The 288,358-nt window shown below is 37.0% G+C and overlaps 1 long non-coding RNA gene across 1 annotated transcript; it reads right to left on the bottom strand.

Annotated features, from left to right (window-relative positions):
* Window positions 1–142,185: 142,185 nt before the first annotated feature.
* Window positions 142,186–277,593, bottom strand: LOC136794328 (uncharacterized). Its single transcript, XR_010840935.1, has 3 exons — window positions 277,459–277,593; window positions 268,292–268,509; window positions 142,186–144,762 (listed from the first exon to the last, which is right to left on the bottom strand). It is a non-coding gene; the product is annotated as an uncharacterized lncRNA (long non-coding RNA).
* Between the last annotated feature and the right edge of the window lie 10,765 nt (window positions 277,594–288,358).

Raw genomic sequence — 288,358 nt, 5'->3', positions numbered from 1 at the left:
GGCAAAACTATTTTTATTGTATAAACCTCCAGACTTTTATGCAAGAATTATTTTATACCACAGTATATTACTTATAGCTATGTTTGTTTTATTTTATACAATTGTCACTTTCCTATATAAAAGATATATTTTCTCCTTCTCCTGTTTTCTACTCTTCAAAATCAATTTGTGTTTCCCTATTTCTGTGTAACAGGATATACCTTAATTATCCAAATTACTTTTTATTATATAGGGACTATTTCTGTCTTTTGACTAGGAAGATCATATCCATGAGACCTCTTTATATTCCAGGAAGCATTAGGATCCACCCTATAAAGCTGGCATCATTGCTTTTATTGCCATGGAATCTGTCAGAGTCCTATTTGGAAAGCTGGGGTAAAAGCAGTTGACCACATTGGAGGAGTACTGAAGTAAAGTTTCATGAGCCCAGACCAACTATGAGGCTGAAGCTGTGCATGGGGGTGGGGGTATACTCAAACTAATTGGGAGGCAACCAAGGTCATACATATCTGGGAACAATGCAGTGTTTGTGAGTCACTCAGAAACAGGCACTAAGAAGAACCATACGGGGTTGGAGAGAACCATACATATCAGGATGAACAAGTGAGGATCTGGTCAAGCTATAGTTGGAATATAGATACACTTTCCTTTCACATCTGTGGAAGGAGGAGGGATGTGAACTCAGAAAATTGCATGTGGAGTGATTTTTGCCTCAAGAGTTGAGAGATGGTTTAGAATTCAGGAATTTCTCCTTCTCCTTTCCAGTGTTAATGGATCATTATTTTCAAAGTCACCTTAGAACACCCTGACAAGGAAATCCTGAGTGGCCAAAACTTGCACAGCATACCTATATAATATGTCTGAGAGTCTGTCTTTAAAAATATTCCGCTTAGAGGCTTTATTAAATTCCAATTGGATGACTTCTTAACTTCTGAGGTGATCCAGTCTTCAATAGTTTGATGGGGCTTCCCTGGTGGCGCAGTGGTTGAGAGTCCGCCTGCCGATGCAGGGGACACGGGTTCGTGCCCCGGTCTGGGAAGATCCCACATGCCGCGGAGCGGCTGGGCCCGTGAGCCATGGCCGCTGAGCCTGTGCGTCCGGAGCCTGTGCTCCGCAACGGGAGAGAACACAACAGTGAGAGGTCCGCGTACAACAACAAAAAAAATAGTTTGATGGACTTCATGAACATCATATGAGGAAGCTTTAACTTCTTGTTTAGGTAAACTTGAAAAATAGGTGATTTAGTATGGAACCACATCTAAATATTTCAAACTAAATTGGAAATAGGTAATCAAATCTTAATACGTCCTTATTTAATTACAATAAGATAACAACCACCCCATTGGTTATTTCTGTTTTTTGGACCTTCAGCCCTTGAGCCTACAGATATCCATAAATCTCCTTTCTCCGTGAAAACATCTTCACAATATAGGTTTGGAGTGAAAATAAAAGCAAGACACAGGAAAGGGTGATGAGTATACTAACCTATTAAGTAAAAAAGGGGTGAAAGCTAATATGTATTGCTACTTACTTATACATGTATAAAATATTTGGAAAGATATAAAAATGGAACAACAGTGTTTATTTGTTGGCGGTGGCAGGGGCACTGTGGAATGAGAACTTGGAAGATGGTGTAAGGGATTGGAAGGAAAAATAATTTTTCTAGTAAACATATACACATGCACATACACACGTGTATATACACATGCACACAAATATATGTGTATATATATAAATATATAATTTTAGCTTCATAAATATCTTACCTATTCAAAAATTTTTAAAAGTAGTGTTTAACAGTAATGTGAATTACTCCTTAATTAAAATTAAAGTGAAATAACTGTGAAAACCAAGTAGTGAAACAAGTATACGGTTGGGTGTTGAGATATTTGGATATAATAAATTTTAAGCATGGTGATTGAAAGCTCAGAAACATTGAAAAAATACAGTATTTGCCTAAAATCCCCGTCAGGTTTTAAGTACCTAATTCTAATGATTTATGGAGTTTAATAAATAAGACAAATCAGAAATGTAAATATGTTAGTGTACATCAAATTTATCATTTCATTTCTGCAAGAGTAATATGCTCTCTACTCAATGAATATTTGTTGAACAATAGAACCAACTCCATTAGTTTCTATACAAAAATTCCATTAAAATGCAAATTTACTGAGGACATTTCATCAAAACTAAATTTAAGATGGCTTTCTTTTTGGTAAACCAGTAATAGCTCCTCCTGGCAAACTTATCACTGTGTGAACACCAAATTTTAGTAAATGTAGACTGATTGTATGTGGAAAATTAGAATGTTCTGATTAACAAATCAGTTAAATGTGCATTCTGTGTGTATGGGTGATTTGCTTTAAATGTCTTACGTGAGATCTCCTGATTACAAAGTAGTTTATCAATTATCTTCTCAACTAGATTGGAACCAGTAAGGTGAGAATTTCATCTTCTCTCCCCTGGAATGCCCAATTCCACACGTTTGATTGTTGATGAAAAATGTGAGATGTAGTGAGAAGCAAGTTGACATAAAGCAACTGTATGATTGCCCATGATTTAACGGACTTAGAAAATTTTGATCAAACATAGAAACATCAAGGGACAATTTTGAAGCAAGGCTCTTTCTCTTGCCAGTTCTCTAGGGGTACTTTCCATTCCTTGCTTTGAACTTGGAGATGAGTCAGTAGAGCAAAAGAAATCAGAGTATTTGGGCAAGGCCCCAACCAAACCACCTTCTCCTCATTGATTTTTCCAAAGCCAACTCCTAGAGGCTAGCCTACTGGCACTCATGACTAGCTCCATGTTATCATCCACTTAAGGGCCTACAGTCCAGCAGTTTGGCCACATATTATTACCAACCATCATTCTGCTGTAACAATCCTGCTGTAACAATCATTCTGCTGAGTACAGTAGACTGTACTTGGTTTTCACCAGGCAAGAGTTAACCTAATTTGTTTCTAATCTAATTATGTTTAATGATATAGTCACATTACATGCAGAAGTTCAGTGGGGGAACTTTATTACTTGTTAATAATGTCGAATCATAACCAAATCAATTTCAGGTAACAACGCCTGATATGAGAAAAGTTCCCTTTTATTTCAGTCATTGCTGAATAAAAATTTGACAGTGGTTTAAATTCATACTGTTAGTGCAGAAACGGTTTTTAGAGAGTATCTGGTCCAGATTTTCAAACAAGAGATGAGCAGCTTGGGGAAGTTGAGCTCCCTCAGTGCATTTATGACTCTGTGATACAAGTAAAAATAGAAGGTAGGTCTCCCAACTCCTTCAGTTCTACAAATACTGATTTTTTTCCTATACTATACTATATTATACTGTACTTTCTAGCAACAAAATCTAAAATAAGCAACAAAATTAAATGGCACAATTATGATCATTTAAAGAAGAAAATGTGTGAACACATTATTTTAATTTGCTTATGTATACTATTTCCAGTTATACTGAAGAGTAAAATGCAAGCATATTAGGAGAAAAACGAAACAGAATGTTTTTCGCTTTCATGATAATGTTTAGTGTTTCATAATTTTGATATTACTGTTTCAAAAAGAATTTAAGTGGGGCTTATTCTTAAATTGCCAGTTATTAAAATGTGTATACAATTTCTATTACGGCATTAATAGAAAAGGCTGGTGTTTAAATGTTGGTGATAAAGATGAATAGTTCTCATAACTAATTTCTGAACCATGTGTTTCTTTCAAATTCCATGGGTGTACTAATATAGCTCTCTGCATGTTATATTTCAGAGGTGTATCTTAGAATAATTGTTTCGTGTATGTTCAAGACACACAAGCAAAATTCAGTATAATAAAGAGATTCTTATAGCACAGATACATTAGACATGCAAGTCTCTTATAGGTAAGGACAGGGTGAATTCAGTTGAAATTATGATTCAAGATTCCATTCATAAACACTATCAGTGCTAACATGCTTTCTAAGCTTCAGTAGTCTGAATAGTTTATAGCAGTCATTGCAAAAGAATCATTTCTTCTTTAAATGGAGAAATATTGCAGACTCAAGAGTTCTTTTCCTTCTGGAACTGTTACTCTTATGAGATAAATATAAATGTGTTTCTTTAATGATGTACACAAGCAATTTCAAATAAAATGGGAGTTCTGCAGAGAGATTGAACAGAAAGTAGACCCTATCATGGTTTAACTAAATGGAGCTCAGTATCTGAAAAGATGTCACTCTTATGATCAGTATGAACTTGAACAGATTTTCAACTTTTGCAAAATAATATAACCCAAGACATTACCCAGTTAACAGGGAGTTTTCTAGCAGTCAGTATATACACCATAATAATTTTTTATCTCTACTCAAAGATGGAAGATGGTCTCTGTTCCCATGCCTGATGTAAACTGCAGAAAATAAGATGATTCACTGTGAAGAGAAGTTTGGTGATATGTTAGGAGGAAAAAGCCATGTTGGGTGAAATTAACTCTGACAAATAATACAAATAACTTCTATCAGGAGACTACTCAGGGCAAAGTGCCAATGAAGAAAAAATTTTAACTAGAAAAACATTTCTTATTATAGCAACAAAAAAGAGATAATTTTCACCTGCTGTGAAAATACAAAGTTAAAGAACTCTATTAAGACATAGCATGTGTAGTGTAGTGGTTCACATCCATTAAGTGGACTCCCAATCATTGTAGTATGATTATCATACTTAGTTCCTGTACATAAAATATTTTGAGGATATTATTATCCTTTTTTTTTTTTTGGAGATTAGAAATCTGAGTCGTAGGGAGTGTAAATCATTTACGTAAGGCCGTGCAGCTATTGACTGGAAGAGGTGAGGTTCAAATCCAGAGAATCAGATGCCACTGCCAACCACTTGATCTCTAAAATATGCTGGTTTCTGCAATCTTTAAATGATTAAATAGAGACCCATATGCTAAAAATGTTAGGAACTACAGACTGGGAAGAAAAACTTTAGAGTCAGAGAAACCTGGTTTGAATTCCATTTCCGTCACTTGCTAGAACATATTGAGGAACTTAATTAATTATTGGACTCTCAGTTTTTTCCTATATGGATTTACTCCTGGTTATCAATATTTATTCTCAGTGCACTCTAGGAAATGTGAATGATCACTTTTAGATTCAAGAAAGGATGTAGACACAAATGTTGAAGCCGCAAAAATAATATGTTTCAGAGCATGAAAGATGTAGGTAGAGTTGAATTTATATTTCACAAGGATTAAAAAAACTTGGCTACGTACTAAATTTTCATTCTTCTCTCCTGCTTACATTTATATTTTATATTAAAATAATTCTGCATTAACTTTTTATATGAAAGTTTTTTTTAAATTCTAATTTTTTAACTGCCTTCTTAGGATTTTGCCCTGTTCCATTATTTTTTATCTTCAGTTTATTGGATATAGACAAAATAAAACGACAGTTGATTTTTTTTAACATCTTTATTGGAGTATAATTGCTTTACAGTGGTGTGTTAGATTCTGCTGTATAATAAAGTGAATCAGCTATATATCCCCATATCTCCTCCCTCTTGCATCTCCCTCCCACCTTCCCTATCCCACTGCTCTAGGTGGACACAAAGCACTGAGCTGATCTCCCTGTGCTATGTGGCTGCTTCCCACTAGCTATCTATTTTACATTTGGTAGTGTACATATGTCCGTGCTACTCTCTCACTTTTTCCCAGCTTACCCTTCCCCAACCCCATGCCCTCAAGTCCATTCTCTATGTCTGCGTCTGTACTCCTGTCCTGCCCCTCCGTTCTTCAGAACCTTGTTTTTTTCTTTAGATTCCATATATATGTGTTAGCATATGGTATTTGTTTTCCTCTTTCTGACTTACTTCACTCTATATGACAGTTTCTAGGTCCATCCACCTCAATAAAAATAATTCAGTTTCGTTTCTTTTTATGGCTGGGTAACATTCCATTGTATATAGGTGCCACATCTTCTTTATCCATTCATCTGTCGATGGACACTTAGGTACCTTCCATGTCCTAGTTATTGTAAATAGAGCTACAATGAACATTGCGGTACATGACTCTTTTTGAATTATGGTTTTCTCTGGGTATAAACCCAGTAGTGGGATTGCTGGGTTGTATAGTAGTTCTATTTTTAGTTTTCTGAGGAACATCCATACTGTTCTCCACACTGGCTGTATCAATTTACATTCACACCAACAGTGCAAGAGGGTTCCTTTTTCTCCACACCCTCTCCAGCATTTATTGTTTGTAGATTTTTGATGATGGCCATTCTGACCGGTGTGAGATTATAATTCATTGTACTTTTGATTTGCATTTCTCTAATAATTAGTGATGTTGAGCATCCTTTCATGTGTTGGTTGACAATCTGTATATCTTTGGAGAAATGTCTATTTAGGTCTTCTGCCCATTTTTGGATTGGGTTGTTTGTTTTATTGATATTGAGCTGCATGAGCTGCCTGTATATTTTGGAGACTAATCCTTTGTCAGTTGCTTCATTTGCAAATATTGTCTGCCATTCTGAGGGTTGTCTTTTCATCTTGTTAATGGTTTCCTTTGCTGTGCAAAAGCTTTTAAGTTTCATTAGGTCCCATTTGTTTATTTTTGTATTTATTTCCATTTCTCTAGGAGGTGGGTCAAAAAGGATCTTGCTGTGATTTATGTAAGAGTGTTCTGCCTATGTTTTCCTCTAAGAGTTTTATAGTGTCTGGCCTTATATTTAGGTCTCTAATCCATTTTAAGTTTTTTTTTTTGTATGGTATTAGGGAGTGTTCTAATTTCATTCTTTTACATGTAGCTGTCCAGTTTTCCCAGCACCACTTCTTGAAGAGACTGTCTTTCCTCCATTGTATATCCTTGCCTCCTTTGTCATAGATTAGTTGACCATAGGTGTGTGGGTTTATCTCTGGGCTTTCTATCCTGTTCCATTGACCTATATTTCTGTTTTTGTGCCAGTACTGTACTGTCTTGATTGCTGTAGCTTTGTAGTATAGTCTGAAGTCAGGGAGTCTGATTCCTCCATATCTGTTTATTTCCCTCAAGATTGCTTGGGCTATTCGGGGTCTTTTGTGTCTCCCTACAAATTTTAAGATTTTTTGTTCTAGCTCTGTAAAAAAATGCCATTGGTAATTTGATAGGGATTACATTGAATCTGTAGATTACTTTGGGTAATATAGTCATTTTCACAATATTGATTCTTTCAATCCAAGAACATGGTATATCTCTCCATCTGTTTGTGTCATCTTTAATTTCTTTCATCAGTGTCTTATAGTTTTCTTCATACAGGTCTTTTGTCTTTTTATGTAGGTTTATTTCTAGGTATTTGATTCTTTTTGTTTCAATGGTAAATGGGAGTTTCCTTACTTTCTCCTTCAGATATTTAATCATTAGTGTATAGGAATGCAAGATATTTCTGTGCATTAATTTTGTATCCTGCTACTTTACCAAATTCATCAATTAGCTCTAGTAGTTTTCTGGTAGCATCTTTAGGATTCTCTATTTATAAAATCATGTCATCAGCAAACAGTGACAGCTTTACTTCTTTTCTGATTTGGATTCATTTTATTTCTTTTTCTTTTCTGATTGCTGTGGCTAACACTTCCAAAACTATGTTGAATAATAGTGATGAGAGTGGGCAGCCTTGTCTTGTTCCTGATATTAGTGGAAATGGTTTCAGTTTTTCACCATTGAGAATGATGTTGGCTGTGGATTTGTCATATATGGCCTTTATTTTGTTGAGGTAAGTTCCCTCTATGCCTACTTTCTGAAGAGTTTTTATCATAAATGGGTGCTCAATTTTGTTGAAAGCTTTTTCTGCATCTATTGAGATGATCATATGGTTTTTCTCCTTCACTTTGTTAATATGGTTTATCACATTGATTGATTTGTATATATTGAGGAATCCTTGCATTCCTGGAATAAACCCCACTTGATCATGGTGTATGATCCTTTTAATGTGCTGTTGGATTCTGTATGCTAGTATTTAGTTGAGGATTTTTGCATCTATGTTCATCAGTGATTTTGGCCTGTAGTTTTCTCTCTTTGTGACATCTTTGTCTGGTTTTAGTATGAGGGTGATGGTGGCTTCTAGAATGAGTTTGGGAGTGTTCCTCCCTCTGCTATATTTTGGAAGAGTTTGAGAAGGATAAGTGTTAGCTCTTCTCTAAATGTTTGATAGAATTCGCCTGTGGAGCCACTTGGTCCTGGGCTTTTGTTTGTTGGAAGATTTTTAATCACAGTCTCAATTTCAGTGCTTGTGATTGGTCTGTTTATATTTTCTAATTCTTCCTGGTTCAGTCTTGGAAGATTGTGCTTTTCTAAGAATTTGTTCATTTCTTCCAAGTTGTCCATTTTATTGGCATAGAGTTGCTTGTAGTAAGGATGTCTCATGATCCTTTATATTTTTTCAGTGTCAGTTTTTACTTTTCCTTTTTCATTTCTAATTCTATTGATTTGAGTCGTCTTTTTTTTCTCAATGAGTCTGCCTAGTGGTTTATCAATTTTGTTTATCTTCTCAAAGAATCACCTTTTAGTTTTATTGATCTTTGCTATTGTTTCCTTCCTCTCTTTTTCATTTATTTCTGATCTGATCTTAATGATGTCTTTCCTTCTGCTGACTTTGGGGTGTTTTTGTTATTCTTTCTCTAATTGCTTTAGGTCTAAGGTTAGGTTGTTTATTTGAGTTGTTTCTTGTTTCTTGAGGTAGGATTATATTGCTATAAACTTCCCTCTTAGAACTGCTTTTGCTGAATCGCATAGGTTTTGTCATGTTTTCACTGTCATTTGTTTCTAGATATTTTTTGATTTGATGTATTCAGTGATCTCTTGGTTATTTATTAGTGTATTTTTTAGCCTCCATGTGTTTGTATTTTTTATAGATTTTTTTTCCTGTAATTGATATCTAGTCTCAGAGTGTGTGGTCAGAAAAGGTACTTGATATGATTTCAATTTTCTTAAATTTAACAAGGCTTGATTTGTGACCCAGGATATGATCTATCCCGGAGAATGTTCCATGAGCACTTGAGAAGAAAGTATAATCTGCTGTTTTTGGATGGAATGTCCTATAAATATCAATTAAGTCCATCATGTTTAATGTATCATTTTAAGCTTGTGTTTCCTTATTTATTTTCATTTTGGATGATCTGTCCATTAGTGAAAGTGGGGTGTTAATGTCCCGTACTATGATTGCGTTATTGTCAATTTCTCCTTTTATGGCTCTTAGCATTTGCCAAATGTATTGAGGTGCTCCTATGTTGGCTGCATAAATATTTACAATTGTTATATCTTCTTCTTGTATTGATCCCTTGATCATTATGTCATGTCCTTCTTTGCCTCTTGTAATAGTCTTTGTTTTAAATTCTATTTTGTCTTATATGAGAATTGCAACTCCAGCTTTCTTTTGATTTCCATTTGCATGGAATATCTTTTTCCATCCCCTCACCTTCAGTCTTTATGTGTCCCTAGTTCTGAAGTGGGTCTTTTGTAGACAGCATATATACAGGTCTAGTTTTTGTATCCATTCAGCTAGTCTATGTCTTTTGGTTGGAGCATTTAATCCATTTACATTTAAGGTAGTTATCAATATGTATGTTCCCATTACCATTTTCTTAATTGCTTTGGGTTTGTCATTATAAGTCTTTTCCTTCTTTTGTGTTTCCTGCCTAGAGAAGTGCCTTTAGCATTTGTTTTAAGCTGGTTTGGTGGTGCTGAATTATCTTAACTTTTACTTTCCTGTAAAGGTTTTAATTTCTCCATCAGATCTGAATGAGATCCTTTCTGGGTAGAGTAATCTTGGTTGTAGGTTTTTCCCTTTCATCATTTTGGATATGTCCTGCCACTCCCTTCTGGCTTGCAGAGTTTCTGCTGAAAGATCAGCTATTAACCTTATGGGGATTCCCTTGTGTGTGAATTGTTCTTTTCCCTTGCTGCTTTTAATATGTTTTCTTTGTATATAATTTTTGATAGTTTGATTAATATGTTTCTTGGCATGTTTCTCCTTGGATTTATCCTGTATGGGACTCTCTGTGCTTCCTGGACTTGATTGACTATTTCCTTACCCATATTAGGGCAGTTTTCAACTGTAATCTCTTCAAATATTTTCTCAGTCCCTTTTTTTTTCTCTTCTTTTCCAGGACCCCTATAATTTGGATGTTGGTGTGTTTAATGTTGTCCCAGAGGTCTCTGAAATAGTCCTCAATTCTTTTCATTCTTTTTTCTTTATTTTGCTCTGCAGTAGTTATTTTCACTATTTTATCTTCCAGGTCACTTATCAGTTCTTCTGACTCAGTTATTTTGTTATTGATTCCTTCTAGGGAATTTTTAATTTCATTTATTGTGTTTTTCATCATTGTTTGTTTGCTCTTTAGTTCTTCTATGTCCATGTTAAACGTTTCTTATATTTTCTCCGTCCTATTTCCAAGATTTTGGATCATTTTAAATATTATTACTCTGAATTCTTTTTCAGGTAGACTGCCTATTTCCTCTTCATTTGTTAAGTCTTGTGTGTTTTTACCTTGATCCTTCTTCTGCTGTTTATTTCTCTGTCTTCTCATTTTGCTTGCCTTACTGTGTTTGGGGTCTCCTTTTCACAGGCTGCAGGTCTGTAGTTCCCATTGTTTTCAATGTCTGCTCCCATGGGTAAGGTTGGTTCAGTGGGTTGTCTAGGCTTCCTGGTGGAGGGGACTGGTGCCTGTGTTCTGGTGGATGAGGCTAGAACTTGTCTTTCTGGTGGGCAGCACCACGTCCGATGGTGTGTTATAGGTGTCTGTGAACTTAGTATGACTTTAGGCAGGCTCTCTGCTAATGGGTGTGGTTTCGTTCCTGTCTTGCTAGTTGTTTGGCATAGGGTGTCCAGCACTGTAGCTTCTGGTCGTTGAGTGGAGCTCGGTCTTAGCATTGAGAGGGAGATCTCTGGGAGAGCTTTGCGCGTTTGATATTATGTGGGGCTGGGAGGTCTCATGTGGACCAATGCCCTGATGTCAACTCTCCCACGTCAGAGGCTCAGGCCTGACAGCCGGCCAGAGCACCAAGACCCTGTCACCCACATGGCTCAGAAGAAAAGGATGAAAGAAAGAAAAAATAAATAAATAAAATAAAATGAAGTTATTAAAATGGAAAGAATTATTAAAAATAAAAAAGTTTAAAAGTAATAAATAAATAGAAAGAGAGAAAGAAGAGAGCAACTAAACCAAAAAATAAATACACCAGTGATAAGAAGTGCTAAAAACTATACTAAAATAAAAAGAAAAACGACAGTCAGAACCCTGGGACAAATGGTAAAGCAAAGCTGTACAGTCAAAATCACACAACGAAGCATACACATACACACTCCCAGAAAGAGGAAAAGAAAAAAAAAGTATATATATATATATATATATATATATAAAGAAGAGAGCAACCAAATCAGTAAACAATTCTACCAATGATAATAAGCTCTAAATACTAAAGTAAGATAAACATAACACCAGAAACAAATTAGATACAGAAAGCAACCCCCAAGTCTACATTTGCTCCCAAAGTCCACTGCCTCAATTTTGGGATGATTCGCTGTCTATTCAGGTATTCCACAGTTGCAGTGTACATCAAGTTGACTGTGGAGATTCAATCTGCTGCTGCTGAGGCTACTGGGAGAGATTTCCCTTTCTCTTCTTTGTTCACACAGCTCCTGGGGTTTAGCTTTGGATTTGGCCCTGCCTCTGCATGTAGGTCACTTGACGGTGTCTGTTCTCCACCCAGATAGGATGGGATTAATGGAGCAGATGATTAGGGGGCTCTGGCTCACTCAGGCTGGGGGAGGGAGGGGTGTGGACTGTGGGGTGAGCCTCCGATGGCAGAGGCTGGCATGATGTTGCAACAGCCTGATGCATGCCATGTGTTCTCCCCAGGATGTTGTCCCTGGATCAAGGGACCCTGGTAGTGGCAGGCTGCATAGGCTCTGGGAGGGAAGGTGTGGATAGTGACATGTGCTTGCACACAGGTTTCTTGGTGGCAGCAGCAGCTGCCTTAGCGTCTCGTGCCCACCTCTGGGGTCCAGGCTGATAGCCGGGCTTGCAGCCATCTCTGGAGCTCCTTTAAGCAGTGCTCTTAATCCCCTCTCCTCGCGCACTAGGAAACAAAGAGGCAAAAAAAAGTCTCTTGCCTCTTCGGCAGCTCCAGACTTTCCCAGACTCCCTCCTGGCCAGCTGTGGTGCAGTAGCCCCCTTCAGGCTGTGTTCACACAGCAAACCCCAGTCCTCTCCCTGGGATCAGACCTCCGAAACCTGAGCCTCAGCTCCCAGCCCCCGCCCACCCCAGAGGGTGAACAGACAAGCCTCTCAGGCCGGTGAGTGCTGGTCAGCACCTATCCTCTGTATGGGAATCTCTCCGCTTTGCCCTCCGCACCCCTGTGGCTGCACTCTCCTCCATGGCTCTGAAGCACCCCCCTCATCTCTGCCAGTGACAGGGCTTCCTAGTGTGTGGAAACTTTTCCTCCCTCTCAGCTCCCTTGCTGAGGTGCAGGTCCTGTTTCTATTCTTTTGTCTCTGTTTTTCCTTTTTTCTTTTACCCTACCCTGGCACGTGGGGAGTTTATTGCCTTTTCGGCAGTCTGAGGTCTTCTGCCAGCGTTCAGTAGGTGTTCTGTAGGAGTTGTTCCACACTTAGATTTATTTCTGATGTATTCGTGGAGAGGAAGGTGAAATCCATGTCTTACTCCTCCGCCATCTTGAAGGCATCCCCTGACAGTTAATTATTATAGATGTGAAACTGCTAAGTGTCCATGAAGCAATCTCTTTTTATTATCTACATTACAGTGGAAGGAAAAATGTTCATATATAAACTGAGTATAAGCCAATGACATGCAAACTTATTACAGTAGCGTCAACAAACTAAAAATTTGCTTCCATATATTACACTTTAATTTTGTTTTGGTTCCATCTATTTTGTCTCATGATGTATAAATGACTTAATTTTATCTCAAATCTAAGAAAAACTTTTTCAGATTTTTTTTATGATCTGAAGAGAGCAGTGGTTTGAATATCTTATTTTGCTTGTTAAATTACAAAACTTGCAAATTTAAATCAAATGTCTCACATCTAAATAAATATTTGTGATTTTACTTTATAAACAATAATTTTTAAAAAATTGTGACTCTTTGTAAGATGCAACAATCTTTGAAATTATTTTGGAAGGTTAAATATAACTTTATTGAAATAAAATGACAGAAATAAAATAAAATAAATGGTTTTTCCCAGATCAGGAAATTTTCTAATATAATTTTAATTGGCTTGACATTGAATTCTGCCAATGAAAGTCTTATATTAAATTAAAGAATTTTATTTCTTTCAAATTTATTCTAAACTTTTGTATATGTGTATACCAAACATACACAAACATATGCATTTATATATTTTTTTTCCCTTGGAGAAAATATATTTATTTCCATGATATAGATATTATATATATATAAGGAATAGTTGCCCAGTTCTGATCTGAAAATAAATTGAAAATAGAATGGTGAAAACTTTCAGAAATCTGTAACTAGGCTTTGAACAGCTCTTCCATAGCTGCTCAAGGCAAATAATGCTTGTGTTAGTATCTAAGTCAGATGTAACAAAGGAGAAATGCTCAAAATACTATGATGTTGTTACAATTTGTTACAACAAAAGGGAAATTTCACATCTCCTTAGCTTTACGGAAAAAGCCAAATAAAACAAAAATGCTGAAGTTGGACTTAAAAACAAGAACACAGCCCTTCCCTACAATCATATAAGAGAGGCATTTTGAGAGCAGGTGTTCAGTGGCTTGCATTTAGCTAAATTTGGTTCAGTCAATGGCTCACTGTTGAGAAAAGTTGACCTAGTCAGTTTTTAAAGTAGTGCTTTTTGAATACTAGAGCCCAGGGTGAATTTGACCAGATAACACACATTAATGGCATAGTTTTTTATTTAAGTATTTTTTTTCTATGACTTGCTCAGTTATTGCAAAAAGCAGCAAATACATCTAAATTTTACTTATCCATCCTCCTTTATCCACAACTTCTCTAACGTTTTCTATGCTTATTCAGTTGGCTACAAGACTGTGTGTGTGTCCGTCTGGCTGCATGATAATAGCAGATTGGTTGTTGTATTCATCACCTTTGTTTTCTCAGTGATTTCAGTGTTTAAGCCACCAGTGATTTCCACTGTCTCCCCATGGTCATGTGTTGGAGTGGTAACCAGAATAGCTGATTTGTATTAACTGCAACAAAGTGTGTTTTCTAGAACATGCTTGGTGGCCTTTCAGTTGTTTTATTGGCTGGACTTCATAATGTTTTTCTCTAGCACAGAGTGCACAGTTTCTCACCATCCTGAACCACTGTACATATAAACAACAGACTGATCTACTGTCATCTGTAGAGCAGCCAGAGTACATCCATACGTTACACCAACTGTTTCACCACCCTTAATTCTAACCCACCTGCCTTTCATTACTTTTGATCTGAGTACACACCTACTTGGTTTCTTGCTTCTGCTCCCTTTCAGGATGGATTGATATTCCTCCTCTTCTAAGGTGTTTCTCATGTCTAACCCAGTGATTAGCATTTTAACACCTGTCCCCTTGATGCGTTCATTTCTTGTACAACTCTGCCTCTCAATTTATTAATCTGTTCTCTGAAACATTTCTTTTCTCTTTTTTGGGTGTGTGCTCTTCAAGTTCATTAAGTTATATCCAGAGCCATGAAAATAGACTCTCACTCTTCTTCCAGAGAACATTCTGGAAAAGGGTGTGTCCTTTTTTTTTTAATTGGAACCACAGCCCACTAGACTGTAATACCAGGGTCTATTTCTCACAGATCTCTTCAGCTTTCCTATGTTAGGCTAATAAGGGAATTCTGCCTGTAAGATCATCTAAATCTACGAATTGTGCTCCTCTTTCCTCTGTAAATATCTACAATTATTTAACAAAAACCAAACTGCCAATTCATAAAATATTCATTAGCAACTTCTACACAGTGCAACATCCTTCAATTCTCTTTTGTAGACACATATACAGTTATACTAATCATGTTCTTTTTATTATTTGTTTCCATCAATTCATTCAGGAAAAACCTATATTAAGCGTACCCTTTTAGTTGCTATTGCTTTCTGAGTAATTGCGTCATGCCAGACATTTTGATAAGTGTTTTATAAAAATCATATTTAATTTTCTCAATAGTCCTACAAGATAGGTTGTAGTAGTAGTAGCAATAGTACTTCCTTTTTCATGATATGAAGACTGAAACTAACGTGATTAAATATCTTGTCCAAATTTACACTACCAGTAAGGAGACATGCCAAGCCTCCAATTCAAGAGTGTATAATTCTGCAATGTTAACCAATAATGTATGTGACCTAAATAATGTATGTGGGGCTTCCCTGGTGGTGCAGTGTTTGAGAGTCCGCCAGCTGATGTGGGGGACAAGGGTTCGTGCCCCGGTCCAGGAGGATCCCACATGCCGTGGAGCGGCTGGGCCCATGAACCATGGCCGCTGAGCCTGCGCGTCCGGAGCCTGTGCTCTGCAATGGGATAGGCCACAGCAGTGAGAGGCCCACGTACCGAAAAAAAAAAAAAAAAAAAAAAATGTATGTGACCTAAGCCTTATTTTGAAAGTGTAAAAACCTGTCTGGGATTGCAAGAATGAATATCAGTAAGACTGAAAAAAGGAAAAAGCAGTTCTGCCATTAATCAGAATGGGTAGGAGGTTGGACACAGACAAAGCTAATCCCCAAATTAACAGAAAAATTATTTCCCCGAGGCCATGCAGTAAAATGCCATAACAAGCCTCTCTTTGTATAACTTTTGCTTGCGTACCAGTGATGCTCCCAGAGTTCTCTGTTTTCCTCATCTATTACTGAGGACATCTAATTGCTAAAATGCTGTCATCTCATGACAGCACCCAATTCCTAGTGAATCCTCGTTCTCTTAATCCCACCTAAAACCAGCAGCTAATCCGGAATTAATGCCCTCTTCCCTTAGACACTTTTCATTCAGCAGTAACCAAAAATCATTCAGCAGTAACCAAAACCTTTCAAAAGATGCTTCCTTGCTCCCTCTTGTCGTGTGGCATTTCAGAGCTCCTCTGGAGTGCCCTCCTTTGCTGCATCAAGTTAATACATCTGATTTTATCAGACTTCAAATTTGTGCCTGGTGGTCTTTGGCTGATTAAGCTTTTAACAATGCATAGTGAATTAATACACATAAGTAATTCCCAGAGGAAGAAAAACAAATAGCCATTAAATATTAGAAAGAATGCTTAGTGCCTCTTTTAATAAAAACACAAATTAAAATGGTATGACACTCTATCAATTTGGTAAAGATACTTAAAACTTTTAAGGATTCTGTATTATCAAGAGAAGACAGGTACGTAGTACAAGTACCGGGTAGTAAAGGAGAGGAGGCCTGGATACTGTCACACAGGCAGGTGGAGTTATATGTTACTTCAAATTCCTTCAAATTTTCTGGAATGAACTTTGGACTTAAAATATTCATTTGTAATCTAACTTTTAATAAGTTATTGAAAAAAAAATGATAAAGGTACACAAAAAATTTACTAGGATATTCATGGCAGCACTTGCAGAAAACAATGATATAAATGCCTCCAAAGAGACATTTAGTTAAACAAGTGATGGTACATGTGTAAAACAGAATTCTGTGCCAACAAAAAGCCTTTTGTAAATTAATATTTAGTGACATAATATGCTGCTACATTAAAAAGGTAATTTATTAAGCAATACATACAGGACATCAAAATTTCATTAAAAATTTTAGATGTGTGCATGCATATATAGGTATTTATAGAAAAGATATTAATCAAAATGCTCTTAAAGGCTTGGGTGGCAGAATAATAGGTGTCATCCTCTTTCTTGTACCTTGTGCACACATATTCCTTTATAAAGCAAAATATGAATATGGTGTGTAATGAATCTGAAATCCATAAACATTGTCATTGTTTCAGGCAAAAGAATGTTAGTAGCCAATATTTTCACTATTTCTTATTGGCTTGCGATTGGCTATAGTTAATAATACTTATATCATACGTCTGATACTTCATTCCACAAATCCGATACCCTCGATACATCAGACTACATTTTTTATGTGAAAAGAAGGAAAAAGAATGGAATAAGTTAGGGCTTCCCTGGTGGCGCAGTGGTTGAGAATCCGCCTGCCGATGCAGGAGACACGGGTTCGTGCCCTGGTCCGGGAAGATCCCACATGCCGCGGAGCAACTAAGCCCGTGAGCCATGGCCGCTAGGCCTGCGTGTCCGGAGCCTGTGCTCCGCAACGGGAGAGGCCACAACAGTGAGAGGCCCGCATACCGCAAAAAAAAAAAAAAAAAAAAAAAAAAAAAAGAATGGAATAAGTTAACAGACAAAGGTCAGTGAAGTTCAAGCCCTTTAACCCAAAGCTAATCCATAGATTAGAGCAAATACATTCCTTTCCATAGACTTGATTTAATACCTTAGATGACCAGAGAAATGGCTTTAACATGGTACAAAACATACACTGCTGGAAAACTTCCTCCTGTTTACCCTCTCCACCTACACCCCCACTTCCCTAGGGGAGACCAGACCACCTAGACACAAGTTATCAGTAGAGGCTGACATGAAAGCTAAAGCCCCTTGTGTCTGCCTGTCCTATAACAACAAAGAATAACTGAAGTACCTTTGGTTAAATACAGGTGACTCTCCTCAATTTCTCATGAAAACATCCTTCTTGAGTTACCCCTTCACAAAGAAAGATGGCAGGTGTGGAGGGCCTGAAGGTGACCCTGACAACTGAAGATATAGAATTTCTGACTGTCATTTAGCTACAACCCTTTAATGACTGCTAACTCAACCATGGCATTCAACAGTACTGAAGACATTTTAATATATTTCATCTCACTTTTGAGTATTTAATAGTATTAATATTGATTGAAGAATATAGTTATAAAATGCTAGATAATAGATAAATAATATTTTTATGTTATTCCCTACCAAACTGTGTCCATGAGCCCATATTACTCTCAGGATATGAATAAATATAACCATGTGCCTATAATTACTACTTCTCCCATGTTAGCACATGACAGCCACTCAATAAAGTTTATTTTAATGAATTTAGTTATGTTCATATCTCATGCATGATTTGTCATGGTAAATAATTTGTAATATATTTAATTTATAGGCATGTCATTCTCAGTTTACAATAAATGCTTTTATTCTCATTATAATATATACATAATTGTATTGTTTAATACATGGAAAATATAGAAAATTATGAGACCAAAATTTTCCACAATCCCATCAGCCCCTACTTTCCCCCAAATCTGCAATTAACTTTTGAAATATTTTCTCTTTGTATGCAGATTTTACCTAGTTGAGATCAATGTGAGTGTGTGTATTGGGTTGGCCAAAAAGTCATTCAGGTTTTTTGTAAGATGTTACAGAAAAACCCAAACAAATTTTTGGCCAACCCAATATGTATCCTTAACATATCTGTTGTCCCAGCTTTTCATTATAACATTATAACATAATTCTACTTAGGACACAAAAGTGTCTTAATAAGTCATTATGATTCATATGTACCCATTTAATTGATACATCTAGAGATAGTAACAAATTCTATTTAATTGTTAGAGCTACCCATTCCTCTTCCAGCAGGAGAGCCTCTAACCTCAGATATTTTATAAATTGTGTATAAAATGTGTATTCAGATCTCTCTCATGATATAGCCATGATTAAAATGTATCTACATCAATGATTCCCTTTTTCTCACTGTATGTTCACAGCTGGAGGGAGCTTATAACCATAGCCTCCTCTCTTTTTCCCCCATAAATCTGACTTTAAAGTGCTCCTTTTTCATTTGACAATAGTAGTTGTGTATTTCAAAGATGTTATAGTGGAACTACAAAGCTAAACTCAGAAATATTCTGTTTTTAACATGCAGCTTCCTTTTGTAATTCATTTTTTTATTTTGAAAATGTCACAACTTATATACATATGGGAAAATATTTGATATGATTTCTCCCTCTGTTGAAATTCAACAACTTATATTGTTACAGATTGGAATAATATGTCAGGAACTGATGACATAAATCTGAGTCTATTAGTTTTGCTAACAACTCAACCTGATTGCCAAGTCTTCAGAGCTGGTAATACTGATGATGAGGAAACCAAACACTCCACAATGCAGATCTCTCATCTGAGGGTAAACATGTAAGAAGCAAAAATACTACATTATACTTTAACTTAAAATTCATTCATCATCTATACGATAGGCTCTAGGTTACAGTTCCCTTGACCTTGGGGACCTCACTGTTGAATGGGCATGTCAGATATGTCAAGAAATGATTGTAATGCAATAGTAAGTCATATAAGAGTTTTCCAAAGAGTATAATGGAAGCAGGTGTAAACTCCTTCCCTTATGATTAGTAATCTCAGATGACACATAACAGAAGGAAGACGTTTAGTGATTTGAGGGCCTATCTGTTAATCTCTGAGATCCTTGACCAATCTTCAGGCAAAGTTGTTTTCTTTTCTTCTCTCTGTTTTGACCCACCAGCTGTCCCTTCAGCTAATCTTATAAGAACGTTAGGGGGAGAGTGGAGTTTGAAGAGGGGGAGAGTGGAGATCAGAAAAAAATGCACACATTCTCTAAACCATCCTCTCTTTCAAAAGAGACAGGTACTTGGACATTTCAACAGGATATAACAAAATCTATACACTAACAATTTCTTTGTCATCTGAGAAGGGCATTTCAGTTCAAGTCCATTTGCTGCTAAGAATTCGTTCAGAAAGCAAAAATGTAAACCAGTATTTCTTGGGTGATGTCGTATTTTCAGTGAAAATGTGATATGCGTATGTTTTTTATCCCCCCCAAAAAAGTCATTATGACTTTTCAACCTAAAATGAATGGAGACTTTACTCTTTAGAGACAAAAATAAACAACAGATTAAATGAGGGAAAAAGAAAGGAAGGAAGGAAGGAAGGATCCAGGAAGGAAGGAAGGAAGGAAGGAAGGAAGGAAAGAAAGAAAATCCTACTCCTTTGGGAGAAAAGATATTAAGAATCGTAGTGGTTTTTCTTTCCATTCTATGTCAGTTCAAGCATATCCAACCAGAGATTAAAGATCTATCCTGACAATATATTCAAAAGGAGATAATGAAGCAAAGAACTGAGAGATACAACTTTGAATTACATTATCGAGTCTATTAATGGATTTTACTTACTAACTAGCTTCTGCAGTTCCAATATTTCTACTGAGTTATTTATTTACATGGAAACTTTTTCATATAATAGAGCTTCATATAGAAGAAATACAGAAGAATAATATAGAAGAAATAAACATATAAAATCATAAATAATCTCAGTAGTTGGAAGTGTCATGGAGAAAATAAATCAGGATAATATGATAGGAAGTGATTTAGGTTTTATTGAAAGTCTCTCTATGGCACTGACATAAAATTTGAGCCTTAAATGAGAGAGAAATATTCATGTGACTAGAAAGAGTTTTTCATGTAGAGACAGCCAATGCAGAGAACCTGAGGAAAGTCCTTACAAGTCATTCATAACCTGATTTGGAATAGCATAACCTGATTTACATTTTTTAAAAAGATCACTGTCTACTCTCTAGGAAACTAATTATCAAAGGACAATAGCTGAAGATGTGAGATCAGGAAAAGAGCTGTTGCATTGGTCAACATGAAAAGTGAGGGTGGTGTAAACTAAAGTGTTGATAGTAGAGGTGGAGAGAAGCAATAGTTGTCAGGGTATATTTGGAGAATTACTAGAAAGTAGAGTTGTTCAGAAATACAAATGCATTGTTTATGGGGTCAAAGGAGTAGAGGAATCAAGCATAATCTGTATTTGGAGACTTGAACCACTAGACAGAATCTGGTGTAATTTGCTGAGATGGGAAATTCTGGGGAAGAAACAGGTGAGAAGAGATGGGGGAGAGGATTAGTTAAGGGTAATCAAGAATTCTGTTGCAAACATGTTAAATTTGAAATGCCTATACAATACTCAAGTAGAGATGCTATGTAGGGGGTTATATATACATTTTGTGACCTAAGGGAAAAGCTACACTGAGCATAACATTTTGAGTATCATAAGCATAAAAATGAATTTTAAAGCCAGAGCTTGAAGAATATCACTTTGTGTCACTTTGAGAGAGAATGTGTAGATAGAAGAGAAAAAGGCCCTGGGATCCTCCAAAAGGTAAAAGCTGAGAAGAATGAAAAGATTCAGGAAATGATCCTGAGGAATACTAGCACACAGGGTAGGAGGAAGACAGACACTCATGCCATGGAAGCCTAGTAAAGTGTTTCAAAGTGAAGGAGAGCAGTTTATACACACCGGCAATGTTGCCAAGAGAATGAGTAAGATGAAGACAGAGACATGACCAATAAAATTGGTAACATGGAGATCATTGGTTACTTGGAGAAGAGCAGTTTCAGAGGTACAGTAGAGAAGGAAGCTGGGTGAGAGGGAACAGAGGTAGGACTAGAAGGTGAAGAAGTAGTGAAAGAAATGAGAGGCGAAGATAGTAGAGGAAGAATAGGGATGACTATTTTTAAGTTTGTAATGAGTTTGTGATGATTAATGGAAAAATGATTTGCAACAGTGAGGTGAATGTGAGATAAAAGGGAGGTTTGTTTTTTATTATGTTGGACCACTTTTTGCACATCGATAGGAATGATTCACAGAAAGGAGTTACGGAGAAATAAGATGCAGATTGTGGTGGCAGGAACTGCAAGAGCCAAGCCCTTAAAAAAGTTACAGGGAATGAGATACAAGAGAAAATAGAGAGAGTAGAGTAGGTCTTCAATACAACCTATGATTTTTAATTGATAAGAGTAAAGAAATAGAATACAGATATAGATAAAAGTAACTTAGGAGATTTGTAGGCAAGATGAGGGAATTCCAGTCTAAATGGTCAATGACAGTGATGTAATAGGTGTGACTATTTGCTGTGTGTGTGTGTGTTTAGGTATAAAGAGCGGAAGTTTGATGAGAAAGAAAGAGAATAGTAAATTAGTTATCTTGAGATTAGAGCAAATATAGGATGGAAAAATCTCATCAAACCTCAGATTTAATTTACAAATTGATTTAAATATAGGACTTATGAAGATAAAACAGGATCAAGTATGTAAAGTCCTTGGATACAGTGTCTGAGATAAAATAGAAGCTCTAAAATGATAACTTTATTACCCATACATTTTGTAGCCCCGGCCTTTTGATTAATTATTAGAAAAAGATAATTAGAGAAAATTACCAAAAATGGGAAGAAAGGGTAAATGAATATTCCTCTAAGTTCTTTTTTTAAAGTTATTGAAGTATAATTAACATAGAAAAAACTTTACATTTAAAGCATACACTTTGATAAATTATATATATATGTATGTATATATACACATATATATATATAATCTGTAAAACCATTACCACAGTCAGTCAAGGTAGTGAACATAAGTATCATCATCAAAATATTCTCTGTGCCCCTTTGTAAACCATCCCACCTGCTCCTCTCTACCCCCCATCTCAAGAGAACCATGGGTTCTATCAATAAAATTACTAGAATTTAATATAATTGGAATCATATAGTAGGCATTCTCTTTTAATCTGGCTTCTTTCACTCAGTGTAATTACTTGAGATTTTTTATGTTGTATGGATTGATAGTTTCTTCTTTTATTGCTGAGTAGTATACCACGGTTTTTCCATTCACCTGAAATGATCTCACCTGAGACTGGGTTGTTTCCAGTTTGGGGCTGTTATAAAGAAAGTTTTTATGAACATCTGCCTACAAGACTTCATATGGGCATATGCTTTCATTTCTTTTGGATCAATACTTAAGACTAAAATAGCTGGGTCCTATCGTAGGTGTATGTTTAACTTTTTAAGAAACTGTTGAACTGTTTTTCCAAAGGGTTTGTACCATTTTACATTTTTGCCAGCAGTGTTTGAGAGTTCCTGTTGTTCTACATCCTCACCAGTATTTGGAATACTCAGTATTTTTCATTTTAGACATTCCAATAGGTGTGAAATGGTTTCCACCTGTGATTTTAATTTTCATGTCCCCAGTAACTACTAGTGTCGAACATTTTTTCACGTTTATTTGTCATCAATGTATCTTCTTTGGTAAAGTTCAAATATTTCCCTCATTTAAAAAAATTGGGTTGTTTGTTTTCTTATTGATTTTTGAGAGTTCTTTACATGTTCTGGATACAACTCCTTCATCATATGATGATCTGCATGTATTTATCCCCTGTCTGTGGTTTGTCTTTTCATTGTCTTCAGTGTCTTTTGAAGAGCAGAAATTCTTAAATTTGATGAAGTTCGATTTATCTTTCTTTTCTTTTATGGATCATACTTTGCCATGGAATCTAAAAAATAATTTCCCTAATTCCAGTTCATAAAACTTATATCCTGGGCCTCCCTGGTAGTGCAGTGGTTGGGAGTCTGCCTGCCAGTGCAGGGGACTCGGCTTTGAGCCTTGGTCCGGGAGGATCCCACATGCTGCGGAGCGACTAAGCCCTTGCACCACAGCTGCTGAGCCTGCGAGCCACAGCTGCTGAGGCCCGCGTGCCTGGAGCCTGTGCTCTGCGGCAGGGGAGGCCACCACAATGAGGGGCCCCTGTGGCAGGGAGTGTCCCCCACTTGCTGCAGCTGGAGGGGGCCCACGTGCAGCAGCGGGGACCCAACGCAGCCAAAAGTAAGTTTATTTTAAAAACGTATAAAAATTATTTTGAAAAAGTTCTATATTTTTTCTAGAAGTTTTATAGTTTGGGAATCCCCTCTCCTATTTATTGAATCAAGAAATGCAAGTCACATCAATACAATTTAAATATTTAGCAGTGGAAATCACAACAATAGTACATTGAATCCGCCCAATGGGCAATATTGAAAGGTTACTTCAGCTTCTGTTCCCCACTTGGAAGCTTGTCCAAACCCCATCAGTTAAATCCAACATCTCCTCCTGCTCTGGGACAGGGTAGAATGATGACTTTGGCTTGTAGCCAAGAAAGGAGCCGCTCTTTTCCCCAAAGTTCTGCAGCATAACTGGACAGTTGCATATGGTCTTCATTTCTCTCGGTGACAGGCAGATGTTGGTCCCCCCTTCATCATCATCTTCTTTAAAACGACTGTGTTGGGGACAGCAGGGGAGGGAGGAAGGACGTGGAGCAGAGGGAGCAGCTCCATAGCAGGCAGCAAGGCACATTTACTTTGGGATTCCTGTGGTGCAGCTCAACCAACTAACAGCATAATATTTTCACTCCTACCAAAGGTCTGTATGGAAGAACCAAGGTCTTATTGCAGATACCACTTACTTCAGCTTTGGGAACCTCTCGATTCTGCAGCCACAGCCAGATGGCATTCAGTATGGGGCTGAAGGTTTTGCTCCTTTGCCTGAGTCGATTTGATTTGCACTGAGACAGCATTATAAAGGAGTTCAGTTTAATACCTGACTTCTTTTACTCCATTCTCATGATAACATCTTAAGTTTTCACGTGATTTTATCATAAGACCTAAAAGAGTTTTCCAGGTGGTAGAGATAACAACAAGAATTTATCTAGATTCCTTTGAGTCAGTTTCTCTTTCTCCAGGGGGTCACTCTCATGAGCAAACCTGATCTATAATGACGACTCAAACATTATTCAATGCCTCATCCATGGCTCCCTGTGGAACTTTCTGTGTATTAGGGGTATCTCCCCAAGAGGCCCAAAGTACCCATATAGCAGCCAGAATCCACTGGGGAAAACAATTCTCAGACTTTCACTGTCATCCTTGAATGAATCTAAAGTTTGCACATAGGGCTTCCCTGGTGGCGCAGTGGTTGAGAATCCGCCTGCCGATGCAGGGGACACGGGTTCGTGCCCCGGTCTGGGAGGATCCCACATGCTGCGGAGCGGCTGGGCCCGTGAGCCATGGCCGCTGAGCCTGCGCGTCCGGAGCTTGTGCTCCTCAAAGGGAGAGGCCACAACAGTGAGAGGCCCGCGTACCGCAAAAATAAATAAATAAATAAATAAATAAATAAAGTTTGCACATAGACTGCAGAACAGGCTGAACCATAAAATGATGTATTTGTTGTCATTCTTCTTTAACAAACATTTATGAACATCACCCCCTCATCTCCCAATGGAACCAGCCAAGCTGTTAACCTTTTGCCTGTTTGAACCATACTGATCACTAATTTCCCTCCTTTTATCCTAAGTATAGCTGCCCATCTCTGTATCTCTTATCTAAAAAAGGCTAAACCTTCTGTCTACTCAGAATGAATCTGAACACCAGTAACAATGTGTACACCTGAGGTTGACTGTCAAGTTAACAAAGAAGTCACTTGGAGGAGAATTAGGGCACCATTTGGTCAGCGGTTTTTTAATCTAATTCCTGGTACTCAGTTTTCAACCACATCCTCAATCACCCCCTCATTTAGCAGACATTAACATGTTAACATTAACATTGCCTAATACCCATGTAATTTGTTCAATACATTTGTTATTGACTCTATGGTCTTTCCTTAAAATTTGATAACTGGCATATGAAGCTGTCAAATTTCCTTTTTTGGAAAACCATGTCTTTGTCAACATCCCAGCCTTATCACAAAGTTGTCAAGAACTGTGAAGGGTCTGAGATTTTATCCAACTTACAAGCTAACATGTTACCCTGCTATTTTTATAGGTATTGTTAGCTATTTTTCATAGATATTGTTAGAAAGCATGAGATTCATGGGTCAGAGACAAAGGAGAATTTATTGCTTATACCAATAGCAGCATGCAGACTATCAGCATTTTTGTGCCAGTTCCTGAGCCTCAATTGTCACAAGATGATGTGAAGAGTAAGAGGTAACAGCTTCACATGCTGTGCATTGCATTATAGCAGAGGAACCCTGAGCTTAGGGAATCCAAATCTTTGATAATGAGTATTAAACATGACTGCTCTTTGCTCTGGGGGGAGACAAAGCTGTTCACTATATGAATATTTTTGAAAAAATAGCCCATAATAAAAGGGAATTAATACCTTGCTTATGAAATGTGAGAGACCCATTAAGAATTGTTTCCAAACAGTAAAGTGTTCTTTTACCTTGATTGCTTTTTATCACTGGTTTTAAACAATTTGATCATGATATGCCTTGTAGTAATTTTCTTCATATCTCTTGTACTTGGATTTTGTTCAGTTTCTTGATCTATGAGTTTATAGTTTTCACTGAATTCAAAAACTATTTGGTTGTTATTTCTTCAACTCTTTTTTGCTGTCTCCCGTTCTCTTATCATTTGGAGACTCCAGTTCCATATATATTTGGCCATTTGAAGTCTCAACTTTCACAGATGTTTTGCTTGTGTGTTTGTTCTTTTTAGTCTTTTTTAGCTCTGTGTCTCTTTTTAGATAGCTTTTATTACATCTTCAGATTCATGAGTTGTTTTTTTCTGTAATGTGTAATTCAATGTTAATCCCAAATGGTGTATTTTTTATCTCCAACATTGAACTTTTCATCTCTAGAAGTTTTACTGAAGTTTTTGAAATATATATCTTCTATGTCTCTCTAACATTATCAATCTTTCCTCTATTTGCTTTCACACATAGTATATACCTTTAATGACTTTTTAATGTCCCTGCTAATTCTCATATCTATAGTTCTAGATTGGTTTTAATTAATTAATTTGCAATTGAATTTTTTTAAAAAAATTAAGACTATGTTTTAGAGCAGTTTAAGGTTCACAGCATAATTGAGGGGAAGGTACAGAGATTTCCCATGTATCTCCAGCTCTCACACATGCATAGTCTCCCCCATTATCAATACCCTCTACCAAAGTGCCATATTTGTTATAACTGATGAACTTACATTGACACATCATAATCACTCAAAGTCCATAGTTTTCCTTATGGTTCATTCCTAGAGTTGTACATTCTATGGGTTTGTACAAATGTATAATGGCATGTGTCCACCATTATGGTATCATACAGAGTATGTCACTATCCTAAAAATCCTTTGTGCTCTGCCTATTCATCCCACCTCTAGCCCCTGCCCCTGTAAATCACTGATCTTTTTGTTGTCTCCATAGTTTTAACTTATCCAGAGTGTCATATAGTTAGAATCATACAATATGTTGATTGGCTTATTTCATTTAGTAATAGGCATTTAAGATTTCTCCATGTGTTTCTATGGCTCATTTAAGTTTAGCACTGAATAATAGTCCATTGTCTGGATATTCCATAGCTTATATACCCATTCATCTGCTGAAGGTTATTTTGGTTGCTTTCAAGTTTTGTCAATTACAAATAAAGTTGCTGTAAATATCCATATTTAGGTTTTTGTGTTAACAAAATTTTTGAGTTCATATGGGTAAATACTAAGTAGTATGATTGCTGGATCCTATGGTAAGTGTATGTTTAGTTTTGTAAGTAACCATCAAATCACCTTCCAAAGAGATTGTACCATTTTTCATTCCCGCCAGCAATGAATAAGCATTCCTATTGCTCCACATCTTATCAACATTTAGTATCCTCAGTGTTCTGGATTTTGGCCATTCTTTATAGTGCTTTCTTGTTTAAATTTGCATTTTCCCGATGACATATGATGTGGAGAGTCTCCATTCGTATACTTATCTGCCATCTACAGATCTTCTTCTATGAGATATCTGTTAAGGTCTTTGTTCCATTTTTTAATCATGTTATTTATTTTCTTACTGTTGAGTTTTAAGAGTTCTTTGTACATTTTGGATTGACAATCCTTTATCAGATGTGCTTTTTTTTTTTTTTCTTTTTTTTTTTTTATCAGATGTGCTTTTTGCAAATACTTTTTTCTCAGTCTGTGACTGCTTCTTCTTATTCTCTTGACTCTGTCTTTCACATACCAGAAATTTTTAATTTTAATAAAGTCCAGCTTATCAATTATTTCTTTCATGGGTCATATCTCTGGTGCCTAAGAATTATAACTGCCTTCTCCTTCAGACTTCTAGCTTCATCGCCTCAAATAAGGGAGACCGTGGACTTTGCCTGGAATCTTTCTTACTCTGGTATACCCTGGAAACTGTCTCCAGAGAGTTAGCTAAGGAAATTGTGGGGTTCACCTTCCTTGTTTCTCATCTCTCAGAGATCACTGGATTTCATTTCTTTATGTCCAATATCTTCAGAATTATTGCTTCAGAGATTTGGGGGGTTGTTTTTCAGTGGAAGGGTAAATCTGGCTTCTGTTAATCCATTTTGATCATAACTGATGTCAGTAGTTTTGATCTTTAATTTGAATAAGATGCTTCTCTTCCCATTAACTCATATTTGGGTTCTATTAGCATTAAAATGCAATTTCTTGTGGCTAGGAGCCAATCATTTCTTTGAATCTACTTTCTCATATATATGTATATATGACATATAGAGAATACATATAGAATACATGTAAGAGATTGGAACTCTGGTATCTTGGAGAAAGAAGTTATTGAGAGCTTCTATTCCACTCCCCATGTTTGGAAAACTGAGACTGGAATAATTAAGGAAGTTAGCCTATGGCTACCTAATTGATGGTAGTATGAAACTAGAACCTGTATCTTGCAACTACAGGTATACTGTATTTCATTACTTAAATCCTATAAGAAATGTTTTAGAAGTGAATTTCCTGGAATTCCAGCCCTATTCATGGCCAGGCAAGTCTCCATCCTGTAGTTTCTTGATTTCATCCTTCTAGCTCTATGTGCATTTGCCATCTGTCAAGTACTTGAGACTTCAATGAATTGACTAACATGTGCTTACAGAACACAGAAGAACAAATCACTATTAATAAGTCAAAGTTTGAATGTTAATACCTGCCAGTCAGTGCTATTGTGAGATTTAGTTATGGTTTGTAAAACAGTTTGTCATCGGCAGCTGAAAATCAATTGAGAAAGTTAGTGTTACAGTGATTACAGGGGAACTTCATAAATACAGCCATATCCTTAAAACATAAATCGCAATTTTATCTATTTAAAAACATACAGTTAATGCCTCACTGGTATATTATGGCAGCATTTGAACTCTCATTTAAGTATTTTAAATAATTGAGCATTAGATAACAATAAAAACAAAATAGCAGTTTCATGGTGTTGCTGATGCCAACAAGGTCTTAACTCAGGGTTTTGCTCCTTATGAAAGCGTGCCTTTCCTCCTCTTCTCAGCATTTGCCAGTAAAATGTTCTTAATAACTAATGTAAATCCCACCGTCCATAATACTAAATTGCTATCACACAGATTCTACCATTCTTAGGGGAAGCTAACATTATCAACTTCTACTGGTGTCTGTTAAAGTGTTCTGGCTTTCCAGACCCTGTAAGATTTGCTATTCATTTGTAGATCATAACTTTTTATAATGCCAAACTTGGCTGTCTCTGCATTGACATTGGGGATATTTGTTGAGATGGTGTGGAAAATATGTTAGAGAAAGAGAGATAATGAAGCCATCTATTAAGCCAGATGATGAATTTTCAGTCATTGAACCATTCTTTTGTTTCAAGAACAACAGTTTCAGGATCACTCTAAATGTATGGCAACTCAGCAAGATGTTATATGGAATTGTCTTGAAACCTCTGGGCTTCAAGCAGATTTAAGATGAGGTCCTTTACAAATGTAAAGGCTGGGAAAATAAGAAATTATTATTGACTCTTTAAAAAAAAGAAATATTTTATGTTCATGATATGATGCTTAAAATTAACCTTGTAATGCAGAGATTTTAAAAAATTATGAAATTTCTAACCATAATTGCATAACTTTGTTAGCTGCAAAACTATTCATATAACTAAAGTTTATGATGCTGACTTTCTTTTTTCATTTCCTCTTCTCTGATCTTTGATGATATTCCTTCCTCAGAGAATGAATATTAAAAAATAAAATACAAGGTTTTTACCCAGTGTAGTAACTGGGTTCTTCACAGATTATTTTTCTCATCACTTGGGAGTATGTTCTCATTTCTTCATCTTTACTACTTCTATTTAAGTTTGCTTTTTCATTTCTTTTTCTTTTTCTTTTTTTTTTTTTTTTTTTTTTTGCTGCATTGGGTCTTTGTTGCTGTACGCAGGCTTTCTCTAGTTGCGGCGATCGGGGGCTACTCTTCGTTGTGGTGTGTGGGCTTCTCATTGTGGTGGCTTCTCTTGTTGCAGAGCCCAGGCTCTAGGTGCGTGGGCTTCAGTAGTTGTGGAGTGCAGGCTCAGTAGTTGTGGCTCACGGGCTCTAGGCTCACTGGCTTCTGTAGTTGTGGCACATGAGCTTACTTGCTCTGCGACATGTGGGGTCTTCCCAGACCAGGGATCGAACCCATGTCTCCTGCATTGGCAGGCAGATTCTTAACCACTGTGCCACGAGGGAAGTTCTCTCTTTCATTTCTATTTGCACTACTTCTCTCTCAAAAATGGTGTAGAATGAGATCTCACTGTCATAATTTTCTGGAAGGTGAAAAAGGGGAAAAAGTAATAGGAAAGTCCATATCAATTAATTAAATAGAACATTGCTTTTTGTATTTTAATTATAACAATGATATAGTAGTTTTCAAGCATCGTGTAAAATGTACCTTGTAGCTGCCAAAAAAGCTAATAAAATATGAAGCTGTCTTAACAGAATAGAAATACAAAGTCTTAAAAAATAGGAGTTCCTTTTCCTTATGCGAGTCATACCTTGGAGCACTGTATTCAGTTCTGAAAGTTACACTTAGATAAAATTGACAAGTTGGAATGAAGTCAGAAAATAGTAACCAGACTATGATGGCATTAAAACTAGACCACATAAACAGTAGTTGGAGTCAGGGGGTGGGGGTATGTGTGCACAATTTTAAGAGTCACCTTTGTACATCTGAAGCACTTTCATTAGAATTTGATCTATGTGTATGATTTTTCATGTCAGATGTAGGGGAAAATGTAAAAGTGGCAGGAAGGCAGAGTCTGCTCAACAAGAAGGGAAATTTTTTCAAAATGATCAGACTACTGAAACTGGAAATCAGTATTCCAACAGTGCACGTGTCCTGAGATGTGAGGAACATGCTATCAATAAGGTTCAAGGTTCTACTCAAGAATTTTACTAGATGATTTCTCAATCATTTCCAACTACAAGTAAGTCTATGACTTTTATTTGTCTTAAGCATTGTTGGTACTTTCCCAAATAGAGACTCATTTGACCTAGTAAAATTTCCAGATTAGCTAAAAATTAGGTTTGGTAGAGGAGAAATCTCTACAATATTGATTGCAAACTTGGGAGGTTGTGATGGATCTGTCATGCATTGTTCCCAGCTATCAACCTCTTTGAAAATTGCCTTTAATAAAAGAGATATACGTTGTCCAAGATCATGCTGCCCCCTCACCCAAAAAAACTATGACTAAATTGGGGTTGCAAATACCCAGCCCTCTTGCCTCACCTCAGGACAACCCTAAAATGTCATTCTGGCTTCAGATTTCCTTGCAAAGTGAACTAAAGTTGTATTTTGGCTGTGCTATAACCTACATTCACAAGTTGCCAGAACTTCTTTCTTGCCTTTACCCTAAAAATATTGATCCTTAGTGCACTTACTAATGAAAATTCCTGCAAGCTGTTCTCCATCTCAGAGTCTGCTTTCTGGATAGATTTGAGAAGAAAGAAGCTGTGATTAGATTTTAGAGCTAGATTATCTACTCTCCTGGTAATAAGGACCCTATCGATGGTGGTGTGTGAATTTATAGTACAAGGTAGCTATGCAACTATAAAACATACGATGAGGACATCTGGGATTGATGCACTTGAAAATCTTGGCTCCCTAAATCCAGTGAATCCTGTGAGCCTGACAAGGTGAATTACTCTTTCTGGTTAAGGTCAGTGTTTCACCCTTTCCAGAAAACATTTGGCTGTCCCCACAAGATAACTCTTGCCCTCTCAAGAACTTCCTTAATTTTCCTTCCTGACCTTTAGACCAACTAGTAGATCAAATCACCATGTAACAAGTCCAGAGATGTCCTGGGCTTCCTGAGAGAGGAAAGAGATAATACCATGAAAGAACCATAGTTCTTAGAATATATTTAATGGTAGAATTCAGGAGGAAATAGATAGAGGTAGATTTTGCAGTGTTGGATATTGGATGTTGGTTCTGCATCCAGAAGAACATCTCATTGGTCCACTATATTGATGGCATTATACTAATCAGACAAGATAAACAACAAATAGCAAGTACGTTGGAGTCCTTGGGAAGACCCATGAACTTCAGGGGGTAAGATATAAACTATAAAAAGTTAAGACAATTTTATTATGATTAATAAAATTTTTAGGGATCCAGTGGTTTGTGGCATTCCAAGAAATACCAATTCCAAGAAAGACCAATTAATGCATCTCATACCTCTTACCACAAAGGAGGAAGTTCCATGTCTGGTGGGTCATATCTGGAGAGTCTTAGGCATTATGCAGAGTGATATGAAAAGCTGCAAAATTTGAGAAACACACAGAGCAGGAAAAGGCTTTGTAGCAGATCTAGATTTCCAGATTTTGGTGTAAGAGGCCCTAATGTTTGGATCATTTAATCTGACAGACCCTATGGTCTTAAGTATATCTGTGATAAGAAAAGATGCTATGTAAGGTTTATGTAAAGCTTAGTGAGAAAATTACAATGAAGTCCCCTGGGGTTCTGGAGTAAGGCTATACCATCTGCAAAGACTTAAACATCTTTTAAATAATAGTTCCTGGGGTGATACTAGCCATGCTAGAGATGCATTATAAGATACCAAATGACATATAGCCAGAAATGCCCCACCAAATCCGGATTCTGTCAAACACACTATTTGAGGGCTTATGGCAAAGGCAAAGATAGAAACAGGGAGTCCAGTTAGGAAGCAATTATAACTCATGGAGGTGGAACTGGTGGTGGTGAGCAGTGCTCAGATTCTGGATCTATCTTGAAGGTAGAGTTGACACCATTTGTTGTTGGATTGGACATGGAATGTGATGGAAAACAGAGGGACCAGGAATGACTAGAAACTTGGAGCCTGAGAAAAAGGGGGAAAATGGTTGGCCACTGAGATGTCAAAGATTATGAAAGGAGGTTTTCAAAAGACCAGGGCCAGGGTGAGGTGAAGTTATTCAAAGCTCAGTTTTGGACATGTTAAATTTGAGATACATCTTAGACATTCAAGTAGAGATGTCAAATAGGCAGTTAACGTACAAGTCTAGATTCCAGGGGAGAGGTCCAAGCTGGAGAAATACATTTGGGAATTATTAGCATATAGATGATATTTAAAGCCATGAGTCTATATGAGATCATTAAAGGAGGATATGTAGATGGAAAAGAGGGTCAATGACTGAATGCTGGAACACTCTTACATTTGGAAGTCAGGGAGAAGAGGGAGAGCCAGCAATAGAACTAAGATAACATAGGCAGAGATGAGAGGAATACAACCAGGCAAATGTTTTCTCTTGAAATCAAAGGAAGGAACGTGTTTTGAAGAGTGATGAACACCATGCCATACATAGCTACTAACTAAGATGACCTTATCTCATTGTTCTGTTTCTTCAAATCTGCTTTACTTTGGTATTTTCTGCTTCCATTCTTTCTAATTAGGTCCCAGTATTTCCCTCTTTCCATCAGTCCCTGTGTCTTTGTCCACTCCTTTTTCCTCATAACAGTAACTCTTCAAATAACAGTAATGAGTTCTTGGCAACTCACACCCTATGAGGTAGAAAAGACATTTTTCTAGTTTATAAACACAAGCATAACTGCTGACACAACTTGGACTCTGACCTTGTATGTCCTCCAAAGAATTCACAGTTCTTTTTAGACATTACCTCATTATTCCCAAGATAAACTATAAGTACATAAACTATAAGACATTAAAATTTATTTGGAAGCACATGTGAAGAATTGCCTAAAATAGTCCATGCAGAACATTTAAACTAAATAAAATAAATTTATCTGTAGATAAGATCTTATTTTTCTCATAAGTTCTTATAAGTAAATATTCTTGGAAATCACATAGAATGGAGCATTGAAATACAAGTTCAGATAACACAAGGAGAAAAAGATCCAAAATGTTGTGCCTGATTTAAATAGGCACAATAGGGACTTCTCTGGTGGTCCAGTGGTTGGGACTTCACCTTCCAATGCAGGAGGTGCGGGTTTGATCCCTGGTCAGGGAACTGATTCCACATGCCTCGAGGCCAAAGAACCAAAACATAAAAGAGAAGTAATATTGTAACAAATTTAATAAAGACTTTAAAAATGTTCCACATCAAAAAAAAATTTAAATAGACACAATATCATATCATTAACATAATTATCAACTTCATTATCACCATTATATGAGAAATTTTTATCAGTGTCAGCACTGTGCTAAGCACTTTAAATTATTATTTTAATTGTCATAGCCACTCTATAAGGACTAGAGTTATCTATCTTAAGATGAAGAGCTGTAGGCTTAGAGACTTTAAGAAAGTTGCCCAAGGTCACACAGATAAAAGTGATGGGCATAAAATGTGTGACTATAAAATATAATAATAATAATAATGGTGATACTTAAATCTTGGTTTTAAAGCAATAACTAAGATTATTACCAATAGTAACATGGAAGCTGAATGAGAAATCTAAAGGATATCTTAAGCATAGGGAACAGGAAACAGAACCCAACAAAAATTATCAAAATTAAAAGTTGGTTCTTTGGAAAAAAACTATAAAATTGATAAATGTCTAGCAAGACTAAGCAAGGTAATAAATTAGATAAAATATCTATATTTCTATTTTATCTATCTATCTATCTATCTAAACTAATATATATTTTAAAAGGAAAATTGGCCCAGGGTAAGAAAAGAAAATTAAAGACCAATTTCAGTTGTTAAAATAGATGCAAAAATTCTACCAAAATAAAGATAAAATTAGTAAAATAAGTGATAATTAATTATTCATATTTGAATTAATGCCTTGAATTCATGATGCTTGAGTCATTTTCACCCTGTTTTCATATTACTCAAAACAGTCTTCTTGCCTGTTTCTTACTTCTAAGTAATATTTTGCTTTGGTTTTGTTTGGTTGGTTATTCCTTTGTTGAAAGCAGTTTACAGACAGTATTTTTTACGTCAATGGCAAACCACAGAATGATGTTGAGCAAGAGAGTGACTTGACCACGTTTGAGCTTTACCAGCGTTATGCTGTCCTTGCTATATACTTGGTATGTAGGATGTATTACACTAGAAGTAAACATAGAGGGAACCACCTGGAATGCTCTTACTATATACATGGATGGCTATAGTGTATGTGATTCAGCTGAAATAAGGTGAAATGTAGATTTAACTGTTTAGTTAAGATTAAAGCTCTCCTCTATAGTACAGATGTTTAAGCACCTATAAAAATAAATGTAATGCCCCAAATTAGAGAAATTGATTAAGCCAATAGTATTAATATTTTTGTGTTATAGAGCAATATTATTGTGCTTAAAATTATTAGATATAATTACTAGGTGAGCACAGATACACAAGTACAAAATAAAGACTGAAGATTTTTTCTATATGATAATAACGAGTTGTAAGATATTATGTTAAAAGATACCCTAAAAAACAAATTTTATATCTATATAAATATTAGAAAGATATAAGAAAATATTAAATTTAAAGTAATAAAAGTAGGGTTTTTAATAAAATAAAATTTAAAAGAAAGTACAAACCTTATATAAATAAAAGGACACAATTTTATTCAAGGACAAAAATATTTTAATAAGCAGAGACAAGCAAAGATTTTTTTTTTTTTAAAGAAGATGTTGGGGGTAGGATTTTATTAATTAATTTATTTATTTTTGCTGTGTTGGGTCTTCATTTCTGTGCGAGGACTTTCTCTAGTTGTGGCAAGCGGGGGCCACTCTTCATTGCGGTGCGCGGGCCTCTCACTATCGCGGCCTCTCTTGTTGCGGAGCACAGGCTCCAGACGCGCAGAGCTCAGTAGTTGTGGTTCACAGGCCTAGTTGCTCCGCGGCATGTGGGATCCTCCCAGAGCAGGGCTCGAACCCGTGTCCCCTGAATTGGCAGGCAGATTCTCAACCACTGTGCCACCAGGGAAACCCAAGCAAAGATTTTTGATACAAAATTTTCCTTAAGAATGGGATTTTGGGGCTTCCCTGGTGGCGCAGTAGGTGAGAATCTGCCTGGCGATGCATGGGACACGGGTTCGTGCCCCGGTCCGGGAAGATCCCACATGACGTGGAGCGGCTGGGCCCGTGAGCCATGGCCGCTGAGCCTGCGCGTCCGGAGCCTGTGCTCCGCAACGGGAGAAGCCACAGCAGTGAGAGGCCCGAGTACCACAAAAAAAATAAATAAAAGAATGGGATCTTTGATACTTTATGCATATTTGTTCTATCATATATCAGTATTATTTCAAATTGTTCCTGCAGGGAAATCTTTGCTCTTTATTTGAAGGAAACATTAACTATAAAATTGTGATGGAAAATCCTGAAAAAAAAAAAATAAAGAATGGGATGTTTGTGTTGGTAGCAGCAGAAACAACTGAACTTTTTATGTAAAAAAGTCATTTAATTTTTAAAAATAAATATTATATTTATAATTCAAAAGAGTTAAATTCAAGTATTCACTTTTTGAAACAGTTATCTGTGTGTTTTTCCAGTAGTATCTAAATTATGTATTTATTATTAAAAATAGATTATTTTGTTTTGATCATTGCCATGGTCATTAATAATTTAGTTAACTAATAGAACAGAAGGTGACTCAAGTCTTGTATGATGCGTGGAACAGAATGGTTAAAAACGTGGGCTTTGAAGTCAGATAAGTCTGTGTTCAAATACTTGCAGTTCCATTAACGAGCTGAATGTCCTTGGTAATGTTGTAGGTCGAAATGTGTCCCCCCCCTCCCAAAATATTATGTTGAAGTCCTAACTTCTGGTACATATGAATGTGACCTTTTTTGAAAACCAGCTCTGAAGAAGTAATTAAGATGAATTTACTAGGGTGGTCCCTAATGCAATATGACTGATGTCTTTATAAAAAGAGACACAGAGACAGACACACAGAGAGAGTAATGCCAGGTGATGATGGAGGCAGAGATTGGAGTGATGCGTCTACAAGCCAAGGAATACCAAGGATTGCCAGCAACACCAGCCACTTAAGAGAAAGGCATTAAATAGATTCTCCCCTAGAGTCTTCAGCATGGGTCTGCAGACACCTTGATTTCAGACTTGCAGCCTTCAGAACTGTGAGGGAATAAATTTTTTGTTTTAAGCCACCCAGTTTTTGGTCATTTGTCACAGCAACCCTAGGAAACTAATACAGGTAAATAACAACTTATTAAAGATTCAGATTTTCCCCTCCTTCAAATAGACATGATAATTCCCATTAAGGACTTAATTTATCTCTAGTCTGAGCTTCCTCATCTGTAAAATAGGAATGGTAACAGTATCCCCATCATAATGTTAAAAGGATTAAATGAGTGTTATATGTAAAGCACTTACTCCTAAACCCTGAAATAGAAGGAAAGGTTCATAAGTATTTTCCATTTTATTATTAGATTTGATAATTCTTGTAATGTGTTTAATATAGTGCTTAAAAATGGTACTGGTTATATATTACTATTCTGATTAAATAATAAAGATATGTAAAATACTTGCAAGGTGCCACAAACGTAGCAAGCCTTCAAAAAATTTATGCCATTATAATTAATTAGTTTTGTAAATAAAGTAATTAATTTATCCTTTAAGTTATTATTTAATTTTCTGATGAAGCTGTAATTTAATCTAAAATGCTAAAATAAATTGCTTCAAATAGAGTAGTTTATGCTTTGATGAACTCTGAGGTCTGTATGAATTCTGAATTTAAAATGAGGAACAGACAAGTACTCCTAGAAGAAGAGATATACTATTTGAAAAAAATGAATTTGGAATAAAGCAAAAGAGAGCGATTTCCTAATCTCTGTAACTATTGCAATTATGAAGAGAATTGTCCTGTTTTAAGAAAATGAACATTGAAGTATTTATGAGGAAAGGGCATACTATACCTGCAACTTACTTTGAACTAGCTCAGTAAAATATTCTATTTATCTATCATCTATCTATGTCTATCATATATAAATAGAGGTGGATAAAAATGTAGGTAAAATATTAATAATATAGGAAATCTAGGGAAGGTCACACAAGAAATATTAGTACTATTTTTACAATTATTATGTAAATCTAAAATTAAGTAAAAATAAAAGTTAGAAAAAAGAATGTCAAAAAAGAACAAATAGAAAATTAATATAAAATAGAGATGATCTGATTAGCCCCTTAGATCACAAAGTTATTTTGTTTAATGATTTTCCAGCCTTAAAGACTTTTTCATTGTATATAGCAAGTTTCAAATTGGAAAGCAGCCAAATTGACTCTAATTTAAGCTTTGATATTGCAAATGAATCTCTTCATAAGTCATAAATCATCCTGTAAACATATCAATGCATCTAAAAGCCATACCAAAACAATTTCAGGTCCAAAGGATCACTGTGCTATATTGAACAAAAAGTTTAATCAGTCAGTAGATCAAAGCAAGCTTCAGTTATCTTCATATAAACTCAACTACATTTTTTTTTTTTTTTTCCGGTACGCGGGCCTCTCACTGTTGTGGCCTCTCCCGTTGCGGAGCACAGGCTCCGGACGCGCAGGCTCAGCAGCCATGGCTCACGGGCCTAGCCGCTCCGCGGCATGTGGGATCTTCCCAGACAGGGGCACGAACCCTTGTCCCCTGCATCGGCAGACAGACTCTCAACCACTGCGCCACCAGGGAAGCCCTCAACTACATTTTTTAAAATATGTGCTTCAGACTTCATTCATCCACAGAGTAAGTTTTCCATCATTGGTATATATTTGCACCCATTTATTAAAGGTATTTTGTGACCAGTAACTCTGCCTTGTATACAGTGCCACTCATGCAAAGACCTATCATAAGCTGAAGTCAAATCTTCCCAATTTATGCAGCAAGGAACTAGCCTACCTCTGCAGTAACAGTGTATTTAATTGGTGGTGACAATATACAGCAAGTGAGGACCTTTTTCTAAGCAACAGTGAAAGATCTCCATTCAAGTAAATTAATACCCTTAACTGAGTCGTTTGGTAAGAAGTATAAGAAGAATTACAAATTAATTTTAAAATTTATGAACTGTATTAATTATTTATTTCTGAGTATTTTACCACCCCAAAACTTAGTGGCTTAAAACAACCACCGTTTATTTGCTCACGATACTGGGGTTTAGCAACATGGGCAGGGCTCAGCTGGCATAGTTCGTCTCTGCTCCTCATGGTGTCAGCTGGACTCAACCATGCCGTTGTGGTCAGTTGGCAGGTCAACTGGTTGGTCCTGGATGGCTTTACTTACATTGTTGGCAACTGGCTGGGACTGTTGGCCAGAGCATGTGGCAGCTCCAGCAGGCTGCCTCAGGCTTTCTTGTACAGTATCTGATTTCTAAGAGGACAAGAACAGAAGCTGGACATCCTCTTACGTTGCTCTACCATATGTTGGCCAAAGCAAGTCACAAGGCCAACCTGTATTAAAAGGAAGGGAAATAGTCTCCTCCTCTTCGTGGGAGGAATTGCAAAGTCACATTGAAAAATAGCACAGAATAAAGATGAGAGAAATTGTTGTGGCTATCTTTGCAAACAGTCCAGCACATTGATATATAAACACTGAAATTTCTTCTTTCTTTAAAAAATGGGTCTAAGAATAATTTTGCAAATTTTTCAACAAACTATTCCCTCTTCTTCACATTGTTATTGCTTCTAATAGATTCATTTTAAATGCTTCCAAATACTTGTCCTGAATTCAGGCCACTTGTTTTCCTTAAGATTATAGTGACTTTTCCTTAAAACATAATGACCCCTACCTAGCTCCAAGTAATCAGATATTTATCTTCCCGCAGAGAGTAAATGCTGTTGTATGTGGATCTATTCATGGACCATATCTGTACCCGAACATTACTTGTAAAAATCCCAGTGTTGGGCCTTTCTTTCACTAAGTTTTTTAATTGCTATTTCTCTCTAGTCAACTTCTTTTAAAATTGATCTGTTATTGCACATTACCTGGATATTTTAAGTGTAGCCCATTATCTATTATCACTTATTACTTTCAGTGCTCTTTTTGACAGGCATGCTGAAACCAGAGTGGTGGGCTCCTTGAGAACAATTGGGGATAGATGAGTGGCTTTTCTTATTTCATGTATTTTATGGATGGTCTCATTGGTATGTTCCAGGAGTCAGAATCTGGAACGGTCTAAACAACATGTAGCCAGAATAATTAAACTTTACATCCCCAAACTTTATCAAACAAAAACCTTCATAACCGAGATATTAGGAGAGAAACTCTGGAGGTAGAGCAGCAATCTCCGCCAACCTCAGGCACAGGGTGGATTTTCTTCATATCCTCATTTTTGACATGTTGGACTTCAGCAACCACTGTATCACTTATAGCCACAGGCATGAAGTATGTCCTGCTGGAGAACAACTATAAAGCTGATGGCACAAATATGTGGTTTCAGGAAAATAAGTAGTTTTCAAAGATGGATCATTACTTTCCCCCTTCTCATTACCATTCTGCTTCAAATTTCCAAAAATTTTAGGTTTGTCCACTGGAGTAGTTATATTATTTAGGGCACTAGTTGGGCTAATTTAACATTGATTTATACCAAGATAGAATGTTTATTTCACTTTCATATACATGTCTGAGATGTAGGGCAGTCCTGTTCCACGAGCTGGCTCTGAGACGTGGGATACTTCTCTCTTGTGGTTCCATCATTCCGAGTTCTGCTTGGTCTACAATGGCTCGCCGTAACTAAGCTGAGCCCTGGGAGGAGGAAAAGAGGGTGTGGAGGGCAAGTGGCTTCCTTTTAGGGACATGGCCCAGCAGTTGCCTATATCATTTGATATACATGTCACTTGCCAGAATTAAATCATATGATCAATCTGATTCTAAGGAAGGATGAGAATATAGTTCCTACCTGGGTAGCCAAGACCAAGCTATAACTCACTCGGGAAGGTTCTATTACTAAAGAAAACATTGAGACAAATGGATTCTATAGGACAACTAACCATCTCAGCCACATAATTCAAATTAAGTTATGAACACAGGAATTAGTCACGTCCAGGAAACAGTTTGCCATTGCATATCAAAAGCCTTAAATATGTACTCATCAGCACAACAATTATATTGCTAGGAATAGCCCAAGAAAATAACTATGGATATGTGTGAAGATTTTACTGCAATTATAATCATTGCAATATTAATAACGTGAGAGGAAAAAACCTACAGATTTAACAATAAGTGATGGGTTATAGATTATTGAAGAGCAGTATTAAACTGTAGGTTTGCCCACTGGAGTGGTTATATTATTTAGAATATTGGATCAGTTGTTTCCATGGAGATGGAAACAACAATGGATGACATAGAATTTTCCCATGCATTATTGAGTAAAAAAGTTGAGCATAACATAAATGTGGTTTCATTTTATATAATCTTATATATAAATGTATATAATCTTACTGTTAAAATTAAATCAGTATTGATTATCTCTCTAAATGGTCACATTTTCTGCTCTTAGGAATATGGGATACTTCTATAAGAAATAAAATGTTTTTTATCCCTCGTTCTTTTTTTTTTTTTTTTTTTTTTTTTTTGTGGTACACGGCCTCTCACTGCTGTGGCCTCTCCCGTTGCGGAGCACAGGCTCCGGACGCGCAGGCTCAGCGGCCGTGGCTCATGGGCCCAGCCGCCCCGCCACATGTGGGATCTTCCCAGACCCGGGCACGAACCGATGTCCCCTGCATCGGCAAGTGGACTTTCAACCACTGCACCACCAGGGAAGCCCAACCCTCATTCTTTTAATGACAGAAAGTAAATATATTGAAAGGAGATTACTGCAAAACATGGAATTCTAATAGACTATCAATCTCACATTTTATAAAGCAATCCTTTATCTTGGCTATACTTTGATTTCAGCACAGGATTAATGATTGGGGAGTATTAGACTCTTCATTTTCCTCAGAAGGGTTTTTGGTTGGGTTGTGTTGCAATGAAAGAAGGAATGTGTTTTGGCTGCTGCAATCTCCTTAACTGTAGTAGATTTTAGAATGTAATCCATCAATTAGGAAATTCAGAATCCAAACAAATTAGCTCTGGGCTGCTCACTCCGTTCTTGGGGTATCTTATCTCCTTTAACATAGGTTCCCACTAAGGATTTGCTATATTTCTGAAAAGGCAACAGAGAGTTAAAATATAATTGGCTTGCAATAGGGAAACAACATATCAGCTTGCCCCCTAGATCTAATTTAAATGAGAAAATATTTCTGAGCAAGGACTGCATAAAGCAGGAAGTTGAGAGAGTTGCCAGGAGTGGATAAAAAAAAAAAGAAATCTGCTTGCTAAAAAGATCTGGCCAGAATCAAAAAAGTGACTTTTCTGGCTGGGTTCTTTTAATGTACACAATGACAGAACCCCATGATACCCATTTATTCGACCATCAGATTTCATTAAGGCAGGAAATGTGATCTGATAGATTTCCTTCTTTACCAACTGCTGAATTATGATAACTTCATCATGTTAATAAAATGGATTACATTTGTTTTCCTTGCTCTCACCAGGGCCTAACTGGTAAATAGTCTATCAACACTTCCATTTCAACCCTAGTGTTTCAAAGGGACATGATTTGACTAAAAATAAGCTGCAGGCATCCACTTACTCAGCCCCAAATTATCGTTATGTTGTTTAAGCCAAATAGTTCTGTAGCAGTTTAACCTTTCTTAAGGAAAGGAGGAAAATGTGGCCCTTGTCTGCACTCACCAGCAGGTTTCTTTCTCTTCCTCGAATATTCTTGGAAGCTCCAATTAGTATTTTAAAGTTTCTATGAATTCGTAATGATTGAGAGTCTGTTTTTCATGGCACCCAGTGGCCAGCTAAGACCCTCGGACTAGATTTTGTCTGTTCCTGCTGAGAGTGTAATAGTAGAGCCAGGCTCATACTTGAATGGCTCTCTCCCTTGGAATAAATTATGTTCGTGCATTTTTAGGCAAAATGTAACTGAAAGACATCTTTCTCTGCTTTTGTGTGCTGTAAGATAACTGATCTCATTTCCCCTGCTAAGATAACTCAGCAACATCTTGTACATACTTGCAGATTATCAGTATGAGAAAGACCTCAAACGTCAACCAAGATGGAAGAAACACTAGCTGGAAACTATCTCAGCTTCTATACAAATACCATGGGTTTGTGGGTGGAACAGGCATATTGAGGGATAATAATGATAACAGTAAGCAAAAGGATGTTTTTATTAAGTCTGGGAATGTATCTTGACAGTAAAATATTTGTAGAATGAATCCAGGTGATTATAGAGGTTTTATTTTGAGAACTGCAAAACGTGTAAGAAATGATATTCACTCACACTCTTTTCACTGAAATTTATCAAAACGGTATGCCTACATAAGAAATTTCCAAATGACTTAGAGATGTAGTTTATGTTTTTCTTTCTTCCTATCATATGTGTTGTTAAAATTTACTCCTCTTTTTAACCTACACTTTTGTTCTAAATTTTTTTCTCTATTTGGCAACTCTGTATATTTGTATGCTGGATAAATTTCCCCATGAAAATACTGAGCTATCCTAGAAATGTATGGCCATTCCAATTTGAAAATATAATTAAAAATATGTCACTTTAACAGAATATAAAAGAATAATTGTATAACTATCTTAATAGATGAAGAAAAGTCATTTGATAATAACAAATTCCTAATTTTTAAAAAATGTAGCAAAATCAGAATAGAAAGGAATAGAGAATAGCTATTAAAAACCTATGTGTGGGGGTGGCTTCCCTCTCGGCACAGTGGTTAAGAATCCGCCTGCCAATGCAGGGGACACAGGTTCAATCCCTGGTCCGGGAAGATCCATCATGCCGTGGAGCTACTAAGCCCATGCGCCACAACTACTGAGCCCGCGTGCTGCAACTACTAAAGGTTGCACACCTAGAGCCCGTGCTCTGCAACAAGAGAAGCCACTGCAGTGAGAAGCCCGTGCACCACAACAAAGAGTAGCCCCGCTTGCAACAATGAGAGAAAGGCCGCGCACAGCAACGATGACCCAACACAGCCAAAAAATAAAATAAGTAATTTTTTAAAAAAACCTATGGGATTGCATAACTGTATGCTTAAAAATGGTTCAATTGGTAAATTTTACATTATATCTATTTTAGTGCAATAAAAAGATACATACATTTAAAAAAATAAAGTGTGGGAAGATACAAATAATTAGTCATCTCAGTAGCATATACTCAAATTATTTACAAAGCTATTTTGAATACTTCAACACAAATTCAATTATTAATACTACCATGTTTAAGCACTACAGTACTGCTATACATGTGTTTTACTGACCATCTTTGTTTTCTAGACATGGTACCGAGAACTTCCTATTATCTAATTTAATTTTTACAATAATCCTATGAGATAGAAATTATCATGTGCATTTTATAGATGAGGCATCTGATATTCAGAGAGTTGAAATTAGTTGCCTAATGCCATACAGCTAGAAGGTGTTGAAGCTGCAATTCAGACCCAGGTCCATCTGACTCTGATAGATGTTTATAGCACTTTTGCTCTAATGCCTCCTATGTTTACATTCAGTAAATCTCACTGGACTGAACACAAAAGGAAAAATTTTTAAATAACGTAAACAAAATTAGCCACCCAAAAATGTGTCTACATCTTAATTCCTGGAACCAGTGACTGTTAGCTTGCTTTTTTAAAAAAAGGTCTTTTCAGGTATATTAAATTAAGGATTTTGAAATGAAAAGATTATCCTGGATTATCCAGTGGATGCTAAATCCAAAGACAAGTGTCCTTATAAGAGATACACAGGGGATATTTGATAGAGAGAAGAGGAAGAGGCAGTGTTACCAGGGAGGCAGAGATTGGAGTGATACTGTCACAAGCTAAGGAATGCCTGGAGTCACCAGGAGCTAGAAGAAGCAAGGAAAAGAATCTTCTCTCAAGGCTTTGGAGGAAGTGTGGCCCTGCCACACCTTGATTTTGGACTTCAGACTTCCAGACTGAGAAAATAATTCCTGTCTTAAGAAAAAAACAAAACAAAACTGTGGGAAGCATCAAATTTAATAGTGAAAATTTAGAAGCATGATCATTAGGTGAGAAAAAGACAGAAATGCCTGCTGTCATTTTTTCTATTCAACTTTGTTACCGGAAGTCCTAACTAATCCAAGAAAGCAACAGAAGTCAGAAAAGAAAAGCCCAAAATGTCCTCGTTCGGAATCAACAGGGAAAAGATGTCACAGTAATCACAATCCATCATTCGTTTTAGTGATTGGGGATCTATGCTGCCTTTGCTCAAATTTGTCTGTAGGACTAGAATACCTAAGAATCCTGGGGAACACAGACCTTTTGCTTTTCCACTTCTTTCTGGCTTCTCTTTTATATTCCCATGGCATGTTTTCCCCATCATTCATGTCACTCTGACTTCAGTTCCCCTGACTAGAAAAAATTATAAAGTTCTATGACCATTGGAATTGGTATTCTTCTGTTAAATTATTGTATTTGATGGACATAGGAATCGTTGCTTTAATTTACTATGTCATTAGAGTAAATATAAGTACATTAAATCAACACTTCACATTTCTGAAAGTAATTTATTCTTAAAATGTAGTATGTTTATGACTTCAGATATTAAAGGCATATTTATATTCCCATTTTAATCAAATTATAGCACAGAAAATCTCTTCAGTAGTTGAGATAACCACAGAATAAATCTAAGTTCATAACTTGGCAATAATTAACTTAAGGAGTAGGAATTAAGTTTGAAATAATACTCAGAAACTGGATATTGAGCTATTTATTGAAGGCCATGTGTACTCACACTGTGACTACCCTTACTCTTTTCCTTAAGTATAGGGAAGGAACTAGAATATGTATATGATTCTTTGGATGCTTCAGATATATCCAAGTATGTCCAGGTATGGCCATATTGTTCTGGAGTTTGGTAATTGGTAGAAACTAGACCGACCTCTGTGATTAACTTTGTGGTCTTGGTCAACTCATTTCACTTATCTGGCCCTCAGTTTCCTCCCCCTACAAAATGATTAGATTGAATTAGGTCTTCTCTCAAATGGTTTCCATTTCTGGCATTCCTTGAGTGTTTAGACACAAAATGATGATGTCTACTAATCATCAAATAGGTTTTATGTATCTATCATGATGCTAAATATTTTACCTGCATTATTTTATTAAATCATCATATCACTTCTCTGAGGAAGAAGTAATAAGTCCAACTTTATAGATGAGGGAACAAAGGCATAGAGACAGAAAATAACTGGACAAAGTCCGTTACAAAATTACAAAGGCAGAATTTGAACCATGGTCATCTGGAGTCTAAAATCTTTGGTCTTAATCACTATGTTGTTCTATAAATATTCAGCCTTTACTGTGCTGATTTAGTAAATGTAATTATCCCATCTATCCACTTATTCTAAAGTGTCCCATCCAGGTCTGTACCATCTCCCCAAAAGGCAATCACTTTCATAGTGTTACCACACCAATGGTCAGTATTAATCTTCCCAGCCCTGACCAAAACAGAAGTGATGGTGATACACACATCCAAGCCTGAAAATGCCTATTTCCCTTTACAGTAGACCTAAATGTCACTATCATGCTATGCATATACCATCTAACATACTATGCAAAGCATTTATTTACTGTGCTGATTTTTTATTATCTGTATGTCCTATAAAATGTAAGTTTGACAGGGCAAAGTTATTTCCCTGTCTTGTTTACTGAATCCCTAATACTCAGAAAAATACCTCGTACATATTAGATGCTCAATAGATATTTAATGAATAAAAGAACAAATCATCAGGGGTAGATGTTTATATCAAAATTTACATGCATACCTGACTGAATTAGAGTTACACATATGTTTGCTGTTTTACAACAATGTAAGTAGTTTCCTTTCCAACAATTTTCAATAAATCCTGTCTTATTTGCAAGTCTTGAGTTGAACTGTAAAGACATAAAAATAAGTTCTGATGTCTAGGCTGTTGAACGTTTTTTATAATAGTCATCAAGACTCTCTGGGTAGATCATGCAAGCAGACCTCTTACATCAGAGTGTTTACTTAGGTATAAGGATTGTCTTTTCTGTCTGCTTGTTGTGTTACATCTAGACCTCACACAGTTTAAGTTATGATTAGTGGCCAAGCAGACTTAGAAATATCCCATTCAGATGATTTACGCTAATCACATAATAACCATTTAATGCGTTTTTGTTGATTGATTCTAAATTGGAGTCAACTTATTTCAAATTATTTCTCTGCCAGTGAAGCTTCATGTGCGATTCAGTACTACAGATTTTCAGTTTCCCTGTTTAGTCACAACATTGCTTATGATTCCTGTTATCTAATTAAATACACTTGAGCCAAAACAAATACAGTCTTTGTTTTGCAGGCATAACCATGCTGCTTGTTGAGGCACAAAGAAAAAAACTTCTTTAAATTGCAGCTGTTTTAGTTTGGAAACTAATGAAAACCAATGAAAAATAACCAGTATGAGTCACTGTCTTTACCATCAGCCTATACCTTCCTAGAGATTAAAATCTGTAATTTTCTTGTAAACTTTATTTTCCCACTTTAATTTGGATTATTTCTGAGCATTTGATTTTTCCTTTACCAGAGGCTTGAGATACAACCATGAAAACCCAATTAATGTTAGTTTAATTGTATGGATTGAGTTAAATTTTCTATAGCAAGTGTGTTTCACTAACATAGATGAACACAAAGAAAGGAGACAGGAAATGGCTACATGCTTAGGGACTTAAGAGGCACATGTAGAGTCGTGGTGTTGTGTAATACAGATGGTTGGAGAAGCCCTTGCCACAAGGAGCCTGACTTACTCTATGATCTCTTTATTTTTCATAAACCTTCACCAAGTGCATTTGAAAAATAGACCATACTAGATAGCCTAAAATCTGCAACCATTCTCTTCACCAGGGCATGAAAGGCATTTAGTTATGAGAAAAGGATACAACAAATTTCAACTCCATTTCTCTTGACTATTTTCAATAGGAATACCACCCCCAATTCTCTCATAAGTGATATAAAAAAGAAGGTATAAAAGTACCTGTACCTGGTCTAATAAGACTTCTGGTGCCATCTTAGAAGCTGGATTCTATGTCTTTATTTGCTCTTGGTTTAGGCTCAAAGGCTTGACTCATTGCAAGTTTACCATTTTAGGGATTTCTCATTGCCAGTAACTTCATTAGTAAGTCCCTTAAAAATTGTCTCACACACACACGTCTGTTGTGTTTATTTATTTATTTTTTTTTTTTGCGGTACGCGGGCCTCTCACTGCTGTGGCCTCTCCCGTTGCGGAGCACAGGCTCAGGCTCCGGACGTGCAGGCTCAGCGGACCTGGCTCACAGGCCCAGCCACTCCGCGGCATGTGGGATCTTCCCGCATCGGGGCTCAAACCCGTGTCCGCTGGATCGGCAGGCAGACTCTCAACCACTGCGCCACCAGAGAAGCCCTGTTGTGTTTATTCTTAAAGCACAGTTAACCCACCGAATACAGGGTATAAAAACATGCTGTAAATACATCAAACATTGGACATAAAGAATGTCCAACCATTCGTTGGAGCTTCTCAGGTGGCGCAGTGGTTAAGAATCTGCCTGCCAATGCAGAGAACATGGGTTCGAGCCCTGGTCCCGAAAGATCCCACATGCTGTGGAGCAATTAAGCCCGTGCGCCACAACTACTGAGCCTGCACTCTAGAGCCTGTGCCGCAACTACTGAAGCCCTCCTGCCTAGAGCCCGTGCTCCACAACAAGAGAAGCCATCTCAATAAGAAGCCCGCGCACCGGAAGGAAGAGTAGCCCCTGCCCACCACAACCAGAGAAAGCCTGGGCACAGCAACGAAGACCCAACACAGCCAAAAATTTTTTTAAAATAAATTTTTATAAAAAAGAATCTCCAGCCATTCATCACCATGAATTAACAGCAAGCAACAGTAACAACCAAAGCCACTTATTAAGCCCTTTATTCTGAGCTAAACCTTGCTGGCAAAGAGTTGAAACTTTATATGGAACTTTAATGAAATATGGAACAATAAAAATGTTATGCCCAAAATTGTGCTAATGTGTACTAAAAATAATGCTGCAAGTCAAAATTAATTTTTGACCACAACCAATTAATGCAGTATAGTAGCAAGAGAGTCTGAGCCAGCTGTACTAAATAAGGGCTGTGCCATCTTATGCAAAAATCTTTCTGAGTCTTGGTTTCCTCAAATGGAAAATGGAAATACTAAACCTACCTGTCAAGGTTATTGTAAAAAAAAAAAAATTTAAAGACCATAGATGAGATGCAATAAATCTACCTAATATTACTAATCAAATGAAATTTGAAGTAAAAAATGCATATATTGTGAAATTGAGTAAATATAGGTAAATCATTCATAGAACTTAACATGCTTCCCAGTGGAATTTCATATAAAGGACTCTAATAAGCTCATCCTGCTGAGAACACTTTCTCATGCTGTGTTTTCTCATGTACCTTTCCTCTCACACCACTATTTTTACATTGTGTGGGCACAAGACCACCATTATCTGTGTTTTCTTTAACTAGTCCTTCTAGTTACTATCACAAACAGTTTATGACTGGGAGACTCTCAAGGCAAAAGAGAGAACATTTAATTGCAGGCTTATCATGTGTGAGAAACCATCATAAGTGCTTATTGTTTATATAGCACCTTTCATTATGTACCTCATATTTATAGACAAAGGTAGTTAAGAATGACACTAAAAATTCCTTAGTCACCATGGGCTAGGTGAAACATATGATCTCAATGTTATAATTGAAGACATGAGTGATGAAAAATGGGGAAAGATAGGATAGTTCCTCCAGTTAAAGAGACACGATCTGGCCACTTACAGAGATGTTTTCTCTAAATCATGTGCCTAAGTACAGAGATGACTCTCAGCCATCACTAGTGCCTTGCTAGCATGTGCCATGGAGTATTCAGTGAATATTAGCAAATGAAAAAATAAGTGAAAATCGATCATTAGATTCTGAAGGAAGGGTTATAGACTTACACTTGTACCAAAACAGAAGTTATACATAGTCAGCAGGCATCAAAAATTTGTCCTGGGAATTCAGATGTTAATGACCCCAGGACCCATTCACCCTCTCTGCCTCTCTGCTTTTACATGGTCTGGAACAGGAATTTCACACAGTGGGTGTTGCATGAAAGTTCTCAGCTTCTCTGTAGTTTTAGAAGGAAACAGAGAACAACAAGGTGAAAAGACAAAATGTTTTTATTCAGGTTTTCTTAAGGGCTTATAGAAAGGTCACATTCATTTGGAAGCAGTACAAGCTTCTAGAGATAATAGCTCATGTTACCATTAGGAAAAGCCACATACGAAAAATATATTAAGGAAAAGAAAAAAGTCTTGCCCATGGCAATCCTTTCAAAATCTGATGACAGATGTCATAGTACTCTAGGACTAGTGGAATATGCCATATTTCGAAGTGCTAAAAGAAAGGACTAGAATTAGAAGTGAGTCACAGAGGTAGACTCATTATTCACATACTTAATCTGAGGATTTTCACTTGTAAAATAACATGTCAGCTTCTCCAATCACTAGGAAGCCCAGAGATTTTCTACTGAATAACTAAAACACATTTTTAGGTGCCCCAAACCACAGAAACCCTCCACAAAGAAAAGCATGAATACAAGGGTAGAATTGTAAGCCCATGTTCACAGACTGAGCCCAAGTGATTTTGATTGGTCAGAATTAAAAAGCACGATCATTTCAGTCCTGCAAACCATAATGTCTCAGTGCTTGATGATTTATCTAAATCAAGGGGGGTAATAGAGAAGAGAACTCTTTTTCAAGGAAGCATTTCCAAAATATCAGGAGCAACCCCACAGGTCAAGGGTAAATTCCCATAGTAGTTCTTGCTAAGGGATTACGCATGCTGCCTCATGAAGTTAATTACATTTTAAAATACTACATGAAGGAAACATGATGGTGGGGAATTTTTGTACCTCTTACACATAGAGTAGCATCCACAGCAGCTTGCTTCTTTGGTTTTCATCACAACTTGCCATGGAAGGGGCCCCTCAGCTGGTATAGACAGGGAACCCCTGTGCTGCAGGATCCAAGAGTCAGCAATATTCACCCACGCCCTGGTGCCAACTCCCAACTCCCTAGTACCCTAGCTGTGATTCAGCCCCCTGAGACTCAGCTTAAAATGGGCAGACTCTGGTGTGATGTTAAAATCCCTTCTGTCAAGTTTAATGAAGTTTAAAATCACCCCCTAAATTGTGAAAATCTAAGATTCTCAACAAAGACATGTAAGTCTTTTGCCTATCCCTCAACCATGATTTTAAAAATCTAGAAGTAATTGTCTCCAAGAGTCTCAGGTTTCAGGAAGGTCCTTCACAGTCCATAAGCTGATAGATGTAACACACATACACATAGGAAGCAGTAGTTGGAGTAAAAAAAATTCGATCTTTTTCTAAATACTATATGGTATTTTTTTTTAAGTTTACTCCCTCCCTCAAACAAACCAACTTTTAAAAAGTTAGCTGGTCATTTGCTTTAAAAACTGTGTATGAAAGAAACTCTATGCCATGGAAAGTAGAGTCACTTAGTTGGAAGAAGTAGGAAGAACATGTAGGTTGAATAAGTAGTTTGACTACTGTGTATTCTGTATATGCACACACACACAAGCGTGTTCATAACAAAATAAATAATATTCATAAAATCAATTCTCATTTCTATGACTGCATAGTCATAGGTTATGTTTATAACTACATTCTTCCACTATCCATTCCATATTCCGTTTGCCTTCAGCAAGCGTCTGAGTTGGTTATGGTTTTTTGCCTGTTGGGGTGACCAAAACCTTCCTTCCTGAAGGGTCTGGGTCACTAGCAGTCCTGCCTGAATTGGGTTGTTGTTGTTTCCAACTAATTTAATCACAGGTCATGGTAGTACTAAAAGACCCCCGAAGGGTTCTGCTGTATAACAGACATACTCCTCCTTACCACAATTTTGTGGTAGCAGCCCAGTTTTCCCTTGGTACTCAGGATCAATCAATTATACCAGCAAATATAGTAATTCTCTTCTTTGCCTATTGATTCAGAGGCATGGTGAGCTCAAAGTGACCAGGTGGCAGTCTTAATTTCCAGTACAATGGAATCATTGTGTCTCCTGGTAGGAGCATTCCTCTCTTTGAAATTAAGACTGCTAGACCAGCAGAGAATAAGGCCATGGGAAAAAGAAACAAAAATTTTGCTTGGGGATCAGTTACGGGAATAGCGAGTGGTGCTCCTTCCATTACACATCTTGATTCCGAATCCTGTGAATCCTGTCTATATGGGGGAAAGAGTACCATACATTAGCCATAGATTTAGAGTAAACTTGCAAGGTATACCTAATAGCCCTGAAAGTGAGTCTTCAAAAGGTCATACCATCACTTTACCATCTTCATACCATCATTAAGCCAGCTGCTTCAGGATGCTGGGGAACATGGTAAGATCAGTGAATTCCATGAACATGGGCCCATTGCCCCACTTTATTTACTATGAAGTGAGTTCCTTGATCAGAAGCAGTGCTGTGTGGGTTACCATGACGGTGGATAAGGCATTCTGTAAGTGCACAGATGGTAATTTGGCAGAAGCATTGCATTCAAGGAAAGGAAATTTGTATGTAGAATTCATGTCTCTTCCAGTAAGAGCAAGGTGTTGTCCCTTCCATGATGGAAGAGGCTCAGTGTAATTCATATGCCCCCAACTGGGTGGCTGATCACTCCAGGAAATAGTGCCATTAGGGACTCAGTTTTAATCTCTGCTGTTAGCAGACTGAGCACGCAACAGCATCCATATCCAGGTCAGTCTTGGTGAATGGAAGTCCATGTTGCTGAGCTAATGCATAGCCTCCATCCCTGCCACCATGGCCACTTTATTCATGAGCCCACTGGATGATGACAGGAGTGTCTAGGGAAAGAACCTCACTCGATGAGTCATGCTATCCACTTGATGATTCAAGTCCATTTCTGCTAAGATCACTCTTTAGTGAACATTCACATGGGACAAACTATCTTCACTTTTTTTTCCCATTCAGGGAGGTCTACTTGCATAATTCACCATAGACCTCCTTGTCACCAATTTCCCAATTATATTCCTTCTAAGTCCCTGACTATCCAGCCAAACCATTGACAACAGCTTACTAAGCAGTATAGACTTGTACTTCTGGCCATTTTTTCCTTCCAAACAAAATGAACAACAAGGCACACTGCTCAAAGCTCTGCCAACTGGGAGAATTTCACCTAACCTCTGTCCTTCAAGGATGTCCCAGAAAGGAACTGTAGTGCTCACTTTCAGGTGGTTCCTACATGTTGTATAGAACCACCTGTAAACCAGGCCCAGGTGTTCTCTTCTTCAGTTGACTTGTAGTAGGTAACTCCCCATGGGGCCACAGAACTGGGCTGGGACAGAAAGAGTAATGTAGCAGGAGTAGGTGCCATGGCATTTGGGCCACTTTCTCATGTTACTTCTTGTGCCTTCAGTGCCTGCTCAAGCCTAATCTTGTATATACTTCTTCCATTTGATAATCCAGTGATGCTATGAACACCCAACTTTATGTTTAGTGGATCAGACAATACCCAGCTTATGATGGGAAGCTCAAGTCACATGTTAATTTGGTGGTGCATGGCTAAGTGTTCAGTCTCTACTAAGGCCCAGGAGCAAACCAAAAGCTGTTTCGCAAAAGGACAGTAGTTATCCACCAAGGATAGCAAGGCTTTCCTCCAGAGTCTAAGGGTCTGAGCTGTGACGCATCTACAGAGACCTGCCAAAGGCTCCAAACAGCATCTCAGTATGCCAGTGACACTTCAAGAACTATCAGATCTATTGGATCCTTTGGCCAAGTGATAGAACGGCTTGCATGACATCCCAGACCTGTTGCTGATCCTTCTCTTCTTCAGAGCCCACTCAAAACTGGCAGCTTTTAGGGTCACTGGGTAAGTAGGACAGGGTAGTGCACCCAAATGAGGAATGCGTTGCCTCCAAAATCCAAAGAAGTCCACTTGGCATTGTGCCTTGATTATTAGTTGTACAAGGGGCTAAATGTAACAGCTTATCCTTCATGTTAAAAGAAATATTTCAACAGACTCCACCCAACTGTATCCCCTAGATATTTCACTGAGGTGGAAGACCCTAGAATTCCGTTGGATTAATCTCCTACCCTCTGACACACAGATGACTTGCCAATATGCTAGAGTAGTTGCTACTTCTGCTCACTAGGTCCAGTTAGCATAAAAATGTGGTGGATGATTATGTTGTCTTGTGAAAGGGAAAGACGATCAAGGTCTCTGGAAATTAAACTATGACATAGGATGGAGGGTTGATTTACTCTTAAGATAGGACAGTAAAGGTATATTGCTGGCCTTGCCAGCTGATAGGAAACTGCTCTGGTTGTCAGAAGGTACTGGAAAAAAGCACTTTCCAGATCAGTAGCTGCATGCCAGGTACTAGGGGATGTGTTAATTTGCTCCAGCAAAGAAGTTATGTCAGCAGCTACAATTAGCTACAATTAAGAGTCATCATCCAGTTACGTTTACAATAATCCACTGCCATTCTCCAAGATCCATTTGTTTTTCTATACAGATCAAATAGATATGGTGGGAATCGCCACCCCTGGCTATTTCAAGTCCTTGATGATGGCACTAATCTTTTTGATGCCCTCGGGAATGCAGTATTGCTTTTGGTTTAATGTTTTTTCCAAGTCCATGCAGTTCTATTGACTTCCACCTGACCTTTTCTATAATAAAAGCCCTTATTTCAAAGGTCAGGGAGCCAACGTGGAGGACTCCGTCATATGCTAAGTGTGTCTATTCCAATTATCTATTCTGGAACTTGGGAAATAAACATATAATAGGCTCAGAGACCTACTGGACCCACTGTGAAACTGATCTGAGCTGGAATACTATTGATCACTCAATCTCTATTTGTTTTGTAATTTAGCCACTCACTTGATGAGGCTCCGCACTTGGTTTTCAGCAATTTCAGTGCTGTGGCTATAGGTTTCTTGCAGGACACACATAGCAACTTTCAGATCATTTATGTGGACCCTGAAATGGGAATCTGAAACTCTGAGCTCATCCTTTTCTTTTTATGGTGCAGTTAGGAGCAACTAATCAATTTCATGATACTTCTCAATTTGACTAAAATGCTCTAAACTATCTAATAGATCACCACCCATAACTTTACCTTTTATAGGTGATATTTTCATCTCTATTGACACATCATGGCATGGACTGCCAGTTCCCACTTTACCACTGGGAAAGAGCCTTTCAATATAAATCTAATTGAATTAGAGAACCACTTCCAGAAAAGTCATCCTTAAGATTCTGTTCCTCATAAAGCACTCTCAATACCAAAATCTTCATTAGTCAGGTTTCTACAGAGAAGAAACGTCCAGTAGGAGATATATCTATATATATCTATAAAGTTATTGCTCTATCATCTATATAAAGAAAGATCATAATTCCTCCCTTTTTATTACATATAAGAGAGAACAACAAAGTAGTATACAGACAAGAGCTCCAAAAAGAGATTGAAAGTTTCCCACAGGTAAACAAGTAAATTCTTTTTTCAGAGAAAATCTGCCTAGTTATTGGGAATTGAGTGAGAATTCTACAATATCATTAATCATCAATTACCAACAGCAAACACAAATAATGTAATGAAAATTTTCGTTTGTTTTGTCTATGTCTGTTTTTCTTTTACGTACCAGGCAGGGTTAGATGAGTGGCTATAAATAGTCAAGATAATTAACATATCTCCATGAAAAAACTGGTAGAAGAAAGTGAAATATTTTTCTGCAGATAAAAAAAATCTATAGGAAAGTAAGCAGCAATGATAACACTTGATTTTACTGATAATTAACATTTTAAAGTTTTTTTGTGTGTATGGTATGCGGGCCTCTCTCTGTAGTGGCCTCTCCCGTTGCGGAGCACAGGCTCCGGACGCGCAGGCTCAGCGGCCATGGCTCACGGGCCCAGCCGCTCTGCGGCATGTGGGATCCTCCCGGACCGCGGCACAAACCCGTGTCCCCTGCATCGGCAGGCAGACTCTCAACCACTGTGCCACCAGGGAAGCCCTAAAGTTTTTATGATATTCTTGGCACCATGCTAGGGACCAAATATTAAGATAATCATACTTAATCCCAAAAGCAACTTCAATGCTAGGTCTTTGAAGGGCACTCAGACCTTGCTCAACTCAAAGGCTGAATTTATTCCTTCATAAAAGTACTACATTTTATTAGTTTAATGAGAGCATGCATTTACACTCTGTCTTGCTAGCTACATTTTTTAAATACCATAACTTATGTTGTAAAGCACACAGCATACAGTTATTTGGATAGAGTTGTATTTTTAAGTATTTCAACTGTTAAAGCTTTAACAGTCTTTTAACCAATTTATCTAATTCTACCCAACCCATCTAACCTGTACTCTTTTCTTTATAACATTTATATCCAGGCCTGGCTTCATGGGTTTGCAATCTGTGCAGTCACATAGGGCCCTAAGATTAAAATGGTCTCTCACTTGGTTTATGCTCAGCTGTCACTATCTTGAAATTCTTATTAATATTTGAACAAGAGCCCTGCATTTTAATTTTTCACTGGGTACCACAAATTATATATCTGGTCCTACTTGTCTCCATATGAAATTACCTTACTTACTCTACTACATGTTTATATTTTGTCTTCCCTTCTGGAATGTAATCTTTATAAGAATAGAGACTTTCTCTATCTTGTATACCAAAGTAAATAGTAAGTGCTCAAAAAATGTTTCTTGAATTTTGTACCTGGCTCACTTATTCTTATCTGAAGAAAACCATATCTTTGAAAATAAACCACCCAACCCCAGGAATCAATTTTCATCTAACATTGCTCATTTTTAAGGGAGTACCAAAGATGACATAAACATTCTCTCTAAGGCTGACCTTGCATTTCCAAACTTATTAAGTAATGGTAAATGTCACAGTGTGTCTTGAGAGAAGAATGCCAAATTTTCTCTTTTAACATCAGTATTTAAATTACAATTTCTTGGTAATGAAATTCCATCTGGAATTTCATGAGCGAGTGGTTGCTATTTTGAAGACCTTTTCCCATCCTCTTTTAGATCCATCTTGTCACTTTGATCCCTACTTTAACAGATAAGAACAGGAAGGAGAAAAAGAAAAATGGAGAAATTAAATAACATAAAATAAAATCATATCTGTTATTACTCTTAAAATTAAATTCTGGCTCTGATGCTTTACTGCAACCACCAGCACTATTTTATGTTATATATTAAATGTGTTTAGACCCTTCATCAGAAAAAAAATAATTATCTGGAATATAAATTATTCCTGAAAGCTGTTCTTTATGATGTGTCTACATGTGGATCTGTGAGTTTATCCTACTGTGAGCTTATAAACTTCTTAGATGTGTAGATTGTTTTTATTATTTTTAAAAATATTTTTTCTACCCTTTTGTCTCTCTCATCTTCTTCTGAGATCCCATGAGCATGATGTCACACAGGGCTCTGAGGCTCTCATTTTTCCTTCACTCTTTTTTCTTTCCATTCCTCTATATGGATAGTCTCAGTTGACTATTTTCAAATTTGCTGATTCCTTTGCTTTCTGAAACCTGCTGTTGAGTTCCTCTACTGAATTCTTTATTTTAGTCAGTATATTTTCAACTTCAGAATTTCTAGTTGGTTCTTTTCCATAATTTGTACATTTTTATTGATATTCTATATTTTAGGATAAATTATTCTCTTATTTTCATTTGGTTCTTTAGACATGGATTCCATTAGTTCTTTGAACATATTTTAAGTAGATGATTTAAAGTCTAGGTCTAGTAAGTCCAACTTCCAGGCTTCACCAGTTACAGTTTCTAGTGTTTGCTTTATTCCTTGTGAATGGACCTTACTTTCTTGTTTCTTGGTATGTCTCATAATTTTTTTGTTCATAGCTGGACATTTTAAATAATATAATGTGGTAACTGGAAATCAAGTTCTCCCCCTCCCCGTAGATTATTGTTTTTCTTTTTTTTTGCGGTATGTGGGCCTGTCACTGTTGTGGCCTCTCCAGTTGTGGAGCACAGGCTCCGGACGTGCAGGCTCAGCAGCCATGGCTCACAGGTCCAGCCGCTCTGCAGCATGTGGGATCTTCCCGGACCGGGGCATGAACCCGTGTCCCCTGCATTGGCAGGTGGACTCTCAACCACTGCACCACCAGGGAAGCTCTTTTATTCTTTATTTAGTGAATTTTCTGAACAATTCTGTAGTCTGTATTCCTTTTCATGTATAGCCACTGAAAATATTTCTCTGTCTCCATTCAGTCTTTAAAATAGCAGTCCTTTACAAACTCATGCTAACTAGTTTCATGATATTCCACAAGATGTCATACATGGACTCCTACAGTCAGGCAGTCATTTGGGAGTCATTCTGTCCAGCAAAGCTGCCATCTCCATTGTTTCTCAGTTAAGGCAGAGGCTGAGTCTTATTTCTGATGAATCCATCACATCCACAGAGAGCAGGCACAAGGGAAATGTGCCCTTGGCTCCCCAGTCAAAATTGGGACTACATTCCGTAATATAATTTAGCAGTCTTCAACATGTACAATGAATAATTTATGTGAGGGAAATAGTCTAGGATACACTCTCTGTACTCATCCACGCACAACCTTCCCCCCTCCCAGAGGTGCCAGAAATGCTACATTTATTACAATTGATAAAATTACTCCAGTATGTCACTATCAGCCCAAAACCATTGTTTACATTAGGGTTCACTCTTGGTGTTGTACATTCTATGGGTATAACATGTGTATAATGATCAGTATCCACAATTATAGTACCATACAGAATAGTTTCACTGCCTTAAAAATTCTTTATTCTGGGGGGAACTTCAAGATGTCAGAGGAGTAAGAGATGGAGATCACCTTCCTCCCCTTAAATACATCAAAAATACACCTACATGTGGAGCAACTCCTATAGAACACCCAGTGAACACTTGCAGAAAACCTCAGACTCCTCAAAAAGCAAGAAAAACCCCATGTACCTGGCCGTGTGGCTGACAGGGTCTTGGTGCCCCAGCCGGGTATCAGGCCTGAGTCTCTGAGGTAGGAGAGCTGACTCCAGGACATTGGACCACCAGAGACCTCCTGGCCCCATGTAATATCAATAGGTGAGAGCTCTCCCAGAGATCTCCATCACAGCACTAAGACCCAGCTCCACCCAAGAGCCAGCAAACTGCAGTGCTGGGTGCCTCATGCCAAACAACTAACAAGACAGGAACACAACCACACCCATTAACAGAGAGGCTGCCTAAAATCATACTAAGTTCAGAGACACCCTAAAACACACCACTGGATGTGGCCCAGACCACCAGAAACACAGGATCCAGTCCCACCCACCAGAACACAGGCACCAGTCCCGTTCACCAGGAAGCCTACACAACCCACTGAACCAACCTCACCCACTGGGGGCAGACACCAAAAACAACGGGAACTACAAACCTGCAGCCTGAGAAAAGTAGACCCCAATCACAGTAATTTAAACAAAATGATAAGACACAGAAATATGCAGCAGGTGAAAGAGCAAGGTAAAAACCCACCAGACCAAACAAATGAAGAGAAAATAGGCAGTCTACCTGAAAAAGAATTCAGAATTGAGCTTCCATGGTGGTGCAGTGGTTAAGAATCCTCCTGCCAATGCAGGGGACACGGGTTCGAGCCCTGGTCCGGGAAGATCCCACATGCTGCAGAGCAACTAAGCCCATATGCCACAACTACTGAGCCTGTGCCCTAGAGCCCGTGAGCCACAACTAATAAGCCTGTGTGCCACAACTACTGAAGCCTGTGCACCTAGACACTGTGCTCTTCAACAAGAGAAGCCACCACAATGAGAAGCTCTTGCACCAGGACAAAGAGTAAACCCCGCTCTCAGCAACTAGAGAAAACACACATGCAGCAGTGAAGACTCAATGCAGCCAAAAATTAAATAAATAAATAAATAAATAAATGTTTTTAAAATTCAGAATAATGATAGTAAAGATGATACAAAATCTTGGAAATAGAATGGAGAAAATACAAGAAACACTTCACAAGGACCTAGAAGAACTAAAGAGCAAACAAACAATGATGAACAACAAAATAAATGAAATTTAAAATTTGCTAGAAGGAATCAATAGCAGAATAACTGAGGCAGAAGAATGGATAAGTGACCTGGAAGATAAAATAGTGGAAATAACTGCTGCAGAGCAGAATAAAGAAAAAAGAATGAAAAGAATTGAGGACAGTCTCAGAGAATGCTGGGACAATATTAAATGCATGAACATTTGAATTATAGAGTCCCAGAATAAGAAGAGAAAAAGAAAGTGTCTGAGAAAATATTTGATGAGATTATAGCTGAAAACTTCCCTAACGTGGGAAAGGAAATAGTCAATCAAGTCCAGGAAGTGCAGAGAATCCCATACAGGATAAATCCAAGGAGAAACATGCCAAGACACATATTAATCAAACATTCAAAAATTAACTACAAAGAAAAAATATTAAAAGCAGCAAGGGAAAAGCAACAAATAACATACAAGGGAATCCCCATAAGGTTAACAGAGTTTCTTTCAGCAGAAACTCTGAAAACCAGAAGGGAGTGGCAGGACATATTTAAAATGATGAAAGGGAAAAACCTACAACCAAGATTACTGTACCCAACCAGGATCACATTCATATTCGACGGAAAAATTAAAACCTATACAGACAAGCAAAAGTTAAGAGAATTCAGCACCACCAAACCAGCTTTACAACAAATGCTAAAGGAACTTCTCTAGGTTGGAAACACAAGACAAGGAAAAGACCTACAAAAACAAACACAAAACAATTAAGAAAATGGTAATAGGAACATACATATCAATAATTACCTTAAATGTAAATGGATTTAATGCTCCCACCAAAAGACATAGACTGGCTGAATGGATCCAAAATCAAGACCCATACATGTGCTGTCTACAAGAGACCCAATTCAGACCTAGGGACACGTACAGACTGAAAATGAGGGGATGGAAAAAGATATTCCATGCAAGTGGAAAAGAAAGCTGGAGTAACAATTCTCATATCAGACAAAATAGACTTTAAAATAAAGACTATTAAAAGAGACAAAGAAGGACACTACATAATGATCAAGGGATCAATCCAAGAAAAGGTATAACAATTGTAAATATTTATGCACCCAACAGAGGAGCACCTCAATACATAAGACAAATACTAACAGCCAGGGTTTCCCTGGTGGCGCAGTGGTTGAGAGTCTGCCTGCCGATGCAGGGGGCACGGGTTCGTGCCCCGGTCGGGGAAGATCTCACATGCCACGGAGCGGCTAGGCCCGTGAGCCATGGCCGCTGAGCCTGCATGTCCGGAGCCTGTGCTCTGCAATGGGAGAGGCCACAACAGTGTGAGGCCCACGTACAGCAAAAAACAAAAACAAAACAAACAAAAAAAAAACATACTAACAGCCATAAAAGGAGAAATTAACAGTAACACAATAATAGTAGGGGACTTTAACACCCCATGTTCACCAATGGACAGATCATCCAAAATGAAAATAAATAAGGAAACACAAGCTTTAAATGACACATTAAACAAGATGGACTTAATTGATACTTATAAGACATTCTTTCCAAAAACAACAGAATACACTTTCTTCTCAAGTGCTCATGGAACATTCTCCAGGATAGATCATATCTTGGGTCACAAATCAAGCTGTGGTAAATTTCCAAAAACTGAAATCATATCAAGTATGTCTTTTCCAACCACAGTGCTATGAGACTAGATATCAATTACAGGAACAAAACTGTAAAAAATACAAACACAAGGAGGCTAAACAATATGCTACTAAATATCCAAGAGGTCACTGAAGAAATCAGAGGAAATCAAAAAATACCTAGAAACAAATGACACTGAAAACACAGTGACCCAAAACCTATGGGATGCAGCAAAAGCAGTTGTAAGAGGGAAGTTTATAGCAATATAATCCTACCTCAAGAAAAAAGAAAAATCTCAAATAAACAACCTAACCTTACACCTACAGCAATTAGAGAAAGAATAATAACAACAACAAAAAAAACCCACACTTAACAGAAGGAAATAAATCAGAAAGATCAGATCAGAAATAAATGAAAAAGAAATGAAGGAAACTATAGCAAAGATCAATAAAACTAAAAGCTGGTTCTTTAAGAAGATAAACAAAATTGATAAACCATTAGCCAGACTCATCAAGAAAAAAAGGTAGAAGACTCAAATCAACAGAATTAGAATTGAAAAAGGAGAAATAATAACTGACACTGCAGAAATACAAAGGATCATGAGAGATTACCACAAGCAACCATACCATTTCCAATAAGATCAGGAAAAAGACAAGGTTGTGCACTCTTACTGCTATTATTCGACATAGTTTTGGAAGTTTTAACCACAGCAATCAGACTAAAAAAATAAATAAATAAATCAAAGAAATAAAAGGAATCCAAATCAGAAAAGAAGAAGTAAAGTTGTCACTGTTTGCAGATTACATGATACTATACATAGAGAATCCTAAAGATGCTACCAGAAAACTACTAGAGCTATGCAATGAATTTGGTAAAGTAGCAGGATAAAAAATCAATGCACAGAATCTTTTGCATTCCTATACACTAATGATGAAAAATCTGAAGGAGAAATTAAGGAAAAAGCCCCATTTACCATTGCAACAAAAAGAATAAAATACCTAGGAATAAATCTGCCTAAGGAGACAAAACTGTATGCGGAAAACTAGAAGACATTGATGAAAAATTAAAGATGATACAAACAGATGGAGAGATATACCACGTTCTTGGATTGGAAGAACAACATTGTGAAAATGACTATACTACGCAAAGCAGTCTACAGACTCAATGCAATCGCTATCAAATTACCAATGGCATTTTTCACAGAACTAGAACCAAAAATTTCACAATTTGTATGGAAACACAAAAGACCCTGAATAGCCAAAGCAATCTTGAGAAAGAAAAACAGAGCTGGAGGAATCAGGTTCCCTGACTTCAGACTATACTACAAAGCTACAGTAATCAAGAGAGTATGGTACTGGCACAAACAGAGAAATATAGATCAATGGAACAGGAATGAAAGCCCAGAGATAAACCCATGCACATACGGTCACCTTATCTTTGATAAAGAAGGCAAGAATACACAATGGAGAAAAGACAACCTCTTCAATAAGTGGTGCTGGGAAAACTGGACAGCTACTTGTAAAAGAATGAAATTGAATGTACCCTAACACCATACACAAAAATAAACTCCAAATGGATTAAAGACATAAATATAAGGCCAGACACTATAAAACTCTTAGAGGAAAACATAAGTAAACACTCTATGACATACATCACAGCAAGATCCTTTTTGACCCACCTCCTAGAGAAATGGAAATAAACCCAAAAATAAACAAATGGGAGTTGATGAGGCTTAAAAGCTTTTGTACAGCAAAGGAAAACATAAACAAGATGAAAAGACAACCCTCAGAATGGGAGAAAATATTTGCAAATGAAGCAAGTGACAAAGGATTAATCTCCAAAATATACAAGCAGCTCATGCAGCTCAATATCAAAAAAACAAACAACCCAATCCAAAAATGGGCAGAAGACCTTTCTATTTCATGAGAAATAGACATTTCTCCAAAGAAGATATACAGATTGCCAAAAAACACATGAAAGGATGATCAACATCACTAATCATTAGAGAAATGCAAATCAAAACCACAATGAGGTATCACCTCGCACCAGTCAGAATGGCCATCATCAAAAAATCTACAAACAATAAATGCTGGAGAGGGTGTGGAGAAAAGGGAACCGTTTTGCAATGTTGGTGGGAATGTAAATTGATACAGCCACAGTAGAGAACAGTATGGAGGTTCCTTAAAATCTAAAAATAGAACTACCATATGTCCCAGCAATCCCACTACTGGGCATATGCCCTGAGAAAACCATAATTCAAAAAGAGACATGTACTGTAATGTTAATTGCAGCACTATTCACAATAGCCAGGTCATGGAAGCAACCTAAGTGTCCATCAACAGATGAATGGATAAAGAAGATGTGGCACATATATACAGTGGGATATTATTCAGCCATAAAAAGAAATGAAATTGAGTTATTTGTAGTGAGGTGGTTGGACCTAGAGGTTGTCATACAGAGTGAAGTAAGTCAGAAAGAGAAAAACAAATACCATATGCTAACACATATATATGGAATCTTAAAAATAAATGGTGCTGATGAACCTAATGATGGGACAGGAATAAGGGTGCAGACATAGAGAGTGAACTTGAGGACATGGGGAAGGGGAAGGGGAAGCTGGAATGAAGTAGGAGAGTAGCATTGACTTATATACACTCCCCAATGTAAAATAGGTAGCTAGTGGGAAGCAGCTGCATTAGCACAGAGAGAACAGCTCAGTGCTTTGTGACCACCTAGAGTGGTGGGATAGGGAGGATGGGAGGGATGTGCAAGAGGGAGGGCATATGGGGATATATGTGTACATGTAGTTGATTCACTTTGTTGTTCAGAAGAAACTAACACAACATTGTAAAGCAATTATACTCCAATAAAGATGTTAAAAAATGTTTTTTAAATCCTCTCTTCTCTATGAATTCATCCCTCTCTCCTGCATAATCACTGGATATTACTAACCTTTTGTCTCCATAACTTTGCCTTATCCAGAATGTTAAATAGTTGGAGTCATACAGTAACCTTTCAGTTTGGCATCTTTCACTCAGTAATATGCGTTTAAGATTCCTTCCATGTCTTTTCATGATTTGATAGCTCATTTCTTTTTAGTGCTGAATAATATCCTATTCCCTAAATGTATCACAGCTTATTTATCTGCTCATTCATTAAAGGACATCTTGCTTGCTTCTAAGTTTTGGCAATTATGAATAAAGCTGGTATAAATAGTCATATTAGGTTTTTTTCAATTTATATGGGTAAACACCAAAGAATATGATTTCTGAGTCATATGGTAAGTTTATGTTTAGTTTTGTAATAAACCTTCAAACTGCCTTCCAAAGTGATGGTAACATTTTGAATTCCTGCCAGCAGGGGATGAGAGTTCCTGTTGCTCTACACACTGACCAGCATTTAGTGTTGTCAGTGTTCTAAATTTGGCCATTTTAATAAATGCATAGTGGTATCTCATTATTTTAATTTTCAATTCCCTGATGATATCTTTTTTGCCATCTGTATATCTTCTTTGATGATGGGCCCTTTGCCCAATTTTTTTTTTCCTGTACGTGGGCCTCTCACTGCTGTGGCCTCTCCCATTGCGGAGCACAGGCTCCAGACGCGCAGGCTCAGCAGACATGGCTCACGGGCCCAGCCGCTCTGCAGCATGTGGGATCTTCCCAGACCAGGGCACAAACCCATGTCCTCTGCATCGGCAGGCAGACTCTCAACCACTGTGCCACCAGGGAAGCCCCCTTTGCCCGTTTTTTAATCAGGTTTTTAATTTTTTTGTTGTTGAGATTTAAGAGGTTTTTTTAATATATTGGATACATTCTTTTTTATGTGTTTCTTTTGCAAATATTTTCTCCCAGTTCTTGACTTGTCATTTAATTCTCGTGACACTGTCTTTCCTAGAGTAGAGATCTTTAATTTTAATGAAGTCTAGCTTATCAAATATTTCTTTCATGTATCATCCCTTTGGTATTTTATCTAAAAAGTCAAAGCCATACCCATAGTCATCTAGGTTTCCTAATATGTTACCTTGCAGAAATTTTATAGTTTTGTACTTTGCATTTAGGTTTATGAACAATTTTGAGTTACTTTTGTGAAAAGTGTCATACTATTGCTAGATTTTTTTTTCTTTCTTTTGCCTTCTGGATGTTCAGTTTTCCAGCACTGTTTATTGGAGAGGCTATCTTTGCTCCATTGTATTGTTTTTGCTCCTTCATTAAAAATCAGTTGACTTTAGTTATGTGGGTAAATGTTTGGGCTCTTTATTTTGTTTCATTGATCTATTTGTCTATTCTTTCTTTTATGGTTTCATGTCTTATATTCAAGTCTTTAATCCATTTTGAATTTATTTTTGTATATGGTGTAAGATAGACTGTATGTAGCAGTCCAGTTTCCCCAACACCATTTATTAAAGAGACTGCATTTTCTCCATTGCATATTCTTGCCTCCTTTGTTGTATATTAATTGATTGGTTTATTTCTGGGCTATTTTGTTCCATTGATCTATGTGTCTGTGTTTGTGCCAATACTACATTGTCTTGAATACTATAGCTTTGTAGTGTAGTTTGAAATCAGAGAGCATGATACCACTAGCTTTATTCTTCTTTCTCAACATTGTTTTGGCTATTCAGGGTCTTTTGTAGTTCCATTAAATTTTAGGATTCCTTTTCTAGTTCTGTGAAAAAATGCCATTGGTATTTGAATAGGGATTGCATTGAATCTGTAGATTGCTTTTTGTAGTATTTGGGAATATTTTAACAATATTAATTCTTCCAATCCATGAACATGGTGTATCTTACCATTTATTTGTGTCATATCAGTTTCTTTCATCAATGTTTTATAGATTTCAGGGTATAGATCTTTCATCTCCTTGATTAAATTTATTCCTAGGTATTGTATTCTTTTAGATGAAATTGTAAATGTGATTGTTTTCTTAATTTCTCTGATAGTTTATTAGTGTATAAAAAAGCAACAGATTTCTGTATATTAATTTTGTATCCTACAATTTTCCTGAATTCATTTATTAATTATAACTTTTTGGTGAATTCTTCAGGGTTTTCCATATATAGTATCATGTCATCAGCAAATAGTGATAGTTTTACTTCTTTCTTTCCAGTTTGAATGACTTTTATTTCTTTTTCTTCTCTGATTGCTGTGGCTAAGACTTCAGTACCATGTTGAATAAAAGTGATGAGTGGGCATTCTGTCTTGTTCTTGACCTTAGAAAATAGTTCAGCTTTTCACTGTTATGATGTTAGCTGTGGTTTTGTCATATATGGTCTTTATGATATTGAGGTATGTTTTCTCTATACCCACATTGTTGAGATTTTTATCATAAATGGATGTTGAATTCTGTGAAATGCTTTTTCTATATCTATTTAGATAATCTTATAAATGTATTCTTTATGATGTATCACTTTGACTGATTTATTGAATGTTTAATCATTCTTGCATCCCTGGAATAAACCCCACTTGAAAATGGTGCATGATTCTTTTTATGTCTTGTTGAATTCAGTTTGCTAATATTCTTTTGAGGGTTTTTGCACCTAAGTTCATTAGGGAGATTTCCTGTAACTTTGTTTTTTGTTATGTCTTTTTCTGGTTTTAGTGTCAGGGTAGTTCTGGACTCATAAATGATCATCTTTATGGGGGTTACCTTGTATGTAACTAGTTGTTTTCCTCTTGCTGCTTTTAAAATTCTCTCATTATATTTACATTTTGACATTTTAATTATAATATATATTGGTGTGGATCTTTTGAGGTTCATCTTGTTTGGGACTTTCTGTGCTTTCTGGACCTGGATGTCTGTTTTCTTCTCCAGGCTAGAAATGTTTTCAACCATTATGTCTTCAAAATGTTTTCTGTTCCTTTTCTCTTTCTTATCCTTCTGTGACCCTATAATGTGAATGTTAGTACACTTAATGTTGTCCCAAATGCCCCTTAAAACTCTTCTCATTTTAAAAAATTCTTCCTTTTTGCTGTTCTAATTGGGTGATTTCTACTACTCTGTCTTCCAGATTGCTGATCAATTATTCTCTACCTTCTAATCTGCTGTTTGTACCCTTTAGTGTATTCCTCATTTCAGTTATTGTATTCTTCAGCTCTGATTGATTCTTTCTTATATTTTCTAATTCTTTGTTGATGTTCTCACTGTGTTCTTCCATTCTTCTCCAAAATTTGGTGAGCATATTTATGACCATTACTTGGAATTCTTTATCAGGTAGATTATTTGTATCCATATCATTAAGTTCTTTTTCTGAGGTTTTGTCTTGTTCTTTCATTTGGAACATATTTCTCTTTTCCTAATTTTGCTTGTCTCTCTGTGTTTGTTTCTATCTACCAGGCAAAACTGCTACCTCTCTCAGTCTTAAATGAGTGGCTTTGTGTAGGTGATGGTTATTCTTGTCCAACCCCGTGTTCGTTTCAGCAATGCTTTGGGATAGCGCTGTGATTGGTCACCCCCTCATCCAGGCTCGCCCACCTCTGCTAGCAGGTTAGGTGGGGAGCACAGCAATGTCATCTGCCAGTGCCTCCATCTCCGGAGAGCAGTTCCACCATTTCCTCCCCTTTTCAGCTGATGCTTGTAGTTTCACAAATGGCTCTCTTTCACATATAATCTTGGCACTTTACAAACTGCTATTATTTTGCTGGGTCTTGGGGCAAATGAGACCATATGTGAGCACTTTAAGAGAGGAGTCTCAGTTTCCTACAGGCTTTGTGACACTTAGACATCAGCCTTGTTCATTTTCTAAGCCATATTTTTGAGAGCTCATCTCTCTGGTGTAGATCCCAGGGCAGGAGTGCCTGCTGTGGGAGGAAAACCTGGGAGAAAAACCTCTGGGAGGTTTCCTCTGGGAGGAAACCTGTCTGCTAAGACCCATCACAATTGTGTGCTGCCTCGCCAGGGGTAGGGTTTTGGTGAAACTATTTCTTTGCCTCTCTTACTTGTTTCACTGTTATCCTTTTTATCCTTTGTTGTGGAGCAGATGTTCACCTAGTTCTCAGATTCTTTTTTGAAGGAATAGATCCATATGTAGCTGTATCTTTGTTGTGTCTGTGGGAATAGATTAGTTCAGGCTCTTCCCAAGTTGCCATCTTGAACTGCTCCAATGACCCATGTGTTATTTAGAAATTGTTTGACTTTTATCCTTCTAAATTTGTTAAGATGTTTTTAATGCCCAGAATGTTATCATTTTCTGTCTTGGTAAATGTTCCCTGTGAGCTTGAGAAGAATGTGTATTCTGCTGTTGTTGGATAAATAGTTTATAGATGTCAATTATATCTAGTTGACTGATGGTACCACTGAGTTCAAATCTGTCCATACTGATTTTTGCCTGCAGGATCTGTCCATTTCTGATAGATTCAGTGGATATCTTGTAAATAGCATATAGTTAGTTAGATCTTGTTTTTTGATCCACTCTAAAAATCATTATTTTAATTGGTGTATTTAGACAATTGACATATAAGGTGTTCATTGATATATTTGGATGAATATCTACCATATTTGTTACTGTTTTATATTTGTTGCTCTTGTTCTGTATTCCTTTTTTGTCTTCCATACTTTTTCTTTCCTTTGTGGTTTTAATTGTTCTTTTTATATGATTTCATTTTCTCTCCTTTTTTAGCATATCAATTATACCTTTTTTAAACCTTTTTTATTGGTTGTCCTAGAGTTTGCAATATACATTTACAACTAATCCAAGTTCACTTTCAGATAACACTATACCGCTCATGGGTACTTATTCCTTACAACAATAAAATATTCCCAATTCCTCTACCATCCTTTGCATCATATGGTAATTCAACTTGCTTTTACATAAATAAATATATGTATATAACATAGTATAAAAGTATATACACACAGAAGGAAGAAGGGAATAGAATATATCATTGCTGCTATTATTTGAAGCAAATTGTTATAAATTAAAATGAGAAAAATAAAAGTTTTATTTTACCTTAATGTATTTATTCTCTAATGCTCTTACTTTATGTAGATTCAAGTTTCTAACCCAATGTTTCCTTCTCTCTGAAGAACATCTTTGAACATTTCTTGCAAGGCAGGTTTACTGGCAACAAATTCTTTCAATTTTTGTTCAAGAAAGTCTTTACTTCTCCATCACTTTGGAAGGATAATTTCACAGGGTACAGAATTCGAGGTTGGTGGGTTTTTTTCTCTTAACACTTTAAAGATTTTACTCCACTCTGCCCTTGCTTGCATGGTTATGAGGAGAAGTCAAATGTAATCCTTTGTTCCTCTATAGGTGTGGTGTTTTTTCCTTTTGCTTCTCTCAAAATTTTATCTTTATCTTTTATTTTTTGAGATTTCAATATGACATGTCTAGATATAGTTTTTATTGAAATTTATCCTGCTTCATATTCCCTCAACTTCCTGATCTGCAGTCTAGTGTCTGATGTTAATTTGGGGAAATTCTCAATCATTATTGCTTCAAATATTACTTCTGGTTTTTTTTCCCTCTCTTCTCCTCTAGTATTTTCTATATGCATATTTTATGCTTTGTAGTTGTTCCACAGTTCTTTTTTTTTTTTTAAACATCTTTATTTGAGTATAATAGCTTTACAATGGTGTGTTAGTTTCTGCTTTATAACAAAGTGAATCAGTTATACATATACATATAGCCCCATATCTCTTCCCTCTTGCGTCTCCCCCCGCCATCCCACCCCTCTAGGTGGTCACAAACCACGGAGCTGATCTCCCTGTGCTATGCGGCTGCTTCCCACTAGCTATCTATTTTACGTTTGGTAGTGTATATATGTCCACGCCATTCTCTCACTTTGTCACAGTTTACCCTTCCCCCTCCCCATATCCTCAAGTCCATTCTCTAGTAGGTCTGTGTCTTTATTCCCATCTTACCCCCAGGTTCCTCATGACCTTTTTTCTTTTCTTTCTTAGATTCCATATATATGTGTTAGCAAACAGTATTTGTTTTTCTCCTTCTGACTTACTTCACTCTGTATGACAGACTCTAGGTCCATCCACCTCACTACAAATAATTCAATTTCATTTCTTTTTATGGCTGAGTAATATTCCATTGTATGTATGTGCCATATCTTCTTTATCCATTCATCTGTTGATGGACACTTAGGTTGCTTCCATGTCCTGGCTATTGTAAATAGAGTGGCAATGAAGATTTTGGTACATGACTCTTTTTGAATTATGGCTTTCTCAGGGTATATGCCCAGTAGTGGGATTGCTGGGTCATATGGTAATTCTATTTTTAGTTTTTTAAGGAAACTCCATACTGTTCTCCATAGTGGCTGTATCAATTTACATTCCCACCAACAGTGCAAGAGGGTTCCCATTTCTCCACACCCTCTCCAGCATTTATTGTTTCTAGATTTTTTGATGATGGCCATTCTGACTGGTGTGAGATGATATCTCATTGTAGTTTTGCAATCTTGAGAATGAAAAATGGAGCTGGAGGAATCATGCTCCCTGACTTCAGACTATACTACAAGCTACAGTAATCAAGACAGTATGGTATTGGCACAAAAACAGAAATATAGATCAATGGAACAGGATAGAAAGCCCAGAGATAAACCCACACACATATAGTCACCTTATCTTTGATCAAGGAGACAAGGATATACAGTGGAGAAAAGACAGCCTCTTCAATAAGTGCTGCTGGGAAAACTGGACAGGTACATGTAAAAGTATGAAATTAGAACACTCCCTAACACTATACACAAAAATAAACTCAAAGTGGATTAAACACCTAAATATAAGACCAGACACTATCAAACTCTTAGAGGAAAACATAGGCAGAACACTCTATGACATAAATCACAGCAAGATCCTTTTTGACCTACCTCCTGGAGAAATGGAAATAAAAACAAAAATAAACAAATGGGACCTAATGAAACTTAAAAGCTTTTGCACAGCAAGGGAACCATAAACAAGACCAAAAGACAACCCTCAGAAGGGGAGAAAATATTTGCAAATGAAGCAACTGACAAAGGATTAATCTCCAAAATATTTAAGCAGCTCATGCAGCTCAATAACAAAAAACAGACAACCCAATCCAAAAATGGGCAGAAGACCTAAATAGACATTTCTTCAAAGAAGATATACAGATTGCCAACAAACACATGAAAGAATGCTCAACATCACTAATCATTAGAGAAATGCAAATCAAAACTACAATGTTCCACAGTTCTTGTATATTCTTTTTTTCTGTCTCTTTTTCTCTTTGCTTTTCAATTTTGGAAGTTTCTATTGTCATCTTCAAACTCAGAGATTCCTTCCTCAGCTGTTTCCAGTCTACTAATGAGCACATCAAAGGCATTCTTTATTTCCATTAGCGTTTTGAACTCTAGCATTTCTTTTTTAATCTTTCTTAGTATTTCTATCTTTCTGCTTACATTATCCATCTAATTCTTTCATGTTTTCTGCTTTATACATTAAAGTCCTTGGCACATTAATAATACAGTAGTTTTAAAAATCCCTGTTCTGATAATTCCAGTATTCCTTCCTTATATGACTCTGGTTACAGTGCTTATTTATCTCTTCAGATTGTATTTTTTGCCTTTTAGTATGCCTTGCAATTTTTTGTTAAAATGCAGACATGATATACTATATAAAAGAAATTGTGGTAAATGGACCGTTAGTAATGTAGTGGTAAGCTGTGGGGGAAGAGAAAGTGTTCTATGGTCCTATTCGATCTTAGTCTTTTGGTAAACATGTGCTCCTGGATTGTGAACTTTAATGGTGCTTCTCAGTTCCCTCTCCCCTTAGGTTGACATGAGGACTAGAGGGAGTTAAGAGTTGTATATTTCCCTTCCCCCAGTTAGAAGCCAGCTGGAGCTAGGTATTTCCCTTCCCCCAGGTAGGTTAGGATCTAATAAAACCCCTACTGGTTAGCCTCTGAGAAAACAGTTTCTCCTGAGGCCAGGTCTTTTAAGACAAACAGAATGCTCTGGCATATGTCAAAATGGTTTACTTTTTTCTCCCCAATAGAAGCACCAAATACTTTACTTGGTTGTTCACTGTGAGGACTTAGTAGAACTCCTGGAAGTAAAATTCGCAAAAGTACTCTCCCCTCATACCTGGTCTTCTTAGAGTTTTTAATTCTCAGAGTTGTCCATACTGAGCCTCTAGTAATTCAGTATTTACAGTTCAAGTTTTCCTATCCTAGTACTGGTTCCTGTGGGTGTTTCTGCTCTGGTAAGCTGCAATTCTCTGTCTGTCCCTCCAATATGGGAGGCAGCAGTTTGCCCTGTGGCCTCATTTCTCTGATAAATCTAAGGATAGTTGTTGATTTTTCAGTTTATTCAGATTTTTCTTGTTGTTAGGATGGAGTAGCGCCTTCCAATCTCTGTCACGCTGGACTGGAAAGCAGAAGTCCTCCTGGTTAGTTTTAATAGAACAAATTATCAGTTTCTAAATGTTCTATTCTGTATTTACTTCACATCCGTAGACAATGAAGGATTTCCTTTTCTAGCCCATGTTCCCCTTCATACTCACTCTCTTTCCACTGTATAGAAGAAAAGTATGCTTCTCCATCATTCTATATTTTACTATGACTACTTGAAGGTATAGAAGTCTCTGCATACCATATTAATAAATAGTTCGAATTATTAGTGGCAGTCCAATATCTTTTGATTAAAGCACCATAGTGCTTCATGTCTTTTGCAATCTTATACATAGTTATGTTTGGATGGTAATGAGATATTAGAAACTGTATTATGGTTCATGTTGGGGTCTTATAAATTAAGACATAGTGTAGAGTGGGCAGCATGACTAATTTTTATTTCACAACCTTGGATTATTGGTAAAGAATTAAGGGAGCAAGAATATGCAAAGCAAAGAGAATATACATAGAAAATATCAGATGTGGTGCAATAGCAATTTGCTCCCCACTTTGCATTTGCACACTCTGGGAAATGAGGAAAAGCTTGGTGAATACTCCCGTACATGCTTGTCTCAGCAGTGTCTGCAGCTCCAAAGTATACTTAAAGTGCCTGTTAAGATAGAACCATGATATTAAAAAAATTACTGTCAAAGATATATTTAAATTTACTATTGTAATTTTTCACAACTTTTGTGTATATGATATTAAATAACATATATCCAAGTGAAAAACTGTAATGTACCTAAATAGTCATTTAACAACTTTTGATAACGTTTTTAGTTTACTTTCCAGAAATCTAATGACTATGTAATAAATTATTTTGTAAAACTAGATTATATATAATTCTTTGCTGCCTAAAAATGTGCAGGAAGACTTAATGTATAGTTCTTGATGTTAATAAATCACTAAAAATTATTTTGATGCTAGATCATAATGTGAATTTTAAAATATAAAGGAGTTTTAAGAATTAAGGGACACTGTTTTTGTAAAACCACCTTCAAATTCCCATTTACTTTTTTATATGAATAAGTTTTCATATATGTATATAGAAAAATTAGAATAAATTTGACATTGCCTCAATATAGCAATAATTAGTCATTAATTCATATATAAGTGAACTAATTATTAAGAAATATATTCTAATAATATTTTACTGTATATGTTTGTTACTAATAAAAACCTGGCTTATATTATGCTATTTTGAATAATTCTGCACTAACAAATAATAATTGTAACATAGCTCAATCAAAAAGAAAAAAATAACAGAAATTTATAATTACCAGAACTTTTAAAAATTAGGATTAATTAATATACAAATTTTCCTGCAGAGTAATATTGTTAGGTGATCAAAAACAGTACTTAGAGATAATGTTCTATTTGTACATGGAATAGAAATATAAGGTCAAGAAGAGAAAGAACATTTCTGTCTGATTAAGGAAAAACAGTTTGTGTATTTTTAAACAAATCAAGGGCAATGTGAACTTGCTAAGTGTTTAGAGGACTGAAATAATTTAGAAAAGCAATATAACTGTTTTACTTTAAAAACTTTAATAAGTACAATGTGTGGAATAATACAGTATTTGGAATTATATAAATTTAAGATGAAAGTCTTTAGAAGTCAATTTATAAATATAAAAGAAGTTTCATGATTTAAAAAAGTCCTTTGACAGTACAGAAGCAAAGTTTTTGGAAGTCATCAGCATAAATTGCAAAGGATTATTCTCTAAGAATTCTTTATCTAATTTAAATATAATGAAGCCATACTAAACTTTTTCTTACCCCTATTATTTGTCAATTTTTCCCAATTTCATTCAGAGTCAGTAGTGGTTACTTAGTAATAATCATCAGCTTTCTTCATTCTTGTCATTGGCTCATTGACTATGCAAGAATATCTGATTAGCATAATTTGTAACTTAGACTGACCTCTAGAGAATTTTGAATAGCCAGGTGCCAGATGTCATGGTCTTGCCTAAGGAAAGTTGAGGCAGCTTCATCTCATTAGTTAGCCCCCCTAGGGGGCTAAAAATACTAAAGAATACTTTTTGGTTGTTTTATATATTGGGCACATGACAATTTTCAGAAGCAAAATACATTTTTATTGATAAATTTCCATAATTTTGTATTAATAATAGTACTGTTTTTATTAACAACCAGTATTAATTCTGAGCTAAATAATATATTATCTCATTTAACAATCTAGAAACTTATAAATTAGCTAATATATTTTAATATCAGTCCAATTTATAACAGGGGAAAAGTCTCAGAGATATTGAGTAATGTGTGCAATCTTATACCTCTAGGAAATGGTAGAGCTGGGATTTGAATGCTGGAATTTGCCTGATGGCTGTCCTATATTGTCTACTGGTGAAGTCATACATATTGTTAGACCTTGGACAACACATCCTAGGTCATTTCCGGTGTTGACTTGGAGCAAAATTTCTGTCTAGACAGAATTAAAATGTATATTTTCCTGCTGTACTAAAATAGTACCTTGGAAATGGCTAAACAGAAATTACATCTATCAGCACATTTATGATAGAAAATAAAAGCTAAGCAACGTTTTCTAACCCTTGCCATGATAAAAGAAAATTCTGAGTACCATGCAAAGAAATAATGCTAACAAGACATGCTCTGGATGGAAACTATCTGGTTAGAAAACTTGATTTACGGCACTTATAAAATAAGTGCTGAAGCAGACCTTGCTATCTGGCATTGGAAACTAATGCTGAAAATACCTACCTAATTTCATGGATTTCTGTATTGAAAGCTAAAGGTTCAGATTCCTAGATAAAGAACTCGCTTTGGTAATGTTATTAGTCTTTTAACAGAAAAACACATCAGGAAGCCACTGTATTGGTTTGATGTAGCATCATCTCCATATATCCTCCTTTAAGAGCTAGGAAGCTAGACCCTGTTGAGAATATGATAGCTCCTAATTAAGGATAGCAAGATTTTGCATGGAACAATAGAATGGGAGCGTTTAAAAGGACTGGAGAGTCTCATTTTCAAATTCCTTTATTTACATATTGAAAACTAAGGCCTAGAGAATTCAAATGTTTTATATATATTCATACATGTCATATAAAAGTCACTCTCACACGTATATCTAAGTTACTTTCTCTGTTAAATATTGTTTCCATTAAACTATACCTGATTGAGGGGCAACAGAGTGCTTTTATTTTTTCTGGAAATTGTAACTTTCAGTGAGTTCCTAGTTTCAAGTTGACTGCTTGTCCAACACTTCTTGGTTCCTTTTATGTACATGGGAGAGCAGTACGCCAGTACACATCTCTACTTAACCCTCTGGTTTTGAAATTTTGTGATTAGACCAATGGGTACCCTGTTATCAGCTTGACATACACATCAGTCTTAACAGCCTTTGATTTCCCCTCAGAAGCAGACAGCACTGCAAAGCAGGAGAAACTGTAAACAAATCACTATAGGGGCCTAGCAGGTAATGACTATGAGTGAAGCGGGCTGGGTAGGGAAAGTGAGGAATATGGACAATTAGAGACCACATGCCTTATCTGACGGGTAACATCTACTTGGCTCTAGCCAGTTTTTGCAAGATAGAAATAGAGCCCCGGTGTTGCCAGTTATTCCCATGTCTCATAAAAAATCCAAAATCCAAATTTTGCCATGAAGTCTCCCAATATTTAAATACTGGAAACTTAGTTTTAATTTTGCTTAAACTCTGTAGTGTTAGATGGAATGTAGACCCCAGGCCACCAATATATGAGTTGAGAGTTTTAGCCATGCTAGAATCCCAAGCCAAGAATCCTTTTTCCATCAGTGAAATCTATGGCTGGTACCCAATGTACATGGCCAACTGGAAACTTGGAACCCTGCTATGTTTGGTCAGCTTAAAACTGCCTTTGATTTCTGATAAGTTCTCTACTATACTCTCTAGGGGCTGGGTCAATGTCTTGAACTGCAGATGTTCACCTTTTGCAAGAATCTTCTACTGAGAAGAATGATCATATTTACAGGTAACCTATGGCACTCATTGAAAACATGCTCCAGATTAAACCCATCACCTAGATCAAAGGCAGTCACCTATTTTTCTCCAAATACTCCTGCTCACTGAAGATTCATGCTGCCTTTCAGCACCAGCCAGATTAGACTCCTTTGAAATTGGCATTCACTTGAATCAAGCCCCCATGTGTATAACGTATGTTAGGCAGCATACTTGGAATTACTGATTGCCTGTATTGGGAACAAATTGCCTGTATTGGCCCAAATCTCCAGCAGCCATGGTATTTTGTACCCTCAACATCACGACAGTCCCTGGCTTATAATCTAATTCATCTGACTCTGGAAATTTTAGAAATTGCTTGAACAAATTTAAGTACTGTGCCAAGACCTCTCAAGCACCAAGAAAGTGGGAGTTTTCATGTTTTGATCATATTTTATACACTTGGCACTTTATTCATATTTCACTTAATCCTTACAGTAGTCCTGTGAGGTATACTTACTTGCCCAGTTATACAGAAGAGTGAGAATACATAAAAGCTATCAAACTTCAAAACCAGGAGTCAAATCCTAAAGTCCAGGGTTTTATCATACTAATTTTCGTGATTAAGGAAAATATTTTCAACATAGAACTCTTAGAAAATTCAGAAGCAAACAAAATAAGAAAAAGATATCTACAAGTTTACTAGCCAAACATGATCATTTAATTTAATTATTGCATAGCTCAATTTTTAAATAGTTTTCATTTTATAATATTGGAATATTACTGTGTGATTTTTTTATTTAACAATTTCTTGGGAACATTTTCTTCTTATTAAAGTCTTCTAAGTGTAATTTTTAATGTCTGCATAGAAACACGTTTTACACATTTAGCATAATTTATTTACTCCCCTATTGTTAGTCATTTAAGTAACTAAGGTTTTATTCTCTCTTTTATTCATTACAATGCTGTAATGAATATAATTGATGTTAAAACTTTGAACCAGTCAACCACAATGCAGTGAGTGGGTTGAAGCAAAGGCAGTATTTTAAGATTTGTTTTCCAGAAAGTTTGGACCTATTTCTTACCAGCAATTTATGAAAGTCCCTTTTACTCAATTCTTCATATTTTAAATGGTATAAAAAGCTCCCAATTTAATCAACCAAGTCTTGCACCTTATTATGTTGATTTGTTATTAACAAGGTGAAGTATTTTCCCCAACATCCTTACAGCATCAAGGGATTGCCGAGCTTTTAAGTGTGTGAGCTGTTAGATTTGATTGTCTGGGTTTAAATCCAGGCTCCACTACTACTGTGAGATTTGGGGAAAGTTACTTAGCTTCTCTGTGACACAGTTTCCTCTTCTGTAAGATAAATAAGAGGATAATAACAGCATCTAACTCATTAGTTGATTTTGAGAATTAATGGGTTAACACTAAATTGCTTAGCACATGCTGGACACAATTGTAAACAAAATAAACATTCACTGGTTGGTATTCACTACATATATTTATCTGTCATTTGTGTTTCTTCCTCTGCAATATACACTTCATATTGTGGTGTACTTTTCTAGTGAAGGATTTGTTTCTCTCATATCGATATTAAAGAGTTTTTAAAAATTTTATGGATATTTACCACTTATTTGATATAGCTTGCAAATATTTTCCCCAAACTTGTCATTTGGCTTCCAATATAGTTGACGGTGTTTTTTGTTACTGCCATATATTTCTTCCTTTTATGCTAACTGACCTATAATCAATTGCTTTATTGATAATGTATACATCTGCTTGTAGGCTTTGATAGGTTTTCCCACTCCAAAAACAGATGGATATTTATCCTTTGTTAGTTGTTTAGCAAATTTGTTCTGTATATTTAAATATTCAGTCCATTTGGAAGTTGTTATTTGTGTATTGAATGATTATTTTTCATTCACTTATTCAGGCATAAGTCCTGGATTCTTGAGCAGTAAACCTGATGGGGCTTACAGTCTAATGGGGAACACAAACAAATGAACAAGTAATTAAATAGAGTGTGATAAGTGCTAAAACAAAGAAACTCATGGTGACATGGAAAGCCACTGGAAGGACATTGAAAACTAAAGAGTCTTTCCATAGGAATTAATGTCTAAGGTGAAAGCTAAAGGGTAAAGAGAAGACCCTTAGGAGGAAAAAGAGTACATAGAAAGGCTCATAGTAAAGAAGAACATGTTGCATTAAAGGAAGTTCAATATGACCAGAGCTTAGAGGAACGGGGATGGGGGTGAGGAATAGAGAGAAGTGAAGTTGGCAATTTTGGCAGGCACCAGCTAGTAAAGGACCTCATAAACCGAAGGATTTTGAGCCCTATTCTGAAAGAAGAAGGATTGACTCTGATGTTTTAAGCAGCATTAACATTATGTGATTTATAGTTTTAAAAATCTCATTTCAGCTTCAGTGTGGAGAAAGGTTTGTAAAAGGGAAAGTGGAGGTGCGAGAATCAATTGGGCACGATTGCTATTATCTGGGCAAAATGGAGGTCAGTGGTAACTTTACCAAGGGGATAAATTTCACAGCATGTTACCAGGCTAGCGCAAGTTTATAGGAGGTCGAGGAAATGGAGATAATGAGTATGGAAATAACAAATTCAGTGTGTGTGTGTGTGAGAGAGAGAGACAGAGACAGAGAGAGACGGAGACAAAGACAGAGAGACAGAGACAGAAAGAGACAGAGACAGGGACAGGCAAAAAGAGAGAGATGCAATATGGTAGAAGATGAGGTAACTACGGTTTAAATTTTGTTAGTATTTTACCAAGAAGCCAATATGACAGAGCTTAAATACTAATAGGACAGAGCCAATGAGTAAGACATTGGACATACAAGACAGATAGCGCATGGTTAAGAGTGCAAGGATCACGATGAAGTAAAAAAATGATGAGACCAGAGCACCAGTGGAGGGATTGGACTCAGAATGGGGAGGACATGTTGTCTATTGTAACAAAGAGGAGGGCGGTAGGATGGATTGATGTAAATGAATATATATTTATAAATTTGAAGGCAGGAAATTTACACTTGATGGTATCTAATTCCTCTGTGAAGTAAAACTTGAAATTATCTCAGTTTATTTGGGTTACTAGCTGCTTAGGAGGATGGAAAGAGAAAGAAAGCTAAATGTCAAAAGAGAAAAGCGTTGTGAAAAAAAGAGTTAAGGGTTTGTTTCATTTTGAAGACAATAAATTTATAGTGTAATATAGGAATTATGTTTGCTTTTCCCCAAAACAACCAATTGCCTACTACTCTTTAATTGCATAATTCATCCTTCATTCTAATTTGAAATGCATGCTTTAGAGCATCCAAAAGTGTTTAAGCCATTCTTCTTACTACACAGCATGGGGAGTGTTAAGAAGCAGGCATTTTGGTCTGATACAGGTGCTCAGTCAGCATTTGTTGAATAATTGAATAAATAAAAACATAAGTGAATGAGTGATGGATCAATTTGCAAACCAGGAAGAAGTATCATGTCATATATTTTCAGATATGTGTCAAAGTATTATAAGAAAATATGGGATACATGTGAAATTATATTTTCCTAAGCTATCAGTCATACTTGACTACTGTTGTAGACCAGCTGCCCACAGACCTTCCCTGGGTCTGGGCTTGGTGTATACCTACCTGTCATTCACCTAAGTGGTAATGTGTAATGCACATGTGTGATGTTTCCTCATTTTTATATAACCTGTGGATTATATAGCAAGGTGACTCTGGTGGCACAGTGAAATATTGTGCCTGAAACCTCAGTGTTGGATTCAAATGACATAGCTTGGTAAACGTGGTTTCTGCAACTGTACAAATATTATATGATTTTAGGGAATATGGTGAGGTATGTAATGTCTTAGGAAGTTCTCTATTGGGCTGGTCCAAGGATCAGCAGGACCTTACCTTGGACACATAGAAAACCACTGCCTCCAACCCAAGCTCTTCTCCTTGCAACACTGGGGTTTTTCAACGAGCCAAGCTCATCAATCATCCCCAGCCCAATATCTATTAGGCTCTATATCTCCATGGAGGGACTGTGACATGTTTTAAAGTCACTGTTGTAGTGCCATATTAAAATACCACAAACAAAAATTTATTTCTCACAGATATGGAGGCTGGAAGTCCAAGATTAGGGTGCCAGCATGGCCTAGTGAGGGCATTTTGGGGGGTTGCAGACTTCGAACTTCTTGCTGTGGCCTCACATGGTAGAAGGGGTAGGCGAGCTGTCAGAGGCCCCTTTTGCAGAGCAATAATCTTATATCACCTACAAAGGCTCCATCTCCTAATACCATCACATTGGGCATTAGGACTTCAACATGAGAATTTGGGGGGGGACACAAACATTCAGACCATTAGCAGTCACCACAGCAATAAACTGTAATAACTATCAATTTGAAAATCATTCTTAATAGGATAGAGCAGAATTACAGAATCATGTTTAATAAATAACTTTGGAATTTTTAGTGATGTGAAGCCACTTTTGAAGAAAATTAACTAGAAATATAGAATACAGGATAGTTGCAGATACTTTGGCCATGCAGAGAAATTGAGATTTCTTTATAGGATTCTACACTATCCTTCGTGTCACTGTAAAATGATGTGTAACTTTCTTAGACATTTTGCCAAATCAATCCCTAATATTGAAAAGATTTGTCTGAGTTCTATTAATGAGATCATTCCTACTTCCGCAGTCTCACTAGTTCAATATTCCAACTAGGAGTAATAGTAATTACCAACCCTATAGCATTTATAAAAATTATATTTGACAAATATCTGACTACCAAGCTTAAAATTCCAAATTAAAGATGTGATAAAACATTGAAAGGGAATGTAATTTTGTGATTATATACGTGAACTCTGAAGGCATGCGTTTGGGGGTTCAAATCTTAACTCCTTTAATGTACGAGCTGTTTGACTTTAGTTACTTACCTTGTGTAAGGCTTCAGGTTCATCACTGGAAAAGGAGAATGATAATAAGTCCTCATAGCTCTGTTGTAAAAATCAAATAAGATAATACATGTAAAACAACTAGCATTTTATATAAATATTAGCTAAAACTATCTTTAGGAATTACATCTATATCATTAGAATTGCTAGGTTTACTCTTAGAGTGTATTATTTACCTTGTCAAAAAATTGATAAAAAGCAGTTGAGTTGTTTAATTGATTAACTGATCTAAGACCCAATTCACTAAAAGATTTCTTATGTCTAAATAAGGATAGATTTTTTAAAATTGTATTTTATTTATTTATTTTTGGCTGTGTTGGGTCTTCGTTTCTATGCGAGGGCTTTCTCTAGTTGCGGTGAGCGGGGTCCACTCTTCATCGCGGTGCGCGGGCCTCTCTTATTGCGGAGCACAAGTTCCAGACGCGCAGGCTCAGTAACTGTGGTTCATGGGCCTAGTTGCTCCGCGGCACGTGGGATCCTCCCAGAGCAGGGCTTGAACCCGTGTCCCCTGCATTGGCAGGCAGATTCTCAACCACTGTGCCACCAGGGAAGGGAAGGGAAGCCCCTAAGTGTAGATTCTAACTATGCATATCTGTTTTTAAAATTCTCCATTAGCCTAACAACTAAACGTACCGTATAAGTACCAAATCTCTTCATATTAATTCCTTAAATTATAATAGACTGTAGGTGGGGAGAAAGAAAGGGCCCTTGGGTGAAAAGCAGAAGGAAGACTACTTATTTGGACAATGTCTGTTTTATAAACTAACTGCAAAAATTATACTTGATGCTACTGACTCAAATTCATAGCTAAGAGAATTCATTATATTGCATGTAGAAACACAGGGATATTTAATGGAAATATTTTTCATGACAAATCAAAGAGAAATGTGTTTATTATAGCACTGAAGGTATTTCTCTGTAAACACAGATTTAAATACGTAACATATAAAACATTTGTACAATATCAAAGTTTAATTGGCAAAAGTTTTTTTTTTTTTTTTTTGGTCTGAATTGCTCACAAATGACAAAGCTTTGGCAAAGATAGCAGATCATGGTAAGAAAATGCCAATTGGATATTTGCATTTCTCTCTCATAATCTTAAAGTTTAGAGAAATGACCTCTAACATCTTTTTGCTTCAAAATGCAAATGATAAATTTGCACTTACTTATACATTTTACTGAGAAAGTGCATTTTTTCCTAATCTCTTTTCATTTATCCATCATGTATTTTTATAAGTCAAGAGAATAGGAAAAAAGTGAATGTAGATTCATATAAGTGCTTATCCCCAAGAATCGTAATAAATTATCCAAGGAGTAAAATAAAACACATTTAAAGGAGTAAGAAAATATAAACAGAAATTATGACCAGTGGCATTAATACAGTTGAGCCATGAGACCTCAGGGGAGTAGCTTAAACCAGACTTAATTTTGTCAGTTAAAAATTGAAGGCCTTGGGGCTTCCCTGGTGGCGCAGTGGTTGAGAGTCCGCCTGCCGATGCAGGGGACACGGGTTCGTGCCCCAGTCCGGGAAGATCCCACATGCCGCGGAGCGGCTGGGCCCGTGAGCCACGGCCGCTGAGCCTGCGTGTCCGGAGCCTGTGCTCTGCCACAGGAGAGGCCACAACAGTGAGAGGCCTGCGTATGGCAAAAAGGAAAAAAAAAAAAATGAGAGGATTGGACCACATAATAGCAGTTCCTTTGAGCTCATTTCTGCTTAAATTAGTTCGAGTCTATTTCTCTTGGTTGCAACCAAGAATTCTGAGTGATTCAACCTCCCATCTACTTGCTTCCTCCTTCTGTTCAGGACTCTGATTTTATTAACTTTCTTGTATATATGTCCTTTGTTACAGGCTGTTTCAAAATCATTGAGTAAGAGGTGGGATGTGACTAAAATACAGTATACCACAATGGCTCTACCAAACCTTCCTTATTTTGCTGAAGACATTTTGTCTCCTAGAAACTTCTCTTGCTTCAAATACTTATATATGTTCAATTCAGTTTCCACAAGGCATTATGTTTTCTGTTCCATAGTCATCATAATCTGAAGTACTCCCCCCACACGATCACTGCACATCATTACTCCTCACAGTTATTTGTTTCAGACTTATGAAGAATAAGATACATTTTCACTTACAGAGCTCATACCCACATGGCACTAAAGTGCCTAAGTGCATTCTGCTCTGTCTCATTTCATTTAGTTCCACAATTCTGAATTACATTCCCTTATTGAACTTGGATTAATACATCTTTGGAACCAATCATGCATATGCAACTTATTTCACACCATCTCCCAGATTCTGCTTTAGGAACACATTCATACACACAATACTGATGGGGGCCAGGTCTTGTTAAACATAAAGTATGCAGGCTTATACAGTCCTGAAAGCCACGTAGTAAAGTTTAAAGCATTTCAGTTTAGCTTTTTTTTTTTTTTAAACTACAAAAGGACATGATGAAGATTCAATTTTAAGTGAATTTATCTGGGCTTCATTTATTCAACAAATTTATTGAGAGACTTCTATGTACTATACATGCTTATAGCCACTACTAATATGTCATTGAATAAGATAAATTATATTTCTGCCTCATGGAGATAATTTACATATATATCTTTAGATATTTATAGATAGATAGATAGATAGATAGATGTCATAAATACAAATGAATATGTATTTGTTGATTGGAAAAGTGCTAAAGAGAGTTACAGAATAGTAGTAGAGCGAGAGTGTATGTGGTGCGGGGAAGGTGGATGTGATGTGGGGAAGTCTCTCTTGATGAAATGACATTTAAGCTAAGAATTCAGGGATGAAGGGAAGTACATACAACAAGGAGGGTGTAGAAGCGTTTCCCAGGAAAATGAGGTGTATAGGCAAGAGTTCTGACATAGGAAGATCATGGAACTTTTGAGAGCTAAATGAAATCCAAAGTCAATGAAGTGCAGAGAAAGAGTAGGGGTGTGGTATGAGCAGAAAATAGTCAAGGGCTATAGTATGTGATGCAAAGCCTTGTAAAGCCATGTTAAGAATATTGCTCATTATTGCAGAACAATGAAGAGCTAGAATTCATGTAAGAAACGACCTGAAACACTTGTTTTTAAAAATGCTCTGTGGGGGCTTCCCTGGTGGCGCAGTGGTTGAGAGTCCGCCTGCTGATGCAGGGGACACGGGTTCGTGCGCCATTCCGGGAAGACCCCACATGCGGCGGAGCAGCTGGGCCCATGAGCCATAGCTGCTGAGACTGCGCGTCCGGAGCCTGTGCTCCGCAACGGGAGAGGCCACAACAGTGAGAGTCCCGCCTAACACCAAAAAAAAAAAAAAAAAAAATGCTCTGTGGAAAGAGGTAAGAAGAGTGGACATGAGGAAACCAGTTTGGAGGCCATTTCAGTAATCCCAGCAAGAGACGATGTTGACTTAGACTACAGTGGTTGTGGAATTCTTAGAGATATTTAAGAGATAAAGAAGACTGGGTATAGAAGGAAAGTGAGTGCCTGAAAGCAAGTGTAAGATTCAGGATTTCAACTTGAGCAATTGGATGGTGGTGATATTGCTTACTATAAGAAACTCTAGAGGAGGCATAAGTGAGGGGTGGGAGATAATTCACATTAAGACATGCTAATTTTGAGGTATATTTGAATTAAATAGCAGTGTTGAGTAGCAACTGTATGCATGGTTATGGGATAAGAGGAGAGAACTGAACTAGAGAAATAAATTTGAGAAAGTCAATGTAGCAATCCTAATTAGAGTCAGGGGCATGGACTTTAGTAGGTAGTATGCATGGGGTCTGAAGAGAGGAATTGAGGGGCAGTCTTTGAAGGGGCAGCATTTAAAGCCCAATAGAGAAGGAAGAATCAGTAAAAGAAACTGATAGGCAAGAGAGAGAAAAGCAGTTGGAAAACTATGTGGTTATTGAATCCAAAGGGAGAGAGTTTCCCACAAAAGGGAACAACTAATAATGCACAAAATTTTTGAGATTCTTTTTTTTTTTTTAAGAAATTTATTTATTTATTTATTTTTGGCTGCCTTGGGACTTCGTTGCTGCTCACGGGCTTTCTCTAGTTGCAGCGAGCAGGGCTACTGTTCGTTGCAGTGTATGGGCTTCTCATTGCAGTGGCTTCTCCTGTTTCAGAGCACAGATTCTAGGCACGTGGGCTTCAGTAGTTGTGGCTCATGGGCTCTAGAGCACAGGCTCAGTAGTTGTGGTGCACGGGCTTAGTGGTTTTTGAGATTCTGAGTAAGAAAAAGTGCAGACAGGGTAGGTTAGAGGTGGAGGAAGTTGGGGAAGGGCAAGTGAGTGGCTGTAACTGCCATATACACTGCCAAACATAGGGTGGATAGCTAGTGGGAAGCAGCCGCATGGCCCAGGGAGATCAGCTAGGTGGTTTGTGACCACCTGGAGTGGTGGGATGGGGAGGGTTGGAGGGAGGGAGATGCAAGATGGAAGAGATATGGGAACATGTGTATATGTATAGCTGATTCACTTTGTTGTAAAGCAGAAACTAGCACACCATTGTAAAGCAATTATACTCCAATAAAGACGTTAAAAAAAAAAAGACTAGTTAGGAGGGCAAAATCACGCCCTTTTGTGTTACCTTCAATTAGATCTGAAAATCAATGAATGGAAATTGAGGGTCTCAGACCAGAAAATATTTGGAAATTTGGGGGAGATGGCTAGGTAAGAGATATTATGTGTATGAGGTAAAGGAGGAAAAAGATTAGAGAAGCATCTGAGACTTTTATTCTGGCACCCTGGAAAATTTGAGGAGTGAAAGAAGTAAGGGTGTTTGGAAGAGAACTGCATTTGAAAGAATATGATGAGTTCCACTGTACTGGCAACACCCATGTCACTCTCGGCAGTCATGCAAATTTTCTATTTTCCTTTAAGTTTAATCCATTTTTTAAATTGGCGTTGGAAAAATTAGAGTTATCACAAATTTGATGACATGAGTGAAAGATGGAAAGTCTCAGGACAAAAACTTGGCCTCAAATTTGGCATTAGGCATTGATTAATTTATTCACTACATAGATAATAAAGACTTAGATATAATTATGATCTCTCCACATATGTTTTCATATAAATGAAACCTTTAGTTTCTTTGATGATGTGAAATGTCTGGAGAGCTATAGCTGAATCTTATTCCATAAGTAATTTTAAGCTGCAAAATGATTTCTATATAAAGGAATTGACAAATGAATATAGAGAAGCGGTCGCCAAACTTTTTGGCACCAGGGACCAGTTTCGTGGAAGACAATTTTTCCACGGATGGGGAGGGGATGGTTTTGAGATGATTCAATCACATTACATTTACTGTGCACTTTATTTCTATTATTATTACATTGTAGTATATAATGAAATAATTATACAACTCACCATAATGCTGAAAGGAGACAGAGCTCTGGTGGTAATGAGAGCAATGTGGAGCGGCTGTAAATACAGATGAAGCTTCATTTACTCACCCACTGCTCACCTCCTGCTGTGCCCAGTTCCTAACAGGACACAGATGGGTACTGGTCCATGGCTCAGGGGTTGGGGACTCCCAATAATAGAGAACTTCTGATGCTCTTGCAAAATTTTTCCTGTAAACTATGTTTTAGTTGAACTTGTTTGTTTCATGCTTGCTAATAAGACATCTCTTTGGCTGAGAATGGCTTTTGGCTCATCGAAGTAAAACTCACCTGCTGTGCTGTTGCAGACATGGATCAAGCCTTGTCATCCTGTTCTCTTCAACAGAATATGACATGCAAGTAGTGAGCTCAGCATGCAGAATGGTGAAGCCAGCAGAGGGAGACTTAAAGAAAGGGTTTATCACTGTGCTTGAACTGCACAGGGGTTTTACTTCCTGAGGATCCACATGACGTGCCAAATTAAATATTTTCATCCCCTTGGTTATTAACAGTTTAGTGACTCTTTCTGACATCCCAACTATCTTATGACATGGTTGATGTCAAAAGAACTATGTATTTTTATTGGTCATATTTTGGAAACACAGTATGTGTAGCACAGATTGTTTGGTCTAAAAGATGTGACCAATCGCTGTGCTAGGTTAGCCAGTCATCAAATTGGGCAAACATCAATATTTGTTACTAGCATGTTTCACAAATTGGCATTGTTATGCCTCCTCTAAAACAGTTTCCTTTCATACAGGGTTTTGTTTCACATAAGTTTAACGCTGGCCTCAAAGCCATGCTGGCAAACCCATGAGATTCTCCTATGTTGCAGAATTGCCTCAGAGGAAATGAATCAATTTGGAGGAATTAAGAATATTTTCACTTCTTATCCAAGGAAGGAAACAAAGCTAGGAAGCTTAGGAAATAGTCAAGAGGAAAAGAGTTATACCCTTTTTAATAAAGCCTGATTCTATTACTTTTGGACAGCAAATCCATTCCTTTTAGATTCTAACAGTTTTGTGGAACCAATATGAGAGTACTTCAGAGAAGCATTTGTTATAGAAGTTATCTGACTAATCCTGATCTCAGGCTATATGGGCCCAGTTGAGGCATCTACCAGGTAAACTTGTGTCCCAAGGCCAGAGCTACAGTGGATTTTCCTTCTGGATACAGCCACGGTTGAAATAACTAGAGAGATGAGTAGGAACCTGATTCCTTATGAGTGACAAGTATTGACCTTTATGTCAAAAATACAAGAAGAGCCAAAATCACTTAACAAGCTAAAGTTTAGGAATCAATTAAGATTGGAACAGTTAATTAAAATGGGAACAGTTAATCAATAAAAATTGGGGTACAGCCAATTAGGGTACACTTAGCTAGAGTACCTGAGGTTTATCTTTAGTCACTCAATTAATTTACAGTCTTTATTAAGCACCTACTATATGCCAAGCACCATTACCAGCACTTGGGATAATTCATTGAAAAAAACAATCTCAGGTTTCTTAGAACCTAACTTCTAGGTTGAGGGCCAGGAGAAGATAATGCCCTGCGGACGTAATAAATAAGTAAATTATATAATTATAAGAAAGTGATTAGTGCTATGGAAAAATTTTAACTGGAACAGGGTAATGTGGATTAGACATCCGAGGAGGAGGACAGTTTGTAATTTTAAAATGATCAGTGCAAACTTCATTGAGAAAATGACATTTAAACAAGTATTTGAAGAAAGTAAGGGGGTTAGCATGTGAATATCTGAGGAAATACTGTCCTAGGCAGAAGAGGCCTCCAGTGTATGCCCTGTGACAGAAGCACGGCCTTAACCTTAAGAGGCTCGATGTGCTTTTGTGTTGAATTGGCCTCAAGGTTAAAGAATATGTGTGCATTATCAAGACTTCCTGAGTCCTCTGATTTCTCAGTGGCTGCCCCTAGTGCTTACTTTAGTCATCTGTGTTATGTCCATTATCCCCCTAAAGCTTTTGCAGTATCTGTCCCTTTGTATGGTTCAGATGCTATAATTCACAGTAGACAACTGGGAATCTGCTTTCATCCAACTGAAGGTCCTCTAACAACTTACCAAACACCATTTCTGGAAGTAGGGTGGATCCAGACGGACCAGTGTATGTGGTAGACAGGATAACGGCACCCAAACGTGCCTACATCCTAATCCCCAGAACCTCTGAATATGTTACCTTACATGGGAAAAGGGACTTTGCAGATGTGATTAGGATGTAGAGTTGGAAGATTATCCTGGATATTCTGGGTGGGCCCAATATAATCACAAGGGTCCTGTAAAGAGGGTTGTAGGAGGGTCAGAATCAGAAAGAGAGAAAATTGAAGTGCATGTTGCTGGCTTTGAAGACAAAGAAAGGAGCCAAGAACCAAGGGATGCAGGCAGCTTCTAGAAGTTGAGTAAGGCAAGGAAATGGATTCTCCCTTAAAGCGTCCAGAAGGAACCTTGATTTTGGAACTTTTGACCCCTATAGCTATAAGAGAATAAATCTGTGTTGTTTTAAGCTGCAAATTTTGGGGTAATTGTTACAATAGCAAGTTGGAGGAGGTCATCAAGAAGAGGTGACCACCAGTTGACCCTTGAGCTGGACCCAGGCAATTAGAGGCTGCTTACCCGTTCCTTGTCCTTGGAATGTGTATTGTTTGCTTTCCCATTCCCAGAAGCATTTTTAAGGATACAGCCTTGAAATGGAAATTTAGAGTTGAGGCTATCTGGACTGTGTATGTGACTGAATCGAGTTAAGACCTCTATATAAACTTTTAAGATTCTGGCAGGCAGGCAGTCACAGAATCTCCTAGTTTTGTGGCTGCCCATGCAAAGTCTCATAACCAAGTTCCCTGTCTTATAAACCTGCCACCTACCAATCTGAAGTGGTCTGCCCTTTTCTTCTGTCTCTCCCTGTCCTCTGTGTATGGGGGGCCAGTTTCAGATTACACCTGGCAAGCTCCAGAGGAGGTTGCAAAGCAACACAACAATAGACAACTTATGCAGTATGTCATTACTCTGGATTTATTTGCCCCGGGGAGACCCAATCCTAGGATTTCTGCTGGTCCCAAAGAACAGGGAAGATTCTGACCTCTGCATATTGGGATGAAAGTTATAGACCAAAGTTTTCTCAGTGTCTCCTTGACTTTTCTGAAGAGCAACTGAACAGCTCATAGAAACTGTTTCCCAAATTGATCAAAAAGCCTCAGTAGCTCATTCCAAGCGCAACAAGTTTCTCAGGAAGCCCAAACCCAGCCCAGACCCCTAATGTAACTCGAAAAGTTTGATTACGTATAGATTGACCTTGGTTTATAGGACGTCAAAGAGTTATTCACATCATTGCTTTGCCTTCTGTATACTACACTGTTCTCCTATTACCTTGACAAGGCTGATACTTTTAATATGCATTGGCAGATTTGAAAAGACTCTTCTATTTCTAAGACTTATAGTTTTAGAACATGGGTAATATTTTGAGAACATCTGTATTCTAGTTTATACATTCAATGTAGGATGCATCACTATCTGTTGATAAAATAGCAAAGTGAATACAACAGAATAGATTCCAGTCTTAGCCTTTTTGAAGATCGTGTAGCCTTGAACACTTGGCCTTGCTGTACCGCTCTCTAGGCTCTTAAAAATGTAATAATCCTCAAGGTTATTGAGAGAATAAATGTTCTGAGATACCTGGAAGAAAATCTCAGAGGGAGAATTTCATAAATATTTAAAATATAAAATGTTGGAGCTGGAAAGCACTTTAGAAATGAAATGGTCCAAGGCTCATTCCATAAGCAAGGAGAAACATTTGGACAGAGAAATACAAGTGATTTACACAACATCATATAGCTGGTGAAAGACAGGCACAGTGTCACATAGCCAGCGGAGCACAGCTCTCTTAGTGCCATCCCAGGCTACATTCATTTTAACATATACATTTTTTCAAAAAAAATCCAAGTTTTCAAAAGAATAAGCAGAATTCTTTGTCTTCTTTACAACTTTCTAATACCTCACCAACTCTCAGTAACCAAATAAATTGCCACTTCACTAAGACTAAAAGTGGGGATAGTACCCTTTGGGCTAGCAGTTTCTTGTAATGAGGAGCCTGGATGAATAAGGAAGTAGAAACAGGAAGACTTTGAATAAGCAACTTGTTAAGTATAGGAAAAGTATGGTTTCCCTCAATTTTTGTTTCCTTATTTCTGACTTGGAAAAGTTTATATGTTATTCAGCTGTTGTAAATATCATGTAACAAATGGTCACTCATCTATCTATGCATACATTTTTTCCTCTAATTTTTCATAACCTACCTTCTTCAGAAACCTCAAAATAATTTTGGCTTTGTTACCTGATGGTTATTCCTCTTTCGTAAAACAGGGAGAACACCAAGAAGCTTAAGGATGTTGACAGAGAAGGAAATTGTTCCATAAATAGCAAATAAGCAATAAAGAGGTTTTCCTGAATGCCTTAACTCATGCCATTTTCCTTCTTCAAGTTGGCTTAGTGCAGAAAAAAAGAACTTCTGAGAACCCTAGAAGACATGTATTGGGTACAGCTGAGTAGATGTGAGCCTTGGGTCCAGTCAAGTAAAGGAAGGAAGCCACCATCAAAGCTACAAAACAATAGATGTGAAATAGGAGAATCACCAGGTCATGTAACTAAACCTGCCACAAGGATGTAAAATCACATAATATACAAGTGGGAATCAAGGTCTAATTATTGAGATACTCCAGTAAAGAGAAAATCATTGTTGGAATATCATTTGAGTTGGACACATGAGATTTTTCTACCTTCTATACTAAGCTTAGTTTGATTCTACAGCTTATCTGCCTTAAAGCAACATTGGGGGTGTACTTGACACCATTCAGTCCTCCGTTTCTAATATGACAGAAGCAAGACATATTTTTTTTTTGTAATAAGTAGACATACCAATAAAAGTTTCTCAGCCTCTTTTGGTACATAGTATAGACTCTTGCTTAAGTATTAAGAAGTGTAAAGAAAGTATCCTGCCCTTTTAGAAATTTGCAATTGGTCACTCAGTAAATGTGTGCTTTATTGCTTTCCCTGAGAGAGAATTTCTATGGTTTACAAGACCTTGAAACATCTGAGATAGGGGATTTTAATTTTTATTAATATTGAGAAATGTCACCACTATTATGTTTTTATGGGTGGATCCCTGGTGATTATCTATTATCACTAAGGACAACAATTCCACACTGTGCCACTAACATTTTCAAATAACTGAATTAAAAAAGGAGTTGAATGAGGTCCTGAGGACCACAGGAAAATGTGTTTCTTTTTTTGTTTGCCTTGTAACTGTAGTTTTTTTTTTTTTTCTTTTGCGGTACGCGGGCATCTCACTGTTGTGACCTCTCCCGCTGCGGAGCACAGGCTCCGGACGCTCAGGCTCAGCGGCCATGGCTCACGGGCCCAGCCGCTCCGCGGCACGTGGGATCTTCCCGGACTGGGGCACGAACCCGTGTCCCTTGCATCGGCAGGCGGACTCTCAACCACTGCGCCACCAGGGAAGCCCTGTAACTGTAATTTTATATTTTAAAAATGTAATGTGAAAGCTAGGTGTTTAAAAACAAGGCACAGTGTATAGAATTAATAAAATCTTGGCAAACGGGGCATTATGACCTCATTCACAAGGGTAGTGAAGACAGTAGGCTAAATTTTCAAAGCAGCATTTTAGAAACTGTATTCTAACTCGGTTTTTTTAAGGTTTAACCACCCATGGTAAGTGCCATATGTTGTGAATTTCAAGCATCCCTTATACCTTTACTTCTTGGAATTCTTCAATTCTGAATTGCAACAATCCAACTGAACCGTCATTGCACTTGTTCTTTAGAAATGGAAGGAGGGAGGGAGGGAAGAAGGAAGGAAGGAAATTGCAAATGCCTGGCCCTTTTTCCATAGCAAAACCAGGTTTTTCTTTGAATTAGAAAAATTGACAGAAGAATTTACACCTTTCTCACAATTGCAAAAACTTGCAATTAAAAAAAAATGAAACTTGAATTACAAAGAACTTCTGCTGATAGAACCACTCATGGTAACAAAATAATGTGTCAGAATTCTCCAAAGAAACAGGACCAACAGAGTGAGAGAGAGAGAGAGAGAGGGAGGGAGAGAGAGAGAGAGATTGATTTTAATTGGCTCGGGCAATTGTGGAGGCTTGGTAAATCCAAACTCTCAAAATCTGATGGAGTAGGCCATCAGGCTGGATTCTCAGGGAAGTCTTATGGTTCAAGGCAATATTCTGGCAGACTTCCTTCTTGCTCAAGAGGAGATCAGTCTTTTTGTTCTACTAAGACTTTCAAGGAAATGAGTGAGGCCCACTCACATTATGAAGGGTAATCTGCTTTACACAAAGTTCACTGATTTAAGTGTTAATCTCACCCAAAAACCACCTTTGCAGAAAACATTTAGGATAATATTTTTCCAAATATCTGGTAACCATGGCCCAGCCAAGTTGACACATAAAGTTAACAGTTACAAACATATAGGTTTAAAATCAGAGTCATTAATAGAAAAAAAAAGATCCGAGAGGGAAAAAAGCACTTTTATTTCACATTTAAGGCAAGTTACACATTGCCCTCCTCACCTTGGCTCAGATACGCCTGCAATCTACCTGGGAAAACCCATATTTCACCTTAACCAAAGCAACTCTGAGAACTGTGTGTGTGCTGTGTTCACATGTGTACACACATCTTAACACAGAATTATCATTCTCATGCTAGAAGCTTTAAGCATTATGGAATAGTACTTTAAATATGCCAACCCTGAAATTTCACCATGTAGCCAATGATCTTCTCTGTAGATAATACAGTAGTCTCCATTCACCATCCCCTAGGAGAGAAATATTTTCTACTTCATCGTTCAGTTTTCTCTCTTGGATATGGCTGGCTTATTAGATTATTTTGGATGTGTATTATTGGATATCTAATTTGAATATGGATTGTTTTCTGGACAATAATATTAAATGCCTTTTTTCTTTGTAAATATATCTCTTCATTAATGCCCTATAATTTGTTAGATTTATGAGAATTCAAAAGCAGAGCATGTCAAACCTTTTAATAAAATTCATATGTATATCATTTGAGTCAACTATCTCAAAGGACAACAGGAAATAGAAAAACAGTTTATTCACACATTCTACACTTGGATTTTCTGAGCTTTAGTAGTGCACTGAGAATAGTCAGTTAGAGACAGTAATGATAATGATGAGGAAGGGTAAGAAGGGCAATCATGATAATCATCTCTAAGCCAACAAGACCGAACATAAAGTAGCATGAGTCAACTCCAATTCCACCATTTAAGATATTTACTATTTTTATTTTAATCATCTAAATTCACTTTTCCTCTGTCCATAGCTTGCTCTGAAAACGTGGAAAACAATGTTTTTAAAAATTGATTTTAAGATGACATTTAAAACATTTCTTGCAACAAAAACTCCTATAGGTTTTAGAAATATCTTGTTGCAAGTGAAATGCTTATTCTTTGAAAAGCTTAACAGAGGGTCAAAGACTTAGTTTTTCAATTCTTTGGTTCCTAAATTTCCCATCTTACATGTTGCAATGAAATGAATGTTTACATCCCCCCACCCCAAATTCACATGTTGAAATCCCACCTCAATAGGAGGTGGAGCCTTTGGGAGGTAATTGGGTCATGAGGGTGAAGCCCTCCCAAATGGGATTAGTGCCCATATAAGCAAGAACCCAGAGTCCTCTCTCCCTCGTTCTGCCATGTTAGAATACAAGAAGTTGGCCATCCGCAACCAGGAAAAGGACTCTCATCAGACACCAAATCTGCCTACACCTTGATCTTAGACTCCCAGCTCCCAGACCTGTGAGAAATAAATGTTTGTTGTTTAAACCACCCTATCTATGGTATTCTGTTATAGCAGCCTGAACTAAGACAAATGTCTGTATCAGTGAAGATTACCTTCAGAAATCCCTGCTAATTGAGCAAACTTAGTTTATTCCTGAAGATATTTATCTAAGTAAGGATAAATTGCTTACGTACCTCACCTTATAACAAAGTACACAGGGCTTAACATAAAGGCAACATCAATGTTTTTCCATGTTTTTCCCCAGGTTAAACCTTTAATTAAATAATTTAAAAATAAGTGTAATTATACAAAGTTGCTAATATCTGATTGTTTTTGTCCTATACAAAAACAAATTTTTATGCTTCAAACTAATCACTGTATTCTCAATTTTAAAATCCCTTTAGTAGTTTCTTTATAGACATGGCTCCTAACTTTAAGATTTCAATTTAGATTTTTTTAAAAAGGAGTCAAATGCATACCTTTACCTCTTCATGTACCACCTTTAGCACTTTCTTGATTTTAGAAGAGATATGTAACAAAAACTAATTCAACCTATGCTTTACTTCAAATCAATAGCATCAATAAACTAAAATCCACAAAGATATTAGGTAGAGATATTGCTATTAAAAACACATATACTATGTAAAAGAATGAAATTAGAACACTCCCTAACACCATACACAAAAATAAACTCAAAATGGATTAAAAACCTAAATGTAAGGCCAGACACTATCAAACTCTTAGAGGAAAACATAGGCAGAATACCCTATGACATAAATCACAGCAAGATCCTTTTTGACCCACCTCCTAGAGAAATGGAAATAAAAACAAAAATAAACAAATGGGACCTAATGAAACTTAAAACCTTTTGCACAGCAAAGGAAACCATAAACAAGATGAAAAGACAACCCTCAGAATGGGAGAAAATATTTGCAAATGAAGTAACTGACAAAGGATTAATCTCCAAAATATACAAGCAGCTCATGCAGCTCAATAACAAAAAAACAAACAACCCAATCCAAAAAGGGCAGAAGACCTAAATAGACATTTCTCCAAAGAAGATATACAGATTGCCAACAAATGCATGAAAGGATGCTCAACATCAGTAATCACTAGAGAAATGCAAATCAAAACTACAGTGACATATCACCTCACACAGGTCAGAATGGCCATCATCAAAAAATTTACAAACAATAAATGCTGGAGAGGGTGTAGAGAAAAGGGAACCCTCTTGCACTGTTGGTGGGAATGTAAATTGGTACAGCCAGTATGGAGAACAGTATGGAGGTTCCTTAAAAAACTAAAAATGGAACTACCATATGACCCAGCAATCCCACTACTGGGCATATACCCTGAGAAAACCATAATTCAAAAAGAGTCATGCACCGCAATGTTCGTTGCCACTCTACTTACAATAGCCAGGACATGGAAGCAACCAAAATGTCCATCAACAGATGAATGGATAAAGAAGATTTGACACATATATACAATGGAATATTACTCAGCCATAAAAAGAAATGAAACTGAGTTATTTGTAGTGAGGTGGATGGACCTAGAGTCTGTCATACAGAGTGAAGTAAGTCAGAAAGAGAAAAACAATACCGTATGCTAACACATATATATGGACTCTAAAAAACAAAAATAAAATGGTCATGAAGAGTCTAGGGGCAAGACAGGAATAAAGACGCAGATCTTCTAGAGGATGGACTTGAGGATATGGGGAAGGAGAAGGGTAAGCTGGGACAAAGTGAGAGAGTGGTGTGGACATAAATACACTACCAAATGTAAAATAGATAGCTAGTGGGAAGCAGCCACATAGCACAGGGAGATCAGCTCTGTGGTTTGTGACCACCTAGAGGGGTGGGATAAGGAGGGTGGGAGGGAGGGAGACGCAAGAGGGAAGAGATATGGGGTTATATGTATATGTATAACTGATTCACTTTGTTATAAAGCAGAAACTAACACACCACTGTAAAGCAATTACACTCCAATAAAGATGTTTAAAAAAAAAAAAAAGATATGCCCCAAATTTGCTAGGTTGTTTTCTGTGATAAAATGTGGTTGTCTGTCAAAACCAAAAACAAAAAAACCCCACATATACTGACTCCTATTCTGTGACTCTCTACAAAACACATTGAGCAATGTAGCCATAATGGATTTCATTAGCTAGTTCTCCAGTAATGGACACTAACTTGGTAATTCGTAAAGTGAGAAAGCAGTAGACAGTGCCTCTTTAACTAAATCAGTCACTAAATACTTTAGTAAAGGATTACCTTTCTGTTCTAGTTTTCAATGATAATTTCTAAATGTTCACCGGAAACAAATAGACTGACAGATATTTCTGCAGCACAGATGGGTTTATTTGGGATCAGCAGAGAATTGCAATTCAGGGTCTGCAACCAGGGCGAACCACATGCTAGTCCCCCCATGGCAAGGGAAGGCTAACACTTTTATGGGGAGGAAAAGGAAGCTGGGAGGGCTATAGTAAAGAGTCCATGGCTTTTCATTGGCTGAATCTTTGCCAGGAAAGAAGAGGAGTCTTTCTTCTTCCTGTTGGGCTCTGCTATAGTCACAAGGCATGAGAGCTCCCCCTTTTGTCTCCCAACTCTATTTAATTGGAGTTTCTGTTTATTAATTTTTTACATAAATAAAAAAAGAAATAAAGAAGTTACTAAGTGAAGCAAAATGTAGTGAACCCTGCTTCTTTCAGGGAGGGTAGCAATCTGAGATTCACAGTGCAGTGTGGGTCGAATTCATTTAGGGTGGGGAGCCTTTGTTACCAGGCACGGAAAGAGGTGGATGTACATTTGGCATAGTTAAGCCAGGGTTAGTATGTCTCAAGGAATAGAATCAAAGTCATGGTGATTGGAGGAATATGCATTCTCCATATAGACTTGACTAGATATTTTTAAGAAAAAATGATGCTCAAAATAATAAGGTACATTTATGTTTAAATACATTAAGACTCCAGTAATCATACTGTAGATTAAAATATATTCATGAGATCCAAAGTGAAGTGGGTGAATTCATGAAGTGAATTATAACCAAAAAGTTTTAAATGAGATAAAATAGAGAAACAGAAACTATGAAAGTACCCCACATGTAAAAGAAAATATTGCTTCATTAAATTCTGTTACAGTTTTATATAGAGAAAGGTAACTTTTGTACTTTTTCTTCTAGATTGTGGATGTTGTTGTTTTTTTCTAGACTCAGGAACTCTTGAGGATTTGAGGATTCATCAATTTGCCTTATAACATTAACTCATGGAATTTATAGGAGGATACAATACTATATCTAAGATAATAGAAAGTGGTCAAGAGAAATGTACCAGACCAAGCACCTGTAGCTTGCTGTCAAGACTGATTAATGAGAACTGGCATTGTTGAAATACAAGTGCTCCAGAGAATGGTCACTAGTCATGCACCCCTCAGGGGTCCACATAATTAGCTAGTCACCTGCACCTGAGGGGCTACTCAACTAAGCTAGTAAAAAAAACCTTAAGAAACTTCAGGAGATGCAAGAGATATGGGAACATATGTATATGTATAACTGATTCACTTTGTTATAAAGCAGAAAGTAACACACCATTGTAAAGCAATTATACTCCAATAAAGATATTTTTTAAAAAAGAAATTAGAAACTAAAAAATAATAATAATAAATAAATAAATAAATAAATTTTTAAAAGAAACTTCAGGGCTGATGCCTTCCCTAAGTTTTTCTGTACACATTCAGCCTTATCTCTCTTAACTTTGCCTGCCCCATGCACTGAATAATTATGATAATAGAAGTTGGGCCTAGGGATCCTAAGACTGCCACTTTGCCATTCCTGTGCATATTGTGTTTGGTCCCGTTCAGTATCCTTTCCTACATATAAGTAGACAATGCTGGGTGAAACCTCAATGGTGCCTCCTGAGTTGACTATCAATCTGAATTCAAGACAACCACTGCCAGTAAGGTGAGCATTCCATATATATAGGTATCTGGGTGCTGAATCTGAATGTGGGTCATGATCAAAAAAGGCTGAAAGCTACTTATTGCTGTAGCATTGCTGGTGATGAAATAACTATATTTTAAGAACGAACTGTTTCTATTAACACATCCTCACACAGAGAAAAGAAACAGAGCTCACTGTCACCCATATCAGTATCCTAAGAAGACTAAGCAATAGACAAAGTGAAACTGCATTAACATTAGCTAACCTCCATGGTTGTAGAAGTTGCAAGAACATGATGGAACAGGCACTCTGTTATCCTTGCAGAGGTTGTGTGCCCTGTAGAAAAAGAGTACAACAAGAAAGAGCTTTAAAAAGGACTTTAGGAGAAAACCAATGAGAAAATGTGGTGAGAGATTGAGTTTGAGCAAAGAAGTATTCATGTGCTTGTCAATCTCCCACCAGTACACACACATGCACGTACCTATGCACACACACACACACACACAAACACACACACATACACATACGCACACACACAGATTGTACCCTATTCCAGCTCTGAACTAACAAGTTGTCTCTGGAGAAGTAAGACAATGTGGAAATTCTTATCCATAGGTGTTTGACAGGGTATGGTATGATGCAGAACCAGAAAGAAAGGAACATGGACATGGAGATAAATGCCCATCCTCAGACCATGAGCAAATGGATACATTTCCATGGGATAGATAGAAACTTTCCTTGGGCATAGACAGAAGTTTACTCACTTAGTTGTACAAACAAGTCTTTGTGATGTTAGTCTAAAATGTTTAAATCCTATAGCAGTTGTGGAACTCAGAATAGTAAATTAGCAACTTTGTAAGTTTGAGAATTGAGAAGTGTTATGGGCTGAATTGTGACCCTCCCTGCAAATTCATATGTTGAAGTCCTAGGACCTCAGAAGGTTACTGTTTTTGGCGATAGTGTGTTTAAAGCGATAGTTGAGGCTCAATGAGGTCATATGTATAGGCCCTAATCCATGTGACTGCATTTGGAGATAGAGCCTTCAAAGAAATGATTAAATTAAAATGAGGCCAATAAGGTGGGGTCCTAATCTAATATGACTGCAGTTTTTACAAGAAGAGAAAAAGACACCAGGAATACACATGCACAGAGAAAAGACCATGTGAGGATACAGTAAAAAGTCAGCTATCAGCAAGCCAAGGAGAGATACCTCAGGAGAACCAACAAACCTGCCTTGATCTTGGACTTCCACTCTCCAGAACTATGAGAAAATTAACTTCTGTTGTCTAAACCATTCAGTCTGTAGTATTTTTTTTATGACAGCCTTAGCAAACTAATGAAAGGCAATAAGGAAAAGAAAAAGATGGAGACAGTATGAAAAGTAAACATTGTAATATTAAAAATATAGAACATAGTTATTTGACCGTTGAAATATTATGTTTCACATTCTTGAAAGAAAATGTTTGCTTCTAATTTTTTTTACCTTCTACACAAAATAAAAAATTTGAAATAACAACCATTTTTTTCATAGTTGGAGGTATTTTCACATTGTACCAGTAAGCCATTAAGTGTTTTCAAGGTTAAGAGGTAATGTACTGTGTGTTAATTGTACTTAGTCTATGTATTTCTTGTTAAGTGTTGGAAAGCACTTAGGAATAACAAAGTTAAATCAATTTCTTGTATTGGCTCATGTTGACATTTTTGACATAGATAAATTGGCTCCTTTTTATTAATGAAAACATTTTCAAAGTAAAAAAATATCATGGTGCTTGTGCAGCCTTGATAGGATATGCAAGGAGAAGTGTTAATGACTTTCAAAAACCTTTCCGAAAGTGTCAGGGTGGATCAGGCACTTTAGAGTTTTATTTCATCTTTTCTTATTTCTTTCATTGGCAAATAAGAGAAAGACTTTCAATATATACTTTTAAAATGAAATTAATATCCATTAAAATGTTCATTCAAGAGTATGTACAGACATGTTTCACATTTTTCTTCAAGGCCACAGCCGCATTCTTTCTGTAGTTCTCATTGTAAGACTATATATGAAATAGGGAAATCAATATTTTGCCATCCAGACAAATGGTTATCAGCCACAAACTTTTTATTAATAGAGCATCTGTTATAATGTATTTGATGTCATTCCACTGTCACTATAATAAATAAATAAACTGACAAACAGGAAAATGAGGATCTGGGTAGTCCAAGGCCTTTCACCTACATTGAGCAACTTCTAGATTTTCCTATGCTCCAGTCCAGGTTTACTATGACATTATGTGAGGCAAAATTAAAACTAATTGGGAGAAGGAAGTTAACAGTTTTCAAGTTTTTAATATGACCCTGCAACAATAGGTGGTACTATATATCTTCTAATTTAATTCTCAGCACAAGCATTAGGAGGTAGGGTCTATACTGTTATTTTACAAATGAAAAGACTAAAGAGCAGCTAACACACTTGGACCTTGATCTGTTGGCCTCTAAAGTTTATGCTCTTTATGCCATTTTCGAAGGTGAGATATGCCATTATAAACTCAGGAGCACTAAATTAAGCAATAGTTACATTAATCTATTTAACAATATTGTTTCGCACTCAACACTGTGGTATACACAAGACAGCTCTGAATTTCCTCACCCTTAGAGTGAGGAGGGAATGCTCTATCAGTGCCCCATCTCTGCCACACCTCGAAGTCTGTGACTTTCATGGAGTTGCTTTAGGGTAGACAGTGTGCAGTCGTGGTACCCCCAGCTTTTAAACAGAATAGCTCCTCTTTGGCTTGCTTTATGTTTGATCTTCCTGGTGAAAAAAAACATAGTTCACTTATTTTAAGAAAAACAGGTTTGAAACGAAATGATTTCTAGAAGGTCCTCCATTTGTAATATGAATAAATCTGTGTGAATAACATATGGTGGCTGACTTTAAGTCAAAATTTCCTTAAGGGCAGGACATAACCAAGTATCATATAAATGCTCATAATGGCTGGGAAAGCAGCTTCCCCACCCTGCTTGAGTCCTACCTGGCACAGTACAGGTGACTCTGTCTGGTCTGGAGAATGTGGGGGCTTCTCTTTAGTTTTACTGCCAACTAAGTGCATACCCTGGACTTTCCTTGCTTTAAACAGATTTTTAGAGCCCAATGTCCTGACATTTAAAACTTAATAAATGTAGACATAGACTATGATTTTTGCATAATTTAAATTACCATCTTATTACAAATAAAATTTTAAATAGGGAAGGGAAAGGAAAGATACACCCAACCACCTACAAGATAATAATGAAAGAAACAAGATGAACTATCGGCTGCTTTTTCTCATAAATTACTCTTCTGATACAAAATCATCTTTTTGAAGAAAATATAAAACACTCTTAAATAATCTTTACTTTCCATTTTGTGAGTTATTTGGATTTGAGGGGCTAATGATAAGATCCCTCGTTAGGAACCAAAGGTGAGATGGGCATAAGAGTCAGGCAGATGGAAATAAAATATTTTTTCTTTACTGATAGAATTGTTGAAGTGTGTGTCTTTAGGCTCATTAGCCAAATGGACCTGCTAAGAGCTTCCTCCTAAATTAGCCATTCATCTTCAGTCACAGTCATTGGCATCTCAGAGCACCCCACTTCCCCATTGCCCCACCCCACAAAATCATTTGATACTGGAAAACTTACTGCCTGGTCCAGAGCAGGAGAGTTATACATGTTTCCTTCAGGCAGACTGATCTTTCTCCCAAACTCACCCATCGGAATCACTATTTCCTCTTTAGAAGGAAAGCGGGAGAAGGCCACTGACAAGGACTGATTGATGTCAACTGGTCAAGTCATTTGTCTGCTTGGTTTTTCAGTGCCTCTTCCATGGTGGGTGATTTTGGTGGGTGTTATATGTGTACCAAAATGTTCACACTTTGTGTGCACTCCTGTGTATCCATCCACATTCCTCTCCCACACCTCCTTAACATCAATCTTCCAATTTTTGCCTTCCAGGCCCCTGAATAGTTAACTAGGCCTTTGCCCCCTGTTCAGGAATCCATATATATTCTCACCTCCAGGCATTTTTTTTCCAAAGTGGGGTGAACCCTGTGAGCCATTTGCAGCTTTGCTCACTGGGGAAATTCACCCTGCTCTACTCTTTTTCAACACCATCCCTCAATATTACTGCAATCAGGGGGACTTCCCTGGTGGTCCAGTGGTTAAGACTTTGCCTTCCAATGCAGGAGGTGTGGGTTCAATCCCTGGTTGGGGAGCTAAGATCCCACATGCCTCGTGGCCAAGAAACCAAAACATAAAACAGAAGCAATATTGTAACAAATTCAATGAAGTCTTTAAAAATGGTCCACATCAAAAAAGTCTTTAAAAAAATACTGCAATGAAGACACCACTCATTTTTGGCTTGTGCGCACATAATGCATTCTTAACAATGCATTCTTAAACAAAGCAGGGATTTTTTCCTTTCCTTGAACCTCCTTCAGCTGGTCATCTGAGACTTTTCCCATATAGCTATAGGGAAGAGGTAGGTGTGTTCTGATGATGGGTAGTGTGAGGGTCTATACCACCTGTTGGGCAGCTCACTTGTACCCTCTAGTCCTGAGTGCAATAGTAGATGTACCATTTCCATCTTAGGATGGACTGCTGATATGTCTGTCTGTCTTTATGATACAGCAAGGCCAGCTCAAGATGATAGGCTTTCTGATGGACATTCTAGAAGCACAATCACTTAATATCACATGGTTATGTGTGCCATCTCTACAAGGGCCCAGTTAAAGGCTGGAAGCTTGTTCTCAAAAGTCATATAATTCTGTTATGAATGGTATGTCTTCCTTCTGAACTCAGGGGCCTGAGTGGGGATTCTTTCATTGCAGGCTGTCTCCCAGGCCATAGTACTCAGTCAGTAAGCCCCAAGCAAAACAGACATCACAGCTCTCATGTTGTGTGTGTGTGTTTTTTTCTTAGTTGACATGGGTTTTCTGGTCTCACGGAATATATTCGAATCAGCATGACCACTTTCCTCAAGCTTTTTATTCTTTCTTCTTCTGTATGCCAGGGAAACCCAGGTTTTTCCACTTCTCTCAGCATAAGCCATGCTTTCTTTAGGCTCTTAAGAACTACCACAGTACCCTGTCACCCAATCTCCTGTGATTCCTGCAAGGTTATTAAATCCTATGTCCCCAAAACCAGTCCCCTAAATCAATGAATCTTTATTTGTTCAGTCTTATGTTTAAGGCACCTGATCAAGTGCTGTCAAAATCAAATCCAAGGGATATCACTATGGCTTCTGTAGGAAGGCAACACATTGCACACCTAAAAATTGTGATCAGACCTGTATACCAGGTGACACAAAAGACATCTTAACAAGAGAAAAACAAACAGAAGTTTATTAACATGTGCCTAGGTATACACATGGAAGCACCCAGTGATGAGTAACTCAAAGGGGTGGTTACAACTTGGGCTTATATAATATCTTAGGCTAGAGAGAAAAAAAGGAATTTGGGGGTTCTGGGCAAGTGAAGCCAGCTATGGTAAGGTGACTGGGAAAAGTATGGTAAACAAGAGTTGTTCTGTTGAGCAACATTTGATACTTTAAGCTGGTACCTTCTCCATTGATAAGAGTTGTTAAGAATCCTCCTCTTCCTGGTACTGAAGAGGGAGATGCCTTTACAAATGGAAATTTCCCTTATTAATATAAATTTCTTTGATAAAAGGAAAACTTGTGTCCTGTTTTTAGAGCTTTTCCTGCATCTGCTGATTCTTAATGGCCTTTAGTTCAAAATAATCTGTGTGCCAAAAATGTATATTTTGTTGTGGTATATTCTTGTACCCTTATGGGGAAGCAGTGTCTACAAGGACAGTGAAAATGGCTGTTTATTGCTAAGTTTTACTGATGCCAGGCAGAGAGATAATGAAAACTTGAGGGCTGTTAACAAGAATCAAAGGCTAACCATGAGAGCTAAGGGCTTCTTTAGGTGACAAAAATGTCCTTACTTCCTGTAGTGGAAGAGGGCGACAGTTGATGAGAAACCTTAGATGTGATCATTGGGGTCACAGAACTTAGTAAATGCTTAGCTAAGGCAGGATTGTAATGCCAAGGATTGTTATCTGGTTGTGTGCACTGAGGTTTTTGGCTCTGCAGGCCCGTATAAACTTTCAAAGCTTTCAGAGATGTCTCACCATTTGGTACTATGAGCTGGAATGTGAGAAGACAATTAGCGACCTCTCTCCCTCTCTCAAGGCAACAGGTTTCTGCTAATGGAACTGTTCTGTTTATTTTTCTCAAAACCAGGCCAATACCTAGGGTTAAATCTCAGCATAATTGGGAATATACAGACCCTACGAAGAGATTATGCCCTGAAGAAGCTGCAAGCATTAGCTGGCAAGAGTGTTCTCCTCTACTAGGACATTTTTTCTAATCACAGTGATGAAATCTTCAGCAACCAGATCATTGTCTCATGTTAGGAACTAACCGTGCCCCATTTTGCACTCAAAATGTGGTCCTCCTTACCACTTGGATGGTGAGTGAGAAATTTCTACATCCCGTCTTAGCATTTATTTCCTTAGACTACTACAAGTACCATCTGCATCTGTCAGGGTATTCCAAGAAGCAGATGCCAAACCTGGATTTAGATGTGCAAACAATTTATCAGGGGAAACACTTGTGAAGAATTAAGGGGGAGAGAGCAAGAGTGGGAAGGGGGAACATCCTGACTTTGATGCACACTTGACGCCTGTGAGAGAAGAGGGGAAGGAAGGATTGGATAGAAAGAGCCTCAGATCGTAGCATGGTTCTGGTCAACGTTTTGACCCCTTACAGTAATGTCACATGCAGTGGTGATGGTCCAGCTCTAAAATCCCTTACTGTGCTCTGTCATTGCCTGGGTAGCCTTGTTGAGTGTTTTGGGGTTAATATTGAGGTATGGCTGCCAGAGTTATCACCCACATCAGGTTCTCCTGAGAGCACACGTGAAGAACAAAACCATGTCCCCCACATTCAACATTAACTTTTCAACTCTTAGAAATTACATTATAGAGTCATTCTCAGAATTAGAACAGGCCATAAAATATAAGGTCAGTAACAGGTAGATTAGGGGATACAGTTTAAGATGATAGAAAAACATCAGACGGGAAGTCAGGAAAACTGTGCTTTGCTTGTTACCAGTTGTCCAAGCCACTCAGCTCCTCTGCAACTCCACTTTTTCATTCAATTAAATGAGGATATTAGAGTTGAAAATCTCTTATTTAAATGATACTGGTCATTAAAGAAAAATCCCTAAAGGGAAAAAAATTGCAATGATTTATTTATGTCCTATATATTTTATTTTTCTGTAAAAAGAAAACCCAACAAAAACGGCACATACAGTCACAATCCTTTGAACTAGGGGCCATAATTTTTAGTTTATATTTGCTATATTTGGAATTCTGCCTTTTTAACTTTTGCAACCTCATCTCAGGGTGCATCTAATTTTTAATCCATGTTTCCCCCAATCTTTTATAGTTGTTTTCCTACACCTGATTTGACAACAATGCTTTAGCAACTCAGCTTTACCCAAACTGTCCCAAGAATTCAAGGAGTTTTCATGGAAACTGGCACTGTTTTTGGTTTTTTTGCAGTCACATTTTATTTGCATAGGTAATTCTTAAACAAGTTTAGGACTGACTCTTGGTAAAATACACTTCAAGTCATTAAGTATAAGTACATCGGCACTATAGAAATTAGCCTATAATCTGTTAGAATTTACAATGCTTATAGAAATGGGATGAGCTGGGATTACAAAGAGTAGGTTACATAAAGGTGGATTAAGAAAACCTCTACAAATATCAGTGGGCTTTTGGAGATTCTAAATGCGTTAATCTGTGTTGAATTAATTAATAAATAATACACAGGCACCAATCATCTGATTAATTTTTGAAGTTTTATACTTTGTACATCTTTCTTCATATCTTGATTGCCTTTTATCTCATTCCTGCCAAGACGTGGTTTCTACAAAACTCCATTTTAGAATCACTTCTTTACACAGATTCTCACATGCACTAGATATTTTCTGGGAAGCCACAGGTAAGGCTTCTCCTTTCTAGAAAGACACTCATACCCTAGCCTCTCTTCCTTGGTATCTTCAGTGACCTGTTTGTCTTCATAATACTAATTCCTTCTTTATCCCTTTCCATCATATACCAATTCTAACTGGAAATGATTAGCCTAAATGGTCAAAATAACCCTACATTAATACTGATTCACATTAGCTGTCGACACAGTACCAACTTGACGCTCTTTATTTAAGTGAACTCTTTGAGCAATATTTTTCCCAGATGAGTTGAGGATATTTAGCAGTTTTTGTAACTTTTACATAGCAAAATTTAAACAAAAGTGAGTTTCACTCTGTAAGCTTAGACTATACTGACCATTAATTTTTATTCAGAGATTTGAAAAGAAGAGCTCAGAAAAATTGACCAACAGGTAGAAGTGGTACTGCTTTTTCATAATGATCATATCCCCTTTTCCACTTCATATAATATGGTGCATGTTCTCATATCATTTTTATTGTGATGTCAGGCTCAAGTGCCTAAACTATTAAATGGTCTTCTAACTGACACGTTTAGTGCAAAAAATATTTGACTTTTTATTATGTGTTAGACATTATGGTAAAATTAGAAGGTTCATAAAGTACAGTCCCTACCCTAATGAAGCTGACAGTGAATTGGGTAGTTTTAAGACAAATAAATAATTATGTCATGAGGCAGAAAATCTATTCATTTGAACAATTGTATTCACTATAAAACAAAGTAGCACAATGCAAGGTGTAGCAACAACTTTAGAAAGGAGGTTAGGATGCCAACATTTGGACTGCGATTTAATGAAAGAGAAAGAGCCACCAAGAAAAGACCTAGAAGAAGGGCATTCAAGGCAAAATGATCAGGAAGGATAAAGCCCCTGAAACAAAAATAAACTTGTTATGTTTGAGGAATAGAAGTAAGTCTAAAGTTGCTAGAGTATAACAAGTTCAGGGGATTGTAGTATCAGGTAAGTTAGGGACAAACCATGAGAAATCTTCTCTAGATTCAGGGGAAAGCCTGTACCGGGTTTTAAGCAAGAAAGTTACATTCTATGATTTGTGTTTATTACATTCTATAATTCTATTATATTATTTATATATAATATATATTACATATTATATATTATGATTACATAGAGATGATCCCTGACTTATAATGGTTCAATTTAAGATGTTGCGGCTTGACAATGATGCGAAAGCAATTGTAAACAATGGACACACAACATTTCTGTACCCACACAACCATTCTGTTTTTCACTTTCAGTACAGCATTCAATGAATTACTTGATATATTTAACACTTTATTATAAAATAGGCTTTGTACTAGATGATTTGCCAACTGTAGGCTAATGTAAGTGTTCTGAGTGTATTTAAGGTAGACTAGGCTCAGCTGTGATGTTTGGTAGGTTAGGTGTATTAAATGCATTTTCGACTTACAATACTTTCAACTTACAGTGGGTTTATCAAGACGTAAGCAATTAATTATAAACTAAATAAGCATACTATTCCTCATTTGTGGCTGTAGAGATAGAATCCAGCATTATGATTTTTTTTTCTTTTGGGTTCCCCTCAATATGGTCGTTTTGTGATTCTATTCACTTACGCCTTACTTCTGTAGGAGCTTGATTCTATTCACTTACGCCTTCTGTAGGAGCTTGGATATAGGGCTCCATCTCATGAAGATTTGCCACCATTAGTGAGAAAAGAGACTGATATTCTAATATGGTCCATAAATGTACTAGAGACAGATAGTGCTCACTAAATTCTCCAAGGGCTCGCCTGTATTTTCTAGCTTCTCTTGCAGTAAAGCGGAGACCAATAGATTGTGCACAAGAATTATGAGCTTCACTGCTGGGCTAAGACAGTTAAGAGCCAGTGTGTCTCCTCCATCTCTCTCTCTGGCTTGGAGGTCATGTGTTGAGATGATTGTGTCACAGCCGGGTGAATCCTATTTTCTAAGTCAAAACGCTCCCACCAATCTGCATCACATTTTGTAAGGAGAAGTAAACCTTTGTGCTAAGCCACTGAGATTTCTTAAGGCTTTTTTATTGCAGTTGCTTGGTGTTAATTACATTGACTAATAAAATAGGCAACATATTCCTTTAGTGAGCAGAGGAAAATGAGCCTGGAGAAGGTCTCCTTCTACACCTCCTTTAGAAACACATAACACATTTCACTCCTCTCACTACTCTGGAGCTCACTGTGTGAGGAGCGGATCATCCTTTACATTTGCTTAACCATTTAGAATTTTACAGACTATTCATACATATTATCTACTGTGATCTTCATTAGAAAGCCAGAATGATTAATGAGATTAAATACCCTGCTTAACGCACCTGGCTCCCAAAAGAGAGAACTCCTTATTCCACTGTATGTATGTGTGTATGTGATGTTGAAAATGTATATATACACACATACATTTAAATTTAAGTATACCTTAGCAAAACAATGAAATCCTGATTCCTTTTTCTCCTGATTTGATTTCTAAGTCTCTTGCCTCAAGTACCAATGAATAATGTTAGTGATTTACATTCTCCAACCCACAAAATGGCTGAAGGTTAGGAAAGCTGAGATAAGAGTAATAATAATAATAATAATAATAATAATAATAATAGAAGGAGCAGAGGTCTGAGAGTCAGAAGACATATGGGTGAGCTTGGCTGTGAACATGCTAGTTGTGTGTCCTTGACCCAGTCAACTACTGTCTGCAGGTCCCAGTTTCCTTGTCTGTGAAATAATGGTGCTGGAAAAATAATCTCTAATAACCTTTGTGTTTTAAAATGTTATACTTTGATGTTGAAACCATTAGATAATATCTCAGCAGTAGGAAAATTTTACTCCTTACTTTAAGAGCAAAGATGATTGTTATACTTAATATGGTTTTAAGGATGCGTTATAATTTAAGGAATTGGCCCGGAAGGCTCAAAAAATGTGTTAAATGAACTCGGAGGAGATTATCCTAAATCATAGTGTCTTTCAGTAATATCACTTGAAAATTTTCACTGTTTGAGCTCTGATTTTTAAGGTTATTTTCAAGGGCCATAAGGTGAAGTGCAATATTAAAACCTAGATTTTTATTCTCCCTTTGTTATAAACTTACTTCCTCATCCTGAGCAAGTTCCTATATTTCACAGTTTTTTGAAAAATAGCTAAAATAACACTGGCCTACTGCAAGAAATCATTACAAGGAGTTCTTAGAAAAAAAATTAAAGCACACGTTTACATTCTCTTGGCTCACAGATTTGAATAATAATTACTTGGTGAGTTTCATTGAAAATCTACTAAGTGCTCAGCACTTTCTTTCACTTGGAGGATTTGGGAAAAATTTATCTTCCTGGCCTATTCTACTCTCTACTTACTTTATAATGGTCCAATGAAGGAGTCATTTCCCCAAATCAGTGAATTTTCATTAGCATTGTCCCTGGAAAAAATTATGATGCAGTTAACATTTATCTTTTTCTCAAGTTTTCTCTTCCTTGACCCTTACCTCTTCTTATACCCACTTTTAATATCCTGCCAATCCTGTTCCCTCTCAACCCTCTCAGATTCCAGGGAACCAGGCTTTCTCTGACACACTGCTTTCCCCACTGCTCCCCTCTGCAGATGAAGGTCTTTTTTTGTGAAAGACCGATAAAACATTTCTTCAAATATGTAAATAATTAATATCACTTAAGGATTTATTAGAATATAGTGGGTCAAATCAAAAGGAAAAACAGAAATTTGTGTCTCTAAGTAGGTTTTAAAATTTCAGGTTTTAAATCCAGTTGGGAGGGAACAGTCCTAAAATTTATTGAATGCACAGTGTGTGCCTGACAGTGTGAAAGTTTTCACATGTATTATCTTCTTTTATCTGTACAGTAACCTCATGATTAGATATGATGCTTTTTTATATATAGATAGAGAACAGTGTCTGAGAGAGATTAAGCAATTTACTGAAGGTTACAAAGTCAGTAAGTAGCAGAAGTGGGATTCATTTCCAAGTCTGACTACAGAATCCACTCTTTTTCTCAATCATATTGCATCTTCGTGTTTCTGAAATGATGTTTTGGGTTTGTTGTTTTTTGTTTTTCTTTTCTGGTACGTGGGCCTCTCACTGTTGTGTCCTCTCCCGCTGCGGAGCACAGGCTCCGGACGCGCAGGCTCAGCGGCCATGGCTCACGGGCCCAGCCGCTCCGCGGCATGTGGGATCTTCCCGGACCGGGGCACGAACCCGTGTCCCCTGAATCGGCAGGCTGACTCTCAACCACTGCGCCACCAGGGAAGCCCTGAAATGATGTTTTGAAAAGAGATAAAAGTCCCCGTGGCTGGTCCTGTTTAAACCTTTACAGAATCACACCTTTAACTTTTATTATTTGCCGAGTAACACGATTTAAATTTTAAAACATCTCTCATATGGTGTGAACCATATCTCCCCTGTTCCATCTAGGTCTCATGTAAATGAAAATGCTCTGAAAAAAAGAAGAAAGAAAGAAAAGCAGAATTTACAACACCTGCAACACAGGGATGATTACCTTAAGCACCACTTAAACCCCAGACCTATTTTTTCCCTCATTTAATGTAACTTTCACAAAAATATAAACCCCAGTGAAAGTAATATAGATTTCTTTCTTTTTTGAAGGGGAAGCCTCTCACGAAATGAAATAAAAGCTTTATTATTTTTTTCTTTTACTTTAAGGAGAATCTGAATGATTTCATTTGTATTTTTAGTTTTACAGCTTCTTCAGCACAAGAAGCTATGCTAAAGTTTGGAACTGAGTAAGCCAACCAACTGGATCCACTACACTTCCATGTTTTACTGCTTTAGAATATATTTTTCTTGGGCTTGAACCTATGGGAAATCTGAGTAGGGATCAGAATATTTAGCAGTGAGTTTGAGAGCATATATTCATATATAGAGAATTCCCCAACTTTTTTTACCTAGATGGTACTAATCAACATCACAAAAAGGGAAAAAAAACAGAACTAATTCACTTATATATAGAAGCAAAAATGCTAAATAAAATATCAGCAAACAGAACCCAGAATGACATTAAAAGTAACACTATATCACAACTCCAAATTGTAATGAGAATATATCCAAGCTCCAAAATGGAGTTTTTTCTTGAATATAAAGATAGTTTAAATTTTTAAAATCTATTCATGATTTTTCATATTAACAAGTGTTAGTGTGTTAACATTCAAGGTAAAAATCATCTCAATAGGTTCTAAAAAATTTAGAAAATAAGTGCAAATATATTTGGAAAAACATTTTTTAACTTGGTGACAACAGAATAAAAAGTGTTGTCAATTATTCCACATTGTTACTTGAATTCTTCACCTGAAAATGATTCAAAAGTTTACCCAGAATTATGAACTTTTAACAACAGTTAATAAAATGTTAAAAAATTCAAATCATCGCAGAAGGATTTATTCTTTCAGATGTTCAAATATATTATAAATTTAGAGTGTACAAAATATTACTATACTGTTGAAGAAACAAATGGTTCAATATAATAGAATAGAGAATGCCAAAATAGAAAATTTGTAAAACTTCAATATTTTGAATTAGTGGTTATTCAGTATAATATTTTGTGACAAGTATTGGGGCAAAACATTATAAATCTCCAGATGGAATTAACTAATTAAATATAAAAGTAAATCCACATAAATACTAAAGGAAAATTTAGGTGATTATTTCTACAATATTGTAGAAAGAAATGATTTTTAAAGGATATTTTGAAAGCTACAAATCATCAAAGAAATAATTGCTAACTGAAAATATATTGAGTAAAAACCTCTATTGAGCAATTTGACTCCAAAAGAGTCCTATGATGTTTTAAGTGAAAAAGTCATTTAACAGAGCATTGTGTGTCTTAATTGCATGGGTATGTCTCAGTGTGGGTAAAGGTCAGTGTGCCTACACGTCTACAGAAACAATGACTAGAAGTCTATTCCACAAAATGTTACTAGGTATTACCTCAGGACAGTGGAATCATGGGTAGTTTTTATTTCCTTTCTGTATTATCTGACTCTTATACATTGATTTTATATATATATATATATATTTTTTTTTTTTTTGATGTAGACCATTTTTTTAAAGTCTTTATTGAATTTGTTACAATACGCTACTGTTTTATGTTTTGGTGTTTTGGCCACGAGACATGTGGGATCTTAGTTCCCCAACCAGGGATCAAACCCACACTCCCTGCATTGGAAGGCAAAGTCTTAACCACTGGACCACCACGGAAGTCCAGACAATGATTATATATTATGTTTACATATTTTTGCAAAGCTATTTTAATCCTTGAGAAGGATTACCTTTTGGTTACTTAACTTAATATGTCTATAATTTGCAGTCTTGATTCATTTATGGATGAAAACAAAAGCTATGCAAGATTCTTATGATAGAAATGATAAAACTGTGTTGAGAGACATTAAATAAGAACTAAATAAGTGGAGGAGACTTAAATAAAGACCCTAAGTAAGTAAATACTTAAGAAAAAGAAAAGTGGACATGGTAGAAATGTGAATTCTCCACAAATTCTTGTAAATTCTATAATTTACATTAAAGTATAAAAAAGACTAGCTAACATTACTGTGCAGAAACACCTTTCTAGATAGCAAGACTTACGTCAAAGCTTAATAGTCTAGGGCTTCCCTGGTGGCGCAGTGGTTGAGAGTCCGCCTGCCGATGCAGGGGTCACGGGTTCGTGCCCTGGTCCGGGAGGATCCCACGTGCCGCGGAGCGGCTGGGCCCGTGAGCCATGGCCGCTGCGCCTGCGCGTCCGGAGCCTGTGCTCCGCGACGGGAGAGGCCACAGCAGTGAGAGGCCCGCATACAGAAAAAAAAAAAAAAAAAAAAAAAAGCTTAATAGTCTAGTATAAGTTCAGGAGTAAAGAAGTTAACCAATGGAACAAAACAGAAAGTGCAGAAATGAAACTAATTAAATATAGATATTAAAAAACAAGACATTAAAAACTAGTGAGAAAAGAATGGGCTATTCAATATATGGTTTTAGAACAACTAGTCACATGGAACAAAGTGAAATTATATCACTTCCTCGTAACATTGAAATGTCAGTTCTGTGAGAATTAAAGAAGTAAGTCTGAAATGCTTTGCTGGGCCGGTGGCAGCAGGGTATCCAGAGTCACATTTCAACTAAAGTGATACACTATTAACAAAATACTAAGCACTTCCTTTTCTATATTTCTTGCACTGTTCCAGAGCCATCAAATATGTAACCATCAAAAAATTCATCAAATTCTTTTTCTGTGAAGAAAAGGGCTGATTTTTCCCCCATTTCTTGAACGTGTTGACAGGTTCCCAGGCAAATGGAAAAATATGTTTTAGAGAAAATCTGAGTCATTAAGTTGTATAATCACTCATTTTGCAAGCTATACTTCTTGGGTTATTATTAGTGTTTGGAGTGTGCTGAACATTGCATAAAAACCTTTCTGTGAAACTGCATGACCACAGGCTTTGGGGATAATGTAGCTCTGTCAAAGTGGGTGCTCAAGTCCATTTGGTGTCATGTATGTAGGTAGAAAGCTGGGAATGAGGGAAGGTCCTGTCAGCAGCAAGACCTGGGGGCAGAGCTCAGAAACACCCAAGAGTCAAAAGCAGAACCTGTCAGACCTAAGCTGAAGCTCACAAATAATAAAGGATAAGCTGGTCATCTAGAATGAGGAAGTAGGAGCTCAGAGGGCACTCCTGGAAGTTGTAAAGGGAGGCAAGAGAACAGTCACTAGGCAATGGCACCAGAGAAACAATAGTTGGGGCAACCTTCAGCAAGAGCTTTCTTAAGGCATCTCCCATCCAAGGCAGGACATTGTTTCTGAACAAGATAATCCAAAACTCAAGTACAGCAACAGGCGGAGAATATCAGTTAATTGGAGAAAGAAATTGTACTTGGATAGAAAAGAGGCAAATCTAGGCAGTTTACTCTGATTGTTCTGAAATTTGCACTTGTAACTTCAAATTAAGAACTTGATATAATTGTCTTCATTTAGACTTTGGAGGTTTAATTTTGTCTTGTCTTCTCTTTTTGGCAATATGAACTGGAAGGAATTACCTTCCTGACTGAGAGACAATTTTAAAACCAGCAAAAGGGCACCCATAAACGTGATTCGATTTACCTGAAGTGAGTGCTAATTTTCATCCTTGTTTTATGCTACTTAAATGAATCATTTACCTTAACCTCTAAAGCCAGGAGGTGTAAGCAGGATAATCTATTGAGATATTAGTGTGTTTGGTTTTTCCTTAATTTCTTCTCCTCCTGTTCAAGCAGGTAACCAGGCCTATGGATTCATTGCCTCAGATAATTTCATAGGCTAAGAATCAGATGATAGCTTCTTCCTCTACTCAGTAAATGCCCAACACATTGGCAAGACTATGGGTAGACAATGAAAAGGGAGAGAATTCCTAGAAATTAGGAAGTAACAAAGATTTGTGAACCCTGCCATCATTGGCGAGCGCCGGTGATCTGCTGTGTGGGAATGCCCTAGGGAGAAGGCGAGACCTCAGGGGGCTGGAAGCATGTTGCACTAGGGGAGCCTGGCCCCTGAACAGAGCCACCCCCCTCTGCAAAGATGCCCATGCCCACGAATGGCTCAGAAGTGGAGGCCTGCCAGTTATTGAAAATGGAGACAGCAACAGCCGTCATAATGAAGGTCGAGACTGAAGGTCCTGCCCATATTTCAGAATTTACTTAATCTTCTCAGTCTCTGGGGCCATTTTGTTGAAAAGAAGGGCCTTGACATTGATTAAAATAGAATCTCCTTCCAGAGGGTAGAGGAGTGAACGAGGGAGAGGTTTGGAGGCAATTTTGTGCTGACTTAAAGAAAAATTTAAAACTGCCTTTGTTTCTGGCTCTCCAGAGTTTGCAGATTAATATTCATGTATGGTATATGCTTGTTAATAAATACTAATCTAGTCAACAGGGATAACTTGACACAGAACTTCAAGGGTCCCACATAGAAGTATTGTGCTTATTAAGACTGAGTTGATATCTTCAAACACATGGGGAAAAAATGATCTTTAATATGTATTTAGACTTGTAGAATTAGGAAAAAGAACAAACAGAAAAACATTTAAGCCAATCCCATTATTATTACTATTACTATTATTATTATTTTTGGATTAAAAAGAATCTGAAATCCAAAGCCACAAGTTGGCCTTAAGATCACACGTGTCTAGTGTCTAGAGGTGATGTTGGGACCAGAGCTCACAACTCCTGGAACCCAACCCTGAACTACCTGCCTCCCCAGGTCATGTTCATAGAGCTCCCACGCCAGGCTGGCCCCACTTCCAAAAGTGATTGATTAAGAGGAGGCAACCTCTGCCTTCATTTAGACAACTTCCTGGTTTTCACTTCCTGAGTCATCCTGTTACATCATGCCTCGGAGCTTCACATCAGTTTTGAATTTGAAGACTCCCCAGTTCATAAACTGTTCTTTCATGCACAATAAACTCTTACTGAATACTATTTTACTTATCTGGCTTTAATTTATGCTGCCTTTTTTTTTTTTTCGGTACACAGGCCTCTCACTATTGTGGCCTCTCCCATTGCGGAGCACAGGCTCCGGATGCGCAGGCCCAGCGGCCACGGTTCACGGGCCCAGCCGCTCCGCGGCACGCGGGATCCTCCCGGACCGGAGCACGAACCCGTGTCCCCTGCATCAGCAGGCGGACTCCCAACCACTGGGCCACCAGGGAAGCCCTATGCTTTTTTTTGAATTTTTGGCAAGACAATAGGGCTAGACTGGAGAAATAGTTTAGTATTTGCCATCTTTATTTAACCTGCATTGCTTTGCCCTCCTCTCTGCTTTTGCTCTCCTCTCCACCTGTCTCAGACTTTGTTTTCCCAAAGTGTAGTCTGAACTCCAACTCTATTTTGAAACACTTGCTCTCTGATCTGATCCTCAATGACTTTCTGATCTATACCACCCAGTTTTAATTTACCCTGTGTTACCTAGTCTCATTGGTCATCTTTTCATGTGTATCTAATTTTCCCCTTGTACATTGTAACCCTCTGTATTTTGTTTATGAATAACCACCAAACACTCAGTAGAGCACCTTAAACTTTGTAAAGTTTTAATAAATGTTTATTGATGGACTTATTGACACCAAGTTTAAGGGTCAGTTAATATTCTGTATCTAACTGAAAAGAACACAGTAACAGAACTGTATAAATAGCTGTTTCTCCGCCTGTGTGCTCCATAAATGAAAAAATTCATAATTGTTTGCACTGACAAAAGACTGCCTGCTCTAGATTCTCTCTCCATGCAAAACTGATATCAATAATTGTTGTGATAGCAATAATCACCTAGAACAGATGACAAGTGGTTTTCAGGCTTTGCATTTTCTTTGTTAAGTACTCCTAAATACCTCCTAATTTAAAAGAAGTCAGTGGGTAGGAAACAGTGATGCTATTGCAGATAAGCTATAGAAAATAAATGCAATATTTGAGATGCTGATTTAAAAACTAGATTTTAAAATTAGATTACAAATTAAAAAGCAGTCTGAACACCACATTTCACACTTTATTTATAATATGAACTAGTTACGTTTGTTTATTTCAAACTTAATAATGACAAGTTTGATTATATTTCTTTTGGAAAAGATTTCCCTGAGGAAAATCTTTTAAAAAGATGAGTTCCCTGACACCTTTAAAATCTGAATCAGCTGAATAAAATCCACTCCAAAATAAACAAAGAAGATATTTTAAAGCCCACAATGGCTCCATACATTTCATGCTTTCTCAGAACATTTAGGGCTGATCCTCACCTGACCTCTGCCTACCTTTTAGCCCTAGGAATCGTCCTTCCCTCCAAAGCATGTTAACGTCTTACCATTTCTGGAGGGTACCTGACCTTTCCTGCCCTGGCCCTTGCATTTGCCTCTTCACCCCCAGAAAGCTCTCCTTCACTCTGTTCATAGATATAACAGCAGACCATCTCTCTGCCCTAAGTGTTTCTCCCTGAGCTCTTGGCATTCTGTTATCTCAGCTCAAACATCACAGCCACAGAGAGCTCTTCCCTGACCACCTTGGCCAAAGTGGCTTTGCCAATTTCACCTCCATCTCACTGTCCAATTATTTCCTCTGTGGTAATAACAATTTTCAATTTTTTAATAAATGTGCTTATTTATTTGCTTACATGTTTATAGTTGGATTGCCCATGTAAATATTAGTTCTTTGAGATCTTGTTTGTCTTGCTCTGTAGTTCTACATTTCCCCAATTCCTGCTACATAGACTAAGCTCATAAAAAGCAGAATGGGTTTTGAAATGTTCTGTATTACCAGGTGTGAAAAGCAACAGGTTGGTGTCAAGGTGAGAAGCAGGAGACATTTGAGATGGTCTGGAATTTGAAAAGCTGAAGGAAGACCATTAGTGGAGACTTTGCTTCTGGCTTTCCCACTGAGCTAGCCATGAGATCTGCAGTGGGTGACTTTGGATGATACATTTGAGACAATTTTAAGATTTCAAGCTCTATAGTTCTGTGATTTACTGGCTTTGCTTTAGATTCTAATGACTACATTTGTGCTACTTTCCCTAAGATAATCAATAGCCTATACTTAATTTTCTTTTGTTTTAATTTTTTTTTCTGTCTGACTTCACTCTGGCAACTTTTCTTTTTTGTTTTTGGCATGGGGGTGCAGGGGGGTCTATATGTGTCATTTTCTTCATCTATAAATTGAGAGGGCAGGAGGAGGGAGAGTCACTAAAGTTTTCTGGGGGCTTTTTGTTTTTGCTTTTTTGTTTTTTATTTGTTTGTTTTGCTTTTATGGTATAGAATGGTATGAAGGAGAAACCAAGGGAGAGAGAAGGACACCAAAAACCTACCTTAGGGAGAGTTTTCCATAGGCTGCTAGCAAGCACAGTGCTACTTGGCTGATTATTGAAGCCAACTTCCTTCTATTACTTGCAGGTAGAAATGTGCATATTTTCTGCTTCTCTTGCAACATAACATTCAGTAAGTTTCCAAGTGTCATTAGCTGGTTGTAGACAATTGGTATGGCATTTGTCACATAGTAAGGCATAACTAAATGTTTACAAACATGGTCTTTAAACTAAAAGCTTTAAATCATAGTGTTTTTTTTTTTTAATTTCCCAGAGTGATAAAGCATGGAGACAATTGTAGAGGTGGAATCAGCACGCATGCCCAGGAGTGGGCATGTTACCAGAATTTTAGGATTTTCTAATGTCTTAGTCATTGACACTTTTAGAATCCTATTTTCCTTTTCCCACTAAATTTTGCCCAATACAAGCATCCCCATTTCTCTCTGTTTTGAACTGGTAACCTGATGGAGCAGATGGGTTACTCAGAGTAGCACATGGCTTTAGGAGCATCCACCTCTGCGTTCACTTGGAAGATCCATCAATGGAAAACCAAGGTCTACATCTGCTGAAGGGCTGCTGGCAGCTGTCACCAATTTTACATGTCTGAATGTGCCCTGAGCTAAATGGCCATGTCTTCCATGGCTTTGCCCTGCCCCATCCTAAAATAAGCCTAGGGCTCACCTAGTAAAATCCTATTGATTTAAAAGTAACCATGCTGTTAATTAGAGTAAAAATAGTTAAGATTCATTAAATGCAGTGATTAGGAGTTACCTGGATGTGTATACTTATTATCTGAATTTTGGAAGTTTATTTAACATCATTGTGCCTACTGACGCATCTGTAAAAACTGATGTAATATAGTACCAGGTGCTGTAATAAATATTTTCCATCCATTTTCTATTTAAGGAAACATCTTTTTAAAATGGGAATGTTTGAGCAATCACATGGCTTTGGGAGGGATACACTTGGAAACGTGAGGAAAAAAAGGGTGCTTACACCTAACCATAACTCAACCAGGTTTATCCTGGTGATAACTGGTGCAACAGGGTTACTTTCTGAAACAAAAGAGCCTGGTGAAAAGGAGAAAGTCTTCCATAACCTATTAACCAAAAGAAAATTATGTCACCACTAATTATCATCTTTAAGCATTTTATAAATATCAGAGTGTCTAGTTCCTGAAAATAGGATTTGTAAATTTTAGGCATATGTGAAGAACTTTCTTAAACTTGTTGACTGATAATGTGAATCATCAGAAATACCGAGCAGGAGAGGGAGAGGGAGAAGAGAGAGAGAGATTGATTTTCCATCTCTCTATCTCATTTATGAGGCAATATAAGCATATTGTAATGTGATGATAAATAAAATACATTATCTTGTTATTAATTATTTCAAGTAGCTTTCCAGAAATGAGCAATTAAAACTAAAATTTTAAAGGGAGAAATAAGCTAATGAAATGTATGTTTTTACACTGTTTCTTTGAATTATCTCCTTTGGGAATACCATTAGTTTTAGTTCTCCATGCTTTTCCAACTGGAAATAGTGTGAAAGTCAAAATTATAATATAGGTACTTTTAAGAATTTGTTAAACATTTTATGGTGTTAGTGTTCAATTTTCTGCTATTTCTTCTGTGAATAGACACTCTTTGGTTTGGTTTCATTTAGTTTGAATTACTCTAGTCTGGCTTAGTTTGGTTAAATTATTTTTTGTTTGGTTCAATTTTGCTATTGGACTTTAGGTATTAAAGTCTATTAGTGAAAAAGTAAATTGTCATCCAGCACATCTAATACATTTATGAACCTTGTGTACTAGTACATTAGGTCACTGCTAAGTCCAAGAAAGGCAAAATTCCTTGTTTGCTATGGTTTTAAAATAGGTCTTAACAGAAATAAACACATCTTCTCTTATATTCAAATTAGAATTTGTGGAATGTTTCAGAGCTGAAATAGTGCATTTAGGAGCATTATCTTGAATTGTGTTTTTCTTTTGACTCTAAACAAGGATACTTCGTCTTAACTAGTGTCCAACACCAACCATTATTAGGATATGTCATCATGATCATATGTCAGCAGGTAACATTGTTTTATTAAAGTAATTACTATGCACCAGGCACTGTGTTTAGTATTTTTCAAGTATTATCTGACTTAATACTTACAGCAGACTTCATAAGTATCATTTTCAGGAAACTAAGTAACTTGACAAAAGGTTCATAGTTACTAAAGTAGTGAAACTAGGCCTTTAACTTGGATTGATTTGACAGAAAGACTGAATACCAGTCTTCACTTTTAAATTAGCCAGTACTTCATTCTTATTCTGCTAAATATGTCTATTAAAATAAACACTCTCAACACTACATTTAATACATTTAAGATCTTTATTACTTGTGCTTGTGCTCTCCTTTCTCTTTCTTTACCTCTCACTTTCTCTTCTTTAAAAGTTTTGTGAAAAATAGGGCCATTAAATTTATCAGTATATTCTATATTCTCAAAAAAGTGTTTGCATTAGCTTTTTAGTTTAATGTATTTCCATTTAAGTCAATGTAGTTTTAGAAAAGTCATACAAACAAGTCATATATTTTGAAAGAATTCTTTACCTACACCATTTATTTAATTCAAAAGATTAAAGAAGATTTAACAGAATAAAATTAGCCATAATATCTGTAAATTCAAATTTCTTTTTAGCACAACAATCATCCTTGAAAATCTTCCACATTCAGCAAATGAATTCAGCAGAGTGATTATATTATCTTGAGTTGAATCACCTGTAAGCAAATTGAAAATGAAGAAAATTAAATTTATGTGCTGTGTAGACTTCAATACAAATTTTGCAATAATTGTAGTTAAATTTCGAATTCTTGCTTAACTTAACAATTGCATCCCTGTGAGAATTACTGGGAGAACTGCGAAGGAAAAAAATAGATATACAATTTCTAAACAAAAGGAAGTTATTTGAAAAGTTTTGGAATTTAGTTGCATATTGAAACACAGAATTATTTACAGTTAATAAATGAAACTCATTTGTTTTAAATAGTCTAAAAGCCCCTCATTATAAGATATGCCTTGAATTTGAGCTCAAAACTTGATGCTTAACAGGTTATGGGAATAGCAGGTGGGGTTGAGGGTGGAGGATGGAGAGATTATAAGGGATGCATAATTTGGTTTTTGATAGATGTTAGAAGATAGCCTAAAGAATTCCATACCATCCTCAAATTGTTTCATCTTGCTGACTTGAATGAAAAAAAATATTTAGTAATAGAATATGGTTTGATTCACAATAAGAAAGAATTCAGTTGAAATTGCATAAGCTCATAAAACAACACAAAGTGTCAAATTAAGAGGACTCAATAACCCAGACTAGCCTTGAGTTCTCACTGGAGGTATAAAGTAACTCTTTTAGCCCAGTGTTTTTTGAAAATATGGTCCATAGACTATTAATATCAAAATGCCCCAAAGGAATTAAAAATATATATAGATTCCACGACTACCAGACTGCTAAATCAAAATACCTATGACAGAGTGCAGGAATCTCTATTTTAGTAAGTATTCCAAGTGTACTTTTTTTTTTTTTTTTTTGGAGATTGCTTTTTATGAGATGAAATTTTATTATAATACATTTTTAAAATTTTTATTGGAGTATAGTTGATTTACAATGTGTTAGTTTCAGTATAACAGTAAAGTACAGAAATCTGAATTGTGTCTGGATGGATGAATATTTACATATGAATATACCCACATAACCTCCATTCAGAATCAAGATGTAGTAAATTTCCATCACCCTAGAAGAATATTTCATGCCCCCTTTCAGGTAATAACACACCCAGGGGAAAAAGACCACCATGTTCTCTTTTTTTAAACATTGTACAAATGGAATAAATGGTATCTTCTTGAAGCTGATAGACTTCTTTCAGCATTGTGTATTTTAGACTCATCCATGTTGTTGAGTGTATGAATAATGTATTCTGTTTTAATTGTTTTATAGTTGTGTAATGGATATTTGGGTAGTTTTCCAGGGATTCATATGAACTATAACATTTAAAAATCTTTCGTTTAGATCTTTCAAGAAGTATTGTGGTTGATCAGGGCAGCCTGCAACCAAAATAAGAACTTTCGAGAGTGCTATCTCCTAATCATTTTACCATAGGGTTTCAACTTTGAATCATTTCCTTGGTTAAAATTTAGTCACAGAGGTTGAATTTATGTTTATATAAATGTTATCTGACAGAACCTAATATGCATAAAACACATAAAATGCTTTATCATATTACCATGTGTAGGTTTATTAGACTGGTTGGATTCGATTAGTTGGAAGGTTGATAGGAACAAACTAACAGAAAAAACAACAACAGTAAAATAGGTAAAAGGTACAGGTACGTAGGTAAATAGGTAAAGGGACAGGAAATACTATTTTAGTGATAGAAACAAGGAATGGAGAGTTAGGGAAGAGAGAAAGGGAGTGAAGTGGTTTGTAGCACCATTGGCCACTTTCTCAAATACATGGTGTCCCTTTTCAGTCTCTCTCATTTCTTCCCATGCTGTAGCCCCTTACCTCCCACTACTTCTTGTTGAACTAATCCTGGATGAGGGGCAGCACCACACTCTCTTCCCATGAGTTCTGGGAAAAATACCAACATCACATGGGCAGGCTTATCTCCTAAGCTCTCCTTTCCCAGGTCCAGGCAACAAGACCTAGATTTACAAGAAAACCCTCAGTGCAGTGGCTGTGGTTGCCTCATCCAACATAGCATTGGGCGTTCTGTCTGTCAGACAGTAAACACAGAAACTTCCAGTGACGGTCTGTGAATATAGATGCTTCTCAAACTCTACCCTTCACTCAGCATGGTGCTGGATCCAGGCTAAGGAAACTTAGAGAATAGAGCATTCCTGAGTTACAATTAAAACCACATTCAAATTTACTTTAGGACATATTTCTTATATAATTTAAGTGGGAACTTACTGAATATGCCTTCCATTTGACTGGGGAATTGGTTTCTTGTTGGGTTCTTGAGTATCTGTACCAAGAGTAAGTGAAGAAGCCTGGATTTATGGCAGCAGTCTAAAGCTCTTTGCAGTCTTCCATGTGAAATTATCTGTGTATAATTATATGCGTGTATGTGTGCATGTATAAATATAAATGGTTTCTGAACAGGTTCTCTACAATGTGCTGTACTGGACTACGGCTCCTTATTGTATTTCAACTTAATGCCTCACATTGGAGGCATCACTGTCAAAATTTGGTCAAAAGCTGAATATCTAGCATATTCTTCAGTCACTTCGAAAAATACCCAATATTCACGAGAAGACATGTTTATTTTAGTGACTCCCTAGCATATTGCATATCTTGCATGGGATAATTCATAAAACTTCTCCCCCTTATACCTTAATTACTCCGTCACAGTAGCAAGAGCCGATTTGTTGGGTATTTCTTTGTTTTTCTAACCATCTATAGCCATTTACATAATGACTTCTGAAAGCTAAAAATTTTTAGAGATTTAGTGTCTTCAAAATAATGCATGCTCAAGGATTAAGAAAGCTTTTGAGACTTTTACAAGGTAGGTCAGAACAGAGTTTTTATTTACTTTTGAGAAATTGGGCAACTGAGGCAAGGTGAAGAAATAAATGATTCATTTGAGTGAATCAAGAAAAGATGTTAGCTATAAACCTTACTGTTAGGTCATTACCTACGTTTTCTCACAAATTTATGCTAGACAGAGAAGAGCTAATCCCAGAAGGCTCTTGCACAATCTTTTATGAATTTTCGAGTTCAATATCACTGAAGTAAGGAAATCACATGTCCAAATTGAAAGAAAGTCTGTCTTTGTATAAAGGACACACTTTTCAAGGCTAATTTCTAGAGCACATTTGCCTTTCATTATGGAAAAATACACCATTCATATTCTTATTATAAGGACTGGAAACTGTCTCCTTTCAGCAATTTAACGTTCACTTCTTCTTCTCAAACATTGGAAAAGACCCCTGGATGCCTGTCTCTCTCGCTTCCATACATGCAGGTCACACTAGCACAATTCAACTTCTATTCTCAACATGCAGTTTGCCCTGTGAACATCTAAGTCAGCTCTTATCACTTTGCCAGAACCTTCAGGGGCTTCTTATCTCACCCAGAAAAGAATCTAAAACCTAAAAATAAAATAAAATAAAATAATTCAAATTCCTTACATTGGTCTATAAGATTGTAGATTATCTGTTGCTTCCCTAACTTCATCTCCTACCCTTCTCTTCCACGCTCCTTTTTCTTTTTCCTAGCCATGTTGGCTTCCTTACTGTTCCTCACACACACAAAGCACACACCTGGCTCAGGGCCTTGGCCCTCACTGATCCTTCAGCCTGAATTGCTCTTTCCAGAGCTATTCCCATGGCTTGTTCTCTCACTTCTTTCGATTACCTACTCAAATATCATATGATCAGGTAGGGCTCTTCCTGACTCCGCTATACAAAAGGGCAACTTCTTTCCACCTTGGCACTCCCTAGCCTCTAGACATACTATATATTAATTTTTTTAAACTTTCATTGCCTATTTCTCCCAACTACAAGCTGAGCTCCATAAGGTCATACCTGCCCTGTTCCCTACAGTTTTCCCAAGAATAAAGAACAGCACGTAGTTGATGCTCAAAACATATTTTTAATACATGAAAAAATAGGGATAAATAATAATATAGTAAAACTTAAATTGTGAAACAGCTGAGTTGGGGATCAATTTTGTTCATCTTTTATTAGCAAAGACATTATTGTAAAGACATTGCAGCTGGCCTAACAGGTGCCAACACAAATGTCTGAAGCTCACACACAAAAGATTTTGGGGTGGCATGTGTGTGTCAAAGAGGGGGAGTATATTTATGTCTCATTTCTATAGAACTTATGTCTCTGCAGCGTGCCCTCAGAGGTCACACAGACATAAATCATGAACCACACTCCATGCAACAGCTGTGACCTGGGACTCTTAGCCTCCATTTGGAGCTTCAGTTGGCAGCAAAATTACCACACACCAATAACGAGCAAGGATTCACAACTGGTTTTGAGATTCTGTTACCTTTCAGTTATATATTTTAATCCCTATGCCCTCTTCTTCCTTGACTTCCCAATTCTTTTTCACTTCACCTACATCACCTTTTCTACCTCTCTGAAAAGTGCAGATTTTCCCAGTTCTAGAATACCTCCACTATGGTTTCTGTGTTCTTGCTGTATGCCATTTGGTGAGGAAAGAGGCTTTACCTTGCCTCACAGTTTCTGAAACGAGCTCTGCTCAACACTAACTTGGATGCTCTGTTCTCAAGAGGAAGCAATTGATCTGTTGGAGGCTTCAATTCAGAGTGAGTGGGAGCAAGCTTTTCTGTTGGTACCAGCTCCGCTCTGCATCTCACACAGAAATTCCTTCTGGAAGCATGTGCTCTAAACCCAGCAGGAAGAGCAATGGAGGAGGCCTGGAAACATCAGTAGCAACAGTAACAGTAGCAACAGGAATAACACTCAGCTCATCTATAGATTTTCTAACTGCATATACCATGAAAATGGTCCCATGATGTGTTGAAAAGCAGGGAGAAAATGATGTTTGAGTTTTTAAAAATTACAATTACCATTTTGTAAGACAATGTGGAGCCCAACGGAACAGAGAACATAGAAAGAGTAAACGTATTAGGATAGGGAAATGATAGGTAAATTTTTTCCTTGAATTTTATGATTGTTTTATTATTAGGAAGATGCATTAATGATCATTTTAAAGTTGGGGACAAAGTACGTATAGTACTGAGGGTTTGTTGGTACTAAATCTAGGGACTGTATCTCAATTCTTAAAATAAGATTCATAATGATACACATAAATAGCTTTCCATTCACACCCAGCAAATAGCAATACATCAAAGTATGGAAGAATTAGAATTACAGGTGGCTATAGCCCCCATCTTACAAATCGATTACTAAAGACAATTTCACCATGACATGGAAGGCCAAACAGGAGCACCTAATCCATGGCAGACATTCTCAGGTTATCTCATTCACTGCCACAGAAATCCTGGGGGGCAGCTGTATTACCCTATTTTAGAGAGGAACAAATGGAGTTTTGGAATGATTGTGTAACATCTAATACCACAGAGCCAGAGAACCTGATTCAAACCCTTGTCTACCTGTGCTTGAAATAAGAGCCTGTGAAAATTAATAGTCACTTGACCCTCGTGGAATCAATGACTTTTGTATTAACAGAGTATTTTTGTGTTCACGTTTGAATAATCTGGAGCCTCTGGGCAGCTGGGTTCTTGAGGGCTAATATTATTTTACTCTAATTTTGGTAAATCTTCATACAGCAATAAAAATGGTATTGATAATTACATATGTCTGTGTTTATTAGAAAGCCTTCTAACCTACCTCCACTTCATTTACTTGCCAAATATAAGTAAAAGTTTACGTACTGGGCTTCCCTGGTGGCGCAGTGGTTGAGAGTCCGCCTGCCGATGCAGGGGACACGGGTTCGTGCCCTGGTCTGGGAAGATCCCACGTGCCGCGGAGCGGCTGGGCCCGTGAGCCATGGCCGCTGAGCCTGCGCGTCCGGAGCCTGTGCTCCACAACGGGAGAGGCCACAACAGTGAGAGGGCCCGCGTACTGGGAAAAAAAAAAAAAAAAAATTTACGTACTAAGTGTCATTCTTCATTCCCTCTATAATATCCTCTTTCTGAGATCCACAGCATACTGAACACCAGCAGGGTGCTGTGATATGTGTACTTCTACTAAGTTAAATGCAAATCAGTGTCTGTGTCTGTTTCAAAACCTGTTTATACTAGCTTCATATGTTACTAAAAATAAATAATTGAATCAGCTATGATATAAAATGCTGAAATAACAGTAGAGAAAAGGGTTGGACTGATGAAAATTAAGTCGAATGCTTTCAAAAGACTTAATAAAGATAAATCTTTAAATGTTCGCTGTGGAACTAGGTGTGATCTAGATAACTTGAAAGATTGGGAGGCAGGAGGGAGAGCAGAATCACAACATTTAGAGTGATTCTGTAAGACCATAACACAACCACCTTTAAGATCTCTTCCCACTTTAAAGAACACAAAACTAGAAAATATAGAGGAAGCATTGTTAAGTGTGATTTATATAAAAAGACTATTGAAATTTTAATTGCAGAATTCATTTGTCCTACAACAAAAATCAGAAAGTTAATTAACAAATGCATTTAGTTTTAAAAAATTTAAATATGTCTAAATCACTTGTCATGACTATTTGCATTAAAAAAAGATTTTGATTAATAAAAATGAATCTTCTTAATTAATAAAAATTAACCAACTCATCTTGATTGCTTCACTGTATTAGTTTTCTATTAGCAAGCTAAAATAATACAAATTTATTATTTCAGTTTCTGCAGGTCACAAGTCTGAGTGTGGTGTGGCTGGATTCTCTGCTCAGGGTCCCATGGGGCTGAAATCAAGGTTCCAGTCATGTGGAGCTGCCATCTGGGGCTTGGAGAAGGCATCAAACAGCCTCCCCTTTTTTATGAGCATTAGTACCAGGTAAGAAGCATGCCTTTTGTCATCACACACTCTCCATGTTCTCTTTTGTCTTGGAATTTAAAAAAAAAAAAAAAAAGAAGCATAACTGATATGAGTGAGAAACTAATGACAAAACCCACTTCCAGTCCTTAAACAGATATTCCATAGACCTTCTTCATGCCCAAGGAAGCAAATCTTTCTGCTGTTGAAGGTAAACAACAACTGGAGAAATGATTTAGAGGAAATTTAAGCATCAAATAGAAAGCTTTGACTAGATGTTTTTAAAACTCTTCCCTACCCTTACCATTACATGCACCTATGAATGGAAAATATATCATAAAATGTTGAGAACATTTTAAAAGTCAAGCAAAGGGGATATGAGTGACTCAGTAATTGCAAGTCATCATATTCTCATTCTGTCTACTAAGCCCCCCAGTGAAAAAAATCAGTGGAACCTTCTTCAACCTACCCATGTCTTATTCTGTGGGTAACCATTCTCTCATATAAAACATAAACATATGACTAAATAGTCATGAATAAATGACCTTCCAAAACATACATGTTTTTAAAACGCTTCAAGAGAACTGCCTGAGATGTTATCAGCCAAGGTACAATGCAAATAGTCCAGATTTAAATACTATTTAGAAGCACTGTAAGAATAACACGGAGTTTCAATTTATAAATTAAAAATAAAAATTTACTGCTGTCAGTATCCAATCTCCTATTGTCATTCAATACCTGCCACCTTAATACAGAAGAGAAATATGAATTTCCAGAATAACTACCAATTCAATACAGGAATGAACCAGACTACAAATTTTGGTTTTTTCTGTTTTTTTTTAATTTATTTTTTAACATCTTTATTGGAGTATAATTGCTTTACAATGGTGTGTTAGTTTCTGCTTTATAACAAACTGAATCAGCTAGACATATACATATATCCCCATATCTCCTCCCTCTTGTGTCTCCCTCCCTCCCACCCTCCCTATCCCACCCCTCTGGGTGGTCACAAAGCACTAAGCTGATATTCCTGTGCTGTGCGGCTGCTTCCCACTAGCTATCTATTTTACATTTGGTGTGTATATATATCCATGCCACTCTCTCACTTCGTCCCAGCTTACCCTTCCCCCTCCCCATGTCCTCAAGTCCATTCTCTATGTCTGCTTCTTTATTCCTGTCCTGCCCCTAGGTTCTTCTTCTTCTTCTTTTTTTTTTTTAGATTCCATATATATGTGTTAGTATATGGTATTTGTTTTTCTCTTTTTGACTTACTTCACTCTGTATGACAGACTCTAGGTCCATCCACCTCACTACAAATAACTCAATTTCGTTTCTTTTTATGGCTGAGTAATATTCCATTGTATATATGAGAACCATAATTCAAAAAGAGTCATGTACAACAATGTACAACAATGTTCATTGCAGCTCTATTTACAATAGCCAGAACATGGAAGCAACCTAAGTGCCCATCGACAGATGAATGGATAAAGAAGATGTGGCACATATATACAACAGACTAGAAATTTTGCACCAGCTTTTGTAAGTTAACTGAAGAACGTTTTGTGATGAAACTCTATAGAAATGTGAAGAAATACCTAAAATTTCTCAGCCGCCAGAGATCAATTATACCTTAAAAAACTTTGAGTCGTGAATGGAACAAACTCAAGAAATATAGCTGAATTTCTCTGAATCAGACCTTGCAAAAGTATGTTCCTATTTTCTCATCTCTTTGACCATACCCATTTCTGTAATAACTACATCAGCATTTCACACTGTATACTTCAGTCGGTTACCAACTGTCTGACAAAAAAAAAACACAAAATTTTTTTATTGTCAGAAATCCTCATACACTTCAGGAGTGTAAAATTGTGCTACCAATTTGGATAACAAATTTGCAGTTTTGTACAACGTTAAACATACATTTACCCTATGGCCCATAAAATCCTCTCCTAGGGATTCATTCAAAAGAAAGGAAAGTATATGTCTACAGAAAGCTTGTGCAAAATGCTCATAACAGATTTATTCATAATAGCCAAAAAGTGGAAACAATTTTTGTGTCCATCAAGAGGAGAATTAATTAAAAAAAACTAAGATATACAATAAAATACTATTGAGAAATAGAAAGGATTGAGTTACTAAAATACACAACTTGACTGAATCTCAAAAACAAATGCTGACCAAAAGAGGCTGGTACAAAAGAATGTATATGTCTGATTTCATTTATATGAAAAAGTCCAAAATAATATATAATGGAAGAACACAGATTTATGGATTCAGCAGGACTCTCAAAGATTGACTGGGGAGCAGAGGGCACTATGTGCAGTGATGAACTATTTTATATCTTGATGGGGAGATATGGGTTACATACATGTTTGCATTTGTCAAAGCTACACAACTATAAACTTGAGATTGGTGCACACACTGTATAAAAATACTACTTTCACAAGAAATAATTTTCTTTAATATTTAAAAATTCGGGGTTTCCCTGTGGCACAGTGGTTAAGAATCCACCTGCCAAGGCAGGGGACACGGGTTCGAGCCCTGGTCCAGGAAGATCCCACATACTGCAGAACAACTAAGCCCATGTGCCATAGCTACTGAGCCCTTGTGCCACAACTACAGAAGCCCTCAAACCTAGAGCCCGTGCTCTGCAACAAGAGAAGCCACCACAATAGAAGTGAGACCAAATTAAGAAGACATCAATTTCCATGGCACAATGACACATATCATCTCTTTGGTACCACCTGTTAATAAGGTCAAGAAAAAATGGAAATTGTTACTGAGCCTGTCGAGAAGATTAAAGGAGACAGCTGAAGAGTGCAGCAAGGGGCGATACCAGGACAATAAAAGAATAGTGTATTGGCACTTTGATTTAGAGAAGCAAGGCAGTTGTATGGGAAGAGTCAGGAGTTTTATTTTCAGCTCAGTTGCAGACTTAGCCAGGGGCCCCTGGCAATTCACACATGCAATTTATGACACTCTGGTTGCCTTACTTCATCTGACCTGAGAGATTGTAATTGTCTGTGACTGGTAGCAGCTGTCACTGGAGTACAGTAAGGAAGGTGATTCCTCTGTGCTCCATGTTTTGGGAGACACCAAACCTACAATAGAAACTGCTAGTAAAGAAAATGAAATATTAAAGATCAACTGTAAACAGATCATTTTGTGAATACTATTTATGAATTGCAGTCCTCACTGTAAGAGTGCCCAGGTGTTTCAGAGCTTTCAGAGAACTGCAAAATACACTCCCAGGGCTAGAGGCAGAGACTGGGGTGAGGGTGACTCGGGTGGTAGTCTGATGCCAAGAGAGAACTTAAGGGCATCTACATAATCACCATCACCAAAGCCAGTAAGTGGAAGGCCTTTGAATCTTTCACATCGATCTTCTGTGCACATGTTTACATTTCACAAATAACCTTCTTTTTTAAAAAAGTGTTTGTGGCTTATTTATAAATAGATATTATGCATATAAATAAACCCAATAATGATTTGTCATTTTTTCTCCTATGTGGAACATAGTTCATTTTTTTCAATGATGTCTCCTACAATAAAGTGTGGACTTGTCCAGGGGCTGATTAGCCTGGGTAGTCACGTTTCCCATCCCATGCCCCAGGTGCCTCCAGAATAGTACCTCACACCTACTCCACACACACCAAATGTATTGTGGATAAAAGGATGGTATGAAGGAAGAATAAACAGATGGATGGGTGTATGGATGGATGGATGACACAATTCAACATTATGTGTCAACTGAATGGAATAATGTTATAAAATAAACTTAAAGATGAATGCCAGGACTTCTGGTTCTGGCCAGGATGGGATAGCTCATTCTTAGCTAGTCTTCTTTCACACACCCAGAAAATCCTAGACATAGTACAGGAAGCAAACATAGAAAGAGTCTGAAAGTTAAAAAAACATAGACTGGATAAGAATTATAGGACTTGAAAAACAGTATGTTGATGAGGGTGAGAGTTCGGTAGGTTTTCTTTTTGCCTTTCATGTATGCTGGGTGGGGCACTGGAGAAACCTATGACCTAGAGCAGCCAAGAGGCACAGACAAGCAACAAAGCCCAAAGAAAAGCCTATACACTCTAACCAAAGGACCCATGAAGGGTGACCTAGAAGTATAGAACATCTTTTTAATAATACATACCTTAGTCCAGCCAAACACCAAGGGAAAAATGCCCCCACCCCTGCAGAATCAGTGGGGCTCTTGGGGGCTGAAGTTCTGGCCCCACCTAAAAACAGCAAGGCTGGGCAAGTTGGCCTCCACTTTCCCCTCACCTGATTGGTGTCAGTGGGAACAAATGCCAAACATAACTTCTACCCACACATAGCAGCAAAGAGGTGGAATGAGATGGTGCAGGGAGATGTCAGTTGGCATTCTGCTTCCCTCAACATAGTAATATATGGTAAAATAAAATTTCACTTCTTCTAGATCTTAACTCCACGCAAAACAGTGACTTTCTTATAAAAAAAAAAAAAGAAGAAGAAGAAGATTAAATAAGATTCAGGTTCTCATAAAACAAAACTCCAAATTCCAAATTCTTAGGGTCAGAATAAGAAATATTCCATCATACTAAGAACGAAGAAAATCTCAACTTGTAGGAGGAAAGTCTATCAACAGATACCAATACCAACATATCACTGATGTTGAAAATATCTGACAAGGATTTTAAAGCAGTCATCATAGAAATTATTCAGCAAACAGTTTCAAAAACACAAATGAAAAAATGGAAAGTCTCAGCAAAGAAACAGAAGATATGAAGAAGGAGCAAATGAAAATTTAACAAATGAAAAACAAAATAATCAAAATAAAGAGCTCAATGATGGGATCAGCAGAAGAATGGAAGTGACAGAGGAAAGAATTCATAAACGCAAAGACAGTACAATAGATATTACCTAATCTGAACAACTGAGGAAAAGTAGATTGGAAAAAACAAAGAATAGGGCCCCAAGGACATATGGGACTATAACAAAAGGTTTTACATTTTGTGTTATGAGTCCTGGAAGGAAAGGAGAAAGAAAGCAAGGCTTAAAAAATATTCAAATTCTCTCAATTTTCCTGTTAATTAAAAACTTCTCTAAAAAAAACCGTCTTAATTTTTAAAAAAGTATTCAAAGAAATAACGGCTGATGAACTAAAACTTTGGCAAAAAGGAAAAAACTTATATATTCAAGAAACTGAGAAAACCCTAAACAGAATAAACTCAAATAAATTCAGAAGAAAACTTCTGAAATTTAAAGACAAATTAAATATCTTGAAAGCACTCAGAAAAAAAAAAAGATGCACTATCTATGGAAGAACAACACTTCAAATGCCAGCAAATTTCTCACCAGAAACCACGGAGGCAGAAGGAAATAGCACATCTTCATTGCTCAAAGAAGTCAATGCAAAATTCTATAACTAGCAAAAATATCCTGTAGAAATGAAAGTGAAATCAAGACATTCTCAGGTGAAGGAATTTAAGAGAATTTGATATCAGCAAGCTTATCCTAAAATAATGTCTAAAGGGAATTCTTCAAACAGAAATAAAATAATAAAGAAAGGAAACTTGTAGCATCAGATATGAAGAAAGAACAATTTGAAAATGGGAAGAGTAGAAATATGGATAAAGGTAATATACTATCCTCAGGTTGAGTTTTCTAAATTGTTAGGGGATAAAGCAGAACTTTTAACACTGTCTGATGTAGTTTCTAATATATACAGAGGAAATATTTAAGACAATTGTAATATAAAGGGGAAAAGGTAACTGAATGAAAAGCGTGGTAAGTTCTCTATGTTTTACTTGAACTGGTAAAATGTTAAAAGCAATATATACCATTGCATATTATGGAAAGAAATTATTTAAAGAAAATATTTAAAGATATGATTTAGAGAAAATTAAAACTATGATGAGATGTCACTCCATCCATATTAAAACAGCTAAAATTTTAAGAGTGACAATAGCAAAAGTTGGTGAAGATGTAGAGACACTGTGTCTCACATACATCCCTGGTGGGAAGGTAAAATGGTACAGCCACTCTCGAAAATAGTTTGCAGTTTTTTAAAGACTAAACAATCACTCAACGTATGCCCAGAAATTGCACTTCTGGAAATATTTCTGAGAGAAATGAAAAATTATGCCCACACAAAGCATTTTACACAGAATGATGGGCTCCAGAAGTCCTATCCTCTAAATCTGAATAATTAGAATAAAACCCCACCCTTTTCCAGGATGATAATCATGAATCTATTTTCTACAAAATTTCATTCTGAACAGCTGTGGACTGGTGAATACTAGGTGTAGTGATGAGCTGGGATGAAGAATTGGAAGAAAAATTAAATGGAAGAGAAATTAAGTGGAAGTTGATATATTGAACTGTGTGACTCTTAAACTTCTTTCTCTACTAGAAGAGGAAGCTTTTACTTTTTTTTTTTTTTTTTTTTTTTTTTTTGTGGTACGTGGGCCTCTCACTGTTGTGGCCTCTCCCATTGCAGAGCACAGGCTCCGGCCGCGCAGGCTCAGTGGCCATGGCTCACGGGCCCAGCCGCTCCGCGGCATGTGGGATCTTCCCGGACCGGGGCACGAACCCGTGTCCCCTGCATCGGCAGGCGGATTCTCAACCACTGCGCCACCAGGGAAGCCCGAGGAAGCTTTTAATATACATCTTCCTACCACCCTACTGCCTGATCACTCCCCATCACAGGTGAGGAGTCAATGATTCTTCTCTGGATAATGTAATTAAACCTAGAGGAAAAGTTATTAAGCCCTTAACGTAAGAAAAAATGTGTCTCTTTCTTCCTCTGATTTCTGGTGATGCCTAGTGCTGATAAGCCTGCCATGACCATGATGGAAGATACAAAAATTGCAAGTGGACAGACAGGGCCCAAAATCTGGGTCCAGGATGATGTTGTTGATCCACTGCATTAACCAGACATGGAGTCAAACTACTGCAGGACTTCTCATTACATGAGATTTTATATAATCTTTTAAATTCTGTATGTCCTAGGGCACCTTGGGTTATAAGTAACAGAAAACTGAACTCAAAAGTTAATAGTAAATAATAAAAAGTAATTACACAAAGAAATGCAAGATCAGCCACCAATGAAGAATAAGAGAAAACTGATTTGGATAGTTCATTAGGAAATATGAAATCCCAATAAAAAAAGAGAAGAAAGCCCAGGTAATAAGAGATTCAACACAGATGGTTAGCAAAATGGCACAAAAAGCTGGCTGCTGAAGGACAGTAGGCCTGAAAAGCAAGAGTCTCACTGAATAAGAAAGACAGAAAAGACTAGGGGCAGTAAATGATAAATGATACAGATGGGCATTAAACAGGGATACAGAAGTGTTTGGGAAAATATTAATCACAATTGTATCCATCACAAGCCAGGCATATGAAGAATAAGACAGTAATTAATTTTAGAAAATTAAATCATGCAAAAAATTTAGTTATTATGAACATTATTTGCATAGTCAAAATAATATAAAAAGTGACAATCGGGCATCCCTGGTGGCGCAGTGGTTGAGGGTCCGCCTGCCAATGCAGGGGACAGACACGGGTTCGTGCCCCGGTCCAGGAAGATCCCACATGCCGCAGAGCGGCTGGGCCCGTGAGCCATGGCCGTGGAGCCTGTGCATCCGGAGCCCGTGCTCCGCAACGGGAGAGGCCACAACAGTGAGAGGCCCGCATACCGCAAAAAAAAAAAAAAAAAAAAAGTGACAATCAACTTAACCAAATATTCTAACATTACTGTACTAGGCGACAAGGGAAGATAAATGGGATGGAGCCATCATGAGGCAGAGAGCCAATGACTCATATATTGGTGGGATTCAATAGAACATATCTAATATTAATAAACCCTCTTGATTGATTAGCTATGTAGAAATGTTTTAGGGGGACATGAATAATTGAGTTTGTTTGAGTCACCAGGCACACTGCTGCCTCAGGGTTTTTGCACGTGTTGCTCAGAAACTCTGCCTCTAGATATCCTCTTGACTAACTCACTGACTTCCCTAAGGTGACAAAAATCACTGCTCAATAAAGTCTTCTCTGGACAATCTATCTAAGTGTTTCACTCCCTCTGAATATTTCATATATTCTTCCTTGCTCCATTATATTTTCTGAGCACATATTACATCCAATGGATAATCTATTATTTATTTATTATTCATCTATTAGTTGTCTTCCTATTGTACATATTGTACACAATGTACACTCCATATTGGAAAGGACTTTTATGAGCTTTCTCACTGCTAATTCACAGCACTTAGAACACTGACTGGTACATTGTAGGCCTTCATTAGCTATCTGGTGAGTAAATAAATAAACCTCTGTTGAATGTTATTATCTCTGAAGAGCAAGAGGCTGGTTGGGTTTTTAAATTATTATTATTATAAGCCTTGTACTGTGACTTTAATGAGCACACACTCACTCTCATTGAAAAGTATATTTTTAATAAAAATATGAACTAGGTCAAATATAAAGAAAAAAACTTTCTAAAATGATATTGAATTTGAAAAATATTTGTATAGTCCCTTGGAGGTTTCAAAATAGGTTTTAACCTATTTTGACAGCTGATTGGGAGACATAAGTACTAAATAACGAAGAAGCTGGGAAGATTATCTATTGGACCAGTTACTTAAGACAAGACTGATTGCTTCTCAGAAGAGTTACTGGCCAAAGCATTTTATTTTATTTATTTATTTTTTTAAACATCTTTATTCGAGTATAACTGTTTTACAATAGTGTGTTAGTTTTTCCTCTACAACAAACTGAATCAGTTATACATATACTTATGTTCCCATATCTCTTCCCTCTTGCATCACCCTCTCTCCCACCCTCCCTATCCCACCCCTCTAGGTGGTCACAAAGCACAGAGGTGATCTCCCTGTGCTATGCGGCAGCTTCCCACTAGCTATCTAATTTACATTTGATAGTGTATATATGTCCCTGCCACTGTCTCACTTCGTCACAGCCCACCCTTCCCCCTCCCCATATCCTCAAGTCCATGCTCTAGTAAGTCTCTGTTTTATTCCCATCCTACCACTAATCTCTTCATGACATTTTTTTTCTCTTAGAGTCCATATATATGTGTTAGCATATGGTATTTGTTTTTCTCCTTCTGACTTACTTCACTCTGTATGACAGACTCCAGGTCCATCCACCTCATTATAAATAACTCAGTTTCATTTCTTTTTATGGCTGAGTAATATTCCATTGTATATATGTGCCACATCTTCTTTATCCATTCATCTGTTGATGGACACTTAGGTTGCTTCCATGTCCTGGCTATTGTAAATAGAGCTGCAATGAACATTTTGGTACATGAGTCTTTCTGAATTATGGTTTTCTCAGGGTATATGCCCAGTAGTGGGATTGCTGGGTCGTATGGTAGTTCTATTTGTAGTTTTTTTTTTTTTTTTTTTTTTGCTGTACGCGGGCCTCTCACTGTTGTGGCCTCTCCCGTTGCAGAGCACAGGCTCCGGAAGTGCAGGCCCAGCGGCCATGGCTCACGGGCCCAGCCGCTCCACAGCATGTGGGATCTTCCCGGACCGGGGCACGAACCCGTGTCCCCTGCATCAGCAGGCGAATTCTCAACCACTGCGCCACCAGGGAAGCCCTATTTGTAGTTTTTTAAGGAACCTCCATACTGTTCTCCATAGCAGCTGTATCAATTTACATTCCCACCAGCAGTGCAAGAGGGTTCCCTTTTCTCCACACCCTCTCCAGCATTTATTGTTTCTAGAGTTTTTGATGATGGCCAATCTGACCGGTGATATCTCATTGTAGTTTTGATTTGCATTTCTCTAATGATTAATGAGGTTGAGCATTCTTTCATGTGTTTGTTAGCAATCTGTATATCTTCTTTGGAGAAATGTCTATTTAGTTCTTCTGCCCATTTTTGGATTGGGTTGTTTGTTTTTTTGTTATTGAGTTGCATGAGTTGCTTATATATTTTGGAGATTAATCCTTTGTCAGTTGCTTCATTTGCAAATATTTTCTCCCATTCTGAGGGTTGTCTTTTGGTCTTGTTTATGGTATCCTTTGCTGTGCAAAAGCTTTTAAGTTTCATTAGGTCCCATTTGTTTATTTGTGTTTTTATTTCCATTTCTCTAGGAGATGGGTCAAAAAGGATCTTGCTGTGATTTATGTCGTATAGTGTTCTGCGTATGTTTTCCTCTAAGAGTTTGATAGTGTCTGGCCTTACATTTAGGTCTTTAACCCATTTTGAGTTTATTTTTGTGTGTGGTGTTAGGGATTGTTCTAATTTCATACTTTTACATGTAGCTGTCCAGTTTTCCCAGCACCACTTATTGAAGAGGCTGTCTTTTCTCCACTGTATATCCTTCCCTCCTTTATCAAAGATAAGGTGACCATATGTGTGTGGGTTTATCTCTGGGCTTTCTATCCTGTTCCATTGATCTATATTTCTGTTTTTGTGCCAGTACCATACTGTCTTGATTACTGTAGCCTTGTAGTAGAGTCTGAAGTCAGGGAGCCTAATTCCTCCAGCTCCATTTCTCGTTCTCAAGATTGCTTTGGCTATTCGGGGTCTTTTGTGTTTCCATACAAATTGTGAATTTTTTTGTTCTAGTTCTGTAAAAAATGCCAGTGGTAATTTGATAGGGATTGCATTGAATCGGTAGATTGCTTTGGGTAGTATAGTCATTTTCACAATGTTGATTCTTCCAATCCAAGAACATGGTATATTTCTCCACCTATTTGTATCATCTTTAATTTCTTTCATCAGTGTCTTATAGTTTTCTGCATACAAGTCTTTTGTCTCCTTAGTAGGTTTATTCCTAGATATTTTATTCTTTTTGTTGCAATGGTAAATGGGAGTGTTTTCTTAATTTCACTCTCAGATTTTTCATCATTAGTGTATAAGAATGCCAGAGATTTCTGTGCATTAATTTTGTATCCTGCTACTTTACCAAATTCATTGATTAGCTCTAGTAGTTTTCTGGTAGCATCCTTAGGATTCTCTATGTATAGTATCATGTCATCTGCAAACAGTGACAGCTTTACTTCTTCTTTTCCTATTTGGATTCCTTTTATTTCTTTTTCTTCTCTGATTGCTCTGGCTAGAACTTCCAAAACTATGTTGAATAAGAGTGGTGAGAGTGGGTAACCTTGTCTTGTTCCTGATCTTAGTGGAAATGGTTTCAGTTTTTCACCATTGAGAACGATGCTAGCTGTGGGTTTGTCATATATGGCCTTTATTATGTTGAGGAAAGTTCCCTGTATGCCTACTTTCTGCAAGGTTTTTATCATAAATGAGTGTTGAATTTTGTCAAAAGCTTTCTCTGCATCTATTGAGATGATCATATGGTTTTTCTCCTTCAGTTTGTTGATATGGTGTATCACGTTGATTGATTTGTGTATATTGAAGAATCCTTGCATTCCTGGGATAAACCCCACTTGATCATGGTATATGATCCTTTTAATGTGCTGTTGGATTCTGTTTGCTAGTATTTTGTTGAGAATTTTTGCATCTATGTTCATCAGTGATATTGGCCTGTAGTTTTCCTTCTTTGTGACGTCTTTGTCTGGTTTTGGTATCAGGGTGATGGTGGCCTCATAGAATGAGTTTGGGAGTGTTCCTCCCTCTGCTATCTTTTGGAAGAGTTTGAGAAGGATAGGTGTTAGCTCTTCTCTAAATGTTTGATAGAATTCGCCTGTGAAGCCATCTGGTCCTGGGCTTTTGTTTGCTGGAAGATTTTTAATCACAGTTTCAATTTCAGTGCTTGTGATTGGTCTGTTCATATTTTCTATTTCTTCCTGGTTCAGTCTCGGCAGGTTGTGCATTTCTAAGAATTTGTCCATTTCTTCCAGGTTGTCCATTTTATTGGCATACAGTTGCTTGTAGTAATCTCTAATAATCTTTTGTATTTCTGCAGTGTCAGTTGTTACATCTCCTTTTTCATTACTAATTCTATTGATTTGAGTCTTCTCCCTTTTATTCTTGATGAGTCTGGCTAATGGTTTATCAATTTTATTTATCTTCTCAAAGAACCAGCTTTTAGTTTTATTGATCTTTGCTATTGTTTCCTTCACTTCTTTTTCATTTATTTCTGATCTGATCTTTATGATTTCTTTCCTTCTGCTAAATTTGGGGTTTTTTTGTTCTTCTTTCTCTAATTGCTTTAAGTGCAAAGATAGGTTGTTTATTCGAGATGTTTCCTGTTTCTTAAGGTATGATTGTATTGCTATAAACTTGCCTCTTAGAACTGCTTTTGCTGTATCCCATAGGTTTTGGGTCGTTGTGTTTCCATTGTCATTTGTTTCTAAGTATTTTTTGATTTTCTCTTTGATTTCTTCAGTGATCACTTTGTTATTAAGTAGTGTATTGTTTAGCCTCCATGTGTTTGTATTTTTTACAGATCTTTTCCTGTAATTGATATCTAGTCTCATAGCGTTGTGGTCGGAAAAGATACTTGATACGATTTCAATTTTCTTAAATTTGCCAAAGCTAGATTTGTGACCCAATATATGATCGATCCTGGAGAATGTTCCATGAGCACTTGAGAAAAATGTGTATTCTGTTGTTTTTGGATGGAATGTCCTATATATCAATTAAGTCCATCTTGTTTAATGTGTCATTTAAAGCTTGTGTTTCCTTATTTATTTTCATTTTGGATGATCTGTCCATTGGTGAAAGTGGGGTGTTAAAGTCCCCTATTATAATTGTGTTACTGTCGATTTCCCCTTTTAAGGCTGTGAGTATTTGCCTTACGTATTGAGGTGCTCCTATGTTGGGTGCATAAATATTTACAACTGTTATATCTTCTTCATGGATCGATCCCTTGATTATTATGTAGTGTCCTTCTTTGTCTCTTGTAATAGTCTTTATTTTAAAGTCTATTTTGTCTGATATGAGAATTGCTACTCCAGCTTTCTTCTGATTTCCATTTGCATGGAATATCTTTTTCCATCCCCTTACTTTCAGTCTGTATGTGTCCCTAGGTTTGAAGTGGGTCTCTTGTAGACAGCATATATATGGGTCTTGTTTTTGTATCCATTCAGCCAGTCTGTGTCTTTTGGTGGGAGCATTTAATCCATTTACATTTAAGGTAATTATCGATATGTATGTTCCTATTACCATTTACTTAATTGTTTCGGGTTGTTCTTGTAGGTCTTTTCCTTCTCTTGTGTTTCTTGCCTAGAGAAGTTCCTTTAGGATTTGTTGTAGAGCTGGTTTGGTGGTGCTGAACTCTCTCAGCTTTTGCTTGTCTGTAAAGGTTTTAATTTCTCCATCAAATCTGAATGAGATCCTTGCTGGGTAGAGTAATCTTGGTTGTAGGTTTTTTTCCTTCATCACTTTAAATATGTCCTGCCACTCCCTTCTGGCTTGTAGAGTTTCTGCTGAAAGATCACATGTTAACCTTATGGAGATTCCCTTGTGTGTTATTTGTTGTTTTTCCCTTGCTGCTTTTAATATGTTTTCTTTGTATTTAATTTTTGACAGTTTGATTATTATGTGTCTTGGCGTGTTTCTCTTTGGGTTTATCCTGTATGGGACTCTCTGTGCTTCCTGGACTTGATTATTTCCTTTCCTATATTAGGGAAGTTTTCAACTATAATCTCTTCAAATATTTTCTCAGTCCCTTTCTTTTTCTCTTCTTTTTCTGGGACACCTATAATTCGAATGTTGGTGCGTTTAATGTTGTCCCAGAGGTCTCTGAGACTGTCTTCAGTTCTTTTCATTCTTTTTTCTTTCTTCTGCTCTGCAGTAGTTATTTCCACTATTTTATCTTCCAGGTCACTTATCCATCCTTCTGCCTCAGTTATTCTGCTATTGATCCCATCTAGAGTATTTTTCATTTCATTTATTGTGTTGCTCATCGTTTCTTGCTTCCTCTTTATTTCTTCTAGGTCCCTGTTAACTGTTTCTTGCAAATTGTCTATTCTATTTCCAAGGTTTTGAATCATCTTTACTATCATTATTCTGAATTCTTTTTCAGGTAGACTGCCTATTTCCTCTTCATTTGTTAGGTCTGGTGTGTTTTTATCTTGCTCCTTCATCTGTTGTGTGTTTTTCTGTCTTCTCATTTCGCTTATCTTACTGTGTTTGGGGTCTCCTTTTTGCACGCTGCAGGTTTGTAGTTCCCGTTGTTTCTGGTGGCTGTCCCCAGTGGCTAAGGTTGGTTCAGTGGGTTGAGTAGGTTCCCTGGTTGGGGGGACTAGTGCCTCTGTTCTGGTGGATGAGGCTGGATCTTGTCTTTCTGGTGGGCAGGTCCACGTCTGGTGGTGTGTTTGGGGATGTTGGTAGCCTTATTATGATTTTAGGCAGCCTCTCTGCTAATGGATGGGGCTGCAGACCTGTCTTGCTCTTTGTTGGGGAATAGGGTGTCCAGCACTGTTCTTTGCTGGTCCTTGAGTGAAGCTGGGTCTTGGTGTTGAGATGGAGATCTCTGGGAGATTTTCGCCGTCTGATATTACGTGGAGCTGGGAGGTCTCTTGTGGACTAGTGTCTTGAGGTTGGTTCTCCCACCTCAGGGACACCGCCCTGGTGCCTGGCTGGGGCGCCAAGAACCTTTAATCCACACGGCTCAAAATAAAAGGTAGAAAAAATAGGAAGGAAAGAAAAGGAAGGAAGGAGGGAGGGAGGGAAGGAAGGAAGAAAGGAAGAAAGACATGAAGGAAGGAAGAAAGCAAGAAAGAAAGGAAGGAAGGTGCAGAGGAAGAAAGGGAGGAAGGAAGAGTGGAAGAGAGGAAAGAAGGGGTAAGGAAGGAAGAAAGGAGGGAAGGAGGGAAGAAAGGGAGAAGACAGAGTAGGATAAAGTATAGTTATTAAAATAAAAAATAATTATTAAGAAAATTTCCTTTAAAAAAAAAAACCAGAAAAACGGGTCAGTCTAACCCTAGGACAAATGGTGAAAGCAAAGTTATACAGACAAAATCTCACACAGCAGCACACACATACACACTCACAAAAAGAAAAAAAAGGGGGAAATAATAGTATATCTTGGTCCCAAAGTCCACCTCCTCAACTTGGGATGATCCGTTGTGTATTCAGGTTTTCAACAGATGCAGGGCACTTAAAGTTGATTGTGGAGCTTTAATCCGCCGCTTCTGAGGCTGCTGGGAGAGACCTCCGCCTCTCTTCTCTGTTCGCACAGCTCCTGGGGTTCAGCTTTGGACTTGGTCCCGCCTCTGCGTGTAGGTCATCCGAACGCGACTGCCCTTCGCTCAGACAGGACGATGTTACAGGAGCAGTTGATTTGGGGGCTCCAGCTCACTCAGGCTGGGGGGAGGGAGTGGCACGGATGCAGGGCGAGTCCGCGGCGGCAGAGGCCGATGTGACGCTGCGCCAGCCCAAGGCGCGCCGCGCATTCTCCCGGGGAAGCTGTCCCTGGATCCCGGGACCCCGGCAGTGGCGGACTGCACGGGCTCCCGGGAGGGCCGGTGTGGAGAGTGACCTGTGCTCACACACAGGCCTCTTGGTGGTGGCAGCAGCAACCTTAGCGTCCGACACCCGTCTCTACTGTCCGTGCCGACAGCCGCGGCTCGCGCCCGTTTCTGGAGTTCCTCTACGCGGTGCTCTTAATCCCCTCACCTCACGCCCGAGGAAGCAAAGAGGCAAGAAAAAGTCTCTTGTCTCTTCGGCAGCTCTGCGCCCGCTTCTGGGGCTCCTTTAAGTGGCGCACTTAATCCCCTCTCCTCGCGCCCAGGCAGCAAAGAGGGAAGAAAAGGTCTCTTGCCTCTTCGGCAGCTCCAGACTTCTCCCGAACTCCCTCCCGGCCAGCCGTGGCGCACTAGCCCCCTTCAGGCTGTTTTCACTCTGCCAACTCCAGACCTTTCCCTGGGATCCGACTGAAGCCCGAGCCTCAGCTCCCGGCCCTGCCCGCCCCAGCGGGTGAGCAGACAAGCCTCTCGGGCTGGTGAGTGCTGGGCGGCACCGATCCTCTGCGGGAATGTCTCCGCTTTGCCCTCCGCACCCTGTTGCTGCGCTCTCCTCCGCGGCTCCGGAGCTTCCCCCTCCGCCACCCACAGTCTCTGCCCGCGAAGGGGCTTCTAGTGTGTGGGAGTCTTTCCTCCTTCACGGCTCCCTCCCACTGGTGTAGGTCCCGTCCTTATTCTTTTGTCCCTGTTTATTCTTTTTTCTTTTGCCCTACCCAGGTATGTGGGGAGTTTCTTGCCTTTTTGGAGGTCTGAGGTCTTCTGCCAGCGTTCGGTGGGTGTTCTATAGGAGAAGTTCCACGTGTAGATGTATTTCTGATGTCTCTGTGAGGAGGAAGGAGATCTCCGAGTCTTACTCTTCCGCCATCTTTGGCCAAAGCATTTTAAAGACTGGATCTAAAGAGACAGACATGTGGAGAAAAATGGTATAATTATCTTTTAGTTCTATAAAAATCAAGCCTGAGGAAAATGTTTTAATTTTTTTCTCCTAACAAAAAAGAATGTATTTCATTGTGTAACATTTAGAAAATAGGAATTGGCAAAAAGATGAAATTTAATTCATAATCCTGTTCAAAAACATTTTTAATATATGTGTGAACATCGTCCAGTTCTATTCCCCTATGTGTATGTATGTGGGTGGGTTTGTGTGTTTATGCGTGCTTGTATATGTGTATAAATCCCCTCTTATTTTCAAACTGGGATTTGTGATACAAGTACAATTGAAGAGCAAGGTTGGGTTGCCTTCTTTCTTTGTCCTAGCACACTGGCCATTTGTATTTTAATGACTTCCCAGCTACTATTGACTAGGGGTAGATTGGAGCTTTTGACCTTGAGGTTAAAGTTTCCATGTCGTCTGTTACTAATCTCTTGAGACAGCTTGTCCCCAGACATTGTTTCTTTTGGGCATGTTTTTATCTAAATTCCTTCTAACAATAAACCACTAAGAACCTCCCAGTCTGAGAATAGTGGAAGTGGATCCTTGGAAAAACCATACCGTGCTTCTCCAAGTACATGCTGAACTCTGATCTTCTTGCAGAAATTTCATGGTTGGTATGAACTGCCCTATCAGGAAAATTTCCCTCTGTTGTTGATAAAGAAGAACAGTTCAGAGAAGAATAGTTTTTTTCAGGTAACAGTGTGGGTCCCAAACAGATAAGGAGCACACCAAGCAAAAGCTTTCCAGACAGAAATCCATTTTTTCCCCAGGTATCATTCTCTATTTTTATAAATAATCAGGTAGCTATTTTCTCCCTTTTTTGTTTTGATTCCTTCATTCTCTCTTATAGATTCTGCACAGAGGACCTCATCCCATTATGACATAGTCAAAGAGTCACTCACTTCCAAACCCATGAGTAAAAAGAGAAAACAAAAACTCATAGAATTTGCCTTAAATGTATCATTTTTTTGACATTCATTCATCATAGATATATAAAATAGTTACCAAACTGAAGCCAAGAAAAAGAAAAATTCCTTGTGACACAACTGAGATTGAAATACCAAAGTGAATTCCCATTGGCCTCAGAATAGCATTAAACTATTGCTGCATAGAAGAGCTTTACATTACAAGTGCATATATTGGTCTAACAAAAAGTAAATTCCTTTACCACTATAGGAAATTATGCACTTGTTTTGCTGCCTTTTCAGCACAACGCTTAGTACATGGTAATATATAAACCTTTGAGTACCAATTGAGTTCTTTACTTGCAACTGAATTTGTTTAAACAGCTACTTTTAACAAAACTGATCCTCTAATTCCTTAAAGTATCTACAGTCTGAAATCCAGTTAAGTGTTAAATTCATTGTATGCTTAAAAATGCTCAATGCCAGCATTTTTATTGTCCAAATTATTGGCGTTTATCGGCTGCAATGACATTTTTTTCTTTGTGCATTTCTAATTGGAGAAAAATGCATACATTTGAATTGGACTGGAAACCTAATCTTAATAAAGGGGGTTGAAACTATTCTTTTGTCCTTCTGAAATAATATTTTTTTAGCATAGCTTAGATCTAAATGTATATGTTAACTTCCAAAATTTAAATGGTGGAAAAAATGGTCCTGTCCCATTCTCTTCTTGAAAAGCATGTCAGGAAGAAGAAGAAGAAGCAACAGAAGTAAAAGTCTCATATTAAGAGAAGTGGAAGACATTTATAATCCAAACTACAACGTGTGGAAAACTATGTAGTGGAGGTAAAAGAGGTATGAAAAGATGATAAGAGCGAATGATTTCAAGATCTCAAGCTATCAACTTATGCACAGCTGTCCTCAGAAGATGGTACACCTTAAGGGAAATACCCAGAATCCATAACAGGAACAATAAAAATATTGCATGGAACTGGAGTTATATTCTTTCCCGGGCTCTGAAGTGGCACCCTGAGCAACAAGGGCGATGAGGCTGAAGCCTGCTGTTTCCACAGGGGACAGTTTTGCATACATCTTATGGGAAGAGATTCTGAATCATGATGATCCCTGTAACTGCAAATCCTGCTGGCTGAAGAGAAGAGAAACAGTTTACAAAACGTATACAACTCTGGCATAAGGAACTTTCATGTGAATTGGGGAGAATCCCCATCATCTGGGAACGTGTGCTGCTCACTTTTCTAATGACTCTTCTGTAATTAAATCATCTTGTTAAAACTCGTCACATTCAGAGATGAGAAATCATAAAAAATAAACTGGAAACCATTAGAAAATACAATAACGGAAAGAACAAGAAAAATAAACCAACCATAGATGAAGAGAACATTACTACAGAGTAGTATGATTCCATGAGCTTGAATAATTTAACAAATCAAGAAAAGTCACAGCAGAGACAATAACTCAGGGTAACAACAATGAGACAGGAAAACATAAAATATAAGCTAACAGGACTCTGTAGAAAAAGTATAAAAGAAAGACAAATCATAACACAAATAAAAGCAATATATATGTAGAAATGGGTAAAAACACCACATTAAGAAGAGTAAGCAAAATAAAAATGTAAAGGATTATAAAGCAAATATGAGATCTGGAAGACAGTCAAAGGAGGTACTGCATGAATATAAATACATCTGAAGAAGAAAACCAAACTTCCAAGAGAAAAAATGTATTTAAACATGTAAATTTAGAAGTTTTCTAGAAATAAAAAAGTTGAATTTACAAATTGAAAGAACATACTGCACCTTAGAAAAGGTCATTTTATGTAGAATAATGGGCACCAACATGTATCCTAGTAAAATTACAGAACTTCAAAACTAAAGATGAATAGGACTTCCCTGGTGGCACAATGGTTAAGAATCTGCCTGCCAATGCAGGGGATACGGGTTTGAGCCCTGCTCTGGGAGGATCCCACATGCCGCGGAGCAACTAACCCTGTGCACCACAACTACTGAGTCCGTGTGCCACAACTACTGAAGCCCGCACTCCTAGAGCCCGTGCTCCACAACAAGAGAAGCCACCACAATAAACCTGCACACTGCAATGAAGAGTAGCCTCCGCTTGCCCCAACTAAAGAAAGCCCAAGCAAAACACCAAAGACCCAACGCAGCCCAAAATAAATAATAGATAAATAAATAAAGATGAATAAAAAATAAGGAACCTGTTGAGTATCCATGAAAAAAAAAAAAGACCTGAGTCACCCAGAGGAAAACATTCAGATTGTCCTTAGACACACTGTCAGCAACATTATTCAACACTAGAATTCAGTGGAGAAATATATCCAAAAGTCTTAAGGGGCAAAAACATTGAGATACAAGAACATTATACCCAACAAAGTGTTGGGCTCTTGGGCTGAACAGTGCTCTTGAGCCAAGCACAGTGTCTGGAAAACAGCAAATAGATTTAAAAAAATGAATAACCTTAGTGATGGCATATGAGTTTGATCCCCTGTTGGATATCCACCAGAGTGTTCTGGCAAACTTAAAGACATGAGAGTAGAGCCCAGGAGGAAAGAGGTCACATTTGTGAACCATGATAAGTTAGCTAAAAGTGTAAACCAGGAAGGAGATACAAAACTCAAGGAAAATAATTTTTCAGAATAATAGCTTTTCAGAACTAAACTTCATTAAATACAGTAAAAACACAATCTAGAGTAGGATAATACTAGGCACTGTCACAAGCCCTTGACATGAATCAACTCATTTAATTCTCAAGAGCATCATGTAGCCACAATTATTAATATTATCACATCCATTTTACAGACAGAGAATCTGAGGCACAAATTTTTAAAGTAACTTGCCCAAAGTCACATAGCTTTTGAACACAGTCTGGCTCCACATGCATAGCTGCTTCAGTTAGAGAAAAGGGAGGCCCATCACAAGAAAGCAAAGGAAGGAAAGAGCATTTCAAGGCAAACACATTGACAACAAAGTCAGACACTACAGAGAGGTCGAGTGGTATCTGGGAATTAGGTGGGCTTTTCTGACAGTTGAGAAAACAATCACAGCAAGTATTGAAGGCAGAAGCCAGACTAGGGTGAAAAGAGTAAGTGTAGGCCAGAAAAATGAAAACAGTGAATATAGATCAATATGTAGACACATTTGATAGGGAAGAAAAGATATGGGTATCTCTTAAAACATTCTGGACATTTTTTTGGTCTTCTCTCTGTAAGGAAGTCTAAACTTCAGACCATTACTTTTGCCTAATTTGAGAACAATGTCTCAATGTACATATATGAGGCATTTAGATTTTATTTCTCTGTCTTAAATATTGTTATGTCAACTTGTAAACCACACCGCTTACAGGGGAGAGCTGCAAAACGGATAATCGGACAATATAAGTCACAGAGAGTTGTAGCAAATATCAAGAGCTATCTGGTTTGACCTAAATTTGTCTTGCTTTTAGGTAAATCCATTAAAGGACTGTTTCACATCCTAGTTTAAAGCTTTGGGGATTTTGTTCTTGTCAGTGTTATAGTTCATGGTACTGTTTACTTAGAATAGTGATCTCAGTAACTAAATAGCTAAAAAAAAAAAAAAAAAAAAAAAAAAAACACCAAAAAACGCTTTTGATAAAGAGCATACAATGCAAGTAACAGGTTGCAGAACAATTGTGTTTTTACCTAAATAAGAAAAGGAGTTTTGAACACTGTCGCCTCCCCTTTGGTTACCTAGTGATATTGCCCAGTAACAGACTGTCTTCCCAAGCTGAGGCCAATAAAGCAGGTCTGCATATGCTGCAGATCTTAAAATCGCAAATTTACACTGTAGAGTAGGCCCTCGAGGCTCGAGGCCACATATAGTGATGACACACTCAGGATGTTTGGGTACATCTCTCCAATAGCACAAAGGGAGCTATTTTTTTTCTTATTACAAAAATAGTTGGCCAGCTGTTACAGCGTTTCCCTGACTAGTTTCAAGACAATTTCTCTCTTTCGTTTGATGGAAACAGCCAGCTAGCTACCTTTCCCTTTTCTTTCTCCTCTTTTATGCCTTGTACAGTATCTGGGATTTGACGAAGGAGAGATTATGTGTTTGAGCTGTCACAAAACAGTCTGTCACTACTCAGAAGCAGAAAATGTGTATATAAAGCATTATATATAAAAGGAGGCTGTCCTACACTTGGCAGGAGAGAGATGTGTGAACAGAAACGAGACTGTTACTCATGCTGGTGCTGGAAGACATGTGGATCCTTACAGACACGAGCTATAAGCAAAGATTTCACACCGCACAAACTGGTAACCGAGGTTCTATATCTTAACAAGGCCCATAATGACTTTGGGCTCTTGATAGTTTGGCATTCACCCATGCAGTCCATTCTAAATAAACAGATATTCTTTGCTGTGAGTTTTCTACAAGAGCTAAAGTAGCTAACTAGACTTTCTGGAAAGTAAGAATACCATCCTAAGCACCTAAGCATTTTTTTTTTTTTAAACATCCAGCATATCACACAGTCTGGCACATATGTATTTCATAAACAAATGAAAGCTATATATTTCTCAACTCCTTCTGCTACTATATGTGCACTTGGTGTTAATTCTCTTTTAATTGCACCAAAAGTAATGTCTCTTTTGTGGTCATGAGTGACCTAATCTACAGAGAAACCCCCAAACATGTTAGAAGATGTACATTTATAAATTACTTCCCATTAAGACCTTCATGCTTTATAAATACAGAATCTACCCCTTTTCCCAGCTTCTAGTCATTCTCTTCACTTGCCTCCACATTTCCTCTCCCATATGTACAGAAACTCAAGCATCTGTCTGACTCTCTCATTTTTAAGGAACTACTGTTAGTTTCTGCAATGCTCTCTCCTCTGTCTCCTAGACAGTCAGACCAGGGGCTAGGACAGCTGAGGAGGGCACCGTTGAGGCTCATCCCTGAGAGCAGTACATAATTAGCATCTGCTTATTTGAGATCATGGTCATTCTGTCACCCTTAAAGGGATTCATTAAAGGTCACTGCATGTACTACTTGGGTAGATGGATTTACACCTAAAGAAATAGAGTTCAATGTGGGCCTAATAGTACCAGCCTCTGCCCATGAACTATAAGCATTATAAAATCACCACAGTCTTTGCAGGTTAACAGCAATATTAGCCTAGAAGAAAATCAAGGATTCTCTTTTTCTGTAGTCATTGATTTATTAGTTGGTTTCCCATATAGCTCCTTTCCTATCAGTCCCAAACACAGAGATTGGAACTACATCATAAAATGGTAATGTTGTTACACATGTGTATATCATATTACGATTTTCTACTTATGCCATTACCTTATTTGAACTTGGTATCATACCAAGTGATATTATTGAATTGTTTTCTCTTTTAGAAAAAATCAGAATTTTACTTGGCAGAACTTGTACATATAAAAAATTATGGGGCATTTTAAAACTTGGGATTCTAGGAAAGTTATTTGAGCTCTCTAAGGCTCAGTTTCCTGTTCTATAAAAGAGATGTAACAATAGTACCAAATGCATAAGGTTGTTTGAAGATTAAACAAGTTAATATGTGATGGTTAATTAGAATAGTATCTGGCACATAGAGATGTTAGCTATTATTGTTTTGTAGCATTAGTGTCATTATTAGTATTATTATTTTCAAATGAATCATCCCAGAGAATTACCATTGCTTCAACTTTAAAATACAGACTTTAATAGTGATGTCTATATAAAAAGTTTTTATTTTAAACCCAAGTTGAAACAAGAATAAATAGGGTATTTCATTGTGCTTTTGCTGCTATCTGTAAAGGGCTATTTTTATAAAAGACCTTTCCTGTAGGCAGGTGAACAAAATCTAAAAATCTCAGCTGTGTCCGTCCCCCAACTAGGCTAGTTATTGTTGAGTTGTGGACTTTGAACATTTTCTTCATAGCATTCTCAGGTAAGACTCACTATATTTTAAGATTTCTCAGTCATTTAATATTTGTGATTACCCAAAACCAAGTGTGTCCTAGTGGTAGGAAGTATACTCAATTTTACATCCCCTCTTTTTATAATGTAACACATAATTACTAGTGAAAGAATGCAGTATGAATTGTAATGTCAAAAGGTGGTACTATACCTCGAGAGAACATTTAAATTTTTTTTTGAATTTTTGAATTTTATTTTATTTATTTTTTATACAGCAGGTTCTTATAAGTTATCTATTTTATAAATATTAGTGCGTATATGTCAGTCCCAATCTCCCAATTCATCCCCGCCTTTCCTCCCCTTGGTGTCCATACGTTTGTTCTCTACATCTGTTTGTGTCTCTATTTCTGCCTTGCAAACTGGTTCATCTGTACCATTTTTCTAGATTCCACATATATGTGCTAATATACGCTATTTGTTTTTCTCTTTCTGACTTACTTCACTCTGTATGACAGTCTCTAGATCCATACACATCTCTACAAATGACCCAATTTTGTTCCTTTTTATGGCTGAGAAATAGTCCATTGTATATATGTACCACATCCTCTTTATCCATTCGTCTGTTGATGGGCATTTAGGTTGCTTCCATGACCTGGCTATTGTAAATAGTGCTGCAATGAGAACATTTAAATTTAAGTTTTATATTTTTAATTCCAAATAATTGCATCTCCCCTAAGAGATTAAATTTGGGGCAAAAGATAGCATTTTCAGACTGTTTTATGACTCTATATTCTTCAAAATTTGATGTCCTGTCCTTAGCAGGGAAAAGGCAGCCACAAGCTCTTCATCTTAGCCTATCCTTAACTCTGCCCACTAAACTCTTCATAAGAGGAGGATCGTGCTGATTTTAAAAGTCAGCCTATGAAAGTATGTCTTCAGGGCCCTATATGTTCTGTTTCATCTGTTTGGGCAAACTCTCCATCTACGTTTACACGTTTGCAACTTTGGCTGCTCTGGTCCTTGGCTGTAAGCCAAGAATTCCGGACATGCACAGTGCTGTAAAATCCTCCCAGGGATTTTAAACTCCTTTCTGAGAGCTCCCAGGCAGGTCTCACATGTGCACTGCACAGGTGCTCTCCCTGGGAATCTGCCTTGACTTCCTGGGCTGGTCACTGATTCCATGGGCTCCGGCCCCTCCTGCTCTTGGACAATGCCCATTCATTCCCCCCCACTGCTGCCACCTATGAGGGACACTGTCTCTCACAGTGCTAAGCTGTTGTGGTTTTCCAGCCCTTCCAGTCTTCTTCAAACATGTTTACGGTCAGCTTCCCTTCATCTGGCACACAAACAATGCCCAGGCAGCCTTTGTCCTGACAATTCTGCACGCCCAGACTGCCCGTGTTTTAAGCCCTCTTGAGACTGCCATCAGAGTAGTTACATGGCCTCTTATCCTTTAGATTTATCAGATGCAAGTCAGACGCTAGTCCACAAAGCTCCAGGGAACACATATAATTCTTGATGTGGGGAACAATGGCCCCCCATCCCTCCTCCATGGGTAGGGCACTAGGGGAGAGAGACAGTTGAAAGCATACTGACAGTTCTCTGCAAAAATCCTCTTCCAACATCCAACTTGACATTTAGGAATTTAGACCTAAATGTGGATGAGGAATTGATTCACAAACTAGAATTGGCCACCTCCCGGGCAACACTTTCACGATGGCCTCTCACCTAATCTTGGAATGTTTAGGGGGTTCCAACACAATTGAGTCTAAAATAGTTGCATTTCAAAATAATATTACTGTTGTATGAAATAATACAGAAATATTGGTAAGAGGAGATTTCATTTTTGCTAGATGAAACTTGACAACTGCACTGACCAAATTGCCACTACTGTGTAGAAGATCTCGCAAAATATGAAATTTGTTAACCATCAGGAATCAATGCATTTTAAATGAGGAAGCTATAGAGAGGCTAGTGATTAATACAAGAAGAAATCATTCTAAATTTTTAAAATATCAGTTGGGAGCATTATTTTAAAAGCAGACCTTCTAAGCTTTGCTCAGATTTCTCCACATTCCTACCCCCATAATAAAGGAAAGTCCAAGTTTAGCAAGATAGGGCTCAAAAGAGTGAACTTCTTTAGGTTTTGATTGCTAGTTCCATACACTGAAAATTTCCATAGGATATAAACTCAAAATAGACTCAGCAGGGATTTTCCCGGTGGTCCAGTGGTTAAGATTCTGCCTTCCAATGCAGGAGGTGCAGGTTCGATCCCTGGTTGGGGAACTAAGATCCCACATGCCGCAGGGTGCAATCAAAAACTTAAAAAAAAAAAAAAAAAGGCTCAGCATATGGACAGAGGATCAAAGGAGAGAGAAAGCAACAAGAGGAAAAAAGATACAAAATACTTGTGGCTCAAACAAAACTGCACCTGCATTCAAGCAGCAGTCTGCTCTTCAAAGCAGTGGTTCTCTTAGCAACTGCTGTGGAAGCAATGTGGGTTGCTCTTCTTCATTCATGTGTTTCCCACTACAGATTAGGAGCTGTATTTATACCTTTGAATCTTTTTCATGAAGGATTTTTTTTTTTTCTCCACAAACGATCTTCTCGCTTTTTCTTTCTCTTTCCTCTCTTCTTTCTCTCCCCCTCCCTCTCCTCTCCCTAGAATTATTAACAGATTTTTGAATACTATGTAAAATACAGGGAAGAGAATTACCATTTTCATACCCTATTACCTTTTCTTAAACTTTTTTTTTTTTTTTTCTTGGGGTACGTGGGCCTCTCACTGTTGTGGCCTCTCCCGTTGCGGAGCACAGGCTCCAGACGCGCAGGCTCAGCAGCCATGGCTCATGGGCCCAGCCGCTCTGCGGCATGTGGGATCTTCCCGGACTGGGGCACAAACCCGTGTCCCCTGCATCGGCAGGCGGGCTCTCAACCACTATGCCACCAGGGAAGCCCTAAACTGGTTATTTTTAATGATTTAAGTATTAACAGAGATACTTCTTCCCAAATCAACAAGGATTAATGGTGAGAAGAAATTAACACCCTTTTCTAAGAAAAGGGCATATGTTGAACTCATACTTTACTTTTGACAGTCATAGCTAGGTGCTTTGCAACAACCATATAATGAAGGGATTATTATCCCCATTTTATAGTTTATTAAACTGAAATTCAGAGAATTTAATTCATTTGCTAGGGTCACACAATTTGGAATTCATGAGTCATAATATATCCCTAGTTTCTCGGACTAGTCCTCCTCACCACAGTGCCTTTACTTAATGAGCTCTCTTGCTGATGACTCTTTCTGGTCTGCAGGCATCCTCCACATGTGCTCTTACTGAGCCATCACAAAAATTTAAATGTTGGCTTAATATATTTTCTATGTTATTATGTGCACCCCATAACTAAGATGACTATCTCTATTAACTGTGAAAAGTTATCTAAGAATCATTCAGTTGCAGCCAAAACAATTGCAGTGGATCCCATTATGCACCACCTGGATCTCCTGTGCAGATTGAAACATTCTCTCAGAGGCTCGGAGTGCTGGTTGCTAAGAGTGCTTAAGTGAGTCTATCTTCAGGACTTACCCCAAATCATGCTCCATTTCCAGAAGCAGTGTGCATCTAATGACTGATTGATATAAGAATATAAAGAACTTTGCATCGATCTCAGATAACTTTCAAGGGTCATCTCAATAAGAGGGCTCTCAGTAGGATTGGCTGAGGCCTTTTATATAACTTCATTGCAGTTAAATCTCTTCCTCCACTTTCTTGATCCTACTTTCTTCACTCCCTTCCTAGGTGTTGATTCTGGGAGAACTTCCCAGTAAATTTCCTCCGTGCAAAGGTGTGTCTCAAAGGCTGCCTCCTGGGGAACTCAGTGTGAAATAGTTGGTGCTGGAGTGGTCTGAAAACACAACCCTAAAATGAGATTTTGAAGCTGGATCGATAACTGGCAAAAAGAGCCCTATTATATCAGTGTATAGACATAGCCTTTTGCATGGGATAGTGGTACAACTGTCAAAACTTTTACAGGTTGTGAATTTGGATGGTGTACTAGAAGAAGGAAATGCACTAATAGATACAATGTACAGAGTAGTTAAGAAATACAGAGAAATCATGATTACAAGGACTATGAAAGGTGATGACTGCTGTTGGGGGCAATTGATGATTTGAAAAAGACAATGAAATGCTGAGGGGGATTAATCACCAATTAAGGACTAAATATGAAAGATAGTTGGCCTCAAAGACAGCGGGTAAAGAGACTCTCATCTTTTCAGGTAGAGAGCTTTCTGTGCCTTCAACAAACTTGCCACTTCTAGCTCACCCACTTCAGTTAACATGGTATCACTGATGTAGTGGATAAGTGTGGTGTTCGTGGGATGTCCTCATAGCTCTATTAAGCCTCAGGCCACAGCTGCCTGCCAGTTATTTCAGACTCTGTGTACTACGAGGCCAACTGGCAAGAATGAGGAATCATTGTCTTCACAGATTTAATTTACCTTAGTCTTAAGGAGGAGATGCTGTTATACAGGTGGGGCAGTGAATAATATGTTTAGTACCAAGTAATCTTTCACAAATTTCTTAACCTCTATGACTCAATCTCCTCATCTATAAAAATGGAGATAGTAATATGGTAATAAGAAAGATTATTAGGAGAATTAAATTAAGACATATAAAGAATTTAGAGCTATTTCTGATATATAATATTATATACAAGTACTAGATAACATTAGCTCTCATTGTTGTTTCTATGACTTATACCCAAATTTCATTGCTCACATTTTTAAAAAGGATATTGTACTTTCATTCCACTAGTGACTTGTCACATTTTCAATATCTTTTTTTTTTTCTTTTACGTTTTGTTGCTATGGGACTCATTTTCACCTTATGGATTTGTGCAACTAAAATACGACTTTCAGAGACAAGTAATATATTTCTAGGCACTGCTCCTCAATTCAGCTGAATACCACCGCATTAATGGTGGATGCTAGCTGTGGTTGTCATCTGGTTAGCTAAACCTTTCTAAATATTATTGATGGAGAATACAAAGGTCAGGAAGATTATTTTCTAAATTTTCCCATTAAGAACCAAAAAGTACAAAGTATACCTTGATTTTGCTAATCATGGTGAGGATTTTCTACCTTATGATTATGCAATTCTTCATATACCATATATATCTGAAAACTGCATGTGATAGTTTACAGTTTTGATGGCCTAAATATTAGGCAAGCACTGTTTCCTCGATCAGTAGATCTCAAATGGGAGATCAGCATGTATAAGAATCCTAAGGAAATATTATTAAGTTCCAACCTCACTCCCTTTTATATAATAACCATTCCCACCTTGGGATGGGAGAGAATGTTGGACATGGGCACTTGGACAAATCCCCCAGGGAATTCTAACAACTCACCATGGCCAGCACCCGCTCCTCACTTTTCTGATTAAGAACTCTGGTTCAAGGCCTGTTCTTTCATTCTGTTCCTAATTCTCTTCCCACGAAAGTTATTCAAACTCTTTAAAGCTACTATATCTGTATAGTTTGTCATCCATATTTCTTGAGATTTTTCTTTCTGCATTAGAGGCAATATGATCTTCTCATTATCTGTAATGTTTCAAATCTGGCTGTTTCTCAAGAACTTGACTCAGAACTTCCCATTTTTTTTATCCCTAGAGAGTCCTTTTCTGACAAACAAAAAATTACTTTCTCTTTTCTCTATCCCTTGATAGAACTTTATTCAAAAAGTCACTGAAATATCTAGATAGTTGACCATTGGTCTGTCATTTTTAGGTATTCCTTGAAGACAGATCTCTGCCTTATTCAATCATATGTCCCCTACATCTACTCTAATGCCTGGGACATAAAAAAAAGCATACTTATATTTTTTCCATTTTTTCTTTGTGGAGTCAACATAACAGGGTATGGTAATTCTTGCCCTTTTGTATACATAAGAATCACCAGGGGGATCTGTTTAAAAGTAAATTCCTAGCCTGTTCCAGAAGAGAATTTTATTCAACAGATCAGGGAAGGACCTAAGTAATCTGCCTTTTCTGCAGCAACCCCAGGTGATTCTAATAATCATGGCCATTAGAACAGTGGAAGAAACAGCAGTCTAGCATCAACCCATAGCTTTACAAATCTAGAAACTAGATTTTGCCAGTAATCTTAAAGACGATCTGGATCAGAGCAGCTAATTCACAATAAACCTGACCATAACGTTAATATATAAACTTAAAATGAGAAATAAAACTTAGAAAGACTTATCAACTAGTCAGTTAATTTTATCTTGTAGGGAAATTAACATGACATATTATAAAATTATAAGTCAGAAAATTGGGCTGTGAGCCAGGCCAGTTATGTGGTGATGTTCCAATAAATGGACTATTTGAACTTGCTTTATAAATAAGAAAGTGGTACCATACAATATATGTCATAATGATTTTTATAAAGTTCCTTTAAGCAAAGAAGTATATGGAATTATAATTTTGCTGAAGAGTTTGGTCTTTTGTTTCTATCGGGTTGCAATATCTGGAAGGGTACTATGCATTTTCACTTGGCAGATGAAGGAATTTTATGTGCATATACACACATGCTAAAAACCCATGCCAAAGTTAGAAAAGATGAAACAGGATGCCTTTACAAATTGCAGGGGCAACTACAGAAATACAAAAAAAGAGGCTGTCTGTCCTAGCACCATCATCATCAGGAGCTACATGGTCAACTCAAATATCCATTGGCAAATGACCAAAAGGAGGCATCCAGCTTCTAAGAAAAAGATAAGAAACCTCCAGGGCTTCCCTGGTGTCACGGTGGTTGAGAGTCCGCCTGCCGATGCAGGGGACACGGGTTCGTGCCCTGATCTGGGAGGATCCCATAGGCCGTGGAGTGGCTAGGCCCGTTAGCCATGGCCTCTGAGCCTGCGCGTCCAGAGCCTGTGCTCCGTCCGCAACGGGAGAGGCCACAACAGTGAGAGGCCCGCGTACAGCAAAAACAACGACAACAACAACAAAAAACCACAAAAAAAAACCACCTCCAGGAGAACTATCCTAAAAAGCAGCAGAATATACTTGCAAAAAATCAAGGATAAAACAACAGATTTGAGCAAGAAGAAAATTGAGTAAAACTATAGGTGAAGGCCCAAAGAAGGCAGCTTTATTCCCCAGGAAATTCACATAAATAAGCTTCTAGAAAACACCTTTTTCTTCTCTTTCCGACCCCCCAAACAAACCAGTTTAAAATAAATGTATGGAGCTTAAAGTGCTAACATTTCAACTTCTGCTTATTGAGATTTAAGTGGATTTTCATGAGTAAAATATATTAAATAGCCAAACCTTTGCAATATCTACTTGACATTACAGTTTAATTTTCAGAAGATAAGGGCAAACAGCAATTCCAGTCTGCAGAATCAGTAGGATAAAATCACCACTGAGAAAATTATATGTGCAGTAGCTTTTTGTAACATGTCTCTAAAACATTAGAGACTAGAAATTAGGAGATCTGGAGATGGAAAAAGAAAACATTAAATTGAGAAAAAATTTCATTTGCACAAAAGCTACTAATGCACATAAACAAGAATCTTTAAAATGTCATTCTGGTAGATTTTAACACTGAGGATATATTATTCACTTTAAAAACACTCTGCAACTGGAGGATATGCTATTTAAAGAATTAAGGGTTTTATGTATAATTCTTTTCACTTCTCTGTCACTAATTTGCTGAAGGACCTTGAGAGCAAGTCTCTTAAATGCTCCAAATCTCAGTTTCTTTCTCATTTTCAAAAGATAAAAGAATTCTACAAATCTGGGGCCTTAGATAAACAATTAGTATATGGTAGATAAAAGATAGTCACAGAATCTTTGTTTTTCCTCCCACTGAGAGGTGGAGCCAAATTCCCTTCCAGTTGAATGTTAGCTGGCCTTAGGAACTACTTAGTGAGGAGGCCTAAGATAGCCACGCGGTCACAGGGAGAGCAAAGACAGCCAGCCAACTCCCATGTGTTCCAGCCATCCTAGGCCACCTGCCAGATATGTGACTGAAGCAAACTTCAGATGCCTCTGGCCCAGCTACCATTCGACTGTAATCACAGGAGATCCCAAGCAAGAACTGCCCAGCTGATCCAGTCATCCAAGAAATGTGAGGAAGAATAATAAATTGTTTGAAGCCACTAAGTTTTGATGTATTCTCTTACATAGCAATAGATAACTGGAAAAGCATAAAAGCTATGCAGAACTCTGGTTTCCTAGAGTAGGTTTCACAGCTAGGTTCTGTAAAACTCTAGAGTATTATGAGATGTTGCTAAAGGGTTCTACAGTAGACAGCAATTTTTTTTGAACAAGCATAATTTTTGAGCTTTGAAACTGCAGTGCTTGTGCTTACAGTGATGGGCAGTGACCATGCAGTTCTGTTATGAATTTCATTATTGACCCCATATGGAAGCAAATGGTAGAGCTGTGTATTTGGTTGGTTCCATTCTCCATTTTGTCATGAAAGGCTGTTGACAATTAGTGTTTTCTGTACTGCAAGAAGGGGATGATGTTAGGTTGATGATAATAACCTCTCCTTCCCAAATTATTTTCCTCAATTTCCTGTTATACATAACTGCCAGATTTATGGGCACGAACAAGCTCTATTAGTATAATGGAATTAGCAGGGAAATTTTCATTATAAAGAAAAAATTATGATACACTCTGCTTTATTTTCCTCTTTTGTTGTTGCAAGACATTGCAATACATGACTTGCATAGATTAGAAATTAATTGTAATGGGACAATTTTTAACTTTTTTGCAATTTTTTTCATTTAGTTATTTTTGTGTCTTTCTATTTTATATTTCATTAATATTTTCTAATTTACCAACATTTCTGAAGATCCAGTGTGGTTATTTTTGATGATAAAGTATATAGGGGTAGAGGAGAATTTTAGATCTGTCCTAACAGAAAAATTCTGATAAAGTTCATGATGAAGAAATTGAAGATTCCAATCACAAACTGTATAAGCCAGCTTATTGATGACAAGTCACATGATGTTGAAAAGATTTTGTATAATCAACTAAAAACCAATGGCTTCTCCATATATATTGAGTTGTCCACAGGTTTCATCAGTAAATGTCATATTTGCAAGATTTGAAAATGATTGTGAAATTCATAAATTTTTTCTGTTGCAAAAAGCTGCCCCCCAAAAGAAAACATCAAATATTTTTCTCTTAATTTTTGGAAACGTGTCTTGGAGAAAATGACATGGTATCTGTACTGATGGTACTCTGTCAGAGATTTTTGTCTCTCTTAGGAAAAAAGAAAATACTGAATGTGATCATAACATACTATTTTTGTCACATCAGAAAGGTGCTAGTGTCAAAGAGTCTTGGAAATGGAAGGATAGAAGTTCTGGATAATGGTCCAAAAAATGGGTAGTTTTAGTAAACAAAAAATATTTCACTTAAGAATATTCTAGGAAACTGTGTGAAGGCTTTTCTTCAGGATATCTTAACTGAAAGGATAACTGCAGAAGTGCTATCAAGATATTTTGCTGAAATGCTTTGAAGATGAAGCATGGCTACACAACCCTGGTCTGCAGAACTTGGTGGGCACTTTGCATTATAGGAACCAGTTGTACATATCTCAGCAAAGTCCTGGAGAAGATGTTTTGAATTCAAGTGATGCAATTCTTGGATATCAAAGGAAATGGAAAACTTGTAAAGATTATTTTGCAAAAAAAAATCATAAAATGTTTCATTTGCTACTTGGGCCTGAGAGTAAGGAAAAAGATCAGCAAGTTTCAAATCCTATTGAAAACTCTTTTTCTTTTTGGCCACATCCCTTGGCTTGCAGGATCTTAGTTCCGCAACCAGGGATTGAACCTGGGCCACAGCAGTGAAAGTGCCGAGTCCTAACCACTGGACCACTAGGGAACTCCCCAAGAACTCTTGAGAATACGGTAAACTGTACTGAACAGTCTTTATGTATGACTGTGTGAAGGAATCTATCTTTGAACAGTCTTCTCAGCCACAGAATGTGAATTTGAGAGACAAGGAAGAACTTAATGAGCTACATCTGATCATATACTGAAGAGAAATTGACTATCTCTAGAAAAGTTCTGGATTTCTGAAAACAAAACAAAATAAAACAAAAGTATCCTGCCATTATAAGAAAGCAATGAATATTTTGCTGTACTTTTCAATTTCTTACATATGTGTGTAAGCTTTTTCTTGTTGATCAAACATCAAGAGCAAGGGTAGAAACTGTCTCATTTTTGTTGAAAATGTTAGCTCTGGTTATTTATATAATTTTTAATAATAAAGTGAGAATTTTGGCAGCAAAACACAAAACAAAGCAAAAAAAAACCCATAAGTTTTAGATTAAAGAGGTAAAATTTTACTTTTTCAGTTATTTCAAATATTATATTTATATCATATGTAGACACATGAATAGGCCATATAATCAACTCATGCATACATTTTGATAATTCTAAGCCTATATCTGAGTCTTATATCACTGATTAGAAAATATACTTTTAAAATTTATATAAAATTTGTGTCATATGCTGTATTTTCACTCAGTGCTTTGGATTATGACTTTACAGTTTTATTATTCATATTGTTAACAGATTTTCATATTGCAAAGAGCCTCAATTAAATCAGCTTGCAGTTTGTATTGCAAATTGAAGTCTACCAAGCCTTCTTTTGGAAGAAATAAATATGATTTTTGTCTTGAGACAGTTTAATAGAAATTTGTTATGTATACCTTATGTGTATGTAAAACTTATGAAATGGGAAGAAAAAAATTATGAATAGTAAAATTAACCTATTATTTTTTCCAAAAATCTGGCTAAAATATCCTCTCACTTTTAAACAAAAAATACTATTCTTGCATCCACCATACACCCTATCTCATTAGCAAACCACACTGAAGGAACATGCAATGAGACTTTTAGGCTAATATGGATAAAGTTAAAAAAATTAAGTGGAACTTTTTAAAAAAAGAAAAATTTAAGTTTCTTTCACCTACAATATCCACTTGTTTTAGCAATTATAATCTTGGTGGAGGGGCAAACTGTACAAAAAGAACAGGTTAATAAGTTAGCTATAGTAAATAGAACCGCATTTGGAAATGCCATCTTGATTCAAAGGAACACTGGCATTTATTATTGGATTTTTAGATCTATAACTGACTGATCAATCAAATATACTGTGAGATATAGATATCACAGCTTTGTGCAGGACTTCCCTGAGACCTGAATTTCAGTTTCCATGTTCTTCCCGGTTAAAAAGGTTAAGAGAGCCTGACTTACAGTGATGAGTTAAAAAAATAGCATGTTGGCAAAGCTTTATAATGAGAATTAAGGTCTAGTAGTGTGTTGTTCCCTGGTACCAAACAGATTTAACACTGTACCTTGATGAACTCCTCCAAAATAGTTGCTCTTGCTGATTACTCAGCTAAACAAAAGTGAGAAATATGAAATGCTATGGTAACTTTATGACAACAACAATAACAACAAAACCCTGAGCTGAACAGTCAATTACCATGCCACAGTTTGTGTTTTATCAAAGGACATATACACATTCATATTTATATAGCTGTGAAATATTCCTAGAAAGATACTCAGTTCAGTGTTTACCTAAAGGGAGAGAGTCTGGTGGTTTGGGGTCCAAGAAGATCTATTTTTCATTTCTACATCTCCACTGTTTGGAGTATTTTTCAGGAGTGTGTATTTTTCCCACAAAAATCTAGTTAATATAGTAAGTACCCTTGGGTAATGGCTAAGCCTCTAAGCCTCTATGCCTAGGCTTAAGATGAAGAAAGACATCACTCTGAACAGTTGGGACCAGAGGCAAACAAGGAATCCATAGATGAAGGATTAAGGAGGAGAGAAATTGAGTGAGAAAGGGGTAAAAATTTAGGAGATGAAAGAATACTACAGATTGTACAGTATGACTCCTCACTCACAATTCTCTCCAATCCTGAGGGAAGTTTATTTTGAACATGACTGAATTTCTTGTAAAACCTGAAAAATTTTGACATGAGATCATGAGATGGTATTGGGAAGAAGTGAGAGAAACACAGCTGATATCTTGTTTGTCTGAATCAAATAATCAAGACTATATTTCATACCTACTGAGAGACAAACACTGAAGGAAGGAAGGAAGCAGGGGAGAGAAGGAAGGAAGGAAGGAAGGAAAGAAGGAAGGAAGAAAGGAAGGAAGGAAAAAAGAAGGAGAAAAGAAAAAGAAAGGGGAGGGAGGAAAAGAGTGAGGGAGAGAGGGAGGGAGGTAAATAGAAATAAGAAAAGAAAAAGAAAATAAAAGAATGGAAGAAAATGAAAGAGAGAAAGAAAGGAGGAAAGAAGGCAACAAGGAAGGAAAGCGAGAAGGAAAAAATTAAGTGATTTGAGAGAAATCCAGAGCCCGGTCAAAGCTAATCAAAATGCAAATATGCTCATGTTCTATAAAGAAAGGAACTGGAGGAACTAGAGATCAGGAAACTGGTAGTAATTGACATCTTAGGAACTAAGGAGGAGAGGAATGAGTCAGCCCAGAGATTAGAAGATCCAAATGGGAAGAAGGGGGGATGTAGAGAAATGTAGATGCCGCTAACTACTCCTTCAGAAAAACAAGTTTGGAGAAAACGTGAGAAAACAGGTGTTGGACAGTGGGAGAGAAAGTGACATAGAAGAAAGAAGCATGTAGAGATATTAGCTGAGGCTGAGGTGAGACAGTTTTCATGGAATAAGCATGATGAATAACAGGAAGGGAGGAGACACAGAAACATGCTGGTAAAGCCGATCATCCGCGAAATATGGCGTACACTGGATGTAAAGGAGATTCCCCAGAGAGGAATAGTATGGAGTAACAGAGATCCTCTTACATTATCTGAAATATATTCTTATTTGAATGAAACAATGCAGAAATTTTAGCACTTCCACCTTCAAAGAGCTGAGAAGCCCTTATTTAGGCCAAAGACAGGCAGAAAAATAAAGTGGTAAATAAGGAAGTGAAACTAGAGACTACTATTCAAGTCCAAATTCGTGCACAAAGTAGAAAGCTTAAATGAAGTGCCAGGGTACATGTAATGAGTAGGAGTATTTTTAGCACTGTTGATCAACTCTAACTGAATGACTGATCATGTGCAGGGCTAAAGAAAACTTGTAGGTGAAGAGAACAAGAGGAAGGTGAAAATGAACCTCCATAGTCCCAAGACCAGTGACTTAGGAGAATAAGCTTATTGGTACTTCATTTTGTGGTGGCGTTAAGAGTTACCCAATCATGGAATGGGAGGACATTCTGCTTGGCCCTGTCTCACCACACCTTTACTACCTATAAGTATAGAGCCAACTTTGGCCTTTTTCTTTCTCTATGGACACAGATTCCTGATAAATATTGAAATGAATGGATAGGAGAAAAACCCTACCCAACTGGTCCTTGTTTCTGCTCCTTAGCAAAAAATATTATAATCTAAAGTTTGGTTTAAGATAAATTTAACATTATATTTCAACTGGTAATAATGTACTCTATTCCTATATTTGAGGTAGTAATCACATACTCATAAGATAAAAGTCTAAAGCCTGAAACCCATTAATTTCCATGTGAAAAGTCTTGAAAGTAAAATGCCCAACAATATATTAAATTGAAAATGCCCTAATGGTAGAAATTGGCTTTAATTGTCTGTTTCTTTTTCCATATATACTTCCATTTCTCTACCAGCATGGCCACATGAGTTTTTGGCATTAACAGCTTTCCAAAATAGCAAAATATCTTATTGATATTTTATAAATGCTCTTAGTAAGTTATGTTTTCTTAATTACTTTTAGGTTTATAATTTTACAACTCTGGTAGTTCCTATATTAACTTATATCTGATGGCAAAATGCTAGTGTTTTGTACATCTTAGAAACATTTCTAATCCTGAATATATCAGCCACAGTGGACTAGAGAGTATCTTCTTTAATTTTGCGTTGTCACTTCATTCTGTGTCACTCAGTTTCTACATCTGTCATCACTCAAGTTTACCTAACTTATATTTGCTAAGTTTCCTTGGCAATTACCCTCTCTGAAGGGCCATGCCAGATCCTTTAATCTTTCCAAAAGATTGCCTTTCTTAATTCATAATTAAATGATAATTTCAAACCCCTCCATGATCCTAACTAAGAAAGTATGGGTAATAAAATGAATGTTTTTTGCTTCTGATATCTGAACTTCATGCTGGACTGCTTATAAATTAAGAAGAATAAAAGTATCTTTTTGCTGATAAATTTATAAAATATAGTAATCTAGAACAAAATAATTTTTTGAAGATAATCACATCTTTCCTACTTGTTTCTGAAGTTAAAATTTCATGGAGAAAGTTTTGTTTTTTCGATAGGAGACATATAATCTCTACATATATGGGTGACCTGGATCTCACTTCCTGTAGTTTTGACTCAGTCATTTTGGGTTTTTCTGAAAAATATTGGAGCAAGCCTTACTGTCAATAGGGACCCAACACATTCAAATTGTTTAAATCTTCATTGTTTAGTTGAGCACTATATGACCAGAAGTCACATCACACAATATTCTAAAGACAGTGTTATTGCCCTTTGACAATGATGTAAATTTAGTAAATATTGGTGAGCCCTTTGGGTTCAGCATGAACCAAAAAGAAGGTTATGGACTTCAATAGAATCTGGGTTGTTTGGATTTTTACCAGACTGTAGACTGTGGCACACGGCTGAGCCTTCCAACACACTCCAGACATTCCTTGCGGGTGACTCATCTAGTTTTAAGTATCACTGACTATCTGCCTCACTGCTTCTTTTCACTTCTATATAGAAAGCCTATGGATCTTTGGGCAAAAGTGAAAAATGAATTTCAAAGGAGGCTTTAACAAATGAATGGCATAGAGGAGTTGCAGTGGGGGAAGTAATTAAAGTATTTAGAGATTCATTGAATTTAGCAAGCTAAACAAAGGAGCTATGGATTGGGCTGCATCATGGTTAACATTATGCAGAAATACCACTATTTCCTTTCATTCTTCTCTGGAAATGAATTTAAATCATATTCTTCCAGTTGCTTTACAAAAGGTGGTACCTGTGAGAAATTACATATCATTGAGATGTGGTGCATTGTCATTGAGATGTGTGATTTGATCTGAAGTAAAGGAACTCACAGAGAGCTTTCCACCTGGTTATGACTTAATCATTCTGACAGGGGAGTTTGTGTAACCGGAGATGAGACCTATCCCTCTCCTTGTTGGCCTGTTTATTGGCAAGGCCGTTCACATGGAGCTTGGGTCAGGCTGTTCTTTACACTGTGCATATCTGGTCATATCCTTCAGTGTTTCCATTCCACTTACTGGATAGAGTCCAAAGTTCTTAGTATGACCTAAAAAGCCCTTCACAGTATGGCCTCTGGCTCCTCCATCCAGCCTTATTGCTCGGCACTCCCCACAATGCAGACCCCAGGCTTTGTCATTCAGGATGCCTGCAGCTCCTACAAGGCTCTCAGGCACACGCTGGAAGGTGCTTTCTCTCTGGCCTATCAGGCTGGTCCCTTCTCTTCAACACACAGCCCAGGCTTTACCTCCTTTGTGAAGGCAACGTTTTTTACATCTTATAAAGTTCTCCTTGTTCCCACAATTCCTACAGCTTTTACAGCACTGATCACATTTATCCAGTTCTACCTCTTGAACCGACCACCAGCTCCAGGAAGACAGGAATTGTGTTATATTTATCTTTCTATCCCTTAGAGTATAGCAGTTCCTGAAGTAAGATGAGGTCCATTTTTTTTATATTTAAATTTTTGATGATTCTCAATTTGCCTGTAAGGGAAATGTGGCAGATAGCTTCTAAGATGACTTCAAATAAACTTTACCTCTAATATTTTTACTCCTGTTTAATCCTCTCCACTTGGACTGAATTCACTGACTCGCTTCTAATGAAGATAATGCAGCAGATGTGATGGGATGGCTTGAAGGTTAGGTTACTAAAAGACTGTGACTCCCACCCTGTTGGCTCTCTTCTCTTGCTCTCTCCACTCACCCTCTCTGAGGACAGTCAGATACGGAGAGACCCACATGGTAAGGAAATGAAAAAGGATCTAGTCAACAGACAGAGAGAAAATGAGGCCCTCTGTCCAGCATGTTGTGAGGAACTGAAATTCAACCAATAATCATGATGTACCTAAACTTGAAAGCAGATTCTCCACTACAGTCCCAGGTGACATACTGACTGCTACCTCATGAGAGACCTTGACCCAGAGGCACTCAGCTAAGCTGTGCCTGCATTCCTGACCCATAGAAATTGTGAGATAATAAGTATTTGTTGTTTTAAACTTCTAAGTTATGGAGTAATCTGTTACATAGTAAAACATAACTAAGATAACTAAAATATAACTAAGAATTGTACTAAATTATAAACTAAATTACGCGGTAGGTAGTATGCTGTGAGTTGGTTTGGTCTGGTAACAAAATAGTTTAAAATCTAGGCTTTACTCTGTCTGTGTACTTGATGGAAAAAAAAAATTCTTCTCAGGCTCCCATAACAAAATACCACTACCTGAAAGGCTTAAAGAACCAATATTTATTTCTCACAGTTTTGGAGGCTGAGAAGGCCAAGACTAAGGTGTTGGCTGACACAGTTCCTGGTGAGTGCACTCTTCCTGACTTGCAGATGCCCGATTTCTTACTGTGTCCTCTCATGACAAGGAGAGAGACAACGCTCACTAATGTCTCTTCTTATAAGGACACTAATCCTACTGAATCAGGGCCCCACCTTTCTACCCTCATTTAACCTTAATAACCTCCTTATAGGTCCTGTCTTCAAATATAGTCACATTGGGAGTTAAGGCTTCAACATATGAAATTTGATGGGACACAATTCAGACCATAACACGCAGCTTTTTCAAAACATTGTACTTTTAAAAATTATTGTTAATTTAATTCTAAAAATATAAAAAGAACTGTTAAAGTATCTGGGAATAAAACAGTGAAAAAAGCAGGAATCTATTCCTGTTCCAGTTAACAGTGAATTAGTATGTATTGACTAATCTTTCTATAGATAACAATGATAAAGTCTGAAGAAAAGGAAATGTTTGAAGTTATTTAAAAGCATAGGGGAATAACTGAAAATGGGCAGAAACTGGAGAAGATTTGAGCCTTGAAAGAAAGAGATCCATGTTTATATGCTCTTTACCCCAAGGAAGTTTCTTAGTCAGCTGTGAACACAGGGCTTCTAGAATTTAAAGAGACAGCAGAATTCTCACTGATCTAATGTTGAAGGATAGAGTTCAGGCTGCTAACTTGTGGGAAGAGGAGTGAACCTGGAAGAGGGGTGGTCACAAAATATATGTATCCAGAATAATTCCTCAAGTCTGTTGTCGAAAAGACAAATCACCCAATAAAAAGCAATGGGAAAAAGATTTGAGACGCACTCAAACATCACACTATACATAAAAGATCTGTGTGCTCCACACACAGATGTAATTTTTACAAAATTTTAAAAAAGAGAAAAGGAAAGCTTGCACTATTCCTATTCACATGGAGCTTACACTTTAGACTAATGTGATTTTATTTCTAACTGGCTAAATCAGTTTAGGAGGGAAATTTGAGTATGAGAATGGACAGGATCTAGAAGGGTAGGTGTAGACTAGAAGAGAGTGAGATAGTGCCTGGCTCTAGGGAGTGAGATGATTTACCAGACTCTGATTACAGTCATCCAGATTCATGTAGATTTTATTCCATGATTTGGGTTTAGTCTTGCAGACAGGGAAGCAGATGACCGTTTTCCTCTACCATCTGAAAGTAGAGTATTCCTACTAAGAAAGCTTTCTTAAGCCAAAATGGCATAAAGCAAAAAAGCAATTAACTTAGGACACATCTTGCTAACGGATGCACAAAATAGATCGAGATTAATAAAGCAAGATGCTCACAGAGACAGTTCAAAGCTATGGCAGCTTGATGTGGATGCTAAGTGTTGTTCCTGGGGCAAGAGCTTGGTGGTGCTACTCTTGCTGCTCTGGATGTGCACTGCTTCTATAACATGCTCGCTGCAAAACAAATGCTGAGAGCTATTGTTGCTTTTTTCATAAAAGCAAAAATCCTTTTCAGATTTCTTTCCTTTAAGGAAAATAGGTTCTGATGCAGGTCTTTCGTAAAATCAAAGTGACAGAAAGCAAACTTTTGAAAAGCAGGGCATAACTGTACATGCCTTTCCAAATGGAAATCTTCACGGGCACACCAAAGATGGGAATGATAGAAAGGTTAGCCTCAGCAGGGAAGAGGATTTTATCATGGACATTGTTTAGATTCACCGGTGCCTGATAATAACAACAGCAGTTTAACTTTAAGTCCCTTTTATTGTTGCTTTTAAATTCTCCAGGAAAAAATCCATCCTCCTGTTCCCACCGCCTTTTTTCCTTTGGCAAAGCATTGGATGTCACCGATTGTTTGACCAGGGTACCTTAAAGATAGCACACTTTACTTAGCAACCATGGTTTACCAAGTCGCTAACCATTCTGGGTTCTTTGACTCTACTTTCCTCCATTCACATAATAGAAAGAATGCAAAACTGAGACTCAAGAGATCTAGGAGTTATAACTCTGCCTTCGCCATATAATCAGTGTTAAATGACATAAGTATATGGAATTGAGCCCTCACTCTCCTTTGGAATTTAAATGAAATTGTTCAAGCTTACTAACCTACAGTTGTGTGATTTTTGTGAATTCCTAGGGATTTAGTTCCTCATAATTACAACTGGCTCTGCGTTGCTGCTTCCCTTCACTTCCTTATTTCAATCTCTTCTTTACTTCAAAGTCAGTCTCTTTACTATGTTCTTTCTGACTCAGGTGTGGAACACAACTTCTTTTCCTAGATTTCACCAAACCCACTCATCCAATAATTATTATGTGCAGAAGACTCTGTTAAAAGTTTGGGTCAGGGAAGAAGTTTATACTACAATAATGAATATAATTAAAACAATCCAAGACCATAAATCTGTTCAGCAGCAGCATTTTTTTCATCAAATACTAGCTCAAAACATGTTTCCTGATTCTTCCTTTCTTTTTCAAACTCTCTCCCTAGAAAGCCTATCTTTTATCTAGAAGGATTTATTTATGTGCTTTTCTAAGCAGAAGTGCATCTTCTCTGGATCTTAAATTTAAGTAGCCCAGAAAAACAGGCAGAAACAAGACATTCTCTTCTGTCTTTTCTCTGACCCCCATGACACTCTGAAATAAAAAGGATGATGATATTTTCCCCCACTGGTATGCTTTGTGTCATCCCTCAGAAGTAAAAAGCTATAACAATTAGCTTTTTAAAAAATATATAAATGTTTTTTTCCTGCAATGTATATTTTAAAAAATTAGGCACATTAAAAGGCATTTAATTAACTTTTGTTTTTGTTCTTTCTTTAATAACTATTGGTCAAATGACTTCATCTCCCTTGATATTGCTACACATTTTGGCAATATTCAACTGTTTTTGAACCCATGTTATGTACCAGAAAAAAATGATAAAATGTTAAATAAGGTAACCTCGTCACTCAAGCTATTTATTTCTCACTATAATACATACTGACTGGCCTTTTTAGATACAGATAAGTATGACTCTGTCTCCATGTGTTTTTCTGGAATGTTCTCCCATACTATTTCTGCATGCAGAAGTCTAATGTTATCTACTTCATAAAAAGTCTTTGATTTTCCATTTTGCAGTTTTGTTTCTGAACTTCCATAGCACTTTGTGTTTCTTTTACATATTTCCATATTCAGTCATTTTCCCCAAATCTGTAAATGTCTTCTACCTACTTTTCAATTAATGGCAAATTGATGGAAGTCTCTCCATTTGATTTCTTTTTATATCCCTTACAGTGTCTGTTATAATGTTTGCCCCTTTTAGACACTCAACAAATATTTGTAGAAATGATACATTTCAAAAGACATTGACATTTTATCATCTATTTCCCAACTTAGAATTTAAGAATCTTCTTTGACTCTGTGCCTATTACTTACTGCATCATTTGAACCAAACTTCATGTTTCTTCTTCCATTGTGTATTTAAAACTCTACCCTTCCCCTCTTTCATCAATAAAATCAAATATTTAGTCTCTCCCTGTCCAATCTTGGTAAACTTAAGAATATTTTCTGAAAATTCATACTAGATTCTGTGACCAAAATGATTTTCTTCTTGCTCTCTTAAAAATCTCAAACACCTCCTTGAAACAACTCGTTGTTTCCTTCTCAACCTTGCATTAAGAAAAAGAAATTCTTTACCTTAGCTTCCTAGTTATCAATCTCAGCTGCAGAATTAATACTGTTATTTATTCTTATTAATATAGATATAAACTACACAGTAAGATATCTGTTTTGCTAATTACTCTTTAGATTTATTTTTATCTCTTTTATTACATGTTTCACTCTCCAAGCAGAGAGAAAGGAAAAGGGAAGAATAAAATCTGGTGCTTAAAATTATAATAGAGATATGAAATACTATAACCATTACTTTAAAAACTAACAGAAAGGCTAATGGTATGCACTGGATTATTATCGTTTTTCTATGTTTCTATGTATAGATAATATTAAATAGTTTCAGAGTTATCATGATCATATTTTAGGATTTGTATATATAAATATGTATATGGTAATGGCACTAAAATATGTCCTAATTGATGGCATTTCTGAAGAAGTCATCTGAATTGTTAAAAATGGCATCAGTATAAATCTGATAGAACACAAGAGGATATGAGACTTCTCAGAAAACATTTCATGCTGAACAACCCCAAATGTCCTGGGTACATTGTAGCCATTGAAATACTATGCCCTTAACTCAAGAGCAGCATTAGGGGTGGGAGGTGGTGATAAAAACTAGAAGATAACCTGAAATAATATTCATGGGAGAGGTTTATATCAATCAGTTCATGTGGTTTTACATTAAACCAGAAATAAAAAGTACTAGACGCCCTAACATCCAATTAGAATTTCCCAGAAACTTCTTAGATCATTGCTTTTTCCCAGGGGAAAAGAATCTTCTATATTTTCCTGATACTGGAAATATAGTAATCATATATCCTAGATTATACAGGACCATATCTATTTTTTAAAGCCTTTTCCATAGCTAGATCATGTATCAAAATACCTGCCCCAAAACGTAATTCTGAAAATAAAAATTGAACCCTAGAAATTTCAGAACCATTGTTTTATTCTGGTGTTTTAAATTTATTTTAAATTTTTGCTTTGAGGCAGCTCTCTCCTCTGGTAACATGTGGGATTGGCTGACTGAAATAAAACTTCACCTCCAGCCACTGGAAAACCAGAATTGATCCTGTAGCCTACAGACCAATCCATCAACCACTCAATGATCAGATTCTGTCTCTCTGAGATGAATAAAGAGACACAGAGGGCCTGATACAAAAGTGTGGGTACGTGAAATGAAAATTAATTTAGGGTCAGATTTACCCACATGTACAATTATGAGAAGCAGACAAAGCTGGTCTCTTCTCTTGGCTTGAAGAACAGAACAGACATACAAAGAAAAGTCCTGGTCCCAAAAGTCTCCAGGTTCTCAAAGGTTGTCTCCCACGGGGACTGGCTGAGGTTTGCTTCTTTATTCTTCAATATAGCTTTCTATTTAAGCCAGCCTAAAGGGGGACCTTATTACCAAAGCACATTGAGTAAAACACTAGAGTTTGAGCTATAAGTTGCTACTTACTAAGGAAAACACATTGTGCAATTGAGGCAGATTTCTGGGTCATTCCAATTAAAATATATTTTAAGGGAAGATACTCCATGGAAGATAAATTCTTTTTTTCCTTAACAATTCTTTTTTTCTTTAACAGAACTTTGCTTAAACATCGTTCCCTTAAAAAAATTGGAAAGATCATTCAAATTACCAGCTATTTTAACAAATCAAAGAGTGCAAGAAATAGCCTAATTATATTCTCTTGTCCTAACTTTCAATAAACTAGGTATATGGCTACAAGCAGGTTACTTTCTCATAACCATAAAGGGACTCAAGGCCCAGTTCCCTCAACTAAAAACAGAGGTTATTTTAGATGCCATCAAAGATTTCTTAAAGCATAAAAAATATTGTAGTTCTAAATTCATAGGAAGTGGTGCCCAAGAAAAATTAAAAATAGCCACAATTAGGTTTTTTTAATTAACTTGCTCAGCTGTGAGCATTGTGATAAAAATGCAATGTAATTGTGATTAATGTTGTAATTGTTATGATAATTTTTATCATAACAAATCAGGAGGAGATCCCACAGCTACAAAGGCAACAGTACAGTACAGATTGCTGCTAATATTAATGCTTTTCATTTATGTAGAGTTTTATAGCTTAAGAAAACATTTTGTATGCATTATCTCATTTGATCTCACACCTACTCTATGAAATATGCCTTGATAAAATATGCTCACAGAAATTTTAAGGTGAAATCATGGAAGCTCACAAAAAGATGATTTTCAACTTAGGGGGGATTAGTATAATTTATAAGGCAGATAAAACCATAATTCCCAACATTTTAAGTAGGTAGGTCAAAGATCACTTTAGAATCTGAAGAGATCCATGAATCTTTACCCAAAACATGTACATACCTACAACTATTGACACTTAAAGTCCATCTATGGAACCCCTAGGAGCTCATAAATCCTTCATTATTTACCTCTGATTCTAGGACAGAATGCTGTGCATTTTGGGAACTCATCAATGAGAAAAGTAAAATAAATTTTTCTTTTAGGTCCATAAGTATAGGTAAAAGAAGAAAGAATATTTAATATTTACTGAATATTAAATTATTTACATTCTTATCCTATTTAACTCTAACAATAGCCCTATAAAGTAGAAATTATCTTCAATTTAAAGCTAAGGTCCAGAGAGATCTAATAACTTGCACATAAGTAGAAAGCAGTAGGAGGAATTTAAATGTAAGTGTTTATGATCTACACAAAGGATAAATATAAATTTTAAAAATTAACTTTAAAAGAATTTAAAGTGAAGAGTCTCTGGTCCATAGAAAGGATGTATTCTTTCTACTACATGTTAACCACATTGTTCAGGAAAAGAAAACAACAATTTTTGTTTGACAGCCTTTGTAGTAGTTGGGCCTAAGAATTTAGATAAGCATCTTTGCGTAACTCCAACCCTGTAGTTCTAAACAAGAGGTGAGGAGAGATGATGTAGTGCACGAAGAAGTGCTGATGTTGTATCACATTTGAGAAATTTTATGTTGTGAAGGTACATTTGAGGTAAATAGAGCAAACTAGAGATATAGCAAGACTAGATATAAGCACATCTCAGGACAAACAGGAAAGAGGCTTTACCTGTGACACCAGAAGCAATGAAAAGAATGCCCATGAGAGTAAAGTGGGACTGCCACGGAGCATAGGGTGGAGTCATAGCTGTTACCTATCTTCAGGTGTACAAGCACTGCTTCAGGGCTGGAGCAGTCCCCACCACATTTGGATGGATCACTTTCTGGTTATCTTTGGAGAGACACCCTTACCATGGTCACACATTATCAAAGGTGTGATCCTTGGGCACAACCTTTCTATGCATTTATTGGGCCAATCCTATAATTCCTTCCCCTGCTTTTAGTGGACCCCAAAACATTGTCCTTAATACTTTTGGGGGGTCACTATAATAACCTATTAGGGGAAAAGAAGCACTTTAGCTCTCTGGGCCCTTGTTTCCCTTCAGCTCATCTGCCCTATAGTAACTTCCAACACATGGCTCTACCAGATCAATTCCTATGGGAGCTTCCCCTGGGAAGTTACTGCTGCCACCACTAGACAAAGAGATAGTCACTTCTCTAGAGATTAAGCTCCTAGAAATCTCAGGTCTACCCTTTTCTTTTTGTTTATAGGTTCTCTCACAATCTCCATGACAATGCCACATGATTCTCCAACTTGGACAAGTGTCAGAATCATCTGGAAAGTTTTTACATATATTGATTTCAGGACTCTATTCTTATGGCTTTGAATACAGTAAATCTGAGGAAAGATCCAGAAATCTACCTATTTATCCACACATCCATCTATCATTCCATCTATCTCCCTCCCTAGGTAACTCTGGCAATCAGTTTGGAGTACCTCTGTACTACAGATCATACAGGAACAGGTACACAGTTCAGAGCTTTTATTTGGAATTGCCCAGAAACAAATACTGAAAAAATAATTCAGAGTCTAGAATAGGTTATAATACATTTTTGTATGCATAATAATTTTTATTAGGGCAGCTTAGAATGAAAACTGCATAATTTTTGGAAAGATGTAAATACATAGCCTTGTTATTCAAGTTTGGCACCAGCTGCATCTGCCAAAAAGGCATTAGTTAACAGACCCACCTCTAGGCTTGAGCCTTCTTTTCCCAACCCCCTCTTGGTGTCATGGCATCCAGAAAGCAAGGCACTCTTCTCTTTGAAACTGTGATTTGTCCCCTGAGCTTCATGTCTAAATTGTCCTTCTCAAAGTCACTTGAACTGTGACTCAATCAGATTTTCTCTGCTTTAATCACAATCTCAGTGAGCACATCCCAGATTTACCTCTATCTTAATTATCTTTTTCAATAATGAGCTTAACTTTATTCACATCCTTTTATAGCTCCCATTTACCTGGTAGGCGCTACTTAACAGATTCTCCTTTCAGTTACACTGCCTCAAGATCATGATTTCCTCTGGCACTATCAGCATTACTCCCATACATTTTTATTTTATCACATGAAACCTGTTAAACAGGGACAGTCCAACTTGATTTGTAAGAAGGAGTAGTTTCTACAAGTCTGTAAAGTGCAAAGAAATGGCTGTGCTTCTTAATTTAAGAAGAATTGTGGCGGAGTTAGCGTCTCCCCACAACTAGGACACCTGCCGGCCACTAGTGGGAAACTCTGATGCCCAAAGAGACGGGAGAAACCCCAAAGTGAACCTGCAGGATGTAGGGGGACTGAGGGGGGAAGAGAAGTGGAGGCCAGACAGGATTGGCACCCCTGAGGCCAGAGAGATCAGGAGAGGCAGGTGGGAGGGACCCTCCCAGACCAGAAGAGCAAGAGAGGAGAGGAGGGTGTTTGCAGCAACCACTCAAGCCCAGGAAGCCTGCTGGACTCCCAGGTGAGGTCCCCTACCCTCTGAGACCAGGAGTGGGGGCATACCTGAGTCCCTCCTGTTCCTTGAGCCTAAGCCCCACCCCCCACAGTCCCCAGGGCCTTTTCCATCCCTGTGGGTCCTGAACATATACCCCGCCCACCACCCAAACCTCATCCTTTCTTAGGCCCCACCCTCCACAGCCAAGGCCTTTCCCTCCTCCATTTTTTTCTCTTTTCCCTCTTCCTCTTTTTTACTATTGTGGTATTGATGTAGCTTCTGGTTGTTGATTTATCTATATTTTTATTTTTACTTTCTTCCTAACATATGTTAGTCTCCTAGTCTAATTTTATTTTTTACTTTGTTATTGTTTTTTTGTTTTTGTTTTTGTTTTTGTTTTTTGCCACCCCACATGGCTTGTGGGATCTTGGTTCACAAGCCCAGGGTTGGGCTGAAGATCCAGTGGTGGGAGCTCCAAGTCTGAACCACTAGACTAACAGAGAACCTCAGACCCCAGGGAATATTAATCAGAGTGAGGTCTCATGGAGTTCCTCATCTTAGCACCAAGACCCAGCTCTAGCCAATAGCCTACAAACTCATGTTGGAAGCCTCAGGCTGAACAACCAGTAAAACAGGACTATAATCTCACTCATTAAAAAAAAAAAAAAAAATGTCACAGATGAAGGAGCAAGGTAAAAACCTAGAAGACCAAATAAATGAAGAGGAAAGAGGCAGTGTACCTGAAAAAGAATTCAGCGTAATGATAGTAAAGATGATCCAGAATCTTGGAAATAGAATGGAAGTATGGATTCAGAAAATACAAGAAATGTTTAACAAAGATCTAGAAGAACTAAAGAACAAACAAACACAGATGAACAACACAATCACTGAAATGAAAAATACACTAGAAGGAATCAATAACAGAATAAGTGAAGCAGAATAACGAATAAGTGAGCTGGAAGACAAAATGGTGCAAATAACTGCCGAGGAACAGAATAAAGGAAAAAGAATGAAAAGAATTGAAGAAAATCTCAGAGACATCTGGGACAACACTCAAAACACCAACATTCGAATTATAGGGGTCCCAGAAAAAGAACAGGAAAAGAAAGGGTCTGAGAAAATATTTGAAGAGATTATAGTTGAAAACTTCCCTAACATGGGAAAGGAAATAGTCACCCAAGTCCAGGAAGCACAGACAGTCCCATACAGGATAAACCCTAGGAAAAACACACCAAGACACATATTAATCAAACTAGCAAAAATTAAATTCAAAGAAAAAATATTAAAATCAGCAAGGGAAAAACAAAAAATAATATAAAAAGGAATCCCCATAAGATTATCAGCTGATTTTTCAGCAGAAACTCTGCAGGCCAGAAGGGAGTAGCAGAATATACTTAAAGTGATGAAAGGGAAAAACCTACAACCAAGATTACTCTATCCAGCAAGGATCTCATTCAGATTCGATGGAGAAGTCAAAAGCTTTTCAGACAAGCAAAAGCTAAGAGAATTCAGCACCACCAAACCAGCTTTACAACAAAGGCTAAAGAAACTTCTCTAAGTGGGGAAACATAAGAGAAGAAAAAGACCCACAAAAACAAACCCAAAACAATTAAGAAAATGGTCATAGGAACATACATATGGATAACAACCTTGAATGTAAATGGATTAAATGCCGTAAACAAAAGACACAGACTGGCTGAATGGATACAAAAATAAGACCCATATATATATGCTGTCTACAAGAGACCCACTTCAGATCTAGGGACACATACGGACTGAAAGTGAGGGGATGGAAAAAGATATTCCATGCAGATGGAAATCAAAAGAAAGCTGGAGTAGCAATATTAATATCAGGTAAAATTGACTTTAAAATAAAGACTGTTACAAGAGATAAGGAATGACATTACATAATGATCAAAGGACCAATCCAAGAAGAAGCTATAACAATTATAAATGTTTATGTACCCAACATAGGAGCACCTCAATACATAAGGCAAATGCTAACAACCATGAAAGGAGAAATCAACAGCAACACAATCATAGTAGGGGACTTTAACAGCCTACTTTCACCAATGGACAAATCATCCAAAATGAAAATAAATAAGGAAACGCAAGCTTTAAATGACACAACAGACCAGAGAGATCTAATTGGTATTTATAGAACATTCCACCCAACAGTGGCAGAATACACTTTCTTCTTAAGTGCTCACGTAACATTCTCCAGGATAGATCTCATCTTGGGTCAAAAATCAAGCCTCAGAAAATTTAAGAAAATTGAAATCATATAAAGCATCTTTTCTGACCACAACACTATGAGATTGGAAACGAATTACAGGGGGAAAAAACTGTAAAAAACACAAATACATGGAGGCTAAACAGTGCACTACTAAATAACCAAGAGATCACTGAAGAAATCAAAGAAGAAATTTAAAAACACATAGAAACAAATGACAAAGAAAACGCAATGACCCAAAACCTATGGGATGCAGCAAAAGCAGTTCTAAGAGAGAAGTTTATAGTAATTCAATCTCACCTCAAGAAACAAGAAAATCTCAAGTAAACAAATCTAACACTACACTTAAAACAACCAGAGAAGGAAGAAAAAAGAAAACTCAGTCAGTAGAAGTAATAAAGATCAGAGCAGAAATAAATGAAATAGAAATGAAGAAAACAGTAGCAAAGATCAATAAAACTAAAAGCTCGTTTTTTGAGAAGATAAAATTGATAAATCATTAGCCAGACTCATCAAGAAAAAAAGGGGAGAGGATGCAAATCAATAAAATTAGAAATGAAAAAGGAAAAATCACAACTGATACTGCAGAAATGCAAAGAATTAGAAGAGACTACTACGAACAACTATACGCCAATAAAATGGACACCATGAAGAAATGGACAAATTCTTGGTAAGGTACAATTTTCCAAGACTGAACCAGGAAGAATTAGAAAATATAATCGGACCTATCACAAGTAATGAAATTTAAACCATAATTTAAAATCTTCCAACACACTAAAGTCCAGGACCAGGTGGCTTCACAGGCAAATTCTATCAAACATTCAGAGAAGAGCTAACACTGATCCTTCTCAAATTCTTCCAAAAAATTGCAGAGGGAGAAACACTCCCAAATTCATTCTACAAAGCCACCATCACCCTGATACCAAAACCAGAAAAAGATATCACAAAAAAAGAAAATTATAGACCAATGTCACTGATGAACATAGATGCAAAAATCCTGAACAAAATACTAGCAAAGAGAATACAACAGCACATTAAAAGGATCATACACCATGATCAAGTGGGATTTATCCCAGGGGTGCAAGGATTCTTCAATATATGCAAATCAATCAACGTGATACACTACATTAACAAATTAAGGAATAAAAATGATATGATCATCTCAATAGATGCAGAAAAAGCTTTTGACAAAATTCAACACTGATTTATGATAAAAACTCTCCAGAAAATGGGCATAGAGGGAACCTACCTCAACATAATAAAGGTTATATATGACAAACCCACAGCAAGCATCATACTCAAGGGTAAAAAACTGAAAGCATTTCCACTAAGGTCAGGAACAAGACAAGGATGTCCACTCTTGCCACTCTTATTCAACATAGTTTTGGAAGTCCTAGTCACAGTAATCAGAGAAGAAAAAGAAATAAAAGGAATACAAATTGGAAAAGAAGTAGTAAAACTGTCACTGTTTGCTTAGGACATGACACTATACATAAAAAATCCTAAAGATGCCACCAGGAAACTACTAGAACTAATCAATGAATTTGGTAAGATTGCAGGGTACAAAATTAATGCACAGAAACCTCTGGCATTCCTATACACCAACAATGAAAAATCAGAAAGAGAAATTAAGGAAACACCCCCATTTACCACTGTAACAAAAAGAATAAAATACCTAGGAATCAACCTGCCTAAGGAGGCAAAAGACTTGTACTCAGAAAACTGTAAGACACTGATGAAAGAAATCAAAGATGACATAAACAGATGGAGAAATATACCATGTTCTTAGATTGGAAGAATCAATATTGTGAAAATGACTACACTACCCAAAGCAATCTACATATCCAGTGTAATCCCTATCAAACTACCAATGGCATTCTTCACAGAATTAGAACAAAAAATCTTACAATTCATATGGAAACACAAAAGACCCCAAATAGCCAAAGCAATCTTGAGAAAGAGAAACAGAGCTTGAGGAATCAGGCTCTCTGACTTCAAACTATACCGCAAAGCTACAGTAATCAAGACAGTATGGTACTGGCACAAAAATAGAAATATAGGTCAATGGTATAGGATAGAATGCCCAGAGATAAACTCACACACACATGGGCACCTAATTTACAAAAAAGGAAGCAGAACATACGTGGTGAAAAGACAGCCCCTTCAATAAGTGTTGCTGGGAAAACTGGACAGCTACATGTAAAAGAATGAAATTAGAACACTCCCTAACACCATACACAAAAATACACTCCAAATAGATTAAAGACTTAAATGCAATACCAGACACTATAAAACCCTTAGAGGAAAACATAGGAAAAACACTCTTTGACAAGAACCACAGCAAGATCTTTTTTGACCCACCTCCTAGAGTAATGGAAATAAAACCAAAAATAAACAAATGGGACTTAATTTAACTTAAAAGCTTTTGCACATCAAAGGAAACCATAAACAAGACAAAAAGACAACCCTCAGAATGGGAGAAAATATTTGCAAATGAAACAACAAACAAAGGATTAATCTCCAAAATATCAAACAGCTCATGGAGTTCAATATCAAAAAAACAAACAATCCAGTTAAAAAATGGGTGGAAGACCTAAATAGACATTTCACCAAGGAAGACATTCAGATGGCCAAGAGGCACATGAAAAGATGCTCAACATCACTAATTATTAGAGAAATGCAAATCAAAACTGCAGTGAAGTAGCGCCTCATGCCAGTCAGAATGGCCGTTATCAAAAAATTCAGAAACAATAAATGCTGGAAAGGGTGTGGTGAAAAAGGAACCCTCCTGCACTGTTGGTGGGAATGTAAATTGATACAACCACTATAGAAAGCAGTATGGAGGTTCCTTAGAAAACTAAAAATAGAACTACCATATGACACCGCAATCCCCCTCCTGGGCATATACCTTGAGAAAACCATAATTCAAAAAGAGACATGTACCACAATGTTCATTGCAGCACTATTTACAATAGCCAGGACATGGAACCAACCTAAATGTCCATCTGCAGATGAATGGATAAAGAAGATGTGGCACATATATACAATGGAATATTACTCAGCCATAAAAATAAATGAAACTAAGTTATTTGTAGTAAGGTGGATGGACCTAGAGTCTCTCATACAGAGTGAATGAAGTAAGTCAGAAAGAGAAAAACAAATACCCTATGCTAACAGATATATATGGAATCTTAAAAAAACCACAAATGGTACTGATGAACCTAGTTGCAGGGCAGGAATAAAGAGGCAGACATAGAGAATGGACATGGGGTGGGAGGGCAAAGCTGGGGTGAAGTGAGAGAAGCATCGACATATATAAACTACTGAATGTAAAATAGTTGGCTGGTGGGAAGCAGCTGCATAGCACCGGGAGATCGCCTCAGTGGTTTGCGATGACCTAGAGGAGGTGGGATAGGGAGGATGGGAGGGAGGCTCAAGAGGGAGGGGATATGGGGATATGTGTATAGTCACTTTGTTGTGCAACAGAAACTAACACAGTAAAGCAATTATACTCCAATAAAGATTAAAGAAAAAAAAAAAAGAACTGTTGTGTGGCAAACAGCACTATGGCACTTAGAAAACTCCAAATGGAAAACTAAAGAATAAGAATTCTAGAATTTGCCATTTTAAGTTCTTGAGATGCTGGAGATAAGGCAAAAGGATAGAGGAAGTCAAAGAAGTAAAAGAATAAAAGGAAGAAAGTAAAATTTTAAGGTCACTGACAGCATAGGAACTAAAAATAAAAAGAAATAATAGCAGAATGCTAAAGATGTACTCTGTGACTCCACATCTCAGTTAATTCAGTTTAGTTTATAAGATTTTTATCCATTCTGGATTCATATGGATTACCACATGGAGCTTCCTCATTTCCTTTGTGATACTCAAATCTGCTATTTCCTGATCTTGCTAACACATTCACTTTAATTTGCCTTGCAATTCCCAGCGATTTCAACTTCAGTTTAATACTAGCAATAATTGACTTCTGGTTAATTCTGAGCTTCATTTACAGGAAAGAGCTCAATATAGTTTCTGAGAGCCACTCTGATGGTGCTCAGAGGGAGTCAGACCTAGCATTTTCAAGACAGAAATCATGGGATTTATTGAACACAGTGAAGCAAACGTCACAAAATAGAAGCTAGAAGTCAGCTCAACTCTGCAGAGTTTGAGGCAAAGTCCACAGGAGCAGCGTTTCTGATTCAAAAAAAATCCCAAAGAGAATCTCTTATGTTTTTGTTTACTAAATAATCATAATTCAGGCAGAAGAAGGTGTATTTTACTGTGATTCAGAACAGTGTGTAGACTATCTTCTCAGAGTTTGTGTGAAAAATAACTTTTCATATTAAAACAGCAAATTAAACAACATTCTATATTATAACATTCTAAATAATTGTGTTGTTCAATGTGTTTCCAAATACCTTCATTTTATCTTCAGAGCAGGAGGTAGATAGATTTGATCCATTGTGTTTTATAGTTAGAAGCCAATATTTAGAATAATGAAAGGTCTTGCCACAAATCATTCAGTAGGGTATCAGTGGAGACGAGATCAGAAATCAGGTCTCACCATTCTGAGGCCTTAGATAGTGTCATTATCTACTCTGTTATCCTTAATTAATTTATAGCCATGCTTAAGATGTATTCTTAGATAAAAGTGTCCCAGGAAAAAGGATAAAGGCATGCAAGCAGTATATAATATATATATATATAAAATACATGATATATGATATGTCTCATACGACATATGAGAACTTATTAAATTTGACAGACAATCGAGTCATGCTAAGAATACAAATGGTAGCCCACAATCTGTAATCCTGTGCTATGTTTTCATTTCCTTGTCTGTAAAATGCAGATAATATTAGTATTTACGAAACAGAATCACTGTGCAGATTAAAAATCACTGTGCACATCTTTTAAAAGATAAAACAGCATATGCAATGGCATTTTACTTATAAATGATATTGGTATAATTATAAAATATGAGACAATATATTAATTCACATTTAACTTTAAAAATTTTTAAACATGAAATGCTCCAAACACACACAAAAGCACAGAAAATAATATAATGGATATCTGTATGTTGAAAATTCAGACTTATCAAATGTTAACATTTGGCTATATTTCTTCCAAATCACTCTTTTTCAGTAATAAAACATTACAGATATAGCTATGACTCCACTCTCTATTCCTTCTCTCTCTTTCCCCAGAGGTAACCACTACTCTGATGTTGGTATGGATCAGTTTCAAGTATTTATCTTTTTATGTGTATCATTTATATATTTTTAAATTTATATATACATCATCACACTGTGAAATATCCTTTTATCACTCAACCTAATGATGTTTATATATATAAAATATAAATATATATTTTGCTACATGAATCTCTGGTTGATTCATTTTAATTAGTAAGTAGCATTCTACTTTATCAATTAAAACTAAACTTATTAATTCCCCTATTAAGAGATGATTAGGTAGGTTGTTTTCATTTTTCTTCTATTACAAAGATACTACAATGATCTTTCTGCACACTTGGGAGAATTTTTCTGAGTAGATATCTAGATAGCCACTACTCTAGATATCAAGTAGATTCCATGGGCATCTTTGGCTCTCTAGGTTCCGACAAATTGCTTTCCACAGTTTTGGTAATAATTCACTCTCCTACCAGCAAGACTATTTTCCCGCACCCTTACCATATTATCAGACTCAAATTTTGCCAACTGTAAGTATATGAAATGGTATACAATTGCTTTTAATTTACATTGCTCTGATTACTAGAGGGAGCAAGCATCTTTTAAAACCTCTCTTAAGAACCTCAACAATAGCATTTATAAACAGAAAAAAAATCTGTAATCACTTACACTGACTTTGTTGTGTTTGTATTACAGCACCCATTCTCATGATTCTTATGCACTTAACTCTGCTCTTCTTAAAATAATCGGCAACCACAGAGAAAAACAAAATCATACAGTAAGAATAACTTGGAATAATGTGATACATTTCTCTCAAAATTGAGATGAATGAGTAAATTCCCACATGCCTAACTGGGATAAAATGACCCTTTGAATATTTAAGTGAGTTATGACTCTGAAAACTTCAATTAATGAGCAACAAATAAAACACAATAAAAGGCCAGCATGGACAAAATCTATCGGCTGCTTCTGAGACAGGAAGACTAACATGACTATGAAATAGCTTCTTATTTTTAATTAAAGTACCATCAATCATATAAGATTTTACTGTGGGGCATCTTTCTAGAACAAATCATCCACTGTGTCTCATGAAAAATTGAAAATGAAAAATCTTTATTTCTCCATTCACTGTAATTACATTTGATATTAATTGCCATAGACTTTGTGGATACCTTGGGTGGGATGTTTCAAACAAGCACAATTACTATGACAGCTCTGCATTTTATGACATTTTCTATTTTTCCCTGATTTATATGCTTTTAGGTTACCCATTAACAGGCTTTGTTGCATTCCATATAAAATGAAATGGGATCAATACACATCTTAAACTCATTATGCTGATATTACAAATGCAAATTGCCTGCTACCTACAGAGTGGTTAAATATCATCCTGCAGTTTCCTGTTACTTATAAACTATTTAGAAATAACACCTGTAATTTTAAATATGTTTTCTTTGTCTACTCAACCTTGTAGTGCTCCCAAATATATGCCATATCTTGGAGGGAGACTTGCAAGGTCAAACAGACTACCATCCCAGAGCTTGTCAGGTTATTGAGTTAAAAATAAAAGTGCATAGTCACTTGTTTTCAAGTTGAAATACTAGGAAATTATGAATCACTTTATTGTACATCTAGCATTTCCATCTCTCTGTTGAAATGTCAACACAAACACTTTGCTGTCCAGAGGTCACTTTCAGGGAGGTGGCTTTCAGCCTTCAGTGCCTCTCGTGACAAAGCAGCAAGCACTGACTATCCCTGTGCTCTCAAAGCCATGTTTTGTGAAGCTTCTCCCACAAACAGCATCACAGAATGTTACTAATCAGGAAATGAATACCCAATTTGGCCCCAGTATATGACAGCATTTCCAGGACAATATAGGCTTCAAAAGCACAATTACAGGACCAATTCCTGCTTGCAAATGTCATGGGAGAAGTTTGATCAATTAGTATGAAGGACATATTCAATTCTTAATCATCAGAAAATGTTTGACTCCTTTGACTCTCTTGGACCTCATCCTTTCCAAAAACTAGACTCAGGGTTCAATTATGATTTCTCTTCTCTGTAGACTTGGGACTTATTAGGTTTCTCAGTGAATGAAAATTTACAGCTTCTTTTTTTAAAATCTCTACTCCCTTTTTTTCTGCTGTACACATCCATCACTTGTCTATTTGTACATGCTCCTTCCTGGATCTCATCTCCTGACTGTGAACTTTAAAAGATCAGCAATTAGCTAATCTGCTAAGCTCATCCCTGACTCTGTTCCAATGGAAAGAGAACAAAGAAGTAAAGATACTTACTGATGGCTACATTTAAAGGTTTCTTTCTGTATTTCTTTCCTGTTGTCCAAGTAGTTAACTTTAATTGGAAATTTCAAGCCAGGAGGAAGACAAAGACAGTGAAAGAGTGCTTTAGAAATATAAGAGAAGGTGGTATTTGGGGGTAGGTTAAGCCTTAAATACAATGTGTGAGATCCCTTTCATGTCTTTCACTGCAGTGTATATAAAGGTGGACCCACGTATAATGATAATTCAAACGGAATTATCCATTTATTTCATCATGATGAAATTTTATAATTAAATTTACATGGTGAAATATTAATGAGGACATTGTATTGGTTTCCCAAGGATTCCCTGACAAAACACCACAGACTGGGTGACTTAAACAATAGAAATTAATTTTCTCACAATTCTAGAATTCCAAGATCAAGGTTTCAGCAGGTTTGGTTTCTCTTGAGGCCTCTCTCCTTGGCTTACATATGGCTGCCTTCTCAGTGTGTCCTTACATGGCCTTCCCTCTATGTTTGCATGCCTGCTGTCTCTTCGTGTGTCCAAATTTCCCCTTTTAAAAGGACACCAGTCAGATTGGATTAGGGCTCACCCTAAAGGCCTGATTTTAACTTAATCACCTCTTTAAAGATCCTATCTCCAAATACACTCAGATTCTGAGGTACTGGGCATTAGGGCTTCAACATTCAAATTTGGGAGGACACAATTCAGCCCATAAGAGACCTGAAAATAATTATGCTCCATTTTTAATGCTTAAAGTTTGAAGTGCTTTAAGAGGCATTTTGACAAAATGAAGTGTATGTATAGCATCATAAGACAGTTCTGAATCTACTCACTCTTGCCTTCAGAAAACAGTTATGCCAGTCGGTCATGACAAACGCTTGGCACAAGTAATGTTACTTCTCTGTCTCACCAACCCGACTGTTGTTAGTAACTAATTAAAGTGTTCCAAGCCCAGACATAGTTTCTGAGTCTTTTCACCATAACTTTCTAGGCTATTGTTAATAATCAGTAAGAGTTGGTACATAAAAGGAAACTTATTTGCCCTAAGCAATTCATACTTTAAACTGCATGACATAAAATTTAAAAAATAATAATATAGATGAATTTTAGTTAATAGCTTGGTTTTTCCCTTCATACCTAGACACCATTCTATTAACAGAACCTATGATTGGAATTGCTCAGTTTTTCAAAGATGGCATTATAGGCATTTCATGGAGAACTATTTTTCATTGTGCTAGACTTTCCTCTGCATTATCTTCTACTAAACGTATGCAATGTCCCCAGTCATTGTTAACAACCCAGATATCCCCTCACATTTCCAAATATCTCGTGAGATAAGTTCTGCTACCAGTTTTAAAACACAGACCTGAAGCAGCCACACATTAGTAGAATAACATCATCTAAAATTCTTTAATATTTTTCAGTGATAGTGCTTCTCACACTTGCTGTGCTTATTTAGAGTCTTGTAGTTGCACCTGTTAAATATCGTCTTGTTGATTCCCCTGTATATATTACAATTTGAAGGAGTTTACACTTTGACCTTGTATTTTTATTTCCAAGAATATAAAGGTACTTATAGGCAAGTACATAGAGATAAATACACATGGACGTTTATAAAAACATTTTTTATAATGACAATAAATGTCAAGCTACTATATATTAGTAGGAGGAGATTGCCTAGTGGAGCGTTATATAGCCATCATCAAGATCAATGAGATATAAATGTATTAACATGGAAAGATGACAATAACTAAGAAAATAATAAAATAAAAATGTTACAATATGATCTCATTTTCCAAAGTTTGTGTGTATGTAAATACACATAAATATTATTAATACAGGGCTTCCCTCGTGGTGCAGTGGTTGAGAGTCCGCCTGCCGATGCAGGGGACACAGGTTTGTGCCCCAGTCCGGAAGGATCCCACATGCCACGAAGCAGCTAGGCCCATGAGCCATGGCCGCTGAGCCTGCATGTCCGGAGCCTGTGCTCCACAACGGGAGAGGCCACAACAGTGAGAGGCCCACATACAGGGAAAAAAAAAAAAAAAAAAAAAGGAGGAAATGTAATAATTTGATTTGATTTCTTTTTAAATCCATGCATGCTAATCCCTAATAACACGTTCAGTGAACTGTTAAATAATCTTTTTTTCACCCCCTAATATGTCTTTCAGCTACACCATGCTCTTCTTTGCCTTCAGATCTTGGCCTATGTCATCTTTTCCTTCTGGAAAGTTATCTCAGTGTCCCTCCCCCAATTTGTCCTGCCCACTCATCCCCTCCCACACACACAGGTCTTCACCCCTTAATCTCTTAGTGAGTCTTCTGATAAGAGAGTAAAATCTTCCTCCCACTTCAGGCTCTTTTTTTTTTTTTTTTTTTTTTTTGTGCCATACGCAGGCCTCTCACTGTTGTGGCCTCTCCCGTTGCAGAGCACAGGCTCCGGATGCCCAGGCTCAGCGGCCATGGCTCACGGGCCCAGCAGCTCCGCGGCATGTGGGATCTTCCCGGGCCGGGACACAAACCCATGTACCCTGCATCAGCAGGTGGATTCTCAACCACTGAGCCACCAGGGAAGCCCCAGGCTCTTTTGAATTCCATTTTGTATTACTTGTATTAATTGCCTATTTACTTGTCTGTAATCCCCACTGGATAACAAACTCTTTAAAGTAATGAAGTTTCCTGTTTATTTCTGTACTCCATCACCTAATACTGTGTCTGGCACATCTGAGTTCAATAAATGATTACTCAATAACTGAATCAAAGAATTAATTAATCAGTCAATGTATTAATCATGGTAGACATCAAAGTCACTAGCAGTCTGGGGTTCACGGAACCTTCCCACTTGCCCTTTTTGTATTCTGAAATTATATCTGCTTGTTTGCAACCTTCTTGGAATCTGTTCATCCTCTAAAAGCCCTTCTAATTCCAAGCTGAACCTGCAGCCTTGAATTTATTTAAGGAGCCCAAAGGCTCTTTTATTTTTTCTGGCCTCAGTTCCCTTTTACCAATGTTTCTTCACATGCTTTTTATTCTGTAGAAAATCCAACTTGAAATTCATGTTTAATCAATGAAAATCATGAAAGTCAGTGATGTAATTTAAACTCCTACAAAATAAATCCTTGATTTTAATTTTTTTAAAGCAAAGTGATTTTTTCAGGATTAATAAACACAAAGTGTTTGAGTATTTACATTTTGAAAAACAAAAGAAATTTGGCAGAGAAATCTATGAACTAACCCCTGGTAAATGTTGACCAGAAATAATTAAATGATAATAGTAATAATCAGAATCATGAAAGTAACCAAGTCTGGCATCTCTTCTCACATTTAAATGCTCTCAACTGTAAAACTCATTATAGACTGTGAAATTACAATTGTTTCGTAGCAGGAGTGATCATTAATAGTGCTTTTGACCAGTTCCTAATTTAAATAGAATTTTATTATTTTTTTATTGAAGTACAGTTGATTTACAATGTTGTGCCAGTCTCTGCTGTCCAGCAAAGTGACTCCGTTTTACACATATATACATTCGTTTTTAATATTCTTTTCCATTATGGTTTATCCCAGGAGATTGGGTATAGTTCCCTGCACTATACAGTAGGACCTTGTTGTTTATCCATTCTACATGTAATAGTTTGCATGTACCAACCCCAAATTCCCACTTCATCCCTCTCCCTCACCCGCTCCCCTTGGCAACCACAAGTCTGATCTCTATGAGTCTGTTTCTATTTTGTAAATAGGTTCATTTTATTTTTATTTTTTGAAAATTTTTATTGGAGTGCAGTTGCTTTACAATGTTGTGTTAGTTTCTACTGTATAGCAAAATGGATCAGCTATATGTATACATAATCCCCTCTTTTTTGGATTTCCTTCCCATTTAGGTCACCACAGAGCACTGAGTAGAGTTCCCTGTTCTATACAGTAGGTTCTCATTAGTTATCTATTTTATACATAGTATCAATAATGTATATATGTCAATCCCAATCTCCCAATTCATTCCACCCCCTCCTTGCCCCCTTGGTATCCATGCATTTGTTCTCTACATCTGTGTCTCTATTTCTAATTTGTAAATAAGATCGTCAATAAACATCTGCCTCTGATTCACGATATTGGAGAAAAACAGACACACAAAACTGCAATTTTATTATGCACATTTTTCTGGCTTACAAGCACTAGATTTTTTTCAAATAATTTATTTAATATGTTGACATTGTCTAATAAGTGTCAACCATTTTATTGCCCAGAGGTTATAAACGGGCTAATTGGGCATGAGCTCCATTTGCCTTCACAATTCCAAAGACTTTTTTCCAAAGGGGATAATCCACACAGAGAGACGTTAGAAAAGAGGATGCAATGCAGAGGTGAATTAAATAGGAAGTTATACTAATGACTTTCTGAAAAAAAATAGCAAAAGCAAAAGGGAAATATGTTGACAAAGATTTTAGAAGCAGTCTTTTAATATAGACAAAAATAATTCACTTCCAAAGGCATGTTGTTTACCACTCTGCCGAGTGGGAAGATCAAATACTTAAATTCTGGTCCATAAATCATGGCACATATATCTCAGTAATTTAAATATATAGTCCAGTTAGTTCTGAAACACAAATGTGTAAAATTCCCTCAGAACAGACCTGAAGAGTGAATAATGTCTTCTGTGGAATTCCTGAGGGCTTTCTGGGAACTGGAGAGCTGTAAGTCTCACTTTCACTCCTACGCTAGCAAGCTGGTAGGGTCCATAACAAAGAGTAGCTTCTCAAAGCAACCAAACAAATATGAGTTTAATAGAGTCACAATGGGATGGTTTGTTTAGTCCTTTGAGAGATTTTTTTTAAAAAAGAATAATTAGCTGGGGTCATGGATGACTATTAATTTTCTACTTTAAACTTTCCTCTAGTTTCCTAACTTCTCACAGTTTGCATGTATTATGTTTGCAATTGTAAAGAAAATTAAATGTTTTGTTGTAGTTGTTGAGGATGAGGTGGCACAGCCTGGCTGTAGTACAAAAGAATAAGCGTAGATTATTGAAGAGGTTTGGACTAAATCACACTAAAGATTGTTTTAAAATAGAGTCACAAGGAGATTGGGGAAAGGAAAATGTCATTTGGTCAGAACAGAAGTGGCTTTTAAGAAGCAAATTACTAGTAAGGATAATTGATTACTTCTATCTACGGCAAAGGGTAAAGAGTGGGGTTCTTCATGAATAATTCTGGGATCAGTTTTACTTAACATCTTATAAATGATCTGAAGCAGGAGGAGTGCAGAGTGAAATTTCACAGTTTGGGAGCACACTGCTCTTACAGAGTATAAAGTAACAAGTGAATGAAGATAACAGTAGTTTCTCGGAACTGTGCAAGCAGATAGAAGTACAGCAGATAGAGCACTTTGAAGGCAGAGACTACATTCATCTATGTATCTCCAGCCCCAATCACAGGGTATGGACCCCAATATTCTTGTGTGAAAAAAAGAAAAGTTTGTAAGATGAACAATTTAAAAGTTAAGAAGTCAAGAAGAGGAAATCTAAGACACAGGTACACACTAAAGAATAGTCAGCTGTTATTCACAACCCTGCAAAGGGATGTGGGAATGGATGGAAGAAATTGGCTCAGTATGCCCGGGGGACCAAGAAATGCATCAAAATTAATTCGTTGGATTCAGCAAACATTAAGGAGTACATAAAAAGACCCAGGCACAGATAGACCTGAAGTGAAAGGAGGCAAAGAGGACTGGATTAAATCATTCCACTCCTACTTGTGCATAATTAAACTCTAATTTTAGTTAGCTATTGGTGCTTAGTGGATACTATGATAAATCCCTATACCTGTAGTAAAGCAACTTTGGCCAAAACGATGACCTAAATATGTGTTGCTACAGAGACTTTAGAACCAGAGATGAAGTTGAAAGACTTTCCAAGAATGAAGCCCTGGAGGATTTGAGTGGTGCCAGCAGAAAGGACAGCTGGGGAGATGGCTACGGCTTCTCCCTCAGTAAGCATTTAGCTTGTATTTATTAAGTCTCTATCATGTGCCCAGTACTGAAGATATGAAAGTAGTAGCAATAAAGGATTACCAAAAATTCATCTAATTAAAAAATGCACCAGAACTTTCTGTACAACAAACATATTTAATCCAATCCAAATTAGTCACCTGTGATGGAGAGGGAAAGGATAAAAGGAAAGAAAGAGATTCCAAGAAGAAGAGGAACTGTAAAATATCTAATGCTTCTAATGCATAAAATATTTTTACAATTCCCTTTGGGAACTGGCTTCTGAGGTGGTGGGCATTGTATTGAGCATTATCCATTATGGCAGGCTCTCCTCACCTGAGGAGACTTATTTATTATTTAAAATTTTAATGGAAAATTTCAAATATATACAAGAGGAGAGTAAAGGCATGATAAATTACCATGTACCTATCAGTCAGCTGCAACAATTATAAACCCATAGCCAATCTTGCTTCATATGCCCTTGCCCCATTTCTTCAACCTCAGATTATTTTGAACCCAATTCCAGGCATCGTATCATTTCATTTCTAATTTTTACAGTTTTTTGAATCACTAAAGGATAAGGACTCTTAAAAATGTAACCACAATACCATTTTTAAAAAAATAACGCCATTTGCAGCAACATGGATTGATCTAGAGATTGTCATACTGAATGAAGTAAGTCAGACACAGAAAAAACAAATATATGCTATCACTTATATGTAGAATCTTAAAAAAGGGTACAAATGAACTTATTTACAAAACAGAAGTAGAGTTACGGATGTAGAAAACAAACATGGTTGTCGAGGGGAGGTTGGGGGAGGGATAAATTGGGAGATTGGGATTGACATATACACACTGCTATATATAAAACAGATAACGAATAAGAACCTGCTGTATAGCACAGGGAACTCTACTCAATACTCTGTAATGGCCTATATGGGAAAATAATCTAAAAAAAAAAAAAAGAGTGGATGTATGTATATGTATAACTGATTCACTTTGTTGTACACCTGAAATTAGCACAACATTGTAAATCGAGTATATTCCAATAAAAATTTAAAAATAAAAAAATTAAATTCAATTAAAGTTAATAATACCATTTTAATAACCATTTAATAATAGTATAATAATTCCTTAATATCATTAACTATTTAATCAGTGTTCAAATTGCCTATATTGTTTCATTTTTTATAATTTGCTTACTTAGATCAAGATTCTAAAAGATTTATGCATTGGAAATAGTTATGTTTAAGATTTTAAAAATTTCTTTGATTTATAGATTCTATCACCATCACCTTTTATTTGTTCATTGCAAATTATTTTTGGAATAATTCAAATTTTTTGTCCTAAGACTTTTTCAGGCTGGATGTTGTGGACTGTATTCCCATGGCAACATTTAACACCCTTCTCTGTCCCCTTGATTTCCTGTAAATTGATAATTAGTTTTACAGATTTCAGCAGATTCAGGTTCAACTTTCAGCAAGAATAGTATTTGAGGATATATTTATTTTAAAGAAATACCTAAGGGTTTTTCAGAGTCCAATGTAATGAGAAGGATGGGGTGTTCACTTAAATAATACCATTTTAAGGGTGTATCTTAGAAGAAATGTGATTCAAAGATAAAAAGATTTATTTATTCATTTTACTCAAAATGGCTCTACATGCAATTCCAAGAATGGTTGCAAAAACTTTTTTTTAAAGCAATAGCAATGCCATTGAAATATACAGAAAATTGTCTCAAGGTGATGTTAACTTTTTGTGAAGTAAGAAGTGCCTGTATGTTTGAAAAATTAGCTCTTGTTGCTTTTGCTTTAATATGTTTTATGACTATGACTCTCAAGAACTTAAAGCCTTTTTGGGAACACACAGTAAATACAATTAAACAATTAAAGAACACAGACTAATGCATGAGAAGTTACTATGAAATGTGTTTCAAAGAGAAAATTCTCACCAAAAAGAAGAGAGCATTTTCTATATTTGGGAAATACAACATATTATAAAAAGCTTGATAATTAAGCCAAGTTGGAAAAGGTATAGTCAATGGCAGGAAGAGATGCTTAAGGATAGAGTCATTGGATGACAGAAAAAGAATGGTAGAAAGAAAAAAAACCATTAAAACTATTTGATTTTCATAAAAGCAAAAATAAACAAATGGGACCTAGTCAAACTTATAAGCTTTTGCACAGCTAAGGAAACCATAAGCAAGACGAAAAGACAACCTATGGACTAGGAGAAAATATTTGCAAATGATAAAACTGACAAGGGATTAATTTCCAAAATATACAAACAGCTCATACAACTAAATAACAAAAAAACAATCCAATGCAAAAATGGTCAGAAGACCTAAATACACATTTCTCCACAGAAGACATACAGATGTCCAAGAGGCACATGAAAAGATGCTCAACCTCGCTAATTATTAGAGAAATGCAAATCAAAACTACAATAAGATACCACCTCACACCGGTCAGGATGGCCGTCATTAAAAAGTTAGCAAATAACAAATGCTGAAGAGGGTGTGGAGAAAAGGGAACCCTCCTACACTGTTGGTGGGAATGTAAATTGGTGCAGCCACTATGGAAAACAGTATGGAGGGTCCTTAAAAAATTAAAAATACAGTTGCCATATGATCCAGCAATCCAACTCCTGGGCATATATCCAGAGAAAACTATAATCCAAAAAGATACATGCACCCCAATGTTCATAGCAGTACTATTTACAATAGCTAAGAGACAGAAGCAACCTAAATGTCTATCGACAGATGAATGGATAAAGAAAATGTGGTATATATACACAATGGAATACTACTCAGCCATAAAAGAGAATGAAATAATGCCATTTGCAGCAACATGGATGGACCTAGAGATTATCACACTAAGTGAAGTAAGTCAGAAAGAGAAATTCCATGTGACATCACTTATATATGGAATCTAAAATGTGACACAAATGAACTTATTTACCAAACAGGAACAGACTCACAGACACAGAAAACAAACTTATGGTTACCAAAGGGATAAATTAGAAGTTTGGGGTTAGCAGATACAAACTAGTATAAATAAAATAGATAAACAACAAGGTCCTACTTTAGCACAGGGAACTAAATTCAATATCTTGTGATAAACCATAATGGAAAAGAATATAAAATATATATATATGAATCACTTTGCTGTACACCAGAAACTAATACAACATTGCAAATCAACTATACTTCAGTAACTAAAAGAAGAAAAAAACTATTTGATTTCCCAAAATTCGATGAATATACAAATGTTTAGACAAGTTACGCCTGTGCTTAATTTTAGATTTCTATAGGACAGACTTCAGACAGGTGCTATCCTGTTTTGTTGAATGTAGCAAAATTAGTAGTAAATATGATTGTATTGTCTATGGATAAACAAATTCGTTGTGATTTTAAAAACCTATGAGGATAAGTTAGGAAGTAGTAGGTTAGAAAACATCATTGTATGTTGATAGAGTCACTTACATTAACAGAATCAGAGTATGCAAATGTGTTCATAGGAAGTTTTCAGTAGATTAAGCTTATCAAAAAAAATTCAACAGAACTTCTCATCCAAGGACATTTCTCTATTGAGATTTTTATTTAGGAATTCTCACATAACACATTCTGAGAATAACAAATATGCCTTAAAGAGACGCGCTGATCAGTGGAACCCAAAATATACTGTATGGCAAAATATCATGCGATTCTACAGTGAGACTCAATGTGGTGAGATGTGATCCAGCGATAGTATAATGTAACTTGAAAATTGCCTAATGACAGTTTTGTGTGGGCAAAATACAAAGCATGTTTGTGCCACCCCATCTCCTTTGCTCACCATGGTTCTTATGAGAAAAACCTGGATTTTGCCCACAGGACATCACCTTACAATGTATTGTGGAGAAAGAAGAGCTCCCAGTATCAACTTACAGTAATCATAGCATTAAAAAAAATATGTTCCTGTACTTGTGTGTGTATGCTTGTATATTTATTTGAGATGAAACTGTGACTAATAAATTTTGTGCCCCTTGGGAATTTACCTAAATATTCTCTCTGGTATTTCACATGGCAAAAGATAGCAGATGTTTAATTTATCCTCCTGACATTTGTTCAAACATATTTCCAGTGACCAAGACAATGTATTCTAGCTAATGCATCTTACTTGATCTATCAGCAGCATTTGACACATAATCATTCCCCATTTATTGAAATTCTTCTCTCCTGGCTTCCACCATCCTTCACATTTCCCTTCTACCTCCCCGGTTGCTCCTTTTGCATTCTCCTTTTCCTGGCTTCTCACCCTTCTGATCTCAAAATATCAGTGTATCTTTTCTTTATCTACACTCAGACCCTCGGTGATCTTATTCAGTCTAGTAACTTTAAATAACATTCGTATGCCAAAGACTTTCAAATTTAGTCTTCCAGCATAGACTTTCCCTCAAACTGCAGTCTCATGTTTCCAACTGCCTCTTCAGCACCTGTGCTTGGCTATCAAATGGGCATCTCAAATGCAACATGTCACAAACTGTATTCCAGGTTTCCAGCCTCCTCCTGTTCCCCCTGTAGTCACCTCCATCTATTAAATGTGATGCCATCTTTCCAGTTGCTCAAACAGGAAGATAAGAGTCAGCTTTGGCTCTTCTTTTCCTCTCAAACTCCAAATCCAGTCTCTCAGCAAATCTCGTTGGTTCTAGTTTCAAAATATGTTTAGAACTATTTCTCTCCATTTCCTGGGCCCTGGTTTACAACCACTCAGTTCCAAACCGTTGTCGTACCTCTCCTGGATTAATTCAGGAGCCTTCTAACTGGTCTCCGTGCTTCAAACTTTGGCCACCACCCCTCCCACTCCGTTTCTGTCTGTCCTAAACCCAGGGGCCAGAGAGACCCTTTTGAACCTAAGTCATGGCATGAAACTCTTTTGCTCAAACCACTTTTGATCTTACCCAGAGTAAAATCACCCTGGAAGAGTGAAAAAAAGAGATACGGTCATAGAGGAAATAGAGTTGGGAGCAGATCATAGGGACTCTGAAGTCCTTTGTGAGAGCTTTAGGATTTTACTGTGAGAGCGGGGGAAGCTTTGCAGTTTTTTAAATAGGTGATTATATCAGATGGTGATAGCTACTGTAAGAAAATATAAAGCAGGGAAATGGGGGAAAGGTAGTGCTAGTGGGAGAGGCTAGTTGTAATAATACACAGGGTGGGTTAGAAAAGACCCTAAAACCCATGTGGAAGCAAGCTCTATGAAGATCTGGGGGATTGTTCCAGGCAGAAAAACAGCAAGTGTAAAGGCCCTGATTTATGAGCATGGCTTACTTATTCAAATAAATTTCAAGAAGGACAAGGATTTTTGAAACCAATCACAAATCATAATCTCTTGCCCCGCCCTTGGAATGTATATTTCATGAGATTTTGGACTTTAAAATTTTCCTTTTCACATCTATATCCTCAAGTTCTAAAAAACTACGTCATATGATATACATTTAATAACTTGTTGAACAAATGAATAGATAATGTAATAGTACGGTGTAAATACATATGCTGATCCAAACTTGAAAATTATTTTCAGTAACCTGATTCCATAATTAATAAGGTCTCAGTGTATCCCAGAATCCACTGGCTTTTACATGGCATGAGCTAAAAAGAACAGAGAATTTTATGAGTACACGTAAAAAATATCCTTTCCTGACCCCCACAGTCCCCCCCCCAGTCTGGGTAAGGTGGCCCTTCTCTGTGTATTATTGTACTCTCTATGACACTTATTTTAACACTCATTATACTGAAGGTACTTGTCTCTACTCCATTGGGATTTTAGGGTTTAATAAATAAATCCTTCTTCCTTGCCCAAGAAAGATAGATAGACACAGGAATCAAACAGAGAGAGAGATTTTTAAATGTCAGTTTTTGTAGTGACTTATAAAAAGCAAAAACACTGAAACAAAGGATATGGCTGAGGTATATGAGAAAATGGTCATGATAATTATTTGCCACTGAGTTTGATATACATAGTATTCACTCTACTACTCATCACAGATGGACAACCATTGCCTTCTGCCTGCACAGAAAAGTGTCCCTTTTACTGCATGACAGAGAGCAGACCTGAGCACTTGCTATCTGCAAACAGAAAGCCTCAAATCTGAGTGGTTCCACAAGGGAGAAGCCAGGCATGTGCAGTACCCGATCCTAAACTCCCCATCAGATAAACCACTAAATGTCTTCTGAGAAGGAATGATAAAAGGGCAGAGAAAATCCAGGATTGATAATTATCCTCTACTTGGAAACATGAAAAGTAGGGATAACTTGACCATCCCACCTCCAACACCCATTGAACTATAAATCATGAATGTGTGTCTGTTGTGTTCTCCATTTAATTCCCAGTGCTTAAGAAAAAGCCTGGTACATAGAAAATGGAAAAAATATATATTTCAACTAAGCTGTTGAAAGATCATGTTTAAGAATCTAATATTATCCTCCCTCCAAAAAAAAAAAAAAATCATCCAGAGGGAGAGTAGACAGAATATATGCTTAAGCATCTTGCTTGCCTTCCACTGGTCCCAGGAAAATTTTCAGAACTTATTTTTATGTCTAGTTTAAAATTAATCAGTAGTATAGAATTTCCCATGCAGAATAGCCGCACACTGAGAACAATATCAATAACAACTCTTCTGCTTTGGATGAGCAGAGCCAAGGACTGGTCAGAGGGTATGGAAGAGACCATCAGGGTGATACAACACAGCACAGATAAAAGGGATGTTCCATCCAACTGAGGAGCCATTCCAAAGAAACCAGGCAGAGATACAAATTCAATTTTAACGCAACAATTTAGAAGCTAGGAATACTAGAACAGAGAACAAGAGGGTAGGCAGGAAAAGTAGGAGACAACGCCTGAAGAGATTGCCACTCAGATAATCCAGGGAGTTAACATTTATGCCTTCGACCCATCAAATCCTTACTATCATAATCAGCAAAAATTTAGATCCACATTCACTTGCTTTTGCATGAGCAAGGATCAAGAAAATGAAAATCCACATAGAAGAAGCACGTTTCAGTTGACATGATTACTGACACACTGGGAATCATTTCACATGTTTATGTGAAACTCCCTTCTACCATAAAGGATCTTCTTTATGACAGGATGGCAGGGGGTGTGCTACCTTTTTGAGTTTTATTTTTAGTTTCCCATATGTCTGATTTTAAGCACCTTAAGAAATAATTAAATAATCATCTCCTGGCATTCTTATCATTGCTTTCCTCTACATAATACAGATTGTGCTCCCCTATTTCAACTCCTTTAAAATTTTTCCTCTTGGGCTTCCCTGGTGGCGCAGTGGTTTAGAGTTCGCCTGCCGATGCAGGGGACACGGGTTCGTGCCCTGGTCCGGGAGGATCCCGCGTGCCGCGGAGCGGCTGGGCGGGAGAAGCCACAACAGTGAGAGGCCCGCGTGCCGCAAAAAAAAAAAAAAAAAAAAAAAAAAAAATCCCCTCTCGTGTTTTTCAGAATTTGGACTATGGTGTGCGTAGGTGTGGTTTTCCTCTCATTTATTCTGTTTGAAGTCTCTAGGCTTCGTGGATAAGCGGATTGATGTTTTGATCAAATTTGGAAAAATTTTAGCTAATATTCCTTCAAACTATGTTTTGCTCCATTGCATTGCTCTTCTTCTGAAACTCAAAGTACAGATATGTAACTCTTAAATCTATCCCACAAATTTCTGAAGTTCTGTTCACTTTTTTTTCAACTTTAAAAAATCTGTTTCAGTTTAAATGAATGCTATTTCCTGTTTTCAAGTTTATTGATTCTTTTATCTGCTTTTATATCTTTCAATATACTTTTTAAAATTTCGAATGGTGCATTTTTAGATCTTTGATTACATTTGATTTTTTAAAAGTTTAAAAATACCTCCTGTCAATGTACACATTATATGATTCTTAGTTTATTTAACAGTTACTTTAAAATCCTTGACTAATAATTTTAACATCTGGGTTACCTGTCAGTCTGCTTCTGTTGATATTTTTATGATTTTTGTATGTTTTGTATTTTTTTAAGTTTAATACTGAGCAATGTGTCTAAAAGGACAATAAAGATCTCTAGCAGGCAGACTTCTAGAATGGTCCCCAATTACGTCTAATTTCTGGCATTCTTGCCCTCATATAATGACCTCCTATTATGTGTGGACTAGACTTCGTGATTTGCTTCTAACCAACAGAATTTGTGAAGGTAATGGAATAGCACTTCCGTGATCAGGTGACAAGAGAGTGTGACTTCCATCTAGATGGTTGACTGTGTTGACTTATTGTCTTGCACACTTGTATGAAGCAAGCCACCTTTTGGGAGTAGCTGTTTGGGAGATGCCCATGTGACAAGGAACTGAGGATTATTTTGGTGTTCGGCAATATTCTAGACTCAAATTCAATGTTCAGCACACAGGCGCATCAAAAGTTCAGGTGGTTTCTCTTTCTCTGAGCAAAGACTGTCCTTCTGCAGACTACTGACTCCTCTGCTTGCCATCCCCAACATCAGCAACTGGATCCAAACATGAAAGCATCCTATGTTGCTTGCTCATGTAGGGCTTTTCCCTCTGGAGTTTAAATGCTTTAGATTTATTTGTGTACACAGTTTCTCAAGGAAATTTTTAAATGTCTCATTTTTTTTGGTTTTTCCTTTGATTTTTGCTGTGTCAGCAAGAATGAAAGTGTTAACCTCTTTCTCCATTATATCCAAAAGCAAGACACTTGTATTTATTTATGAAATTATAAAATTACTAGTTAAAGTAAGTTGACTCTCTTTTATCTGTACTAACCATCTACCTACATGATCACTAACTGAAGTGAATATGCAGAACAATAATTAAAATATTAAAACGAACATATTCTTAGGTTGCTAGAATACATGTTAGGTGTGATTATCTATTCTAGCTACAACTTTGTATTATTTTTGCCTAAAGAAGGATGAAATGAAATGCATATTTCCATTCTTTTAAAAGGCCTTAGAGTGGTTGAGAGTCCGCCTGCCGATACAGGGGACGCGGGTTCGTGCCCCGGTCCGGGAAGATCCCACATGCTGCGGAGCGGCTGGGCCCGTGAGCCATGGCCGCTGGGCCTGCGCGTCCGGAGCTTGTGCTCCGCAATGGGAGAGGCCACAACAGTGAGAGGCCCACATACCGCAAAAAAATAATAATAATAATAAAAATAAATTTTAAAAAAAAAGGCCTTAGAGAATCCAGCTGAGGCTTGTGACTGGGCTTTAAGCATGGAGAAGGGTCAAGAAATATCTTTTGTCTGATTAATTAATCTCACCTTCTATTTGTATAGCAGGACTAAATCAAACAGAAAATAAATTGTGCTATTAAGATCTAGTTCCAGGGCTTCCCTGGTGGCGCAGTGGTTGAGAGTCCGCCTGCCGATGCAGAGGACATGGGTTCGTGCCCCGATCCGGGAGGATCCTACATGCCGCGGAGCGGCTGGGCCCATGAGCCATGGCCGCTGGGCCTGCGCGTCCGGAGCTTGTGCTCCGCAATGGGAGAGGCCACAACAGTGAGAAGCCCGTGTACCGCAAAAAAAAAAAAAAAAAAGATCTAGTTCCAGAATTTTGACATATTGCATTCTCAAATCAAATTGATAAAATTCACTTCTAAAATTTCTCTACAGAATCATGAAATTATTGTGTAATCAACTTAAGATATAAATATTAGGGACTTCCCTGGTGGTCCAGTGGTTAAGACTTCACCTTCCAATGCAGAGGGTGCAGGTTCGATCCCTGGTTGGGAAGCTAAGATCCCACATGCCTCACAGCCAAAAAACCAAAACATAAAACAGAAGCAATATTGTAACAAACTCAATAAAGACTTTAAAAATGGTTCACATCAAGGTGGGAGGGAGGCCCAAGAGGGAGGGGATATGGGGATATATCTATACATATAGCTGATTCACTTTGTTATACAGTAGAAACTAACACAACAGCATAAAGCAGTTATATTCCAATAAAGATTTTTGAAGAAAAAATGGTCCACATCAAAAAAAATCTTTTAAAAATCTTAATATATAAATTTTAAATGATTTCCCCAAGTTCAAACATTTATATTTATAAATGAGGAAATTTTACATTTATTTACTGAGAGGCAAAGAAATTGACCACTATTTTGGATGAAAAATGTTTATATTTTCCTTCTTTATATCTTAATCCCTTTGATTTGATGTAATTACAGTGAACTTTCTTCTAAAATATAGGTTTAATTGTTAAACCTATGATAAATAACCTACAATAACTAACCTATACTTCTAAAGTATAGGTTTTGTTTTCTTCAAAGGACATAGGAGAAGGGTAGAGAAAGGACATGATTAGGTAATTTATATTGGAAAAACATCTTTAATTTAAAATTGAATAATTAAATTCTAACAGTGGTCAGTGTTCACAAGAAAAATCTCTAATGAAATATCAAAAAATAACATTGCTTTTTTCTCCTGCATTTGAAACCACAAAAAGTACAAAAAAAGTATTAGTTATTCTGAAGGTTCTAAACAAAAGAGGAGTACCCTCCTCCAATTATCAGATAATTTTATTTAACTTAATTTACTATTTCAAATCAGTACCAGTCCTTATTAAACAAACATAAAAAATACTCAGACTTGCTGATTTATATAAACAATGATGGAGCTTATTTTATAAATATATTTTTTCAAAACGTATGCAAAAATCTTCATTCAAAAATCAGTTAAATGGTGTCATAGAACATGGAAGAAACTTGAGAAAGAACAAAAAACAAACAGGGGGACTCTTTGAGAGCTGACGTCTTAGTCTCTTGTGAATTCTGGAAGATTCTTTAATAGAATTGAGGCCCATTTTATTATGACCTAAATTTGAACTAAGCTAACAATAACAGGAAAATATGCACAGCATTTCAAAGGTTTTGGGCTGTTGTTAAGTAAATTATTTATTTGCTTTTTTTTAATTATAATTTTTCACCAAGTGAAAGAATTCTTTAGGACTTTATGTCTACCAGAAAGCTCATAACTAAAGAATACAAATGTTATCTTCTTACATACATTATTTCTATAATGAGGCTCAAAAGGAATGCACCACATTGTTCACCTAGTTATATTAGCATTATGGAAAAGGAAAATAGCTATGGTGGGCATAAGTTGGTATTACAAATTGAGCTGAGTTCAGAATTGGCCCAGGTGGCAATTTCATAAAATGGGCTATACAGCTTTATACTAGGCAAGAGTGGCCCATTATTTCTGGGCCTCAGGTTGAAAGCAAACTTTCCAATCTTAACCTCTAACCTTCTCTAAATTTTAAAGGATATGGTCATACTTTAGTTTTTCTATACTCAAACAGCACTTTTAACTTACATAACTGGATAATTTTAATCTTCTATCAACTATTATTTGTGGGTCAAAGAGCCTTTTACTTTCATTTTCTTTTCTTTTTTAATCCTAAAACTTCCCCTCAATCCATTTCTAAATAAAAGCTAACCCCGTATTGACTTTGCAAAAGAATTCCAACTTTTAAAAAAATGAATAAACATTACCTTTGAGCACAAAACGGATATGGGCAGCTTTACTGGGAGATTAATGGTTTAGTTTCTCATACATCCAAGATATATGCCTTCATTATAAAGTTAGTCGGTGAAGAGAAAATGAGAAGCCAGACGACACATCTGCATACCACAATAATGAAAGCAATAATGTTTTCAAATGTCTCAGCATACCTAACTCCTGTATTCAAAATGAAGTCCTGTAGCACAGAGTTCAAAAAATCTATACTCTGCCACACTGTATTGATAGCCTTGATACAGGAAGCTACAATTTTTCTTAATGACCTCAGATTCTGAACTCGTTTCCCACACACCAACAGTAGCGAAGACGGTATGCACTGATGAAGTAAGAGGATAATTTTCTTTCCAAATCAGTGGTGCTCTTGGAGCATTGTCTCACCTCCTTTAATTCTCCTATGCCACCTTTATCCTTTCCTATCTACTTTCATCTGTAAAGGCTCTTGAACTCCTGAAAATAATATATGCTTCATTTTCTATCAATATAGTTTTAACAAGATGAGATCAGGTTAAATAAAAAGGGCAGCCACTAAGGGATCCAAAATTTACAAATTGTACTGAGGGGATTTGTACTTATGAGACTCATACATAGCTTTATGCTATTGAATTAGTATGGCATAATTTTAATACCTCAGTTAGCATTTTTGAAGCTTCCTTTGTTTGTCTCTCCTCTAGCTGGTAGATCCTTTCTCTATTGCATATATTTAAGTCAGTATGGTTTAATCTCGGCTAAGTCCAGCAGAAATATATTGAACACCCACTGTATGCCATGGCTACATGATGAGCATACATCGTCTTTGTCTCATCAATACTTAATGTTTAGCAAGACACAAAATATTATATATAAGGGAGACTTCAAGGCAAATTCAAAAACTATGAAGTTTTATCAGCAAGATAGAGCATCTTCTTACAGATTTGACAGACTAAGATGCTATTGGATTAATTCCCTGCCAAAAACAAGCATGAAACATGGACATAATGCAAAAAACTTTCTGAGAGTACTGGAGACCAACAGAAACAGATTCTCTCAGAAGTGCATAATAATTTGAGAAAGAAACACAGGAGCCACACTGGTAAGTAAGTCTACAAGGCTTTTAACCTTGAACTAAATTCAGACCACACTGTTTACACAGTGGCAACAAAGACATATGTGTTAAGATCCACAGTCTTTCTAACCTGGGGAAAATACTGAAGCCAGAAAACGATAAATGCTGAAGACAGCAGGGGGATCTCAAAGGAGAAAGGGTCAGAGAGGGGGAATCCCCAAACTTTTCTCAAATCTCTGACAATTCCTGAACCAGGCATGTACAGAATAGACTCAAAGCAACTCAGCTAAAGACAAAAGATCAGGACTGAGATCAGAGATGCTGCCCAAGAGTCAGAGTTTACAGCTCAATTCCAGCCCAAAGAAATTGACATTATAGGACAAAGGAAACACTCACTGGAGAAAATAGCACAATCCAGAATCTCTACAACTTAACATTCATAATGGCTAAGAAACCACCCAAAATTAACTGAAATAAGGAGAACCAAGAAAAAGGAACCCTTTCTCAAGAGGAAAGAAAATCTACTGAGTCTGACTGCTAAATAAACCAGATATTGGAACAAATGGGCATGGATTGTAAAGCAGATATTGTTAAGTTGTTCTCAATGAACTAAAACAAAACATGTTTCCAATTAATAAAAATATAAGCAAAATCATAGAAAGCATCTGCCAAGAAACAGAAACAATGAAAAAGAACCAAATGGAAATTCTAATATAATATTCTGAAATAAAAATTTGATGATGAACTTGAGACAACAACAACCAAAAAAGACTACCTCTCCACCCAAGACAGCAGAGAAAAGATTAAGTTAGATAGATGATAGATAGATAGATAGATAGATAGACAGAAAATGGAATATTATTCAACCACAAAAATGAAGAAAATCTTGACATTTGCAACAACATGGATGGACCTCGAGGATATTATGCTACGTGAAATAAGCCAAACAGAGAAAGATTAATACTATACAATCTCACTTATATGTGCAATCTCAAAAGCCAAACTCATAGAACCAGAGAGTATACCATTGATTGTCAGGGGCTGGGGCAGATGGGGGTGGGGGAAAATGATGAGGAGCTGTTGTTCAAAGGGTACAAATTTTCCATTATAAGATCAATAAATCCTGGGGATCTAATGTAAAACATGGTGACTATAGTTAATAATATGGCACTGTATACTTGAAATTTGCTAGAGTAAATCCTAAGTGTTCTCATCCCACCAAAATAAACAAAAAAATTAACTGTGTGAGGTGACGGATATGTGAATGAACTTGATTGTGATAACCATTTCAAGTGAAGTGTATATGTCTATCTAACCATCGTATCATACACTTTAAGCATATACATTTTTTATTTGTCAATTATACCTCAGTAAGCTGGGGAAAAAAGGAGGAAAGGGAAAATAAAGGCATTTTCAGGAAATCAACAGATGCAAACCTGCACTACAAGAAAAACTAAAGGAAATTCTTCAGTCTAAAGGAACATGATACCCGATAAAAACTAAGATTCCCAGAAAAGAATGAACAAGTGGTAAAGAGCTATATAAATGGTAAATATGGAAATGGTAAATGTCTGGATAACTGCAAGTTATTTTTCATGTTGCCTTTTACAAATTTGTTTCTTTATAAATCATGCAATGTTTAATATAAAACTTAAAACATTTCCTGTTAGGATTTTAAAATGTATTTATGTAACATAAGTAACATTTTTTATTACACAAGTTTCATATATATATATCAAATAAAACAAAAAGGAAGGGAAAATGGATCTACTGTATATGTTTGCAAGATTTCTATAATTTATTTCAAGTAATATGTATTAACTATAAGTGGACTGTGAAAAGTTAATGATGTATGCTTCTGTTATTCTATAAGGCAACCATTTAAAATGTAGACATATAACCCAAAATTTCACAGGAAATTTTAAGTGGAATTCTAAAAAAAAAAAAATCCAAATAATATATTTTTTTTAAATCAGGAAAAGAGTAACAGAGAAATGAAACTAAAAGAGACAAGTAAAAGAATAGTAAAATAGCAGACTCAAATTTAAAAGACAGCAATTATTACACTAAAAGTTAATTAACTAAATACTTTACTTAAAAGGTAGAGATTGTCAAAATGTTTTTTTTAAAACTCATAGTCTGCCTCCAAGAGACACACTTTAAAGAATAAAGCTAGATTGGCTAGAGGTAAATAAATGGAAGAGATATACCATACATATACTAAGCATAAGGAAGCTATAGTAGAATATATAATATATATATCTATCAGAGAAAGTAGATATTAAGACAAAAAGAGGGGCACTTGATAATAAAATGTCAATTCATCTGGAAAAGATAAAAATCATAAATATGCAAGTACTTAATAACAGAAGTTTAAAATACATGAAGCAAAACTTAACAGAATTGAAAGGAGAATTATAAAATTCCACAATTTTATATGACAATTTTAACACACATTTTCTAAGTCATTTATTAAATAACCAGGCAAAAATCAAGACATGGAAAATCTGAACAGCACTATCAAATATCTTGACTTAATTAACATTTATAAAACTCTACATCCCAAGGTAGCAGAATGAACATCCTTTTCAAATGCACAGGTATGTTTACCAGGATAACCATATTTTGAGTAATTTTAAAAAAGCATCAATAAATTTTTAAAAGTTTGAAAGCATACAGAATATATTCTCTAACCCCAATGTAATTAAAGTAAAACCCAATAATAATAGGATTGCCAGAAAAATTCCAGATGTTTGGAAATTAAACAACATATTTCTAAACAAATAATGGGTTGAATAAAAAATTAAAGATCAATAATAAGAAAATAGGGGCTTCCCTGGTGGCGCAGTGGTTGAGAGTCTGCCTGCCGATGCAGGGGACACAGGTTTGTGCCGCATTCTGGGAAGATCCCACATGCCACGGAGCAGCTAGGCCCGTGAGCCATGGCCGCTGAGCCTGTGCGTCCGGAGCCTATGCTCCGCAACGGGAGAGGCCACAACAGTGAGAGGCCCACGTACCGCAAAAAAAAAAAAAAAAAAAAAAAAAAGAAAGAAAATATATCACAATTTGAGGGCTGCAGCTAGAGCAATGCTTAGAGGGAAATGTTTAGCACTAAAAGCCTATATTAGAAAAAAAGAGGAGTCTGAAATGAATGACCTAAGCTTCTACTCTAAGAAACTAAAAAAAGAATTAAATTAAATTAAGCCCAAGTCATGCAGAAACTAGGAAATTAAACTGAGAGCAGAAATCAATGAAATAGAATACAGAAAACAATAGATAAAATCAATGAAATTAAAATATTTGGGGAGGGGAAATCAATAAAATGGATAAATGTTTAGCCAGAGAGAGAGAGAAAGAAGGAAGGAAAGAAGGGAGGGAAGGATAGAGGGAGGGAGGAATGAAAGAGATGACATCATTACAGAGCCTTCAGACTTTAACAGGTTAATAAGGGAATAGAGTGAACAACTTTATGGCAATAAATATGGCAACCTGTATGAAATGGACACATTTCTTAAAGACACAAACTACCAAAACTCATCCAAGAAAATGTAGAAAAATTGTGCTGCCCTATATAAAATTTTAAAATTGAATTCATAATTACCACTCTTCCCTACCTCCAACACACACACATGCACAATCCCTTAGGCTCAGATTGTTCCACTGAAAATTTTTTTCCAAACATTTACAAAGGTTATAATTCCAATCCTTCACTTTCAGAAAAAAGGAAAGGCAATGATTCCCAACTCATTTTGTGAGGTTAATGTTACCTTGATTTCAAAAATACATAAAGACATCACAGGAAAAGAGAACCACAGACTAATATTCCTCATGAACATAGACATAAAAATTTCTTAAGGAAACGTTAACAAATAAAATCCAACAAAAGTACAAAAAGAATAATATACTATGTCATAATACATTATGTCATAATACATAATACATTATGACTATGTGGAAGTCAATCCTGGGAATTCATAGTTGTTTTAATACTTGAGAAACCAATCAGTACGATTCACCACAATAATCAAATAAAGGATAAACCATATGGTCACTTCAGTGGATGCAGGAAATTGATAACCTATTTTAAAATTTATATTGAAATGCAAAAGACCAAGAAGAACCAAAATAATTTTGGAAAATAAGCAAAAAGTTGAAGCACTTACACTGTCTAATTTTCAGACTTACCCTAAAGATACAGTACTCAAGACAATATGATCTTGGTATAAGGGTAGACCAATTGATCAATGGAACAGATTAGAGAGTTGAGGAATAGACCCATATGTATATAATAAATTGATTTTTGACAAAGGTGAAAAATTAATTAATTGAGAAGAAATATATCCTTTTCGTCAAAAGCACAGAAGAAAATCTTTGTGACATCAGCTTGGGCAATGAATTTTTAAACAGGACCCAAAAAGCATAAATTTTTTAAAAGAAAAACTTGGTAAAATAAACATCAAGTTTAAAACTCTTTCTTTCTGAAATCCATCATTACCAGAACCAAAAGGCAAGTGACAAAATTTGATAAAGTTTTTGCAAAAATATATCCAACAGGGCTTCCATGGTGGCACAGTGGTTGAGAGTCCGCCTGCCGATGTAGGGGACACGGGTTCATGGCCCAGTCCAGGAAGATCCCACATGCCGCAGAGAGGCTAGGCCTGTGAGCCATGGCCACTGAGCCTGCACATCCGGAGCCTGTGCTCCACAACGGGAGAGGCCACAACAGTGAGAGGCCCATGTACCACAAAAAAAAAAAAAAAAAAAAAAAGTATATATATATATATATATATATATATATATATACACACACACATATATATATATATCCAACAAACAGCTTATCCCCAGAATATATAAAGAACACTTACAACTCAATTATAAAACAATAAAGAGATAGATGAAATAAATGAAAAGATACTTCACAAAAGAACATACACAAATACCCAGTAAGCACACAGAGTGTTGCTCATCATCACAACTATCAGAGAAATTAAAACCACAAGGAGATACCATTGCACATGCATTAGAATGGCTGGAGTTAAAAAGACTGACCACACCAAGTGTTGGTGAGGATATGGAACAAATAGAACTCTCTCAAACATTGCTGGTGGGAATGGAAAATGTTACAGCCACTTTTGAAACCAATATGCAGTATCTTATATAATTCAACATATACTTATTCTAATTTTAGGTATCGACCTAAGAGAAGTGAGAACACATGTTCACACAAAGACATGTACATGTATGGTCACAGAAATAATAACCAAAAATTAGGAACAAAGCAAATGTTCATCAGCTGGGCAATTGATGAACAAGTCATGCTATATCCATACTATAGAATATTGCTCAGCAACACAAACAAAATAGTAATACAGCCAACAACATGAATGTATCTCAGAAACATTTTGCTAAGTGAAAGAAGTCACATAGTGTACTTTATGATATTGATTATATGATATTCTAGGAAAGACAAACCTATAGTTACACCAGGTGGATCAGTGGTTACCTGGGGAGGAAATCAACAGCAAAGTGGCATGAGAATACTTCTAAGATAAAGGGAGCTGTATATATTTTTATTAAAATGGTGCTTACACAATTTTATACAATTACCAAAATTCATCCAGCTATAGCCTTAAAATGGCTTTATTGTACATAAATAATATCCTTTCAAAGGGCAAGAAAGACTACACCTTGCTCAGAGGGTCACAAGAGGTTTTATTAACAGTTTGTTGTGGAAGCTGGGGCTTGAATTATAAATGTAATGGTCTGATAGGCAAGAAAACGCCAGTAGTGGCGACCTCATTGCTTGGCACAGAACCTAGTAGATATAAGAACACTAGAAATGCTTATGGAGGAAAGAAGGGGAAAAGAAAAGAAGAATAGAAGGAGATCAGCCATGGTCAAAAGAGAAGAGAAAGTCCAGGATGGCCAATTTTCTCAAGTTCCTTGATTGCTGAAGAAGAGTCCTTGATTTGGTAAAGCATTTGGATTTTACTTAGACTGTGATATAAATCCACTGGAGAGTTTGGAAAAGTGGAAAGACATTTTCTCATTTATGTTTTAAGAAGAGTTTTCTGGCTGCTTGGTGAATTGTATATAAAAAGGAAGACAAAAGTGGACATAGGAAGATCGGATAGAAGGCTATTATCACAGTCCACATAAGAGGTGATGTTTGGAATAGAGTGGTGGCCCTGAAAATAGAAAAGTGAATGGATATATTTTGGAAACAGATCTACAAGACTTGCTAGAGTGGTATGCAGGAACATGAAGACTCAAGGATGATTACCTATACAAATGGTTTGAGTAACTAAGTAGGTAGTGATGCCATCTCCTTAGATGGATAAGATTTTGTCTAAAAACGGAGGTGATATTGTGAAATTTTAGCATTTTAAAACTCTTCTCTTTAATATATATCTATCACTTGAATTTTCAACATTCAATTTTTATGAACATAATATGTATGAAAGCAGGGAAGACTCTATATTTAAAGCCGGTTTACTATATCACACTTCACAACTGGGTGCTGACCTCTAATATTCTAAGCGGTAATTTTCTTAAATGTGAGACTTTTGATATCAAAATATAAGACTGCATGGGAAAGATATAATTTCATTAAGCATTAGGATATAAGGTATAAGATAAATATGTCAGATGGAATGACTAAGAGTTTTACAATGCTGCATAAACAATCATTGGCCGGCTCTGACCCCATTTTCCTAATTTCTCCGGAATCCTGACAAAATACAATCTGAGACAAAAAGAAATCATTTTTCACATGGTTCCCTGGTGATAGCTTGTCTGTCATAAATTACTTCATTAAAAATTAAACCACTCATTGTTATGAGGATTAAGATGACTTGAAATTAAAACTAACCTCCATGGAAAAAGAATCTCCTATTACTTATATTTATGAGCACTGGAAATCCTGGGAGTTTGCAAGTCCACACAATACTGCAGAATTTAAACTAACAAACATATCTCTGAAGAGATGACTCAGATTTAAAGTTTCAAAGCTGACAGAACTTTTAATATAATTTGTTTTTTGTAATCTATTAAAGTCCAGGAACAAGGACCCAGAACCTATTCTCTGCCCGCAACATACCTGGCTCTGTAACTCTGAAGCTTCCCCTTCAGAAAGAAGACATACAGATGGCCAAAAGGCACAGGAAATGATGCTCAACATCACTAATTATTAGAGAAATGCAAATCAAAACTACAATCAAAACTCACCTCACACCAGTCAGAATGGCCATCATCAAAAAATCTACAATTAATAAATGCTGGAGAGGGTGTGGAGAAAATGAACCCTCCTACACTGTTGGTGGAAATGTAAATTGGTACAGCCACTAAGAAGAACAGTATAGTGGTGGCTTAAAAAACTAAAAATAGAGCTACCATATAATTCTTCAATACCACTCCTGGGCATACATTCAGAGAAAACTGTACTTCAAAAAGATAGGTACATGCACCCAAATGTTCATTGCAGCACTATTTACAGTATCCAAGACATGGAAGCAACTTAAACATCCATGGACAGATGAATGGATAAAGAAGATGTGGTATACATATACAATGGAATATTACTCAGCCATAAAAAAGAATGAAACAATGCCATTTGCAGAAACATGGATGGACCTAGAGATTACCATACTAAGTGAAGTAAGCCAGACAGAGAAAGACAAATACTATATGATATCTCTTATATGTGATATATTTTTAAAAATACAAATGAACTTACATATGAAACAGAAATAGATCCACAGACATAGAAAACAAACTTATGGTTACCAAAGGGGAGAGGGGGGAGGGATAAATTAGGAGTTTGAAATTAACATATACACACTACTATATATAAAATAGATAAGCAACAAGGACCTGAATCACTTTGCTGTATACCTGTAACTAACACAACATTGTAAATCAACTATACTTCAATAAAAATAAATAATAAATTAATAAATTAAAATTAAAATAAATTAAAAAGGCAATTGTTTCCCCCTCCACCAAAAAATGAAGGAAATCTGTAGGGAACATGCCAGAGCTAGATGGTGGTTTTACAGAGCATGATGGAAGCACTGTGAGTCAAGTACCTCTGTTTTTAAGATTAAAATTTGGTGTTCAGGAACTTCTTAGTATATGAATGATCTCCTTCAGGCAAAGAAAGGTAGGGGTATAGATGGGAGAAGACACTTCAAACAGTGCTGAGTAGACACACAGCAGGCATTCAGTAAATTTCTGCCTACTAATATATTAATTGCAAAAAAGCATTCAAAGGGGAATGGAAAAGATACAATTCCACATCTTGAAAATACCTCACTTTACCATATTTACAAATAATACCATGAGTGGTGTATGTGATTCGGAAGCAGATTAGAAAGTTTACAAAATAAACCACCTTTTGTTAATTCTTTGTATAACTCTTCAGGGCTTAAAAAAATTTTTTTTTGTATTTGCATTTACACGAGGCCATTCCTGTTCACTACAGATTATAGAACATTTTAGATAAGAGAGAGTTACAGGGTTCAATTTTAAAAGAAAAATCTCCACGTTATTTCAAATACTAATCAAAGACAATTTAAAATAACTTTTGAAATAATTTGGTTTAAAGGTAAACTGTTGTTTTCGCTGGTGCCCTCCATAAACGTTTGCAAAATAAATAAATTTTTTTAAATAAGGAGGCCTCTCCTCCACTCCTTGGCACCATTGCTATCACAGCTGTACTGAGGAATATAATTTTCAATGCATTTTGAAGCGCACATTTACCTGAATTGATGTACTCAATCCTTCCATACACAGTATTGAACACCTGCTCTGTACCAGGCATCATATTAGGCTTTGAGAAATATGACATTCATAATAAACCATTTTAATGATTCATTAAAAGATATGCCCAAATACTTTCTAGGCAACACTTTGTTAGCCTATATTAAAACAGTAATTTTGCCAATAATAAATCTGAATTTATTTTGTAATAGTTTAAAAGTCTTATAGGCCTTGCTCCTATCAGGCTGAAATGACAAATGCATCTGACACCTCATGCCCTTCTCAGGGTCAGGTCTTCTCAGCAGCCCCCTCCAACTGCAGTCCTTTCTAGTAACAACTTTGACAAAGTCTAACATGATAGCATCAACCCTCAGCTCAGATGTGAGAAAGGTGACTTTCTCACATCTGTTCTTGGGCTTTCTGACAGAGCAGCAAGCACTCACATAAATGCAATGGAAAAATGGGAGTTAATACCCCCATGGAGCAGTTGTGAATAAATGATCCCTTCTTCCGTCCCTTGGATAATCATTTTGTGGGATAGCTCCTCAGAAGCTAAGCTGCAATACTAAGCTGCAGGGCCTGCTTAGTATTGAAGCTGCATTGGCTTTACCTCCTTCCCTATTTCCCTCCTCCTTGTCCCTCACTCCTGATTCCTGGGGTAACTTCTCAAAATAAACAACGTCCATGCAAGCCCTTCTCTCAGCCTCTGCTTTTACAGGGGAACAAAGCTAGGATAGGGAGGTTTCACTAGTCACAAAATCCTCAGTGAGGCACATAGCTGCAAATCCATACACCACTGAAGTAATTCTCCTCCCCTCAAGAAAGACTTCATTAATATATTCTTCTATTCACAACTTATTTAACAAAACCTAAATTTCTTGCCTAATGTTAAAGGTTCTGGATAATCTTCACCTCTACCTCAGCCACCTCCACTCTCAATATCCAGGCTTACTCCCTCCTCTTTGCTCAGCCAGAACCTCCTTTTAGATGTCCTCTCACTACTAGTCAAGCATAACCTGCCTTGACCTGTGCTCTGAGCTCCCATGGCTTTCAGAGCCTGTACCACCAAGTTCAAAACAACAGTATTGTCTCAAAATCTGATTTTTTTTTTTTTTTTACTCTCTCCAATTACACTTTTAGGGTCGAGGCACTAGTTATATTCTATTTTTGCATTTCACAGCACTTAGCAAAATGTGGACGCATAGTAGGTCCTTAATAAATGTATACTGTTGATAGATTTTCCTTCCAGCATACTTCACAGCACACTGCAGCTACTCCAACATCAACTGGGCAAGAAAGAGAACCCAGGTTTTCCCCAAGGTCAGACTTGTTACTCTCTGCTTTTGAGAAAGATGAAGGATATGACCAAATCTGACAGAAATTAGCATGCATAAATGCACGTACTCACCCAAAAATATAACTTACTATGCTTCTGTTTCAGGTTAAAATGTCCTTTTTTTTCAAAAGAAGTGTTTAATCAGTGTCAGTGACTCAAATTGTTAGGGAAATGTAATTCTTAACTTTTGGGGGAAGTTTAGGGTACAGAGAAAAAGCTATCTGTGAGGAATCACTACCAGTAGGTTACTTCCAGACTCCAGTTATAGCGCTGTTATTGAACCCCCTTCCTGCAGTCGATAGAACTTAGTAGTGTATAGAGCAGTTTCGGGGATGACCATTTCTAAAGTGCTGAATGTTCCCGGCAAGCTCTAACAACAGCGGCAAGATGTGTTTGTTTGCTGTCATCTATAGTCACTGCCTTAGTTCAAGCCCTTATTATTCCTCTTCTGGATTAGTATAAAATTTCCCAGGGACTATCCACTGAATAAAAGTCAATCTTTTTACTATCACCTCCGAGGTCCTTCCTGGTTTGATCTCTGAATACTTCTTCAGTGGGATCTCTCACACACTTCTACCCCTCCCAAACCTAAATTCTAATCATTCAGAATTAATTGCAGTTTTCTTTTAACTCTGCCTTTGAACATTGTTTCCTCTTTTTGAAATGCATCACCCTCTCTTTGCTTGATTAACTCATTATTGATGTTCAACACTCACCTGAGTCACCATTTCCTCCAGAGAGAAACCCCTGATGCTTCTACCTCAGTTAAGAATTTATTGTTATGTGTCCATCATTATAATTCTATGTATTACACTGAATTTTATTTAGCTGATTTTCTGTACCTGAGTTCCATTAGGGCATTAACTAGTTTATATTTGTATTGGTTTCCGCAACATAAAATAAGCCATCAATAAATTTTTAAAGAATAAATAAATTAATACCAGAGGATATTGAAATAAAAGCTAGTATGTTATTGCTGTTAGAAAGTAAGTGGTAAAGCAAAGGTCTTAATTATAAAGAGATATTTGGAAAAAAAAACAGGACTAAAATGAAGCAAGAAAAGTATAGAGGAACAATGTGGAACAGAGGTGGTCACATGAATCTATCACTGGTGATCCCCAAGATCCCAGGATGGCCTAGGGAGGGACAAAAGAGCTCAGATCAGAGAGATTTAGGTAAAGAGCTATGTACATGTAGTTTGCTGTATAAGATTTACAGACTGAAATTTCTGACACTGGTAAGCACTTCGTACACACTAATTGACTAAATGATGACTAAATTTGGGTTTTTGAGCTACTCTGATGGGTACAGATCCTGGATCCACTCTTTACCTGCTGTATGTGCTTAACCTTTCTGAACCTGTTTCTTCACCTACAACATAGGGCCACCTGAGCATTGGGGTTGTAGCGAGGATTCAACCCTGATGTGTGCAGAGAATGTAATACAGATGCTAAGAGAGTATTTATTTAATAAATGGCAGCTATATTAGTCAGGGTTGTCCAGAGAAACAGAATATAAGGATATGAAAAAATATATATATTCATGAATATACATATATTCCAAGCTGGAGACACAGGAAAGCCGGCAGTGTAGTCTGAAGGCCTGAGAACCAGGAGCACAAAGGGCAGGCAGGAGAAGATCATATTCCCAACTCAAAGAGTTAATCAGGGAGAAAATTCAATCTTTCTTTGCCTTCTTGTTCTATTCAGACCTTCAGTGGGTTGGATGTTGCCCACCCACACTGGGGAGGGCCATCTACGTTACTCAGCCCATCAATTCAACTCTAATCTCTTTCAGAAACACCCTTACAGACACACCCAGAAATAATGTTTAACTACCTATGTGGGCATCCCTTGGCCCTGTCGATTTGACATGTAAAATTAACCACCACAGCAGCTGTTGCTCTAGTAGCAGTAGTAGCAGTAGTGGTTGTTTTAGTAGTAATAGTAGTAATAATAATCATTTAGTAGTAATAATAATTTTAGTAGTAAAATTAATTTTAGTAGTAATAATAAGCATCTTATCTAAAGAAGAGATACCCTTGATTCTTTGGGTGTCAGTAGCAGAACTCGCCAAAGGTAAAGGTGGGAACTCCTCTACTAAGAGTCCACTTTTATCATTGGTTCTGGACCATTTCCTCCTTTCTCAAATTTGCTGCTCCCAACAGTCTGGGCCATCTCAAGCATAGCAAACTGTACTAGTACCGATTAAGTGAGAGAGAGCATCATGGCTGCTCTGAGTTCTTCATTACCATATTTAACTAAGAAAATGCTTGAGTAATCCTTCTCTTCATTAGGAGCATTCCAGTAACTGAGCATCTTCTCACCCCTTCATTTCATGACCATTTTAAGACCAACAGAAAAAAGTCACAATATTGAGTAGATTGGATGTAGAACTATTTTTCATTATTCTTCTACCGTGTTTTAAATTATCTCTCAGCCCACCTGCTAGCAGCTCCAGACACCTCTAAATCCCTGAGGCTAGGCAAGTGTATTCTCTAAAATGCCCGAATAGCAAATTATTTTTAACAGCATCCCATCTCTCTTTCCAAGCAGAGCATATAGTCATATGCTCAGAAACCACCCTTTCTCCTGCTGACTGCCATCCTTCTCTCATCTCAGGATAAACAGACCACTTTAGTGTTGATAACCAGTCCATTTATGTTGAGACTGCCACATTAAAGGGACCCACACTTGATGTTTGTGTGGATCCAATTGTCGATAGCTATTACTAACAAACATGAGATTTGTGGGTTTTTCTTTCCTTTTAGTTTTGATGTGCTGCAACCAGGATTTCTTGCAACTCACCTTTAATTCAAATTTGAAGCAAAATATAATAATGAGACACAGGTCTACTGAACAATATTCAAATATCTGTCTGATGGCAAAACTCATTAAAAGCCACGGGCCTCTTATGATGACCCAGTACTTTCTGCTTGACACCAAAACAATATGTGCATGAACTTCTCAAAGAACCAGCTGGAAGTATACCTTATCAAAAAGCAGGGTCAAAATTATGAATCAGCCCATAGAGTACACGCGAAACTAACTAGCATACTGGAAGAGCCAAGAAACAACAAACCAACTGCCTGCAGTAGCATCCATTTAATGATTAAAAAGAAAATATTGGATTTCTGTGATAATCTATCTTTACAGCTTTTACAGCCACCTAGTCCTAACATCTAGCAAATTTCAGAAATATAAAACGAATAAATTTTATCTTCAAATTTATGTAGGATATCTTTTCCATTTCACCATATTACTTTAGTAAACAATAGAAATATTTTAAAATAAATACAAAAAGGAATAGCTTTGCAATGATGCATTTGAATGCAGTATGTATAATCACACAGAGAGGAAACTTTAGGGAATTAAACTCACTGCTATACAAATTAAAGTCCAAAATAGGACAACATATTATCAAAGACCTATACTTATTACTCTATATAATTCGTAACATAGCAGCTTTCAAGAAAATTACATGTTTCTATAAAAAGCCAACCCACAGTCTTTGGTTGATATTATTCCTTTGAAGCTGTGTGCTCCTAAAACTAGGAATTTGGAGTTTTAGAATTTCATACCTGTACAATCAGATACTGTTCTTCATTCTATTGTCCAACCATTCTTATCCCCAAATCCACTTATAGCAATAATAGCAACACATTTTTTTCTGTCATTAAGTATAATCATGATTATAATAACAATGGCAAAAACGTATATACTTTTTTCTCAGAAGGGCATGGAGACATTTACAGATGTGTATATTTACAGATGCGTTGTCTTTGTGAAATAGGTTGAAGTAGATTATACACATTTTCACCTAGAAAAATGGGAGCAAAATAATTTTCCTAAGGTTGGCCTTGGTATAACTATATCATGGGTTTTTATTTATCCACTAGTTAAACACTTATTTCACTCTCTGTTCCCCTCTCTGTAATGTTAAACATCCAATCAGAAATAATTTTTTATTCATGTAATATCTATACTTCTATGATTCTTGCCAGTAGTTCCTAAATATACCCTCAAATTAAAATGAGCTTTTCTCACATGTCTACTAGTGTTTTTCCTATCCACTTTATAACACCCACTACTTTTACTTATCACACTTTTTTTTCTATCCATAGCAGTTCAGTGAGAAGTTCTCTGAGATATCTTTGATATGGAAGAGCCACTGAAAAAGGAAGCTTAGAAAAAAACAGGAAATTCTATTTCTAAACACTGAAGTATAGAAATAAACACAGTCACGCACTGGTGAAGATAACATACTGTTGCTATCATAATGAGGTATGGTATTTGGATTAAGTTGAAAGGAAAGCATATCTAATTATACAGCTAAATGGCAGTTGACAATTTGAACTGCTTGATATAGTTTGTAGATTAAAAGTTCACAGAGCCTTTATCTAATTTTTTCTCCCCATCCTTTGATAACCTCTTAAATGGAATTTTGAGAATAGCAACCTTCAAAAGTGACTGAACACATAGGAGGCTTAACTTTTCCTAATGACCTTTTGATGCAAAGCAAAAGGTCAATAGTTAGTGCTACTCACATTGAGGCTGGCCAAGAATGTGGACTAAGTCTAAATGACAAAAGCTTGTTGTTGGAGGTCACTTCTCAATTGACTTTCCTGACATTAATGCTTGTTATAACCCAGGCAACTAGTTTTCAAGTTGCCGTTCTCTCTTCAAAGCCTTACTTATTATAGATAAGATATTTGTCAAAGACATGGGTCACTGTTTACTCAGTTACTTGAATAGTCTGTAGAAATAAACCTTCAAATGTTGCTCATTCTTTCACCAGAAACATATTTTAGTACATTTTCTTAACTAGGTTGAAATTTTAAGCTCCGTCTCTAGAACATACATGTAATGAGTTTTAGGTCTTTGGCATTCCTTGATGTGTCAGTGGTGTTAATACTGTGGGTATGTTCTCAGGGTCTTCTTGGTTTATGTGCATTTTCAGAAGGTGTGGTTCAGTGGAATGTGTACTGGATTCACTCAGCTGAGCAGAGTTGCAGTGCCCACTCTGATATTCACCAGTTTTTAAATTAGCATTGTTTGAGAAGCTGCTCTTAAACTCAGGGGCTGCCTAAAAGTTTATATGAGAGTCTAGAGGACGAGAGTCCTGTTTGGGTCTCTGTTTTCTAATTTATACATTTGGGACTTGTATAAATGATCTGTAATTTTACCTACACTGATATTGTATTTCACACGTTTGTCCTCTGTCACCTTTAGCTGAATTATAACATCTTGAACATTCAATAGCCCTATTTGTTCATATTCGATTGAACCTTCTGCTCTCTACCACTCCTTCAGCTTTGGTAGACATGTTTTTACAGTACTGTGGACGATCTGAGGCATGTTCCTCAGCCTTTTCCAACTAGGATATATTTCTTTCTCATATGGGGCACAGAAGAAAGAACTGTCCCATAACTTCAAATTCAAAGAACCATATAATTTTAGGCTAGAAGAAAGCTTAAACAAATACTTCAACTGTGTTACCAAAAGGTCTGCTAGACCTGCACTGTCCAATAAGGAGTTACTATCCACATGCTGATGCATAAATTTAAATTAATGAAAATTTAAAAGTAAATAGGAAGTTCTTCAGTTATGTTAGCCACATTTCATGTGCTCATAAGCTGCCACATGGGGCTAGTGGCTTCCCTATTGAGCAGCAGAGGTATAGATCATTTCCACCACCATGGAAAGGTCTATTAGGTATTGCCAATGTAAACTAAGCTTTAACACTATCATTAAAGAAAACTCACTACCTCCCAAGAGTATCTATGATGCTTTTAGAATGTAATTTTGGGGGAAATTTTTCCCATATATGTAATCAAACTTCTACCCATTTGTACTAGTTCCATTCCCTAAGATGAGCCTACAAATTACATGTTCTTCTACATGGTACCCTTTCAAATATTTCAAGAAATTTGTCATGGGCCTTCTCTTCTTTTTGTGTCCTTTTACATGACTATCTCCTGTATTTTAGGCATATAATAGAATTTAATGACTTTGCCTTAAAAATTCTGAAGTATGAGTTTTATTTTGAGTCACAAATTTACAAACCTAGGGCACAAAAATATAAATGCATAAACATTTTACATAAAAATAAACAGTTATGTATCCTCCAAATTCTCCCTTCCCATCCTGACTGCCATGCATAGTAATAGGCAATCAATAAATATTGGTTGAATTAATAAATGAATAAATTTAACCAGGACATGTTGCTCTTAATATATCAATAGCTTGCTCTTGATGTGTAATCTTCTCCATGTAGTAAATTTAAAACTCTTCTGATTATAAAATAATAATATTCATCATAGATAACCTTGAATATGCACCAGAAAAAGTAACCAAGATGCTACCACTTAGAGATAACTACTATTAATCTTTTTGTTGCCGTGTTTTTTTTGTGAACAAATTTGGAGTATATGTTCATATTTTAGAAACACTTTTTTTCATCTAATACATCATGAATTTTGTTCTGTGTCATTGAGGAAATTTCTAACGGCTTCTATTTCTTTATTAGCTATATTGTATTAAATTATTTTATATTACTTCATTTTGGATTAGTAAATATTTACTTTAATTTATGGACTGAATTGTTTCCCTTCCAAATACATGTGTTGAATCCCTAACCACCAGTACCTCAGAAGGTGACTGTATTTGGAGATAGGGTCTTTATAAAAGTAACTAAATGGGATCCTTAGTGTGGACCCTAATTCAATATGACTTCGTAATCTTATAAAAAGTAGAAATTAGGACACAGACAACAGAGACAGTGGGGTGACCATGTGAGGACATAGCCAGAAGGCAGCATCTGCAAATCTGCAAGTCAGTGAGAGGGAGAGGCCTCAGAAGAAACCAAACCGGCTGACACCTTGATCTTGGGCTTCTAGCTTCTGGAATTGTGAGAATATACATTTCTATTTTATAAGCTACCCAGTCTGTGACCTTTTCTTATGGCAGCCCTAGTAAACGAATATGCTTTATTTCCAATTTTTAATTTTCATAAATAAATCTATTGTTTCAAAAAAAATCTTTGTGCACATCTCTGATTATTTTCTCACATAAAAGTTTTACAAAAATATTGTTTTAAAATTTTTATGGAAAAGCCTTTAATATACATTTTCAAATGGTCTCATTAAAAGTTATACTTTGAACCATGCAAAATTTTTACCAACTCAATAAACAAAGAAAAAAACACATCACTCTGTGTTTAATTTTGCTTTTTTTTTTTTTTTTTTTTTTTTTTTTTTGTGGTACGCGGGCCTCTCACTGTTGCGGTCTCTCGCATTGCGGAGCACAGGCTCCGGATGCGCAGGCTCAGCGGCCATGGCTCACGGGCCCAGCCGCTCCGCGGCATGTGGGATCTTTCCGGACCGGGGCACGAACCCGTGTCCCCTGAATCGGCAGGCGGATTCTCAACCACTGCGCCAGCAGGGAAGCCCCTAATTTTGCATTTTTAAAAATTCAAGTGAAGTATAACTTTTTTTTCAGAAGGTTATTTACCATTGTTTTTGTGGTATTGTGACGTGCAAACTTTATAGTCTTAATGCACATGTAAGTACACAGTGATTAGTTTTGCATGTATTTCAACATATATATTTATATATGATATGTGTTCTCTGTCCTTGCTTTTATCAGTCAACATTACTTTGACATTTATTTGCATGGTACAGTTAGTTGCATGGTATAACATTATTCTGTATGACTACATCTCAATTACTTACCTATTCTCTTATCAATGGATTTTTAGATTATTTGTTTTTTAATTACCAACATAATTGCTAAGAGCATATTTGTATCTTTGCACCTTGGACAAAATTTTGCTATGCTATATGTCAATAAATGAAGTTACTGGCTTTACTAGTTGGAAGGAACAGTGTAATATAATGGTTAAGAGGATGAACTCTGAAGCCAGATTGCCTAGATTCAATACTGTTTGTACCAGTAATGGGCTTTTGATGTTGGCCAAGTTACCCAAAATCTTTATGTCAATTCCCTCATATATAAAGTGATAAAAATTACAGTATGTACCTCACAGCTATAAGGATAAAATGAAATAGTATTTGTAAATTTAGGAAAATAACTGGAACATAGTAAACACTCCACAATGTTCACTGTATTTCCAACAATGTAAGATAATAATACATTAGTTTCCAAAGTGGTCATATGAATTGATACTTCCACTAGTGGCACACATGAGTTCATGCACTTGATGTTGTGGGACTTTAGTCCAAGATAAATGGAAATAGCTATAATTTTCACTGTCACTGTTACATATTTTTCAAGTGTATTCATTTATCTCAGTTGTCATTCTCCTTTCAAAAAGCTTTTAGACTGTTCTCAATCTAATCTTGCTATTACAAACATCACTGCTATGAATATTTTTGTATGTGACTCTTGGTGTCTGTTGGCAAACGTTTCCCCTTGGTTTATGCAAAATGTAGGTTATCTGAAAGATAAGAATGTACACAATACTTGAGAGTGAATCAATTACAGAGTCCTAGATGATGTATCTATGTCTAAGGTTTAGATTCTAATGTCCAACTCTCAAAGATTTCTAGAATTATTTTCTCCCAAGCAGTCCTAATATACAGTCTATTCCCAAGATATAAAAGCTGATTAGTTTTCTCTACTTGGAAGGGATTCAGTTGTGGCTGTATTTCTGAAAAGGAATGGAGAATTTGAGAGAACTTCAGAAATGGAGTAGTATGTGCCATAGCATACCCAGGGAATATATATCATATATAAATAAATATATTTAATACCCTCAGGATTTCAGAGCTGTATCTGCCCTCCACCAGCCATAGTTTCTCACCATTGGACAGTAGCAAGAATCATCATGGAATAAAGGAAACATTCCAAGGTTATTCCAGAATGTGCAGGTGAGGCACATGCAGCCTCTGAGACTAAGAAAAAAGAAGTGTCTTCTGCCTTCCCTTTTTGCTGAGACGACACCAATCATCCTCAATTTCTTGCCCTCTTATTTAGTCACTTCTTTAGTATTCATCTCCACTAATGTGTAACCACAGCCTGTCATTACAATCAAAGGATAAAATCAAACATAAAATGTGAATAGAGGCTACATTAAAAAATTATCTGTTTGCTCGTCACAGAACCACTGGCAGCTGCCTTAATTCACAGCTGGCTCCATCATCTTATTTGCTCTCCCTCAGGCTGGGGCTCTCATCCTTCCTTCTGCAACGGCCAGAGTCATTGGTTTCATCCACCTTGTCAGCTGCAAGGTGGGAAAAAACATTAATGGGTACAAATGACCTTTTAAGCAATCACTAACCCCAGAGTAACAAGATGGTAGGAGTCTCCACTGGATTAGATTATAGTATGTCTTTCAAATTAATTCAGATCTAGAGTCCTAGGTCTTGAAATAAAGACAGAATGAAAGTGTCAAACATTGTGTTTTTACAAATATGATGAAAACGACACACAAAGTTAGTGCTGGTTTACAAACTACTTGAGCTCAGGGCTTCAACTTCCTCGTAGTTATAGTGCTAAAAGTTGTTTTAAAGAAGAAGCACCATGGTTCATGTTAACATGTCTAAAGCAAGATGGAAAAGTGAAACGAGCACTGGAAATGAAGTCAAGAGGCATCACTGGTCTTTTACAGGCTGTGTTGCTTTGTGCAAGCCACTAAATTCTCTGACTTTATATTCTTACTTTGGTAAGAATAAACATGGAGTTCAATAATTATTTTCACTCAATAACCTGAATAGTTGTCTCCTTGATCCATGTAGGAAGGCAAATGGGCAGAAGTCTGGGATGTTCCTCTCCGTGCTAACCAGAGTTACTTTGATCTCTTTCATTTACTGGATTAGACAATCTCTGAGGTGCTTTGCATGGTCTCTAAATCACCTTAGAAAACTAAAACTGTTATTCTCAACCCTGGCTGAAATTAGAATCTTCTTGGGAACTATAACAATCCCAGTACCTGGAACACATCCTCAGAGACTCTGACTTAATTGGCCATGGTAGGGCCATGCCAGCAATAATATTTAAAAGCTCTCCAGGAGATTCTCTGCCACTAGGGTCAAGAAACCCTGCTCTCAGGGTTTATGAATACATGACTGAATTGGGACTCCTGCTTTGTCCATTTACATTAGTCCACATGCCAAACACCCAAAACCTTTCAGTCGGCAAGAAATTAGGCAGCAGACTTGAAAGAAATTGAATAAATATTTCCTCTTTTTATTAATCTCTCTGGCTAGACTTTTCATGGAGATAGATTGTTATGAGTCTGAGCAGCAGCAACTGGTGTGTTCCTAGGCCACTGAGATGATGAGCAGGGGAGAGTCTGGGAAAAGCTAGACTAGGATGAATAGATTCAATGAACCTCAGTGCATTTACAGGAAACTTGGTAAGCCTTTCAGAAAACCAGCAGACTTCCTAAATCAATATCCTAGGGCAGGGTTTCAGCAATAACCATGCCAATCTTTCCTACTGTGTATGGGTGAAGCAGTAAGAATCCATGAATTAGTGGCAGTTCCATTCTCATTCAATACACCCCTAATCTGTCCCTGGTTCAACAGTTGTGGCTACTCAGCTGACTCCTGTTGACTCTTTTCAGCTCCAAACATTGTGGCCTAGAAAATCTGTCCTTTCTACATACATAGCAACTCTGTACCCTGCTCATTAGTTCTATGAACATTCTTCCCAAGACAAGGGATCATTCTACATTTCATGTTTTACAGAGATGCTTTTGTAAAATTTGCCTCAGAGAGCTGTATTAATTCCATTTCTATTGCCAAAAATGTATTAATCTATTTTAAACACAAGTGAGAAAAACTATTAAACTTTCTTTGTAATATGAATGTACCTATTATGAACATAAGCTTGATTAAATGAAAAGGTGACATTTTTTACAATATGGAAGCATACTGATAAATGATAAATGGGAATAATAATTTATTATTAATATGTATGACAATGCAGTAATTATTCATAACCTTAGGTATACAGTCTGAAAAATAGCTTAATAAAAGTAGACAGATGATAGCTAGAGATAGATACTCATAAATCAGGGAGAGTATGAAAATGGCCTATGAAATCATTAAAAATGAAAAGTCTAGGAATGGCAAAGAACAGAGTTATACCAGACACCAGTGCATCCATCCTTATTTTAAATCAGAAGCTACCTTGGGCAAGGCGATGATTGGTCCTGGTTCAAGGCTGCTAAGTACAATGTCAATTTTTAAACACTTAACATGCAAATGCTCAGATTTTAGGGTAAATGGTTGAGAGCAGAGGAAAAGATGGTCTCTCCTCTTTATTTGGGAATATAAGTGATAAAAAAGAAACCATTAAGATGTAATACTAATTACAATAATAATAGGGGCTATCATTTAAAATCACTATATGCCAGGCACTAATATATATAATAGATGTTTTATATATTTGATCTCATTGAATCATGCAAGATGTATATTATTACCTTGTGTTACAGGTGAAGAAACTGCCTCTTAAATATTAAATAACTAGCCAAATCCATATAACTCCTAAATAACAGAGGTAAATTCAAACCCAGGTCTCTCTGTTTTAGTTCTCTGTGAGTGTTAGTGGATATAATTATTAGGATGCATAGCAACTGACATATGAAGCCAGGAACTATTTTGACTAAAGAATTGGTAAAACATCTTGGGGAAAATAAGCCATTTATTAGCTACTTTCTGTGTCAGTCTCTATTTCCTCATTTCCAAAATGAATAATCGCACCTTCCTGGAAGCAAGTTCATGCTCATTTAATGAGATTCCCATAGCCCCCATTCCATGAATAGCACCTTTATTCACCCAGCTAGATACCTGAAAGTCAACCTGACCTCACACCCATGTCTAATTTGGCCAAGTCTAATTGTTTCCAGTTCTAAATAGCTCTCATATCCCTCTCTTAATTTTTATCTCACTTACATACATTAGTTCAAAACCATATCAGTTCTCACCTGGATTATTCTTTAATCCATTATTTTCATCACTATGAGAAAGATCAGTCTAAAAGGCTAATTTGATCACTTTTCCATGATTCTGCAATCAGGCATATACTATAATTCAACAACTTCATCCCTATGCATATACCCAACAGAAATGCATACATGTTCACCAAATGGCATATACTAGAATGTTCACAACAATTCTATGCAAAATAGTAAAAATTAGAGACCACCTAACTGCCTGCCTTTGGAATGCATAAAAACATAGTGGCGTATTTACACAATGAAATATCATATAGCAATAAGGATTAAAAAAAAACCTGAACTACATACAAGTAAAATGTTTGTATGTACAAACATTTTTAAAAAATCAAAAACATGCCAAACTAAGCTATACTTTTAGAAGTCAGGACCAAGTTTATTCATGGAGTTGGAGATAGCATCTGGAAGAGGGTGCTGGTAATGTCCCATTTTTCTGTCTAGGTCTTGGTTACATGTGTGTGTTCATATGAATATTTATAAAGAGTATTAACACTTATGATATGTTCACTTTTCTTTCACACATATATGTGTTCACACATATATGTGTGCTAAATGTTCATAAAAACTAAAACAAAAAAGAAAAGAACAAAAAACCTTCAATCATTCTCCAATGCCTTTCAACTCTTGCTTCTCTCCTACATATATCTGTATTGGTCAGGATTCTCCAGAGAAACAGAACCATTCAAGTCCAAAGGTGGGTTAAGGAAGAATTCCCTCTTCTTCAAGGGAGGTCAGTCTTTTTCTATTAAGGCCTTCAGTTGATTGGATGAGGCTCACCCACATAATTAAAGGGAATCTGTTTTACTCAGTCTGATTTAAATGTTAATCTCATTTTAAAAATACCTTCACAGAAACATCTAGAATAACACCTGATCAAGAACCTGGTTACTGTGGCCTAGTCAAATTGACACATAACATTAACAATCACAGTACTCTCTTCTAAGCCATATTGAATTACTTAGCGTTCCTCAAATGTACCCATTTGAGGTAATATCTTTTTATTAGCACATCTTTATCCCCCTAGGAATTTCTCCTCAAACCTTTGCTTTATCACTTTCCCACTCTCCTTTTCTGCATCATTTACTCCCATTCATTCTTCAAGCCACAGTTCAGGCATTACTTCTTTTGAAAATCCTTCCTGAGCCTCCACCTTTTTAGTCTTACCTCTGCCATAAAACTTACCACCGCACCCCAGTATCATATTGATTGGTCTAGTTCTCTCCCTGTCTCTCTAAAGCACTGAGTTTCACTGAGACCAAGACAGCACATATTTAAAATCAGAGGCATCTGGGGGGGGTTACCTTGGGGTCCAATGTGCTATGCAGACACTGAAGACAACGAGATCTGGTTAAATGAAGGAATAAGCGAATGAATGTACAAATAGAATTCATACCTTCTAAAACAGATTTCCTAGACACTATTGTTGCCATAATGAGCTTTGGCCCCACTGCCTCCCCTTCCTCACTCTAACCATTTTTGTCTCACAGCAAATGTCTGACGTCATCTTCATGCAATACCAAAACCATCACTTGGTTCAGCTGTCAGTAAAATCAAACAAAAATAGTCTGATCACTTGCTTTTAAGATGATCACATTGATCGTTACTGAGTTAACAGCCTAGGGTACTCAAAATAATTGATTACACCACTGAAGCTCAATGTAAACTTCTAATTACTCTAACACATACCATCTAGTTAAATTGGGAAGTAATTGGTGTAAGTTCACATTAGTGGAGTTTTTTACATACAAGATGAGATTATGTCACAGGTAAAGAACAGGTGGATCAATCACCTTCTCAGGGATTCTTTTTTTCAGAAGCAGTGGTAACTATTGGTTTGTACTTTGTTCCTCACTATTTCTAAGCAATATTAAACTGGTTTAGGTCTTCCTGTCCCTCTCCCAGCACCTCATTAGTAAATCTTTTTTTTATTTAATATAAAATGTAGCCCATAGGCATTAATGAGGACTTGTTCAAAAAGTCACAAGGTCATATTTAATATTTAATAAGAAAATTCTTTTTTTTTTTTTTTTTTTTTTTTTTTGCGGTATGCGGGCCTCTCACTGTTGTGGCCTCTCCCGTTGAGGAGCACAGGCTCCGGACGCGCAGGCCCAGCGGCCATGGCTCACGGGCTTAGTTGCTCCGCGGCATGTGGGATCTTCCCGGACCGGGGCACGAACCCGTGTCTCCTGCATCGGCAGGCGGATTCTCAACCACTGTGCCACCAGGGAAGCCCAGAAAATTCTTTTATAGATCATTGTTTCATGCCAAGTTATGCCCTGTTCTGAAAATGCCCAAACTGAAGAAAATAGTCATTTGCTTGCTGAATAAAAGTTAATATTTCACTGCTTAAAAATGTAGCTTGTTAAAAATTTTTAAATCCATTTCCTTTTATAAATTAATTTAAACTTTCCCAAAGTCCAAGAAAGTGTTTACCCAAAAAGGGAAATCATACTCAAACATCTTTAATGAATGTTGCGTGCTTCAATGTATCAACTTGACTAGATTCACAACAAATATGTCTTCTTAAAACCTTTGAAAAGTCTTGCTGTAAGGAAATCTGATCAACCCAGCATTTTCTAAACCTATTTGACCACAGAATTTCCCAATTTTTAAACCAAATAAACCATTGCATTCATTTATTCTCTTTTAAAATTCTATCACTATTATCACTAATTTTCAGTAACTTTTATTAATTGTTACTATTGTCCTACTCCATGCAGGGCACTATCTAGGCATGGAAAATGTGGAGTGGGATAAGACATGACTCATGAACAGAAGGTACAATAAATTCTAGAAGAAAGAGAAGATACTTAATATTACTAATAAACTGTAAGTTCAAACAGACTTGAGTTTAAACTTCAGCTCAGCTACCTAAGAATTTTGCAACCTTGAACATAATATTTAAACTATTTTTATATCAATGTCTTCATTTGTAAAATGAAGATAAATAATAGTGTGTACTTCAAGTCATTGTTTTAGGAATTAGATATTGTATATAAAATATTTATACAGTATATGAATCATAGTAAGTGCCCAATAAATGGCACCGATAATGATAGTAAAAAATGAGGAGGAGGACAGGAGGAAAAGGAGGAAAATTTGATGGAGGCAAAAAGATAACATAAGAGATTTTGTTAAAGGTCAAATTAATTATGCAATTATTCTGATCAACAGTGGAAAAGATCAACTAAGGTGGATGAAATAAATCAATCAAAAAGAACCAACTTAGAAGTTATGTAGAGATTTGTAGTTTGTATTCATACTTTGCCATATATATCTTTTCTTATTTAAATGCCATGTTAATGCTAATAATTTTCATTTTATTTTTTATACTTATCATTATATAATTTGTTATATTGTGTGAGCCTTGAAACAGCAGATGCTGTGATTTTATTTCTATATTAGAGATGAAGAAACTCCACAGAAGAAAATTGCCAGTTAGATACAAAGATTCCAGATAAATAGAATCTTCTAGTTCCTGACAAGTTATCATCCATTAGACTTCATTAATTCCAGGATCTAGTCCTAGCCCCAGAACACAAATATGTTACTTTTCTCCTATCTAATTCTCCTATCTATGAACAAAATGGCATGGCTTTCAAATTACATGCTGACAAAATTTGCTTTAAAGCATCACAACTAATTAGCTTTGTAAATAGTAAGAATATTTACAGGGGTATGCAAATGTCTTCTATAAAGAGCTAGATAGTAAATATTTTAAGCTTTGCAGGCCATATGGTCTCTGTCACAAATACCCAACTCTGCCATTTTAGCACAAGAGCAGACATAAATACACACACACACACACACACACACACATACACACACACACAGAGGCACACCACAAGCCATTATTATTAATATCATTTTAAGCTTTAAAAACTGGTGTAACTGTACATTCCCTTTAATTCTTTTGAGGAATATGTTATTGGTATATTGTTGCTCTTTTGAAGTTAATGAGTATTCACTACCTCTATGAATTATTTTCCTTGTTTTAGTTTCACTCATTCTATTTTAATACATATGGCTGTGCTTTTATTATATTCCATTCTTTCTTCAAAATTGCTTCTTTCCATTGTCTCTCTCTATTCTGCACCTAGGAGTCTACTCACATATATGTTGGATCCTTTCACACATTCTAGAGTTGCTGCTTACCTTTTCTTCTGTATTTTCCACCTTTTAATTCCTCTTTGATTTTAATACTTTCTCTGGTCCTGTGTTCTCTTCTTTTATATCAAGTATGCAGTTAAATCACTTTTTTACATAAGTGCCTAATAAGTCTCAGAGATATCTTAACCAAACAAAAAATAAGCTAAATTAATCATGTACTAGCTTGCTAGCCATTAGTAGTTGAGGCTACTTTGGGAGAGTTGAATATTCAAAGCTTGCAGTTTTCTCATACATAAGACAAATACACTTCACCAGGAAGACAAAAACTCTCAGGCAGAAAGTCACACAGATTTTAAACATGTAGAGTGCACTGAGATAACTGCTGTAGCACTAAACATGTATGCTATGAATTCTCTCTGGGATCTTGGATCCTCAAGTTCTTTCTTCCTTGGAACATTACTTCCTTCATGGATCTTCAGGAACTTAGTGTTTTCCCGTGTCTTATAATATTTATTTCATGTATTTATTCCAGCTTTAATAATTTTTCTTGGTGGGAAAGAAAATTTTCAGCCAAAATGACCAGAAGCAGAAGTCAACTAATTTTTCTATTTTTTTAAATTTAAAATATGAACAGTGAGATATAAGCTCCAGAACACTAGAGATGAGTCCATGATGACTTCTAGTAAGTAGTCCTACAAAATACTAGGTTTGAAGCTCAACAAAAATGAACACTTGGGGGAAATTCTCAAATATTTGGAAACCAAATATCACACTACTACATAACCCATGAGTTAAGGAAGAAATCAAAAGAGACCCTAGAAAGTGTTTTGGGTTAAATGAGAATGAAAATAAATTAAAATTTCTGGAATGTAGTTAAAGCATTGTTTAGAGGAATAATATAGCACTAACTGATTATATTAGAAAAGAAGAAAGATCTCAAGCCAGTTCTTAGCTTCTACTTTAAAAATTAGAAAAGAAAATTTAAAAATTTTAAAAAGAAGAAACATCAGAAAATAAATCAATGAAATAGAAAGCAGAAAAACAATAAAGAATACCAATAAAATGAAAAAAATAGTTCTTTAAGAAGATCAATAAAATTGACAAATCCTCAGTCAGACTAATTGAAAAGAAAAAAGATATATATGACCAATATCAGGAATGAGAGAAGTGACATCGCTAGATTCTATACATATTGAAAACAAAGTCAGAAAATAACATAAACAAGCTTATGCTCATAAATAGAATAGCATAAATAGTTATGCTTATAAATAGAAAAATTCTTTGAAATACACAAATCCAAAAATAAACCAAATAATAGACTACTACAAGCAACTATATGTTAATAAAATGGACAACGTGGCAGAAATGGACAAATTCTTAGAACTGGACAACCTCCCAAGACTGAACCAGGAAGAAATAGAAAATATGAACAGACCAATCACAAGCACTGAAATTGAAACTGTGATTTAAAAACTTTCAACAAACAAAAGCCCAGGACCAGATGGCTTCACGGGCAAATTCTATCAGACATTTAGAGAAGAGCTAACACCTATCCTTCTCAAACTCTTCCAAAAGATAGCAGAGGGAGGAACATTCCCAAACTCATTCTACGAGGCCACCATTACCGTGATACCAAAACTAGACAAAGATGTCACAAAGAAAGAAAACTACAGGCCAATATCACTGATGAACATAGATGCAAAAATCATCAACAAAATACTAGCAAACAGAATCCAACAGCACATTAAAAGTATCATACACCAGGATCAAGTGGGGTTTATCCCAGAAATACAAGGATTCTTCAATATAGGTAAATCAATCAATGTGATAAACCTTATTAACAAATTGAAGGAGAAAAACCATATGATCATCTCAATAGATGCAGAAAAAGCTTTTGACAAAATTCAACACCCATTTATGATAAAAAACCCCCCAGAAAGTAGGCATAGAAGGAACTTACCTCAACATAATACAGGCCATATATGACAAACCCACAGCCAACATCGTCCTCAATGGTGAAAAACTGAAACCATTTCCACTAAGATCAGGAACAAGACAAGGTTGTCCACTCTCACCACTATTATTCAACATAGTTTTGGAAGTTTTAGCCACAGCAATACAAAAAGAAAAAGAAATAAAAGGAATTGAAATCAGAAAAGAAGAAGTAAAGCTGTCACTGTTTGCACATGACATGATACTATACATAGAGAATCCTAAAGATGCTACCAGAAAACTACTAGAGCTAATCAATGAATTTGGTAAAGTAGCAGGATACAAAATTAATGCACAGAAATATCTTGCATTCCTATACACTAATGATGAAAAATCTGAAAGTGAAATTAAGAAAACACTCCCATTTACCACTACAAAAAAAGAATAAAATACCTAGGAATAAACCTACCTAAGGAGACAAATGACCTGTATGCAGAAAACTATAAGACACTGATGAAAGAAATTAAAGATGATACAAATAGATGGAGAGATATACCATGTTCTTGGATTGGAAGAATCAACACTGTGAAAATGACTCTACTACCCGAAGCAATCTACAGATTCAGTGCAATCCCTATCAAACTACCACTGGCATTTTTCCCAGAAGTAGGACAAAAAATTTCACAGTTTGTATGGAAACACAAAAGACCTTGAATAGCCAAAGCAATCTTGAGAACAAAAAATGGAGCTGGAGGAATCAGGCTCCCGGACTTCAGACTATACTACAAAGCTACAGTAATCAAGACAGTATGGTACTGGCACAAAACAGAAATATAGATCAATGGAACAGGATAGAAAGCCCAGAGATAAACCCACACACATATGGTCACCGTATCTTTGATAAAGGAGGCAAGAATATACAGTGGAGAAAAGACAGACTCTTCAATAAGTGGTGCTGGGAAAACTGGACAGCTACATGTAAAAGAATAAAATTAGAACACTCCCTAACACCATACACAAAAATAAACTCAAAATGGATTAAAGACCTAAATGTAAGGCCAGACACTATCAAACAGTTAGAGGAAAACATAGGCAGAACACTGTATGACATAAATCACAGCAAGATCCTTTTGGACCCACCTCCTAGAGAAATGGAAATAAAAACAAAAATAAACAAATGGGATCTAATGAAACTTAAAAGCTTCTGCACAGCAAAGGAAACCATAAACAAGACAAAAAGACAACCCTCAGAATGGGAGAAAATATTTGCAAATGAGTCAACTGTCAAAGGATTAATATCCAAAATTTATAAGCAACTCATGCAGCTCAATAACAAAAAAACAAACAAGCCAATCCAAAAATTGGCAGAAGACCTAAATAGACGTTTCTCCAAAGAAGATATACAGACTGCCAACAAACACATGAAAGAACACTCAACATCATTAATCATTAGAGAAATGCAAATCAAAACTACAATGAGATATCATCTCACACTGGTCAGAATGGCCATCATCAAAAAATCTACAAACAATAAATGCTGGAGAGGGTGTGGAGAAAAGGGAACCCTCTTGCACTGTTGGTGGGAATGTAAATTGGTACAGCCACTACAAAGAACAGTACAGAGCTTCCTTAAAAAACTAAAAATAGAACTACCATACGACCCAGCAATCCCACTACGGGGCATATACCCTGAGAAAACCATAATTCAAAAAGAGTCATGTACCACAATGTTCATTGCAGCTCTATTTACAATAGCCAGGACATGGAAGTAACCTAAGTGTCCATCAACAGATGAATGGATAAAGAAGATGTGGCACATATATACAGTGGAATACTACTCAGCCATAAAAAGAAATGAAGTTATTTTGTAGTGAGGTGGATGGACCTAGAGACTGTCATACAGAGTGAAGTTAAGTCAGAAAGACAGAAACAAATACTGTATGCTAACACATATATATGGAATCTATCACAGGTAAATGGATAAACAAACTGTTCTATATTGTTACTATGGAATACTAATCAATGATGAAAAGAATGAACTGTTTATACATACAACAACATAGATGCATCTCAAGTTAATTATACTGAGTGACAGAAACAGTTCTAAAAAATGCAAGCAGATAGCAGATCAGTTGTTGCCTGAAGACAAGGGAATGGGAAGACTAGAAGGGGAGATTACAAAGGGGCATGACGGAACTTTTGCAGGTGATGGATATGTCCACTATCCTGATGGTAGCAGTGGTTTCATGAGTGTATTCATACATCTAAATTTATAAAATTGAATATTTTAAATGTGAAATGTGTTCAACATCTTATATCAATAAAACTGTTTCAGTTTTGCAAGATGAAGAAGTTCTGGAGATTTGTTGCACAACAATGTGAATATATTTAATACTACTGAACTAAACACGTAGAAATGGTTAAGATGGTAAATTTTATATTATGTGGTTTTTTGTACCACAGTCTCTTAAAAATCTGCTTTTAAAAAAGTCCAAAGCATTCAGGACATCCATTTATTTGTTGTTGGGGACAGACAGGACATTCCACCTGCCACACCTAAACATGGGTCTAAGATGACTACCTTCACTTGTAGAGGAATGATAGGAAGTGGAAAAAATTCACTCATAACTCTGGAACACCATTTGAGGCAGTTGCAGTGGATAGACTTGTTTTAGTCTTTAGTAAAAGCATTAACAAATCTATGAAGAATAATTTCTGTGAAAGAAAGCTCTCACAAAAAATGTTGCTAGAATTACTCATTATAATATTTTGTTTTTAAGAAGGGGCCTACAAAGCCTACAAAGTGCAATCCACTTCATTGTCACAAGTATTAATTCTGTTTTTCCCAAGAAAGAGAAAAAAGTTATTAGTTTCATGGTGAAAGTCAAGAAGGGTATCTTTAGACTCAAAAAGGGGAATTTTTCCCAAGATTGTACTAGATTGTACCAAGAACCAAGGTGTATCGTGAACTGGGTCTTAAATGCCAAATTTGACAAGGGAGAGGATGTTTTAGGTATAGGAAACAGAATGGTCAACTCACAGTTTTGAAATAAGATTAAGGAAAAATGTAGAGTTTTTTTTTTTCAAATATCAAGTTTATCGCTTTTTCTACTTTTCAGTTATCTGCTGAAATGTCACCTCATCAGATAGGACTCCCAATACCACACTGCATAATGTTAACCCTCAACCTTCTTGCTCTATCACCTTACCCAAATTTATTTTTTTCTTCAGAGAATTGTTAGTACCTGATATTACATTATGTAGTAATGGAATACTTGTTTACTCTCTTGCCTACAATAAAATAATAGCCATGAATGCAGAGACATTATCCACATGTCATTCACACTATGTCCTCAGACCCTAAAATACTGCCTGGTGCACAGAAGGCACTGATTAAATATTTGAATGAATGGAGTTAAAATATCCATTGGATTTGTGTATCTCCCTTGTTACTACTGTGCCATGAGGGGATTAGGAGTCAATCAATGAACTAGATTCTATCCCACCATTTCTCACCCCAAACTCAAAGCGTTCGTGGGTCACAAACACCTTCTAACATAATCATTTGGAGTCAAAGCCCATACTTTATTTTAGTTATTTTTTTATGTGTTCTATATCCCAGTCAGGTGTAAAATTCCCTTACAACTCACATTCTAGAAAGTCTCCTCATTATAGGCTCCCTGGATATCCTTGTAAATAACAAAGGAAATCAGTAAAAAAAAGAGTTAAATCTGCATCTCTGGACTGGCAGATTTATTTTATTCTCTGTCATAAATGTAGCTCTTGGAAAAAAAATTCACTAAGATTTATGCAGGTCATTACCAAGAAACTTCACACTGTAAAACTCTTAGAATAAAATAAAAAGAGTCCTCATTAGTATAGCCAGATATTCCTGGGTGCTGACAAGGCTCTATAAACATAGAGATGGGCATCTGCTTGGTGGGTTTGATGAACCACTACAAAAACAGATACCAGGCACCCTCTCTTTAGCTCTCCTGGGTCCCATCCCTGGAGATCATAACCTCCTCCACTTTAGAGATGCAGGGGCAATTGTCCCAGCATCAGGACTTCGAGATGGGTCTGAAGGTAAAAAATTACATGGGTTGCTATGACAACTGTCTGACAGTGATATCTTGATCCCAGATAATTTTAATAATGTCTATGGTCACTTCTATAAGCTGTAGGAGAGAGAAGTTCTGGAAGAAGTTCTCCTAATGATAACTTAGTGTAAAGTAATTAGAACTAAAATATGCTTGAACCACTTCACAGCCACACCTCAAAATGACACTTACCTATAATTAACAACAGCTCCCAAGGCTCAATCATCCCCTACTATTACAGGTGCCCCCAAATTAAAATTACTTAAGATATGACAACAGTAAGGAGGAGTGACAAAAATCAAATTATGCTGCAAAATACATCTCCCTATCTAGGTGTCAAGAGCTAGAAGGACTCTAATTAATGAGATGCGTAGATCCTGGTCTAACTGACATAAAGAAGGGGAGGTTCAAGAGGTTAAACAAAGGAGGCACTGTAGGAGGAGACAGAGCTAGAATAAACATGGGTCCCCCAACCACCATTTCAGTGCTTCTTCTACAAATACCTATAACATTCTAGAGTTGTGGTGTCTAAACATTTTTTCTTTTGTGGAAGAACCCCTTTCTCAAATTCCAGCTCAAAGCCTGATGTTACCAACAGGTAAAAGAGAGGTGATCTTATGGTAGAATTGGGGAGATATTCCCTAACACAAAATAGCAGGGCCCCAGCTTTGGTTTTCTTATCCATAGTTGAAGATTGGAAGGAACGACTAAGAAAACAATTGAAAAGTTGTTGCAATCTGTCATTAGTGCTCATAGAACTGCTGCTCTACTACCCTCTTCTCTCTTTGGTAACCTGGCCTGTCCCTACTCCTGATGCATACAGCCCTTCTGTGTGCTAACCCTCTCTTATTTAAAGCTGAAAGCAGTCACTGATACATTGATTTGAAACTATTCACACTAATACTTACACAATCACAGTCCAATTTGCTTTCTAAGGCTTTCTTTTCTCTTTAATTGTGAGATATAAGCTCCTCTCCCGTTAAACATTTCGAGCCATTAGGACCAGTTTGGGGTAATCATTTAGATGACAGAGCTCTAGAGTGCTCCATGACTTCCAATGACAGTGGTCACCATGTAGTGAAAAGAATGGAATAGGCACTTGAAACCTAGTAAAGAGCAATTTTTTAAAAAATGATGTCTTTTTAATAACATAAATAATGCTGACATATATTAAGTTCTAAAAGAAAAGAAGGCTACAACAAAGACTTCAAAGTTTCCAGTCAGGATGCTTAGAGAAATAGCAATATCACTTACAGCAATCGTTAAGGTAGAACAAGCTGGAAAGATGATTAACTGAGCATGAGATAATAGTAAATACCCCAATTGAAATGCCCAGAAAGATGGAAAGTTTCAAATCTGTAAAACCTTCAAACTGGATTATTTTCCAAAAGATACATTAAACTGTGTAAAACTGAACTCCAGGATAGAGCTCTCTGCAAACCTGGCCAGAGCCACAATAGAGACCAATGGCCTAATCACAGTTCTCTAAGCCCTACAGAAAGGAAGGTCACACTTATTGGTACAGCTGTCTAACCACGTCCATGTTTACCTAACCTCAGTTGGAATTGCAGGCAGGCTCTGTTAAGCATCACCATTTCTCTCCCCTTATTTAACACATAAGGAAAATAAAGCCAGGGGAGAGGAAATGATTCAGCCTAGTGTTTAGTCATTCACTGAGTTAATTCCACAATTACTTATTAGGTGCCAACCATAGAGTAGCCACTATTCTGGACACTGGGAATACAATAGTGACAAGGCAGAGTCTCTGCCCTGGTTGAGCTCACAACCCAGTAGGGGAAAGGGACAGGTCACCAGAAAATTAAAATGTGGCATGGTAAGCATATCTCAGAGTGGTATGGGCGCTATAAGAGGGGCACTTAATGCAGTCTTGATTAGTGGAGAAATAGCTTCTTAAAGAAGGGACACCTTAGTTGTGACTTGAAAGATGAGTACTAAATGGCTGATTGGGAAAATAACTCACTGCCAAACTTACTGCCCATCTAACCAAACCCCTAAGTATTTCCGTTTAAACCAGTAAATGCCCAGGGGGGACTTGTATGTTTCTAACATTCTAATAGAAATTTCTAGAGGATCCCAGAAAGATATAATACCAAGATGCCTGCCCTCAAAAGACTGCAATTTTGTTAGAGAAAACAGAATCAAAACACTTGAATTAGGGTACAAAATAATATTTTATTAAAAATTAAGATATATAATATAAATATAAATAATATTGTTGCATGAGAGATCCTCAGAGTAGTTCAATAGCCTTCAGTAAAAAGGTAGAACCAAGCTGAGGCTTGAAAGGTGGGTGAACAGTAAGGCTGAGAATTTGTGTCTTCTCCTTCTGATTTCATTAATCTCAACAAGTTCTTATTAGATTCTATGCCCAATATTAATTCTGAATACATTTTTTTAGCCTGATTCTTTTGGAAACTACTTCTTTTTCTCAAACCAATTCTCATGGGTTGTATTGTGTTACCCAAAAATATAGGTTGAAGTCATAACCCTTGGAGCTTGTGAATATGACCTTATATACAAATAGGGTCTATGCAGATGTAATCAGGTTAAAATGAGGTCTTACTAGATTAAATTCTAATCCAATATACTAATCCTACTACAAGAAGAGGAAAAAGGGAGACAGAGAAGGAAGATGATGTGGAGGCACACAGAGAGAATGTCACATGACAAGTGATAGCATATTTAAGATCATTTAAAAATCAAAATGGAGTAACTATGGTTCAGGCATATGAAATGGAGCCTGGTAGCCATCATGGATGTAATTTCAGACACATTTCTGCATCAGTGAGAACTTGAATTTTCTCTGAACAGTATCAAACTCAAGGACACTACTAGCCATTTCCAAAACAGCATCTACTAGAAGCTGCTGGCTGCAACTTTGTCATTTCAAAGTCCCACCACCCACTCTTCACAACTCTGTAATCATTTCAAACCCCTGCCCATCCTTGCTACACAGGCACCTTTAAGCTCCAACACGAATTCTTGACAAACAATTTATATAACCTTGCTTTTCTTTTGCCTTTATAAGCTTCCCCCATTTTGTAGTCCAGCAGAACACAATTTAAGTGATTCTTGAATCTGTGTCTCCTGGGCTGCAGTCCTAACAAACTCCAAATAAACACCTCTTTATTTCAATCAGGTCTCTGTTTCTGAAGTTTTGGTTAACACAACAGAGGCAGAGATTAGAATGATGTGTCTACAAGCCAAGGAATGCCAAAGAGTGCTAGCAACTCAGAAGCCAAGAAAAAAGCATGGAACAGACTCAACCACAAAGCCTTCAGGAAGAACATGACCCTGTAGTACCTTGATTTTGGATTTCTACCTTTCAGAATTGTGAGAGAATTTCTGTTGTTTTAAGCCACCAGGTTTGGGATACTTGGTTATGGCAGCCCCAGCCCACTAATACACCAACTAAGCATGTGGTCCCTGAAAGGAATTTGGCATCTATGAATACCCTATATGAATAATATCTTTAAGATCGCTTGAAATACTAAATGATGTAAAAGACAAAGAATTCAGCAGCAGGATGTATTTGAAGACTACTCAGAGTGTTTATTGCAGATGGCAAGCTGCTCAACACAGGGATCAGGCCTTCCACAGCACCAGGCTCAGACACAATGACAAAAGGAGCCAAAGAATATCAGCTGTCACAGCTGGTGCTGGGTTCTTTGGACCTCTGACTCTTCTTCCCCAGGAATATCATTTTAGAATGAAAGATCATAATATTTAAGATGTTAATATTTTGCTCAATGGGTACCAAAATTGAAATAGTATTTTGTGCAGTTTTGATTAGCTGATCAGTTTTATATCACACAGTTATTTTATAGGGAATTTTGTGTGTGTGTGTGTGTGTGTGTGTGTGTGTGTGTGTGTGTGTGTGTGGTACGCGGGCCTCTCTCCACTGTGGCCTCTCCTGTTGCAGTATAGTGTATTTTGAAAAACAAAAAAAAAGCTGGGGTGGACAGGTAATATATGATGTATAATATTTGTAAATACTATAAGTAAAATATGTTTTATTATTTTAAATATGTGAAGATTAGAATACCTATAAAATTTCAAATAACTAAGTGAGCAAAGTAAGATGAAAGAGACTATCAATACAGGCAACATCAATAAATATGCAGGGCAATGTTCACACTTGTTAGTTCATGAAATTAAAAGCAAACTTTACAATGACTTTACAATTTTAGAAAATTGTTTTATATATGTGTGTGCATGTGTGTGTGTGTGTGTGTGTGTGTGTGTGTTTCAAATGTTAGGAAGCACACATTTATATTGATGGTGGCATTGTAAACATCCTGCCAGCTCCACCTTGAAAATATATATGGAATCTGACTACTCTCCATAAGCACCCCAGCTACCACCACGGTCCAAGGCACCTCCTAACTGATCTCCCTGCCTTTACTATTACCCCATAAGAGTCAACATAGTTGCAAGAGTAATTCTGTTAACAAGTCAGTGCATATCATTTCTCTGCTTAAAACTCTTCAATAGCTCCCTTTCTCATCTAAAGTGAGAGAGAGTCAGAGCCCTTACGGAATTCCTCAAGACTATGTAAGATCTGGACTGCATTACTTATCTCCTCCTCTTCCACTGCTCCAGTCACATGAACTCCTTGCTCTTCCTAGGACCAGAATCATGCTGGACATGTTCCTGCCCCAAGCCAGATATTCTGTGACTTATTCGTCACTTCTTTAAGTCTGCTCATGTCACCTTCTCAACAGGTCTCTCAGGCCATCCTATCAAATGACATCTTCTACCCTCTACATTCTCCAGCCCCTTCCCTCTTTATTTTTCTCCAATGCACTTATCATCTTCAAGTATACCACATAATTTGCTCATTTAATTTATTTCCTATGTTCTTTCCCAGTTGGATATAAGGTCAATGAGGGAAGGAATTTTCATCTCTTGACTAATATATTTTATTGCCTAGAATGGTACATGGGATATAGTAGGCACTCAAGTATTTATTCAATGATGGGATAAGCTATTTACCTTAGCATTATTTAAAATAGCAAAATACTGGAAACAACTGGTATGTTTAACTAAGGAATGGCTAAATGAATATGGATGCTTTTCAATAGAATATTATATACCTATTAAATTATTAATTATATTAGCTACATCCTCTGTATGAAAGTTTACAATGAAATAACTTTAAAAGTAGAACTCACTCAGGGCAACTACATCAAATTACCTATAAATATGGAACAAAGAAAAATTTTTAAATGCTTTGTTAATATGATGGGTTTATGGTACATTTTTCGGTTTTTAAATGATAATGTTTAATGCCTTTGTTACCATAAATTATTTTAAAGTGAAGTTGAGCTATATTGGAATACTCAAAACAGAACCAGAGTTTTATATATATATATATATATATATATTTTTTTTTTTTTTTTTTTTTTTTTTTTTTTTTTTGCGGTACGCGGACCTCTCACTGTTGTGACCTCTCCCGTTGCGGAGCACAGGCTCCGGACGCGCAGGCTCAGCGGCCATGGCTCACGGGCCCAGCCGCTCCACAGCATGTGGGATCTTCCCGGACCGGGGTACGAACCCGTGTCCCCTGCATTGGCAGGCGGACTCCCAACCACTGCGCCACCAGGGAAGCCCCAGAGTTATATTTTGAGCTAGTTGGATATATTGTCACTTGGTGGAATTAAAAAACAAAAAAAAAAACTAACTTTTTTCTGATGACAAACTAATGGCTTCATTCTTTGAGAGTGGATAACTTCATTGATTTGTTCAAAATACATTGATGAAATAAAACTTCTCTGTCCTGTGATGCTTAGTTAAACTATTACAAAGTTTTAATTTTACTCTGAAAATTATGAATGTAAAGTTTCCCCATTGGTACAAAAGTAGAGAGGTATCATCATGTTGACAATATAGTCCTTGGATTTAGATTGGCTTAGAGAAATTTAAGATTTTCAAATATCTCGAAGCAGAACCATATGTAATAAAACCTGAGTATCAACAGCGGAGCCCAGGGCTTTAGAAGAAACACTGTTCATGAGAAAAAAAGGTCCCTCTGATGGAGAAAGGCTGATACATTTCCAGGAAAATTTATGACTAACACTTAGGTGAAGTTATTTTCTGGCTTTACTGTAATCACTGCCATATCCTCAACCTTTTCTAAAAGCCCGTGACACCCAACAGTCTTGTATTAATGGTGCTCTGCAGAACCTGGTGCATTCTTAGAACTGTACAGGGTGGAGAGCAGAAAACAGTCACAGGAGTTTGGAGGCAAAGTGGAGCCGGTGCTGATCAGACCACTGCACACCTGAGGAGGGTGACCTTGGAAGGGGAAGAAGCAGGGGGACGCTGGACCCTGCTCCTTCGTGGGTGGAGACCATGCAAGTGGGGAACACTTAGGTCATACACAGTTCCTTTCCTATCCTCAAGGTTATATCTTACGTTTTATGAAAATTAATGGAATAACACACATGGCAGTTCATTTTTACACACACACAAAATAAGTAAAAATAAGTAAGTAATAATATAAATAAATGAGTGAAAGAATTAATGAGAAGGGAAAAAAGGAAAGGGAAGAGGAAGGAGTGAAAAGAAAGAAATACCATCTTGAGTATGAAAATCAGGAAAAAGGAAAGCAAAATAAATCACTAAAAAATATTGAAATGAAATAGTTAGATAAAAAAGAATCAGGAAAAGGGAAGAAATTGAACTAAGATAGGAAATTGGGAAAGGAAGCAGAAGGGGACAAAAGAAAAAAAAAAAAAAAGCATGTCTAAGCTTCCTCAGCATTCTATAGGAGTCACACATGCAGAGGGAAGCATGACTTTGTCTTGGAGGAGACTGAAGAGATGCCAATGGAAAGATACATATAAAACATTGGTTTTAAGGTACCTAGTGATATTTGCTCTTTTATCACTGTGTATTTGGAATCAATCATGCTGAAAGAGTATTTCACTAATATGTTTATACTTACCTTGGGACAAAACACTGCATATTCCAAAACGCACATTACATCCTGAGGCAGATATCAAAGAATTCATCAACCCTTTTATGAAGGACATTAGTATTATTGCATTGAAAGGCTAATTAATATTTAAAGTGACTCATTTTAAAGATGTTACATCTCTGATGAAAGTTAAAAGTCCTAAAAGAAAAGTTCTAGGGATTGGTTGCACAACATTGTCAATGCACTTAACACTGCTGAACTGTACACTTTAAAATGTCTAAGATGGTAAATTCTATGTTGTGTATCATATTTTACCACAACTTTTTAAAATCTAAAAACAAAAGGCTTGCCTTAGATCATAGAGCAAGATCATGATGGCTGGGGAGCAGCGTGGTTAGATTATAGGAAGTCTGACATAAATTTAAATTGCAAAATCTAAACACGTATCCTGAGGCCACTTTTTTTTTTTTTAACAATTTGTAAAGACCTTAAAATTAGGCAATGTGGGAAATTATGAATGTTATAAGATAGTCGCCTAGGAGATCAAACTCTGTAAAATAAAACAGAGTCTGCATCTAGAAGCTATTAACTTCTAGCCGCTTGATAAATAAATGTCCACAAGATTCCAAATCTTAAATGTTCTTTATTTTTGCTGTTTATTTCTCAGTCCCAAATGCTAGAAGTTATACTCATGCATATTTTATATGCCACTATCTGACCATCTCCAGATCCTTTTATTACCTCTTTGCTAACCTATATATATATTCCCTACTTCTCTTATTGAGGGCCCAGGAGAATGCCTACAGCTCTTTGTTTTTTTTCTGCCTTCACCATCAATAGCTGAGTTTCAGTTTAACTTCTCTGTTGTTTAAGAAAACGTCACCATTTAAATACTTACTTTGGCAAAATGCCTCAGAAGCTTGCCTGTGGAGAAAAAAAATTACATGCTGAACTTCAGAGCAAATCAGTGTATTATATGTGGTGAAAAAAATATGAAAAAATTCTTTTATACAGATCCTGTGGAAAAATTGAGGTCTCAATGCTACCCATACGTTAGAGCATGAAACAGTTCAGTACCAGTGAGGCAGAATTTCACATAATAAGGGTGGATGTTTGACAGATTTAGATAGAAAACAGCCAAATGTCAACCTTGCCCCTCTCCCTTTCAAAGATACCTGCCCTAAATAGGTCAGGGAATGCTAATAGGTGTGCCCGCCCAGACTGAGAGTGACACCTAACAGCTCCACTACCATGGAGATTTTTAAGGGGCAGACACTTGCACTTCATTTTTATGTGATGGGAGGGAACATTTAAATTATAAGCACTTATGCTCACCCATTCAGACACCCCTCTCCCAGCATCTTAAGGAATATAGGCCCATGAATGTATCATTTATATTTAGTTGTATAAGGTGAATGCAAGTAAGAGAAGCAAAATCCAGCCTGGCCCCCTTTACTACAAAGGTTGCCAATTTGAATGTCCAAGAAGTGGCCAAGTGGAAGCCGCTAACTGCCGTGAAGCATAGAGTGAAAAGTACCATAAGGGAAGAAAGCATAGGGTCACCAGATCTGGTTTGCCAAGGGAAGCTGAGATATCTGGATTTTAACATGAACTATTCTGACTTTCAAAGGTTGGCAACTAACTCACATTTTTTAACACTCTGTAAAGGCCAAACTCCAAATACCCATGGGCTATATTCAGACTGCAGGTCATCCAGCGGTGACCTCAGCTTTACATACCAAAGACTGAGCCTGAGCCGCCTGAGGGGGTACTGGGAGGGAAAGATAAGAAAGACAGAGCTTCAGGTAGCTCTTCTGTGGAGGAAATTTGGGAGGAGATTCTTAAGGGAAAATTTCAGAGATGTTTTCAATATGATGAGTGATGTAACTGAATTTGTAAACCAAAACACTTTCAGTCCTTTTAAAATTGGATTTGTGTCTTTTTCTTTTGGATGTGTTAATACGCTAATGCTGTCCTTAAAATAAGAGGGGAACAAGCCTGGCTATGTGTGCTTACATTTATAAATGATAAATATTGTCCAGCTACATTTTTATAGAAAGATCATATTGGATTTCATGTCAGAGTTTATGATAAAAACATAGGTCTCAGGGATTTAGTAAGGCCTTCAAAGCCATTCAAATACAGCATCACGGTGTAAAGCATCATCGCCAGGTTATCACTATTTCCAACCAACAGATCCACTCAATACAGAGGATCAGTGCTAAAAGATGGACTGAATGATTCTATGACACCTGCCTGTTTTCTGATCTCCATCAGACACACATGCCCACATGCACACACACATCTGCTTAGCTATCTAGTAGATACTCCGTATTTGCAACCTATCATTGAAAAAGCATTTGTAAAACATTCTTCCACTGAGTCTTCCCTGATACAACGGCAGAAGTTGCCATCATCCATTCAACCGATTAGAATAAATTTTAAAATCAGTCCTTAAATAGGGTGTCATCATGGAAGACCACATTTAACACTGTTAGCTATTTTACTCATTTAAATGCATTTTTTAAATTTGGTTCTTGCAGTCTCCATAACACTATAAATATTACTTGTAAAATCTGCAACCCACATTATGTTAAATGAAAGAATGTAAAGAAGACAGGCTTTGAAGTTAGCAAGACCAAGGCTAGATGGTGACTCTCTCACACACTCACTGTGTGGTATTAGCTACCTTATTTAACTTATCTGAGACTGAGATTTGGGCTTTCTAAAATGGGGATATTATTCCCCACCTGGTAGGATTTTTTTTAATGTTAAAATGAGATTTGTAAAGCATCTAACACTATGGAAACCACGAAATTTATTTTACCTTTTCCTCTTAAAAATGAAGCTATGGCTTAAATCCAACTACAGTGATTTTTTAGAATTGTCCTTTGTTAGTCGTAAGGGGCCAAGTTTTCGCTTGAAGCAACTGCCAATTCAGGGAGAGGTAGCTAAAAAGTCTAAGAACCTGATCAGAACAAATGGGACCAAGGGGAAAAAAATAAAAGTGAAAGGTTGGACTCTAGGGCCTGCCAGAGTCAAGATCTCTTAAAAATGCAAGTTTCAGGTTGAAACCATGAAGGACTACACACTAGGAGTTAAGACTGAACCAGAGGTAGATCAGCCCTTGTAACTAAAGCCCAGTATTGAATAACTCAAACTCTGAAAATAGATGAAGGAAATTTTAGTTTTCTATTGTCCCAGATTGCCAGAAAAAAACATATATCCACTCTGAGGTAGATATTATCATTCTAGGTTGTAAATTATTTCTAAAAATTTTCACATACATTATCCAGCATTCAATCAAAAATAATAATGCCTGTGAAGAATCAAAATAATATAAAAGAAATACAAAAGCAGACAAGAGCAACAGATCTATAAAGGCTTGAGAGACAAAGTTAAGTTACAGAGAAGAAGTTTGATCTTTTCTGATCTAGCTTTTAAGCAGGGCTGCTTCTCGGGCATGTGACCTGGTCAGTCACACAGGGCCCAGTGCTTAGAGAGGTTATAAGCTTGGTTTAGTACTCTACTCTTGACAGTTTGAAAGTCTTAATGATTGTGAACGAGAGGCCCGGCGTTTCCATTTTGCACTGGCTCCCACAAATTATGTACTTGGTCTCGCTTTTAAGATTTGTTAGGTGGGACCAGAGCAATGTACTCCATGCCAGTGCCCTGTCTGAAGGGGATCAGATTTTCCAGTCTGAAGGGGATCGGGCACTACTTCCATCTCATGTGAATACCAAGTGTTATTCCCTGTAAGATGGTTCTTTCTCTCTGCCTCAGGTAGTTTCCTTGCTTGTATGTGCTGATTAGTTTTCTCCTGAGTACTCAAGGGGAACCTTCAAGATTCCCAGAGCTCTCTCTGTGCTACTGTCTCCACTCTTACACTCCCCCTTACAAACTCAAGGAGTCTACTTGGAATCCCCCTCCTGCACCATGGACTGGAAACTCTCCAGACAGTAATCTGGGATAATCACAGGGCTACTTCATGCATTTCCATCTCATGGGGATCACTGTCCTTCATTGTCTGATGACCAACCTCTTGATAACAGTTGCCCAGTTTTGTTGTTATTTCAGATGAAATGATTTATCCCATCCTGTTATTCCATCTTGGTTGGTAGCAGCAGTCGACAGCATTTTTTTGTAATAGCCTCAATACCTAAACATCCCCAATGTGCATCAGCATAAAATACATAAATAAATTGTGGTATGTTCATAAATTGAAATACTATTACAGAAATAAAAATAAATGAAATATAACCATATTCAGTGCAAAGGTGAGTGTCACAAACAATTGAACAAAAGAAATCAGATATAAACTAAGGTATGATGTGTGACTCCAAAAACAGGCAAAACTAAACTATTCTATTAGAAGTCAGGATAGTGGTTACCTTTGAAAAGAAAGGAGGGAGTGTCATGATCTATAGGAGACCCACAGGAGGCTTCTGTGCCGCCTTCCTGGGTGGTAGTTGTGTAATTCATTGTGTTAATTACTGAGCTGTACAATGTATGTTTGGTGCAGTCTTCTGTATTCATGATGAAGCATAACACAGATAATATAAAAATAATAACAGATAGTAAAAGGAAACATATATAATACACAACAATAGTACATATCATTTTCACAAAACTCAGAATTGCAATGAGCACATTTGGAAAACATTTTTGTCAAGAGGTGTGTAACATCTTTGCTGGGAATATGAGATGCAAGCTGTAAGATGGCTTATGAAGCAGTGTGGTTTTTTGACATTGATATACATTGTTATGAAGTATGTTATGTGTCAAAAAATCTTTCTGCTGAAACAAGCCACATTTCACTAAATTGCCTCCTTGTTTATGGAGTTTTTAACTGTATTTCTCAGTAATCATTTCCATTAAAATATTTAGTAAATGACTATTACCTTATTTCTAGATTACTGATAGGTGGCTTGACACTCCCTCTGAAGTTCACAGGTACTGCTAAGAATGCAGTTCTGTAGTCAATTCAGCTCAAATGTCCAGATTCATCCACATCTGCAGCTTATGTGGCAGGGCTAGAGGCTAATTGAAAACATCAGCCCTGGTTTTGCTTTGTTATCAAATCATATGTGATAATGTCACGACCAGTAAGCTTTGTTTTCAGATATGTGTTTGTACTGACTTGACAGTGAACCTATAAAGTGAAATAGATATGAAGAACAAGAGAAACTCTAAATTCTCACCCTTCAGGAGTTTTGATACTATCAATTGCCCGTGGTGTGTTTAAAAACAAATCATACAAAAATAAGTCTCTTCTTTCATTACCATTACCCTCAGGGTAAAGAAGATCAGGACAAATACTATAGTAGCAAATTAATGACAATACTAAGCCAAGTTATTTTGAACTTGATAAAATATTTTGATTTGTATTATTTGGGATCTTTTCAAAAAGATAATTGTAATCTGCATCGTCTTCCCACTACAAATAGCAAAGCACTTTGAGGTGATAGAAAAGGGAGAGTATCTGAAGGTGGAAGCTCAGAATTGAACTCTTCACCCTACCACTTACGAGCTGTGCTACCTTAATTAAATCACCAAATGTGTTTGATTATCATTTTTCCTATCTATGAAATGATGAAAATATTAATGTGTCTCACTGGGCAGTTATGGATATAAATGGAGGTGAGGAAAAGATATTCTATGTCCTAAAACTGTATGAATAGCACCTATACAACAAGCCACTCATTTTACAGAGGTGTAAACTGAGACTCAGAGAAGTTAGGCAACCTGCTGACCAAGGTCACAACTGATAAAATCCCTTGCATTTGATGTTCCCTTGTATTGAGTAAACTGACTCCCTCCTTCACATTCTCATGTTGTGCTGTCCTCACCTGTGCTGTGAGGACCTTGGCCAACAAGCTCAGTCCCTCAGGTGTTCTGAGGGCTGTGAATGGAGGAGTCTTTCTGACGAGAAAGTGAGTGTCCCTGCAGCACAGTTTTCATTAAATAATGGGGTTGTTTCAATGCCAGTGAACATTTTAATTTTTCATCACAGCCTTTAGTCATAATTGACTTAACATGAGCAAAATCTTTTCAACTAGATTCTATCACACAATTTACTCATATTTGGTTGATGTGATTCTCAGCAATATCACGTAACAACATTTTTTTCTGTGCCAATCCTTTTTTAAAATTAAAAAAAATGTTTTAACTTATACATGTATCTATTCTTTTTCAAATTCTTTTCCCATTTATTACAGAATATTAAGCAGAGTTCCCTGTGTTATACAGTAGGTCCTTGTTGGTTACCTAGTTTCAATATAGCAGTGTGTACATGTCAATCCCAAACTCCCCATCCATCCCTGCACACCCACTCTTTCCTCCCACTCTGTACCTGTAAGTTCGGGTGACAACATATTTTTTAAAAAATAGATGGTAGAACTTTGTCAGATTCTGAATCCCCATTGGGGTTCAGATCTACCAAAAGCTCCACTCCAGCTTTTCATCCTGTGATTCTCCCTTTATTCACAATAAACCTCCCTCACATAGGCTTCTGCCAGCAAGCTTCCCCTCATTTCACATTTGGAAAATACTTTTAGGTAATGAAGGCCACTCGTTTTATTTAATCAATCAGTGTCAATTAAAAATATACATGAATGCTCTTTACAAGTTTTAAAGTGCTGTATAAATTTAAGCAGCTATTGAAATGGGGAAAGAAATCTACAGATTAGGATTGTAAAAGATTTTGTTGAACATCTAGTTCTATACTACAGGCATTGAGAGGTTACAAAAATTAAAATAACATAAAAGAGAGTCTCTAACTTCATAGAACTCATGATCTCATTATGGAGGCAATATGGATATCCATAAAATGTCAAATAACAATAGTAGGCATTTTATGATTAAAGGTAGAATTAATTAGAATAAGAACTTAAGGATTTATGGGCTGGAAGAAATGTTACTTGAACTGGGTTTTGAATAATAAGAAGTATTTCCACAGTGGGAAGGAGAGAAGAAACGGCAGGAGCAAAAGTGAGGAAGCAAAAACAAATTCCACATGCCTGCAGAGGCTGTGTCAGGAAGCTGTGGAGGAGATATAAAAAACCTTAAATTCTTCTCACTGAACAATCAGACAAGCTCTAGAAAATGGAAAACCATTGAAAGCTGTACTATCCTCTGGTAGTCAGCGACCTAAGCTCCATGTCTCTGTCCCAGAATTGCACTCTCAGACACTGCCATAAGTAAAATAACTTCCTTCCTAGTTTGATTCTGATGCAAACTGAAAACGTACTGAAGATACTGATAGATACATATTCTTTTTAACACTAGATTAGATATTTGAGACAGGGGACCAATGACTGATCTCCCTGTTCCCACACTTATTAAGCATCACACATGCTCTCTGCAAGCACAGATGATGATAACGATGAAGCCTGGTCAGTGTTTACCCCCTCAAACACCTGAAACCCTACCCTACAAATGGTTTGGATCATGTCCCATACTAGGCAAAGAAGAGGCATTTCCTGGCATCTACCCAAATGAGTCAGCAATAATCCCCGTTGTTCTGCATAGTAAATGATGGAGAAAGGGTAGTTCTTCCAGGAACTCTTGAGTGCTCGCAGAGTTTATTAGTGTAGTAATTTAGGAACAAGATTCTGATGACTGCAAACTGTATTTGCCTCAAAATATCAACCAATGCCCAATATCCTGGGGCAACCAAGAAATTTCTTGGAATTATAATATTTTTATTTTCATTCAATCTAAAGGCTATGTTATATGATTACAGAAAAGGGGGTAAAATTTTCTCTCTCTCTTAACAAAATATACTGAATGGAAATTACTGCCTATGGCACAGTAATAGGAAGTATGTCAGAATCAGAAAATACAGCTTAAATGCAGTTGTTGACAGCCCTCAAAAGCATCTGAAATTTTCAAAACAAGTGAAAATCTTTATTATCATTAACATACATCACCATCATCATTATCTTCAATGAGCTATTGGTAATTTAATAAGCAGCTTTCAGTGGTGGTGTTTTGATTTGAAGCATTTCTTAAAATACATTTTTTAAAAAATTCACCCAAGACAAAGATTATAAGACCATTTAGTTAATCACTTTAGCATGTATATTCATTGGGGGAAAAAAGAGAGAAAAAGGAGAATTTTTTTTTTTTTTTTAAAGGAAGCACTAGGGCCTTCCCTGGTGGCGCAGTGGTTGAGAGTCCGCCTGCCGATACAGGGGACATGGGTTCGTGCCCTGGTCTGGGAAGATCCCACATGCTGCAGAGCGGCTAGGCCTGTGAGCCATGGCCACTGAGCCTGCGTGTCCGGAGCCTGTGCTCTGCAACAGGAGAGGCCACAACAGCGAGAGGCCCGCGTACCGCAAAAAAAAAATAATAAAAAAATAAAAAATAGAATAAAATAAAAAGGAAGCACTTACTTGACTGGTTAACTAATATATGGATCCAGATAAGCCCTAGATTTCCTAAGGCTCAACTTTAGGCCACTAGCTGTATTTTCCTTCTGTCCATCTGATATTCCCAAACTGTAGAGCAATTGATGCTGTTTGAGGAGCAAAATAAACATTTAATAAAATATTTTTGATAATTATTTGGAAAAACTTCAGCACTGCAAGAAAATGTTATATTCCAGGTACTGCCTATATCCTAAACAGCATAGTTCGAAACACTTTGATACCTCAAAGACCACAACCTCTGGGGCTTCCCTGGTGGTGCAGTGGTTGAGAGTCCCCCTGCCGATGCAGGGGACACGGGTTTGTGCCCCGGTCCGGGAAGATCCCACATGCTACGGAGTGGCTGGGCTTGTGAGCCATGGCTGCTGAGCCTGCGTGTCCGGAGCCTGTGCTCCGCAATGGGAAAGGCCACAGCAGTGAGATGCTCCACAACGGGAGAGGCCACAGCAGTGAGAGGCCCGCGTACCGAAAAAAAAAAAGACCACAACCTCTAAAGTCTGCCAAAACCAGAGCCATTCAAACTTTCCTGAAAGCAATCACTGAACCAATGCAAGAGCCTAAGAAGTGGGAATGACTCCATAATTGGTTGGGGGCCAAGACCCTGGTTTACATACTGCAGTTGGTTTTAACAGACTTTGAAAACCATCATTTTCTCTAGGACACCTCAGACAGAGCCATGAAACGAGATAATAGTGACAGCTGGAAGCAAATTTTTTCAATTTCAAGGCACAGGTGAGAGAAAATTAAAGACAAAAAATTCATGTGAAGGAAGCTTAGAAATTACTTCTTATGCAACATTTCCAAGTGAAAATGTAAGAAGTAACTTTATGTAGCATAATACTAATTGGAATTTGCAAACAAAAATAAAGCTTATCCCAAATATATCAATCTAAATATACCTCTGAATAATTTATTGATATATATGTATGTACATGTGTATATATGAATATCCACCCTATTGTTATTATATATTATTTCTATTTTTAGGGTACATAGATATGGTACACAGAATTTTAAGATAGGCCCCAAGATTTCCACACCCTAGAGTACATATCTTATATAATACTTTCCCAATAAGTATAAGTATCATCTGTGATTATAATGGATGTCACTCCTGTGATTAAGTTGTATGGAAAAGATGAAGAGATTCTGCAGCCATAATTAAGGTCCCAAATCAGTTCGAGTTAATCAAAAGGGTGTTTGTTTTAGGTGGGCCTGACGTAACTAGGTGAGCCATTTAAAAGAGTTATCCAAGGCTTCTCTAAGAGGGAAATTCACAGTGAAAGTCTCCTGCTGGCTTTGAAGAAACAAACTGCCATGCTTTGGATAGGGCCACATGGCAGGAGGCCTATATTCCCTGAAAATGCCATCTGGCTAATAGCCAGCAAGAAATGAGAGACCTCAGTCCTACAACCACAAGGAATGGAACTCTATAAACCACTGCAGGCATACCTCATTTTATTGTGCCCCACAGTTATTGCGTTAATTAGAAATTTAAGGTTTGTGGCAACCCTGCCTGAAGCAACTCTATTGGCACCATTTTTTCAACAGCATTTTCTCACTTCATGTCTCTGTGTTACATTTTGGTAATTCCTGCAATATTTCAAACTTTTCATTATTATTATTATTATATCTTTATTATTATTATTGTATTCGTTATGGTGATCTGTGATCAGTGTTCTTTGATGTTACTATTGAAGTTGTTTTGGGGCACCATTAACCCATGCCCATATAAGATGGTGACCTTAATCAATAAATGTGTGTGCTCCAAATGCTCCACTGACCAGCCTTTCCCCCTTCCCTCTCCCTCTCCTCAGGCCTCTCTAATCCCTGAGACATAATACTGAAATTAGGTCAGTTCATAACCCTACAGTGACCTCTAAGTGTTCAAGTAAAAGGAAGAGTCTCAGGTCTCTCACTTTAAATCAAAAGCTAGAAATGATTAGGCTTAGTGAGGAAGGCATGTTGAAAGCTGAGACAGGCCAAAAGCTAGGCCTCTTGTACCAAACAGTTAGCCAAGTTGTAAATGCAAAGGAAAAGTTCTTGAAGGAAATTAAAAGTGCTATTCCAGTGAGCATATGAATGATTAGAAAGGGAACCAGCCTTATTACCGATATAGCGGAAGTTCTGATATAGAGAAAGTTAGTGGTCTGGATAGAAGATCAAACCAGCTACTACATTTCCTTAAGCCAAAGCCTAATCCAGAGCAAGGTCATAACTCTCTTCAATTCTATGAAGGCTGATAGAGGTGAGCAAGTTGCAGAAGAAAAGTCTGAAGCTAGGAAAGGTTAGTTCATGAGGCTTAAGGAAAGAAGCCAACTCCACAACAACAAAGTTCAAGGTGAAGCAGCAAGGCTGATGTAGAAGCTACAACAAGTTATCTTGAAGATCTAGCTAAGGTAATTCATGAAGGTGTCTACCCTAAACAACAGATTTTCAAAGTAGATGAAACAGCCTTATGTTGGAAGAAGATGCCATCTAGGATTTTCATAGCTAGGGAGGAGAAGTCAATGCTTGGCTTCAAAGCTTCAAAGGACAGGCTGACTAGGACAGGCTGACTCTCTTGTTAGGGGCTAATGCAGCTAGTGATTTTAAGTTGAAGCCAGTGGTCATTTACCATTCCAGAAATCCTAGGGCCCTTAAGAATTATACTAACTTGACCCTACCTGTGTTCTGTAAATAGAACAACAAAGCCTGGATGACAGAACATCTGTTTACGACATGGTTTACTGAATATTTAAAGCCCCTTATTGAGGTATACTGCTCAGAAAAAAAGGTTCCTTTCAAAATATTACTGCTCATTGGCAATGCCCCTAGTCTCCCGAAACTCTGATGGAGATGTACAACAGGATTCATGTTGCTTTCATGCCTGCTAACATATCCATTCTGCAGCCCATGATTCAGGGATTAATTTCAACTTTCAGGATCATTTAAGAAATACATTTAGTGAGGCTACAGTTGCCATAGATAGTGATTCCTCTGATGGACTTGGGGAATGTAAACTGAAAACCTTCTGGAAAGAAGTCACCATTCTAGATATCATTAAGAATGTTCATTATTCTTGGTAAGAGGTCAAAATATCAACATAAATAGAAGTTTGAAAGAAGTTGATTCCAACCCTCATGGATGATTTTGATCAAGACTTCCATGGAAGAAGTAACTGCAGATGTGGAAAAAGTAAGAGAACTAGAATTAGAAGTGGAACCTAAAGATGTGACTGAATTGCTGCAATCTCATGATAAAACTTTAAGGGATGAATAATCAATCGTTTTTTAAGGATGAGCAAAGAAAGTGGTTTCTTGAGATGGAATCTCGCCCTGGTAAAGATGCTATGAAGATTGTTGAAATGACAGCAAAAGACTTAGAATATTACATAAACTTAGTTGATAAAGCAGTGGCCAGATTTGAGAGAACTGACTCCAATTTTGAAAGAAATCCTACTGTGGGTAATATCCTTCAAATAGCACTGCATGCTACAGTGATTTTTCATGAAAAGAAGAGTCAATTGATGCAGCAAACTTCATTTTCTTCTTTTAGGAAACGGCCACAGCCACCCCAGCCTTCAGCAAACACCACCCTGATCAGTCGGCAGCCATCAACAGCGAGGCAAGACCCTCCACCAGCAAAAAAATGACGACACACTGCAGGCTCAGATGATGGTTAGCATTTTTTAGCAACGGAGTATTTTTAAATCAAGGCATGTACATTGTGGTTTTTTTTAGACACAATGATATTGCACACTTAATAGACTACTGTAGCATGTAAAGCTAACTTTCATATGCACGGGGAAACCAAAAAATTTGTGACTCGCTTTATTTCAGTATCCACCTTATTGCAGTGGTCTGGAACTGAACCTGCAATATCTCCTGTAGGTGGTTTTGTCAGAAGATTCTGAGCTCCAGATTAGCAGGCAGCCATAGCTGACACCCTGATTTCAGACTTGTGACACCCTGAACAGAGAACCCTACTATGTCTCGTTAAGACTTCTGAGAGAAACTGTGAGAGCATCATTAATGGGTGTATTTTAAGCTGCTGAGTCTGTGGCAATTTGTTATTCAGCGCAGAAATCTAAAACAGTAGATTCGTATTCGATAACTATAATTTTTGCCCCTTCCCTATCTACCCACCTACCCATTACTTTTTGCCCTTGTTCTGGAAGTAAATCTCATTTCCTTTGGCAAACTAGTCCTCCCAAACTCCAACCACATGGCTGTTGCTGCAGAGGTTGCTAATCACAGTATCATTTACCTTGGACTTAAGAAAAGGGCCCGTGACTATCCAAACCAGGTGTAGAATCCAGTCATGGTGACCCGGCATGCTGAGTGGTCCAAGCATAAGTAAATGGCATAAACCAGGCCAAGAGCAGCCCTCTACAGGATGGTTCACAGAATAAGCAGTCAATAGAAAAAGTTCCTTTTAGTCACTAAACTGGAATTTTGCTTGTGGTTCTGTTCTCTGAGTCATGGAGAAAGTCTGATTGCAATAAGAGACTGTAAGGCCAATAACTAAAGGAAAGCAAAGAGGAAAGATGGCAAGAAAGACAGCCCTGACAGCAATGAAGTCCCCAGTTCTAATCCTTGGTGCTGCCCTTGTCCCTACCCCGTTTTCCCCATTACTTATGCTCCCTGAAGAGTTTTTGTTGGATTTTAGTAACCAAAAGAGTGCTGAGCTGGGTTTTGGTAACCAAGAGTGATGCTCTTTAGCTCTCACTTTCTCACTCCAAAATTTCTAACATGACATCCACCATCTTTCTCTTGCTACAAAAAATTAACCTAGAGGAGGTCAAATCTTTGCCCTTTTTTCTGTGCCAAAAGCAAACACATACTCTTTTCTCTTGTTAAGTAGGAGGAGAATAGAAACAACAGTCAATTCTTAAAAAAAAAAAAAGAAAGGCAGAATCAAGACACAGTTATGTGTTCATTAAAGCTTTCTTTCTTTTTCATTCTCCACAAAGTTAGTCTTGTCAGGAAAACCACTGCTTTTTTAAGTAAGACTTTTAAATTTCTCAAATTGATGATGTTATCACACCCAAAAATGAAAACACCAGTCCCTCCAGGTTGCCTGCTGGGAACGGAGGTCAATACAGGCAGAGGATGACCAAGGTAATTACTCAGTTTAGACAACTCCAAATGAAAAAAGTTATGAAATCATTTCAGGAGTGTGTACCAAAGTCCTTATTACAACCTGCACATGAGGATTCTGTAACACTCTGGAGTTTGATACTTCAAAGTTTAGCTAGCTCATCTGTAAGACATACTTCTCAATGATCTCAGCCCTAAAGCCTCATTGGTAATAGCACTGGGATCTTCAGTTCTTGGTGGTCTTAATAGGATGCTGTAAAGGCCCAAGACCTTTTGAAACAGAAGTGTTCTTTATGCAAGAACTAAGGTAAATAGAACTAAGAGAGAAAAAAAAAAAAAAATAGAGCTAAGAGGCCCCGCCTTTCTTTTAGACCAGCTTCTACCTTTGGTATCCATCTCAGTGATACAATTACTACACTTCAACATCTGCCCCCTACTCATCACACTAAAATTTGAAAAGGAAATTCATGTTTTTCTCATATGGAATTGGAAGGACACATTATATAAATTAAGAAATATAAATGACTTCCCCTATTATGAGTAAAGTAAGAGAGTGAACAGTGATTACTTCTTCCAGTCCTTCTTATACAAGGCCCACCTGTGAGAGTATTGTCTTGCACTCAGCACGGATCCCCAGGAAAACTGTCAGCAATGGCATCCAGTAGAGATTTTCTCTATTTAAGGGGCAAACATGCTTATCAAAGTGGAGGGGAAATTTTTATGACTAACTATAATAATTTAATTTTATAATTACTTATTGAATGAAAATTATTAGCTGAGTGATGTCAGGACATGAAAAAGTATGAAACATGGTTTCTACCCTCAAACCTAATATAAGTGGAAAAAAGAAAAAAGCCAAACACGTAAAACTTCTAAGGAAGAATAAAAGATTGTGCATAATTAGCTTTGTGGAAGAGTTTAATACATAATTGTGAATGAATGTTAGCAAAATACCTTTTATAATTTTTAACTTCTCGAGATGCCAGTGTCTTCATCAATAAGATGTAGGCAAAAACCTGCACAAAGTGAGGATTAAATGGGATAAGGTGTAAAGTGATGATGCTGTATTGATATACAGCAGATCCTCAATATGTGGGACTATTGTTATTAATCTTGACTTTTTTTTTTTATAGGCTATGCTGTTACCCCTTTTCTTATAGACCAAGCAATGCAATGTGAGAGATCTAAGCCTATTAAAGTGAGAAGATTGCTAAATAGAGGAAAAGATTATCAAACCAGGTAATTTATGTCGATATAAATAAGATAGATATTTAAGCACTCAGGTGCTTCAATACAGTCAAAAGAAATTTCTGCTGGAAGAAACAGAAAAGAGAAAGAGTTTGTAAGTTGATCTATATTTCAGGGTTTAAATAATAATGACCAAAAATATGTCAATGAACTATCAGAAGCAGATTAACTAAAAATGACTTTAAAAATCTTGTGCTCAATGAATATTTGCTGTGAAAGAAAAAAAAAAAAGAATGAGAACAGAGATCTCTATGCATGTGAAACCTAGGATATTGGAAGGGCTTGAATTTTAGTCCAGGCAAACTGCAAACCAGTAACTGTAGCCTCTCACCATTTAATCCCCAGGATTCCTCCAAAGAACACAGGAACTAAGAAAAGAGAAGGTGCTTGCTCAGCAAACATGGCTTCAGAAAAATAATCTAGCTCACCTTCTAAACAGGTTGACAAGCCTAAGACACTTCGATCTAAAAATTCTAGCCCCACCACGGTCTGAGTGCAGGGTCCACAGAGGCCAGGCAGAAGGGACAGTGCTTGCCTCAGTCACTGTCTTAGATTGTGTATATGAAGATACATATGAGAGAAGAAACTGGAAATGAAATGAGAGGTGACAGTTCAAGTCTGATCATTATTTTAAGCTCAGTGAAGCAGAACTGAATAACAAGACTGGTATTTGTCATTTTAGAGGTTTCTCTTCGCAAGATTTTGTTAGATTTGCAACAATGTGAGTGATTCTTACCAGCTGAGCACTGATCTGAACTACAGATAGAAGGTACAGATCTAAACCATGAATTTCCCTCTCATTATCCTTGTTAAATGAATTAGAAAACTTGATTGAAATTTCTGGAAAGATACATGAACTAGTATTATTAGACGTTGTGTTTAGATGAAATAAGATTTCTAAAATATGAATCTGGTATTGTTATATCATGTAATCACCAATTCAGGAGGATTGGACCTTACTTGTTTGCTTATTTTTTTACTTTGCCTGTTTTAAGTAAGTAACCAAAAGAAAAAGGAGAAAAAAAAAAGTGAGAAAAATAATTTAAATAGTGCAGATAATTCTGCTGACCACTACATCCAGCAAGTACACACCATACCTAGAATGAGTGTGAGATGGGAGATGTGCATCTTCTGTTGTTATTTTAATCTTTTTCATTTCCCTTATGCCTCTGTGTGTGTGATCACTTTATATATTGTATTGAATGTGATTCAAATATTTAAAGATTACTATATATGTATAGACACACACACACATATGTTTGCATATGCACATCTATATTTTTTTCTCACCATAGCTTTTAAACACAAGCCAACCACTCGTTCCTGCTAAAAAGGAACATCATTGTGTACATTGCATATTTATAGATGCATAACAGTGTACACGGTTGCAAGTTTTAAAAAGCATCTATTCTGTACTCTGGACATTTCAGAGGGTTTTTTCAAGCTTAATTTGGACTCTATGCAGTTTTAACCTTATGTACAGATAGCACTACCTAACTTCTACCAAGGCTGCCTCTATGCCTATTAATTTATGTGAGGAATAAGCTTTCTGGGACACTAGAAAACTGAAGGCAGAAATACAGCTCAGCATTGACCCTCTTTGTAATCATAGATGGTGAAGTGTCTCAAGAATCTGGGGGGCCCTGGATGCGGCAGAAATAACCACACAGATATCAGTTTTAGGTAAACTAATGTTTAGAAAAAAGTGAAAAATGTGATGAGAAGCCTTCAGAGAATGCTCACATAGTGATCAAAATCAAATAAATATGAGAAGGGAAAAAGAAGTTTTTAAAAGATTGACAGATCAGAAAGAAGTAGATATAAAAAGTTATAGGGGGGCTTCCCTGGTGACGCAGTGGTTGAGAATCCGCCTGCCGATGCAGGAGACACGGGTTCGTGCCCTGGTCCGGGACGATCCCACATGCCGTGGAGCAACTAAGCCCGTGAGCCATGGCCGCTGGGCCTGCGCATCCGGAGCCTGTGCTCCGCAGCGGGAGAGGCCACAACAGTGAGAGGCCCGCATACCGCAAAAAAAAAAAAAAAAAAAAAAAAAAAAAAAAAAAAAAAAAAAAAAAGTTATAGGGCCTGCCTTAGAGAAACTTAAAATAGTGAATTAAGAAGAGCTCGGTAAGGAGTAGGGCAGTGAAAATGGTTGGGTGAAGAAATGAAGGCAAGGAAAGGAAGGGGAAACAAATCAGAGGATCTGAACAGGGTCAGGGTGCCCCCAAAGGAGAAACTATTCATGGAAATGTCTGTGAATGGAAACTGAGCACAATTGCTCAGGGGATCGGGAAGCTGCTTGACCACAGAGGACCTCAAGGATTATTGGGAAGTAGAGGGAACCTGGGCCCGGAACTTCTCTTCCTCTTTGGGTGGAGGCCAGAAGAGATACTAGGAAGTGATGATAGGAAGTCTAGAAAAATAAAATAATATGCGTACTGGTCGGGGGGTGGTACTTTCAGTTCTAGAATGAACTAAAACCAGGAGCTGACTGCAGGCAAAGGGAATGAGCTGCTTAATCTATGTATGAGGCTGAAAGTAGGAATGTGTAAATATCCAATTCATGCAGAAACCAAACCGAAACAAAATGAGAACTACAAAATATGTGCTTGCTAATCCCATTTATTCAATCTGTAGTCCAAGATCCCCAGGTTGGTGAGGTGCTTAGGGTGAAGAGATGGTGCCCGCCCTGCCCCTGCCCTCCACCTGGTAAGGTCAGAGCCTGTTTCTGAAAGGGTTATCTCAGACATCCTGCTCTTGATTTTCTCTGCACTAAAGTTTCAGGTAATCTCAGCTACTCCAAACTGGTAAGTGGCAACAATGTTGCCATAGGGAAGAGGTACAAAGCCTTACAGAATTAGTATATTTTTTCTTTAAAAAAATTTTTTTTTACTTTTATATTGGAGTATAGTTGATTAACAGTGTTGTGTTAGTTTCAGGTGCACAGCAAAGTGAGTCAGTTATACATACACGTGTATCTATTCTTTTTCAAATTATTTTCCCATTTAGGTTATTACAGAATACTGAGCAGAGTTCCCTGCTGCAAAAATATTTTTAATGAAATAACTGATAAATGCCAAAGAAGTTACTAAATTTCTTTTATCTGGTTAAATATCTAGAACATCAATTAACCTAATAGATAGAAATCTCAAGTTTTAGAATCAAACAAACAGATTTTAATCCCAGTTTTTCCACCTAGCAGATATGAGATATTTGCAAATTCTGTAAAGTCAATGAACTTCAGTTTCCTCAGCTTTTAATCAGTGATAAAAATAGCTAGCTTGAAGAATTGTTGAGAGTACAAAATGAGATAATATATGTAAATACTTAGGACTCTTTCAAAAAATAAGTACTTAATAGAGGTAACTATAATTATTACTTATACATCTCTTAAAATACATATTTTTAAGCTTTATCTCTAGATCCCATCTGAGGCTAGTACAGCTCATGACAAAGACACAAACCTCCATAGCCACAGTTTCAGTGATCACGGAACTCATTAGGTACTTGAATACCTACCGTGGTACAGCACCTTTACTTACTAGAGCCTTACATTTTAAAACTGCTAAGTTAACATGGACAAAATAACAATCATTTCTAGCTACTGTAATCACACACTTGAGCTCTATGTAAACATAAGCAAACATGTAAATGCTGTTTTATTATCCTAAAGGGAAAAATGAGAGGTGATAAATTGAGTTTTTAAAGACTTGTTTATTTTCAAATAACAAAAGATTCAAGTTATTCAGTATATAAATAACTAAGAAAATCTAATCATTTGATCATTGCATATCACATTGGATACTGTTAGACAAAATCCAAGGACATATTTTCAAGTCATAAGTATTAATAAGCCCAGTTTGACTTCAAATTTTAATGTGGTTGAATCAGCCAGATGTTCTTCCATTTATTTTTGTTATTTTGGTTTCTGCACAGGTATTCATTCTACCATAAAAATGCCTTCAAAGATTATGAAAATATCACTAGAAATTGAAAGATAAAAATAAATGGAATGTAGTGTGCTTCCTGAATCTCTTATTGGCTCATACCTACTATGGCTGTACTAATAATCCCATCCAGATATCAACAATTAATTTGAGAAGTTATATGAAACAGTAGGTCAAATAAAGGACCAGCTGAAGGATTAAATTATATTCAGTGTCTGGTTCTGCACTGTCCTTGTCTCTCTTCAGCAAGCACAGAAAATCAGCAGCTCTTGGATAAATATTGTACCTTCCACACACAGCCACACACATTGAAGGGAAAGAATGTCATTATAATATTTGTTAAAAGCAACATGACTATCAAAACTTTGCATTAAAAGATGTGGTAATCACCTATGAATCATGTCTCCTGTGTCTTTCCTCTGCTTTATTTACGTGCAGGGACTCTACCCTTCTAAGTTCTTGGCTGGGACTCATATAACAAAAGACAGATTAACAAGAGAAAAACACACAGAAGTACAGTAACATGTATATCCCATATATACATTAGACATACCCAGGGAAATGAGTAACTCAAAGAGTAACTCAAAGAGGCTTAGAATTCACGCTTAAATATCATCTTCAGCTAAATCAAAGAAAGGAGGGTGTGGGCAGATGCCAGTTATGGGAAGGTGACCAGGAAAAAGTATGACAGACAAGAGTAAAGGTTTTTAATGTGGATTTATATTAGTGCCTTCTCCACTGACAGGATTCTCTTATGATTTAGAATCATCCTCTTTCTGGTATAGAGAGGGAAATATCCTTACAAATGTTTATCTTTACAAATGGGAGATAGTCTTATGAAAAGATAACTTCTACTTTGCAGAGATTCTCCTGTGTCTACTATTTCTCAAAATAATTAGCTCAAAATCATCCTCATGTCAAAGAGGTATGTTTTGAGTGGTGTACTATAGTCTCCTACAGTCAGAGTCTGGGTTGGCGTATTCTGGTCTCCTGCAGTACCATGAGATGGGAATCAACAACATGACAAACGGAAAAGAGCAGTGACCATAAGAAAAAGTATTGATTAAGGAGTCAGATAAGAACCAGAAACAAATGGTTACAGCAGAAACCAGTAAACATTACAGTGACTTGGTATATATTTATAGAATGGATATTTCATTCAATCCCACAAGTAACCCAGTAAAATATGCATTTCTATTCCCCATTAATAAATAAGAAAACTGATGGAGAAATGGATTGGGTAAATTGTCCCACAGCAAAAAGGTAGCAAATCGGAATGAAAACTAACACAAATTAGGAATCAAAGCACACATTCTTGCCATTATACCTTTCTTGCCTTCCCACTGGTCTCTGTCTATACATGTAAAGCTCTCTCTATATCTCTCTTCATTTTCATATTGTTTCCTCCTGTCTCCTTTGTCTCTTTCTTCCTTAAAATAACCATACCATCATGCAGAACTTCAGAATATTTTCTGTGATTACTGGGTAACATTTTACATTCTCTGTTTCTTATTTTAAAAAGGGGTTGGGAGCATGAAGGAAAATGTTGAATTTCTTTCATGAAAGAAAGAGAGTAAGGTCAAGACCCTATAATTTTTTTTCTCCCCTGTGGACCAGGTTAATGATTAAAAAAAATGAATTTTCTCTCCCTCCCTATAATCTAAAACAACATCTTATGTTTTACTGCTATCAGGCAAGTAAGCCAAAATCAAAGCACCTCATATGTTTGAATGTTTATACTTGAATAACTTACAATATAAAAGGAAATACAACAGATGTAGGAACAGAAAAGATAAAGCCATTTTTAGCTAATTACACTTTTTGAAGGGACATTTATTTTTAATCCCATTCTGCTGCATCTACCATGGTCGCCCTGAAGTCCAGTGAAACAGGAAGAAGAAAGGCAGTGGGTGAGATCAGAAAAAGAGAGACAGCAGATAAAAGATGTTAGGGCAGGCGAGGAAAGGGAGAAGAGGGAACAAGAACAAATCTGGGAAGATAATATTTCATATAAGGAGGTTTAAGATATATATATTTTCAAAAAGTCACAAGGGGAGAAAAGAGAGCCTCCAAAGCATCATAAACCCCTTGGCACCCCAGGAAATCCATTTCTGTTGACAGAGTGTCCCCCTCACCATGTACCCCTGGTAACTAAGGTATGAACATCTGAGCTTCATGTCAGGTATACTCTTCTGCTTCCTTTACTTCCCACAGACAGGAGACGCATAAAAGAATGAAATAATCAAACAGACAATTCAGCTCACCTTTAAATCCCAGTTTGTAAAGCTTCCTATCACTTCTTTCAAGACTGAATTAGGACTTTCCAGAAGTTGTCCCTGATGAGACACACTCCATCCTAATCTCTCATTCTCCACTTCCGCTCTTGCATTCATTCAGGTATTCTATTTGTACTAGATAATTTTAAATGTTGTAATGTAGAATCAAAACACCAGAAAAGAATTCATTAGAGTGGAATTTAAATTCCCTTCTGGTAGTCTTTCTTGTTCTAATCAAAATAAGGACTAGAGAGGTTAGGCAGCTTGTCAAAAGTCACATAGCCAATTAAAGGCACCCAAATCCCATTCCAGGGCTCTTTCTACTAGACCACATTGTTTGATTCATTTATTGCTTCTAAAATGATTAATGGCTGTGTATTTTGAAGATTTGAAAAGCATACTTTAGTCATTAGTAACCTTCTTACATTTAAATAACCCCACAAATCCACTAGGTATAAAATTTCATATCTAATGTAAAATTCCATGTTTTAAATACAATATTCAAAAATGTTTGAGACTCCTAACATAAGCAAAGCTAAACATTCAAATAATGCTATTTCCTCCAAAATCCTGATGGAGGAAAATATTCAGGACATGTATTTATCTTAGATAAAATCACACACACACACACACACACACACACACACACACAGATATAAAGGAGAACCTTGGACCCTCTCCAATCTGGAAAATTCTAATCTATAATATTCTTTACCTCAACTTCACAAGAAGACTCCATTCTCATTCTTGCTCTTTAATAACAACAATAGCAATAACTACCAAAATTTATACAGTACTTTCTGTGTGCTGCTAGGCACTGAGCTACATAGGAGGAAAGAAAGAAAAGGAGAGAGAGAAGAAGAGAAGGAAAAGGAGGAGGAGAAGAAAAAGGGATGTAGATTTGCACCTTAATGGAGAAGATAGACATCTATTCAGATTTTTCATGTACTGTGGAAAGAGATGGCATTGAGGCTTGCTGGGGTGCCCACAGTGACACAGATAAATCATTAAGGTGCTTAGTCCAATCTGAGGATTTAGGGAGAGAGGTATTCTGGGAGCTTTGCCCAAGAGAAATCTTAAAAGATAAGTCAGAGTTACCAAGAAAAGTAAGAAGGACATTTTAGGCCAAGCAAAATCACAGAACTAGAAGAATGTGTTGTGTTATACAGGGAGCCATAAGCAATTTGAAGGCACTGAAATATAGTACGTAATGTGAAGAGCAGTGGGAAAGAGTTATGAGAAATAGATACGGGCAGGTTCATAGGGGCCTTTCCTTTGTGTAAGAGTTTTACCTGGAATTGATATGAAATAGTATGATCTGCAGTCATCTCTTAATTACCTTTCAATTATTATAAAGTAGATTTGTTTATATTTTCCCAGCCTTCCATTACCACTGCCACCTTTCATAAAAAAATTAAAGTGAACACATATGAGACTAATAATCTTTAGTATTCTTTCAAAGACAGCTGTTGGTTAAGATGAATGCATTAAATGTTTTTAAAATGGAGACTTACTTACTGAAAAATTTGAAAATATAAGTGAATATTCCTGATAGCTGAGATTATTCATATGCCTCTGACATAGAGAAATGAACTTAACTTAGTAAACAAAATGGCAAATACTTTTTATTTTTGTCCCTCACAAGCGGATAGTAGCAAAGCCTTGTTTTTCAGTTGGTTTTTTATAAAGATATAATAGACAAAGCTTTTGAAGAGTATGGAGATCCCAGAAAATTGTGAAGCAGCCATGCATCACTGGAGCCCTCTGTTCCTGATCCCCTTCCAGGCCTAATGACTATTTTCAGGCATTGTAAAATGTAGGTAAATCAACAAAATCCAAATCAAGCTGCTCCACAGCAAGCACCTGACCTTGAGTCATCTACAATTTCTTTTCACTCAGACAGGATGTCTCCTTTCAAATTCTCTTCTCCATTTAACACATACAATCTCAAGCTACATAACGTGTTGACTTTCTTGGTTCTGAGAAACTTGCCCTGCTCTTGGCATGCCGGGATAACTAAATAAATTTCCCTTCCAAAGGCCAAATTTTTCTAAGCTCATGGATTTATTGCAATCAGCATCCATCAACTTTTGAGTATCTGTGGGCGTTTAGAGCTGTGCTAGGCACAGCGGGAGACACCAATGAAAGAACAAATCCCAGCACTTGCTCACACTGAGTTTATGTTCGAGTCTGGGGAGGCAAGATGAACATACATGCAACAACTGGGAAACAATTTGAGACAGTATATAATTAAGTGCTGAATGTAATACTGACTGTAAGTGCACAATTCTTCACTAATTACCAGTTGCTTGAAGGAATTAATACTTAACTTTAGGGATTTCAATCACAATTTCTCTATAAGCATTAATTCTTGTAACCAGCAATTCATTTCCAAGAGTTACAAACATACCCCAGTTTTAGCAAATTATCAGCATTGTTCTCATAAACGTTTTTTCCATTAAGCAATTAATTTAAATCCTGATTGTTCTGACCTCCAGGGCATTTGGAGGGGCGCTGGCACCTCAGACATAATTTAATTTTTCGAATGAATTTTTTGGCTGGTGCAGAATGCAGAGCCCGGAGGGGAAGGAACCTGCTTTCTCCCCAGGAGCAGGGGAACAGGAGACCTCTGGGTCCAGAGCAGTCTCACTCTCCCCTCTGACAGGAGTAGATAAACTCCAATATTGGGTTCCTTTCTGTACCTTGTCTTCCGTACTTTTCTTTACTCCCACTCCTTTCCCTCCTTTTGTCTCCCCTGCTTTGGTTCTCTTCTTTTCCCTCTTCTCCTACCTTTGTTTCAGTCTGACCACTAGCGTCTGCAGAGAAAGCTTCCTTAGCTAGTAACCCTCAGGATGGAGGAGGATGCTAACCCAGCCTCCCCTGTCAGCAGGGTCCTGCAGAGATCATGGCCCTAGAGAACAAGCTCAGTCCACCTTCTAGAGGTTTAGTCATTTTCTCATCAGCCTGCAGATGTGCTAGGAGAATTGCAAACTATTTTCGAATGTCCTTCCACAGACCTCACTGTCTTCTCATACCTGCCCTGACCCCTCCTGAGCACCTTCATGACCTTGCTCCACCCGGAACAGCATGCAGGGCTCTGGCAGACAACCACAGGTGGGCATAACCACATCCAAACCTGCATTTTGCTTACCTTTAGCCAAGACATAATTGGCCACTAATATGTGTGAGATGACACTCTTACCTGAGCGTGGTAGCGGGTAGAAGGCAAGTTCAAGCTACTTCACTCCCCTAAGCTTCTGTTTGTCCAGTATGAGAAAGTGATATCCACCCAGTGGGCTACTGTGGGGATTATATGGTGGTGAAGAGCCAGGTTTCTTGGCTTCAAGTCTCAATTCTGCCTCTTCCTAGCTGGGTAACCTCAGCAAGTTGTGTCACTTTTCTCTGTTTCAGGTTGCTCATCTGTAAAACAGGAAGAATAAGAGAATCTACTTCAGAGACTTTATATCCCAGGATAAGATAAGTTGAATTATGTAATACACATACAAAACACTCTATACATATCAGCTTTTATTAGATGAAGTAACTAGCATATCATGGATGCTCTATAATACCAGCTCTTTCCATTCATTTGTACCAAGTTAGTGGAGGGTAAAATGCCCAGGAGAGCGACTGCTCCACAGTTGTCAACTAGGAAATGTCCCTTCCTTTGGCCAGAACTAGATAGCTTCAGCCCTTTTCTCCCACTCAAAAGCACCATATTTACCATCAGTAGAAGTACTATGTTCTATGATCTCACAAACTTCAGAAATAGGCACTGAAGTCTTCAAAAACATTAAAGACTGGTCCAAAAAAAGCAAAAACAGGTGTCACCATTAAAAACATTTTCGCGGTGGAACATGTCCCATGAGCTCTTATATAAACTGTGCAATTAGGGGATTTTGATTTGATGAAAATAAAGATTCCGAGAATACTTTAATAACCTAGAAGATGGACGTGGAGCCAAGTGGACTTAGGAAAGTTCTGTCATTATTCTACTTCCTACAAGTCAAGGGAAAATAAAATTTGGGGAACAGATGAATAAAGATAGCTTTTCTCTTAACATACAGCCCTACCACAGTTAATAGCATTTCTCTCCTTCTACCTAGGAGGAGGGTTTAAGAGTTGTTTGACTATGAGCACATTTCTAGAGTGACCAGACTGATGGCAGGAACCTAAGAGTACAATTTCCAGTAAGTCTCCCACCCTCCAACTACTGAAGTTTGGAGGAACAATTTATTTTCAGAATTAAACTCATCAGGAGCCAAATGACTTCGATGACAATGATGTTGATAATGATGGTGATGATGGTGATGGCTGATATTTATTGAGTGCTTGCTGTACATCAGGCACCATCCAAAACATTTTACATATATTATCTCACCTAATCCACTTACACGATCTCATTCAATCCTATCACAACCGAAGAGGCAGAAACTATACTTATTTCCATTTTACTAATGAGGAAATTGGTTCAGAGAGTTAAAGATCAAGCAGCCAAAAAAGGATGATTTTTTTCTAGCAAGGCCAACGAGGCAACTACAAAAGCACTTTGCAGTGAAATTTTAAAGCAATTGAATTAGGTCAGGCTTTGTCAACAGCAGGAGTATCATAATATAAAAATCTGAACACTCGTTAATTTTTATGGTAGCAGTATTGACTTTAAATACCAACTACCTCCTTATTTGCAAAGTCATATAATTCTGCTCTTAGGAGCCAAAGACTAAGAAAACTCACAAGCTACCACCAACATCCAGTCTTATTTGTACTGCACCAAATCCTTCCGATCCTGTTTGTAAGCTGGGAACACTTTCATAATAGATAAGATCAGAATACAATTTAATCATTCTTTTCGTTTCACAAAGAACAACTGACAAGGCTGCTGGCCAGTTTATACAACAGGTACTACGGGCTTCAAATTTCTCACTGCCTTCTGGTTATCAAGAAAGTTAATTATTATCAAATCCCCAGCTCTCAAAAGGAAGGCAAAAGTCACCTTGCTCCAAAGCGCTTGCCAGGTAAATAATGTAGGTTAAAAAATGGTAGTTTTATTGTGAACCGAATTCTTGATGCTTTAGAATAACACAGATAACTTTAGGAAACCAGATAAAATTTTTTAGAAAAGTTGCTACATGGGACTGGGAGTAGGGGGTTGGGGTGTGAGAGAGTGAATTACTTAAGAATCACAAAGATAGATAGTTCTGAATAGATGATCAACTATTTCTAAGGCCATATGATAGAGCTTGAGTAATGTATGTTAAAGCATTGCTTAATGAAGAACTAATCTAATAAGGTCAACTGCTCTTTTAATGTGCCTAGAATCTTAAAAGCTATCCAGGCAATGTCTGGAGGAGAAATGTCCATAAAATATCTGAATGCTTTGGAATTCATGCTCTGCAGAATCCCTTCCATGCTCAGAACCAGTCTGAAGCATAAGGGCACAGTCCACATATCTCCATATGCAGAGAGTGTAGGGGGAGACAAGGCAGAGAGGGAAAGAGAGGAAAAGAGATGACAAAGAATGAATTTCAAAGAAAAGCCCATAGTCAGAATATTTTTTAGTTTATAGAGTCATTTGAAGAGTTCAAATTCTTGTTTGCACGGGGAGTTTGGAAAAATGGATTTTCTCCCTAAAGCCAAATGATGAGTGAATTGTATTTTCACACAGATCGAAGTAAAAGTAATCATGGTAGACTTTAACATTCTCACAAGTGACTCTCCTGGCTTTGAACATATGGAGTGATGTGGATTTAATTGATTGTAAGAGAATTCTAATTTATAAACCCAATTTGTTCAGATGAATTAGGAAAAATAATAATAATCTATGCAGGAATATTTTTTAATGTAGTTGAGCCAAAGAAGAAACAACTTTGTAGTGAAGTTGATAGTGTATGTGAAGATTTGATTAGGAAGTACTGATTCTATAAGCCATACTGAAAAAAAAAAACTTTAATTCATGAATTAACCGTCATATCATATTATATCATGATACAGAAATAGTACAGCATCACATATAATTTATAATTCTAAAAGCATGATTCTTGATGATTGTATTCTGGCAAAAAGAACCAGTGTCAACTGGGTTTGCAACAAGTCAACTACCCGAATGACATGGAAAGTGTATGTATCACATTCTACACTTCCAGAGACAAAGGCAATGCCTTGCTCTTTCAAATGGACAACTTTACAGTTAGTTATCTTCTTTTGAAACAGTGATTACATTTGGGTTTTACATTATGGGTGCAATGAAGCTGGAATTTACTGCCTGAATAATAGATCAAAGCAAATCAGAAAGTAATTAGTTGATAGAGCAAAGGGCTGCTTATCTGAATGACTTGGTTTATAGAACATAAAGGAACAGGAAACCCTTGACTTAAAATAAAGCTTTTGAAATAAAGAAGAGGAAAAACTATATCCAAGAGCATTTTATCAGTAGGGAGGATATCAACTACATCTATTCTTTTCTCTTGCAAATTAGGTCCCTTTCTTACTTGGTACTAAATTTCCTAATCTGAGAATCCATTTCCCTTCATTGCATATGTTTCTCTGGAGGTTGCATATTCATTTTCTGGCTATTAGATACCCTATTTTCCACAGCCTGTAGCCTGGAGACACTTGCGGTGCAGGGTTTTTACCCTCCCCTCTCAACACAGAATTTTACAGTAAAAATGACTGATAAAGGAAGCGAGTGACAGACCCCTGTCGGGCAGCCAGTGATCACTACACATTTAGATTTTATATTATTATTATTTAGCATATTAAGTGCCCACTCTCTCATCATCGTGGGTGACTTCTCAGGAGGTAACAGAGCACTCAGCTTTAGGAGGACAGGGTTTAATATTAGGTTGAAAATGGTTAACAGGCCGAAAGCCTAATGAAAACACATTTAGAAAGTCAACCAGAGGGATTTTTATTTTAATGAAAAAGAATAATGAAAAGCTCTCTGTAGGGAGAGCAAATTTGACAAGGTTATTTAAATATATATGTAGGCTTTAATGTTTCAAAAGAGTTGTTGTTTTTTTTTCAAATAATGGGATTTAATCTAATTTGTGGGTTTGGGCCTGAGTCGCAGGGTGGTTGCAAGATAGTCTTAGAAAGCAAGAATCCCTTGCCAAGTAAGAGGTTAGAATAGATTGTAGGATGTTTGAGTTGGATGCAGACTTAGAGATGATCTAACTTGACCTTTTCACTCATTGGACAAGATACAGAAGCCCAAAAATATGAAATGAGTTCCCCGAGGCCATGCCGTTAGTAATAGAGCTGTACGGAGGGTGACCATACGGAGAGAACTTATGCAGGCCACGATGGTTAGTAACCTTATTCTCTCTCTCTGTAATCCTCACAATAGTCCTTGAGCAAGTATTATTGGTGCCATTCTGTAGACAAAGAAGTAGAAACTCAGAGGAATTACATAATTTACCAAAGGTCACACAGCTAGAAAAAGATGAAACACACATTTAACCTGTGTGATCCTAAAGATGCCTTGACCACTCACCTCAACAGGAGGCAGAGCTCTCTGTTGTTTTCCACAAGGCCTTCAGCCTCCGGGACACGGGGTTCTGCAGATCCAGCCAGGCTCTGTCTACTAAACCTACCACTCGTCCTATTTCTTAGTTACTAACGCTGTAATTCCGACATCCCTGACTTGATATCTTGCACCTGCCCTAGTTTCCACTTTTCAGCCCTAACTCCTCCAGAGGTTAGATTCGATTCCCTTTGAACCCGGCCTGGGATCATTCCCACTCCTTCCCTCCTCCAAGTCCATCTCCTGAGACCCCAGCTCAAGCCAATGTCCCTGGTCTAGAATCAGCTGAGAGGCAGGTCAGATGGAAATAAAAATCTACCCAATTCCAAATACAGGTGTAATGGAAAGTGAGGTAGAGGCCTAAGCCACTATCAGCGGCTAGTCAGAGTTCCAGCTGAGACACACCTGATAAGTAATTGAAGAACTAAATAAAAGGGCCAAGGCTAGTTTTTCACACAGTTACCAAGGAAAAAAGAGAAAAGGAAGACATACATATCCAAGGAAGAAAGTCAGGAGAAGGGATGGATCTGGGACAAATCTGGTAGCCCAGTGATTCAGCTACCAACTGTGCCACCAGATTCTAGGTTCAGTGATAGAACATAACCCTACAGCCTGTCTCAGGCTGGGGCAGAAGTTTCTGCCTGGAGGAGAATAGCTTCAGAACACAGTCAGAGCTAGTGGCAGCAGGAACCATGCATAGCCCCAGAAGCGAGGAAATGGGGAGGAACAAAGCCGGGGACCCGAGGCAGGGCCTGACATGTTGCCCCCTCTCCCCCTCCTGATGGCATGGAGAGACAGGAATTGATCAGTACCTCCCATTATATGTCAGAGGTGTCCCTGTAATTGACTAGAGGCTTAATCTTTGGTCTGAATAAAGTTCATCTCTTTCATTACCAGCTACCTTCTCATTTCTGTTTTTTTTTTAATTGGGGAATACTTGCTTTACAATGTTCTGTTAGTTTCTGCTGTGCAAGGAAGTGAATCAGCTATATGTATATATAATGTATACATATATCCCCTCCCTCGTGGACCTCCCTCCCAACCCCTCCCCCATCCCACCCATCTAGGTCATCACAGAGCACCTATCTGAGCTCCCTGTGCTATACAGCATGTTCCCACTAGCTATCTATTTTACATATGGCAGTGCACATACATCAATCCCAATCTCCCAATTCATCCCACCCTCCTCTTCCCACCCCCGTGCCCACACATCCATTCTCTAAGTTTGCAGCTCTATTCCTGCCCTGCATATACGTTCATGTACCATTTTTCTACATTCTACATATATGTGTTAATATACAATATTTGTCTTTCTCCTTCTGACTTACTTCACTCTGTATGACAGACTCTAGGCCCATCCACGTCTCTACAAATGACCCAGTTTCATTCCTTTTTATGGCTGAGTAATATTCCATTGTATATATGTACCACATCTTCTTTATCCATTCGTCTGTCGATGGACACTTAGTTTGCTTCCATGTCCTGGCTATTGTAAATAGAGCTGCAATGAACATTGCGGTACATGTCTCTTTTTGAATTCAGGTTTTCTCAGGGTATATGCCCAGGAGCGGGATTGCTAAGTCATATGGTAGTTCTATTTTTAGTTTTTTAAGACTGTTCTCCACAGTGGCTGTATTAATTTACATTCCCACCAACAGTGTATGAGAGTTCCTTTTTCTCTACACCCTCTCCACATTTATTGTTTGTAGATTTTTTGATGATGGCCATTCTGACCAGTGTGAGGTAATACCTCATTGTAGTTTTGATCACTATAGAACTCTTAGAGGAAAACATAGGAAGAATACTGTTTGACATAAATCGCAACAAGATCATTTTTAAACCACCTCCTACAGTAATGAAAATAAAAAGAAAAATTAACAAATGGGACCTAATTAAACTTAAAGGCTTTTGCATAGCAAAGAAAACCATAAGTGAGATGAAAACACAACCCTCAGAATGGGAGAAAATATTTGCAAATGAAGCAACTGACAAGGGATTAATCTCCAAAATATACACGCAGATCAATATCAAAAAAACAAGCAACCCAATCAAAAAAACAAACAATGTAATCAAAAAATGGGTGGAAGACCTAAATAGACATTTCTCCAAAGAAGACATACAGATGGCCAAGAGACACATGAAAAGATGCTCAACATCACTGATTATTAGAGAAATGCAGATCAAAACTACTGTCTCATTTCTTGAAGACACTGAACAAGTCACAGCAGAGTTATCATGGCCTCTGGGCCTCTTTCCTGATCAACTTGGTTGCATCCATCATGGGCCAGATCAGTTTGGTCATCGTACTTAGCTACATAAAGGCCTGTAACTCCTGTGGTTCTGTAGATAAAGCTCTCCAAAGTCCCTACTTGGGTTCTTCTTTCTTATTGCAATATTGGGTTTAGTATCATCTATCTCATTACTTGAAAAGGCACTGGGACATCAGGTAGCATGTCAGGTATAGACTACCTGATCCAGTTCAGATTCAAACTGATCTGGCCCATGGTGGATCCGTCACTGTGCCATCCCAGTTCCCCTGGAGAGTTTCCATGATTGCCTCACCTATCTTCAGGTGAGACCTGTTGCAGATAGTCAGCACTGATAGGACCAACCAGCCTACTTTATCCCATAGGAATGCCATCTTGGTGGAAGAATCATGGTTTTTAAATTTTCCTCCATTATATCCTCCATTATATACTGAGCCCACCCTTTACTATCACGGCTTGGAAGAGCCTTTTAACCTCTTTCAGCCTCAGTTTCATTGTCTGTTAAACTGTGTATACCTCAAAAGTTTTATATGAAGAATGGATGGGAATTTCATTACAGCTTGTGGCTCCAACTCTGAGGTTCCCTACTGGTAGTTAGTGCATTAGGGTTCTACAGAGAAACAGGCCAATAGGATGTGTGTGTATTTGAGTGTGGTTGGTTAGATAGATAGATAGACAGAGAGATAGATAGATAGACTTGTCATAAGGAACTGGCCCACGCAATTATGGAGGCAAGCAAGCTCCATGATCTGCAGAGTGAGTCAGCAAGCTGCAGACTCGAGAGAGCCAGTGATACAGTTCCAGTCTGAAGGCCAGCAGACTCGAGACCCAGGAAGAGAGGATGTTTCAAAGTCTGAAGGTAGGAAAAAAGCTGATGCTCCAGTTTGAATGCAGTCAGCCAGAAAGAATTTTCTTAGGATGGTCAGCCTTTTTATTTTATTCAAATTTTCAACTGATTGGATAAAGCTCACCTACATTAGAGAGGGCAATCTGCTTTACTCAGTCTATCAGGTTAAATGTTAATCTCATCCAAAGACACACTCACAGAAACACCCAGAATGATGTTTGACCCAATATCTGGGCACCCTGTGGCCCAGACAAACTGACATGTAAAATTAACCTTCACACCTAGCAAACTTAAACATGCTAAACCTGAGCCAACTTAGGCCAGCAGATAAATGGGGAAAAATTCACAGATATACTTTTAGTTTTATGATGAATTTTTATGTCAGGTAAATCATATTTTGTTATTCAAACTCAAAATCAATGTGCCTGAAAACCACGAATAATATGGCATATATCATAAAAATATGGGAGCTTCCAAAGGAAATTTAAGAAACCACATCCTAATAAAACTAATTTTCTTTCTTGGGTAAGTTGATTGAGAATTTAATTAAGGGCAAACCAGTATGCTTATAGTATAAAGTTTATAGAGTCAAAGAAACAACTCTCAAAAAAAAAAAAAAAAAAAAAGAGGTGCATCTCTAATTTATTAACCCCCCCACCGTTTTAAATAAGATCTACTTAAAGCATACTATATAAGCAACCCAGTAAGTATAATTTGCTCAGCTTTTTCAAAAAGCTTTCTAAGTTTCCTTCTAACAGATTACTAAGAGAAAGAAGTCACTAGAGGATAGAGGGCAGAATACTGCCAAGAGTTGCTGTGAAAAGCCATAGAAGCAGTCGCAGTGAACAGCTGTGCCAGAGAGTGAAGTTAATAATTAGACACCCAAGGGTCTAGCACTGGTTCTGGCATTGTTCAATACAGCGTATTTAATGAGGAGGAGGAGATACTGGGAGAAGAGTTGGTAGGTATATAGAGTCTGACCACCAAATCTGCAATGATTCTACTTTAGGTAAGCAGAGGACATCAGTCAAGAATGATGAAAGTGACTACATGGATTGTGTGCTTTGGGATTTCAGCAAAAATTAAAGCACTTAAAATGCAACTTGTATCAATTGTGATTCCAGCAGAAATTAAGTCAAATCTCTCTGAAATCACTTTTTAGAGACTAAACTGTTTAAAGGATGATCTAACGTCTACCCAAATAAACAAGAGACAAGACAGGAATGCAGTTATAACAAATAATGCAGTTACACAAATGCCGTTGTGCAAATAAGGGATTTAACAGGTTATCTGTAAATTTCTGTAAAATCATGGTAGCAAAGAGAACTGCTCATTGATTTTAAAAGGATTCAATGCTCTTTGATTTCAATTTGAAGGAGTCAATTTGAAGTTGGATTCAGGAGGAAAGAAAATAATTCTGGGATATTCAGAAACAAAGTCATTGGTGTAAAACCATACAGGATTAAAGCTACTCTTAGTGATTGTTGGATATTCTCATTAGCCTGCATTGCTCTAGGACTTACCAGCCTGTGGCACAAATGAATTCACATTAGCACTGATACACACATTTCTGTGCCTAATAGCCTTCACCCGCATAACTGCCTCAAAAACGTCAGGGTTTCCTGGAGAGCTGCATGAAAGACTAGCATCATTCCTTTCCTGTTTCCTTATCTGGATCTCCTGTGCTGTCTTCTGCCTAAGAGCCAGGAAAAAGGCACACCACACGGGCTTACCTGGTGGCGCAGTGGTTGAGAATCCGCCTGCTGATGCGGGGGACACGAGTTCGTGCCCCGGTCCGGGAAGATCCCACATGCCGCGGAGCGGCTGGGCCCGTGAGCCATGGCCGCTGAGCCTGCGCGTCCGGAGCCTGTGCTCCGCAACGGGAGAGGCCACAACAGGGAGAGCCCCGCGTACGGCAAAAAAAAAAAAAAAAAAAAAAAAAAAAAAAAGGCACACCGCACCACTAGAACTGGTGCCTAAACACTGTATGAGAAACCTGCATCCCTAATGTCTCCTCAGCACTTCTGAAACTGCTTAAGTGTGATGAACTTCTGCAACCACATGAGTCTTTATGGAAGATGGTACTTTCCGAAATTGGTCACCGCATTACTCTCGGTCCCGCATGCTCTTCCAGGATTTTGCCAATCCCTCATCAAGAAGTAGATTCTCTTTATCCTCCCCTTGAACCTGGGAAGCTAACGGCAGTTGAGTGCAATAGAGTAAAAGCAGAGGTGATGTTGTGTGACTTCCAAGACTAGATCACAGAAAGGATACAGCTTCCTCCTGACTCTCCCCTTTAGAATCCTGGCACTTATAACCCAGCCACCATATTGTGAGGAAACACAAGCCACATGGAGAGGCCATGTGTTTCCACTAGCGGCCCTAGCTAAGGTTTCAGCCCACAACCAGCATAAATTGCTAGATGTGTAAAAAGAGAGACCTTCAGATCATTCCAGGCCCCAGCTTTAGAAAGGCCCCAGCTGACACCTCGTTGAGCAGCATTGAGTTATTCCTGCCAAACCCCACACAAAATGCAGAAAAGTGAGCAAAAGAAAGCTGTTATTGCTTTAAGTCGCTATTTTTAGGTGGTTTGTTATGCAGCACCGCATAGCTAAAACAATCCTTCATCAGACCTCACATAATTCAACACAGAACTGAGGAGGATACCAACCTCCCCAATTCTATGTGGACTTTTGAACGTAAATTCCAAGCATTCGCCTACCCAAATACTAAAGATGCCGTCATGATAGCAAGCCTCTAAGCCTCTGCTTTAGACACTAAATAAGAAGCAGCTGAAGATCCTTGGCCAGGCACCATGCTGTCATCTTCATCTCACTATTTCCCCCCAAGGAACATTAACCCTAAATTTCCTCTTGGCAGATTCCTCTCTTGAGTGCATTTTGACTCATGTAAATAGATGCCTAGAGGTTGGGGGTAGGTGTGAAGAACATAATTTCAGATGGAATAACCAGACTGACTGAAAACCCCATTTCAGGCCCATACCTACTCCCACTATTTTTTATAAAACATTTCTGAGAAAGAAACCTTCTAAGTGGCTGTGATTTCATTTTCTGTCATGGTAATGTCATTTTTCATGGAGTAAAGTGGCCAGGAAATACAAATAAGAACAAAAGAGATTTTGGAGAGAGAAACGTTCTTGTCAGAAATGTACTTTACGAAGGTTATAGGGCTGCAATAGAAGAAACTTCAGGTATTTTGGTAGCTCTTAGAAAGCTCCCATGCTACCAATTTAACATCTAGTGAGGTGAGATGGGAGGGTTATAGAAAAATCTCTTTATGCTTTATACAACTAAGAAAAAGCATCAGCTAAAGGGCCCTACACTAGACAATTAGAGAAGAGCTGAAAGAATATTTCAAATAAGAGATCAGAAGGGAACAAATGTCTTACTAGAAATGAATGGAATATAAAATCAAATAAACAACTCTGTAACCCTCACCCCACCCTGTAAGATTGTGTATGCTCTTTATGGCAGAGGACTTTCCAACACAAACATTGCATTTCAAGGTAGCTAACTGAGATATTCAGAATTTAAAGTAGGAACAATAATTTTATATTTTCCTTTTTGTTAACCTAATCCTACTCACCAATACAAACTGGAGAGTTGTAAATTTATATTCAAAATAAATACAAATTTGAAGAACATACTTAAATATAATGGTCTACAACATCTCATAAGTCCATTTTAATAGTTTTATTTGGGGCTATGTTTGACTTTATAATTTCTAAAAAATTATGGGTTTTTAAGTTTAATATCTAATTACAGCTAATAATAACTGTAGCTTTAAGCTATTTAGAACTCTATGGAGCCAGTTGCTATACTAATTGCTAACAGTATTTCCCTTCATACTCACAACAACTCTTTGTTGTTGATAGTACAAGATAGCTATTATTATTATTACTAATATTATTTATTATCTCTAGACTCAAAGAACTTAAATAACTTGCCCAGTATCCCACAGCTGGTAGACGAGTCATCTAAGGCAGGTCTGTCCTATCCCAAAACCTATGTTCCGGATTCCTGCAGTAAAATCCTCCTGCACACAGTCACGTGGACTGCAACATCAAAACTTCTGCGCTGAAAAACTTCCCGCACACCTCAGTTTATGGTTAGTAAAACACTACAAGCTGAGTCCAATTCTGATTGTTCTTCCTCTCTCACTGCCTCCCTCCCAGAAAAGAAGCCAGTTTTCTTCTCTCTCCCCTGTAACAACCACTATAGCATTCTGCCTCAGTGGTCTCGATTTCCCTGTATACTGCAAGAGTAAGATCCAGGACCCAGAATTTAAGGTGTATCAGGAATAGGAATTTAGTTCTTAAAGAAAAGATTACTTCCATGCCAACTCTCATCACAACCACACACCTCAAAACTCTGTCAACCTCCGAACTTCTCTTTTGCTATTTCTTTTTAATTTTCTTAAGAAAATATTCAAAATTCGTTCAAGCCAATGCAATGACACTTTCTTCTAATTTCAAAGGTCAGACAAGTTGGCTTTTAGAAAAGGAAGTAATGGTAGGCAAATTCCAAATATTGAAACTTCTAACTAGTTTGGGCAGAAAGGACATTCCAGTCTGTCAAGCACTGAGCTACAAAATCACTGATAGCCAGCCTTACATGATCAGTAGTGTCAGAGACTTAATGCAAATGTACATTTTGCACTTTATCAAAGGGCGACCACTGAGTCAATCTTGTCTCTTAGCCAGAACAATTTGTCCTTAAGATACCACATATTTTAACGATTGATAATTATGTTATTTAATGTACTCTCAGACAACATTTGTAGGAGGGCTGACTTAATTATTATGATATAACTAACAATAGAGACTCACAAATAAAAGAAAGTTATCAAACAACCATCACAGATGTTCCAGGGGATGGGGCTGAGGTTGATTGTGGAAAGTGACAATAATCTTTCCCATGAACCTTTGCAATGCAACCTTGCAGCTCTTCCCATCAAGAGGAAGCATCCATTTCCTCTGTCCTTACATCTATACTGGACTTATGGCTTCTTTGACAAATAAAATGTGGCAGAAGTAAGGCTGTGTCAATTCCAAGCCTATACAACAAAAGGCTGGCAGCTTCCACTTTAACTCTTGAGACCAAGCCCAGCCACCATGAAAAATAGCTCAGGCTGGGACAGAAAAATGAGAGACTCTATGGAAAGAGAGGTCCCAGCCTTCAGCCATCACAGACATATAGATGAAGACACATAAGACTTTCTAACTCCAACTCAGAAGACCCCTCAGAAAAGCATGAGTGATGTCAAGTAAGAGCAGCATAAGCATTCCACAGCCAGACCACAGAACTCTGAGACATAGTAAAACATTGTTTTAAGCCACTAAGTTTTGGGATGGTTTATTATCCAGCAAGGGATAGTCAACACAGTGAATTAAATTATTGTAAAAATAAGTTTGGGGCTTCCCTGGTGGCGCAGTGGTTGGGAGTCCGCCTGCCGATGCAGGAGACACGGGTTCGTGCCCTGGTCCGGGAAGATCCCACATGCCGCGGAGCAACTGGGCCCGTGAGCCATGGCCGCTGAGCCTGCGCGTCCGGAGCCTGTGCTCCGCGACGGGAGAGGCCACAGCGGTGAGAGGCCCGCATACCGCAAAAAAAAAAAAAAGTTTGGCTCTTGTTGTCCTAGTCCTCAAATACCATTAACTAAAAGTCCTTCTCAAAATTTAATCATGTCAAGGATAGTTAGTCCCCAAAATTAATATACATGTTTACATTGACAGATTAATCGGCATTCTTGTTCAATGTCAGCTATAGACCAGATATTATACCTTACTCTTACCAATAGTTGATAAAGAAATAACATTGTTACCTTAACATATTGATTACCTTGCCTGAAAGAACTGGTCTATTGCTTAACCCCTGGTTTTGGCTTTGATGAAAATGATTTTTTTCTCTCTGAAGCACCAATGTCAGAGTTCCCACATCTCTCCAATGGATGAAGGGGAAACCCCTTATCCTTCTAAATCTCATTCCAAGTTTAAAAGCTTTGACTCAAACTCTGGGGGTGGGGATGTTCAAAATTTAAAACTTTTAAAATAATGTCATGTTTCATGAGAAGGACAATAAATACTAAGGGGAAAAAAAATGCATGTACTGAATCTAATTTACAATCCACTCACACTTGAGCTGCCTGTGTCACTTAGTTCAGAACTAAACACAACCTTGAGGGGTCACTGATTCAGTGTTTTTTAAATGCTGTTTTTCATCCATAGATGTTTTCTTTTCTTCCCTCATGCCTTACTTTTCCCCAAAACAAAAAAGTTAAAGAATTCCCCAGCTTAATAATGATTTGGTTAAGAAATATTTTATTCAAATATTCAAAATTATAAGTGGAAGGGTAATTTTTTTTTCTTTCAGGTAATCTTTTGCAGTGGTGTGTGGTAAATGTTTAACAAGCAGTTCTCAGGGGGAAAAAATGTGTGCATATAAACACATAGGTAATTTTCTACAAGTTTATTAAAAGATGTGTGGCACACAATTTATAAAAAGTAACATATGAAATACTATTTATTATAAATTACATGCAGCCAATAGATTGTCACAGAATGCTTCCATTAATTTTTGCCTGTCTTTTTTCCATAGCCAACCTACGGTGCAAATTCACTTATTATGTGACAAACAGAATTGCATCTCAATCCAGTAATTCTTTGACCAATAAATTTATTGTCATTAAATATGATATGTGATGTGCAGTTAAACTAATTCGCACTTTTGTACAAATTCTAAGCATAAAACTGAACCCTCTTTCAGCTTCAGCACTGGACATGACACACTTTTAATTTTCATTTTCATTATTAACATTTTCTTCCTCTAGGTACTTTCTTAAGTCTAGACAATCAACAAAACAATAAATCAAACCTTTATCATAGCGCTTGTTGATTTCCATGGTGTAAATACTCTCACCATGGCTGGCTTCAAGCTATCAACACCACTGAAATCAGCATCACTGAATTCAGAGTTGGAAGGATGGGTGCAGTAACACGCCATTAAATGGCATTTCCACATTCAAAGAGGTAAGAAACCTCAAGAAGGCAGTAAAAGCATTAGAAAGGGATGAGGTTTGAGAATTTATTACCTTTGTTTTTAGTACAATTTATTTAATTTTAACTCTATATAATTTAATTTTAAATAGCGATTATGATTAATAGTAGGTTTGTAAAATCTTGTGAGCCTGTATCAACTGGATCCAGTATATACTGTTTAAGTGCAGTCAGGGGAAGGTTATTACTTTTGTTTCAGTTTCTAAAGAAATAATTTCTCATCAAGGCTACCTCTATACTAAAGTTAGACCTAAGCAGAAAGGAACAGGACAAGAAAACTAAATTTAGAGAAGGAAAATTCACAGCCTTATATGTGGTTATGAAATTCTTTTTTACATTAATCTCTTATATTCCTATTCCCTTATTCTGTCCTTTGTGGATATGAAAAATAAATGGGTTTTGACACATATACAAATCTGTTCCATCATAAGCTTAATGTCTATTTGGCTATGATGACTATCGTTCTTAAAATATGATTTTATTTCTGATTATCCAATGTCAAAACTCCTAAAATAAGGAGATAAAGATAAGTAATTTGAATTTAGGAAGAAGAGTGATACATAAAAAGAAATCAGGGAAAATGTTTAAAATAATATATATCAACATTAAAGCATCCTCATTTCAATCTAATCACAGTGTAGATACAGGCAGTGGTCATGCCTCACAGACAAGCAGTCTCAAGTCTGACAAGTCCAGAAACCCTTGAACTCTTCTCGCTCCCCTGATCAGATAAAAACCTTCCTGATTAGAGAAATGCAAATCAAAACTACAGTGAGATATCATCTCACACCAGTCAGAATGGCCATCATCAAAAAATCTAGAAACAATAAATGCTGGAGAGGGTGTGGAGAAAAGGGAACACTCTTGCACTGTTGGTGGGAATGTAAATTGATACAGCCACTATGGAGAACAGTGTGGAGGTTCCTTAAAAAACTAAAAATAGAATTACCATATGATCCAGCAATCCCACTACTGGGCATATACCCTGAGAAAACCATAATTCAAAAAGAGTCATGTACCAAAATGTTCATTGCAGCTCTATTTACAATAGCCAGGACATGGAAGCAACCTAAGTGTCCACAACAAATGAATGGATAAAGAAGATGTGGCACATATATACAATGGAATATTACTCAGCCATAAAAAGAAACGAAACTGGGTTATTTGTAGTGAGGTGGATGGACCTGGAGTCTGTCATACAGAGTGAAGTAAGTCAGAAGGAGAAAAACAAATACCGTATGCTAACACATATATATGGAATCTAAGAAAAAAAAAGGCCATGAAGAGCCTAGGGGTAGGATGGGAATAAAACACAGACCTACTAGAGCATGGACTTGAGGATATGGGGAGGGGGAAGGGTAAGCTGTGACGAAGTGAGAGAGTGGCATGGACATATATACACTACCAAACGTAGGGTGCATAGCTAGTGGGAAGCAGCCGCATAGCACAGGGAGATCAGCTAGGTGGTTTGTGACCACCTAGAGGGGTGGGATAGGGAGGGTGGGAGGGAGGGAGACGCAAGAGGGAAGAGATATGGGAACATATGTATATGTATAACTGATTCACTTTGTTGTAAAGCAGAAACTAACACAACACTGTAAAGCAATTATACTGCAATAAAGATGTTAAAAAAATTAAAAAATAATAAATAAATAAATAAATAAATAAAACCTTCCTGATTTCTAATGCCAGGCTCCAGGATAGAGGTGGTTGAGATGAACGCCTTTTAAACTCTAGTACTGCAGCTATGCTCAGGAGGACTTCTAAAGAACTCATTAATGCATCAGGTTAATATCCCATTTGCCTGCTAATGTACCCAGAGAATGCTCTTCTGCATTTACCAGTCAGACGCTCAGAACCTCCACAAAGATAGTACATATTCAAGATTGAATTTTCACACTTAACTCTGGTCAGGTTTCTGGATGATAAGCTAAGCACTAATTGTAGGTAAATTCCTTTATTTCCTTGGCTTTTTTTTTTTGACTGTAGGCAAATGGTTTCTCTGAGACCTTTGAAAGTAAAATGCAGTTTTTGCTTTAAAGTCATTTATGGCCTTTACCTTCATTTTCTGTGTTTTGGTCTTTGTGTGTCTTTCCAATCCTCCTTCCTAAACTGTAATCTCTTTGAGAGAAGGGAGGGTGTCTTATTCTTCCTCATGTCCTCTAAAGGTCTTAGCAAAATGTATTGCACAAATCATAATCGATGTTCTGTAAGGTATCTTACAGAATCTACGTAAGGCAAGGCCTGAGCTCTTTGTCTTATATTTTACAGGTGCACAAGACTGAAGAATGCCAAACTCATTAGTTCCTTGTATGTCTAGGTAAAACAAGTACATCAATCAAGCAAATAAATGTTGTATTTACTTAAAGGATTTTTCCTAAGTGAATAGAGTGTTTTTTATTTGACAAGAAGGTGAAGTACAGTATCTGGAAACAGAAATTTTGAGCAGGTCAGTTACAAGTGTCAAAAATGAAGTTCAGAAAAAGCATAAACTAACTTTAGTGATAAATTAATTTAGAAGAATAAATTTTGTTGACTTCCCTGGTGGTGCAGTGGTTGGGAATCCACCTGCCAATGCAGGTGACACAGGTTCGAGCCCTGGTCTGGGAAGATACCACATACCGCGGAGCAACTAAGCCCGTGCGCCACAACTACTGAGCCTGTGCTCTGGAGCCAGCTAGCCACAACCACTGAGCCCATGTGCCACAACTACTGAAGCCCGTGTGCCTAGAACCCATGCTCCACAACAAGAGAAGACACTGCACTGAGAAGCCTGCGCACCACAATGAACAGTGGCCCCCAGTTGCCGCAACTAGAGAAAGCCCACGCAAAGCAACAAAGACCCAATGTGGCCGAAAATTTTTTTTAAAAAAAGAACAAATTTTTTATAATCTTAGATGGTAAATATTGCAATTGACGAATTCAAGGTATGTTAGAGATTTTTGTCTCTTTCCCTTCAGCTTGTAGAGTGCTTTCTCTATATGCTTGTCTCTTATATGAAACACGGAAGACACAAAGATTAGTAAAATATTGGTCCTATGTTTAAGCAGCCACAGTCAAAAAGGAGCTTCTTTCCTGACTTGGGAGAAACTGCCAATATTTCTGTGTCCAGTCAGGGGAAAAGCATGGAAAATATATTGAACATTTACTCTGTGCTAGACACTGGCTAGGTACTTTGTACATAGTCTCTCATTTGCTGCTGTGCTGTTGTGTGCTACATCATTACTGTGCTAGCTTATACGGCTGTGGGTCTTATCTTCCCAGTGGGCTTATAAACTCCTGTCTTCAAATTCTTTATGCTGCCATGGTACTTTAGCAAAGTAAATAAAATCTGAATGAAACATTTTCCAAACTGAATTTTATTTCCTAGTGTTCAACGAACTGCTTCTTTTACCTACTTTAGATTTTTTTCTTTAGTTGTCCTTTTCGATAGTTTCCGTTTCAATTCTAGGCCAATTCTCCTTTCAAAGTTCCTAATATCCCACCCACCTCCTATATGCTCCTAATACTTGTATATGGATATGCACATTCATGTTTTGTCCATCATCTCTCCTATAATAGTAGGTATATATTTATTGATTATATCTACATATCCTTCTGCTGTATATTCTTGTATTTAAAATTCAAACATTACTAAATGACACAATATTTAAGTGGAGATTTAATGCTTGTGTGAGCCTACTATGTCAGAAGTATTACATAATAAATTAGCCATCTTTTGTTACGATAATAATTTTGCATCCCAAACTACCCCAAACTCAGTGACTTATGAGTATTTACTTTTCTTGCCAATGGGTCTGTGAGTTGTCTGGGTCATCTTTGCTTCAGGTTGAAGTTTGGATTTTCAGGATTTCCCCACATGTATTCATTATAGATCATTCTAGGCTGAACGGACAATGACTTCTCAGGGCATGTTCTTTTTATGAGAGATCATGAGAGTGAAAGAGTAAGCTCTGGGCTTCCCTGGTGGCGCAGTGGTTGAGAATCCGCCTGCCGATGCAGGGGACACGGGTTCGTGCCCCGGTCCTGGAAGATCCCACATGCCGCGGAGCGGCTGGGCCCGTGAGCCATGGCCGCTGAGCCTGCGCGTCCGGAGCCTGTGCTCCGCAATGGGAGAGGCCACAGCAGTGAGAGGCCCGCGTACCACAAAAAAAAAAAAAAAAAGAGTAAGCTCTAAGGTTTCTTAAGGCCTTAGCTTGAAACTGGCACTCTATCACATCTGCCCTCATTCCATCCACCAAAATGAGCTGCATGATGAAGCCCAGATCAATGCGTAGGAAGTATACATCACTCATTCTTATGCATTGCAAGACCACATGGCAGAAGAGAATAAAGACTGGGGAAAAATCCAGTCCACAACACATGGTTTATCTCATTTATTCTCCATATAAGGAGGTGTTAACACCTTTCATTATAAACATGAGTAAACTGACGCTCTGAGAAATTAAATAAAAAGCCCAAAGTCACAAAGCAAATGCCAGCATAAGTAGTAATTTGAGTAAGGTATAGTTTTGACTTTATAAATCACATATTATTTTCATGACAACAGTAATCTCTTTTATAACACTCATATTCCTGGTTTAAAAAGAAGAGGAAAGTTGAGATTTTGTAGGTGGTGAAGCTCTTTTTGCTATAAAATGGATTAAGATACAAAAACAAATGGAGGTACTTATAGTCTATAGCATCAATCACTCATTTGTTCTTAGCCCTAGAAAAGAAATGGAGTTGGCCTCAGAGTGACTCTCTTTCCATTGTTACATAAAGTATCTATTGTGGCTGCAATCACTGGAGTCCACACAGCATATGCTGTTAATTAACTATGTGTGGTGGCTTAAAATAAAGTCTTTCATGAGGCTTGTAAAGTTAATTTAACTTTCTAGGTAAAGAAGTACTGTAAAGAGTGACTATAGTAACAATGATAGTAATTTTAATGCAGTTCTTCAAAAACAAAGAAGAGAACCAACAGAAGGTAAATTTTCATTAATGTTCCATGAATTGGGGGGTAAACTTATTATGACTGAGAGTTTATGTTCAATGACCAGTTACAGTGAGAGAGTCACCTTGGGCCAACACATCCACCCAAAACACCTTCTCTGCAGAGATGGGGCTTATGCCCATGGCTTTGGCTCCTAAGCAACATTGTCTAATGCACTGTTTTCCAAATTTGTCAGATCTTAAAAATCACCTTGGTTTGCTTGTAAAAATTACAGATTACCAGGTTACTTAGCTGGAGAATCTGATTTGGTAAATACAGTATACTCCGGAAAGCTTAATTTTTACACATTGCTCCTGATTCTCATGATCAAACAAGTATAGGGATTAATGCATCAAAAAACTGAGTAGTTTTAAGGAAGACATACCAATTCTCTAAAATCTCTTTCAGAGGATAGAAGCAGAGAAAATACTTTCTAACTCATTCTATGAGGCTAGTCTTACCCTAACACCAAGACCAGACAAAGACATTACAACAAAAGAAAACTACCAATTAATATTTCTCATGAACATAAATGGAAAAATCCTCAACAAAATATTAGCAAATCAAATCTAACAATGTATAA

This window comes from Kogia breviceps, chromosome 5, assembly GCF_026419965.1.
Source record: "Kogia breviceps isolate mKogBre1 chromosome 5, mKogBre1 haplotype 1, whole genome shotgun sequence".
NCBI lineage: Eukaryota > Metazoa > Chordata > Mammalia > Artiodactyla > Physeteridae > Kogia > Kogia breviceps.
This window is presented reverse-complemented; position numbering and strand designations above follow the sequence as displayed.